The sequence below is a fragment of the Amblyomma mixtum genome, chromosome 3 (genome assembly GCF_055824585.1).
Source record: "Amblyomma mixtum isolate Tamu chromosome 3, ASM5582458v1, whole genome shotgun sequence".
In the NCBI taxonomy this organism is placed as follows: domain Eukaryota; kingdom Metazoa; phylum Arthropoda; class Arachnida; order Ixodida; family Ixodidae; genus Amblyomma; species Amblyomma mixtum.
In genome coordinates this window covers 241241755-241466147 of record NC_143014.1, presented here as the reverse complement: position 1 = coordinate 241466147, position 224393 = coordinate 241241755, and the positions used below count along the sequence as shown (strand labels likewise).

The following is a 224393-nucleotide window of genomic DNA, read 5'->3' as shown; positions in this document are numbered from 1 at the left end:
ATTAATGAGTGGTAGACACCTTTGACCATGCCCCGAAATCTCAACTTTATAATCCAGAGGTATGGACACGTTGTTCAAAAAGTGTTTCAAATTGTGCTTCTAGGTATTGCATATTTCGAGAAAAATTTTTACCAGTTTTGGCATTGGCAGAGCAGCAAGGCGGGTATTAAATTTGAACCAAAATAGTTATTTTACCACACATACTAAAATTGTCTGCAATTCTTGTTAAAATTTGGGAGTGATATTAGGATGGCAAGATGTTTTTAACATTTCAAATGCCTTTTTGATGCCAAATTTGTCACGACAATATTGATATTTCTTTTGCTTTGCTATAAATTTTTCTTTCTTTTTACCATTCAGTTTCAACAGTACAGACAGTCTTGTTTTCTGTTTTACAACTGCTATTTCTTTCCTCTGGTGCACTGATGTTCAGCTTTTCATGAGCACTACAATGAGCCCTATATTTCATCACGTAATGACCACATGTTTAAAGCCTGTGTTCTTGCATGTCATATATTCATTTTTTCCACACACCAGTAACGACAGGAACCACTTTTTTGCCTTTGTCACTGCGATCGCCAATAACATCGCCTTCAAGAAAGCTGCAACTGATTTGTTCTGTTAATAATTTGTTCTGTTCACCCATTTCTCTAAATAATGCCCTTGAGCCTTGAGAGTGAATAAGTAAGGTGATGAAACAAAATATTTTAATGCATAATTTCTTCAAATTCAAATTGAATTTTCTTTTCATGCAAAGAGGGAGCCGCCACAAAAAGCTACTGCTGTCAGTGGCTTGAAAAGATGACCCAACAGGTGAAGACAAATGCAGTGTATATACCGAAACACTGAATGAAAAGCATGGGCAAGCCGCCATGGTGGCATAGTAGTTGTGGTGCCCAGCTGCTGACCTGAAAGATGCGGGCCTGATCCCGGTCTTGTTGGCCTCATTTCAATGAAGCCGTAATTCTAGAGGCCTTTTGTACTGTGTGATGTCGGTGCACGTTAAAGAACCCCAAGTGGTCGAAATTATCCACAGCCCGCCACTACGGCATCGCTCATAGCCTGAGTCACTTTGGGACGTACGATAAACTGCATAAAACCAAACCATAGACAAGCATGGGCTCGTTCTACTTGGTCATACTTGGAGGTCCCGCCCGCAGTCTTGTACCATGGGACCTCTCGCTGCATACGTTTGAAACTTTGTTTGCATTCCTTAATAAACTTTCAACTTCAACTTCAAAAACTGCTCACACATACTAATTACAGCATACTGAACAGCAGAACAAAAGCAAGTAGTCAACTGTCCTATATACGATACAAAAAAGGAGAAGGCAAATGAGCAGCATTATTTAAAGACGTGGGGTGAAGCAACGAATCGTCTATTTAATTTATACAAAGGGAAGAAAGTTGATATATGGCACCCATCAAGCTAAAGAATAGACAGGCACTCCAACATAATCACCAGTAAACAAAATATATTAAGAGGAAAACGAGGTTTCAGGCAAGTTTGTTTGACACTTCAGATGTAACTGCAGCACAAACACCCCCATTCAAAATAAGGAACACATGCATGCATGGATGCTGTAGCAGCCGCATGTTATGATGCAACATTAAGTGCCGTGGATATCTTGTGCCAGGGTCACCAAAGCCATCTTGTTCATATCAGCTGGTCCGATGCTATGGGTAATGCTGTAATTGAAAGGCAATGGGGTTCAGCTCAAGTTAAGGACAGCGCAGCGAGCTATGGAAAGAAAAATGATAGGCGTAACGTCAGGTGATTGGAAGAGGGCGGAGTGGGTGAGGGAACAAACGTGGGTTAATGACATCCTAGTTGAAATCAAGAGGAAGAAATGGGCTTGGGCAGGGCATGTAATATGAAGGCAAGATAACCGCTGCTCTTTAAGGGTAACGGAGTGCATTCCAAGAGAAGGCAAACGTAGCAGGGGGCTGCGGAAAGTTAGGTTGGCGGATGAGATTAAGAAGTTTGTGGGGATACGGTAGCCACAATTGGCAATGGACAGGGTTAATTGGAGAGACATGGGAGAGGCCTGTGTCCTGCAGTGGGTGTAGTCAGGCCGATGATGATGATGATGTTGCAGGAATAGAGGGAACGTTCCAGATTAGCATAGGGATCATAGCAAATGGGGCATGCAGGGGAAGCTCTGAGACGGAAGACAAAATAAATGGCCAGGGGTGAGGGGTGTATCTTAAGAGGATGCACTGAAGAAAACAAAGTTGGGGAGTGGTGAGAGGTTTGTCAGGAACAGGAAGGCTGCAAAAGAGATCCCCTCATGTTGTCACAAGAAGATTATTTTGTGCCTTCATGCGAATGTGAGTGTTGTGCTGCAGTTGCATCTGAAGTATTTTAGAAGCATTTCTTAGACATAGAGTTGTTTTAATGCATACAAAGCATTACCATCATTGTTACTGTTATTATTAATTAAACAAAAAACCCTGCAAACCTTCTAATGGAAGAGATAAGGTCTCTCAATGCACTGATGGTTTGCTGAATAATCCATCATAAAAAGCTGATAATTTCAATCAATATTTCAGGCTTGCAACAAGAATGGCAGTAACACAACACAACACCACTTGCGCACTAAAAAAAAACTTTCACCTGCTTTAACATACATTCTGAGGCTCTCAAAGGGGGATCTGGCCAGGTTAGTGCACTTTTAGGCGAAATATGCCCACTTCATTGCTACCATGGTATCATCATGTTCTTGCAAACATTCCATTCTTTTTGACTGAACGGTTTCAGGAAAATTCTGTCATATGATTTGATAAGCTTTGATATAGGCCACTATTGAAGGGAAGGCAAAAAATGCATTGTGAACTACTGACCAATTTACCTGTTATTGACTCCATCCCAAATACTAGAAAAATTCCTATTTGAATGCATGACAAGATTTTTTAACATTATTTTTTTTTAATCATCAGGAAGGCGATATTACAAGAAGGGGCATTGCATTAATTCTTGACAAATTTGCAGCTGAGCTGTATTCGTCATTTGACAAATTGTTTAACTGCGCTTTTTTTCTCAGTGTTCAGAAAATCTTTGATGTGACGAAACATAGGATTTCACCAAGCAAACTGTACCTGCTTGGCTTTTGAGCTCCCTTTTTCGCTATCCTTGAGAATTTTTTGTATAGTCGTTCATTATTAAATTAAATAACCAAACTGAACCTGGTGGTAAACTGCCAATATGTAAACTGCTGGGTACTATATTATCTTCCATACTCTTTAAAAAAATTTAATCACTAATGGCTTCAGCTCGATAACTTCAGGTGCTTGGTCTTCCAGTGCATGGACAGCACAGTTTTGCTCACAGATCAAGTACACTTTGAGACAGCAATGCATTAGTTGCAGGAAAACATAAATTATATGCTTAAATCATTTTCTGACAATGGAATTTCAGTTAACGCACAAAAAAAATGATCTCTTTCAGGAATATTTCAAAGGCTAACAGATAGAGTGGTATTTTACTTAACCGTGGTTCTCTCTCCTGCAGCTGTAATTCAATAGAATATGTGAACTGAATCAAATATCCTAGCATATTCTCTTATACTATAGTGGTAGCTTATTATGGTATGTTTGTGTCACATTACGGAAGATTCTGTGGTTGCTCTTTAATGTGAAATTCTTGGCTCTAGTAACCATGATAAAAAAAAACAATATTAGAACTCAGATATGATACATGCTTTCCATGTGGGCAATATAGCTTGAAGAATGTTTCAAATGTGTTTTGAATAGCTGTCTTATGTCACCAAGTGTTCGCATTTTCCTGTTTCTAGGTCTTTCCATAGCCTTTTTTACAAACAGACATTACTCATCATTTAGATATGAAACTTTTCAACAAAATCCACTTCCCATCGGAACCACAAAATTTTTGCTAGGTATAGGAAGGCAGCACACTGGCATATATGCACCTGACAACTTTGGTGGATTACACAAAGAGCTCTTTACTGTACCATCTGTGCACAGCCTAAAGGGCCAGCTGAAGCTGCTGTATTATTCTTCAGTGTTTTGCTGCATTACCATGCATAGTCTTTTGGCAGTGAAAAAGATGTGTGTGTGTGTGCGTGCAAGTTAAATGAAAGTGCCTTTCCAAGATGGCATCTTGGGAAAGAACATAAATAAGGTGAGGCTGAAAATGTTTAATCACGGCACAATAGAATCTATGTCATGAAAAGGAATTCTACTTGATAGCACACTTCTTGCAAAATCACATTCTCATTATTGATACACTAGGATCAGTATGACTGTAACATATCAAAAAGGAAAAAAAATTAATCTGTATTTGTTGTGCCTGTAATAATTGTTTCTTGTAGCTTTTGCTTGTTTTGATTCTCCGGTAGGAGTAATTGCACAGTTTGCCCTTATGTATCTACAATTGTCCGGCTGTTTGTAATCTTTAATTTAATATTGTGTGAATGGAAGAAAAACAGCAAAGAGGTCTGTTACACTGTCAGGCATTCATTTATGCCTTTTCAAAAATGTGTGGGCAGAATGAGTGCAGTACATTTTATTTCTTTGCTCAGTAAATGACCTGATTTGAAACTTTGCAAGCATTGTTCTGAACATACTGATTTATGATTGATTTAAACTGCAATCTGGGCCTTTAAATTCTTTTACAGGGGCTGTTGGCTCTTATTGGCTCTTACTGTCTGCATCATTTCTTCAGTGAGCACAGGCTCATCTGATGATATTTTCTTCCATGCTTCACCTTTAATGGGTGCTTTACACAATTTTCTTGCCTCAGCAGCTTTGATAACAACTAAAGTCAAGAGCTTTCAACCTGACATCTTAACAATAAGCAAATTATTTCTACTTCTATTTAATAAGAAAAGTTGAGCTTTGTGATGACCAAGTAACCATATGACCCATGTCCCACATTGCAGTTCTAATCCCTACTGTATCTCTGTGCTTGATGAAAATGCCGTCATACCTTTCAATGAAATTTAAGTGGGTCTTGTACAAATATTGCACTTACTTGAAGGAGCTTTAAGCCTTTTTTTCTACAGTCATGAAGGCAGTAGCTGATAAGCTATAGTTCAGGTGAAATATAATTTGCTTTCACTGGGCAATTGTCATCTGGATTTACATACGTGCAAGGGAAACATCCTAAACTGAGAATTTGACACAGCTGCAGCTGATATGGACTAATATTACTCAGTCTCAACCAGAAATCTGTTGGCCACAGTTTCAAATTAAGAATCATAGCTGTTTGCTAATATATGATGCCACACCTTCTCTTGCAAAGCAGCTTCACTGTTCGAGCTGGAACCAAGTGAAACTGTGTAATCAAAACTGAAGTGTGCCTGAAATATCATTGCAAATTGTTCTAGTTAATGACATAATAAAAGCCAAATGTTTGTCCTAGTCAATAGCAGGTCAACTTCACAAGAATGGCAGATTTCGAGTGGTCACCAGCTATGGAAACCACAGGGTTGTGTGTGATCTCAGCAGGGGTCAGTTGGGATTTGCCAGACTAAACTGTCTACATTTTCAGTTGATACCAGTCAAAAACCTGCAGGTATTGCAGCTGTGTTAAGGCTTCTGCTGTAATCTTTCTGTGCACGGTGTGTCCCAGCTGGGATTAGTTCTTTTATAAGGAATTAACAGCTCTTAAAGGGATCTGCTTTTACACTGGCTGAGCTTGAAAAACAGTAGTAGGGAATGAAGTGTGTATATACTTTAGTGACCGCAGTGGGAACTGCTCGAGGAAAGAGCTGGGTATGCACTCGTAGGCGTGGCTGCGAGCGCTCCTGGCCCGTGCAGTTTCGCCCATTTGGGCACCCCAAACTCAGTGCACTGCAGCCGAGAGAATCACAATTTGAGGAATCTAAAAACTGATGCGGATATTATGGTCAGCTATAATAAGAGGCATTACTGTAACTGGTAAAAAGTTAAATATTATATATTAATTTACAAGCCTGCGGGTTAAATAAATATCGTAGCTGTATTTAATCTATTTAAAAAATTGCCACATACAGTGAAACACTCTGTAGGCCATCACTTTTGGACTAATTATAGCTTGTAGAGTACTTTCTGGAAGATAAATTAGGACTGGCATATATACTTTGCAACTGAAATCTCTCACATTCACCAGCTGAATTAATTTTTTTATTTTTTTTGTTTCTGCAATACACACTTTACTTATTTTCTTCTTCAGTGACTACTAAAAATTTCACATTTCAGTAAAAACCAGTTCAGCTGCAAATGTCGGTGCACATACTACGACGCATTTCGCTAGTGATTACTTCTCTGTTGCAAGCGATCAACCTGTGCCAGCTCGCCCCGCTACCCATGCTTCTGGCCGAAAACCTCAACTGCAGCCATGGAATCAGCATTCTTGAATATGCATGACATCTGTGGTCATGTTGTCCAGGTGGTGATGTACGTGATTTGTGTGCATCTGGGAGAGACAATATGAAGTTAAATTTTTTTGGGCTACACACATGTGTGTACGACCTAAAGTGAGAGTTGAGAGTGCACTCAAGTGTCCACATATAGTTGTTAAATGCACCAGAGCATCAAATGCAAATCATCAAATGCAGAGTTTTTCATAGGACCGCAAAAAAAAAAGTAACAGCCAGGAAACGTAGCAGATGAATGTTTTGAGTGAAAAAAAATTGTGCACTGTTGCCTGCAGTTTTTTTTATTATTATGAATTGTGCGCCATATCCTTTTCTGGAATTAGCAAGGCTGTGTGGTTCTCAGGATCGTTCTGCATGAGCAAAGAAGTCCAAACAACACAAGTGATGAGTGTGCCATTTTTTCCATGATGCTATGCCAACTATATATATAGCTCAAATTTCGATTCCGCTTCTGAGCAGCTGTCTGTGGAAGGGTTTTAGCAGCTAAGAGGGAGCATGCCTGGAGCGTGCGAAGGTGCGGTACGCGCGCTCCTCTTCGCTGTTATCGCGGTGGCCACATTAATCCCATAGGATCATCGCCTATTGAAATCTCGAAATTGTGTATCTTAAGGTGCAGGTGACAAGAATAAAGCGGATGGTAGAAACAAAACCGTCGGAGCCAACGCGCGCAACTGCATCTCGTGTGCCGTCTGCCGCGGCATAGTTTCGTTTTCGCGCGTTAGGGTCGTTCGCGCTGGCATCACAGCGGCGATGTAACTGTGCCAGCAGCCGCACCAAAAATCACCTATTCAGTAAGCGCGCTCACTTTGTCGTGGGGGCTTCCCGCCAGAAGTCGCCTAACACAGCGGCGGACAAGCGCCGATAGAGTGTATAGTTTCGCTTTTTCTACCCGGCACTGACATTGCACACGCATTGAACAAATGCCGGAACGGTGTAAACTATCACCGCGAGGCGACTTCCGCGGCATGCGATGCGGAAATGATGCAACAATTGCATTATGTAACGGATACAGGCGATCGAGTTTCAATTACGTATACATGGGTTTCGATCTATGGCAGCTGGACTGGCTCATGAAAACGTAGCACTGCTAAAATTCAGCAACCGCGAACGTAACAGCGGGGTTCTACTCGAGGTTTGTTTTGCAGAAAAAAAAAATCAATCCTTCCACTTTTCATTGTGAGGACTATATATGAGCGCCAGCTGCGGAACAACATATCACGCGTACTTCCATCTCGTATCGATATCACCGTTTCGCTGTACCGCACGCAAGCACCACGATCAGTGCTTTTAGTGGCAAAACCTATTGTGCTCGACCTTTCCTCAAACACACGCACACGGTGAACTCTCGTTGTTTCGTGCTCGCTTTCTTAGCTCAAACTTTTGGTCAAATTCTATTCGAACTGAGGGTGCCAGGAGTGGACACGTGTGTGCGGCACGGTGGTTTTGTAGCTGCGTGCTGCTCTCTTTGAGCAGTCTTATATTTATGTTTGTTGCGAGTAAACTTTTGAGATTTGCGCCAAGACTTTTGAAGATGAAGGAAAGGACCATCACGTTTAGAGCCAAATTGTGTGCGCGCCATGAAAATGATATATATCGTTGCAGCGCCAAGCGCCAACGGTCGGGCATAAACTGTTAAGGGTCTGAAAATTTGTTCAAATCATGCCGATTTGAAATTAAGGGTAAGGGGACCGAAAATAGTTCTCCACACAGAGTTCGGAATAAAGAAAGCCCGACCAGAGAGTTTAATTCATTCACCGGTCTTGTCATTCTTACGCGACCGCTCATCAGCACTGGCAGCATTAGCGTCGCCTCATAGATGCCACTCGATCGGCCTCGCACGTTCTAAAATAAACTGGTCCCACGTCGTGACAGGAGCGCAGGGAAAAAAAAAAAAAGAACTGCAGTGAAGCAGCCGCAAAGACCACAACCCACACCAAGCAACGCGCGCATAGTGCATGTAATGGCCTTTCATAGACTATCGGTCCGGGGGCTGTCGAAAACACGATGGCCGCGTGCAGCACGCTGCACTGCCATGCTTCATCATCGGCCAGGACAGGTAAACTGGACGGCCGTTGAATAAGCGTGTACTGCCGGCAGTTTCGTCGCACTGAAATACGAGATTTTGACGGGACCGAAGTACCTTTTCGTAAATACCGCAGATTTTTGAAAGAAGCGATTTCCGTGTGTGTACAGTACACACCCTACATACCTCTCGGGCAATAATGGCCCTTAGCAGCTAAGAAGGGTTAGAGCAAGAAAAAAATTAAATCTGACATTAACAAGTGATGCGAATTCAATCAGCCACTGTTCTGTTTGAGGAAAGATAGGTCAGAAACGGTAAGAGAAGACTGTAAATCGAATTTACCAAATATCATTTTAAACTTTTAGGGCCCTTTGTTAACAGGTAAAGACCAACATTACCCAGTTTGTGCACCCAAAGCATCACCATGAAAACTGGGTGAAACCCAATTCCTGCTCAAAAATTGCCTTCAAGAGAAATGTAGTTTGCAACAGACTGAAGCTACCGTATAGAAATTGGCAGATGTCTTGAACCTGAAAACAATGGATGAACTAGCCACGTGATGTTTTCCATGTCATGTTGCATGGCATGAATTACCATGGAAGAGTGTTCTTTATGCTCTTTCAGAGTGCAGTTTAGGGAGATACCAATTTCACTAACTGCCAGCGAGAGCCAAGCGCTACAGAATCTGCCTAGTTTGCAGTGGGTTGGAACCCCGGTAATGCTAGGATGGTTGCCTAGCCTTTTTGAAATACCTACAAAGACCATTCAGTTAAAAGCACCCAGATTACAATATTCAGCAAGAGCTTTCCTAGCACAGTCAGTGCTGAATGAGGTGGTGGTATAGGCAGAAGCATCTCACATCAAGGAATGGCGCAATCAGAAAAGATGCTACCTACCTGTAAAAGAAAGTTGAAACTGGCCCCTCCTATGCATCGAAAGTACACGTGCAGCACCCACAAACATTCATTACCTGACCTACATTTTCACGGGGCTTCAGTACCCTTCTAGCAGTAGTCTCAGAGCAGCTTGTCAGTGAGATTTATTTTCCTCATTAACTTTGTGCAATTTTCTGCTGCAGGGGCATAAACAGAAAGGCAATATGCGGCTCTGCAGAGGAAACAATGTGGAGGCTGGGTACGGTCTCAACCGACTGTTTTGTAACATGATTTTTCTATAGGGCCAACCAAGTTGTTAGTAATCTATTCATATGCTTAATTAATCACCGACAAGGCACGTTGGTAGGAATACTTTATTTGGCACAGCAGTTCTGGCAGCAATGGGTATATTGTCATTCTGCTTGTAGGCCAAGGTGCAGACTTGTGAGCATGTTCTTGAGCCAGTAGCCTGGAACGATGAATAGGTGCCTTGGACCAGAGAATGCTGCGTCATGCAAGGTCGGTTGCTGCAGTCCCTCCCCTAGTGTCAGCCATATGCAGGGTTGGATGCCATGAAAAGAGAAAACAAAAGTGGGCAAGCTCAGAAAAGTAAAATGCAACTAATAAACCACCAGGAGAAACCCACAAACAAATGCACACACAAAAAAAATGGAATGCATGCAAGAGAGAAAAAGATAAGAACATCTCCCAATTGTGTTCAGGAAAGTAAAAACAGTGCTAAATTCTACACAAACCACACAGAGAGACGGACAAGACGGGCGCTGCAGTCTGTGTGGTTTGTGTAGAATTTAGCGCTGTTTTTACTTTCGTGAACACAATGTCACACCAACTAGCCCAGGAAAAGGTACTGTTAAACATCGCCCAACAGACTATCGCAGCAGCCTACGCACTCCTGTAGTGGCCTTGTGCATGGACATTTGAAAGACCTTAAAAAAAAAAAAAAAGGATAAAAGAAACATAGTTGAAGATGTGCTGGAAGAACCACACACAAAAAGAAGTGTGCACAGAGCTCAAGAGAGAATGAAAATAGTCAAGACAAACAACGGAAGGTTTTCACTGGGTCAGACCAGTACTAATTAAGAGAATGAAATTATCAGGTTTCAAGTCTTGGCAGTTAAGCTTGGCCAACCCACAACACGCCGCATTTCCTTTTGCAGCTTCCGACGCTGGCACACAGGAGGTCAAAAGCTCCATATACTAAACCCAAAATCTTAAAATGGGGGACAACAAATTTTTGGTTGGCGTCTTTGTTTTTTGGTTGACCCCAGGGCACATATACATGACACATGCTGCACGATTCATATATGCACTATAAATAATTTATTACCGTGCTACTTATACTGAGCGGTTTCGCTTTCTGAGTGCCGGGGTGTATTATGACATCACTCCCAAGAGCATCAACCCTGGTCACGCGGGCTCCAAAAGTAGAAAAGGGACTGCTGCGTCGTCTGCTCTCGTACACATGCTGTGCATAGCAGGGCTTTTCGAATTGCCGGCCGGTCCTATGACATGCTTAGCAAAGCCAAGCGGGTGAGGGGCAATGTCGAGTTCTGAAACCAAGCAGCTCACTTGGGACGATCTCAGTCCGAATACGTGATTTCAGCATTGTATTATTTAGCTTTGGAACACTCTGGTTTGGTTTGGTTTATGCGGTTTAACGTCCCAAAGCGACTAAGGCTATGAGAGACGCCGTAGTGGAGGGCTCCGGAAATTTCGACCACCTGGGGTTCTTTAACGCGCACTGACATCGCACATTACACGGGCCTCGAATTTCTCCTCCAAAGAAATTCAGCCGCCGCGGCCGGGATCGAACCCGCGTCTTTTGGGTCAGCAGCCGAGCACCATAGCCACTGAGCCACCGCGGCGGCCGCTTTGGAACACTCTGCCCATTCCAAAAGGATAAAAGGGTGCAACAATTTCTGGGAGTCTTTTTGGTGATCTTGCGAGTATATTGCGCATTCACAAGCAGATAAAATTTGTTTTGTACAATGCACTTTTAAAATAAATATTTGCTTTCCTTGCGCTTTGCTGTGTATAAAATTACAGCTAGTTCTCAGCAATGCTCCTGTTCCCGTTGCAGCTTGGATAAGCCCTTGTGATCTAGATGCCCACTGAAAGCAGCATCTGCTTGCATTGGATGAAATGCACCCAGTGCAGTGCATTGCTGCTATCCACATTGCACATAAAATAAGAATCTAATCCCACTCAAACAAATATCTTTCCGCATGGTTTACATAGTCGAGTTTCCTTGCGGTGTGCACAGAATAACAAAAATCTGCGGACAAAAAGACTAAAATGTAGCCGTTAAATGCATTCCTGAGTTAAATATGCTATCTAGGCGAGCTGAAGCATTCAACAAAGAAAATTAAAACTGGGTGTCCAGCAAGCTACTCATTTTGAATTCCCGACGGCCGAAGCGAGAAACATAGTGGCGATAATAATGGACAGTATACATGATCAATTCACAGAAAAAAATTAATGAAGCTTGTGGGGATACACATGAATCCCCTGCCCCATTGTAACGGCCGCGCGTAATTATCACGCGATGCTATGCGCGCGCCGTTCGGGAGGTTTTGCGAGGGAGGGCACTCTCGCCACCCCCGCTTCCTTTCGCTCCCCGCCGCGGAGACTTTCCCTCTTTCCCCTCTTACAACGGAGAGACCTCCTCTCCACAGCCCGGGAGGAGACGCGTTTCTTCCGAGGCTGGCTTGTCTTCTGGCGGGAGCCGTGCACACGCACGGATCGGAGATCTGCCACGGAGACCGCTGCCCTTATCGCCCGGCCACCGTGTGTGACTTGACCGCCGCGGGCCGTGAGCGAGGAACCACGCGAGGTGAGCGGAACCTACTTCCCCCACATTTTTGCGTGCGTTCTGCCCTTTGTGTTTTCCACCCCCGTACGCGAGCGGAACATCCTCGCTCGTTACGGCGGTTGTATTGTTGCTGCTGCACTGTATTGCTCGGGAGCAATAAACGCTTCTCCGAGTAGCATACTCGTGTTTGTCCCCTCTGGCCCGAACCCGCCGTGGTTGCGACCTACCGCACCGCGGGTTGGGGGTCACAGCTCTGACTGCTAGGGCTGGCACGCTGGTGCTAGAGAGCGACAACTGCTTCTAGCCCTTTGAGCGTTACTACAAGAAGAGACCCCCATAAGCTGCAAAAGCTGCATTGAAAAGAGATTTGCTTCCCCTGTTTGAGAAAGCTCCTTTTACGAAGTCCATCTCTTTATTATAGGTGGCTACCCTTTTCTTCATTCTTCCCAGCATTTGATGTTCTCTACCAAGTGCGTGGCAACATCAATTTTTTTCATTTTGAAGCAGATAACAGCAATAAAATTCACAGCAAATGCAACTGAATATTCTAGAGTAGTTCAGATATCAATACAGATAGTTACAATTACAATAAAAACATGTTTCCTCAAAATGCAGCAATGAAACGGAATATTCTACACCAATATTTTACCTCTCATAATTTATCACATCCTAATGCTTACTAAGCATCTCAGTGAATGAGAGGAAATCATGTAGAAGGGTAAAATTTGCCCAAAGCATAACTGTGTGCAGGGAAAAACCTGACAGCTTGAATTTGTAAGGTGGCAAGTGGAGATGCTCTTGTCACAGTTCACACTGAAAAGGCGCATGACGTGATGTGGCACACTGCTGAGAAACAAAAGATTCCACGAAAAATCAATGAACAGCAGCTTAAGCTACAACGCGAGTGAGAGCTTTAACACGACTGCGTCTTCCACGCTGCCTCGTGACACCTAGAGACAGGTCCAACCGTGAAATGCTGTCCCAGATGCATCATTCTTGACGGGACATGGCCCGCTGAACTCTTGCGTATGGGTTTAACCACACTGGAATCCCTAGCCATAACGGGCCCACAGATGCTGGCACATTTCAATTCGGAATCTCTGCAGCAATTTCGGCAACTGTTTTCCTTCTCACCAGACGAAAAATGCCTCAGTGATCTGGGCTCTTAGATTTGGAAGTTGCTTAAAATTATGCTCACAAGTTCCTGCTCTCTTTTAATGGTTCATAAGAGTGGTGGCCATATGTGCTTTTACAGAAGAAACAAAGAGCACCACTTTGAGAAAATGCTGGAAAATTATCTAAACGAAACACTCCGCATGCTTTCAGGGGATTCATAAACTTCTCATTGTACTGCCAGAGATTATTTCAGGCTTTCAAAGGTTGGTTTTTAAATCAGTGAAAAGTACTGCCGTTTCCTGCCTTTCCAATGAAGGCACCCTGTGCTCACACTGGCATCCCTTTCGACAGCAGCAATGCCATGGGACAAGCACCAAGAGATTTCCATAAAAAATATCAGCTTCCTATGACCTTATCACAGCTCGAACTGCAGAGAAACTAGCCTCTATTTGCTTGTTTCTGCAATGGCCCACAAGATTGATGAGGCCTGAGAGCAAGATTTTCAGATTGATTTTGATGCCACGCTAGGGTGGCGTGGCTCCTTGCATGAGTACACTGAAAGTGCATGAACTCTGCACATTGCTACGACTACGGCTTATTCCACAGAAAATACTTTTGAATGCAGCTATGTCTATCCATATGCACCAGCCCAAATTAACTGTCGAGTCCGGGAACCTGTACAGAATGAACCAGTATATACAATGCTCACATCATGGACGACAAGAAAAAGGCACCCAAAACAGACAGGCTGCCATGCCTCATAAATGTTAGAAGCAAAAATATGCCACGCCAATGTGAACAGACCGTGTGCTGGGCACTCACAGTACCGTTGAAACTTGCGGCAGACCACTGCGTTAATTTCAGTCAGTCCTTTTTTCCAACTTGGCCACTTTCTTGATCGTATTCCTCCCAATTCACTCATTTTTACAGGTAAAGAAAATTCCCCTGATGGTTCAAGGTTGCTACACACCATGTAAAGCCATCACAGCCCTTCAGAGAAATATAGTAGAACCTTGCTATTCTGTTCTTGGTTCGTGTAATCTGCCGTATAACAAACCCAAAAATTATGCAAGTTACACTATATTTCTTCACAATATAAATCCTGGATAACTTTCTGAAACGATTCCCCGGTGTACATGTCCATAATTTCGTCGAATTCTGACGGCATGGTGCATTCATTGACTAAGAGGAAATGCCAGCCAAGCTAGTCATCATTTTTCGATACTTTGCCCAAATGCACCTGAGCACTGCGGAGAAGGCTATGAAAAAAAGCAAGGAGACAAAGCATCCTAAGAGCAGCGGCGGCTCCTCCACACTACACAAATGCAATGGGACAAAGTATCTGAAAATGCAAAGGAATAGTTGATGGACTGGATGTGCCATGAAGCTCCAGCCCCATGAAAAACGAAAATATAGAAAGAACTTGTAAGCGCTAGAAAAAGAGCTTTCCAAAATTTGTGCCAGCACACACACACACACAACTTTTAATGAAGTGAAAGTGCCAATAAATGCCAGGGATTAGGAAATGGCGCAAAACCTGGACATGGAGACAATCACGTGCAGACAAGCAATCAAATTTTTCGAAGCTCCTAATTCAAGCTTCTTGCATAAAACAGCACTTGCAACATCCAAGAAAAAAATAATAAAAGGAGACAAAAAAAAGGGGGGGGGGGGGGAGGGGGGGAAGGTGGCAAAAAAATTTGCTGACACCATCACGTCAGGATTTAGCATTAATTGAAAAGCAGAGTGCAATCACCTTGAAATCAGTGGGTGGCCAAGCGGCTGCCTAGGGAATTTCTCAGTGCCCTTAAGTCCTTACGCAAACGATACACACCACCCAGCTTGCCATATGTGACAATGCCCATGGGAAAAATGAATATTACACACCACACAGCATGTGCAGAGGAGGGAATGGCCACGAGCATTTTGGAGCAGTCTTTGTCGCAAGCCAAAATTCCATAGGAGCAGTTTTCCAGTTTTGTAGCCAGTGACCAATACTGAGAGAAGGTAAAGATACGTATATGCCAAAGTTTAAAAAACTACTGGCTGCACAGTTTTTTTAAAATGCATATTATTTAAAAGGAAAGTTCATGAGTGCTTTAATGCATACGCCACACTGACATAATAAGACATGTTGCTGACATGCCTAGCCTACTTGCAGCTGCTTGACGCATCTGGAAAGAGACAACTCTTCCCTCCCGTTGTAAGGAAAGGGGGGTGCCAGCCTGTCCCCACCACACCCGAGGCTCGTCACTAACCTGTTCGCAGGTGCTGGTGTACGAGCAGCCACGACCCTAGCCATGCAGATGTGCCACTGCTATAGCTACTGCTTATCGCTGTCACATGACTTGGCCTTTCTGCAGCAGATTTCAGTTTTCCTCCATGCGCCGCACCTATCATTGCTGCGTTGCCGGCTGATCTGCGCCACTGTGCAGCTGTGGTCCAGCCCCTTCTCATTGCGTTCTCATATTACCAACGCTGTCATGGATAGCGTGCTTCCCAAATTAAATAAGCTGCAGTGTGTCACATCAGGGCGAAGCTCTCAGTATTGACAGCCACGCTGCCTGTGAAGGGCTCTTTGCAGATGTTCTGCAGCAGGATGGCAGTGTCATCATCATCATCAGCCTGACTACGCCCACTGCAGGGCAAAGGCCTCTCCCATGTCTCTCCAATTAACCCTGTCCTTTGCCAGCTGTGGCCGTATCCCGGCAAACTGCTTAATCTTATCCGCCCATGTACCTTTCTGCCGCCCCCTGCTATGCTTGCCTTCTTTAAGGACCCTTAAGGACCAGCGGTTATTTTGCCTTAGGATTACATACCCTGCTCAAGCCACATTCGAGGCTGAACGGTAGCTATGCAGTTAAAAGGTTTCGTGTGCACATTTTAAAAAATTGATCAGGAATCATTTTTTATCAGGTAAGTGGATATATTCAGGCCGCTTTCAGTTTGGGCATATTGCCGCTTTGCACATAGTTTTTCTGCAGTGCTACGAGGTACACCTTAATGAGGTTTCACTGTACTTATGACTAGTAAGGTTGCTGAATTTGATGCGTTTCAATGTGAAATCTGAACTGACTGATACACCTCCTGCAGTGAGGCCCATGACCCAAGTGTAAAAGTGAAGTTCTGATCTACTGCTATGCGATGCATTCAGAACAGGTGCTGCCCTCGATGGCCTCACAGATAACTTTGACAACAATGTCAACACAGAGATCAAAGTTTGCTCTCCACCATTGGTGCCATGTTTGCTGCTGGTCTAATGTCATTTTCCACAGTGGCCCACTCACAACTCACCTCAATCCTGACCGCGGTGCCAAACCAGCAAACAACCTATAAGTGGTACTGTGCGGATGGATCTTATGGCCATGCCACTGCTCTAATTACATCACACCAATTTCTCTCACTCCCATGGCGACATTCCGAGCAAAGGTGGGGGAAGGAGGAAGTTGGAGCACCACAAAAGCCAAATGTACAACAGGGACACAATGCAGTGGCCTCGCTCAAAGCTCTTGCCCAGAGCTCAAACAGCACAGGCATGTCTGGCTGAGCTTACAACTTTTGTCACACCCAAGTTGACAGCTCACCAGCCACATATACCGCAACAATCACACACGCCAACAGTGCAAGATCTGGCGATATGATGTTAAGCCATCTGTGCTTTAACCAACCCGAAATTCTTACCACTCAGTCCAGTAGATGACTTCGGTTCTCTCCGGCGATACACCCAGCCATTACTGTTTACAGCTATGGTAAATTATCATTTCAACCTCTCAGATTCCCTCATCAAGAGGCATGAGGGCAATTGATTACTGTTTGGTTCTTCGGACCAAGAGGCATTAAGGAATAACTACAATTTCTGGGTAAACACTCCCTGAAGGGGCCACAGAAAATCCTCCACCAAAGCTGCAAATTATACTGTCTGAACAGAAACTACTTTTTGTTGTTTATTTATCAGTTTATCTGTACCTCAACGGCCCAAAGGCAGCATTACATAAGGGGTGGGCTGACATGTAACCTCCTGCCACAGAATTTTTCACAAAAAGCAAACTGAAGAGCTAAACTGCCCATCCACATCTTTGAGGCTTTTTTTCCTCTCATAATTCCTGCTGCACTGGAAGCCCTATGTTGGTGATTGAACCTGAACGCCACACACCCATAGGTGTGCAGCATAGCACCACGTAAGATCATGACAATGCCGCATTTGAGGTCAAGAGGTGCAAGTACACAAAACAGTAGGAACGAAACGAAAACACTAATGCTGTGTGAGTCATCCCTGTGCTCTATCTTTTGGCTGCCTCAAAAAGTGAAACTACAACAAATATCGACTTTTAACTTGTGGGGGGAAAAAAAGAGACAAACAACGCCTCGTCCTTGTCTTTCCATGTGTTCTTCAAATATGGGAACTACTCCCTCGTTCAGCTACCAGTCCTACCTACATTCGCCTATGGCTTCTCGCCTCTGCTTGTCTCTAGGGGCACAAACGTTCCCGGTTTCACAGCAGGAGGCCCACTTTCAAAATTATAATTTGCTAGATCCGTAACAGCAGAGTTTCTTTGTTCACTATACGGGCAGGCTTTGTTCACCTGGTGTCTGCAGGTGAAAGCCACATTAAGAGTTAATGTTCCCACATTTTCTTTTAGTTTTTTCTTTCTACTTGACAGCCAGGGCGAAAAACTGCCACTCACCCGTGCAAAGCAAATGGCCACATAATCATCATTACCACAATGACCTGTCACACACTGCAACAGTGCCTTGTGAGCTTTATGCAACTCACAAGCTTCCAAAATATCAAAGGACATCAAGCACTTTGTCCACAATGTTCCCCTTCTTAAGGACTCTTTGCAGTATCACCTGTAATAAGCTCTTAATAAAAGAAAGCTTGCTTTTCCAGTAGCCTCATGCGCTCCATGCTAGTTAGCTACGTGGGTCCAATCACCTTCCCCGTGTAATACTGAAGCTCAGTGCAGGTGGCACAGCACTAGTTTTAAAATTCACAGGAGGTGGAGAGCTCACCTGGTGGCGCCTTAAAGCCTTTGCTGCTTCCGCATTCTATCGTCCCATTTTGTTCAGCCTCTGCGCCAGCAAGAGAACGCCAGACTCGATGCAGGAATCGGGAAGGTCCGTGCATACAAGTAAACTGCATTTCGGTTTTTCAAGTGCCGTTTTCTGAAATGGAAATAAATTTAAAAGAACATGTTTACGCGCTGCAGACACCAAAGCGTAATCGCTTATCTCGCCGCAATTAGTGCCCCTGTTTCGGAAAGCGGCTCGTATGGATAAACAGCAACACAACTGTAAAATGAACCATTAAATCAGTAATCTATACACTTTCCTATTAGCGGGGGCACAAAAAATCGGACCGCGCACAAAACTCACCGCATAAACGGTTAGTTCAACTGGACTGTTGTCAAAAGTTTCCCGCCTTTTTTTCGGGCGCAGGCTAACCATAACTGTTTTACATGACCAAAGGTTACGTTTGGCCGGGCTGACAAAAGGTACAACATACTCAGCGCATATTCTCTTCTGTCGAACTGCACTGAGCTTTTGAGCAGAACTCAGGATAAAACAGACGAGTCTCACCTTTAGGGCCTTTGTGTCCACTGCCGGGCAAGCGGGCTCAGTGCTAGTCCTGGGTGATCTGCAAACACAAAATATTCGGGCGCAAGGAAGTTCAAAATGAAATGCCGAATGCCATATAACGGGTAATCACTCAATACATACAGTACATACATACCAAAAGACAGGAAGAACAGAAATTGCTCACGGGCAACACGAGCGCGCGTAGCTCCCACCGTCCGTCCATTCTCCTACTGCAAGCAATGGCATGCTCGGCTCGGCTGTAGCTCGGCTCAAACCATAGAGTTCTATGGCTCAAACATGACAAAAACAACAAAAAAACGGCCGGACGTGGCGTCATTTTTCAAACCGGATGCGACGTCACGGGTGAAAATAACGCTTGCGTTATTGCGACCGGGTCGCAGGAGACACTTCCGGTTTTTTGTATTGCACTTTGTGTGGCCTTTTCGTGCTGTGGTTCTTCAAATGTGCTACAGAATTTGTGTGCACCGGACTTCGTATTGCGCCTTGCACCGCGCCCTGTCAAAGCTGGCACCAACATAGTAGGAAGAATGTGAGTAGAGTCCTTGAAATTATCTTTCAGAGCGTTGTGGTGGGGTGCGTGAAGTGCTGTAAATGCTGCTGAGTGTTGTTTGACAGCTTCTTCGGAGTGTAGTAGAAGTTAGAGTTCGGCGCAACGGCTTCCGCAAGTGCGCTGTTTTCACGTGACCGCTAGTCTTTCATTCAACCACGGAAACCATCGCTTCGCGCCCATGACTTCCTCTCTGCAGTGAAGAAGTTCTGATATAGAGTTGCATGTCTTTAATCTCGTGATATCGTTGTGCTCATTATTGCGACGAATTGGACCAACGCGCGGAAAGAACTGTGCATTGGAACGACGTATTCTTCTCAGTGGCAGTGGTTCCCAGCATTTAGTTTTTCGGGCTTGTGTGTGTGTGTGTGTGCGTGTGCGTGTGCGCGCGCGCGCGCGCGCGCAGGGTATAATTCCAAGCTCAACAAAACATGGTCTGCCGATTCCACGTTACAAATGCGCAGAGTACTCATAGCCGTTCAGTGCCTGGAAGTGGATTGACGATGTAGCTACAGCTCTTCGAGTTGCCTGGTTCGCTCATAGAGAGTATTAAGCATTTTGTGGGCACTGGCTTTGGTTCTGTGTTTTCTTTTTTGACATTTCAAGCATACTTCGAACTGGTGCAGTAATGAACCTCTACAAAGAAAAAAAAAAATAGTAACGCACTTTAATACCCCTGTTACACGGGCGTTTTCAACGGCAGTTCAGTTGACCGTCAGTTGAACTGAACGGCAGTTAGCAGTGTTACACGGCAGCGCTAACTGCCGTTCAAATCTCAACGGCAGTTGAGTTCGACTGAGATCGGGGGTCCCAGTTGAACGGCCAACTGACAAGATGGCGTCCAACGGATAAAAAAGTTTCCCGTAGTGGATTGTCTTGGCTCAGTGTATTGCGGCAAACTAAGAAAACACTCCAAATAAAACTGGAGACGCAATAAACACCGGTAGACATAGCGCGTGCGTCGAGCAGTCGAAGTGAGAAAACAAAAAAAAACGACGACGACCAGCGAACCGACCCACATCGGATAGTCTTGGCTACGAACCGACATCGTCACGCAAATTTTTGCCCAAAAGCAAAAAAAAAGGCACAAAATTTGTCGCTATAGGAAAAAATATGTACAAGACGATCATTTACTACACACAAAAAAATGTATACGCTGTTTTTCTTTACTTTCATTTCGCTCTAGAGGCGACGTCACGTGGTTACTGTGCTAACTGAACTGAACACGAAGTGCTCGTGTAACAGCAAGCGAATCCAGTTGAAATCAACGACAGTTGAAATACTCAACTGAGGGTTAACTGAACTGCCGTTGAAACCGCCCGTGTCGTGTCGCCCGTGAGCATGTCGGTGCACTGCTCTGGGAATGCTTTCATTTTTGTAATTGCGCACTTTGGGCTGTACCATCGCAAACTGTGCGTAACATTTTCAACTCTGCTTTTAAATATTTTTATTTTGAAAGACTTTATGCGTGCAATGGTGACACATGCAGTTTCGCCAGAGTTGTTCAATGAGAGAACTACTGAGACTTGGATTTCGCAGAGATGTGTAGTTGGAGCTTCCACTTGAATTGTAGTGTCCTGCTGTAAAAAGCTTACTGTTTTACGTATTGTTTTGTTGTGTCTGTGGTTTTGGCACCGATTCATTTGCCTGGCTATAATCTCATTGCTTTTCTGCAGCAAACGGAACATAGCTTTATTGACCTCGCTACCAGAGTGCGAGAGATCGTGTGTTTTTAATGTGTCTGTAACTGAATGAAGTCATTTAAATGGATACAAAGGATTATACGGCCTGGCAGTTTGAAATAGTTGTGGCATTGCTAGTACACATGCTATCTTTCTACAACTGTTTCAGCAGTGTGAACCCAGCGTCAGTGGAGCAGGAAGGTGAAAAGTTTTCTAAATGCAGCGGGATCAGAATCGATGAAGCACTCTCCTGCTTAACAAAGGGGGGGTAGTCGGCATCACCATCTTGTCAGATGCTTAGTGAGTGCAATTACTGTGTTTGAAGCACCGGTCCGAGAAACCCAGATGTAGACGCTCTGTGCTGCCTGTCAGCTACTCAGGTTGAGTGACAGCTGTGCTCACAGTTTTCACTGCATTTAATTTTCTTGCTCTAATTAACCAGACACTTGTAAAACACAGAAAAATGTTGAATTTGGTTTGGTTTGTTTGGTTTATTGGGGTTTAACGTCCCAAAGCAACTGAGGCTATGAGAGATGCCGTAGTGAAGGGCTCCGGAAATTTCGACCACCTAGGTTTCTTTAATGTGCACTGACATCGCACAGCACACGGGCCTCTAGAATTTCGCCTTCAAGAAATTCAGCCGCCGCAGCCGGGATCGAACCCGCGTCTTTCGGGTCAGCAGCCGAGCGCCGTAACTGCTGAGCCACCGCGGCAGAATGTTAAATTTGTTCTTTAAAAGCTAGCGGTTGTGAATGTCACTGCATTATAGCGGCAGTAACTATTGTTATGCATTAGAATAATAGTGTCACAGGCAAATGTAATAGTTATTATTCATTGTCATAAAATATTCCAATATGGCAGGGGTAGCAGTCAGAGCTGGATGGTGTTTACAGTTCTTTTGTAAGGGTACATTGCATTTATTTTAAAATCATGTTTTCTGTGTTGTGTTCTTAGCAATCTTTCCAAAGCTAGATTACCAGAGTGCTGCTGCTTGTAGATACTGATCTGATTGCTGCTTCTGTTTGCATTATTGTGAAAGCAGTTCTGTGCTAGGTCTCACTGACCTTTCTTTTTCTTTGGCCTTTATGCAGCCATCTGGGTACTTCAGACTGGCAAGCCTGGGTGGTGCCTAGCTGATACCTCCTCATCTCTGCACAGACAGGAATGATGCACCTAATAATCTACCGGCCAGGTCACATCATTGGCTTACTGCCAGTCATTAGCCCAATTTATGAAAGAAATTACTGAGTTTTATGCAATTGAGTTATTGTACTGCTGGATATGTGCAATGAAGATCACAACCAATGAATAGCTCGAAGTGTAGGTATGAACTAACAACTGCCTCCTTTTGATCAATATTTGTTTTCTGAATTATGCGCTATATTAAAGGATATGAATTACGAACTAAGTATGCCCACATCAGCATGGTTAGAAAGGCAGAACTCGTATTAAGCATATGCGTATTTTAAATGTGTGCTTTGAGATGGTTTTTAATATCGCAGCACATTTATTGCCCTTATTTACTACAAAGTAATGAAACGCACTTGAAACAGACTGGCTTTCGAAATATTTGTTTTGTTTCTCCTCTAAACTGGATATTGCTTTTCTTCTAATTTTTCTGTTTGTTCACTTGATTACCATAGCATATCATACCTTCCTTGAGCAGTGAATTTGGCAGCCGGCGTATGATGATCTCTTAGGTTGTTGGAAGCAAGCTGTCCATTGTCAATGGAGGCAATACAGCTCGGGAAAGCATGTGGATAGGTATAATATTAGTTGCCTGTCGACAGCAGCAGTTGAGTGAAGAAAGGGGGCTCTAAGAGATGATATAAACAGCTTATGTCGTCACCTAACAAGGACTCTCGAACAGCCGAATGTAAAGCGTCCTCTTCTGGCCGCCCTCTGTTCCCTATGGTTAGACGAAGTTATACATGTAAAGCAATGCAGGAAGAGACAAGTGATGGGTATGTAAGAAAAGAAACCAGCCCTTTTGTTGGCCACAGTCAGGGATTTGATGTACAGCTTTTTTGTGGTTAATGGTGGGTAGTGCAATCCAGGCTGAATTCAAATGCGAACCAAGGCACTCCCTTTTCGTATTCAGTAATATGCATGATGGTTAACTGGCTCATTATTGCTCAGTATCAGACATTAAGTACTCCTTGAAATTTGCATTGTCATGAAGTGATTTTTAGACATGTAAAGTAGAAATGATTATTGTACATTTTCTTTCGCTCATTCTAGTACTTTATGTCTTGCTTGAATTACCAATTTATTCCTGCTTAAAGGAGTAAACACAACTAACTTTTGAGTACCTGTTCCCTGCTTTGTGATGATGCGTAAGACATTATTATACATGGACAATCATGTGGTATGATCACTAAAGAATTTACAGTCGAATTTCCTTCTCGCCCTGTTTCCGTTTCAACAGCCGAGCGATGACTGTGACATCAATGTGTGCTTATAGGTCACGTGAGACATGAAGAAGCTGTGATATAATCGCTGCTTTGTCATTTTAATTCGCTACAATGCTGAAGCCAGCCAGCTTGTACAGCCTGTATGGCAACAAGTGTAGAAGCAGCGACTTGCTCTTTTTTCACGTGACCTATAAGCACTCTTTAATGTTATATCCATTGTTCGGCTGTTGAAACCAAAACAGCATGAGAGAAAAGTTCAACTATAAATTATTTATCTGGCATTGGTGAATACCACCCAGCGATTCATACATAGTAGTGTCTTCCACATCGCTGTAGAGAAGAAAACATGCCTCCAAAATTAAGCGTCTGTACTGTTTGAATAAGCAGCATTTTAATACTAAGCCTCCACGGTGCCTCAGTGGTTATGGTGCTCGGCTGCTGACTCTGAAGACGCAGGTTCGATCCCGGCCGCGGCGGTCGAATTTCTATGGAGGCAAAATTCTAGAGGCCCGTGTACTGTGCGATGTCAGTGCACGTTAAAGAACCCCAGGTGGTCGAAATTTCCGGAGCCCTCCACTACGGCGTCTCTCATAGCCTTAGTAGCTTTGGGACGTTAAACCCCATAAACCAAACCAAACCATTTTAATACTGAACAGCAGAGCTAGCATATGCTCTTCAAAACAGTTTTAATTCTTCATCATGTTCACTTCTTTATTCTCACAATCCTTGAACAGCTATAAATGATATCCTTTCAGAATGCTTCATAAGGGTACAGAGTGCTTTCTTACTTTGAATTCTCACAAAATAAACATGGAGCTAGCCTTTTGCCGTGGTTCCGATTAGCACTTTGTACCTTATGTAGGTCATCAATGAGTAAAAATTAAGGCAGGCTCATACTAATAGGTATTCAAGGTGGAAGCCCAGGCAGTATTTGTTTTGAGTCGGTACTCTGCTGTTTTTTCATAAAAACATGCTCTCTTTCAGATGTGATCTTTGTTGCACATGTGGCACGGAAAATAATTTTGATCTAAAATTACTTGATTGTCTCAAAATAAAATGTGCTGGTACTGCTCATGTGCCATGCCTCCTCTCAATTTTCATCATAATTTCTGCAAATTACTTAGGCTCGCCAAGCCGCGGTGGCTCAGTGGTTACGGCGTTTGGCTGCTGACCCGAAAGACGCGGGTTCGATCCCGGCTGCGGCGGCCGAATTTCGATGAAGGCGAAACTCTAGAGGCCCGTGTGCTGTGTGATGTCAGTGCACATTAAAGAACCACAGGTGGTCGAAATTTCCGGAGCCCTTCACTACGGTGTCCCTCATAGCCTGAGTTGCTTCAGGACGTTAAACGCCAATAAACCGACTTAGGCTCGCCAAGAGCTGCACACATTCAATTCCATATGCTGCTGTAAAAGTGTAGTGACCAAATGCTTTACAGAATTCTTTAAAAAAAAAGCTTTAAAAGTTGCTGATGGAAATAAAGTTAGATGATTGCATGTGGTGTGCTATTGCTCTGTACGGTTTCTTGCATGCTTACAGGAATAGCAGTAGTTACATCGTGCACGTACGGGCTCTTTTCCTTCCCACCAGGAAATAGAGATCAATGTGTAATACCATTCCAGAGCAATGCAGTGAGCAAATGCCTTACGCAATTCTTTGCAGATTCAAAAGAAACACCCTGCAACAAAATGAGTGAAAAAGGATTCCTAAATAATTCCCGAAAAACTTTCTAGAGTCATTACAGTGTGTCTCTTGATAGCCACTCGCTGAGCTTCTATAGGCATGCGGTGGCCACTTAGTTATTTGAACTCTACTGAAATAATTACAGGTTTAAAAGCGTCACATTCAATGAAATGAATGCATTCAAATGGATTCCTCTAAAAATCCTTTAACTAGTTTCAAGAGAGTTGTTACGGTGTTTCTTTCAAAGAACGTTAGCCAAGTGGAAAATTAATTCTTAAAACTCTGGACAAAATTCTGTACAGATCTAAAACACAATACATTCTAATGAGTAAGTTTGACATATATTCTAAAAAATCGCAAAAGCACTTTTTGTAAGGGGGGACTCCGGGCGTTGTGCTTTTTATGTTCCGCGTTTGCTGCCGCTAACTTCTTGGTGGCAATTAGGAATGAACACGTCGAGGCAATGGCATGTTGTGTTCTCTGTTGAGACTATGCTGCTTTCTGTGGTGAGAAGGGGCAGCAGAGTAGCTTGGGATGTGAATGTGTGCAACACGTTCCCACAACGGTATATACACTTTCGGTGTGATTCGGCCTTGTGCTGGGATAGAGCGTTCAGAGTAAACGTGGTTTAATGGCATCCTAGTCGAAATCAAGAAGAAATGGGCTTGTGCAGGCAAGTAAAGCAGCCGGCGGGAGAAAGGTAGGCAGATGAGATTAAGAAGTTTCCAGGGATACGGTGGTCGCAGCTAGCAAAGGACAAGGTTAATTGGAGAGACATGGGAGAGGCCTTTGCCCTGCAGTGGGCGTAGTCAGGCTGATGATGACCTGCTGATGAGGTTGACAAAATTTTTGCGTGATCCTGTTGGTTGCCTGTCTTAATACTTTGAGTTTGTCTGTGCTAATGCTGAAGCCAAAATGGCAACCCTTCAGAGAAAGTTGACAAAGCGGAGGTGATGGAGGTGAATCAGTCTAGATCGTGCACGTGGGCATGTACTGTGACAACGCGAATGTAATAGTGGATACTCGCGAAAAGGCCGTGTGCTGCGTAGCCTTTTTTTGTTGTTTATGTATCCATCACAGCTATCAGACACCATAAACTCGTTCCCATTCCAGGGCCACAGAAGCGCTCACTTACGCAGGCATTCTGCTAAGAAGCCAGCTAGTAAATGTGTTCACGTGCAACTCAAACGACATACATCGAAGCATGCTGACAGAAGCTTAGAGAAGCAGAAGTCAATTGTCTTTATTGTGGGCCTGCGAAGGCATACTCTGTCATTTTACTTTTCTGATACTCTGTCATTTTACTTTTATGAAACTTCACATTTTTGGTGATGGAATTAAAGTCATTCTTTATTCAGAGATACCCCACTTTTCCCAAGGGTCTCTAAGCAGGGGGAGGGGGGGTGCAACTTGGAAAAAAGATCTTGATTATTACAGCACATTTGGTTACAAGACAGTCCGGTGCACTCCGTTAGGGTTTGTGCAAAAATGAATTAATGTAAATGTTCATTCACCGAACCGAATTTTTTTCACCGATTTCACATAGAAACCCCTTCATGGAACTGCTGGACGTGTAAAGCATTTTTCATTTTTATTGGCCATGAAAGCAGACAGGTTATATACACCTTGACTTTTTGCCAAGGCTTTCTTCACCCATAAGTTTATTTTTATTCTATTTCTGCAAACCGTAGTGCTCCTTCATTTGCAGCTAACAATTTTCAATGTTCTGATCGTGATTTTTTTTAAGCGCACAGGGTAAGCCTTATACTTCCCATGCATTTTAGGCCATGTTGAGGTCTTTTTCAAAGGTAACCAGGCTGCATGGTTTGCTTCTAGCTTGTACAGTGGAGCCCTTACAGCTTTCCTGAAGTTGGAATGGCCGTTAAAGGTAAGGCCTGGGGGTCTTCTTACCTTCTAATAACTTTTGATCTTTAGGAAAGGCACAAGGGCTGCACTGTGCAAGCTTGAAGCAAACCATGCAGCCTGGTTACTTTTGACAAAGACGGTACATGTTTCTCACGAACTAATAGGAGTACCCTAGTAATATATATATTATTTTGTTCCAAATTTCATGCACTGTTTACTGAACTATATAGAATAATTGAAATGTGTTCAAAATTTGATTTTTAATGAAATTTCTACCTGTAGTACATAAATTTTGGCTTTCTTTGCTCAGTTGAAAAATCAAAACGGAAAAATTGCTGAGTGAAATTGCTTAATTTTAGTTCAGTAGTTTCGAACACTTATGTAGATGGTTGCAAAAGAAAATCTGCTGTCAATCTTGGAAGACATTGGAAATAACGGTACCTTTGTAAGAAATAATATTTTGAGATAATTGAGCCTAAAGTGAAAAAAGATGTGAAAAAGAAATTTTTACTCACACAAACACATTCATAGTCATTGATTTAATAGCCCCCTGCTTTGTAGTCCCTGTCGCAGTCATTTTTTCGCTTTTGGGCTTGTCGTTTTGCTTGCTGGGCCTCTTTTGTGAGCTGTCTTGTTGCTCGGTCTGCTAAGTACATACGCTTGTGGTCAGCTTTCCTCAGCCACTTGATGGTGTTGCGCCCTGGGTTCAATGCACACGCCTTCAAAACGTTGGCCCGTGTGATGCTACCATCATTAAATGGAAGACCAACGTCCAGTGCTGCCATCCTTAGGGTCTGAAGCCTAACAAACACACGCGCTTTGTCACAATTTTGATGAACTCAACACTGCCACCGCACTGTCTGCACACAAAACTCTGTGTAATTGCGGCACAAATGCCATCCATGTCCATTAAGGGATATTAACTGCCGCTCTGTAGCACATCCTCTTCCTGGAAGCACACAGAAATTCTTGGAAGCTTCAATGCCGAGGAGCTGGTGCGTTCAGCGTCTCATTAGGTCGCAGACTTCCTTTTGCTTTTTCACGATGAGTGTTACGGTTGCCGAGAAATTCACGCCTGACGATGGCCTTCTCTGCCCTGGGCATCTCAACTTATCAACAACCAACACCGGCACAAAGTACAATACTCATCGGAAGGGAAAGCACTCGGACACAGCTGCATGAAGGTCGCAGAAACATGGAAAAAATGTGCGCAGCGTCTCAAGATTGTCTTGTCTAAAGGATGGATGGATGGATGATAATGGCTTTACCCTGCGTATCGGGCGGTAGCTTGTGCCACCTAGCCTGTATTTCCCCCATTGTTAATGGATTTTTCTTTTCCCTTTCTTTCAATTTCGCTCTTACAATGTTTAGTTTGGTTATCTTTTTCCCCTCCAAATTCACCCCTCCCTTGATTTCCTCCACCAATCTTCCAAACTCCCCTTCATCAGTGTCACGCCTTTCCCATCCACTCGCCCCTCCTCCCCAGCAAATCCCAGCGCTATCTCTAGGTCTGTTGTCGTCTCCTCTGGGACGGCTGGGCGGAGTTCTGCACACTTCAAAACCAATTGCTCTATGGTCTCCGTTTCCGGTTTACAAGCAGAGCACAAAATATCCACTTCAAATTTGAACCTATAAGTTTTTGTTCTCAGAGTCTCTGTCCTAGCCGCAAAAAGCAGTGAACTGCCCCGCGAATTATCAAATACCTGTTCTCTTTTGATGTCCTGTTTTCGTGTCCTATATATATCTAGCGCCAACCTTTACTGCATTCCTTCTTTCCCCATCTTTCTTTCTGTCTCCTTTCCCTCCATTTTCATGTTAGTGTTTTGTTGCGTCCCATCCCTTACCTGCAAATACTTCGTTCTTAGCTTTCGGGTTCTATTTGTCCATTTTGTGTTAATACTTTTCATGTACAGATACTTGTACACCTTTCTTGCCCACCTTGTTTCCTCCATTTGGGTTAGTCTCTGATGGTATTTCAGTTTGCTGATTGCTTCCCAAACCTCGAACGACGCCCAACCCATATCTCCCTGGACTCCCTCATTCGGAGTGTTCCCATGGGCTCCCAAGGCTAGCCTTCCTACACTTCTTTGTCTGACCTCTAGACTTGACTATTTCTGATTTCATCACAGGACTGCATTTCCAAATGTGAGGCCCGGTACCATGATTCCCTTCCATACCCCTCTAACCACCTCATACCTGTTATAGTTCCATAGTACTCTATGTTTCATAATGTCTGAATTCCTTTACCTTCATCCTTCAGAAGCCTCTCATGCTTTTCCAGATATTTCTTTCCTTCACTTAGCTATACACCTAGATACTTATAAGTTCTCATATGGTCTATCATAGTGTCCTGTATTTCTAGTGGGTCTTCTCTCTCATCATTATATACCATTATCCCTGACTTCTCTCTACTGAACTGGAGTCCTAGCTTGTTGCCCTCCTCACCACAGATCTTAACTAGCTCCTGCGGCCTATCTCGCTTGTCTGCTAGTAGTACAATGCCATCTGCATACAATAGTCCAGCCAGCACTTGGTTTACCTTCTGACCTTCCTGCATATAACTCACGCCAACTCCTACCCTACTCTCTTCCAACTTCTTTTCCATTTGACTCACGTATACCATGAAAAGTAGGGGTGATAGTGGGCAGCCTTGTCTTAGCCCTCTTTTAATTTTAGCTGGTTTTGTAGTTTCTCCCTCCCAGGTTACTACCACCTCATTGTCTGAATATACACGTTGTAGATAGTCAACCAGATTTCTATTGGCACCATATCTCTTCAATTGGTCCCAAAGTTTTTCCTGATTCACATTATCATATGCCCCTTAATGTCTAAAAATGCCATCCATAGAGGCCTCCGACTTGCCTCAGCTATCTCTATACACTGCGTTATGACAAATAGATTGTCCTCCAACCGTCTGTCCTTTCAGAAACCATTCTGCAGCTCTCCCAAGATCTCCTCACGCTCTGCCCATTCTTCCGTTCTCATTTTCACCGTCTTCATTGCTAGCCTGTATACAACTGATGTGACTGTAATTGGTCGGTAGGATTTGATGTTGTCCCTGTTTCCCTTGCCTTTGTATATTAGTCTCATCCTGCTCACTTTCCAGTCTTTTGGAACGTCTCCTCCCCCTACTACTTTTTCAATGATCTGTCGTAATTTCAATTTGCTTTTTTCGCCTAGTATGGTAATTAATCTCATAGGTATGCCATCTGGTCCTGTCGCTGTTCCAATGGGAGCCTTGCCTTCTATTCTGTCCCAGTCCCCTGCTATCCTCTCCCTAAGCTCTTCCTCGCCTGTCCCATTGCTATCCCTGCTCTCCTCTAGTCCGTCCACCACAGGCTCTGCAAATGCTGCTTCGATTGTTTGTCTGATAAATTCTCTTGCTTCCTCTCCCTCTATCCTTTTTCCATACTGTGTGGTCAGTGTGTGTTGGATGCTCTCTGTCCTCTTCCCTTGTAGCCTTATGTGCTCCCAAAACCTCTTTGCAGCATTCCTATCTTTCTTATTTACTTTCATCATCCACTGGACTCCTGCCTTCACTATTTTGACTTGGACTAATGCCACTGCCTCCCTTTTGCTCTCAAGGTATTCATTCCATTTTGCATCCACTTTGCCTGGTGGGGCCTCCTTTTCTTTGCAAATCTGTGTTCCCTAGATGCCTCTTGTTTTCACGCTATGGCTGCCTTCACTTCCCTGTCCCACTGGCTTTTTGGTGTGTCTTCCCTTTTTTCTTCCCTTTTTGCTTTGGGCCTTCTCTAACTCCCTTTGAAAAACCCCCACTAGGGCATCATATGTCCAGTCCCTATCCGACTGCTTGGATACTGTCTTCAATGTGTCCCGACACTTCCTGCAGTTGTGTATCAGTGAGGTTATGTTTGCTTTCCCTCCCTTGAGTTCCTACTGCTGGTATTGCCCTACCAAATGTAATTTTGATTCTTCTGTGGTCACTTCCCAGGCTTTTCATACCTTCTTCGTCAATTTTCATGTCCCTTAACCTGTTGTACAGTTTGTGTGACATTAGGAAATAGTCAATAGGTGAGTGCGAGTTATTTCTTACCCATGTTACTTTCCCTTCGCATTTTATTTCTGTATTAACTATTACTAGATTATGGACCTTGCAGAATTTTCCTAGCATCTTCCCCATTGCATCTGTAGCTCCGTCAAAGTATTCCAAGTGAGCATTCATATCTCCCAAAATGATTATTTCCCGATGCGAGCCTAAGTGCCTGATATCTTTAGACATACACTGGAAATGCCCTTTATTCTCCTCACTCAACTCACTCCCTGTTTTCAGGTATATAAACCCTATTATTGTTCTTAGACTCCCCACTATGCACTGGAGCCATAGATGCTCTCTGCAGGTCTCTCTTACCCTTTCCCAATCTTGCCCCTTTACTAATGCGCCCAGGCCTCTACCTTCACGGTCTTTCTCTTTTCTGTTACACCCTATCTAAGTGTAACCTGCAATGTGTGGCGGTTTTTCCATGTCTCTGGTGAGTTTCCGCAACCCCATATACCCCAATGTTTTCAGATTTTAGTTTTTCTTCGATTTCATCCAATTTAATTCGACTTCTTCCCCCCTTGTACGTTAATGAACCCAACACTGAGATGTTGCTTCCTTTTCGTTCGCTGTGCCCTTGTCCTGCCCCTCCTCCTTTCACCTTTGCTGTCTACTCCTTGGCCTGCAGGAGTATCCTGTGTGCCTGTAAAAAATCCAGTGCCCTATGGCCCATCCTCTTCCCAACCTGCCATCCCGCTGGCTCTTTGTAATGGATGCCATCTGGGCAGAATGGGGGAGAGTTCCTGTCTCCGTAAATCACCCTCTTGACATTTATCACATCGCACCTGAGGGACTTTCCCATCTCTCTGATTACTGAGTTGGCCCTCATGACCTGGTCCTCAATGTATGGGCCCTGTCCCCTGATCTCCGGGACTGTGCACAGAACATTGTGCACTGCCTCGGAGGTTGCCCTGAGTTTTCCACTCCTGTCTGTATTTGTTTTAAGAAGGTTTCAAATTGGGCTACTTGGTAGTTAACATGGTCACACATATTTGCGCTTTTGAAAAGACGGGACAAAACAGGGACGACACACGAGAGTTTGTGTTGCGCACGAGTGTTTGTGTCCCGTCTTTTCATTGCGCCCGAGGGTTTGTGTCGTCCCTGTTTTGTCCCGTCTTTTCAAAAGTGCAATTATGTTTGACCATGTATTTGTTTTTCCCAGGTGCTTCCCTCTATCCTGCAATACATCACTGAGCCCTGCGTGGAGTACCACGAGGTTGTCACCTTCCATGTTTTCCCAAAGCTTAGCCTTGGCCCGTACTGCCATCTCTCTTAAAACACCCACTCGAAATGTTCTCGGCCTGCACTTGCTCATTGTACTTTACCGTTTTTAGCAGTGCTCGTTTCACTGTGTGTATATTTGAGCTTCTTACTACCCAAACCTTCCTACTACTGCCTGGCTTTGCTTGGTCTACACCCTGCTCCTGTTGCATATCTGGTCATGACCCCTGGGTTTGAGTTTAAGTTGAGTTTATTGACGTTTTTAGTTCTGAGTACAGAAAATTAAGGGCCGGGAACAAAAGGTATAAACCGGTACCTGGCTGGGTCCCCTGACCCCATAACAAAGTTCATAGTGATGCACTCCGAATAACCAAACCATAAACTAAGGAAGAAACACATACAAAGCACTTAGAATGAAAACAATTCAACATGATGTTTGAACTTGTGCACAACACTCGTGCGAATATTTAAACACAATAAAATCTGTTTCAGCAAAACCCTGTGCAAAATCCATCAGGAGAGACACTTATAATCAATAGTGCACAACAAATAAGTATGACGAACATATATCAAATATAGTCCATTCCACTCAAAAACAATCATTACAGAAAAGTCACTCCCCCTCTATTACCACGGTACTTCTGTTCTTCTCTGCCTTTTCCGGCTGCTCGCCTCTCTTCGGCGCGCTCCACACTGTTGCGTCTGCCCCCCAGTCTGTTATGCCGGCTGGCCGTCCTGCCTTCCCCTGCTCTGCCTCCAATCTTTCTGCCTGTCGTTCTCAGCTCCTCAATCTACCTTTCCAATTGGGCTCTTTCCTCGCTCAATCCTCGCTTGAGGGACTCTACCCTGCTGCTCTACTCCCTCTCGATTCTAGTCTCGGATTCTGCACACCTCTCCTTTTCCTCCCTCAATTCCAAACTTATCCTCTCCATTTCACTCGCCAGTTGTTTTTGCAACTTCGCGACTGTTTCACACAAGTTGCACACAAAGCTTGTCCCCTCCGCCTCCATCACACTTTCGAACCCCGTCTCGTCCATGAAGCACCATCTTTTGCATGACTTGCATTGGACGAGGTCTTCTCCTTCCTCCTTGGCTTTTTTTGCCGGACGCCCGATGTTTCTCCTGAGTGAAGGGCCCTGCTCCGCCAATATATGCTGTCTACATGCCCGAGATGAAAAACACCCACAAAAGAGAAGACACACCCGTCAGAACAGTATCCTGCACGTCCAAGACCAAATTACACAAAAAAGGGAAGGAGAGAGAAAAAAAAAAAAGGAAAAACTTCTTAAATAAAGGCCTAGCACAAGGTTCACGGCTAACCCTTCATGGGTCCAGTGCTAACCTACTTCCCCTTCGCTAACTTCAACTCACTGAAACCTACTTCCTAATCTACTTTCCTAGTCCTACCACCTGTTTAAATGTGCCGCCGCTTCCTAGTCCATAATCAACCCCCCAAAAAAACAAAAACAAAACATAGATGGTACTTAGCTACGAATGGATCGATGCTGCGACGGCTCCCCGGTTTTTTTATATGTAGCTTATTTCAGAAAAGCTTTGAAATCAGGTGGTGGACTTTTTGGTAGCAAAAATTGACGATAAACGTGGAGGGTATCCGGAAAAGGGGCATGGGCGCTCACTACATGGTTTCGGGAAAAGCATTTTGCAGCCTAAAATATGGCTTTCTGCGGAAAGTGCGATCGTGTAATATGTGTAGAAAGAATTGAACTTCTTAAAGTGCAAAAGAAAAAAAAACGTTTTTGGATGACAGGCCTTTTCAGCTGCACTGTTAAGGGCACAGGCTAAGGTAAAGTTAGAAAAAAAAAAAGTTTTTTTTTCTAATTTTACCTTACCCTGTGCCCTTAACAGTACAGCTGAAAAGGCCTGTCATCCATGCCCGACTCCTTTGTTGGAAGAAGCTAAAGAGCATATGCAGAAGACTGCAAGACATCCTGAGGCATGTGTATGAAATATATAGCACGCAGAAAGTGGCACGAGACAAATTGAACATGTGACACGCAACGTTCTCTAGAGTTCACTAAGCACTTTCATCTGGGCGAGTTTGTTCATAACAGCAACTAAAGGAATAAACCTGCGCAAAGGGATTGAAGAAGAAAATGAAAGAGACCTGAGGACAGGACAAACTGCTCTGTCCTGTCCTCACGTCTCTTTCGTTTTCTTCTTCACTCCCTTTGCGCAGGTTTATTCCTTTAGTTGCTATTCCCTGGAGTGGCTCAGCTACTAAAAGGGCTCCTTCACTGCATGTGCTGCTTATTCATGTGTAGTCTGTGCATATGTTCTTCATGTGAAATTCACATCAAACATCTATTCCTTATTCAAATCCAAAGAAATGAACGTATCTGCACCCTAGCTGTGGCTGCTTGAACCACGAAACATAACACTGTATCTGTTTCCTGCAAAAATGGCAAAGAATGGAGCTGAGGACTAGTGACGTGCAAGACAGGTATCACTTCAGTTTTCTTTCATGTGGTGATCTCCTGATGGTGTCGGCCATTTCTCATCGAAGTGCTGTGGGGTCGAGAGATAGTTTACAGAGCATGTGTTCAATGAAGCCGCAAAATTTCTTTAAAAGTTCTAAGTACTACTTGAACAGCACCATATAATGGAGGCCACTCACCTTTTGCAGTTAATATTTTTGCTGTATTAGTGTGCATTTTGAGGCCACTGCTTTTCAGGCATTGAAAAACTTGATTGACGAAATGTACACGGTACAAGTCGTGTCACACTTCCTTCACAAAGTAAGGTGTTTGGCATTCCTAATTGCCACTGGCTTTCACACAGGTACTTCATAAATTGATAATTTGGTAGTCACCATCCTGCAGCATAGTATAGTTTGCATCTACATTGGTAAATAATACATAAATTAAACCTGTACAGCATAAATTAAACCTGTACAGAGTTAAACCTGTACAGCATGCAGTGAAATACCACCAGGATGAATGCCAATTTATCAGTTAAACATTTTCTGGAACCTCATGTCCACACGTTATATCTGGTAGGCTGTAGTTTGTCTTCATAACTTCAGAATGACTTATGCTGTCAAGAAGACTTCATGCGGCTGTATGAAAGCTGATATCACTTTAAAGCCCCTTAAATTTCTTATTTCATTTAGATAGTTAGCTTATTGCTTTCAGTCTGGTTGCTGTTTGTATTCTGTAGCTCTCCAAGGATTCACATCAGCAATATTTTTGTATTGGTGCTCTGTAATTCGTTCAACTGAGGTTTCACTGTGCTCCGATGTTCACCAGTATTTTGTAGATACTGCCGGTGGAGATTGGTATGGATTTTCTACACTGGGCTCAAAGAAATGTGATAATGTGATAATTGCTGTGAAGTAGTGGTTGGAATGATTGAGATAGGCAAGTGCCATAAGACAGTGTAATTTTTTCAACAATAAATACCACATTGCGCTTAGCATAAAACTAGTCTCATTTATTTATTTATCTACTCTGCTGTTTGATGCAAATGATATCGCTGACACTTAGCTGTGCTGTTCCCTCCCTGCTGAAAGTAGGGGAGGACGTTGATGTCTTTGGCACAGCCGTGTGAAGTGAAAACTGGTGTGTCATTCTGTGGTTTATAATAAAAATGGTCCATGCATGGTGTCTCTGTGAATATGCTTAGCAATGAAAGAAACAAAATTCCTTCACAGTGCAAGCTCATTATAATCATACTGTGGTCGAGGCAGCAGAACACTGCTGTAAAATTGAAAATTCAAAAATATAATCTCGTGTATGTCAAATCAAAGTGAATGCATAAGGCAAGAAGTGCAGCTCCAGTGGCAGATCAGGCTATGTAGGTATATAGCAGCCAATAGCTCTGTTAATAACCTTGTCGGTGTGTGCGGTTAAGTTTTGCATTTGATGCAAGCTACTGTAGAGCAAGCCATAACACATGCTTGTGAGTAACACCACATGGCTCTTATGTCTTGTTTTTCCTTGATGGTACCATTTTATTAGTCTGCATTACACGAACATTGCCACACTTGCTGCTGGTGCCTGGTAATCCTTAGGGAAAAGTAAACTAAATAAGTGAGACTAGCGTAAGAAACAGTATGAAGTATGTCGGATGTAGATGCATCAGCATGTACAGTAGGTCCCTATAGCCTGTTTCACATGCCAGCGAAAATGCTAGCGAATCCTGTCGCCGCGGCGGAAAAACCTGTTTTGAGTCGTCGCTGCGATGAGCGGCGAGGTTTCAACAAGTTGGAAATTTTCGCTGCGACACGCCGCTCAATCGCTCAGTCGCCTGCATGTGAACCGGCCTTATCATGGGGACACAAACACCAGTGCCTTGTTACGTCAGTGTGCAAATCTACTGAAAGGAACTCCCGACAGCCTTCTCGGCTAACTCGCTGCTGAGCCTGTGCGGCTTATTATTCAGTGCTTGGTAGGTACAGCAAGTTTGGCTTGGTATGGATGTCAAAACTACTCTGCGTGTAGACGCACATCAAATCTGGAAGGAGCTCCTCCGTGCCAGCGTGACACCTTTTTGCGAGCGAGTAACGCATACCTTGGAGCGCGCATCTCTGCTTACCCGCTGCTGTGTGCGTGGACGTGGCTTCTACGCGTGCCGTGTCGGCCAGTCGTCGCTTTACTGATGTCCACACAAAACAAATACGAGGTTCATGCTTCAAGTGCAAAAATTTATAGTCCTGCGAGCGGCGCCGAACATGCGAACGGTCGCACAAGTGACGCTTGTCGCAGTAACGCGCGCGGTCCAATATTGAGCCTGGTGCCACTCGCCCGTTAAGAAGAGATGCGGCGAAATAAGCGGACAGTCATAGATTGCTCTCCTGCACGCATTTGGCGATAGCTGTAACTTATTTGCACGAGATCGAAGGGCGTGCTGATCCCAGCTGTTGCAGTTGTTTATGCGTGCCCACGTTGCGATAGCGAAGGCAAGTACCAGCATAACAGCTGCATAAGAGTTTCGCACGTTAGAAACCTTACGGAGGTGATATTAGATAATAGGAATGATGGAATCGTACCACCAGAAGTGGCGAAATAGTGCTCTCGGTGTGACTTTTTCAATATCCGCGAAAAATCGCAATACGTCCAATCGTCCTGCGCCAATCGTTACAGCTCGAAGGACATTTATGAGACAATGTGTCACTCCGTCGACATGAATTGGTGGAGATTTGTTTTCCTGTTCACATTTTCCGTATTTTTTTTTTTGCGGCTCTATGAGCGTTATACAAACGTGATTCCGAGGGGCGTCTGCTACTGCACCTCCACTCTTCGTTTCTTGTCTGCGCCGCCAGGTGCCGCATGCATTTGTTAATTCGCGAATACGACACTAATGGTGTATTCGGCTGACGGCACTCGTGGAGTTTTCTACGCACTCGTGCGGTGCCCCACGTTCGGCTGGATGCCACTTGTGCAGTGCCGTACATTCGGGTGGGACGGGCACGACACGCGCCACCGTGGAGACCGACGGTGGAGCGCGGTGCAATCGCGTCGTGCAGCGCGCGCTAGCAGACGACGCTGTTCACGCTCGTTGGTTGACGCAGCATCGACGAAGAGAAAAACGGACGAAGCATTACAAGTGGGCACATTTTAAAGAAATGTTGAATATTATAGCAGCTGCAATGCATTTATTCGCGCTGCAATCACGCAGCTACCGGCCGGCGAGCCATGTGCCTTCCGTTATGAGGAAATAAAAGGTCTGTCAATATTTTTAATCTTGTAAGTTCTGCCGTAGTTCTTGTAGAGTGGCTGAAGTTCTTGCAGCGAACGGCATGTGCTGTTCATCCGGCATGCCTGCACTTTATAACGTCGTAATTTTTGCCAACGTATGCACAGGTTATTGAAGAATTATTAAAGGTCTATAAAGGATATCATTAAAGCGACAATGTTGGGCGCTTAGGGGATTGAGAATCACCTGCTGATATTTTCGGAAGTCACTCTAGTTGAAGCTCTAAAGGCGTATGCATCGAAACCGGCAAGCATAACGCCTTAGTGTGGTGTCTTACAAACCTGCGCCCCCATAATTAACCACAGTATCTCACGAGCAGGCTCGTGGGTCCCGCGTTTCATTCTATCAACGCCTGCGGTACTGCAGTGTTCTGAAGAGGCTGTTGCTAATTGTACAAATGGTTGACTGTGCTCGTTGGCGTCGGCCGCTCGTAGGAATAGCCTCTGAGATTATCGAGGGTCTCGGAGGCCTCGGTGAACAGACAGCAGAAAGAGCAACGGCACTCTGCGAGTGTTTCGCACGTTCGGCTGATGTGCAGGGAGACGTGCCACTCGTGTAGTATTTGACGTCACTTCCTGCGCACCGGCACGGAGGCAGTGCGTGTCAGCCGAAGACACCATAACATTCTGGAATCCTTGCTACATTCAAAAGAAATGAAAAGAAGCAGTGAATGAAAATAAAACTATTATACATGCAGAGTGATGATTAAAAGACTGTAATATGTGCTCATCTTGCAAGTGTAACAAATAAAAATTAGAAGCAGAGTAGCGCGTGGCCACTCGCCGCGAGCATCTCTTGCGCCACAGCGTGTCGCCGTTGCTTTGACTTGACCGCTGCGGCCGTCATTCTGCAACGGCCAGTGAATGCAGCAAGACTCTCCGTACGTGGGTAGTCATTTATTGTCCCTGCACTGACTGCCGCTGCGCAGCCGTACTAGGTGAGCACCGTTTCTCAATTCTGCGCTTTCCTAGATGTTCGTGGTGATTTAGCAGCATTCCCTTAGGCAAACTTTCGAGGAGTCTCGCTTCTCGAACCGCGAGTTCGAACGCCACCCTCACAATCCCATTGTGATGCAGGACCACGTTTCACAACGTATGACAATAGGCTTGAGCCTTTAGCGCTGAGCGCATTGCGCCTCTGTTGTCAGAACCTGAATGTTTTTCATATTAGGCGAGGAAAAGAACTGCGAGCGCTTTAAAAAGGGACCTCGCGTTCGGGTGGTAGATACCGGGCGCTTTTTTTACATTCAGCTGCTTCCCAGTGTCGCGCTCCAGCATGCAGGGGGGCACAATTAAAGAATTTGTCTTTTTTCGTCGTCGAGAATAGATCTAAGCACTAAATGCACAGCAGGAAAAGCGTATATTGTAGAGCTGCAATGTAGTCTCGAAGAGCCTCCGTGGTTATACCGCTTTTGCTTTGGTAAATTTTCCTTTTGCGAGCGAAAGCGTGGACGGCGGCATCTTCCCCGGCTTTCTTTGTGCGTCAACGCGCGTGGCAAGCTGTCGCCACGTGCCGAAGTAGAAGGGGTGGCGCCAGCACGTGCTGCACAGAACGCTGGGACGTTCGCCTAGGCCGGACGCCGCCGCCGCTGCGTCGACCAGCCCGTCTATGCAGCTTTAGGTCGTGGTTGTGTGGTAGAACACGAAGTGATCCAAATTAATCATGAATCATGCTAACACTGGGCCGCGGTCCGCGGCGTCCTGTATTACTCCGCTGGCCAATCGCAGCTCTAAACGGAATCAGATTTTTAATGTTTGACTATATCAAACAATCCACGTATCAAAATAATAGAGCTCATAATTCTTTTTCTTGGGATAAGCTTCTTGTTTAGGTAATTAGAAACGTTCAAGCAGCGGACTACTTTTTTGTCGTGGAGCAATTCTGTGCGCAGAGGCTGAATGTGGGCGGAGCTTCACTGCAGACTTAAGTTGTATCCGACTATAATGTGGGATGAGGCGAAAGCAACTTCCGCCTGTGTTGCTGCCCCGATTACTGTGGTTTTCATGTCATAGGTGACGTCACGGGCATGCTCCTGCAGCTTCCAGGGTGGAGTTGGAGAGGCGGTCGGCGTTAGTAGGTGACGTCGCGCGTATGCCCAGTACATTTCCGGTTACAACGATTTCAGATGATGTATTTAGTGTTTATTTTGAAGCGAAAAGCTTCACTACCTGCACCACAGTCGCGCTTCACGTGAGCCGTTGGAGCCAAGATTAGCCACAGCTGCGCATGCGCAAAACCGAGTGACGTCACACGTGACACAAAAAATAAGACAAACAGTGCGCCAGGAAACTCTCATATCTCGGTGGGCACTCGAACCGCGCCGTAAGGGAAGGAAAATGAGAAGAAAATTGGTTTTAAGGAAAGGACGCCTGTCCCTCATATCTCGGTGCATACCCGAACCGCGCCGTAAGGGCCTTAAGGAAAATGAAAGGAAAATTGGTTTTAAGGAAAGGAAATGCCTGTCTCTCATATCTTGGTGTACACCCGAAAGGAATGGACGCCACAGTACATGTCTCTAAAGCAACCTTCTAAGACAGCACTGTATTCACTACACGGGCGTCTCCTCCTCCGTATAGGCAGTGTGTGGACGGCCGAACGCCTGCACCGTTATCGTGGGGCTCCCAGTGCATTGTACGCCAACTGCGACAGCCATGACGTCAAACCAAGCACAACTGCAGCTTTTCGCTTGTATATCCAGGCTTAACCAGAGCTAAACCACTGCCTAATTTTTTTCATTTTTATTTTATGAGTGTTTATGTGTTTTTTATTATATATTTATTACTTGGGAAATTTTTATATTTATGTTATTATTATTTTTGGTATTTTTATTTTACAGTGGTTTCAATGATTTTCGGTTATGTCATTAATGACTAAGATATCAGTATTCAGGCTAGGACATACTACACCACCGAGAATTTTGGCCAGTAGTATGAGCATTAACGGCTTTTGCCTTTTTTGCCTTAAAATTTACTGCGCAGAACGAACGGATCAAATATTACACTTTTAGTTGGGCGTACACTCGCCCTGTCCGCCCATTTCGGAATAAATACGTCGCCGCTGGATTCTTTGGCGCGATAGCTTGCTGAAATGGCAGCAGTTCGATTTTCTTTCGCACTCTCTCGTCCACACGTACAGGTATAAGTGTACCTTAGCCCTATTTTTCCGATAATTTGGCGATTTTCATGTTCTTAGGCCTAACTAAATGCAGTGTTTTCGTGTAGCAAGCACACGTGGCGCAGCAGTTCTCATTCATAATATATTCAGTTGTTGCATTTTCTTTTATTTCTATAGTTTTTCTTGCTTGTAATGCACTCACCCTCATTATTAGTACTTACGGATGAAAATGAAACTCAGCGTTGGTCCGCCGCGGTGGCTCAGTGGTTATGGCGCTCGGCTGCTGACCCGAAAGACGAGGGTTCGATCCCGGCCGCGGCAACCGAATTTCGATGGAGGCGAAATTCTAAAGGCTCGTGTACTGTGCAATTTCAGGGAACGTTAAAGAACCCCAGGTGGTTGAAAATTCTAGAGCCCTTCACTACGGCGTCTCTCCTGAGTTGCTTTGGGACGTTAAACCCCAGTAAACCAGTAAACCGAATCAACTCAGCGTTGATGTGGTTTTATGCGTTGTTACTAGATGGCGCTACCGTTTACACATGCCCCTGTGCAGCGTGCCCCTGTGGGACGCTGCGGCAGGGAGTGGAGATATTTAGTATAGGGTCACCATATTGCTTTGGGTCACAGGGGAATAGCGGTACGCTACTGCGGATGCGCAGAACGCTAACGGATCTTGGGTATTTGGGTGAGCGGGCGACGCTAACGCTAAATCGGCGAAATAGCGTGCGCCCCAAAGCCTGCTTTGCGTTGGGTCAACATGGCGGCGCCCATCGAAGCGGGCTGTCTCTCTTCATCACCGATTTGTCGTTGCCGCTACTCTGTGGCTCACGCTCACAGCAAACTAAAGGCGCACTAGGCTTTTGCTTTGGCTGAAGTTGCCTGAACCACAAAATTTTAACGATGAAACACGCCAAATTTTCAGATTGCTTCCGTGTTTACAGAGCTGCTAGGCTTAGCGAGTACACGTCGAATGACTTCAGAAAGCGCAGGAGGTTCAAACTACTGATCTCCACAAACAGGTTTGCAATTTTGGGCCCAAAAAAAAGGAGTCACAAAAACTTTGCATTCCAGTAACACACTTTTCTTATTTAGGCGGTATATTTTATCCGCACGGACATAAACAAAACTGAAAATAATTACATTTGCGAGAGTTCCCATTGCGGGTTCTGCCCGAGATGGCGCTGCACGTGGCAAAAAATTAAAAAATGTGAAAAGCATTTCTTGTAGAGCTAGCGCCAAAGCGAGCGCAGAACTTATGCCTAAAAATAAAGCAAGGCACGCACATGGAGGGGCAATCTGCTGTTAGTGGCGGCGGCGGCAACTTCCTGTGTGGATAGTCTTGGCTCGATTCAACATGTCCGCAGTATAAAAAAAATCTTTGCATCATTTTTCGCACTTCCTAAGTAGAAATTGGTAACTGCAACAGTTCGCGTGTCGTTTTATTTACACAATGAAAAATATGGCATGTATATTAACTGATTTGTTCTGAAAGCTTCTCTTTCCTGCCGTCATGGCGCAGCCTTCAAGCAACGTAAAGCCACCATCCACGACCCTATTCTATAGACAGAAAACATGAACACGTTCCCCTAACACTAAGCGCATGTGGATAGGGTCACCCTATTCGCCCCGACCCTAGGTTTAGAATAGGGGGCCTCAGGAAGATTGGCAAGGGCCGCCTTGCGTGTTGGGTAAACGTTTGGTCTCCTCGATTTGGCTGCACTTCCTGCACCACTTCAGGCGGCGCTGCACTCACGCCTTCGATTTCCATGTGCAACTAGTGCCAGCTGCGCTTCGGCACCCGATTTGACGTAGTGCTGCTCGAGCTCTCCTGCACTAGCCTCCCGGCGAGTTCTTTTCCCGTGCAAGTAGTGCAGGGTGGTCTACTGTCTCTTTTGTGTGCAAATATTATTACTCGTAGCGCGACGGAGCATTTGCATAAAAGGCAGATGGTGAGATTTAGGAGAAAGATTACTGACGTCAACCTAGTTAATTTTGAAAAAAAAAAAAAACACGTCGTTTCGGGACCGGCTCGGTCCCTTCTTCATGGTCGAGGCGCAGTCTGGCTTTCCAAAATGAACTTGGTTGGCATCAGTAATATTTCTCCTAAAATTAATTTCCCAGCCTGATAAACTTCTGTCAAATGTTTTTTTTTTGAGATGGTAAGATGTTTTTCAATACGTGAGTGATCGCAATGTTTGTGATAACTCTGATAGTCACCCCGCTGTCACCGTCCACCGACAGTGGATGCGTGTTGTGTTCAAATATAGTTTTAGTGATCAGGCAACTCTTTCCTTCTGTAATTGCGGCAGTCACTTTTTGATAGAACGGCAACAGCTTGAATTCCGTGTATGAACTGTCAAACGTCGTCTCGAACGAAAGTCTGAGTAACCTCTCGAATTCAAAGTTTGTTGCCTCTTCAAGGTACCCGTTGAATCGGTGACGGTCGACCGGCCTGCGCCACTCTGCACAACGCAACGGAAAGGACGGTGTCAAATTCTTCAACTTTTGGAATTAAGAAATTTCATAGCCGCTCCACGAGATACACTTTGAACAAATGCGCAGCGTTCGGTACACCTAGCACAATCCCGCGCATATGTCAAACCACGCAACAAACTCCAACAGACGGCCGCAGCAGAAGAAAGTTTGTGCACTTTTGCACCAGATTTGACCGCTGCATCGAGAGCACTAGTGTATTCCAGATATGGCTTTCTTCTGATCTTCTATATTTTGGCAGCAGCTGTGTATTTATGCAGAATTTTATTGATCTAAAATTTCGTGCCCTTCACCTCACTGGGGAAGTTTTCCTGCTACGGAAGGTACTGGGACATTCTAGAAGGGGATGACTCATGCATATCAATGAAGGGCAGTTCCAACCGGGGGGGGGGGGGGGGGGGGACGATGCATTGACGTTTTCTGCGCTCATGGAAGGTGATGGTGCTGGGTAAAATTGTTTTCTTGAGAGCTGCCCCACGCAACAGAATCAGGCTTGTGGATCGCGCTCCGCTAAAACTATGTGCTAAGACACCTGTCCTGTCTGCGTGGCGCTGGGGTTGTTCCAATGCACAACGAAACCGAAAACTTGCCAAAACCATTTTTGACGCGACACCAGGCGTCTTCTCTAGGCAGCCCCGTTGTGAACCCTCGTGTTCAGGTCGGATCGATGGCGCCACAGTGTTAGTGGCTTTAAAGTGAAAATAAATACATGTCCTTCCCGCAATGAACCACATGCCTCTAAGCTGTTAAGCCGTACATAGCTTCAGCGAGGCTATTGGGGCTATGTATACTCTCGGTCAAAACTTGTCCGGCCGCATGACTGGCTTTTAAGAGCCTTATAGTGGAGAATTCACGGTACCCTTAATTAAGGACTAAAGCGGCTCGAAAGGCTAGACTAAACGCTCCTCTTGCCTTAAAGAATTTTACAGCCTGAAGGGAGCCTAAAATGCTCTACTAAATGGATGCAAAGCAAACCCTTTGGCCGGTAGACTTTGCAATGTGTGCTGCAGTTTTGACGGTGAGGTGGAGACGTTTTTCTCTGCTTCTTCATCCTTGCGTTCTTTTTTGTTCGTGCAGACCGTTGGGGGCACTAAGCGATCTACTCGACCTCACACCCTTCGGTCTGCCGCACCTGCGGTGTGCTTTGATCCGCCCATCTCAGTTTTTGGCGCCATTCACCCCTTACAGTCTGTATACATACTGATTGCATAGCATTCCATGCATGCTTTCGAACGCACCAAACTATGCCCTTAATTCTTTGTTTTTGTGCCAGCAGATGAGCTCAGTTGTTACAATGCGCTTATGTGGGTCTGATCAAATTTCCAGGCAATTTTTATTCGTATGCTCAAGGCATCATCAGCATGAGCTGCCACCACCACCGATGGGACAGGCCCGGTGCAGAAGCGACACGCGGAACGCGGAGGAGTCAGCTGGCTCTGCCTCTTTGCTCCCAAGCACCAGCCACGGAGCCCGCGGCGAAGGCCAGCAGACCAGGCAGGAAGCTGATCTCGGAATACCTTCAGAGGCAAGAATCTCGCTGTATTCTTGGGATGCTTAAAGGGGTACTGACGCAAAATTTAGAACGCACACAAACGATATTTGTTTCATGGGCGATGCCTTCTAGAAAGCTTCGGTAGAAAGCACTAGAGTCGAACATAATTTAATATGATATTGAATTCTGTCCGAGGAGCCGCTCAGCACTTCAGTCTGAATGGAGGGACGTGAAGGTCCTCTTGCCTCAATTATTGTGACGTCACCGAACCCAGTGGTTGTTCGCATGCAGGAACAAGCAGTGCTCTCCCGCGGTGCCGACTTGCTCAGAAATGTGGGAGCCCAGCAGCGCTGCCAACCTCCAGAGCCACTTGTCCCCCAATTTGCAACCAAAAATTCCCTAGATTTCCCTAAATATGAAAAATATTTTTTTGTTGTATATTGTAAAATTGTATATTTATGCGTAATTCAGTAGCAAATTTTATCTTGCAGCTACTCTATTACCAGATCTTGTTGAGTAAATTAGCTGTGTATTTGAAATGAAGGATGTAAAATGAACTTCTAAATGAAGCTACAAGGTAAACGTAGCACTCTTTGAAAATTACAAATTAAAGGCTCTATGTCGTATGTCTTTTTTTTTTCACTGTACGCAAGATATTAGTAAACATGCATCGGCATGCGGAATTAATTGAATTTTTTTCCCTCATGTTGTGTCGGTTTAGACAACAGCCGAATGATATCACGTACAAAATGCCTGTGCCTGGAGGTCGCTTGAGGAGTGTACGGGAACATATAAAAGCTGCTTGTTCATTTGCTGCGATTGCTGTAGAGGGTGGCTGACGTAACAGTTTTAATCAATTAAAGCAATGAAGCAGTGATTTTCTTTTGAATGCCTCTTGTGACCTTAACTCACTTTGTTCGTCGTGATGGAACTGGAAATTATGGTTTATGATTTTGAAGGGTCTAATGTCCCAAAGCGACCCAGGCTATCAGGGATGAAATAGTGAAGGGCTCCGGAAATTTCGCCCTCCTTGGGTTCTTTAACGTGCACTCACATTGCACAGTACACGGGCCTCCAGAATTTCGCCTCCATCGAAATTCGACCGCCGAGGCCGAGATCGAAGCCTCGTCTTTCGGGTCAGCAGCCTAGCGCCATGACCACTGAGCCACCACGGCGGGTGGACTGGGAATTGTTCCCTTAGTTAGACCAGTTCAGATTTCCAACACGGCGCTTCTTTATAAAAAAAATGGCGCCCTTGTTCTTTCCTAGTTATCAAAACGAACATGCAGATATGCTTACTGAATAGGAATTTCACGTCGTGCGGCGAGCTCCAAATACAGTGTGAGGAAGGGGCGCGCGTGTTGAGAGAAGACGGTGGCGCGCGAGATCACATCAGTGGGTGCCACTGGCCACGTCAGGGACCATACACGTCCTACGTCCGTGTAAAGGCTGGTTCGCATGCATGCAAGCGACTGAAAATTGAGAAGCACAGCGCTGCAAAAATTTGTAACTCGTTTTAACATAGCTGCTCTGACTGCTGCAGAGCCCCCGTGATGGCTCTAAACAGCTTTTGCGCTGCAGCAACAAAGAGTTTTCACCTCCATGTGAAACAGGCTTTACTCGAGCGCGCGGGGGTGTTGTGCGGGCCTCCGTCAGTTGTAGAGGAAAAAGAACGAAAAGCTTGTACTGTCTTCACAATTTGAGGGAGAAAAAATTAATTCTCTGAGCAAATGAAATTTCTCTAGATTATACAAAAGATCCCCTTTCCCCTAAACGACGTCCAAATGCCCTAGATCTAGGGAAAAATCCCTAGGGTTGGCAGCACTGGAGCCCAGGTTGGCGGGTCGACCGCGACGTCAGTGTGCACTTGAGCGCTGGCGCCGACGAAAATCGAAACTGCCACTACAAAATCGTTTGTAATTAGCACTGCGCATTGACGTTTTGAGCTAATTTTAGTGATCATTAGGCCCGAAGGCCTTTTTGCAGGGCGAAAATAGGGACACTTCAAAATCATGTACCCTTTTCTGTGCCCGTTTAAGCTCGTTGTGCCGGGAGGCTCTCACCGGCGAGCTCTTTTGATAACCTAAGCACAGCGCTGCTTCTTGTGTATGAGACACGTCGGTACGTCGCGGCCCGAGCGCACCGCATAGGAAGAATATCTTACTGGAGCCCACGCCTCGTCTCTATTTCTTCCAGTAGCCAGCACAAGCGACGGCAACCAGTAGTCAGCTATTCTCACGTGGTCATGAGCATTCCGTACTATATCCGAGGTCTGTTAGAAAAGTATCCGACCTTTGGCCGAACAAAAAAAACTGGCATAACTGGAGCGTTGGAAACCTAATAACCTTCAAAGTAGTCTCCTTGGGGCTCCATATACATCTCCCATCGGTGCTGCCATTGTTGGAAATATTCCGAAAAGGCCCTTTTCGGAATGGAATTTAGCTCTGCCGTCGTTGCAGCCACAATGTCCTTTCTTTTCTGAAATGGCGCTCCTTTCAATGGCCTCTTCATTTTAGGAAACAGCCAGAAGTCGTAGGGGGACATATCAGGAGAGTAAGGAGCCTGTTGAACTACAGGAGTCTGGTTTTTCGTCAGAAAAGTCTGAATCAAATGCGAGGAATGTGCAGGAGCAATGCCGCGAGGGATGCGCCAATTTCTTGTTGACCTCAATTCCGGTCTCTTGCGCCGCACAGCACCACGTAGGCGATGGAGGACATCGACTGTAGTACTATTTAGTCATTCTTTGACCCTGTGGGGTGCGTACTCGTGGTGTGCCACACAGAGGGAGTCAAAAAAGCAGTCAGCATCACTCTGACATTGCTGCGCACTTGGCGGGCCTTCTTTGGTCTTGGTGACGTGGAATGCGTCCTCTGTGACGACTGGGATTTGTGTTCCGGGTCGTACCCGTACACCCAAGACTCATCACTAGTGATTACGGCATAGGTGAAGTCAGGGTAACTGTTTGTGGAATCCAGCATCTCCTGTGAGACTTCAACACGAAGCTGCTTTTTCTCCACCGTCAGCAGCTTTGGCACGAATTTCGCCGCATCTCTCTCCATGGCCAAATCTTCGGTGATAATGGAATGTGCATAAAAATTGCTGATGTACACCTCTCCCGCAATTTCTCGGATAGTCACACAACAGTCCCGCATCACCACAGCGTTCACTTCGGCAATGACCTGGTCATTTCGGCAAGTTGACGGCCGACCGGAGCGTGGCTCTCTCTCCACGGATGTGCGGCTGTCTTTAAACCAGTTGCACCACTGCTTAATCTATGTGCTGCTCATAGCATCATTACCGAAAGCCGTCTGAATATTTCGAATGGTTTCCACTTGGCTATCGCCAAGTTTCTGGCAAAATTTGAGGTAGTAGCGCTGCTCCTCTCGCTCCGCCATTTTCCTTGCAACAAAAAACCGACGAGAGCACTGCGCACTGCCTCACTCAAACGCTGCTTCCCAGTGACTGACGCTATCGGCAGGCGGGAAAAAATTCGTGCATGCGCACGAGGGTTCAAGGTCGGCTGCTGTAAGTGCGCTTGTTTCACATCCATCAGGTGTTCGCAAAAAAAAAAATAATGTCGGATACTTTTCTAACAGACCTCGTATAGTCTAGAAATGCATACTCGCCTCCAGCACATAGATTCTGCCCTCTTCTAAGTAGGTGCAGGTCACACTGGCTGGGGGAGGTCAGCGTGCACTGCATTTCTTAGCCACATGCGACGAAATTCAGACACGAAAACGGGGACGTACCAGCTATGGCCTATTGATCTCCTAACTGTAGGCAGCAGCTAAGGGCCTTGAAATTCGCGACCAGAGCGTGCCGTGGAACTCGACTTCCGCATTTTGTCACGTCTCGTAAATAATGCAATACAGCCAGCCATGCATGACTCTGTCCGTCGCCAACTGAAGGAACAGCTCTTTGAGAATTTGGTGCTTTGTGATGGCGTGGTGTTAAGCATTTCGCTTAGTGCTGGTTTCACTTGCAAGGTGCGCCACTGCGAGTTGCGCCATTGCGACGGTCGTGCAAAGCATCCACTGGGTGGTGGATGTACCGAATGTTGCGCGTCCTTTTTACTTCGTTTCGTTCTATGAACATTGTACATGAATTGATCATGCTAGAACTCCATTTCAACTGGTTAGGTAGATTCCGTTCAACGGGGCAATTAAGTGTCTTGCAGTTCGTCAATAATCGGTTCATTCTTACCCCTAATGTATGTTTAAATTTTCCAGAAAAAGAAATGCTCTGTCTTTGCAAAAGCACTAGTTATGCAACATACCTGCTGATCACTGCCAGACTAAATAGTAAGATTGGATTCTCATCTATCGAATCGAGTAATAACATAACCAATTATGCTAAAAGTTAGCAGGGGCAATGAAGTATGTAAGGGAAAATGAAAAGGTGTCGTGAACCTGTTCAAACTGTCCATATCCCTAAACACATATACTAACTGCACAAAAACGAATAGCTACTGTTCAGTCTGTAGGTCTGCTCTAGAGAGCTGCTAACACGCTTCTTAAGTTATCTGATGAACTAAATGCTGTTTGCCCTTAGGTCGGCCCTTCTCCCCCCTCCCGCTTTTTTCTGCATTTTCTTCTCGCCTGGTTTCACTTCGTTCAAGTATCGTGAGGATCGCAGTGAAAATAGTGTACAGTGATACTTGAACAACCACATTTAGCGGTGGCTTAGTGATCTGAGCATCCGCCTAGCATGCGGAAGGTGCGGGGTTCGATCACCAGTGCCGCCGGGTACCCACCAGTGATACAATGGGCACAAACTTTCCCTTGGTCTGGTGCTCGGCTTGCTTAGGGTGGAATGCTTGGGAAATGGGTCTTTGACCCCACCTTGAGTAGGAGAACACCTTGCCATGTCGCTCTTTGGCTACAGATGCCCTTGCACCATAAAAATCCATCATCATCATCAATCAGCTCATTTAACAACCATTCTTGGTTGTGCATTCTTTGTTGTGCCCCTAACTGCATCTCATTTGAGAACGTACAGTGCACTTCCCGTGTGGTTCGGGGAATCGGATGAGCCCCAACATATTGCAGCTGCTCATAGGTTCTAAACTCAAAGCTTACAGGCATTTTTTTGAAGCAGATATGGACAAGCAACAAACCGTTGTCCGTTTCGAAAGCAGAACGCTTTCTTGCACTCTATTTCACAGACGGGGAAAGAGGACTATAGCTTCTGCCCTGCCGACTGCTTGCTGCTGGGACACCCTTTCGGCAAAGAAGTGGAGCCATGGATTCCAGTCCCTAGCGAGGCGCATCGCACCCGGCTCTGCGGCAGTGGCTCCAACTTGTGCCACTGACGGATGTGATGTGGCGTCACCTGGCTTCAATTGGGCCTCTTCTGGGGCACCTGCCTTCCGTAGACGCTCTCCCTCTCCCGTTCCCAGTGAGTGAACGTTCACGAAATGGGTTACACACCTGAAACTGCTTTCTTCCAAACGGTTCATATAATCGCAGGTTACTTACCGTAACTTTTATGTCTGGTTCGTAGCACAAGGAAATGCGTTACACGTGGGCTTGAAAATGAAATGGGTTGGTTTTTTATATTTCTTTTGACAACACTTCGTCTTGATTTTTATTCTGCATTGTTAGGCTTTTGGATGTCCACTTGGAATCTGAACCCAATGGAACTCAGAATGCTTGATGTAGTCTTTAAGGAAGACCGAAAATTTGCCATCAGATGGTAACAATGTTGATCAGTCGGCTGGTCTGCAATGTTATTATTGATCGAAGTTATTTCACGGATCTGCTTTCCCTCTTGCATTGTAGATTATCGCCGACTGTTTCATTGGCAAAGGGAAACATCTTCGCGCATGTGCGTGAGTGTGCATCAGTGAGTGTGTGTAGACACCTACAACCTCTGTTGATTGGTGCACATGCTAGGCTTAGATGTGTGTAGAGAGCAAAATTTTGTTGGCATGTTTTCTTGTGTTAAATGATGGTTTAGACATTATACCTGAATCACCCTGTAGTATTCGCCTATGATGGCTAAATAAATTATATTTGAATTTCTTCTCGATGCTGTTTCGGTTTCAGCTTGATCCAATTGAACAATGGCTTTGAGGTCAGTGGTGATTTTACGTCATGTGATGCACAAAAAAACTGCAGTATTATCGCTGATATGTGGTTTAAAGTCACTACAACGCTTAAGCCAGGCTGCTTCAAGAGCCGGAAAGGCATTGAACGACGTATCAGCGGTGGTATTTCAGGTTTTTTTGTGCTTGACGTGCCTTGAAGCCACCTGTCCCGCCGCATTCATTCGGTTGATGGAATGGAAACCTAAATATAGTGGTCGCAGGCAAATAGCATGCGATGATCCAGGTGTCCTAAGGTTTAATGCATCATAGTACAGAGAAGAAAACATGCAACTAAAAATAAGTGCATGTACAGAGGGCAAAACACATGCCTAGAACGACTGAAATATCTCTTACATAACTCCCAAAGCAGTTATGACCAGGAAGGCAAAAATTGACGATGAAATCCTATGAGCTTAACTGCAAATGCTGACGTCCAGACCATACTGAACCAAATGTTATCACTAGATATCGCGTGCTTATCCCAAAACACGTCCAGAACGTGTTGTAGAGAAGCGCTTTGACCTCTTTACTTGAAGAACTTCAGGTGGTCAAAATTTCCGTAGCCCTTCACTACGGCGACCCTCATACCTCATAGCCCGAGTCTCTTTGGGACGTTAAGCCCCATATCTCCAAAGCACCAACCTTTTAACCATTTTCGAGTAATAAAAACCAAATCACTAACAACGCCAGCAGCTCCCGCTCTGGACACCGAACTTCTCGGATTCATTGGCAAAGATATGCAGACGAAGATTTATATAGTTACGAAACAACCTGGGTCTAGCCACTTGTGCGGTTGGGGTAAAATAGAAAACGTTGTTTATAGATTTTCAGGTCTGGTCGATGTTGATGGCGCTTCGCGCAGGCAGCTGGAGAGTGCTGTGAAGGGATGGATAAGCGCAAGACGCAAGGGGGCAGATAATAGAGTGGGAGGTCCCACCTACGGTCTTGTATGACGGGATTTCTTGCTATATATTCCTTGCGTAATTTGTTATTAATTGTCGCTAAACTTTCACCTTCAACCCTATTCTAGGGTGTCTCCTCCAAGCAAGCCAGCGTGGACCGGTTCTTCATGCTCCAGGCTGCGCTTCGGCAGCAGAGAGGTACAGCGCGGGCCGTACGACTCGGGTTCCTGGTACGCATGGCTCGTGGTACCTCGCAGGGGCGCCATAACGGGACTGGGAACAATTCCTTCGATCGATCCGTGAGTAGCACCCAACTTCCTGCGCCGGCCACCGATCAGGACTTTTTGAGTGCTCTGGACATTCCTTTTGATTTTCTTCCTCTGTATTAGTTGTGACAGCAGACGAGAGCAGGCAAGAGCTGCTACGGGGCATCTCGCCGGTGTCTTGCTCGAAGTTTGATGTCTAGCTAGCGAAAAAAACAATCACAAAAAATTTGCGAATAATCAGACAAAACGTCAGAGGCTAGAAATAACGGCATCGTAGGCACGAAAAATAGCCACCTAAAACTTATTTCTAACCTGAAATTTATACAAAAACTGGGAGTATACTTTTTCTCACAAGCAATATCAGCACCTAGAAAACTGACGATGCACTTCGTGAAATGAGGCAGGATCTAATATGGTGTCCACCTCCTTCTGCTAAACACTAAATAATACAAGGGAAAGAAAGAAAAAAATTAAGTCCACTTTCTTCCCCACTCATTTAGCTAGCTCAAGATTAGCTGCACACACAAGCCTCCACACGGTGTCAGCGTGCACGTTTTGGATCCCCTTTTTGTGTTGCACTTTTGCAAAGCCATCGTCCATCGAGTGAGCTTAGCGCTGTGCGGACTGCTCAGGGTGAAGGAGCGGATAGGACAATGATCAGTGATGATCACTCGCATATTAGTGCCGAACAACCACGCCTCCAGGGCGTTACGGCGCTCGGCTGCTGACCCTAAACAGGTGGGTTCGATGGAGGTGAAATTTTAGAGGCCCGTGTACCGTGCAATGTCAGTGCGCATCAAAGATCCTCAGGTGGTCGAAATTTCCGGAGCCGTTCAGTGAGGCGTCCCTCATAGCTTAGTCGCTTTGGAGCGTTAAACTCCCTTAAAACTTTTCCGACTCCCGAATAATTGTGTAAGGCTCCCTTTCACTGGTGGTCCAACGGGCCTGGGCCGGCCTCAGTTTCCTGCTCAAGAGAGCCACGGGGCACTCGTTACCCTCCTCGTCGAGTTGCGCTAGACACGCGCCGACGGCGAAGTCGGACGCGTCGGTGGCAAGAACATATTATTGCATGGGGTCCGGTGGGCGTAGCGTCGTCGCAGAACTCAGCCTAACCTTGACTTCGTCGAATGCCTTCTGGGCCTCGTTTCCAGGGGAGCTGCCGCGGCGTCCGCCTCATAGTGAGGTTGTTCAAGGGAACCCCATCCTGCACGTAACTCGGTACATACTGACGATAATAGTTGGCTAGCCTTAGAAGCTCGTCAGCTTTCGGTTCGTTTGGGGTGCGGCAATTTCTTGGATCGTTTGACCAGTTTGAACAACTCCTCTATGTGCTTGAGATGATCCTCCCATGTCCCAGAAAATATTGCAACGCCATCAATGTACGCAAAAGCATAAGCGCGGTGGGGAGCCAGCGTGTCCGAGGCAGATGGCATAACCCGCCACAACTACTGACCGTGGGGCTTTACGAATGCGGTGAGATCTTGTGTCGCCTCCTCTAGCCGCATCTGCCAACACGCCTTTAGCATGTATATCAGGGTGATTACTCCGTCTTTGCGACGCGCAGCAGGAACTCTTCGGATACGCTCATTGGGTATGCATCCAGTTCGGTGATACTGTTTTGTCTGAGGCAGTTGACACATAGTCTCACTCCTCCATCCCACTTCGCCACTCAGACCACCGGATGAGCATACGTGCTCTCCACCGGATACACGAGACCCCACTTTCTGAGCTCTGTTCTACTCCTTTTCTGAAAGCCGTCGGTGCCTTGTACGGATAGACTTGCTGCGCCTACCTAGAGCTAGATGCTGTCCAAGCCTATGTTTCATTGGCCTGGCCTGTCTCCGAAGATGCGTGTGTTTCTGGCCAGCTAGCGCTTCAATCTCCGAACGTTGAGGCACACTGAGATGATTCAGTGCGCCAGGCGGCAAGTCGCTGCTTGGGTTCTCATGAGAAGGCAAGGTTAACATGTGACCTAATTCCTCATCACCTTCAAATCATTAAGCCAACAGCACTCACCTGCGTGTGGTAAGGTCGCAGCTTATTGGCGTGTTCCGAATGGCACAACCGCTCTTCTAACCTGTCGGCGTAGGTATCTGGGTGCAACTGCTTAATGACCCTGACAGGCCCTGTCCACCTGCTCTAGCCACAATGCATGTTCGTCCTCAGCGAAACTCATGGCTGTTGCTCTGAGACTGTAGGGTCGGTATATGCACGCTGAGCCATTTCTGCACTTTAGTCAGCCGCTGCACTGGCCTCAGCCATCCTTTTGCGTAACTTCTGCATGTGCTGAGCCGCGGGGACTCCTAATGAGTCCAGGACTGCCCATTCTCCTGTCCAAAATTTCTGCGGGATGGTGAGCGGCTCGATCTGCAACCTTCCGTACATCAGCTCGAATGGCGATCTACCCGTAGTAGCCTTTACTTACTTGTGTTCTTCGCGCTGCCACGTCATCGATCCACCGACCTCATATGGCGCGGCTACACGAGCAATGACCTACCTGTCCTCGCTGCGACTGCTTTTCGCCGCCTGCCTAGCCGGTGCTACACCCTACATGCATCCCTTTGCAATGTGCCCGTACACATGGCACTTAAAGCATTGTTTTCTGCACCGCGATTCGGGGATAGCGTTTTCTGAAGTGCGCGCTGTCGGTCTCCCTTCAGCTGTTGGTCTCCCTTAATAAGCTGTCAGCATTGTACTCACACCTGCCATCCTTCCCACTGCTACTCTGCACCTGACACTCTCTTCGTATGCCTGTGCTATTGCAGGTACATAGTTGGACTTACGAAGCCCTCGCTTTTTACTTTGATTAGCCACAATATGTGCTCTCGCGTCTGGACTGAGGCATCCCTTCAGAAGGTTTGAGACGACCAGCCGTATGAACTTTTCCACGTGTTAACTTCAGTGCTTTCTACTTAGTACTCTAAATAATTTTCTAATCTGACCGCGAATTGCTCCCACGTCTCTTCCGGCCTGTTGTTGGAAGATTGGAATAGACGTTTGTATTCCGCAACTGACAGCCTGAGGCCTGCCCAAATTTAGCTTTTTAGGATGGCGTTAATGTATATTGTTGCCCTACCCCTATCCTTTCTTCTGTCGCTCCCCCCTCTCTTTCCTTCTCCCTCACCTCTCCCTGTGCTTCTATTCCGGCTGGCCGCAGCTCCTCACGTGCTTCAGGTTTCGGTAGCAGATGCCGTGGCTGGCAACATCTGTTCTTTCAATTTTTATTTTTTATGACCAATAAATAACCACTAATAATAATAACAGGATGGCGTATTCTCGCCTTCCTTCCGAAGACAAATGGGTAAGGAGGCCCCGTGCCCTCTCACTGAGTCGTGGGAACACAAGTCCGGCCCACCCTTCAGTTGGTACCTCATATGATTCCAAAGTTGCCTCAACATGTTCGAACGAACCCGGCACTAGCGCTTGCCGAGTTGGCATTACTGCGAGTTGCCCTTCAAAAGACTGGTGAATTTTGGGGGTTCGGTCCTCCTCCGACGGCGTATCCGACCCTGAGCAGCTGCTGCTGCTGCGAGGTGTTGTAGCCTCTTACATTTTTTGCTTGTTAACGACAGCACCTCTTCCCCGTCCCGTCTGCACCCTTGTTCTCCATCCCGGTGCACTTCTCATATCACTTGTCAAAACCTAAGGCTTTCGCATTGCACTCAAACGCCAGAAATTAAACGGGCACTCGCCTTGCTACCAAAGCGTCAATGTCGGTGCCCCAGCTGTGTCAGGGGAGCCTAGAAGTCTGCTGGGTTCTCCTCGTAAGGCCAGTTGCTCCCTCCATCACTCTCATCGTCGTTGCCGCTTGTCCCTGGTGAACGGTTTCCGCTCAGCCTAAAAAGTTCTGCCCGACTGCGCCAGTTGTACTTCTCCATAGGTTCTTTCTATCGGTCAGCACATGGAAGAAGCTTCCCAGACAAGCATCGGGTTACAGGTTGAAACATATTTGTTCAGGTCAGCATCCCAATTAAGTCAGATCAAAACACGATTAAATACCGCTACCAAAAAGAACAGCAATCGGGTCCGAGGTTCAGCCCACGGGCGGCATCGCCCGCCCCCCTGGCAACGTTCCATCTTTCCTTCGTAGATGGCCGCAAATCACTATCGCACGCACACTCTCGCCGCTCTGGTGGCACCATCGCACAGCTGGGCCCCATCTGCGCGTTCTCCAATTCTTGGCAGAACTTCCCTTTTCGTCACAGCTCTCATCAGCGCTGCAGGCCCCGTTGCCGTCTCCACAAATGTTCGGTGCGAACCTCTGTGTATCTCACCGGCCCAAGGACATCAGTGCTGTTGACTTCGGTGAACTCGCTGCACGGCGCCACCCGGGGGTAGCACAATCACCAAGCCCGCAGCCTTCACGCATGCAGCTCCTGTCCGTGCCCCCTTCCGGCACACGTGGGGGGTAGACGTGTTACTGAACTGTGCGACACCAGCGCTAATCCCTTCCGGCGATGACCCACAACTGTGCATTTGCCGCCACCGTGTGCAGATGGCTTGTGACTACCTCTGAACGCTGCTGCTGCGTCACTCGGACCAGCGCGTCCTGCCGCCTTGTCTTCAGCTACCGGCCGTACCCGAGGGGGAACATTCTTCCATTGTACCAAGGCTGGCTCCAGGAAACCGCTCATTTCCGGTCCTGCAGTAGGCGTCGAGCACAATGGGTGCATTAAATTGAATTGAATATTTATATCAGATTGTCAAAAATCGTGGAGCCCGGAGCTAAAGGCAAATAAATTCTGCCTGACGGGGCCCCGGGCCCCAAGAAAAAAAACCTAAGTACAGATATACGTTTACAGCAGCAACACTGTGGGGCAATGTTTAATGAAAAACACAAAATAGGTAATGAATGCATCAGACACGCATTGCATGAAACACTACACTGCGGACAAGACCTTAAACATAATGTATTGAGCAAATAGGGAATAAGAAAACTGCGTTAAATGCAAACAGTTGAAAGAAGGTAAAGTTTAACACTTTTAAATGAACGAGCAGTTTTGAAATCCTGAGACAAGATGTAAATGGACGGGAGTTCATTAAGACCGAAACGGCATATGAGGTCATCTGCATACCGCAATTAGTTCTAATGAGAGGAGTGACGTGTCTTGTATGTCTGAGAGAGTGTGGGTCATGTTTAATGAATGTTGTTCAGTAAGAATTCAGATTCAGTTTTATTTCTTTCTAAAGTTGTATTTCTTTGTTACTCCGCCGCTGTGGCACAGTGGTTACGGTGTTCGGCTGCTGATCTGAAAGGCGCGGGCTCAATCCTGGCCGGGGCGCTCGAATTTCGGTGGAGGCGAAATTCTGGTGGCCCTTGTGCTGTGCGATGTCAGTGCACGCTAAGGAACCCCAGGCAGTCACAATTTCCGGAGCCCTTCACTGCGGCGTCCTTCATAGCCTGAGTTGCTTCGTGACGTTAAACCCCCATAAACCAAACCAAACCATTTCTTTGTATTTCTTTGTATGAGCACTTCTCAGCCGAACCATTTTCAAATTTTAATGCTCCAGAAATAAAAAATAAGGAATAAATCGCACTATAGGCTGTCCGGCTGGTCCAGTTTATTCAGATGCATAAATGATGAAATGCACATACTATATACGATGGACAGGCTGGCCATGAAAGAGTGCTGAATATCAACTGGCTTTATAGTGGGAAGGCTGTACATATACCTTAACATCAGAAACAAATGTCAAGGAAAGGTAACCGTGGAGGGAAACAATAAAACCAATATCAGTGGCCTACCACAGCACCATGAGAGGTGGCTCAAATACTCACACTCACGGCTGCTTGCACTCCCATCCACTCACTCACTCACGTCCACTCACAACCACTCACTCACATTCGTACTCATGACCATGTGCACTCACAACCTCTCACTCATACTTGCACTCATGACCACTCATGCTCACAACTACTTCCACTCGCACTCATGACCACTCGTGCTCACAACCACTTCCACTCGCACTCATGTCTAGAGCTACGGCAGCTTCCTCCCCCTCCGTTACCGTACAGTTTCTTAATGTCGCGCTGCTAACTGGTTCCCCCATGTGGTCTACCACTGCTGCCGCGACTCGGAACTTTCAGGTCCTGTGGTCCCGTTTAGAGATGCTCCGTTTAGAGATGCCTTAGGCTACTCTGCCATCTCCGAGGCTTCTTTTTATCGTTGTTGCATAAAGTACTAGGAACTTCTGTGACCCTCCTCGTGCCTTGCTTTATCTCGTCGAGTTCAAAGATCTCAGCATAAGTCCTTACGCCACCGTGGCTCCCTTACTCCGCCTGCACATCAAAATTTTGGAATGAGTCAGAAGATTGAAATTGAACATGTCCTGCAGCGGTAAAGAGCACTGTTCTCTCAACAGCGACCTCGATGAACGCGGCGGTTCTGCGTGTTGATCCATCATGCGCGTGTTCCACACGCTAAGCTGTCCTACGAACACCAAAAGCTCGCACGGAATTCCGGAGTCTTTCGTCGCACAAAGAAATAGTCCTCCAGCGGCAAAGAGCACTGTTCTCTGAACAGCGACCTCGCTGAACGCGGCGGTTCTGCGTGTTGATCCATCATGCGGGTGTTCCACACGCTAAGCTGTCCTACGAACACCAAAAGTTCGCACGGAATTCCGGAGTCTTTCGTCGCACACAGAAATCTTGTAGTGAAGTACATCATCTCAATCTCTATTTTAAGACAATGCTGAAGTATGCCCCAAAAACGCAGCGTCACGACAAAAAGAAACAATTATTTTGTTGCTCAGTGATTTCTCGTTGCTCTCACAGGTAGCAATTCACTGACCACGGCACAAACGCCTCCTTAGGGCAAAGGTACGTCCTAACGTGTAAGGTCCATGTTTGAAGCGTGAACAAGGTTTTTGCGGCCGATTAAAACTACAGTCGAGCCCATTTATAACGAACCTGACGGTCACGCGGATTCCGTTCATTATATCTGATGTTCGTAGTAGGTGGACTCTTCGTATAATAGCCAAGAATACTAAGGTCACTAAAAGTGGCATTTATTTCTTATAAAACTACTTTATGCACTCCTACTTGTGCAAAGCAGATCCTCCAGCGACTCTTTCCAGGCTATCTTGGGTGGTCAGTCAATCCTGGTGGAGACCCTTGCTGCTAACCATCAAATTTAGCGACGGGGAATAACTAATCGTGGTTGAAGTGTCCACGGCAGCTGGTGGCAGGTCAGCCACATAAACAAAATTACTGAGAGTACGGGAGTGCTTGTGCTTGGTGTTCGTCTTCGTCACAGCCCGCACATCTGAAATTTTGTGGTCCGCAGGAGCGTAGTTGTCTGAGGAAACATCTGGCCAGCCATGGATCAACGAAGCTTTGTCACACATCTACATTCGTCCGGTCACGTGTGTTTTCGAGCTGCTTCTATAGTTCGTGTACTCATGAAGCGACAAAAGTAGCGCAGCGCTCGCGGCACTGAGTGCATCAGTTGCACTGTCCGCTGTGTGAAGCTGCCTGCACGTGGTAGCAGCGCAAAAGATGGAGCCGACTGGGCAGGCTATGCATGCCACGTGACCAGCCCGTGGCTAGCACGCATGGTTAGCAAGGCTTTAAAAATTATCAAATCGCTGCTGTTACTTGATTCACGACCATGGTCAGTAGCTTTGCTTTCGACGATGCCCTTTTCTCACACGCACCGCGCTTCCACTTCAGAGGCTTTGCCCAGCCGGCGAACACGCAGGCAATGATTGCCCTCGTAGGCCATCGACGCGGGCTTGGCCTGTGGTTACTTACTGTTTGAATAGGGAGTTATAGCATATCGTTACCGTGTTTACGTTACCGTTAGCAGTGTTCCCAGACGCTGGATTTTCCGGTTAGCGCTGCGCACTGCAGTGCCGTCTGTTATCGCATTTTTCGGTCGACATGTTCTTTCCGAAGCGGTGTCGTGAAGGTTGAGAGACGTTCTTTCACTGCGCGCTTACTGGAAGCACGACCTCTTAAAATTGGGGGGGTAGTTTACGGCGCCTGCTCGTTCGCTATAACTGAGTGGTGCGGCCAAAGTTTTTCGTTGTATCTGCAACGAATTGCCGTTTCCCTTATGCATATTTTCACTGTAACACCGCACCTGTTCGTAATAAGTGAGCGTTCGTTATATCTTCAGCCGTTAGGCTGGACTACATCCGCTGAATTCGTATCAAGAAAGGCTAGGTAAGGCTGCAGATATATGGGTAGAGGAAGTAATGACCGATCACAACCTTCATCGTCTGCCTTATGGAGAGGTCGTACAGGTATCCCAAGGAAAAGCGAAGAGGGAGGAAACCAAATGTATCAGCATAAAGTTCTCTGACGACCATGTCCAGAAAAGAAAGACGAGCACTTAGCCGCCTATTAAGCACAGGTCCCAGAAAGTGGTTGTTTGTAGTTTTGAAAATAAATGCCCTGAAACAAGTTGGTGGACAAATGGTGCACGGCAGGTTCACCACACTCCACCAAGGGTGCAAAGGATTCTGTAGACGCACAGGCTCCCTTTGATAGCCCCCAGGAAAAGTTACAAAAATTCTACGTAGTGCAAGTACACCTTTTTCCTAGCAGAATGCTGCACTTGCAAGAATGTTGCAACGCAACATCCCAACGATTATCTTACCAATTTGTGTCTGTGCAGAAACGAAGTGCCTCAACCTAACCTATCCAAGTGTGTTTCTTTTATCATATTCTTTTTATCAGAATAAAACAGATCGACGTCATCATAATAAGTCAGCCGTAATTTCTCACTGTACTAGCGAGAATCTACGACTAGCTGTCGTTTTGAATATACTGAGAAACAGGGGCTCGAGATATATAAAGCAAGTGACAAAGGCTATATCGAAGAGGAGATTTCAATAAAATATGTTTTGGTATGCTCAGGGTGTTAGGGAGAGCTAGTGCTCCCACGAGGCTCTCGTTCAGTGGGGGATGTGTGGTGGAGGGGTTCTCGCATATTCTCGTAACATGTAGGAAAGGGAAGGGGGGGGGGGGGGCTGACAAGTCGATTTTGGGACGACGAAAAGGTGTCTGTCTGTATATAGGTGTCGATACATGGCAGCTTCGCTTCTCAATAGTGCGCTGGAACGTAGAGGCCTGGTGCGGCGGTCATGTCGGCGCCCGCGTAAGTGTACTGCGTACGAAAAATTCCGGACTGACTCGAGCTTCAAGGAGACCAATTTTTCGTGCGACGGGGTCTCCGAAATTCCTCAAGCTGGAGAGTTGTGTAGATGCAAAATCCACCGGATTTTCGCAATATACATCATCAGAAGGATTATAGCATACACATAGCCGTACATTATATTTCGAGTTTATTTCATTGTTCGGCTGTTGCCGTAAATTCGTCTTTTGGCCGCAGACAATACATAAAGTGGGTAAAGTGATACATCTCGCATTAAACAAATTTTTGCATTTTTATGTTATATATCGATGCCACAGAAAAAGTAAACACCATAACAAGGTTGATTAAACTCATCTACGTTCTAAATTTTTTTTTCCCTAAACCCGTTTTAATCCGTTTGAACCGGTTCAGTACGTTCCGAACCGGTTAACCAGAACGGAATGTCACTCTGGAGCCGAACCCGAACCTGAACCGAACCCGAAAAAATTCCGGTTCGACACCCTGGTATCTACACTTGATTCGTCAGCCATTAGGGCAGACGTCGGAACTGGCTGCTCCAGTGCATCCCATGGTAACGACGACGGGTCATCAGCGACGACGCCTGGCCTTGGAGACGACCGTGCACTATGCACGTGTAAAGACGACGGGCCATCAGCAACGACACCTGGCCTTGGAGACGACCGTGCACTATGCACGTGTAAAGACGATGGGTCATCAGCGACGACGCCTGGCCTTGGAGACGACTGTGCACTATGCACGTGTAAAGACGACGGGCCATCAGCGAAGACGCCTGGCCTTGGAGACGACCGTGCACTATGCACGTGTAAAGACGACGGGGCATCAGTGACGACGCCTGGCCTTGGAGACGACCGTGCACTATGCACGTGTAAAGACGACGGGTCATCAGCGAAGACGCCTGGCCTTGGAGACGACCGTGCACTATGCACGTGTAAAGACGACGGGCCATCAGCGACGACACCTGGCCTTGGAGACGACTGCGCACTATGCACTCGTTCCCCGTCTTTTCCACATGCATTCCAGCAGGGTAGGTCAGCACCTTCACGTAAATCAACAACTTCGTCGGATACCGGGATTGCCTGGCACGGAAAGAAGAATGGCCATAATGATAGGTCGCCAGATACGACGGCTGGTCTTGGAGGCGTCTCTGCAGTGCGATCTTGTTTATCGTCTATGACAGGTACATTCCAGCCGGCCACGTCAGAACCCGCACTTGAATTCTCAACCACTGGGACGGACATTGGGCTGCGCCGCTCGTCTACGGTGCATGGCAATGATGACTGGCTTCCAGCCATGAAAGCTGGCCTTGGAGACAAGTCTGCGCTGTGCTGTCTTTTCTCGGTTACGTCAACAGTTTCACTTGGATCGTCGATGTCTCGGACGTGCACTGAACTTGGGTGCTCGAGTGCAGAGCACGGCAGTGATGTCGGGTCGCCAGCCACAACAGGTGCGTTTGGGGACGACCCTGCATTCGCCGGCGGACTAATGAAACTGTCTTCTTGGCTTGAGAGGCATTTCTGTTGATTTCCCAAAACAGGTTGGCGCTCTGCTGAGGCGATGGACATTCCAATTGGCTTCTCAAGCTCCGCCTCTGCCTTTGCGGAAACCAGAGACTCGTTTTGCGTGTCTTTGCTTGGCAAACCAGCAGTGCTTCCTTGATCCATCTCATGTCCCTGCTCTTTTATCACGCAAGGCTCACGATCATCCAGTAGTGACTCGACTGACAATGCAGAAGCCAGCAACTCATCACGGCACTCCAGTTCCACTTGCTCCACTTTTTTGAACAGGCTTGAATGTGGCATGGCCTCCGGAACTTCCGTCTTTTGTTTTGAGACAACCTTACTATCTTCCTCACATGCTGCCTGTACACATCCTGAATTATTGCCTTCCAAGTACACTGAAGTGGTTTGATGCTCTTTCGTAGTAGTGCACGGCTGCTCTCCAGGACTGTCACATGCCTGACAATCGGCGGTTGTGGAACCATGGATGCAAAGCTGCTGCTGCTGCTGTTCAATAGGTTCTTTATTTCCCGCAGAACGCTGCTTTTCGGCAGGCTTTTCTTGTTCGGCGGTGAAAGTCGTTTCACGTCGTTGGTCAACTTGTTTTGAATATGAGCAGTCCTTGTGCGGAGCGCGATTATCCCAGTAAGGCAGGAAATTCCCACCAGCTCCACGTCGTCTCCTGTCATAGCCATGAGCTCGATTCAACCGTGGTCTGAAACTGCCGCGACCATGACGTGGTCTCCAGCCCATGGGCCGGTTGTAACGTAGTCGCATAGGACCGTAACCTTCGCTCAGCTCTTGGCTCCATTCCACGGTCCCGTTTTCCCCGGCACGAAAGGAAGTGCGACCTCGACGATGCCACTTGTTGTAGGGAGTGGTCGGATTATACCATGAAGGAGAACAGCCGAAACCTTGACAGGGCTCCTCACTATATTCATTCCACCACGGCGGGGGACAGGCATGATCGAAACCTTCACAGGGCTCCTCGCTGTTTCCCCCATTCCTCCATTGCGGGTAACCTACATGATTTAAACCTTCACAGGGTTCCTCACTGTTTTCCTCATTCCACCGTGGTGAGGAATTGACATGATCTTGACCCTGGTTTTCGGCGTCTTCATTGTACCATGGTTGAAAACTGCAATAGTTTTGTTCCAGCCCCTCAGTGTCGTTAGCACCTTCATTACAGTGAAGCTGCCAACTGCGACTCTGGCCTGGTATCAAACCGCGGTGAAACTGGAAGCTGCTGGCTGACGATGGAGGCGTGGGCAGCAGTGGGGGGCGGCTTGAGTCTTTGGTGGCTGACGGTGGAGGAGTGGGAAGCAGTGCGGGGTCGGCGTGATTCTCCTGAATGGCTGGCATCGCAGCTCTGCGACCAGGGCGTTTGTTCTGACGAGCCTGTTTCCTCGGTGCGCATGGCGAACCGATCCCTGCAGTAAAGGAGCACTGATTTTAATGCAAAATCCGAACCTCAGCGTCTTTTTCAAGCGTGACTGGCTGGTGTATAGCTGCAGTGGTAAGCACAAAAAGTAGAACTTCAAAATCAACTTTGTAATCGACCTGACAGAGCACAAGAGAAAGCAATATAAGGTTGCAAGCATAAAAAGGTCAGATTATAATACTTTGTATAACTCAGAACTGTTTTCTGTAGATGCTCGCCTGGAGTTTTCTCGAAACAACACAGCATATAGAAACAGAACTTAACAGACACAGTGAATAAATAACAGAACGTTTTATGAATCATGTAACCGCACGCTGCAGTTATTACCGCTCCTGCAGGGCACTATAGCTGCTCGCGCTTACCTTGCTTATGCACAATGCATGGATAAGGGTTCTTTCTTTTTCTTTTTGCTATATTATCCGGAGCTCACCCTCGGCCTTCAGGTATGCAGAATTTGGCAGATGCGCGGAGGGTGCTGCCCACTCAACGGCTGTCACTCTCCAGCAACTCAGAAGCGCTACCACCCATACATCCGCAACCACCAGCTTGCCCGAAGTGGTGCCACATTATCCCTCTCTGAGAGAGAGAGCACGCACGCGCACACACACGTGCACACGCACGCACGCGCACACGCGCACGAACCAATGCGGTTATTTTTGGGAAGGGATGCTATACTGCTAACGGACAACTAAACGAGTATGCATACTCCGAGTTGGATTCGTACCAGCGGAGGCGCAACAGAAAAGCTCCGTTTAGAGATGCCTTAGGCTACTCTGCCATCTCCGAGGCTTCTTTTTATCGTTGTTGCATAAAATACTAGGAACCTCTGTGACCCTCCTCGTGCCTTGCTTTATCTTGTCGAATTCAAAGATCTCAGCATAAGTCCTTACGCCACCGTGGCTCCCTTACTCCGCCCGCACATCAAAATTTCGGAATGAGTCAGAAGATTGAAATTGAACAACATAGTCCTCCAGCGGTAAAGAGCACTGTTCTCTCAACAGCGACCTCGCTGAACGCGGCGGTTCTGCGTGTTGATCCATCATGCGGGTGTTCCACACGCTAAGCTGTCCTACGAACACCAAAAGCTCGCACGGAATTCCGGAGTCTTTCGTCGCACACAGAAATCTTGTAGTGAAGTACATGATCTCAATCTCTATTTTAAGACAATGCTGAAGTATGCCCCAAAAACGCAGCATCACGACAAAAAGAAACAATTATTTTGTTGCTCAGTGATTTCTCGTTGCTCTCACAGGTAGCAATTCACTGACCACGGCACAAACGCCTCCTTAGGGCAAAGGTACGTCCTAACGTGTAAGGTCCATGTTTGAAGCGTGGACAAGGTTTTTGCGGCCGATTAAAACTACAGTCAAGCCCATTTATAGCGAACCTGACGGTCACGCGGATTCCGTTCATTATATCTGATGTTCGTAGTAAGTGGACTCTTCGTATGATAGCCAAGAATACTAAGGTCACTAAAAGTGGCATTTATTTCTTATAAAACTACTTTATGCGCTCCTACTTGTGCAAAGCAGATCCTCCAGCGACTCTTTCCAGGCTATCTAGGGTGGTCAGTCAATCCTGGTGGAGACCCTTGCTGCTAACTATCAAATTTAGCGACGGGGAATAACTAATCGTGGTTGAAGTGTCCACGGCAGCTGGTGGCAGGTCAGCCACATAAACAAAATTACTTAGAGTACGGGAGTGCTTGTGCTTGGTGTTCGTCTTCGTCACAGCCCGTGCTTCTGAAATTTTGTGGTCCGCAGGAGCGTAGTTGTCTGAGGAAACATCTGGCCAGCCATGGATCAACGAAGCTTTGTCACACATCTACATGCGTCCGGTCACGTGTGTTTTCGAGCAGCTTCTATAGTTCGTGTACTCATGAAGCGACAAAAGTAGCGCAGCGCTCGCGGCACTGAGTGCATCAGTTGCACTGTCCGCTGTGTGAAGCTGCCTGCACGTGGTAGCAGCGCAAAAGATGGAGCCGACTGGGCAGGCTACGCATGCCACGTGACCAGCCCGTGGCTAGCACGCATGGTTAGCAAGGCTTTAAAAATTATCAAATCGCTGCTGTTACTTGATTCACGACCATGGTCAGTAGCTTCGCTTTCGACGATGCCCCTTTCTCACACGCACCGCGCTTCCACTTCAGAGGCTTTGCCCAGCCGGCGAACACGCAGGCAATGATTGCCCTCGTAGGCCATCGACGCGGGCTTGGCCTGCGGTTACTTACTGTTTGAATAGGGAGTTATAGCTTATCGTTACCGTGTTTACGTTACCAATTGCAGTGTTCCCAGACGCTGGATTTTCCGGTTAGCGCTGCGCACTGCAGTGCCGTCTTTTATCGCATTTTTCGGTCGACATGTTCTTTCCGAAGCGGTGTCGTGAAGGTTGACAGACGTTCTTTCACTGAGCGCTTACTGGAAGCACGACCTCTTAAAATTCGGGGGTAGTTTACGGCGCCTCCTCGTTCGCTATAACCGAGTGGTGCGGCCAAAGTTTTTCGTTGTATCTGCGACGAATTGCCGTGTCCCTTATGCATATTTTCATGGTAACACCGCACCTGTTCGTAATAAGTGAGTGTTCGTTATATCTTCAGCCGTTAGGCTGGACTACATCCGCTGAATTCGTATCAAGAAAGGCTAGGTAAGGCTGCAGATATATGGGTAGAGGAAGTAATGACCGATCACAACCTTCATCGTCTGCCTTGTGGAGAGGTCGTACAGGTATCCCAAGGAAAAGCGAAGAGGGAGGAAACCAAATGTATCAGCATAAAGTTCTCTGACGACCATGTCCAGAAAAGACAGACGAGCACTTAGCCGCCTATTAAGCACAGGTCCCAGAAAGTGGTTGTTTGTAGTTTTGAAAATAAATGCCCTGAAACAAGTTGGTGGACAAATGGTGCACGGCAGGTTCACCACACTCCACCAAGGGCGCAAAGGATTGTGTAGATGCACAGGCTCCCTTTGATAGCCCCCAGGAAAAGTTACAAAAATTCTACGTAGTGCAAGTACACCTTTTTCCTAGCAGAATGCTGCACTTGCAAGAATGTTGCAACGCAACATCCCAACGATTATCTTACCAATTTGTGTCTGTGCAGAAACGAAGCGCCTCAACCTAACCTATCCAAGTGTGTTTCTTTTATCATATTCTTTTTATCAGAATAAAACAGATCGACGTCATCATAATAAGTCAGCCGTAATTTCTCACTGTACTAGCGAGAATCCACGACTAGCTGTCTTTTTGAAGATACTGAGAAACAGGGGCTCGAGATATATAAAGCAAGTGACAAAGGCTATGTCGAAGAGGAGATTTCAATAAAATATGTTTTGGTATGCTCAGGGTGTTAGGGAGAGCTAGTGCTCCCACGAGGCTCTCGTTCGGTGGGGGATGTGTGGTGGAGGGGTTCCCGCATATTCTCGTAACATGTAGGAAAGGGAAGGGGGGGGGGGGCTGACAAGTCGATTTTGGGATGACGAAAAGGTGTCTGTCTGTATATAGGTGTCGATACATGGCAGCTTTGTTTCTCAATAGTGCGCGGGAACGTAGAGGCCTGGTGCGGCGGTCATGTCGGCGCCCGCGTAAGTGTACTGCGTACGAAAAATTCCGGACTGACTCGAGCTTCAAGGAGACCAATTTTTCGCGCGACGGGGTCTCCGAAATTCCTCAAGCTGGAGAGTTGTGTAGATGCAAAATCCACCGGCTTTTCGAAATATACATCATCAGAAGGATTATAGCATACACATAGCCGTACATTATATTTCGAGTTTATTTCATTGTTCGGCTGTTGCCGTGAATTCGTCTTTTGGCCGCAGGCAATACATAAAGTGGGTAAAGTGATACATCTCGCATTAAACAAATTTTTGCATTTTTATGTTATATATCGATGCCACAGAAAAAGTAAACACCATAACAAGGTTGATTAAACCCATCTACGTTCTAAATTTTTTTTGCCCTAAACCCGTTTTAATCCCTTTGAACCGGTTCAGTATGTTCCGAACCGGTTAACCGGAACGGAATGTCACTCTGGAGCCGAACCCGAACCTGAACCGAACCCGAAAAAATTCCTGTTCGACACCCTGGTATCTACACTTGATTCGTCAGCCATTAGGGCAGACGTCGGAACTGGCTGCTCCAGTGCATCCCATGGTAACGACGACGGGTCATCAGCGACGACGCCTGGCCTTGGAGACGACCGTGCACTATGCACGTGTAAAGACGACGGGCCATCAGCAACGACACCTGGCCTTGGAGACGACCATGCACTATGCACGTGTAAAGACGACGGGTCATCAGCGACGACGCCTGGCCTTGGAGACGACCGTGCACTATGCACGTGTAAAGACGACGGGCCATCAGCGACGACACCTGGCCTTGGAGACGACCGTGCACTATGCACGTGTAAAGACGACGGGTCATCAGTGACGACGCCTGGCCTTGGAGACGACCGAGCACTATGCACGTGTAAAGACGACGGGCCATCAGCGACGACACCTGGCCTTGGAGACGACCGCGCACTATGCACGTGTAACGACGACGGGTCACCAGCGACGACGCCTGGCCTTGGAGACGACCGTGCACTATACACGTGTAAAGACGACGGGTCATCAGCGACGACACCTGGCCTTGGAGACGACCGTGCACTATGCACGTGTAAAGACGACGGGTCATCAGCGACGACGCCTGGCCTTGGAGACGACCGTGCACTATGCACGTGTAAAGACGACGGGCCATCAGCGACGACTCCTGGCCTTGGAGACGACCGCGCACTATGCACTCGTTCCCCGTCTTTTCCACATGCATTCCAGCAGGGTAGGTCAGCACCTTCACGTAAATCAACAACTTCGTCGGAAAGAAGAATGGCCATAATGATAGGTCGCCAGATACGACGGCTGGTCTTGGAGGCGACTCTGCAGTGCGATCTTGTTTCTCGTCTATGACAGGTACATTCCAGCCGGCCACGTCAGAACCCGCACTTGAATTCTCAACCACTGGGACGGACATTGGGCTGCGCCGCTCGTCTACGGTGCATGGCAATGATGACTGGCTTCCAGCCATGAAAGCTGGCCTTGGAGACAAGTCTGCGCTGTGCTGTCTTTTCTCGGTTACGTCAACAGTTTCACTTGGATCGTCGATGTCTCGGATGGACACTGAACTTGGGTGCTCGAGTGCAGAGCACGGCAGTGATGTCGGGTCGCCAGCCACAACAGGTGCGTTTGGGGACGACCCTGCATTCGCCGGCGGACTAATGAAACTGTCTTCTTGGCTTGAGAGGCATTTCTGTTGATTTCCCAAAACAGGTTGGCGCTCTGCTGAGGCGATGGACATTCCAATTGGCTTCTCAAGCTCCGCCTCTGCCTTTGCGGAAACCAGAGACTCGTTTTGCGTGTCTTTGCTTGGCAAACCAGCAATGCTTCCTTGATCCATCTCATGTCCCTGCTCTTTTATCACGCAAGGCTCACGATCATCCAGTAGTGACTCGACTGACAATGCAGAAGCCAGCAACTCATCACGGCACTCCAGTTCCACTTGCTCCACTTTTTTGAACAGGCGTGAATGTGGCATGGCCTCCGGAACTTCCGTCTTTTGTTTTGAGACAACCTTACTATCTTCCTCACATGCTGCCTGTACGCATCCTGAATTATTGCCTTCCAAGTACACTGAAGTGGTTTGATGCTCTTTCGTAGTAGCGCACGGCTGCTCTCCAGGACTGTCACATGCCTGACAATCGGCGGTTGTGGAACCATGGATGCAAAGCTGCTGCTGCTGCTGTTCAATAGGTTCTTTATTTCCCGCAGAACGCTGCTTTTCGGCAGGCTTTTCTTGTTCGGCGGTGAAAGTCGTTTCACGTCGTTGGTCAACTTGTTTTGAATATGAGCAGTCCTTGTGCGGAGAGCGATTATCCCAGTAAGGCAGGAAATTCCCACCAGCTCCACGTCGTCTCCTGTCATAGCCATGAGCTCGATTCAACCGTGGTCTGAAACTGCCGCGACCATGACGTGGTCTCCAGCCCATGGGCCGGTTGTAACGTAGTCGCATAGGACCGTAACCTTCGCTCAGCTCTTGGCTCCATTCCACGGTCCCGTTTTCCCCGGCACGGAAGGAAGTGCGACCTCGACGATGCCACTTGTTGTAGGGAGTGGTCGGATTATACCATGAAGGAGAACAGCCGAAACCTTGACAGGGCTCCTCACTATATTCATTCCACCACGGCGGGGGACAGGCATGATCGAAACCTTCACAGGGCTCCTCGCTGTTTCCCCCATTCCACCATTGCGGGTAACCTACATGATTTAAACCTTCACAGGGCTCCTCACTGTTTTCCTCATTCCACCGTGGCGAGGAATTGACATGATCTTGACCCTGGTTTTCGGCGTCTTCATTGTACCATGGTTGAAAACTGCAATAGTTTTGTTCCAGCCCCTCAGTGTCGTTAGCACCTTCATTACAGTGAAGCTGCCAACTGCGGCTCTGGCCTGGTATCAAACCGCGGCGAAACTGGAAGCTGCTGGCTGACGATGGAGGCGTGAGCAGCAGTGGGGGGCGGCTTGAGTCTCTGGTGGCTGACGGTGGATGATTGGGAAGCAGTGGGGGGTCGGCGTGATTCTCCGGAATGGCTGGCATCGCAGCTCTGCGACCAGGGCGTTTGTTCTGACGAGCCTGTTTCCGCGGTGCGCATTGCGAACCGATCCCTGCAGAAAAGAAGCACTGATTTTAATGCAAAATCCGAACCTCAGCGTCTTTTTGAAGCGTGACTGACTGGTGTATAGCTGCAGTGGTAAGCACAAAAAGTAGAAGAACTTCAAAATCAACTTTGTAATCGACCTGACAGAGCACAAGAGAAAGCAATATAAGGTTGCAAGCATAAAAACGTCAGATTATAATACTTTGTATAACTCAAAACTGTTTTCTGTAGATGCTCGCCTGGAGTTTTCTCGAAACAACACAGCATATAGAAACAGAACTTAAATTGACACAGTGAATAAATGATAGAACGTTTTATGAATCATGTAACCGCACGCTGCAGTTATTACCGCTCCGGCAGGGCACTATAGCTGCTCGCGCTTACCTTGCTTATGCACAATGCATGGATAAGGGTTCTTTCTTTTTCTTTTTGCTATATTATCCGGAGCTCACCCTCGGCCTTCAGGTATGCAGAATTTGGCAGATGCGCGGAGGGTGCTGCCCACTCAACCGCTGTCACTCTCCAGCAACTCAGAAGCGCTACCACCCATACATCCGCAACCACCACCAGGTTGCCCGAAGTGGTGCCACATTAACCCTCTCTGAGAGAGAGAGAGAGCGCACACACACACGCGCACACACAGACGCACGCACGCACGCGCACACACGCGCGCGCGCTCACGCACACAGAGTCGATTATAAGTCACCTTGTTTCAGAGGGACGCTCAGAGGCTTCACGAAAAATTTTTTTTGGAACAACAGCAGTCCACGAACAGCTCGCCGACCATCGATTAACTCGTTCGTGCATTTTATCCGAGTGTGGAATTTCCATCAAGTAAAAAGACAGCCGACAAACAGTCTGCCGCTTCTAGGTCTTCTGGCTTGCAGATACGATATTTCTAACGAAACCGCTCCGTTGTGAGTATAAATTTCTGCGAGTGGGGCATCTTTTACTTTTCCGAAGTGAACGGACTGTGACGCTGCCATTCTACACATGCTGATGCCTCGCATACCAAGCAAATTAAACTCGCTATCGCGTTCGTATACGCCATTTTTACAACGATCTCGTTTCGAAGAGGTCCAGGTAGCCCCGCAGATCATATCATTTTATTTCATTTAGCCTTCCGGCACCCATGACTGGGCTTTAGAATCCCGTATAAAAAGTACATAGTGCACCAATACGCATTCTAGAGGGTACCAAAGAGGTAGCGTATTAGGGTGTTCGATGTGCTGGTAGCATCAGGCAACGGCAGCCACAGCCGCTCTCTTTCCTTCGGCGACAAAATGTTCACCGTGAGCTAGCTGATCACACAATCTTCTATAAGCGGTGCGGTGAACAATTTCTAGGACGACGAAACGCGTGCAGAAAGAAAGGGAGGACACAACACAGCGCTACGGCCTAATGCGAAAGAAATAAGAGTTTAGCACAGCATAACGCGCTGAACTCGGACGAAGCTGTCGCTTTGCCTCGGGCGTACAGTTATGTCTGTGACATAAACTTTGTGGCAACCTGTGCTGCCGCAACGGGCGAGCGGTCACGTGGCTGGCGCTGGTCACGTGATGACACGTGACCAGGAACCCGTGACTGTCACGTGACCGGGTGTTGGCGGTATACATCATGGCATTCGCCAATGGAATTGTCCGTATAAACACCTTCGGTGCAAAAGCGGTTGCCAAACGCTTGTGTGGTAAAGGTAAGCAGAACAGCTTAAGAAGAGAAGAAAAGAAGACAAGCGAACGAAGGCTCGGAACACCTATGACGATATGCTGCGGCAGAGCAAACTTCGAGAACACGTATACGACGCTGGAAAAATCACGCTGAAGACAAAGAGGAACAATGAAAGCCTTTTTCACGAATTCAAGAACACAAGGCGAGCTCCGCATCGGTGACAATATCACGATCTGGAAAGCGTTTCGAAGGCCGAATGCATTCTTAGCGATTCCAAATCTGCAATCAGAAATTTCGCTGAAAGAAGAATTCGCACACTAGCTCTGTCCATTTTAGCCAAAGCTAAGCCACTAAAGCAGTCAATACACATCATGTGGGTCCCCGGCCACGTCTCTCATTCGGGAAACACGCAGCCCACAACCATGCCCGAGGATTCGTTGACCCGCGCCTGCGACGGCGAGGGAGGGCACGGTCACACATCATGAGATCACTCTCTATTATCGGAATCCGCATAAGTCCCTAACCATATCTGAGCAAGTTTTCCGGAGACAACTGCAAACCTCAGTTGGCTGGAACATGAACACATTCGTATTTTCGGATTTCACCTGGTCTCCAGCTGTAGAAGTTGCAGAACCCGTGGTGGGTGTGTGCTTTCTTTTGAAGTCTTCGTTCCGATACGTTGTTCACGATGACATTTCTCTCAATAATGAGGACATAGTATCTCTTTTCATCACACTTCCCCGCCGCGGTGGCTCAGTGCTTACGGCGCTCGGCTGCTGACCCGAAAGACGTGGCTTCGATTCCGGCCGCGGCGGCCGAATTTCGATGAAGGCGAAATTCTAGAGGCCCGTGTGCTGTGCGATGTCAGTGCACGTTAAAGAACCCCAGGTGGTCGAAATTCCCGGAGCCCTTCACTGCGGCGTCCCTCATAGCCGGAGTTGCTTCCGGACGTTAAACCCCAATAAACCAAACCAATCTTTTCATCACATTGCTCCCCGGTATAACGGCTTATGTTGTGTACAGCCCCCCTATTCCCCCCCCCACCCTGACTCAAATGTAGACAAATTTTTAGACGAAATGAAAAACGTTCTTGCTACTCTGAACAAAAAACACAGACGGCCTGTAACAACTACAGATGATATTGATACTACAGGAGATGGAAACATTGATTATATGGTGCTGTTGATTCGTGTAATTTCGGAAACTTAATTACAGAACCCACTAGGAAGGCACCAACATCCGTCACCATCATAGACCGCATCCTATGTGACCAAAACATCAAAACTGGCGTATATGACGTCATTACATAACGGACCACTTCCCCATTTTTGCTTTCTTTAGAGCAAAATACCTACCGGTAGACATTAAGTCGGGTTACAGAAAGCGAAAATCGAATGTACGGGGTGGGTCAAAACTTCCAAGGCAACAGGGTCTACTTTCGAGCAGCATAGTCAGGCAGTTACGACACCTGCGAGGCTCCAAATATTTGTATAGGGTAATAAAAGCAATGTTCTAAGCTCTGACACTCTTGATAGCTGATATAAGCTTGATATACAGAAATAAAGCAGACGCTGTGGCCTGGGAACTTTTGACCACCCTGTACGAAAATCGACCAGGAACTGCGTGATTTTTATTTTCACAAAAATAGAGAGAAAAAAGCAATATTGGTGAGTATTGTCCCTCAGTCGCCGGAGAAAATCAAACAATATTTCAGAGCGAAAGCGCAAGGTACAACTCAGAGATTCGCCTGGCTTTGCGCGTTTGACCTTAAAGCCTGACAAAGGTCAAACCAAGCGCATACCCTCAAGACTAACAATGTATGATTATGTGTCTTGCTGCGCGTAGCCATGGTATGTTTATATGGTATGGTCATAGCTAATGACCAGCAACCACGCAACCGAAGACCAGTGGTCACCTGACCTATCACCTTAAAGCCTTTAGAGCTGGGATTCGCATCGCCTGATGTGACGTCATGCGATGACGCAGAAATGACGTCACACCATTCTTCGCTATAAATACCGCCAGCTTTTCTTTCGCACGTCTACTAGATTCAGCCGGGTTGAACCTCAGACCTTTTGTGGAATACCCACGAAGGCGCGCGCGCGCCAGTGAGTGCGTCCCATCGCACGGCCTTGGCCCTGTGGTGAAGTGAAAGCCTTTGGCGCAAGTATTTTGGCCCCGAGCCGTGATCACAGCGAAGCGGAAGCTGAAGAAAGAGCATTATCCCTACCAAGCCACGACAGCCAGCGCAACTATTACTGCTTCGGTATCTGAGTAGTAGGGGCCTATCGTCAGTCTTTCAAGAAGCGAAGTAGACAACCGCGGCTTATGGGAAATTGTGAGTTCTGCTGTGGTAGCTGGCTGTGAATGTTTTGCAGCTTTTGTATGAATATGTTTCCCTATCGTTGTAGAAGTTTTATAACGCCCAGTTCCTCTGCATTTCCGTGTATCGTCCGTCCATCGTCTAGATGTCTGCGTCACTTCCCGCACCAAATAACGTGTGCCTCGAAGGAGCGAGGTGACTTTGCTATCCACCGCGGTGGCTCAATGGTTAAAGGGACACGGAGGAAAAATGGAATTCGGCGTGTATTCATACAGCACCACGTTCTGATAACAAAGAGACCATTCACATCGAAAGCGGGGCTTTCATAAGCTATAGACCACCACCGTGTTTACAAACAGAGTGGAAGGCGGACTCGCCTGGGGGTGAAAAGTAGGCTTAACGCCCATAGGAAGTGCATGGAAGCAAAAGTTTTAATTTGGTTTTTAAGGAAAGGAAATGGTGCAGTATCTGTCTCACAAATCTTGGCGGATCCCTGAACCGCGCCGTAAGGGAAGGGAGGAAGGCGGGAGTGAAAGACGAAAGAGGTGCCGTAGTCAAATCAAATCTTTATTTACATCATCCAGATGTTAGGGGCGCAGACGAAAAGCTCTCACTGGAGCTTGATTGCGCGCCTGCGCCCCCGTACAAGGTTTCAAGGTTTGTTTGATTGCATATATTGGCAGCAACTAACAAAACAAAGGTGTCCGGAATAATTTCGACCACCTGGGGATTTTTAACGTGCACTTACATAGCACAGCGCACGAGCGCTTCTTGCGTTTCACCTCCATCGAAACGCGGGCGCCGCGGTCGGGTTCGAACTCTGGTACTCCGGCTCGGTAGACGAGCGCCTTACCACTGAGCCACTGCGGCGGGTTTTTTCAAACTTGCTTCATGACTTCACAGTGCATCGATGATGTCACTCTGTGAAGAACAACCAAGCGGGTGCTTCCCCAAATCGCGCAACCTTCTGGTGTAGTCCGACATTTTGCCCCGCACGCAGCATATCCTCGCAAATAGTCCTGCCGTTCAATCGGTGGCAAGGTTTACGTTCAAAGTAGTCCACAAACAGCGCGAACCGCGCACTGTAGCAGACGACTAAAGGTACTGACACACTAGTGGGAAAAGTCGCGGCACGCTTCTGGCGGCACAACCCCCGCTTTACCCCCGCCGCGAAAGGTACGGCCATACCGACGGCGAGGAGTACCGAGTACGCGGAAAAGCGCCGCCGCGCAAAGCTATCTCCATGCCAAACCGGTCGAGGTCCGTGATTCTCAAGTGCGCGGCAGATCAACCGGCATGTTTCGCGGCAAGCGCCTTGCACGGACCTCAACCGGTTTGGCATGAAGAGAGCTTTGCCGGCGGCGCTTTTCCGCGTACTCCTCGCCGCCGGTATGGCCGTCCCTTTCGCGGCGGGGATTGTGCCGCCAGAAGCGTGCTGCGAGTTTTCCCGCTAGTGTGTTCGTACCCCAACTTGACAGGAAATAGCCAACGAGTGAACTGTTCCTGAGAACACTAATCGATGCAGTTGCCCTGAGTGTTGCCGAAATAACCAACCTCCACAGAGAGACGAGGCGCCTGTTCCTGCCAACCCACCCCGACTTAAATCGAGCGCAAGCCACCATGCTCCGCAGGTTGCAGACGCACTCGATCCTTAGCCATTATATACTATCACTCATCACAGAGGGAGAATACGACTCCGTGTGCCAAAATTGTAACCACGGAGAAATCGCCTGCCAGGCGTACATCCCCTGGAGTTGCGCAGGAAACCGCCCCCACGAACCTTACTGCCAGCTCCCTCCGAGGAGGGATGGAACCAACTCCTCAGAAGGCCAGACAAGACCATCCAACTGGCACTCGTTTCGTGGGCTCATGAAGTCGACCCCATGTGCCTGAACTACATGCGGCTCTCCGGTTTCACGGAAGCGCTGCTGTCATTGGCTGCTATCTGAGCTTCTATCACAGAATCGAGGGGAACTAAACATGCGACCAACTTTCGTCGCTGCGCCTGTTTTCTCGGCCGGCTCGAGCAGTGCTAACAAGCACAGCTTCCCAATCAAACTGGTATTCGTTTACGACGTAGTTTCGTGCGGCTGTAGAGCTCGGTGACTTACCGGCCGAATTTCTGATGCACGCTGGTTTCAAACGGCAGTGTGAATGCGACACGCGAAGAAAATGTGCTTGCGGAGCAGGAGTTCGTCTGCTACGTGCACCTCAACCATGGCGGCCGGCGGCGGTGCACCGCAGCGCCGCGGCGCGGCTGTGTGCCAGTGCACACCACCTATATTATTGATCTTTCGATATTTTCTGCGATATGGCAAGATCATCTCGAGCATTTAGAGAATGTGTTGGCTGCGATATCGGAGCAGCGGGGTTCACCTTGAATGCGAGTAAGTGGCACTTCGAAAAGAGGGAGGTACGGTTTTTGGGGCACTTTGTGGGATCGGGTAAACACCGCGTTGATCCAGACAAGGCCAAACGATCGAAGCAATTGCCGCACCCCAAACGAAGAGAGAGTTGATGAGCTTCTTAGGGCTAGCCAACTACTACCGTCAGTATGCACCGGGTTACGCGCAGGTGGTGGTTCCCTTGACAAACCCCACTACGAGGCGGACGCCGCAGCAGCTCCCCTGGAAACGAGGCCCAGAAGGCATTCGACGAAGTCAAGGCTAGGCTGAGTCCTGCGGCGACGCTACGCACACCAGTCTCCACGCGATATGTTTTTGCCATCGACGCGTCCGGCTTCGCCGTCGGCGCGTGTCTGGCGCAACTCGACGAGGAGGGTAACGAGTGCCCCGTGGCTTTCTTGAGCAGGAAACTGAGGCCGGCCCAGGACCGTTGGACTGCCATTGAAAGGGAGGCTTACGCAATTATTCGGACGTTGGAAAAGGTTTAAGGGAGTTTAACGTCCCAAAGCGACTCAAGCTATGAAGGACGCCGTATTGAAGGGCGCCGGAAATTCGACCATCTGGGGTTCCTTAATGTGCACTGACATCGCACAGTACACAGGCTTCTAGAATTTCGCCTTCATCGAAATTCGACCACCGCGGCCGGGATCGAACCGACTTCTTTGGGGTCAGCAGCCGAGCGCCATAACCACATGAGCCACCGCATATTGTTGGAAAAGCCCGAGGCGTTGTTGTTCGGAACTAAGGTGTGAGCGACCATCACCAATCATAATCTTCTCCGCTACCTCATCGTACCAAGTCCGCATACGGTATGCTCACTCGATGGCCGCTGGCCCTGCAAAAGTGCGACACCAAGAGGGGGTCCAAAACGGAACGCCGACGCCATGTCGAGGCTTGTGTGTTCCAGCCAATCTTGAGCAAGCTGACTGTGTGGGGAGGAGGGTGCGCATTGTATTCCTTTCTTTCTTTTCATTGTGTTATTTAGTGTTGATCGGGAGGAGGAGGACACAATATTAGATCCCGCCTCGTTTCACGAAGTCCATCGCCGGTTTTCTGGCCGCTGATATAGCTTCTGGCAAAACGTCAAGTGGTAATTTTTGTATAAATTTCTGGTTATAAAAAAGTTTTACGCGACTGTTTTTCGTGCCTAGGACGCCATTATTTTTGGTCTCCGTCGTTTTGTCTGATTATTCGGTAATTTTTTGTGTGACTTTTTTTCGCTAGCCAGACATCAAACTTTGAGCAAGACACCGGCGAGATGCCCCGTAGCAGCTCCTGACAGTTCTCGTTGGCTGTCGCAATTAATACAGGGGAAGAAAATCACAAGGAATGGCCAGAGCACTCACGAAGTCCCAATCGGTGGCCGGCGCATGGAGTCGGATGGCACGCACGGCACGCACGGATGGCAGGGATTGTTCCCGCTCCCGTTACGGCGCTAGTGCGAGGTCGGGAGTCGGGCTGCGTGCCAGCAGCACAAGTTATCCGGCCCGAGCTGTAGCCCTGTGCTGCTGAAGTACAGCTCGGAGTAGCACCGACCGGTCCACGTCGGCTTGCTCCAAGCAAACGCCCTAGATTAGGGTTGAAAGTGAAAGTGTAGCGAAAATTAAGAACAAATTACACAAGGAATAGAAAGCAAGAGATCCCATGGCATCCCGTTCTATTTTCTGCCCCTTGCGTCTCGCGCTGATTCATCCTTCCACAGAATATCCAGCTGCCGGCGCGAAGCGCCATTAACGACGACCAGACATGAAAATCTGAAAACGACGTTTTCTATTTTAGCCCAGCAGCAGGAGCGGCTAGACCCGAGTTGATTTGCAACTACATCAATCCTCGTCTGCATATCTTTGCCAATGACTCCGAGAAGTTTGGTGTGCAGAGCGGGAGCTACTGATGTTAGTGCTTTGATTTTTATTACTCAAAAATTGTTAAAAGACTGGGATTATGGGGTTTAACGTCTCGAAGCGACTCAGGCAAATAGGGACGCCGTATGTGAAGGGCTGCGGAAATTTTGGCCACTTGTGGTTCTTTAATTATAGACACCTAGTTTCGGTTGCATGTTTTCTTGTCTGTAATGACGCATTAAGCGCTAGTATACCTGGATCGTCATGTGGTATTAGCCTGCGACAATTAAATTTAGGTTTCGATTTCATCAACCGAAATAAATGTGGCGGGAAAAGTGGCTTTAGGTAACGTGAAGCACAAAAAAACGAGAAATCTCATCGATGATGCGTCGTTCGTTGTCTTTCCTCTTGAAGCAGGCTGGCTAAACTGCTGTAGTGAATTTAAATCACATATGAGCGATAATACTAGCGATAATACATATGAGCGATGAAACTGAAAACGAAATAGCATCAAGAAATACAAATATAATTAATTTAGCCATCGTACGAGAGTACCACAGGGTGATCCAAGTATCAAGAAATACAAATATAGTTAATTTAGCCATCGTACGGGAGTACCACAGGGTGATCCAAGTATACTAGTGTCTAAACTGTCATTTCACACATGAAGACACACCAGCAAAATTTTGCTTTCTATACACCTCTAAACCTAGCATATTCACCAATCACAAGTGGTTGTAGCTGCCTACCAACACTCAATGATGCGCGCCCACAAAGACGTTTCCCTGATCGAATGAAACAGTCGGTGATGATCTAGAATGCAATAGAGAAAGCAAATCCACGAAATAACTTCGATAAATAACAACATTGCAGTCCAGCCAGCTGATCAACGTTGTTACCATCTGATGGAGAATTTTCAGACTTCATTAACACTATATCCTAAAATGTGAGTTCCATTGGGTTCAGATTGCAAATGGACATCCAAAAGTCTAACAATGCAGAATAAAAAACTTGCTGGGGTTTAGCTTTGGTTAAACTTGGTAGGTTGTGTAAGCATCCATAGCGTTCGATTCGGGATCATCACCGGTTGTAGACTATTCGTTTTCGATAGAGGCACGGTGCGCCCGTTTAGCAGCATCTTGAGCGCGCCGCTTAGCAAAGCGCTGTTCGCGTTCTTCGTCTGTCTCCGAAGCCCGTTGTCGTTTCCTGGCTTCGTCAAGCCGACGTAGCCTCCCTTTCTGTTTATCAGGCGGCATGACGACGGAGGCGGTTGGTTGGTTGGTTGCGACTGAAAGAAGAATGAAAAGGAAAAGTGCACGGGCCTGCCAACTGGCTCAAGCCGAGACACGACCGCTGCCGCGTGCAGATAGAAGAGAGTTGAAAGATATAAGAGGACAGAGTAAAAGAGAGAGTAAAGACGCGCGTCGCAACAACCGCGTCCGCCAGAACGGACGCCGGCTGAAAAAACAGATACACGGCCGCAGCCCGAAGGCTGCAAACCGAATCGCCTCACCTCCTCCTAGCGACCGAACGCATTTTATACCCCCCCCCCCCCCCTCGTTCTCCAGCCTCCTCTCCACACTCCGCAGCTGGCGAGAGCGCGGCGAGGGCAGCGCCTCCACTCGGCAGCGGCGCGGCTACAGCTGTAGTGCGCCGCCCTTCAAGGTCAAACGTGCCTCGCGGCCGCCCCGACGCGAAGGGCTGAAACCTGTCGTAATATGCTTACGCAATAAAATCAAGAAGAAAAAACAGCCCATTCAGCCTAATTAATCCGGCGTATAACTCGTTTGCATATGCTACAAATCAGCCATAAGAGTTACGGTAATTAAACTGTGTTCATATGAACCGTTTAGTGTCCTGTAAGAAAGCAGTCTAAGATGTGCAACCCATTTCTTGAACGTTCACTTACTTTGGGGCAGGAGAGGGAAAGCGTCTACGGAAGGCAGGGGCCCCAGACGGGGCCCAATAGAAGCCAGATGACGCCACATCACATACGTCCGTGGAACCCGTTGGAGCCACAGCCGCAGAGCCGTGTGTCTTGCGCCCCGCTAGGGACTGCAATCCACGGTTCCGCTTCCGTGTCGAACGGGTGTACCAGCAGAGAGTGGTGGACATGGCAGAAGCTGCCGCAGTTCTTTTCCGCCGCCTGTAGGGCAGAGTGCCAGAAAGCGTACGGCGTTCGAAACGGAAGACGCTTTGTTGCTTGTATATGTTTGGCTCAAAAAACTGCCTGTAAGGTTCGAGTTTAGAACCTTTGAGCAGCTGCAATATGTTTGGGCTCTTCTGATTCCCCGAACCACACGGGAAGTGTACTGTACATTCTCAAATGAGATAGATTTAGGTACACAACATTCAGTGCACACCCAAAAATAGTTGTTAAAGGAGCACCCTAAAATATTCTGACTACGATCCTAAGAATGCTTGAACGAAGTGAAGCAAGGAGAAAAGAAAAAGATGAAAAAAAGGGGGGGGGCCCACCGAAGGCCCCTATTAGAGACCTCCTCGACAGTGCATTAGCAGCTCTCGAGGGCACAAGTACAGACTGAACAAGAGCTATTATGTTGCTGTGGCGTTATATGTGTTTAGAGTAATGGACACCTTTTTGATTTTCCATTCCATCATTCCATACTTCATTGCTTCTGCTAACTTCTTTCCACATTTGGTTATTTTATTACTGGATTCGATAACCGAGAATCCACTCTTACTATTTAATCTGGCAGTGATCAGCAGGTACGTCGCATAACAAGTGTTTTCGCATAGATACAATTTTCTGGAAAATTTAGAAAAAAATACATCACAGGTCAGATGCAAGCGATTACCCACGAACTGCAAGCCACTTAATTGCCTCGGTGAACGGAATCTAGCTAACCAAATCGAGTTCTAACGTGATCAATTCATGTACAGTGTTCATAGAAAGAAACGAAATAAAAGAGACGCGCGACAATCGGTATATCCACCACCCCATGGATGCTTTGTACCACAATCGCAATGGCGCAACTCGCAGTGGCGAACCTTGCAAGTAAAACCAGCGCTAAGCGAAATGTTTAACGTCACGCCTTCACAAAGCATCAAAGCGATCTGTCCTGGAACGCCCATGTTAGTTGCCTTAAGTCCGATTTATCACGGGTCATTGGTTGTCTTTACAGAATCCAGCACTTGATTCCATCTGGGATGAAGCAGACACTATATTATTCTCTGTTCTATTCTAGAATAAGTTATGGTATTTTAGTCTGGGGTACAACAACTGATTCTAATTACAAAAAATTAATTACTTTACAGAAGAAAGTGTTACGCATATGCGAAAATTATCATGGCGAGAAAAGGGAACTAAGAACGCATCCACTTTTTTTAAAGTACAATATGCTGAGGGCAGATAAGGTATACTACTTTAAGTTGCTACAATGTATACATAAAAATCGTTTGTACGTCACATCCACCGACAGAGTAAACTTGTACGCTATCAAAGACCCGAAAATAGAGATGCCGAGGATAAGGACAAATTATGGTCGTCAAGCACTGTCTTTTCAAGTTATCAGAATTCTCAATAGAAGAGATATAAATATTAATTACAGTAAACCCTTCTCCACTTTCAAAAATGAATGTAAAGGAGCTCTTCTCTGTAGCGATGTCACCTATAGCAATCGCTAAAATTTCTCATTCAAGCATGTTGTAGTCCATATTTTTTTTCTTTACAGTTACTGATTCTGTGTTCGCATCTCTGTACTCTTGTTTGGGCTTATATGTCCATAATGCCTTGTTTTTCAGTAGGCTAGAATAAGCCTTAAGTAGAACTTTGTTATTTGATGTAGTGTTTCATGTATGTCTTGGTCTTTGTTTATTATTTATATACGCATCGTGCATTTATGGTGCAAATTTTTGTCAAGCGCTTTTGTCTTTTTTTGCTGAGTGTGTATGTATTTTACTGTGTATGTATTTTTTTCCGTATGTATTTTGCTCTGTATAACGCTTACTTTTGTGCCTACTTTTCTTTGATTTTTTTTTCTTCTTCCTTATCAACAATACTATTTTGTACCTGCCCGCCGGACTTTTGTAATTTGTATCTTTTTTTTGTCACGTAGTAGGGGGCTGAGGCCCTGTCAGGCAACATTGTGCCTTTAGCCTCAGCCCCTTCTTAGGCAAATGTCTAAGCAACAAATAAAAAGAAAGAAAGAAAGAAATTCTCAAATAGCCGTTCTCTCTTAGAACACCGTTACTTCAGTTGGCGACAGCACGGAACCATGGCTGGCTGTGTTCAGTTATTTACGAGATGCGACAAAATGCGGAAGTCGGGTTCCAGAGCGCGCTCTGGTCGAGAATTTCAAGGCCCTTAGCTGCCGCCTACAGTTAGGAGATAGGCCATAGCTGGTAAGTCCCCGTTTTCGTGTCTGAATTTCATAGCATGTGGCTAAGAACTCCAGTGCACGCTGACCTCCCCGAGCCAGTGTCGCCTCCACCCACTTACGAAGGGCAAAATCTATGCGCTGGAGGCGAATATGGATTTCCAGACTATGTGAAGTGTGGAATGCTCATGACCACGTGAGAATAGCTGGCTATTGTTTGCAGTCGTGTACGCTGCCTATACTGGAAGAAATAAAGAGACGAGGCGCAGCCTCCAGCAAGCTATTCTTCCTGTGCAGTGTGCTTGTGTCGCCGACGTGTATCAAACACAAGAAGCAGCGTTGTTCTAACGCTCTCAAAAGAGCTCGCCGGTGAGAGCCTGCAGGCACAACGAGCTTAAAGGTGCTGTAAAGAGGAATCTGAAATCGTCTTTTTGCCGCGGGAACTCAATCTATACGTTCCGAGCATTCTTAGAAACTTTGAATTATTGTCCTGTGTGGCCGATTTCCCTAATTAAGTCGGATTAACGGCCTGGTCCTGCCTTTTTCTTTTTGAATTCTCCCCGTACGGTGGGCGGAGTCGACCAACGCGTGGAGTGCCTTTCAGCCAGCTCCGTGGAGGCTTGCCGCTCTGCCATCGGCGGAGTAATGCGTAGTAGTCCGTAGTAGCAAATAGTCGGCGCGTATTTTTATTTCTGCAGGCTTATTTTGCGGCTATATTATCTGCGAATGAAACTAATTATTCACGGAAACCTAAAAAACAAAATAAAGCGAAAGCAAAGCCTCGAGAGAGCTGGCTGAAAGGCACTCCACGCGTTTGTCCACTCCGCCCACCATACGGGGAGAATTAAAAAAAAGGCGGGAACCGGACGTTAATCCAACTTAATTAGAGAAATCAGCCATACAGGGCAATAAGTCGAAGTTTCTAAGAATGCTCGGAACGTGTAGATCAAGCTCCCGCGGCAAAAAGACGAGTTCACATTCTTCTCCACTGCACCTGTAAAGGTGCACTGAAGAGGAATTGAACTCGTCTTTTTGCAGCGGGAACTCTTAAAGGTGCACTGAAGAGGAATCTGAACTAGTCTTTTTGAACTAGATCTGCACGTTCCAAGCATTCTTAGAAATTTCGAATTGTTGCCCTGTGCCGTAGATTTCCGTAATTTAAATCGGATTAACGACTGGCTCCCGCCATTTTTTTTAATACCCCGCAGAAGGTGGGAGGAGTCAACCAGCGCATGGAGTGCGTTTCAGGCAGTCGCGTGGTGGCTTTGCTTTCGCTTTTATTGTGTTTTTTAGGTTTCCGTGAATAAATAGATCTAGTCAGAGACTACATAGCTGCAAATTAGGCCCACGAAAATAAAATACCCGTGGACTCTGTTTTCGCTGATCACTACGTATCATTCCGCCGATGGCAGAGCGGCAAGCCGCCACGGGACTGGTTAAAAGGTTGGTTGACTCCTCCCACCGTCTGCGGAATTAAAAAAGGCGGGAGCCGGGACCTTTAATCGGATTTAAATTAGGGAAATCGGCCGCACAGGGCAATACTTCGGAGTTTCCAAAAACGCTCGGAACGTGTAGATCGAGTTCCAGCAATAAAAAAAAAGTGTTCAGATTCCTCTTCAGTACACCTTTAAACGAGCACAGAAAAGGGTACATGATTTTGGGGCGTCCGTATATTCGCCTTGTAAAAAGGCCTTTCGGGCTTGTAACAATGAAAATTGGCTTAAAATGTCAGGGCGCAGATTTAATAATTACAAACAATTTTTTACTGCCCGTTTCGGTCGTGGTCGGCGCTAGCGCTCAAGTGCACGTTGACATCACGGTCGACCGGCCAACGTGGGCTCCCACATTTCGAAGGAAGCCGGCATCGCGGGCAACCACTGCTTGCTCCTTCGAACAACCACTGGCTTCGGTGACGTCAGCAGAATTGGAGCAGGTGGACCTTGACGTCCCTCCATTCAGATTAAAAACCTTAGCGGGTCCTCGGACAACATTCAATATCATATTAAATTATGTTCGACTCTAATGCTTTCGACCGAAGCTTTCTAGAAGGCATCGCCCATGAAACAAATGTCGCTTGTGTGCGTTCGAAGTTTTGCGTCTGTAACCCTTTAAGCATCCCACGAATACAGCGAGATTCTTGCCTCTGAAGGAACTCCGGGATCAGCTTCCTGCCTGGTCGGCTGGCCCTCGCCACGGGCTCCGTGGCTGGCGCTTGGGAGCCAAGAGGCGGCGCCAGCCGACTCCTCCGCGTCTTGCTGGAGATGAGATGATGACTTGTCATGGAGCGGACGGTCCCCTGTGTGGATTCTTCACTGGGCCTGTCCCGTCGGTGGTGATGGGGGCTCATGCCGACGACGGCTTGCAAAGGGAAAAAAAGCACCTGAAAATTTGAACAGACTCACATGAGCGCAGTGTAACAATTGGGCTCATCTGCTGGCAGAACCAATTATCTTTCTTTAATTTAAAGCACCGTTATAGGCAAACACAAGTTCAAGCTAGTCTGGAAGGACAGCGTTCCGAAATGACGAGGCTTTCGTAAGCTAGGAATGACGTCGAAGTCGAGAAGCAACAGTGACAAACATGTTTATGTTGCACACGTTTGTGTGAGCGGTGCGCCAAGTACAAAAACGAAGAATAAAGGGTACAGTTTGATGCGTTTGAAAGCACGCATAGAATGTTATGCGATCAGTATGCATACAGAATGTAAAGGGTGAATGGCGCCAAAAACGGAGACGGGGGGATCCAAGCACACGGCCTGTCCGGCAGACCGAAGAGTGCGAGGTCGAGCGCATCACTTAGTGCTCCAGCGGTCTGCACGAGCAGAAGAACGCCAGGATGAAGAAGCAGAGAAAAAAGTCTCCGCCTCACCGCCAGAACTGCAGTGCACGTTGCCCAATGGGAAATTTACAGTGTACGACAGGCCGTGCGGTCAGAGCAGCGACAGGTAGGCAGAGCGAATCTAAACGCACGTGTGGCAAACGCAAATGGCGCAAGGACTGCATGCAACAGCGAGGAGGCGACATGTACAGGCGCGACCATAAGTAAACGGAGCACGTTATTGCGTTCGAAGTGCAATCACGCTTTCTCCACTGGTAATGAAGAAGGGTTGTTTCTCTACAAGAAAGCCCACTAATCTCCGCTACCAGCATGCGCGTACCACTGCTGGAAATTTCAGTTAGGTGACGCGTGAAAAATATTCGAAGACAGTTACGTGCTCCGTTTACTTTTGTCCACACCTGTACAATACCCGGCAAAAGTCTACCGCCCGCAGGGTTTGCTTTGCGTCTATTTGTACGTAGGAGATTTTAGGCACCCTTCCAGCTGTAAAATTATATAAGGCAAGAGGAGCGTTTAGTCTAGCCGTTGCCAGCAGCATGCCGTGAATCCTCAGTTATAATGCTCATAAGAGCCGACCATGCGGCTGGACTAGTTTTGACCGAGCGTATACATAGCCCCAATAGTCTCGCTGAAGCTGTATACGGCTAGGGAGCTTACACGTGGGTGGTCCATTGCGGAAAGGGGATGTATTTATTTCCATTGTAAAAGCCACTATCACCGTGGCGCCACCGGTCGAACCTGAACACGAGGCACGAGAGTTCACGACGGGGTCGCCTCTAGATACGACGCGTGGTGTCGCTTCAGAAATGGTTGCAGCGATAGTTATCGGTTTCCTCAGAGCCGTATATTTTCTTCGGGAAGGGAATATACGGCTCTGGGTTTCCTTGTGCCTTGGAACAACCGCAGCTCCGCGCAGGCAGGACAGGTGTCTTAGCAGGAAGTTTTAGCGGAGCGCGATCGACAAGTTTGATCCAGTTGGGCGAGGAAACCATAGAGAAAACCAGCGCTCATTATAATTTTACCAATTGCCATTGCCTTCAATGAGCGCAGGAAATGTCAGTGCATTGTCTGTCGGATTGCCTTCATGTTTTTGCACACCAACGGACGACAGAGGCCGTACGTGCAATATGCCCGCCTGTGGTGTTCTCGGGACCCGGCAAGTAAGAAGCGATAAGAACACTGCGTAGTGCTTTATTGGGCAACAGCTGAGATGCTTTCTCCCGGCGGCGCTCATGCAGGTGCTCGCTTTTGTAGAGCCACGCCTGACGTCACTTGGCGCGTCATCACGCGTCTCACTCGGTCCACACGAAACCCCGGCACGCGTCTCACGCGGCTCGCACAGCACGCCCGCCCGTGTCTCGCCTCGCACAGAACGCCGGCACGCATCTCTCGGCTCCCACAGAACTCCGGAACGCGCGTCACTTCCTCCACCGCAATTTGGAGAGTCACGATGGCTGCTATCGGTCAGGCGGCTTCCTGACTCGCTGAGGGTACCGCCTCGTAGGGCTGTTTCCGCTGGCCACGGGTGCAGGGCTAGTTGCGGAGACAGCGGTTGATGAGGGTGGCGGACAATCTGAAAGTTCTGGATGACAGATGTCGGTCTCCTCCCCCACCGCAAATGGTGACGGCGTGTTCGTAGCTGAGGCTCGTAGCAAATGGTCCTTGTGTCGCCTCCACATGCAGGATCCGTGGGGTGTCTGCACCTTGACCTCGTACGACACTGGCCCGGTGCGCTGCCCGATAGTTGCTTTGAGCCATCTTGGTCCGCTCCTGAAATTGCGCACCAAAACCTGTTCAGCTTGTGCAAACGGCAGATTTCGTCCCAGTCCAAGCGCAAAGTTTCGAGCCACTCGCGTCCTAGAAGAGCTGGTCCGCCGTAGTCTACGATGTACAACGGAAGGTCACAGACTTGATCCTTGTACCTTACGGCTGCTTTGAAGACGCCGCACGGCTCGACAACTTCTGTGTATGTTTTCAGTCGCAGTTCCGTCGGTTCGAGTCTCAAAGTCGGTCTAAGTCTCTCGAACTGCTGTCTTGATATTTTGAAGGCCTTAGGTTTTCATATTTGGCGTTGCCTTGTGATAAGTCCATCGATGGTCACGTGGTGTTGAAGACGTCACGACCCTTTGAAACGCATTCTTAGATCGCGGTGATTCTGCGTAGCACTACTGGTGCAGTGGTTCGACGGTTAAGCGAAGCCCCACTGCTCCGGCAGGTGGTTGTTCAAAAAAAAAACCCAGGTTGCTCTTACCAAGCTCCGGTAAGGCTCATGCGCAGCGCCTCGGTGGGCAGGCGGCAAATGCATTGAATTTGGCAAAGGTGGGCAGTTTGCTCACAACCCGGTGAGCAGGTTGCCACCTGCCACGGTGGGCGGGTTGATGATGATTGCCGCAAGGTCGGTCACGTGACTGAATCAGGGAATTTCGTTGCGAAGACACCGGAAGCTGCGCCCACTATTAACACGAATACGCTTATATGGGCGTAAAAAGAGAGTAAGCTCTCCTCTTGGGTGCAGCCTTTTAAACGAGGGTGTGCGCTGGCGAAGAGCTTACTCCCTTTTTCTCCTTTCCGTTTAGTGTGACGACGACCTAAATGCTGCCGTATCAAAAGCGACGACGAAATTGAATATCAAGGACGTAGTCGGAAAGCCAGCTATTCTCCAGAAGCACCTCTCGCCAGCCACCAGCAAATCACACGGGCATCTATAAGACATTCATTGTAGACATGGCAAGGACCTGCGCTGCAGTCATTCCACTGTTTCCCTCAAATGTGTCATCCAGAGCAGCTTTTCGGGAAACCAACACTATACAGCATTTTACACGTTACGACAGCGAGCACGCCACGTAAGGTTGGGCCAGGGCACGTATGCCGGAGCCTCGAGCTATGCGACTGTAAGTGGCGTCGAGAAACTGCTGCATGTCCGCCTCAACGCTGTTACCTCGGCTCGCTAGGAAAAGCGTTAGGTGCTCTCGCCAATCCATCTACATCCCAGGGAACGGGCAATTGCACAAGCTCAAGAACCTAAATCATGGCTAACACGAACCACAGCAAACAAGACATCTTAGACATATGGCAATGGAACTGCAGAGGCTATCGCAAGAAACAAGGCCTCATCAAACAATTCATTCAGACGCAGCTAACACCACCTGACGTTATCGCACTTCAAGAAACGGGCGCGACACCCACTCTCACGGGATACACATGCTACGACAGCCACATGACGGGAAAGACAGCCATCTTAGTGAGCAAGGCAGTCATAGCCATCAATCACGACAGCATACCCGACACTGACATTGAGCATGTGATTGTAGAGATCGTACCGAAAAAGAAAAGGAAAGGGGGAAGTGTATTCATCGTCAATGTGTACAGCCCCCCGAAGCAAAGAAAAGCAAAATTTTTTGAACTTCTTCACGGTGTCCACAGACTAGCGAAAAACAACACGCTAATCATCTTGGGGGATTTCAACGCCATGGACAAGAGCTGGGGGTACCAAAAGGCCACCATTAAAGGCAAAACGCTAGCCGAGGTTGCAGATAACTTCAACTGCAACCTACTCACGGACCCAGCAACCCCTACCAGAATTGGAAATAGCGTCTGCATCGACACCTGCTCCGACCTCACATTCGTAAGAGGACTCGGACAAACACAATGGGAGAACCTATTGGAAAATTTAGGCAGCGACCACTACATACTCAAGACACAAGTAACCTCAGACAGGCTGAGACGCTAGTTGGGCGCGGCAAAAATAACGGACTGGAATGCGTTCCGCGAAGCATGCGATAGCAACCTTACCGAGAATGGCATACAGTCGTTAGAGGAATGGGGAAGCATGCTAAGGGATACGCAAGACAAGTACACCAAAACCATAAACCGAACAGCGGAAACACCCGAGGTGGACGGTCGGCTGCTCAAGCTTTGGGATGCTAGGCGCAGCCTCACCAGGAGATGGAAAAAACAAAAACATAACAGGAAACTCAAGCTTAAAATCGCCGAAATTACAGCGAAAGCAGAGGAATACGCCACACAGCTGGCAAAACAAAATTGGCAACAATTCAGCGATTCTCTTAGTGGGACGCTAAGCACGACACGGACTTGGCGTATCCTTAGAGCGCTCCTCGATCTGACTAAGACAAAAGCTGAAAACAAGAAATCCATATACCGGTTCATTCACCAGTTCGAGGGCACTGACTCGGAACTCCTCGACAGATTGCGCGCCAAATGCTTTGGCAGCACGAACCCGCCGACCTATACAGGGGAGTACCGGGGAGACGATAACGCTAATCTGGACAGACCCATCACACGAGAAGAGGTCTATGCGGCCATGCGAAACACCACCAGAAATACGGCCGCGGGAGCGGATAAAATAAACAACGCACTCATCCGCAACCTCAGCGATGCGCTGGTCGCTGAACTGACAGACTTCCTCAACAAACATTGGGAAGCTGAAACTGTCCCCGAGGAGTGGAAACATGCTGAAGTGGTGATGATACCCAAGCCAGGCAAGAAACTGCAGATAGAAAACCTCAGGCCGATCTCGCTTACGTCATGCCTGGGAAAACTATACGAGCGAGTGGTAACGCAGAGACTTCAAAACTACATGGAAGACAACGAACTGATCCCTCACAGCATGTTCGGCTTTAGAGCAAAATTATCAGCTCAAGACGTACTCCTCCAATTATATGAAGGTGTACTTCGGAACGTTCCTCGGGACAGAGAAAACGTGATAATGGCCCTAGACATCAAAGGGGCTTTTGACAATGTGAGCCACGAAGCAGTCCTTACGGGCCTGGACAACCTGAACTGCGGGCGCAGGATTCACAGCTTCGTCAAAGCATTTCTATCCAACAGAACTGCAACCATCGGTATAGGAGAACTTTGGTCCGAGAAGTTTCGAACGCCTAACAAGGGAACACCTCAAGGGTCGGTCATTTCACCCACGCTATTCAACGTGGCCATGATCGGACTGGCGAAGCAACTAAAAGAAATTGACGACATCCACCATGCCATTTATGCCGACGACATCACAATATGGGCTAACACTGGCTCACTCGGCGAGAAAGAGGATAGGCTACAAGAAGCGGCCACCTGCGTTGAAAACTATGTCAAAGCAAGAGGGCTAGCATGCTCGACCGAAAAATCTGAGCTCTTACGGGTTTGGAGAGGAAAACGGAACCGAACAGTCCCTACCAGTAAAGAACTTCGACTACAAGTTTACCTCGAAGGAGAACCAATACCAGAGAAGACACTCATACGGGTACTAGGGATGTGGATACAGTCAAATCAACGCTGTACTCACACCCTTGCGCTATTAAAGGCATCTACACTCCAAGTGGCCCGCATGATTACGCGCATCTCACACAGACGTCATGGCATGCGAGAAGAAGACACACTCAAGCTGGTCAGGAGCCTAGTGGTCAGCCGGGCGACATACAGTCTCCCGTACTACAATCATATCAAAAATGAAATACAACAGGCGGACGCAATTTTACGCAAAGCGTATAAAACCGCGCTTCGACTACCCCATAACACCTCAACTGAAAAGCTCTTAGCCTTGGGACTGCACAACACGTTCGAGGAATTACGGGAAGCGCAGCATGTTGCCCAAATGCGCAGACTACAGCAGACCCCCACAGGCAGAGTTCTTTTAAAGAAACTGGGCTACACCGAACAAATTCGACAAATATTGAGAACTAAAACGATCCCCGATGAGTACCGCAGCACGCTCAGGGTGGCACCAATACCAAGAAACATGGACCCGAACCTCCACAAAGACCGAAGAGAGGCAAGGGCCGACCGCTTACAGAAAACACACGCATCCCAGGATACAACAGTGTATGTCGACGCTGCCACATATGCCATGACTAGGGGACAAGGCACCAACAACGCAGTGGCAACTGTAGTCAACTCGGAATTACACGAGATTACCAGCGCCTCCCTGCAAGACTGCACGATAGCTGAGGCTGAAGAAGCGGCCGTCGCTCTAGCGGCAGCGGAGGGCTATCGGACTGGGCGGTCACTGACAATTCTTACTGATTCACAAGCAGCCTGCCGCAACTATCTTTGCGGCAGAGTCGGTCACAGAGCGCTCCGCATACTCCGCTCTGTAGACTGCAAGACGCAACAAACACATGCAAAACCACACAAGCCGATCAAACATAAGATCATCTGGGTACCGGGGCACACGGGGGTGGCAGGAAACCAAGAGGCAGACAGGATAGCTCGAGGATAGACTAACTACCGAGCATCCAACGTCAATGACCTTGAGGAATCCCTGCCAGTACCTCAGCAATACTCGGCCATACTCAACAACTACAAAGGCAGCAGGATGCGGTACCCACCACCGCACAAATCTTTAAACAAAGAAGAGGCTGTCACATGGAGACAACTTCAAACGGGGTCATATCCAAATCTAAACACACTAAGTAAAATTCACCCCACACTTTACGCACACAATTGTCCGTGGTGCCATGAAAAACCTACACTGTATCACATCACATAGGCATGTCAAAAAGTCGACATCGTCCCAGTTATACAAAACCCAAGTGTGGAGCAATGGGAGGGTCTGCTCTCCAGCGACTGCCGCGATGACCAGATCGGTTTGATACGGCGAGCTCAGCTCACGGCAGCATCCAGCGGAGCCCTGGAATAGGGGCAACCGACCGTTGCGGATGGACTCATCTGACCACATAAAAAAAAAAAACACTTGTGCTAGAGCCAAATAAAGTTATCCTATCCTATCCTATCTACGAGAAATTTTAGTCATGCGTTATACACCGCAAATGCATTCAACAGGCTGAACACTGAAAAACCGAAGTTCTAATGATTGATATTAGACGGTTCGTTGGATTTCAAACCAAGCGAAGGAGCTATCCTACACTCCAGTGCGAGGGACGCTTGGTTTGTGGCCATTCTTTATCACGGTAGGCCCGGAAATATATCCGTACGAGACACTCGGCTGCTTCCAGTTATTGCTCTGGGCAGCGTTGCCTAGGCATCGTCCCCTCTCTCTCTTATTCGAACCAAACAGTCCGCTCTTCGTCATAATCAAGTAGCATTCGACGAAGGCACTTATCGCAAATGCGGCAAGCGCGGGAAGGAAATTTCACTTATTGCGGTAGCCCACCATGGTGCGCAATGTCTTCAGCCATTTTTGCCTGCTTCGTTTAGCGACGGTGGAGGTATGCTTCCCTGGGGTCCTTGCAGGCCGCAATTGAAGAAATATGCTGCTATACTTACGTCAGGTTCATCGTAGTCTCGTGTTAATCGCAGGGCTAGCAGGTTCATTTCACCAAATGAGGTGAAGGGCACAAAATTATCGCTCAGTGAAATTGTGCATAAATACACAGCTGCTGCCAAAATATAGAAGATGGGAAGAAACAAAATTTAGCGTACACTTTGAAGAGAAAGCTTGTTTGTGTTTTTTTTCATATAAAAAACTGTTACAGATGGTGCCACTCATATCGAACTTGCTACTCTGTGCTGTGTATGATATTTCATTCCTTTTCTTTACATACTGTGCGTCTTAAATCATGCCGTGTATTTTATGATGCTTCCGAACCAACTATTAATGCAGTGAAAAGTACTTCTTTTAAGCTTAAGCTTCCTGAAAAGCTGTCCTGGAAGCTTTCCATGTCCAGCTTCGAAGCAAGGAGGCTTCGTATTTGTGAGCATAATGATATTTGTGAGGAGAGCTGTTAAATGTGCCCGTGAGGTTGTAAAAAAAAATTGATTTGCGAGAATGAATTTAGAACTTCATGCATGAGATTATTGAGCAAGGTTTTTGATCTCGGGTTGTTTGCCTGCTATGCACGCCTAAATGTGGCCCACATACTGGCCACACTTTAATCACGCTCTCTGGTGGATAGCATAACCATCTGTTTTGTGCTGTGTGCATGGGCCTGCTTTCGGCAAGGTCATCAACAATGCTGCCATGCCTGGTCACACCACAGCTTAGAAAAATCAGCCTGCCTTATAATGCTGCGCTTGATGTTGAATATTGCATCCTGCCTCCATTGGGTATGTTTGGGCAGCTTGCTGTGCCAAGAGTGCCTTCTGCTGTAGCAGTCAGGACAAGAAAAACCTGCAGTATATTGTTATTGGTCTTGAGTACTGTATTTATCTTCAGAGCATGTTTTTGTGTGGCTCGCCATGACAGGAATGCTTTCTCATATAGCAGAGAGGATGGGCAAATATACTAAAAAGTTTGGGTTCTCATCCCTGAATGCAAAATTTCGTATCATAATGGGTTGATAATGCTGGCAGTGCCAACAATTACAACTCCAAGAGGCACTCATAGAGGTGACAAAAACGGCGAGGGCGACAGTGCATATAGTAACACGGCAGAGGAGGATTTATGGGGGTGGTGTTACCCTCCTCCGAAAGCCTGGAATTTTTTAACCAGCCTCCCCTTTAAGGATGACTCATAAATCCACCCTGCAGCACTGCAACATAGCGTGTTTCACACTGGCACAAATAGTTTGCTGAATAATATATATGACCGCAGCTTTTCAGACTGCTTCTAGAAGTTTAGGGGTACCAAGTGGCTGTAGTAAAATTTCACGGCGTTGTGCAGTATTTTAGTGCAGTGGTTCATGTTTAAAGTGCAGAGCTGTAGCTGTACACACCGATTTAATTTACTTGCTGAAATACTAGCTGGTAATGTCACTGCACAGTAGCTGCTTGTGATCAACAATATGAAATGGCTTCAACATAACCACAGGAACCATGGAAATTTAATGCACATGTGCACTCCCGTTTCAGGTATTTTTTTACAGTACATAACACTATCACAGGACATGGGCGCAATAAACACTTGTGAGAAAAGGCCTCTATTACACTTTTAAAGCTGAGAGCAACCCAGAAACTATTTACAGCTGAAGCATTTTCGCTGTCATAAAGTGCGAAAATGCTCCGCCTTTTTCGCACTTCTTGATCATGACCTCAGCCAGAAAAGCAATTGCAAAACCTTCGACAAGGAACGGATCTAAAAACCGCGCGCGACCAAAAATACAGACTTGACCTCGATATGAACGAATACACTTGAGCCCGGCACGTCCCAGAGGCAAATAGCTCGCTAGACGCTTCAAACGTTACCCGCTTCAAAAACGGGCATAGAACAACGTTTCTGTATGCTAATTACAAAGCGAGCGCAGCTGCTTCCTTTACAATTTCACTCTCTGTCCATGTCAACACCCTCGCCGCTCAAGCAAGCGCAATCGCCGAAGAGCAAAAAATGGCAGTTCTATTATAGTCAACAGCAGTCACAATCGCCGGAGCGTTGCAAAACACTCAGAAGTAGCAACGAGGTTTCATTGGCGACGGATACGAGAGCGCGAATGGCACAAACACACTGCACACAGGCACGAAACGTCCGCACAATACACCGACAACTGCTGCGTAGCGCACGCCGTATTAAAACAGTGGTGAACGAGCAGCGTGAATGCCCTTCAATGAACACTGGCGGTCTCGCGACGAACGAAATGCCCGTGCTATCGTTGCCGCCGAGCGGGTTCGAATTGCGCATAATCTCCGCCGCCGGTTTCACGTGCATTCGAATGAACCCTGAAGTGACAGGCGAGCAATGAGGGACGCGTGGGCAAGGGAGTGACTCTCATAGAGCCAATGGGGACGTTTTTTTTCGAAGGCGATGGTGGCGGCACCTGGGAGAGGCGGTAAACGCATCAAAAATCCAATATGGCGGCGCGCGTTTAGGCGGCTGGTTGTGGCCGGTTGCTCGCGCTACAGTGCACTGTACTCGTGCGTTCCTGGTGCTGGCGGCCGCTAGCTCGATCCAAGCTTTGTAAATAGTGGTGATTAACTGATCCCGCGCTGCATTCACGCTTGATTTCCTAAGTACTTACGGAATCTGCTCACTCGCTTTTGTATTTCGATGTGTCTGTTGATGTAGCATGGTGTATGGTGGCGAGCGGCGCGACTGCTTAGCAGCTGCGCTCGATCGAGAACGAAAAGCGTACATGGTTTTGTACAAAGAACAATTTATTAAAAGAACATCAGCAGTGACAATCGATGTCCAAAAAGGATTTTAAGTATGAGTGACATTGCAGTATCAGTAACAGGCATCCTAAAAATCAAAATAAAAAAACGCCATTATGTAAACCTAGAAGACATGAGCGCACAGAGAATATATAGGGGATAAAAAAGGTATCAAGGTACAGTATACATAATAAAATGCTACATGACTGAATATACGTTTGTACGCGACTTTGTAAGAGATTTAGGTAAATAGCAGGGAAGTAAAACATCTGACCTGTATTGAAACGCATCAGTTTGTGGCTATGAATAAACACACGCAGAGAAAGGCAGCGAAAAATTTAAACCTTTGACTCGTGTAGAAGAAATCACAGTGCGTTGGGCTAGGGACAACATAATATGCTGCAGTGCTAGTTCTTAGTATAAAGACTCCAAGAAAAGCTCACTGTGTGACTCGACATGACGCCAATGACGCTGCTGCAGTGCGAATGTCGCCGACGTCGCCGTTTTCGCTTGCGCGGCTGACCGTGCGTCGTCTGCTTGTCGTCTGCTGCCGCGTTACCCGCGTCGTCATCTTCGCAACTAATTTCTTTGATGTCTTATTTTTAATACCTATGGCTGGCTATAATTTAGTTCATAAGCATGTTTTTATTAGTGATAGTGGTCGAAAAATTTCACTTTTATTAGGCTTAACTGCAGCCCCGTTTACCGCCGATACCAGGATCGCTGCAATCGTTTCGACCGGGGCGCCACCCTCGGCGCGGACGCGCAACTTGCAACATGCCCCAGCCCTGGCGTGGGCTCGGGGTTAATTCAGACCACCTGAGGTTCATTAACATGCGCTGACATCGCGCAGCAGACGGGCGTACGCTGTAAATAGCGTTAGCACGAAACTTTTACTTGGCCGTGGGTGACGTCCCGCAGGGGCATGGGCATAGAGTTTCTTACTATTACCTAGAGGGAAAGCTGGCGGCGCTGCACTTCAGCCACCATGGACGCTCAAAGCATCATGGGGCGGTGAGCTACTTGTTGCGGGACAGTCGTATTTTTTCGGGAACACAGAGTGGCACTAATAAACTGTGTCATTCCGAAAACGCTGTTCGTGTGTGCACAGACGTCTATGGCGCAGACCATGGGTGCGTTCCAATTCTCTAAACGTTCGACAAGACGTCTAGTGTGACGTCTAGGAAGCCGTCTACATGTCTAGATATTGGAACGTGTCTACTTCACGCGCCACCTTGCGGCATATAAACTGAACTAACATTTGGGAATAGCTGCACTCCTATGTTCTTAAAAATTCTTAATAAAACAAGTTAAAAACGCGCTGTTAGTAGTTTGCTAGTTCTTATTTTATTTTTTTTTTTTCTGCAATAATGGTGCGTTCATCGCTACTGCTTCAGCAGACGATCTCACCTGCATAGCAGACGATCTCACCCGCACGATTTCCTCTCGCTCGATTCACAAATATAATCGTAGGTCCACAAAGACGGCTTTATTTGCCACCAGTTCCTATAAAAATCAACTTAACGGAATGACTGACACTTGAAAGATGGTGCGTCTCCGGGCTCCAGTGCCCGCCAAGAGCACGGCTCACTCAGCTCTGACTGCACCAACTGCTCCGCCATCTTTAGACAGGAAGTTAGCCTGCATCGATGTGGACTTCGGCCATGGAGGAAGGAAAACTAAGGAGAGGCCCTTCGTATTCCCAATGCATTGGCGAAAATGTGGCGGAAGTGACGTCAAAATTTAGGCTTAAAAAGTCGGGCCACTAGCAACGGCGTACGGCGTCGTTAGCGTCGTTGTTGCTAGGGGCCCGAGTGTTTCTCGGTGGCGGTGGACGGGCTTTCGGCACGGTGTGTTCGGCCTTGCGTATTAAAGTCTACATGCCTGGCGTCGTGACGTTACGCACGCATCTAGGATTGCTTTTAAATGCAGCAAATAACCGCTCATTTGATATTTTGTTGGTCAAACTTGGTGTCGTTACGCGGAGCGATCGATGCATTGAAATGAATCTCGCAAAAAGGTGGCACTCCGGAACCGCGCTTCGACACGCGAAGAAGCGTTGATTGTTTTGATCAGCGAACTTGCGCACCTCACCAAACAGCACAGAAACATGAAGCCGCTCTCGGCGATGCTGAGCTGCGTTTCGAAGGCCACACGGCGGGTGTACGGTAGCCCGAGGTCGTCTTTCTTCGCCTGGCGTCGGAAAAGGTTCACCGCACCTGTGCGCCGGTCTGTGTCTAGGTGCGTGTTTGTGGGGAGGAAGGTGTAGGAGTGTAGCGGCAAGCGGCGCGGTTTTTTGATACCTTTCTTTTACGAAGCGCTTGCGAGCCGCGCGCGATCCCCGCCCCGTAGCTCGGTGGAGAAAGAAGATAGTGAGGAGAGCCAAGCCAACTTCCGGTTGCGGAGCGGCTTCACAAAAAGTGACGTTAGGGCCTCTCCTTATTTCTTTCCTTCCTCCATGACTTCGGCGAAGCAGTCTTCTTGGACGGCTTCGTGAAAATTGGAACGAGTCTCAAAATGGCCGCTGTCCGGCAAGACGTCTAAGTAGACGTCTACTTGGGAGTATTGGAACGCACCCCATGGCGCAGATGACTTTCCCGCGAACGCAGTGTGCAAAAGCCATAGTAGTGAAACCGCAATAGCACACGACGCCTATGAAAGGTTTCACTTTTCCGAAGTACCATTAAAAAACCTCTTAAAGTGTCTAAGCAACAACTTTTTTTTTTTGAAAACATATTCACTTTTAAAAGCGCGCCTGTTAATTACGAAATATTAGTTTTTGTGGTGTTCCTTACTTCAACGTTTCTAGATAAAGACAGTTGGGAAACTTGCTCCGGGTATGTGGCCCCTTTCTGTCGCCGATTTCATCTCAAAGAGATGCCAGTGCCATCTCGCGGGTGGTGGGAGTACCGCGTTTGTTTTCCCATGGCCTCCGTGACCAGCACAGGCATCGGTACTTTAACATGGCGCTTGATCTCAGAGGCCACGATTTCTGCGCGAATGATTAACGTTAGCTCGTGCCTCGCATCGCCTGCGCCGGGGGCGGCTGCTTCTAGCCGCGCTCATCCACGAATTGCGAAGTCCGCGTGCGCTCTACGTCTGGGGTACGTGAGTGCAGGATGCTCGAGGTTGAGCTTTTGGCTGTAAATATCGGAAAAAAACTGGAAGCCCTTCTTTCCGCGGTTTAGAGAAACATGACGTAGCGCTTCCCTCCTCGTAGTTTATGTTGATAATATTATCTAAAAACGTTGAGCTGGGAGTAGCAGACGACGCGCTCATCCTAAAGCGACCGCAGCGCCACCGCCTAGACGGCGATCGCGTGGGGCCTCTCTGCTCCCTGGCTCGCCGGCGAAGTTTCCCAACTGTCTTTATCTAGAAACGTTGCCTTACTTGGCCCAAAGGAAAGCTAGCCATCTCTAACTTTGGGCAAACTTTGCATTTACACGCTTTTCTGCTCGTTTGTTGCAATTTACAGACAGGATATTGAAGTTAGGACATTCGTAGTTATTGACCAGCTTTATTTTTCTATTATTTTTTGGCCAAAAGTTGTAGTTCTGCAGTCGGTAGCTCACCGCCCCATGATGCTTTGAGCGCCCATGGTGGCTGAAGTGGTATCGAGGCCTCCATGCAAACTACCATAGACGGGTTGTCAGCTTTCCCTCTTGGTAATCGTAAGAAACTATAGGCATGGGCTTCCTCCAGGGGCATGGGTAAAGCCCCTGGGTAAATGGTAGCCCTATCTAGTGATAACACGTCAAAGCGCATCAATGCTGTGTTGAAGAAATTGTCGTACTTAAAGGGTCAGTCTACTGAATTTTATCGACCATATTTTCTTTGCGGCAACCGATAGCTCTTTACTCAAATTACCGTTTAGACAGCTGTAGTGCCAAGGAGTGCGGTAGAACATTTTAAAATAGAATTTATTAATGTGGGAACACATATGTATGAGATGGTAGTCTCATCTGGCAACCATCTGGATTTCCGCCGCGCGGCGACAAACATGGCGGCGCCCGTCGAAGCCGGACCTCTCGCTTCGGACTGAATTCTCGTTATTGCTGCCTGTTTCAGTGAGTTCACTGGCCATAAATGGGGCGCCGGTCTTTCGCTTCGTCTCATCTCGCCTATATGAAAACATATAAGAGATAAATTTGCTTTATTTTAATAATTAGAGTGACGATTCTGCCGCTCCTAGGCTTAAGTGGAGAGTCGGTTTGTTTACAGCAATGGTTCCCGTCCTGACGACCAGATGGCGCCACTATAGGCTGAGTTTATTTTTGCGTCTCTGCTAGCATACACTGAACGAAAAGTGGGAATGTGCCTGCGTTTTGCGTACGTGTAACTATAAATATTCATGTGATTTACAGAAAAAGCGAGCGGTACTCCTTCTACAGTTTACTAGAACAAAACGTGCGTTTCTCTGACATTGGGGCATACAAATGGTACATAGTATATTCACTTATGCTTCTACGAAAAAAGACTACCACTTTCTTGAACAAAATGAACGTTTGGGGTCGCCACCGTGCTTTTTTACGCGACTTTTAACGCCGAAATAAAATATAAATTCCTGCCTAAACCGGTCGCAGACCCCTCGTTATTGATGTTATAGGGTGCCAACTACCAGAATATGCCATTATTTATACACTCATCTCGGTGAGTAGACTGACCCTTTAAATTACTGATAACGAGAGTGGGTGCATTGCGAGCCTTTTTTTTTTGTTCCAAGAAGAATATTTACACGATTACAAGAAAATGTAAAAAACTAAAAGAACCTGAATCAGAACTGCTTCGCCAGGTGTCGTTGCTACAAGGAAAACGCTGCATTTAATTACGCGTAAGTGCTTGAAATTTGCCAAATTATCTGCAAAACAGGGCTAACTTATCGCTTATACCTCTATGAGCAGGCGAGCGTGTGCGTAATATAACCGAACCGCTACCATTTGAGCGAGCTATGGCGTCAAGGAATCCAGCGGCGTCATGTATTCGTTCCGAAGCGGGCGAGCAAGCGAGCCCTGCCGCGGTGGCTCAGTGGGTAAGGCGCTCGGCTACAGATCCAGAGTACTAGGTTCGAACCCTACCGCGGTGTCAGCATTTCGATGGAGGAGAAACGCAAAATGGCGCCCGTAATCTCTGTGATGTCAGTCCACGTTAGAGATCCCCAGGTGGTCGAAATTATTCCGGAGCCCTACACTACGGTTACGGCACCTCTTCCTGCCTTTCTCTCCGTGCCTTCTTTATCCCTTCCCTTACGGCGCGGTTCAGGTGTCCACAGAGATAAGTCTGACAGATACTGCGCCATTTCCTTTCCCCAAAAAAACATTTGAATTATTTAATTATTAAGCAGGGGAGCTTTCGCCCATCTAAAAGTTTGTGTTTCATCCGTTCATTCGGTGCAGTAATTTTTCGCGAAGACCGCGACGAAAAAATTTGGTTTTTAAAGGAATGGGCACATATGGCAGCTGTCTCTTTTCTGTGTATGCCTTGAACACGCCGTGGGGAATGCTATCAGGAAAGGAGGGGAAGAAGAGAAAGGATGAATTAAGTGCCGTAGTGCATGATTCATGATTAATTTGGATCACTTCGTGTTCTACCACACTACCGCGACCTATAGCCCGTCGACGCAGCCCCGGCGGCACCCGCCCTAGGCGAACGTCCCAGCGTTCTGTGCAGCACATGCTGGCGCCAACCCCCTTCTTCGGCACGTGGCAACAGCTTGCCATGCGCGTCGCCACACAAAGAAAGCGGCGAAGGATGCCACCGTTCGCGCTCTGGCTCGCAAGAGAAAATGTGCGAAAGAAAAAGTGGGTAATCGCGGAGGCTCTTCAAGACTCCATTGCAGCTACCAGTGTCTGTAAGCAGTTCTGTAATACGATACGCTTTTCCTGCAGTGCATTCTGTGCGTCTGTTCTCAACGAAGAGATAAGCCTGAATGTTCAAAATGGCTAATATCTGCTGCTATTCAAGACTCCATTGTGGGTACCAACTTATATGAGCAGTTCTATAATACGTCACGCTTTTCCTGCGCTGCATTTCAAGGTTAGATCTGCTATAGACGACGAGATAGCCTATGAAATTATCCAGTCTGCCTCGCTGCATGCTGGAGGGCGATGCTGCGAGGCAGCCGAATGTAAAAAGAGCGCCCGGTATCGACCACCGGAACGCGAAGTCCCTTTTCAAAGTGCTCTGCAGAACTAACAGTTCTTTTCGCTGCCTCATCTGAAAAACATTCAGCTTCTGAGAACAGAGGCCAATGCGCTCAGCGCTAAAGGCTCAAGTCGATTGTCATGCGTTGTGAAACGTGGCACTGCATCACAATAGGATGGTGAGGGTGGCGTTCGAACTCGCGGTACGAGAAAGCAAGACTCCTCGAAAGTTTGCCTTGGGGAATGCTGCTAAATCAGCACGAATAATTAGGACAGCGCAGAATTGAGAAACGGTGCTAACGGTTCCGCCGTGGCAGTCAGTTGAGGACCAGCAAGAAGAGAAATGCCACTCACCCACAACGAGTCCTGCTGCAGTCACTGGCCGTTGGAGAGTGACGACGGCCGCAGCACTCGAGTCGAAGGAACGATGACACATTGTCGCGCGAGTGATGATGATGATGATGAAGCGAGTGATGCATGCGTTGCGTGGCCACGCGCTACTTTGCTGCTGCTTCTTATTCGTTACACTTGGAAGATGACCACACAAGTACTTTTTTTGCCATCATTCTGCATGCCTAATATTTTCATTTTTATTCGATTCTTCTATTAATTTCTTTTCAGTGTACCATTGATTCCAGAATGTTAGAGTGGTATTCGCGAATGAACTTGTCCATGCAGCACCTGGCGGCGCAGGCAAAAGAAACGAAGAGTGGAGGTCCAGTAGCAGACGACCATCGGGAGCCTATTGGATTCACGTTAGAATAACGCTCATAGAGCTAAAAAAACAATACGAAAAAATTGAAGGGAAACACAAATCTGCACCCTTCCGCAGTCCGTGTCGACGCAGTGGCACATCGTCTAATAAATTTTCTTCGTGCTAACGATCGGCCCCGGAGGATTGGACGTACTGCAATTTTCCACAGATTTGGTAAAAGTCACACCAACCGTACTATTTTCGTCACTTCTGGGGGTACGATTTCACCTTTCCTAGTATCTAATATCCCCTCCCTAAGGTTACTAAGGTCCGAAGCTCTTGCAAGCTGTTGTGCTCATACTCACCTTTGCGATCGCAACGTCGGTGCACATAAAGAACTGGAACTACACGGATCATGCCCCACTTCAAGCTCGTCCTGTTAAGTTAAAGCGATCGCTAAATGCGTGCAGGGGAGCAATCTATGATTGTCTGCTTATTTCACCGAATATATTCTCAACGAGCCAGTGGCACAGGGCTCAATACTGGACTGCACGAGTAACTGTGACGAGCGTCACTTGCGCGATCGTTCGCATGTTCGGCGCCGCTCGACGGACTGTGTTTGCCCTTGAGACATGAGCCGCGTATTTATTTTGCGTGGAGTCCGCCAAAGCTACGACTAGCCGACACGGCACGCCTAGAAGCCAAGTCCACGCACACGGCAGTGGGTAAGCAGAGACGCGCGCTGGAAGGCATGCGTTACTCGCTGAGAAGGAGGTGTCACGGTGGCATGGAGGAGCTCCTTCAAGATTTGATGTGCGCCCACAAGCAGAACAGTTCTAACTTCATACCAAGCCACACTTGATGTTAAAAACCTGCTAAGCACTGAATAATAAGGCACACTGTCTCAGCAGCAAGTTAACCAAGGAGGCTGTCAGGAATTCCTGTCAGTAGATTTGCACACTGTCGTAACAAGGCACTGGTGTTTCTGTGTCCCCATGGTAGGGACCTGCTGTACATAATAATGCATCTGCATCCAACGTACTTCTCTTGATATCATTTCCTAGGCTAGTCTCACTTTCGTAGTTTGCTTCTCCCTAAGGTTTAGTGGGCAACTGCAGCAAGTGTGGCAATGTTTGAGTTGTGCCTGAGAATAAAATGGTAAATTTGGGGAAAATAAGATACAGAAGCCATGTGGCATTACTCACAAGCATGTGTTATGGCTTGCTCTACAGTAGCTTACATCAAATGAAAAACTTAACCACACATAGACAAGGTTATTAACATTGCTAATGGCTGCTACTTACCCACATAGTCTGCACCACCACTGAAGCTGCGCTTACCTTAAGCCTGCACTTCGAGTTGACGTACACAGGATTATTTTCTTGAATTTTCAGTTTTTATATTAGTGTTCTGCTGCCTCGACCAAAGTACCATTATAATGAGCTTGTACTGAGAAGGAATTATGTTGTATTTTCATGAGTAAGCATATTCACACAGACGCTATGCATGGAATATTTTTAATATAAACCACAGAAGAATTACACACCAGTTTTCACTTATATGGCTGTGCCAAACACATCAAAGCCCTCTCCTAGTTTTAAGCAGGGAGGGAACAGTACAGTTAAGTGTCAGTGATATCATTTGCATCAAACAGCAGAGTTTTATAAATAAATAAATGACACTAGTGTTCACACTAAGTGCAAAGTGATATTTATTATTGAAAAAATTACACTGCCGTCTTATGGCATTCTCATCTCAACCATTCCAACCACTACTTCACAGCAATCACACACATTCACTTGCAAAACTTTAACACACTTATTTGAGCCCAGTGCAGAGAATGCATACCAATCATCGCCAACAGTATCCACACAACACTGATGAACATCCAAGCACAGTGAAACCTCAGTTGAACGAATTACAGAGCACCAATACAAAAACATTGTTGATGTGAATCCTTGCAGAGCTACAGAATACAAACAGCGACCAGATTGAAAGCAAATATCTAAAATATCTAAATGAGATAAGAAATTTGAGGGGCATTAAAGTGACATCAGGTTTCATACAGCCACATGAAGTCTTCTTGACAGCATAAGTCATTCTGAAGTTATGAAGCCAAACTACAGCCTACCAGATATAACGTGTGATGGACATGAGGTTCCAGAAAATGTTTAACTGATAAATTGGCATTCATTCTGGTGGTATTTCAGTGTATGCTGTACAGGTTTAACTCATACGCGGAGCGTGGCCCTAGTTTACAATTTGCATATATTCGGGTAAATTTATGCAGTATTTACCAATGTGGATGCACGCTGTGTTAAGGTGCAGGATGGCGACTGAAAAATTAATAGTTTATGAACTACCTGTGTGAAAGCCAGCATCAATTAGGGATGCCAAATACCTTACTTCCTTAAGGAACCGTGACATGACTTGTACCATGTACGTTTCGTCAATCAAGGTTTTCAATGCCTGGAATGGAGTGGCCTCAAAATGTACACCACTATAGCAAAGGTATTGACTGCAGAAGATGAGGGCCCTCTTCCATATGGTGCCATTCAAGGTAACTATTATAGAAATTTTGCAGCTTCAGTGGGCATATGGTCTTCAAACCATCTCTTGCCCCCCACACCACCTCCATGAGAAATGGCCGACGCCATCAGGAGAGCACCCCCAAGAGAACTGAAGTGATACCTATCTTGCACATCTCAAGACCTTGGCTCTATTTCTTGCCATTTTTCTATGAAACAGATACACTGTTATCTTTCGTGGTTCAAGAAGCCACAGCTAGGGTGCAGATAGGTTCACTTCTTTTGATCTCAGTAAGGAATAGATAGATGCGTGATGTGAATTTTGCAGGAAGAATATTTGCACAAACAAAAAATCTATAAGCAGTACTTGCAGTGAAGAGGCTCTTTAGGTATCTGAGCCACTTTACAGAATGTTACATGTCACAAATTCGATTTGCCTCTGGCCACTTTGTGTGCTATATATTTCATACACATGCCTCAGGATATCTTCCAGCCTTCTGTATATGCTATTTAGCTTCCTCTAGCAAAGTAGTCGGGCATGAATGACAGGCATTTTCAGCTGCACTGTCAAAAAAAAGTCACAATCAGAACATTGAAAATTGTTACCTGCAAAGGAAAGAGCACTACGGTTTGCAAAAATTGCATAAAAAAACTTGTGGCTGAAGAAAACCTCGGCAAAGAATCAAGGCGTATAACCTGTCTGCTTTCATGGCTAATAAAAATTAAAAATGCATTACACACCCAAAAACTCCATGAAGAGGTAGGCAAGTGGATTCGGTGAAAAAATTTGGTTTGGTGAACAAACGCTTACGTAAATTCATTACTGCAAGAACCATAACAGTGTGGAACCAACTGTTTTGTAACCAAATGCGTTGTACTAATGATCTTTTTTCCACGTTGCAACCCGTCCCTGCTTACACACAATTAGGAAAAGAGGGGTATCTATGAATAATGACTTTTTGTAATTTCATCACCAAAATTATGTGAAGTTTCAGAAAAGAAAAACAACAGACTATGCCCCCATATGTCCACCCACAATACTGACAATAGACTTATGCTTCTCTAAGCTTCTGTCAACATACAGGGTCTGTTCTGAAAGTAGTAGGACTGTTTTTTTCCTGGGCAAACGGGCGGACAAGAGGCGGTTTGCGTGTGCAGGATCATTGAAGGGGCATATTGGGAATGATGGGGAAAATCGGCAGTCGGCTCTTGGCCGTTGAAGAGAGCAGGTCGCTTGTACTGTGAACCCCTGTCGAAACGTCTTGTCACGCAGAATCACAGAGCGTTTACTGGATCAGCAATACGCAATCAAATTTTCTGTAAATCTTGGTAAAACGGGCAAAGAGACTCACGACATGATTAAGGAGGCTAACAGTGATGCTGCCATGGGTAGATCAGGTGTTTTTTGAGTGGAACAAGCGGTTCCGAGAAGGTCAGGAAAGAGTGGAAGATGTCGACCGCTCCGGACGCCCTTCGACCAGCAAGACCAAAGAAAATGTGTAGCGAGTGAAACATTTACTGAACAGTGATCGTAGGATGAGTTTCAGAATGATTGCTGATGACATGAGCATTCCTCAAACCCAAGTTTTTTAGATTGTGACAGAAAACTTAGCCATGCAGAAAGTGTTCCCGAAGTTGGTGCCGGGAGTGTTGTCAGAGGAGCAAAAGGCAACCGGAAAGCGATCTGCCAGGATCTTCTTCATCATGTGAATGAGGACCCCGATTTTTTGCCCAGCACAAGGCGGCAACGCTGCCTGAGGCCGCCTACAGCCCCGATTTGGCCCCGCCAGACTTTTTTCTATTCCGGAGAATAAAATCGACGCTCAAGGGGAAACATCACGGATCGGTAGAGGCGGTTCAACAGGCCGTGACGAAGGAGCTAAACAGCGTTCCGGTTCAGGCATTCCTGGGGGCGCACGAAAACTCCAAAACTCATTGGCAGCAGCGTGTAAGTGTGGAATGGTGCTACTTTGAAAAATTCTAATCGTTTGTACTATTCTCTCGAAGAAATTTTGTAAAAAAAAAATTAGTCGTACTACTTTCAGAACAAACCCTGTATGTTTCGATGTATGTCGTTCGAGTCACATGTGAACATCCGTTTACTGGTGGGCTGCTTAGCAGAATGCATGCGGGAGAGCTTCTGAGACCCTCGATTGGGAACATGTATATGTTGTCCGATAGCTATGATGGATATATAAAGAAAAAAAGGCTACATAGAACATGGACTTTTGGCGAGTGTCCCCTATTACATTCGCGTTGTCACGGCATATGCCCACATCCACAATGTATACTGATTGACCTCTGTCACCTCCACATTGTCAACTTTCTCTGAAGGGTTGCGATTTCGGCTTTAGCATTAATACAGGCAAACTCACAATATCGAGAGAGGAAACTGACACAACTGATCACACAAAAATTTTGTCACACTCATCATCATCAGCCTGACTACGACCACTGCAGGGCAAAGGCCTCTCCCATGTCACTCCAATTAACCTGGTCCTCTGCCAGCTGTGGCCACCATATCCCTGCAAACTTCTTAATCTCAACTGGCTACCTAACTTGGTGCTGCTACCTGCTATGGTTGCCTGCAGAAGCCTATTTCTTCCTCTTGATTTAGACTAGGATGTTCATGATGAAAATTTGTGGGCACGAACAAACAAAAGAAAAAGAGGAAACCACAGGACAAGCGCCTTTCTTCTGGTTTATTCTCTGTCTTGTTTGCTCGCGCCCACAAATTTTCATCGTGAACAACCTACAACTAGCCCAGCTTTCCATTCTGTTAGACTAGGATGTCTTAAACCACGTTTACGGTGAACGCTCTAAACAAGCACAAGGCCTAACCACTTTGAAAGCATGTATATCATTGTGGGAACATGTTGCACACATTCATATCCTGATTTATTCCGCTGGCCCTTCCCTCCACATAGCCGCAGTCTCACTGAAAACACAACAGGCCGTCGCCTCGACGTGTCCATTGCTAATTGCCACCAAAAAGTTAGCAACAACAAACGCGGCACATCAAAACACAACTGGAGTCACCCCTTACAAAAATTGCTTTAGCAATTGCTTAGAACAATCTTTCAAATTTAAAAATTAGAATTTAAATGTGTATCTTTTAGCAGAATTTTATCCAGAGTTTCAATACCTAATTGGTCATCGTGGTGTTATAGGAACACGGCTAACGTCCTTTAAAAGAAACACTGCAATGACTTGCTTTAGAGCCTCCTTGATGTGTGTGTAGAAACCTTTTTCAGTGTACTCGTCTCATTCTAATGTTCTGCTTATGAATCTATGTAGAATTTCGGCAAAGTGTTTCAATAACTAACAGGTCACCATATTGTTATACAAGCATGGCTGATGCCCTTTAAAAGAAACACTAACAACTCACTTTTGAAACTAGTAAAAGTATTTCATAGGAATCCATTTAAAAGCATTCATTTCACTGAACATGACACTTTTGACCGAATATTATTTGAGTAATGAGTTCCAGTAACTAATTGGCCACCACATTCCTGTAGAAGCTTAGCTAATGGCTTTGAAGAGACGCACTGTAAGACTCTAGAACGTTCCTGGGGAGTTATTTATGAATCCTTTTTCACACTTTTTTTTTGCTGCAGACTGCTTCTTTTGAATCTGCAAGGAATTCTGCAAGGCATTTGGTTACTGCGTTGCTCTGGAATGGGATTACACATTGATCTCTGTTTCCTGGTGGGAAGGAAAAGAGCCTGTACATACACGACGTAACCACTGTTATTGCTGAAAGCATGCAAGAAATTATACGGAGCTACAGCACTCCACATGATGTGAACTATATTTCACTTAGCAACTTATATAGAAGCTTATGGAAATGAATGTTTACAGCTCCTGGTGAGCCTTAGTAATTTGCAGCAATTATGATGAAATAACTGAGAGGAGGCATGGCATATAAGCAGTACCAGCACATTTTATTTTGAGACAACCAAGTAACTTCGATTACAATTATTTTCTGCACCACTGTGCTACAAAGAGCAGATTTTAAAGGGAGCATGTTTTGGTGAAAAAGCAGCGGAGTACCAACTGAAAACAAATACTGCTTAGCCTTTCGGCTTGGATACCACTTAGAATGAGCCTACCTTAATTTTTATTCATTTATGCCCTACATAACGTGCAAAATCCTAGTCAGAGCCACAGCGAAAGGTTTATGAGGATTAAAAGTCCCAAAGCGACTGAGGCTATGAGGGACGCCGTAGTGAAGGGCTTCGGAAATTGACCCCCTGTGCTTATTTAATCTGCACGACCTCGCACAGCACATGGGCCTCTAGAATTTCACCTCCATCGAAATTCGACTACCGCGGCCGGGGTCCAATGTCTTTCGGGTCAGCAGCCGAGCGCCGTAACCACTGAGCCACCGCGGTGGCGCACCACAGCAAAAGGCTAGCTGCAAGTTCATTCTGTGAGAATTATAGTTAGAAAGCACTGTGTACCCTTGTACCCTTACGTAGCATTCTGAAAGGATAAAATTTACAGCTATTCAAGCATTGTGAGCACAATAAAGAACTGAACATGATGAAGGGGTCAAAATTGTTTTAACGAGCACATGCAAGCTCTGCTGTTCAGTATTAAACTGCCTCTTATTAAAAGAGTAAAGACACCTTAATTTGGTGGAATGTTTTGTTCTCTACAATGATGCGGAAGCCACTACTAGGCATGGATCACCGGTTGGTATTCAGCTAAGCCCAATAAATAATTTATAATTGAATTTTTCTGTCATGCTGCTTCGTTTGAACAGCCAAACAACGAATGTAACGTTAAAGTGTGCGCAGAGGTCAAATGAAAAAAAACAGCAAATCACTGCTTCTCCATTTCTTGTCATTCCGGCTGTTGAGACCGGCTGGCTAAGGCATTGCAGTGATTATACCGCAGTTTGTCTCATGTGACCTATAAGCACACATTGATGTCACAGGCATCGTTCAGAAGTTGAAACAGAAACAGCAAGAGAAATAAATTCGATAAAATGATTCAGTGGTCGTACCAGAATACCATATGATAGTACATGTATAATAATGCCTTATTCATAATTACAAAGCAGAAAATGCTCACCCAAAATTAAGGCATCTATAGTTCTTTAAGCAGGAATAAATTATTAATTAGAGCAAAAGAAAAAGTGCAATAATCATTTCTACTCTACATGACTAAAAATCATCTCAGGAGAATTCAAATTTCAAGGAGTACTTAATGTCTGATACTGAGCAGTAATAAGCCAGATAACCATCATGCATATTACTCAATAGTAAAAGGGTGTGCCTTGTTTGGCATTTCAATTATGCCTTGTTTCACTACCCGCTATTAACCACAAAAAGCTGTACACAAAATCCCTGACTGTGCACAACAAAATTTCTGGTTTCTTTTCTTACGTACCCATCACTTGACTTTTCCTGCATGGCTTTACATGTACAACTTTGTATAACCATAGGGAATAGAGGGCAGCCAGAATAGGACGCTTTACAGTGAGCAGTTCGATAGTCCTTGTTAGGTGACAACAGAAGCTGTTTATGCATCTTCTACAGCCCCCTTTTTTCAGTGAGCTCCTGCTGTCACCAAGCAACTAATATTATACCTATGCACATGCTTTCCTAAGCTACGTTTAAGTGCTGCCTGGATTGAAAATGGGTAGCTTGCTTGCACCAATCTGAGGTCATCAGAAGCAGGTTGCCAAATTTATTGCTCAAGAAAGGCATGACATGTTGTAGTCATCAAGTGAAATAAAAGAAAAATGTGAACAAAAGGAATACACGGTCTAGAGGAGAAAAAAAGGAAATATTTCATAAAAAATTTCAAAAACCAATCTCTTTGATGTGCGTTTCATTCCTTTGTAGTAAATAGTAAGGATGATAAGTGTGCAGGGATATTAAAAAAGAACTCAAAGCACACATTTTAAACATGCATATGCCCAATATGTGGCCTTCCTTTCTAACCATGGTACAGCAGACATATTTAGCTTGTATTTGATATCTTTTAAATGAGTGCATTATTTTTAAAATAAATATTGGTCATAAGGAGGCAGTTATTAATTCATATCGGCCCTTCCAGCCAAGCTTTGGATGTGATCTTCATTGTGTGTAAACCACAGTACAATCATTCAATTGCATAGATCTCAGTATTTTCTTTCATAAAATGCTCTGATGACTTGCAGTAAGCCAATGATGTGACCTGGCTGGTAGAATATTAGGTGCATCATTGTTGTCTGTGCAGAGACGAGGAGGTATCAGGTAGGCACCACACAGGCTTGCCAGTCTAAAGTACCCAGACGTCTGCATATAGGCCAAAGAAAAAACGGTCAGTGAGACCTAGTACACAACTGCTTTCACACTAATGCAAACAGAAGCAGCAATCAGATTAGTATCTCCAAGCAGTAGCACTCTGGTCATCTAGGTTTGCAAAGAGTGCAAACAGCACAACACAGAAAATATTATTTCAAAGTAAATGAAATGTTCCTTTGCAAAAGAACTGTAAACACCATCCAGCTCTGACTACTACCCCTGCCATATTGGAATATTTCATTACAAAAAATAATAACTATTACATTTGCCTATAACACTATTCTTCTAATGCATAACAATATTTATTGCCACTATAATGCAGCGACATTCACAACCGCTTGTTTTTAGAAAACTAATTCACCTTCTGTTTTAGAAATCTAATTCACCTTCTGCGTCTTGCAAGTGACTGGTTAATTGCAGTAAGAAAATTAGGAACAGTGAGAACAGCTGTGACCCAACCTGAAAAGCTCACAGGCAGCACAAAGCGTCTACATCTGGGTTTCTCCTCAAACACAGTAACTGCACTCACTAAGCATCTGACAAGATGGTGACACCGAACGACCCCCTTTGGAGAGAACTTCATGGATTCTGATCCTGCTACAGTTAGAAAACTTTTATTTTTCCTTCTCCACAGATGCTGGGTTGACACTGCTGACACAGTTGTAGAAAGACAGAATGTGTATTAACAATGTCACATAACTATTTTAAACTGCTAGCCAATATAATCCTTTGCATCCATTTAAATGACTTCATTCTGTTATAGACACATTAAAACCCCACAATCTCAAGCTCTGGTAGGGAGATCAATAAAACTATGTTCCATTTGCTGCAGAAAAGCAATGATAATATAGCCAGGCAAATGAATCAGTGCCAAAACCACAGACACTTCAAAACACAATGTAAAATAGTAATCTTTGTACAGTACGACACTATAGCGAGTGGAAGCTCCAACTACACATCTCTGCGAAATCCAAGTCTCAGTACTTCTCTCATTGAAGAACTCTGGCAAAACTGCATTTGTCAGCATTGCATGCATAGAGTATTAGAAATAAAAATATTTAAAAGCACAGTCAAAAACATTACATGCAGTTTGCGATGGTGCAGCCCAAAGTTCGCAATTACAAAAATGAAAGCATTCGCAGCGCAGTGCAGCGACATGCTGGAAGGTGTAAAAGTGTGTTACCATTTTTTTTCTTAGTAAAGGTTCATACTGCACCAGTTCAAAGTATGCTTGAAATGCCACAAAAAACAATTAATCAAAGCCAGTGCATACAAAATGCTTAAAACTCTCTATGAGCGAACAACGGCGGAGACTGATCAGCAAGTTATTTTTGAAGCGAAACTCATCGGCAACATTTCTTGGGAAGTGTCTCCTGCGACCCGGTCGAAATAACGCAAGCGTTATTTCCATCCGTGACGTCGCATCCGGTTTAAAAAAACGTCACGTCCGGCCATTTTTTTGTTGTTTGATTCATGTTTGAGCCAAGCCGAGCATTGCTTGCAGTAGCTGTATGGCCGGTCGGTGTGCGTCGGTGGGAGCCGCGCGCGCTTGCCCGTGAGCAATTTCTGTTATTTCTTTCTTTTGGTATGTACAGGGGTAGTCAAAAAATCCCAGGCCGCTCCGAACAGCCGCGGAGCGGCTGCTCTCCGCTATCGGGGCGCTGTTATCACACTCGTGTCTCGCCGCGCTCGGGTTGCGAGGGTATCCGCTGAGAGGAGGTGACGCTCCCTCTCTCTCTTGCTCCATGATAACAAAGCAGTGAAAAAGACAGTGAGGCGCGCGCCTTCACGCCTGCGCTGTTCGAGATTTCCGCACTCGGCTGCGGTGCAGCGCGTCGCGGAGCAGACGACCATTTGCGCAAAGTGACGCGCGCTGGCGGCCGTATTTAAATGGATTTCGCCTGCTTCTCCCAACTTCTCGGCTTCCTGGCATACGATATAATGCATTTACCTTCACCTAAGCTCTGTTGCGGCTCTCTGAGCACTCACTTTGAGTTGTGACGTGCTATATTTATAGCAGTCTTGTTAAACTTTCTGGAAATTTAGTACACTCGAATACGATTTCAGGACGCATTCTCTGCCTGAAATTCTCAAGGGTTTTTATTGCTCCGTTATTGCCATGTCGCCATGTCGAGTCTTGTATTAATGAGTAGGTTTAATGCTTTAGCGCAGGTAAAGCAGGCAGAGTCGGTCGTGTGTTGGGGAGTTAGCGCGTGTTGCTGAAGCTTTGGCGAGTATTTCATGCAATGCTATGCAGTATGCTCCAGCTAAGAGGTTTACGTTTCCGGCACTTGCACTCCTTCCTCGGCGCTCGCGAATTCGTAGCGAGAATGAGTATTTTGTCACAATGTCAGAATATAAGCGCCCAACGCGTGGGTTTCACGACATGCCGTCATATATGGGCAATCAAAATTGTAGAGATTCAGCCAGATATTCTTACACCATTCCTTCGATTTCAGGCAACGCGCTGCTCTTAGACGCGCCAATATACTCGTCAACTCTGGATAGGCGTAAAGTCGGCATCTGTGATTATCTGCCTGTACTCGGATGTGTTTGTGGTTGGCTTGCCGGACTGCTATCCACTTTGCGTTCAAAGATGTTGCGTTCGGCTTCGGAAAAAGAGCGCATCATTTCGCGTCTGGGCACTTGTACGCATCTCTATTATATGCGCGCGGTGTCCCTGTCAGGGAACTTTTTTTACTTCTGCGTCCTCACTGTTTCATTCAGGAGTGCAGAAATGGTAGGAATTTAATATGTTTAGCCGAATATCATATACGAAAACAAGCTGTTTCTTTGACAAACTTCCAGTTTTTTATTCTTCAACGGCGGACTCCCGCTGTATCTGTCGTGGAGCTCTTACTATAAGCCGACTGTCTCCGCCGTTGACGTCAGTATCTGGCCTTGCGTGCTCAGCTGTAGTGGAACTAAATTGCTCATGAAATCTGTGTAGCTATACTCCATCCGCAGCCATCGTCCGGCGAGCTGTTCATAGCGTAAATTCATTTCAGAGGTAAAAAAAAGTTGTTGAACAGTAATTATACGTATAACGTTTCTGTAGACTGTGTTTCTGTAGACTGGAACGACCTCTCCAATGACATCGCTACCATCTCATGCCCATCCACATTCGCCGAAGCTGTTACCAACCATTTTTCAACATAACACTTGTTCATTTGACTGTTTGTACCCACCCCTTATGTAATACCCCCAGTGGGTCTTTAAGGTATTAAAATGAAATGAAATGAAATAACGTCCGCGACCACTTATAATTATAGAATAGAACCAAGATGGGAATGAAATATGATGAACCAGGATGTGCTACCCGCGTGCTGATGGAATTGTCTTGGGATGGAAATGGCAGTTGGCGCTGAAAATTCAATTATGTTAGCTTATTATTTTTACCTCTGAAATGAATTGACGCTATGAACAGCTCGCCGGACGATGGCTGCGGATGGAGTATAGCTACACAGATTTCATGACCAATTTAGTTCCACTACAGCTGAGCACGCAAGGCCAGATACTGACGTCAACGGCGGAGACAGTCGGCTTATAGTAAGAGCTCCACGACAGATACAGCGGGAGTCCGCCGTTGAAGAATAAAAAACTGGAAGTTTGTCAACGAAACAGCTTGTTTTCGTATATGATATTCGGCTAAACATATTAAATTCCTACCATTTCTGCGCTCCTGAATGAAACAGTGAGGACGCAGAAGCAAAAAAAGTTCCCTGACAGGGACACCGCGCGTAAATAGTAGAGATGCGTACAAGTGCCCAGACGCGAAATGATTCGCTCTTTTTCCGAAGCCGAACGCAATATCTTTGAATGCAAAGTGGATAGCAGTCCGGCAAGCCAACCACAAACACATCCGAGTACAGGCAGATAATCACAGATGCCGACTTTACGCCTATCCAGAGTTGACGAGTATATTGGCGCGTCTAAGAGCAGCGCGGTGCCTGAAATCGAAGGAACGGTGCAAGAATATCTGGCTGAATCTCTATAATTTTGATTGCCCATATATGACGGCATGTCGTGAAACCCACGCTTGGGCGCTTATATTCTGACATTGTGACAAAATACTCATTCTCGCTACGAATTCGCGAGCGCCGAGGGAGGAGTGCAAGTGCCGGAAACGTAAACCTCTTAGCTGGAGCATACTGCATAGCATTGCATGAAATACTCGCCAAAGCTTCAGCAACACGTGCTAACTCCCCAACACACGACCGACTCTGCCTGCTTTACCTGCGCTAAAGCATTAAACCTACTCATTAAAACAAGACTCGACATGGCGACATGGCAATAACGGAGCAATAAAAACCCTTGAGAATTTCAGGCAGAGAATGCGTCCTGAAATCGTATTCGAGTGTACTAAATTTCCAGAAAGTTTAACAAGACTGCTATAAATATAGCACGTCACAACTCAAAGTGAGTGCTCAGAGAGCCGCAACAGAGCTTAGGTGAAGGTAAATGCATTATATCGTATGCCAGGAAGCCGAGAAGTTGGGAGAAGCAGGCGAAATCCATTTAAATACGGCCGCCAGCGCGCGTCACTTTGCGCAAATGGTCGTCTGCTCCGCGACGCGCTGCACCGCAGCCGAGTGCGGAAATCTCGAACAGCACAGGCGTGAAGGCGCGCGCCTCACTGTCTTTTTCACTGCTTTGTTATCATGGAGAGCGAGAGAGAGAGGGAGCGTCACCTCCTTTCAGCGGATACCCTCGCAACCCGAGCGCGGAGAGCAGCCGCTCCGCGGCTGTTCGGAGCGGCCTGGGATTTTTTGACTACCCCTGTACTTACTGTATGCATTGAGTGACTGCCTGTTATCTGACATTCGGCATTTCGTTGTCAACTTCCTTGCGCCCAAATATTTTGTGTTTGCAGATAACCTAGGACTAGCACTGAGCCCGCTTGCCCGGCAGTGGGCACAAAGGCCCTAAAGGTGAGACTCGTCTCTTTTATCCTGAGTTCTGCTCAAAAGCTCAGTGCAGTTCGACAGAAAAGAATATGCGCCGAGTATGTTTTTGTACCTTTTGTCAGCACGACCCAACGTAACTCTTGTTCATGTAAAACACGCATGATTACCAGCTTCAGCGCGCGCCCGAATAAAAGGCGGGAAACTTTTAACAGCCCAGTTGAGCTAACCGTTTATGCGATGAGTTTTGTACGGGGTCCTACTTTTTGTGGCCCCGCTGCTAGGAAAGTGTGTCGAATACTGACTTAATGGTTCATTTTACAGTTGTGTTGCTGTGAATCCATACGAGCCGCTTTCCGAAACAGGTACACTAATTGCGGCGAGATAAGCGATTACGCTGCGGTGTCTGGAGCGCGTAAACTAGTTCTTTTTTTAAATTTATTTTCATTTCAGGTAGCAGCACTTGAAAAACCGAAATGCAGTTTACTCGCATGCACGGACCTTCCCGATTCCTGCTTCGAGTCCGGCGTTCGCTTGCTGGTGCAGAGGCTGAACAAATGAGGCGATAAAATGTGGAAGCAGCAAAGGCGCCACAGGGTGAGTTCTCCACCTTCTGTGAATTTTAAAACGAGTGCTGTGCCACCTGCACTGAGCATCGGCTTTACATGGGGAAGGTGCTTGTACCCAGGTAGCTAACTAGCATGGAGCGCATGAGGCAACTGGAAAAGCAAGCTTCCTTTTGAGGCGTCTAAGCTTAAAGCCTTTTTACAGGTGATGCTGCAGAGACGCCTGAAGGAGGTGGGTCGTTGAGGTACAGATAAACTGATAAACAACAAAAACTAGTTCCTGTTCAAACAGTATAATTTGCAGCTTTGGTGGAGGATTTTCTGTGGCCCTTCAGGGAGTGTTTACCCAGAAATTGTAGTTATTGCTTAATGCCTCTTGGTCCCAAGAACCAAACAGTTAATCAATTGCCCTCATGCCTCTTGATGAGGAAATCTGAGACGTCAAAATGATAATTTACCATAGCTGTGAACAGTAATGGCTGGGTGTATCGCCGGAGAGAACAGAGTTCATCTACTGGACTGAGTGGTAAGAATTTCAGGTTGGTTAAAACACAGATGGCTTAACATCATATCACCAGATCTTGCATTGTTGGCGTGTGTGATTGTTGCGGTGTGTGTGTGGCTGGTGAGCTGTCAACTTGGGTGTGACAAAAGTTGTAAGCTCAGCCAGAAATGCCTGTGCTGTTTGAGTTCTGGGCAAGAGCTTTGAGCGAGGTCATTGTACATTTGGCTTTTGTAGTGCTCCAACTTCCTCATTCCCCCACCATTGCTAGGAATGTCTCCATGGGACTGAGAGAAAGTGGTGTGATGTTATTAGAGCAGTGGCATGGCCATAAGATCCATCCGCACAGTACCACTTATAGGTTGTTTGCTGGTTTGGCTCCGCGGTCAGAATTGAGGTGAGTTGTGAGTGGGCCACTGTGGAAAATGACATTAGAGCAGCAGCAAACATGGCACCAATGGTGGAGAGCAAACTTTGATGTCTGTGTTGCCATTGTTGTCAAAGTTATCTGTGAGGCCATCAAGGGCAGCACCTGTTCTGAATGCATCGTATAGCAGTAGATCAGAACTTCACTTTTATAGTTGGGTCATGGGCCTCACTGCTGGAGCTGTATCAGTCAGTTCAGATTTCACATTGAGACGCATCAAATTCAGCAACCTTACTACTGATAAGTACAGTGAAACCTCGTTAAGGCGCACCTCGCAGCACTGCAGAAAAACTATGTGCAAAGCGGCAGTATGCCGAAACTGAAAGCGGCCTGAATACATCCACTTACCTGGTAAAAAATGATTCCTGATCAATTTTTTAAAAAAAATTACCGACGATTACGTTACTTCCTAATGCGAAATTTGAGCGCAGCAAATAAGCTGTTTCACCTTTTCGATAGATTGAGGCAAAGAAATCGAGCAACACATGTATGCGCTATCACAGAATTTTTTTTTTAGCAGACGGAGGACTTCCATCGGTCGTCTCGCTCATGGCTCAGAAAGAACTGGCAGATAATTTCGCAGTGGCGAACGGCAGCGGCAATTTTGGCTCGGGCGGTGCACATATACAGATCCGCCGCCACCGATCTGGCTCTCTGATTGCCACCGCACAGGGCGAACGGCAGCGGCAATTTCGGCTCGGGCGGTGCACATATACAGATCCGCCGCCACCGATCTGGCTCTCTGATTGCCACCGCACAGGGGTTGCATTGGAGGAGGAGAGAAGAAAGGAATTAAGTTCGAGCCGGCGCTTTGACAACCGGAGACTCGCAGGAAGAGGGGGGAGGGGGGCGGCGTGTACACCCAGCGGCAAACGATGGGGGCAGAAGCGCGCGCAGCAAGCGGACAACACGATAAAGGGAGGAGGGAAGAGATAGCAGCGACTGACTGATGCCGCTGACGCCGATAGTGAGTCAACCCCAGCTGCGGATGAAAGGGGGGCGGAGCTGGTTACGAGGCCGACGCCGACGACAACGCCGACGACGACGCGAAACCCAGGAACGGACGCCAAAGAGCTGCGCTCTAAAATGTGCACATGAAACCTTTTAACTGCATAGCTACCGTTCAGCCTCGAACGCGGCTTGGACAGGGTATGTAATCCGAAGGCAAAATAACCGCTGGTACTTAAGGGTCCTTAAGGAAGGCAAGCATAGCAGGAGGCGGCAGAAAGGTACGTGGGCGGATAAGATTAAGCAGTTTGCCGGGATATGGCGGCCACAGCTGGCAAAGGACAGGGTTAATTGGAGAGGCCTTTGCCCTGCAGTGGTTGTAGTCAAGCTGATGATAATGATGACACCGCCATCCTGCTGCAGAACATCTGCAAAGAGCCCTTCACAGGCAGCGTGGCTGTCAATACTGAGAGCTTCGTCCTGATGTGAGACACACTGCAGCTTATTTCATTTGGGAAGCACGCTATCCATGAAAATGTTGGTAATATGAGAACGCAATGAGATGGGGCCGGACCACAGCTGCACAGTGGCGCAGATCAGCCAGCAGCACAGCAATGGTAGGTGCGGCGCATGGAGGAAAACTGAAATCTGCTGCAGAAAGGCCAAGTCATGTGACAGCGATAAGCAGTAGCTATAGCAGTGGGCACATCTGCATGGCTAGGGTCATGGCTGCTCGTACACCAGCACCTGCAAACAGGTTAGTGACGGGCCTCGGGTGTGGGGAGGACAGGCAGGCACCCCCCTTTCCTTAAAATGGGAGGGAAGAGTGCTCTCTTTCCAGACAGTCAAGCAGCTGCAAGTAGGCTAGGCATGTCACCAACATGTCTTATTATGTCATTGTGGTGTATGCATTAAGAGCACTTGTGAACTTTCCTTTTAAATAATATGCATTTAAAAAAAAACGGTGTACTGTTCGTCTTCAGTGCAGCCAGTAGTTTTTTAAACCTTGGCACATCCGTATCTTTACCTTCTCTCAGTATTGGTCACCTGCTATAAAACTGGAAAACTGCTCCTAATGGAATTTTGGCTTGCGACAAAGACTGCTCCAAAATGCTCGTGGCCATTCCCTCCTCTGCACATGTTGTGTGGTGTGTAATATTCCTTTTTTCCATGGGCATTGTCACATATGGCAAGCTGGGTGGTGTATCATCGTTTGCGTAAGAACTTAAGGGCACTGAGAAATTTCCTAGGCAGCTGCTTGGCCACCCACTGATTTCAAGGTGATTGCACTCTGCTTTTCAATGAATGCAAAATCCTGACGCAATGGTGTCTGCAAATTTTTTTGCCACCTTCCCCCCCTCCCCCTTTTTTTTGTCTCCTTCTTTTATTATTTTTTCTTGGATGTTGCAAGTGCTGTTTTATGCAAGAAGCTTAAATTAGGAGCTTCGCAAAATTTGATTGCTGGTCTGCACACGATTGTCTCCATGTCCAGGTTTTGCGCCATTTCCTAACCCTGGCATTTATTGGCACTTTCACTTCATTAAAACTTTTGTGTGTGTGTGGTGGCACAAATTTTGGAAAGCTCCTTTTCTAGCGCTTGCAAGTTTTTTCCATATATTCGTTTTTCATGGGGCTGGAGCTTCATGGCACATCCAGTCCATCAACTATTCCTTGGCATTTTCAGATACTTTGTCCCATTACACTTGTGTAGTGTGGAGAAGCCGCTGCTGCTTGTAAGATGCTTTGTCTCCTTGATTTTTTTCATAGCCTTCTCCGCAGTGCTCAAGTGCATTTGGGCAAAGTATCGAAAAATGATGACTAGCTTGGCTGGCATGTCCTCTTGGTCTCTGAATGCACCATGCCATCAGAATTTGATGAAATTATGGACATGTACACCAGGGAATCGTTTCAGAAAGTTATCCAGGATTTATATTGTGAAAAAAAATAGCGTTACACGCATAAGTTTTGGGTTTGTTATACGGCAGATTAGACCAACCACGAACAGAATAGCAAGGTTCTGCTATATTTCTCTGAAGGGCTGTGATGGCTTTACAGGGTGTGTAGCAGCCTTGAATCATCAGGGGAATGTTCTTTACCTGTAAAAATGAGTGAATTGAGGGATACGATCAAGAAAGTGGCCAGGTTGGAAAAAAGGACTGACTGAAATTAACGCAGTGGTCTGCCGCAAGTTTCTTTGGTACTGTGAGTGCCCAGCACACGGTCTGTTCACATTGGCGTGGCATATTTTTTCTTCTAACATGTATAAGGCATGGCAGCCTGTCTGTTTTGGGTGTCTTTTCCTTGTCGTCCATGATGTGAGCATTGTATATACTGGTTCGTTCTGTACTGGTTCCCGGACTCGACAGTAAATTTGGGCTGGTGCATATGGATAGACATAGCTGCATTCAAAAGTATTTTCTGTGGAATATGCCGTAGTCATAGCAATGTGCAGAATTCATGCACTTTCAATGTACTCATGCGAGGAGCCACGCCACCCTAGCGTGGCATCAAAATCAATCTGGAAATCTTGCTCTCAGGCCTCGTCAATCTTGTAGGCCATTGCAGAAACAAACAAATAGAGGCTAGTTTCTTTGCGGTTCGAGCTGTGATAAGGTCATAGAAAGCTGATATTTTTTATGGAAATCTCTTGGTGCTTGTCCCATGGCACTGCTGCTGTCTAAAGGGATGCCAGAGTGAGCACAGGATGCCTTCATGGGAAAGAAAGGCAGGAAACGACAGTACTTTTCACTGATGGAAAAATCAACCTTTGAAAGCCAGAAATAATCTCTGGCAGTATAATGAGCAGTTTATGAATCCCATGAAAGCATGCGGAGTGTTTCGTTTAGATAATTTTCCAGCATTTTCTCAAAGTGGTGCTCTTTGTTTCTTCTGTAAAAGCACATATGGCCACCACTCTTATGAACCATTAAAAGAGAGCAGGAACTTGTGAGTATAATTTTAAGCAACTTCCAAATCTAAGAGCCCAGATCACTGAGGCACTTTTCGTCTGGTGAGAAGGAAAACAGCTGCCAAAATTGCTGCAGAGATTCCGAATTGAAATGTGCCAGCATCTGTGGGCCCGTTATGGCTAGGGATTCCAGTGTGGTTAAACCCATACACAAGAGTTCAGCGGGCCATGTCCCGTCAAGAATGATGCATCTGGGACAGCATTTCACGGTTGGACCTGTCTCTAGGTGTCACGAGGCAGCGTGGAAGACGCAGTCGTGTTAAAGCTCTCACTCGCGTTGTAGCTTAAGCTGCTGTTCATTGATTTTTTGTATAATCTTTTGTTTCTCAGCAGTGTGCCACATCACGTCCTACTCCTTTTCAGTGCGAACTGTGGCAAGAGCATCTCCACTTGCCAGCTTGCAAATTCAAGCTGTCAGGTTTTTCCCTGCACACAGTTATGCTTTAGGCAAATTTTACCATTCTACATGATTTCCCCTCATTCATTGAGATAGTCAGTAAGCATTAGGATGTGATAAATTATGAGGAGTAAAATATTGGTGTGGAATATTCTGTTTCATTGCTGCATTTTGAGGAAGCATGTTTGTATTGTAATTTTAACTACCTGTATTGATATCTGAACTACTCTAGATTATTCAGTTGTATTTGCTCTGAATTTTATTACTATTATCTGCTTCAAAATGAAAAATTTGATGTTGACACGCACTTGGCAGAGAACATCAAATGCTGGGACGAAAGAAGAAAAGGGTAGCCACCTGTTATAAAAAGATTGACTTCATAAAAGGAGCTTTCTCAAGCACGGGAAGCAAATCTCTTTTCAATGCAGCTTTTGCGGCTTCATTCATTTTTTTCTGTGAATTGATCATGTATACTGTCCATTATTATCGCCACTATGTTTCTCGCTTCGGCCGTTGGGAATTCAAAATGAGTAGCTTGCTGGACGTCCAGTTTTAATTTTTGTTGAATGCTTCAGCTTGCCTAGATAGCATATATAATTCAGGAATGCATTTAACGGCTACATTTTAGTCTTTTTGTCCGCAGATTTTTGTTATTCCGTCCACACCACAAGAAAACTCTACTATGTAAACCACGCGGAAAGATATTTGTTTGAGTGGGATTAGATTCTTCTTTTATGTGCAATGTGGATAGCAGCAATGCACTGCACTGGGAGCATTTCATCCAATGCAAGCAGATGCTGCTTTCAGTTGGCATCTAGATCACAAGAGCTTATTCAAGCTGCAACAGGAACAGCAGCATTGCTGAGAACTAGCTCTAATTTCATACGCAGCAAAGCACAAGGAAAGCAAATATTTATTTTAAAAATGCATTGTACAAAACAAATTTTATCTGCTTATGAATACACAATATACTCGCGAGATCACCAAAGACTCCCAGAAATTGTTGCACCCTTTTATCCTTTTGGAATGGGCGGAGTGTTCCAAAGCTAAATACAACGCTGAAATCGCGTATTCCGACTGAGATCGTCCCAAGTGAGCTGCTTGGTTTCAGAACTCGACGTTGCCCCTCACCCGCTTGGCTTTGCTAAGCATGTCATAGTACCGGCCGGCAATTCGAAAAGCCCTGCTATGTACAGCATGTGTACGAGAGCAGACGACGCAGCAGTCCCTTTGTCTACTTTTGGAGCCCGCGTGACCAGGGTTGCTGCTTTTGAGAGTGACGTCATAACGCACCCCAGCGCTCGGAAAGCGAAACCGCTCAGTATAAGTAATGCGGTAATAAATTTATAGTGCATATATGAATCGTGCAGCATGTGTCATGTGTATGTGCCCTGGGGCAATGCAATATTTGAAACAAAGACGCCAACCAAAAATTTGGTGTCCCCCCTATTTTAAAGGGATACTGAACCAAACTTTTGGAGCTGCTCTTTTGGATGTAAACAAGAGCTTGTCTGCTAAAATTGATAAATATGACAAGCATTTTAGCGAAAAAGGTGGATGACATACTGTTTTTCACTATTTATTGCCGTATTGTTGCACCTGGCGGCCGCCTGTGGAAGCTGCGACTAGACGTCATTACACCCGCGTGCCCACCGTTCCCGCAGAAGCACGATTGCCATCGCTACTCACGGCGTACACAGATATGTCAAAATGTTAATTGATGCTGTTTACATACCATAACCGTATGCACGCTTACGTCCGCTAAATGCAGCAACTTTTTCCGGACCTTACGCCATTTCTAACATTCTCACTTTTAAAACCGAAGCGCAACGATGTTCAGACTAGTGGCGCCATCTGGCGGTTAGGAGGAGAAGCATTGTTGTCAACAAACCGACACCCCGCTTAGCCTAAAGGAGGCAGAATCGTCACTCTAAATAAAAAATAAAGCAAATTTATTACTCGTAAGTTTTCTTATGGGCGACAGGAGACGAAGCGAAAGACCGGTGGCCCATTTATGGCCAGTGACCGCGCTGAAGAAGCCAGTAACAACGACGCAACCAGTCCGAAGCGAGGTTTCATTAGTTTCATGCATCGAAGGGCGCCGCCATACTTGTCGCCGCGGGAGGGTGCCATGACGTCACGCTCTTCACCTCGCGCTGACCGGGAGGGCTTGGCGCGCGCTCATGAAACATCGAAAATAAAACCATCCGCTGAAAAATATGCGCAGTGACGACTAGATTTCGGTGTAATCACATTCCGAGAATCTATTTGCAGCGTTTTTGTTCAATTTTCAGATTTTGCTTCAGTATCCCTTTAAAGGGACACTGAGGAGAAATTGAAGTTGGCTTGTATCGACAGAATACCAGCTCCTGATTACAAAAACGCCACTCATACTGACAACAAAGCTCTTGTAACGTAGAAAAGAGCAAGAACCAAAATACAGGTATCGCCGCCACAGGCCAAACTCGCAAGTACAAGCGTGATGAGATCATAGAACAAAACAGTGTTGCTAGAACGAATGGTTCTAGCAACACCAGGAACCGAGAAACCATGCATCACTGAGGCGCAGCCAATGCATGCGCAAATCTCCTTGACGTCGCCAGATGGCGCCACGTGCCCGGCTGCTACGCGCGCTCCTGAAGCATCGGGACAAATAAGCGCCTGTTTTCCGGCGGTAGGCGGGCTCCCGGTATTCCGCTAGCGGTAACAAGGTACACGGTATACTAAAGGTGTCTATTTGCGAGAACTTCGTTGACGACTTCGAGAACGAGATCCATCGTAACGCTGGCAAAACGCCAGTGCAAACGTAATCGAAGCGACTGTAGCGACGGCCGCAATAGCCGATAGATGCCTTCAACGTGCGGCCGGCGGTAGCTTTCTTTTCGGCTGCTGCTAGGCCGCACTGCTGGCAACCAGAAATCACGGAGTCTGCGTTACGTCATGTGTACGTCATGTTTCACGTCTCTTAGTCCTCTGTCGTCATAGACGAATCCCAAGTTTGAATCAGAGCGGCGGGAAAAACTTTTTCAACTTCGAATCCAAATTTCTTAGAAATAAATGCATCTTTCGCTGCCGGCCAAGTGGCAACAAAGCCATGACATGCCGAACTATCTGATTTTACTATAAAAAAAATATTAATAGTGCTCTCCTCAGTGTCCCTTTAAGGTTTTGGGTTTAGCATATGGAGCTTTTGACCTCCTGTGTGCCAGCCACGGTGGAAGAATATACTAGGTGTCTGAACGACAGTGCATTTCCAGCAGGTGATGTTGACGACCGTCCGCTCGTGTTTTCTGGGAGCGTCGTGAGATGGCGCTAGCAGATTAGGGGGTCAGCGGGCGTGTGGGCGGCGTGTGTGCCGGCAACTGCATTTGGAGTGATCGCTGCGCTTGTTTTTGTGCCACGTGTCTTTCTTTGCCCATTATATTTTCCGTCATACACTCCTGTGTATTGTGTGATGGGTAAAAGCTGTTTCGTCCCTCCCTGTTGATGACAAGCGTAGCATATTTGTCTTTTCGGATGCTCCGCATCTTATGAAATGTTTGCGCAACCGTCTGCATTCCCAAAAGGTTCTAAACTTTCCTGGTGGCCGTGTCCAATGGACACACTATGATAAGCTTTTTGTTCAAGACCAAAAGCAGCCTGGACACTTGCGTGTTTGCCACAAGCTCACATATGCATACCCATATTAATCTGAGATGCGCGTAAAACTCGCTCCCAACTGTTCAGTTGAAGTGTGACCAGCGGGCTGGAGTTTTACTAGCAAAGAAAAAAAAAGTGGGACTGGAGAATGTTAAGGGCACAGTAGAATTCACCTTGTAATTTAACGATCTGTTTGACGCACTCAATCGCAATCATTCCAAAGAAGGCATCAGTGCAGGCAGCAAAGATCTCAGTTCTCGCCTCCTTCTTGTACTGGTTCAACAAGCGGGAGGGGGAAGTGGTGGTTGGAAGGATATCTCGCGATCATTTTCTGACAGAGCAGACTGTAGCAGGCTTGCGTGTCACAGTTTTGTCAGCTTTAGAACTGACAAGATATTTGCTCAAACAGTGTGGCTTCAAGTACGTACTGTCTGGAAAATTTAACCAGGATGTATTAGAGTGTTTTTTTTTTGACAATCCGCCAAGAAGGCGGTCAGAATGACCATCCCTTATTACCCACATTTCTTCAGCTATATAACATGCTTTCAGTGTATAGCCTGATCAAACCACCCAAGCTTGGGAACTGCGAGGTAGAGCAGCAAGCTCGGGAAACACATGTGCTTACGTTGGCTGATCTAAAGCTTGCGTTCCAAATGGACAGAAAACAAGAGACTCGTCTTCAGCAGCTAAAATGCAAACTGGATGGATTGGTTGCCGCGGAGGTTGAGTGCGATGAAGCGTTTGGTGAGGTATGCGCAGAGCCAGAGGCTGCTGACTGCATTGTGTATTACCTGGCTGGGTTTATGTGCAGAAAAATGTTGAAGGGCTGTTGAAGAAACTGAGGTCCATGCTCAGCCTGAAAGCATACTTGTGCAATGTAAGACAAGAGGTGGGCTCCTGCACCCAAATCTCAGGATTTTTTCTTTGCTGCAGATCGCTGAAAAAGAATTTCAGCAAAATGCCACACATATGAATGCGTATGAGGTAATAATTGAAGCAATGCTAGCAAAGCATACATTCTCGTTCCCATGTGTGGAGCATAAAGAAGATATGATGGCAAATTTGTTTCACTATTACATTGCTATGCGAATGACGCAGGTCTGCAAACAGACAAAAATTGACTAGAAAGTGAAAATGCAACATCTTAGGAATGCAAGAGCGGGGGCTAGTTGGTGCTTCATACTGATCAATTCGCGCTACAAGGGACATACACACGGAAACACAAACGGACGAAGCGCATGCGCTTCGTCCGTTTGTGTTTCCGTGTGTATGTCCCTTGTAGCGCAAATTGATCAGTACATCTTAGGAAGCCTTCAAGGCTTTTCTAGAATGCCAAACACCTTGAAAAGCACAGCAGTCCTGAATTTAGGTTTGGTTTGGTTTATGGGAGTTTAACGTCCCAAAGTGACTCAGGCTATGAGGGACGCCGCAGTGAAGGGCTCCGGAAATTTCGACCACCTGTGGTTCTTTAACGTGCACTGGCATCGCACAGTGCACGGGCCTCTAGAATTTCGCCTTCATCGAAATTCGGCCGCCGATGTGATATTGTGCTGGCGACGTCTGCATGAATCTGAAAAATAAAATCCGTCTTAGCCGGTTGTTTTATGAGACATTTCGAGAGCACGGCCTTCAAACTTTACTTCGCATGCCTGTACGCTTGTGGCGGCAAAGCAGAGGTGGAGACAGTGCATTTCAGGAACACGCGGCAGCCCGCAGTTTGCGTTGGGCCACTATTTTCGCGCAGATATGGAATTGGAAAGCCAGCATCTACGTGAGCAATAATGCCCGACACAAAACCAAGCGGGAACCAACGATCACCTTCCGTTATCGGAAGCTAGCATATTTGACATGCGTGACTAGGATTTATTGACATCTTAATAGCGCGTATTTGAAAATTTCTTTTTAAGAATTCTGCATTCCGCACAAGCCAGATTGTTTTGCGTTTGTACAAGCTGAGCTCTAGTAAACACGCGGGCGATTCCACTGTGGTCGATATATTGGACGTTTACGAGTATCAAAGCACGCTTAGGTATGAATAGCAGTTCTAAGCTGAAATAATCATGAGCATATACCTAAGCTTGCTTCTAAAGGCTTGCCGGACGTTTAATATAGTATACAGACATATATCGGGCAATTTACTTGTCATTCTTACATGCGTGTGAATGTTTGTGGAGGTCCGCGCGCCGCATCGGGTGCTACAGTTCACCCCCCAACGATTCACGCCATCTGCCGAGAGAGGCGTAAACTACGAGCAAAAAAGTCGCCGGCGCGGCAGCCGTGTTCAGACACCTAGTCTCTTTCTTCCACCGTGGTGCCAGCGTCGGAAGCCGCAAAAGGAAATGCGGCAGTGTTGTGGGCTGGCCAAGCTTAACTGCCAAGGCTTGGAACCTGATAATTTCATTCTCTTAATGAGTACTGGTCTGACCCAGTGAAACCCTTTCGTTGTTTGTCTTGACTATTTTCATTCTCTCTTGAGCTCTGTGCACACTTCTTTTTGAGTGTGGTTCTTCCAGCACATCTTCAACAATGTTGCTTTTATCCTTTTTTTAGGATCTTTCAAATGTCCATGCACAAGGCCACTACAGGAGTGCGTAGGCTGCTGCGATAGTCGGTTGGGAGATGTTTAACAGTACCTTTTGCTGGGCTAGTTGGTGTGACATTGTGTTCAGGAAAGTAAAAACAGTGCTAAATTCTACACAAACCACACAGAAAGACAGACAGGACGGCACACAGAAAGACGGCAGCGTCCGTCCTGTCCGTCTTTCTGTGTGGTTTGTGTAGAATTTAGCGCTGTTTTTACTTTCCTGAACACAGTTGGGAGATGCCCTTATCTTTTTTCTCTCTTGCATGCATTCCTTTTTTTTGTGTGTGTGGTTTCTCTTAGTGGTTTATTAGTTGCATTTTACTTTTCTGAGCTTGCCCACTTTTGTTTTCTCTTTTCATGGCATCCAACCCTGCAGATGGCTGACACTAGGGGAAGGACTGCAGCAACCGACCTTGCATGACGCAGCATTCTCTGGTCCAAGGCACCTATCCATCGTTCCAGGCTACTGGCTCAACAACGTGCTCACAAGTCTGCACCTTGGCCTACAAGCAGAATGACAATATACCCATTGCTGCCAGAACTGCTGTGCCAAATAAAGTATTCCTACCAACGTGCCTTGTCGGTGATTAATGAAGCATATGAATAGGTTACTAACAACTTGGTTGGCCCTATAGAAAAATCATGTTACAAAACAGTCGGTTGAGACCATACCCAGCCTCCACATTGTTTCCTCTGCAGAGCCGCATATTGCCTTTCTGTTTATGCCCCTGCAGCAGAAAATGCTGCACAAAGTTAATGAGGAAAAGAAATTTCACTGGCAAGCTGCTCTGAGACTACTGCTAAATGGGTACTGAAGCCCAGTGAAAATGTAGATCAGGTAATGAATGTTTGTGGGTGCTGCACGTGTACTTTCAATGCATAGGAGGGACGAATTTCAACTTTTTTTACAGGTAGGTACACCTTTTCTGATAGCACCATCCCTTGATGTCGGATGCTTCTGCCTATACCTCCACCTCATTCAGCACTGACAGTGCTAGGAAAGCTCTTGCTGAATATTGTAATCTGGGTGCTTTTAACTGGATGGTCTTTGTAGGTATTTCAATAAGGCTAGGCAACCGTCCTAGCACTACTGGGGTTCCAACCCACTAGGTCTCTTCGATTTGGCTTGCACTGGCTGTACTAGTTCTGCAGCGGCACCAAGCAGTCACGTGAGCGTGCAGCGCCAGTTCAACAAGTGCAGATACAGCCCGTACACTAGCGCGCACCAGCCACTGGCAAAACGAAGGCGCAAGTGCAGGCGCGCCATGCTGCACTACCTTCTGACCGAGTGCAAGGTGGCGAAGAACTCGTGCAGAACTAGGCCTGCACCTTGGCAAAACGAGGAGGAAAGTGCAGGGGGCGCGCGCGGCACCGGAAAAACGAGGACAACGGTGCTGCACCCCTTGAACTGGTGCAGCTGGTGCTGCCAAATCGAAGAGACCTACTGCAAATGAGGCAGATTCTGTAGCGCTTGGCTCTCGCTGGTAGTTAGTGAAATTGGTATCTCCCTAAACTGCACTCTGACAGAGCATAAAGAAAACTCTTCCATGTTAATTCATGCCATGCAACATGACATGGAAAACATCACGTGGCTAGTTCATCCATTGTTTTCAGGTTCAAGACATCTGCCAATTTCTATACGGTAGCTTCAGTCTCTTGCAAACTATATTTCTTTTGAAGGCACTTTTTGAGCAGGAATTGTTTTCATGCAGATGCTTTGGGTGCACAAACTGGGTAATGTTGGTCGTCACATGTTAATAAAAGGCCCTAAATGATTAGAATGATATTTGGTAAATTCGATTTACAGTCTTCTATTACCGTTTTTGACCTATCTTTCCTCAAACAGAACAGTGGCTGATTGAATTCGCATCACTTGTTAATGTCAGATTTAATTTTTTTTTTTTGCTCTAGCCTTTCTCAGCTACTAAGGGCCATTATTGCCCGAGAGGTATGTACGGTGTGTACTGTACACACACGGAAATCGCTTCATTCAAATCTGCGGTATTTACGAAAAGGTACTTCGGTCCCGTCAAAATCTCGTGTTTCATTGCGACAAAACTGCCGGTAGTACACGCTTATTCAACGGCCGTACAGTTTACCTGTCCTGACCGATGATGAAGCATGGCAATGCAGCGTGCTGCACGCGGCCATCGTGCTTTCGACAGCCCCCGGACCGATAGCCTATGAAAGGCCATTACATGCACTATGCGCGCGTTGCTTGGTGTGGGTTGTGGTCTTTGCGGCTGCTTCACTGCAGTTCTTTTTTTTCCCCCTGAGCTCCTGTCACGACGTGGGGCCAGTTTATTTTAGAACATGCGAGGCCGATCGAGTGGCATCGCATGAGGCGCCGCTAATGCTGCCAGTGCTGATGAGCGGTCGCATAATGTGAATGAATTAAACCCTTTGGTCGGGCTCTCTTTATTTCGAACTCTGTGTCAAGAACTATTTTCGGTCCCCTTACCCTTAATTTCAAATCGGCATGATTTGAACAAATTTTCAGACCCTTAACAGTTTGAAGTATTAGACGTCGAGGTATGCCCGACCATTGGTGCTTGGCGTTGCAACGATATATATCCTTTTCGTGGCGCGCGCACAATGTGGCTCTAAACGTGATGGTCCTTGTCTTCATCTTCAAAAGTCTTGGCGCAAATCTCAAAAGTTTACTCGCAACAAACATAAATATAAGACTGCTCAAAGAGAGCACGCGGCTACAAAACCACTGTGCCGCACACACGTGTCCACTCTTGGCACCCTCAGTTCGAATAGAATTTGACCAAAAGTTTGAGCTAAGAAAGCGAGCACGAAACAACGAGAGTTCACCGTGAGTACGTGTGTTTGAGGAAGGGTCGTGCACAATAGGTTTTGCCACTAAAAGCACTGATCGTGGTGCCTGCATGCGGTACAGCTAAACGGTGATATCGATACGAGATGGAAGCACGCGTTATATGTTGTTCCGCAGCTGGCGCTTCTATCATCACAATCAAAAGTGGAAGGATTGATTTTTTTTTCTGCAAAACAAACCTCGAGTAGAACCCCACTGTTACGTTCGCGGTTGCTGCGTTTTACCTCGTTTTTATGAGCCAGTCCAGCTGCCATAGATCGAAGCCCATGTATACGTAATTGAAACTCGATCGCCTGTATCTGTTACATAATGCAATTGTTGCATCATTTCCGCATCGCATGCCGCGGAAGTCGCCTCGCGGTGATAGTTTACACCGTTCCGGCATTTGTTCAATGCGTGTGCAATGTCAGTGCCGGCCGGGTAGAAAAAGCGAAACTATACACTCTATCGGTGCTTGTCCGCCGCTGTGTTAGGCAACTTCTGGCGGGAAGCCCCCACGCCAAAGCGAGCACGCTTACAGAATAGGTGATTTTTGGTGCGGCTGTTGGCACAGTTACATCGCCGCTGTGATGCCAGCGCGAACGACCCTAACGCGCGAAAACGAAACTATGCCGCGGCAGACGGCACAAGCAGCACTCTACGAGATGCGGTTGCACGCGTTGGCTCCGACGGTTTTGTTTTTGCCATCCGCTTTATTCTTGTCACCTGCACTTTAAGATACACAATTTCGAGATTCCAATAGGCGATGATCCTATGGGATTAATGTGGCCACCGCTATAACAGCGAAGAGGAGCACGCGTACCACAGCTTCGCACGCTCTAGGCTGCTCCTTCTTACCTGCTAAAACCCTTCCACAGACAGCTGCTCAGAAACGGAATCGACATTTGAGCTGTATATATAGTTGGCATAGCATCATGGAAAAAATAGCACACTCATCACTTGTGTTGTTTGGTTTTCTTTGCTCATGCAGAACGATCGTGAGAACCCACAGCCTTGCTAATTCCAGAGAAGAATATGGCGCACACGTCATAATAATAAAAAAAACTGCAGGCAACGGTGTACAATTTTTTTTCACGCTAAACATTCATCTGCTACGTTTCCTGGCTGTTACTTTTTTTTTTTATGGCCCTATGAAAAACTCTGCAGCAATGTGTTTTGTTGCATTCGATGCTCTGGTGCATTTAACAACTATATGTGGACACTTGAGTGCACTCTCAACTCTCACTTTAGGTCGTACAGGCATATATGTAGCCCAAAAATTTAACTTCATATTGTCTCTCCCAGATGCACACAAATCACGTACATCACCACCTGGACAACATGACCATAAATGTCATGCATATTCAAGAATTCAAGAATGCTGATTTCATTGCTGCAGTTGAGGTTTTCGGCCAGAAGCAGGGGTAACGGGGCGAGCTGGCACAGGTTGATCACTGGCGAAATGTGTCGTAGTATGTGCACCGACATTTGCAGCTGAACTGGTTTTTACTGCAATGTGAAATTTGTAGTAGTCACTGAAGAAGAAAATAAGAAAAGCGTGTATAGCAGAAACAAAAAAAATAAAATAAAATTAATTCAGCTGGTGAATGTGAGAGTTTTCAATTGCAAAGTATATATGCCAATCCTAATTTATCTTCGAGAAAGTACTCTACAAGCTATAATTAGTCCAAAAGTGATGGCCTACAGAGTGTTTCACTGAAGATGTGGCAATTTTTTAAATAGATTAAATACAGCTAAGATATTTATTTAACCCGCAGGCTTGTAAATTAATATATAATATTTAACTTTTTACCAGTTACAGTAATGCACCTCATTTATTGAGAGGTTGATTATAGCTGACCGTAATATCCGCATCACTTTTGAGATTTCTCAAATTGTGATTCTCATCGCGGCTGCAGTGCACCGAGTTTGGGGTGCCCAAATGGGCGAAACTGCATAGGCCAGGAGCACTCGCAGCCACGCCTACGAATGCATACCCAGCTCTTTCCTCGAGCAGTTCCCACTGCGGTCACTAAAGTGTATACACACTTTATTCCCTACTACTGTTTTTCAAGCTTAGCCAGTGTAAAAGCAGATCCCTTTAAGAGCTGTTAATTCCTTATAAAAGAACTAATCCCAGCTGGGACATACCATGCACAGAAAGATTACAGCAGAAGCCTTAAAATACCTGCAGGCTTTTGACTGGTATCAACTGAAAATGTAGACAGTTTAGTCTCACAAATCCCAACTGACCCCTGCTGAGATCACACACAACCCTGTGGTTTTCATAGCTGGTGACCACTCGAAATCTGCCATGCTTGTGAAGTTGACCTGCTATTGGTCCAGGACAAACATTTGGCTTTTATTATGTCATTAACTAGAACTATTTGCAATGATATTTCAGGCACACCTCAGTTTTGATTACACAGTTTCACTTGGTTCCAGCTTGAACAGTGAAGCTGCTTTGCTAGAGAAGGTGTGGCATCATATATTAGCAAACAGCTATGATTCTTAATTTGAAACTGTGGCCAACAGATTTCTGGTTGAGACTGGGTGATATTAGTTCATATCAGCTGCAACTATGTCGAATTCTAAGTTTAGGATGTTTCCCTTGCACATATGTAAATCCAGATGGCAATTGCCCAGTGAAAGCAAATTATATTTCACCTGAACTATAGCTTATCAGCTACTGCCTTCATGACTGTAGAAAAAAAGGTTTAAAGCTCCTTCAAGTAAGTGCAATGTTAGTACAAGACAGACTTAATTTTCATTGAAAGGTATGATGGCATTTTCACCAAGCAGAGAGATACAGTAGGGATTAGAACTGCAATGTGGGATATGGGTCGTATGGTTACTTGGTCATCAGAAAGCTGAACTTTTCTTATTAAATAGAAGTAGAAATAATTTGCTTATTGTTAAGATGTCAGGTTGAAAGCTCTTGACTTTAGTTGGTATCAAAGCTGCTGAGGCAAGAAAATTGTGTAAAGCACACATTTTAACCCATTGAAGGCGAAGCATGAAAGAGCATACCATCAGATGAACCTGTGCTCAATGAAAAAATGATGCAGACAGTACAATAAGTGCCAACAGCCCCTCTAGAAGAATTTAAATGCCCAGACTGCAGTAGAAATCAATCATAATTCAATATGTTCAGAACAATGCTTGCAAAGTTTCAAATCAGGTTATTTACTGAGCAGAACAAATAAAATGCACTGCACTCGTTCTGTCCACACATTTTTGAAAAGGCATGAATACCTGACACTGTAACAGACCTCTTTGCTATTTTTCTTCTATTCACACAATATTAAATTAAAGATTAAAACAGCCTGAGAATTGGGGCAAACTGTGCAATTACTCCTACCGGAAGCAAAAGAATCAAAACAAGCAAAAGCTACAAGAAACAATTATTACAGGCACAACAAATACAGATTAATTTTTTTCTTTTTGAAATGTTACAGTGATCATATAGTGTGTCAATAATGAGAATGATATTTTGCAAGAAGTGTGCTATCAAGTAGAATTGCTATTCATGACATAGATTCTATTGTGCTGTGATAAAACATTTTCAGCCTCACCTTATTTATGTTCTTGCCCAAGATGCCATCTCGAAAAGGCACTTTCATTTAACTTGCACACACACACGCACATCTTTTTCACTGCCAGAAGACTGCACGTGGTAATGCAGCAAAACACTGAAGAATAATACAGCAGCTTCAGCTGGCCCTTTAGGCTGTGCACAGATGGTACAGTAAAGAGCTGTTTGTGTGATCCACCAAAGTTGTCAGGCACATATATGCCAGTGTGCTGCCTTCCTGTACCTAGCTAAATTTTGTGGTTCCGCAACTTTCGAAGGGAAGTGGATTTTATTGAAAAGTTTCATATCTAAAGATGGTGATGAGTAATGCCTGTTTGTAAAAAATGGTGATGTCTGTTTGTAAAAAAAAGACTATGGAAAGACCTAGAAACAGGAAAATGCAAACACTTGGTGACATAAGACAGCTATTCAAAACACATTTCAAACATTCTTCGAGCTATATTGCCCACATGGCAAACATCAAGGAGTTGAAACAAATATTGTAATACCTCATATCTGATTTCTAATATTGTTGTTTTTTTCATGGATACTAGAGCCAAGGATTTCACATTAAAGAGCAACCACAGAATCTTCCGTAATGTGACACAAACATACCATAATAAGCTACCACTATAGTATAAGAGAATATGCTAGGATATTTGATTCAGTTCACATATTCTATTGAACTACAGCTGCAGGAGAGAGAACCACGATTAAGTAACATACCACTCTATTTGTTAGCCTTTGAAATATTCCTGAAAAAGATCATTTTTTTTGCGTTAACTGAAATTCCATTGTCAGAAAACAATTTAAGCATATGATTTATGTTTTCCTGTAATAATGCATTGCTGTCTCAAAGTGTACTTGATCTGTGGGCAAAACTGTGCTGTCCATGCACTGGAAGACCAAGCACCTGAAGTCATCGAGCTGAAACCATTAGTGATCAAATTTTTTTAAAGAGTATGGAAGATGAAATAGAATACAGCGGTTTACCAGCCTCTATATATTGGCAGTTCACCACCAGGCTCAGTTTGGTTATTTAATTTAATAATGAACGACTATACAAAAAATTCTCAAGGATAGCGAAAAAGGGAGCTCAAAAGCCAAGCAGGTACAGTTTGCTTGGTAAAATCCTGTTTCATCAAATCAAAGATTTTCTGAACACTGAGAAAAAAAGCACAGTTAAACAATTTGTCAAATGATGAATACAGCTCAGCTGCAAATTTGTCAAGAATTAATGCAATGCCCCTTCTTGTAATATCACCTTCCTGATGATTAAAAAAAAAACAGAGAATGTTAAAAAATTTTGTCATGCATTGAAATAGGAATTTTTCTAGTATTTGATATGGAGTCAATAACTGGTAAATTGATCAGTAGTTCTCAATGCATTTTGTGCCTTCCCTTTAATAGTGGCCTTAAAGCTTATCAAATCATATGGCAGAATTTTCCTGAAACCGTTCAGTCAAAAAGAACAGAATGTTTGCAAGAGCATGGTAGCAATGAAGTGGGCTTATTTCACCTAAAAGTGCACTAACCTGGCCAGATCGCCCTTCGAGAGCCTCAGAATGTATGTTAAAGCAGGTGAAAGTTTCTGCTAGTGCGCAAGTGGTGTCATGTTGAGTTATTGCCATTCTTGTTGCAAGCCTAAGATATTGATTGAAATTATCAGCTTTTTATGATGGATTATTCAGCAAACCATCAGTGCATTGAGAGACCTTATCTCTTTTGTGAAGAGGGTTAATCTGCGACTCCTTTGTAGAGTTTTTTGTTTAATTAATAATAACAGTAACAATGATGATAATGCTTTGTATGCATTAAAACAATTCTATGTCTAAGAAATGCTTCTAAAATACTTCAGATGCAACTGCAGCACAAGCACTCACATTCGCATGAAGGCACAAAATAACAACATGAGAGGATCTCCTTTGCAGCCTTCCTGTTCCTGACAAACCTCTCACCACCCCCCAACTTCATTTTCTTCAGTGAATCCTACCGTCTCAGTGCCGCCGCGGTGGCTCAGTGGCTATGGTACTCGGCTGCTGACCCAAAAGACGCGGGTTCGATCCCGGCCGCGGCGTCTAGAATTTCTTTGGAGGAGAAATTCTAGAGGCCCGTGTACTGTGCGATGTCAGTGCACGTTAAAGAACCCCAGGTGGTCGAAATTTCCGGAGCCCTCCACTACGGCGTCTCTCATAGCCTTAGTCGCTTTGGGACGTTAAACCCCATAAACCAAACCAAACCAAACCGTCTCAGAGCTTCCCCTGCATGCCCCATTTGCTATGATCCCTATGCTAATCTGGAACGTTCCCTCTTTTCCTGCCCCATCATCATCATCATCAGCCTGACTACACCCAGTGCAGGGCAGAGGCCTCTCCCATGTCTCTCCAATTGACCCTGTCCTTTGCCAATTGCGGCTACCGTATCCCCACAAACTTCTTTATCTCATCCGCCCACCTAACTTTCTGCCGCCCCCTGCTATCTATTTGCCTTCTCTTGGAATCCACTCCGTTACCCTCAAGGACCAGTGCTTATCTTGCCTTCGCATTACATGTCCTGCCCAAGCCCACTTCTTCCTCTTGGTTGCGACCAGGATGTCATTAACCCACGTTTGTTCCCTCACCCACTCCGCCCGCTTCAGATCTCTTAACGTCACACCTACCATTTTTCTTTCCATAGCTCGCTGCGCTGTCCTTAACTTAAGCTGAACCCCATTGTCTTTCAATTACAGCATTACCCATAGCATCAGACAAGCTGATATGGACCAGATGGCTTTGGTGACCCTGGCACAAGATATCCACAGCGCTTCATGTTGCATCATAATAAATCTGTTTCTCTCTCTCTCTCAGACACACATGCGGCTGCTGCAGCATCCATGCATGCGTGTGTTCCTTAATTTGAGTGTGGGTGTTTGCACTGCAGTTACATCTGAAGTGTCAAACAAACTTGCCTGAAAGCTCGTTTTCCTCTTAATATATTTTGTTTACTGGTGATTATGTTGGAGTACCTGTCTATTCTTTAGCTTGGTGGGTGCCATTATCAACTTTCTTCTGTTTGAGTAAATTAAATGGATGATTTGTTGCTTCACCCCACGTCTTTAAATAATGCTGCTCATTCACCTACTTCTTTTTTGTATCGTATATAGGACAGCTGACCACTTGCTTTTGTTCTGCTGTTCAATATGTTGTAATGAGTATGTGTGTGCAGTTAGTCATATTGATTTTATTGGCGCAAAAGCAACTGAGGCTATGATGCGCCAAACACAAGGTTAGAGTTTTTGTTAAAGGTGAAGCTTTTTATACTCAGAGTTTGTTTAAAATGCTGGCTTCCTTGAGAAACCTAAAAATACATGAGAAGTCAAGCAGTGCTCGATCACCTAAAAGTAACATGGGGTGTAATGGGATGCTTTCCCTGTAAAATGTTGTGAAATATTTCTTTCTTAGTTCTTCTAGTTTTATACATGAAATTAAAATGTGGTTCACTGTGAGTTCAGCACCACACATTTCACAGAGAGGTTTGTCTTGCTTGGCTAGCAGAAAGTTGTGCGTGAGGTGGGTGTGTCCAATGCGGAGCCAACATAAAATAACTTCGGTAAAACGTTCTTGATGCCTACATGATTGCCATTCTCCTAAAATGGGCTTCACAGAATGTAATTTGTTGTTTACGTGCTCTTCCCATGCAGCCTGCCACTGATTTCCGAGTTTACTGTAGATAAAATTCAATCAATCCCTGTGCGCTCGCTATGTTCACTTGTTTTATTTGGCCATTCCGGGCTTGTGCAGTGCATACATCTGCTTTTTCATTACCCACAATTCCAACATGGCTAGGAACCCAGCAGAATTTAATGTTATGTTTTTGTTTGGTGATTTTAACTATGTTATGTATGATGTTTCCTATTATGGGTTCAGCAGCATTTCTGGAGTGCAGTGCTTTGAGCATAATCGGGGAATTGGTGTAAACGATGCTTTTTTGATGTTCTCTCTTACTATTTTCTCTACAGCTACGAAGATGGCACAACACTCAGCAGTAAAAACCGATGCACATTCTGGTAGTTGCATTATCTGTTTATTTTTTTCTTGGATTACTGCACTTCCAACATGACTTGCTGTTTTTGAGCCATCGGTATAAAATTCAATGTAGGTGTCATACTTTTACTTAAGAAAAACCAGCCAAAAAGACGGGGACAAAGGAAAGACAAGGCACACACAACGATTGGATTCCTGTAATATTCCTGTGATAAGTACTCATTTGGCATTTGCTTTTCTTGCAGTGTAAACAATTCCTGTAATATGTACTCATTTGGCATTTGCTTTTTGTCTAAATGTGTCATTGTGAAGTCACATAGTGAAGGCAGGCTGTACCATGGTGGCAAATATTCATTCCTTTGTGCAATATTCGGTAGGGCATCTTCTAGTACTGCTAACTCTTTGCATTTATCTTCAAAGTGCAGTAGTAGTGGCCTGATAGAATGTGGTTTGTTGATAAATAACCTTTTAGATGGGTACTTAGTGACAATTGGATGGCAGAGATGTTTCGGAAGAGAACAAATTTTTAAGACGTATGTGCATGTAAGTGCGATTCTTCGGTCCTTAAGAGCAGGCTCATTAGATTCAACGTATAGGCTGGCTACTGGTGATATTCTGTATGCTCCAGATGATAGGCACAGACCAAGATTATGAATGGGGTCTAATCTTTTTAAGTAGGATGCTCTTGCCGAACCATATACTATGCACCCGTAGTCCAGCTTGGAGCGCACCAGAGAGCGATATATTTGTAAAAGGCTTGCTCTATCGGACCCCCACCGTTTCCGTGAGAGCACTTTTAAGATATTGAGGGCTTGAGAAGCTTTCTTTTTAAGGTTGTTAATGTGTGATAGAAATGTGAATTTCTTGTCAAAGTTTCAGCTAAAAATTTGTGTTCTGGTTTAATTAGTAGCGCAGTGTGATTCAGGTATAGTATGTGTGTGCAGTTTATGACCAAGTAGAATGAGCCCATGCTTGTCTATGGTTTGGTTTTATGCGGTTTATCGTACGTCACAAAGTGACTCAGGCTATGAGGGACGCCGTAGTGGCGGGCTGTGGATAATTTCGACCACCCGATGTTCTTTAACGTGCACCGACATCGCACAGTACAAAAGGCCTCTAGCATTACGCCTTCATTGAAATGAGGCAAACAAGACTGGGATCAGGCCCGCATCTTTCAGGTCAGCAGCTGAGCACCACAACTACTAAGCCACCATGGCGGCTTGCCCATGCTTTTCATTCAGTGTTTCAGTATATACACTGCATTCATCACCTTTTGGGTCACCTTGTCAAGCCACTGACAGCAGTAGCTTTTTGTGGCTGCTCCCTCTTTGCACGAAAAGAAAATTCAATTAGAATTTGAAGAAATTATGCATTAAAATATTTTGTTCCATCACCTTACTTATTCACTCTCAAGGCTCAAGGGCATTATTTAGAAAAATGGGTGAACAGAACAAATTATTAACAGAACAAATCAGCTGCAGCTTTCTTTAAAGGGTCAGTCTACTCACCGAGATGAGTGTATAAATAATGGCATATTCTGGTAGTTGGCACCCTATAACATCAATAACGAGGGGTCTGCACCCGGTTTAGGCAGGAATTTATATTTTATTTCGGCGTTAAAAGTCGCGTAAAAAAGCATGGTGGCGACCCCAAACGTTCATTTTGTTCAAGAAAGTGGTAGTCTTTTTTTGTAGAAGCATAAGTGAATATACTATGTACCATTTGTATGCCCCAATGTCAGAGAAACGCACGTTTTGTTCTAGTAAACTGTAGAAGGCATACTGCTCACTTTTTCTGTAAATCACATGAACATTTATAGTTACACGTACGCAAAACGCAGGCACATTCCCACTTTTAGTTCAGCGTATGCTAGCAGAGACGAAAAAATAAACTCAGCCTATAGTGGCGCCATCTGGTCGTCAGGACGGGAACCATTGCAGTAAACAAACCGACTCTCCACTTAAGCCTAGGAGCGGCAGAATCGTCACTCTAATTATTAAAATAAAGCAAATTTATCTTTCATATGTTTTATTATAGGCGAGATGAGACGAAGCGAAAGACAGGCGCCCCATTTATGGCCAGTGAACGCACTGAAAAAGGCAGCAACAACGAGAATTCAGTCCGAAGCTAGAGGTCCGGCTTCGACGGGCGCCACCATGTTTGTCGCCGCGCGGCGGAAATCCACATGGTTGCCAGATGAGACTACCATCTCATACAGATGTGTTCCCACATTAAAAAATTCTATTTTAAAATGTTCTACCGCACTCCTTGGCACCACAGCTGGCTAAACGGTAATTTGAGTAAAGAGCTATCGGTTCCCGCAAAGAAAATATGGTCGATAAAATTCAGTAGACTGACCCTTTAAGGCGATGTTATTGGCGATCGCAGTGACAAAGGCAAAAGAGTGGTTCCAGTCGCTACTGGTGTGTGGAAAAAATGAACATATGACATGCGAGAACACAGACTTTAAACATGTGGTCATTAATTACGTGATGAAATATAGGGCTCATTGTAGTGCTCGTGAAAAGCTGAACATCAGTGCACCGGAGTAAAGAAATAGAAGTTGTAAAACAGAAAACAAGACTGTCTGTAGTGTTGAAACTGAATGGTAAAAAGAAAGAAAAATTTATAGTAAAGCAAAATAAATATCAACATTGTCGTGACAAATTTGGCGTCAAAAAAAGGGCATTTGAAATGTTAAAAACATCTTGCCATCCTAATATCACTCCCAAATTTTAACAAGAGTTGCAGACAGTTTTAGAATGAGTGGTAAAATAACTATTTTGATTCAAATTTAATACCCGCCTTTGCTGCTCTGCCAATGCCAAAATTGTTAAAAATTTTTCTCGAAACATGTAATACTTAGAAGCACAATTTGAAACACTTTTTGTATAACGTGTCCATACCTCTGGATTGTAAAGTTGAGATTTCGGGGCATGGTCAAAGGTGTTTACCACTCATATTAGTAAGACAGCAAGAGCTGAATTACAGCTGTCCAACATTAAAATGATCATTAAACTGCAAGATCAAATAGCCCCAGTTGAAGGACTCATTGTGCTTCTGCAAGTTCCAGTGGTTCTTGCTAAGCTGGTCCCAACAATACATGACCCCAGCTCTTTGAACAGCACTTCAACAAACCTTGTTAGCAGAAGCACGAAGTTGGCAGTGCACAAAGTGCCATGAAATTGCGGCCGACCATGCTCACGTCGAGGACCTCATTTCAACAGCAACTAACATACACAAATATCTACACAGTAGCAAGATTTATTACAACGAAAAAAAGGTTTTCCTTGCTGCTAACCAATACGAAGTCACCGATATTGACTCTCTTTGTGACACTTACGGCCAAGTGAAATGTGCCTTGTGAATTACTTCTGCTTATATGCATTGCTTACAAGGTGAGTTATGATTGAGAAAGTTGGCTTAGAATTGAGGAAAGCATATCAGTTTGAGTAGTTTAAGAACACAAACAAGGAATGAAAACATGGGAAATGAGTTGCAACCAATCAATTTATTTCATGGCTGAAGCTCTGTACACAGGAAGAAATGAATCATTATTAGTATGGCTTCAATGCAAAGCAATACTGCAATTAAATAAGAAATTCAAGACAAGCCAGTTATGAAAGTTGTTCATGTGCCATCATGTCTATGCTATTATAACCGGTACCTTAATCTCTTAAAAGACGTTCATTCTCATAGGTAAATGAATGTGCCTTAAAAGGGGGGTATACTCCATTGCCATGCCATCTAGCATGACCTACTGACAGATTTCCCACAGAACACCACTGCAGTACACCAATTGTCTGGAATGTCTTTTCTGCCACCCATGCTTTCTAACACAAAATGTGTGTGGATTCAGGCAAGACAGCTTGAGAGAAGTGGTACAAAACAATTAAGGATTCCGAACCAGCTGGCCACCTTTTTGACGTTAATTGTGGAATATATTGTGGGCTTAGGGCACAACTGCTGTTAGCTTCAGTGCATAGGGCACACTTTGTCGTGAAGTTTCCATTTTGCCTTAATAGTAGAATGAAACTTTGGTCACTGACCATGTCGAACACGTTGATTGACATTTCAGAACCCTAACAGGTTGCTCATTCAAAATGAAGGACCAGTCATGAAAAAGCAGCATGGTGAAGGTTTCCCTTTGTTCTGATGACTGTCTTCAGCATCATCTATATTATAGAGGATTCCAGGTGCAGCCACACTTACAAATTTATTTCAATGGCAAGGATTTCAACATTCTCCCAAGCAATTTCACGCCCTGATTGTGCATGTTCTGCCACAGCAGCTGTTCGATTCCAGCCGACATCACTGCGATGCTCTTTCAGCCGCCTGGGTATGTTTCTAGCTGTCTCCCCCGATGTAGACCGAATTAAACGTCGCAAGGTAAACAATTCCAGGGAACTTCGAGCGAGGCAGAGCATCTTCAACATTTGCAAAATTCCCGCGCAATTCACTAGTTAGCACGTGGGCAATATTCACCTGGTGCGTTTTGAAAACTCCAGCCCTTCGTCTAGAATGTACACGGTCGTCCACTCTTAGTACGAACACGCTAGTGCATGGCCTCACTCTGGAGAGCCACTGCGCAGGACACGGCCGCGCATCGAAGCGAAGTGGTAGATGACGTGAAGCACCACGTCCAGGTCCAACTTCTCCTGCGCCACTTGGCTGCGATGAGCGGCCGTGCCGGACGCAGTGGCCCTCCAGAGTGGGGCCACGCACTCGCGTGTTAAGGGTGGACGACCTTGTACATACAGAACCACTGCTCGCTTCAAATGACGAATGCCTCGGGGACTGCAAAACCACCGTGCCTGGATCGTATTTATGACCCTGGCCCCACGTTGCAATGAATTCACATTATAAACTTGCATATCCTCTGCACAAATCAGGTTGAATGCTCGAAACGAATGGGCGCACATATTCATGTCGATTAATTATAACAAGATTTTCCGGAGAAAGCTGGAGCGTCTTCGAAGGCACTGCACAAGCGTGAGCACCCACACAACGCAAGCACACAAGAGTCCTTTCACAACGAATGAAGCGATCAAAACGCGTCACGCAAAAGCCAAGGTCACATATACACGGTGAGAATGATGCAGAATGCCTGCATGACCACTGGAAACTTTACCACACCGCCTAAAATCGAAGCGCGACACCGAAATCACACGCCCAGGCGTTGACAGAGGCCCATCAAACAAGCCAACGATGCAAAAACGGTGGCCCAAATGCGTCCGACAACAATAAATGAAGCCAAGGCAATCCATGGGTGAAAATAACGCTTTGGTAGGGTGGCTAGACTGGGAAGGTGTGAAAACCGGCCGGAGAAGCTTGGCCCCGCCGCGCACCGATGCCGTGTGGCGGCGCTGACGGCAGAGGCGCGGTAAGGTGAGCAGCCGAAATGTGCGCATCGCGTAGGTAGCCACCCTAGCGTAGGCTAAATTTCTAGCACCGAGGCGAAAATGGGCTTGTTTCGCTTACCGCGCGTTTTTTGTGAGTGTCAAAGAATGAATCTTTACCATAAAATAATGTTTCGTCAACTCGCATCATTATTCCCGTGGAATATGCTGCTTCACAAGCCCAGTCTGCATTGCATAGCTGTACTGAAGCGCGTTTTGTGCATGCACATTTCGAGACGCTGCCCAGGATGCGAGGGACGCCGTAGTGGAAGGTTTCAGAATAACTTCAACCACTTGGGTTTCTTTAGCGTGCACTGACTCTGCGTTGCGCTGCCATCGAAACGCAGCCACTACGGCGAGAAGAGCAGGTTGTAATGCGTGCCGTAGGACCTCGAAACTGCAGTCGCGTTGGCTGAAGGCGCCCCAACGCGCAAACCAGTTGTCCCCGATTGTGAACCTGTAGCATGTATGCCAGCTTGACGCTCACGTAAGCAATCTCCGACGATTGTAGACAATGAAGCAACACATATCTGGTCATGAAAACATTTATTTACAAATGAGGGGGGAAACTGTATGTATTTCGGCAGGGTAGGAAATACAGTAGGTACTGCGTCTTCTGAGAGGGCAGGAATGGAGCGCGGTATCAAGACCTCAGCTCCATTAATAATGTGCTTGAAGTCACGAACGATAAACCTAGAGGCAACAGAAAGAACAGACCATGGTGATCAGTTTGAGCTAGCGTGAAAGAGCAGGATGGGCATGCTGCGAGAATGTCGTGCAATGTGTTATGTACCGTCACACAGCACGCCGATAACACGTGTCACACTTCTGTTTATTCTAGACGCTTTCTACATTCCAATAAGTCTCACCCACAAGCCCAGCTAAAAATGTTGGCTACGTACCGTGAGTCGAAGTGTCTTTCGCAAACTGCAGAATTCTCCTCCAACGCCTTGTCGGCCCGTGGGATCGCTCGAGACCACTTGGCCAACATTTCTTGGCAGGCAGGGGCACGGAACAAAGAGACTTTCTCTGACGTTTTCCTGTATCCCGTGTCACACCCAGGCACAAAGCACCAACGCTCGGTCTTTCTTGCTGGTGGAGGCATCTCGCATGAGAAAACGCTGCACTGACAACTGCTACGATGTGCGCAACACCGACGCAGCTGAGAGGTTGAGCCAGGCCGACCAGGCGAAGCTTACCGCGCCTAGTCTAGCCACCCTACCGCGCCGCTAGTAGCAGCGCCACATTTCCCCTGGCGACATCGGTGCGCAGAGGGGTCACGCGCGCCCGAGGAAAAGCGCCGCGGTCTTCACACCTCCCCAGTCTAGCCACCCTAGCTTTGGGCTGGCTTTTCGTTATTTCCACCGGGTCGCAATAACTCTTTGGCTTGGATTTGCGTTATTCTCACCCGGTCGCAATAACGCCCGCCCATAACTATCGAAATACTGGCCAATCCACATCCAAAGTCTATAATCCAATCCAGAAAAATCCACAATCCAATCCATAATACAACAGAATCCGGAACAAGCCACTGATGATTCTAGTTCACTGTACCGAAACTGACTGCCGACTTTCGGTAGGAGTGGTGACGTCACACCCGCCCGCCATGACTGCATGAATGTTTTTGCATTGATGCACGTACGGTGTCGTGAGTGCATCGTTAAAGTTTTATTATATACGTACAATTCACAGGCGAATAGCGCATTTCTCTTGCGCATCATTACAAAGAGGAAAAACAGGCAACACTAGATACTCCTTTAGGAAACCCTTCGTACTACAAAACACTGAGAGAAAATAGCACAGAGGCTACGCGCTGGCAGAAGATCTTGTCTTGTACCGCGCAGTGAATGCACGCACACCACGACAGAGAGACACGGTCGCGCGGAACGCTGTAGTTCTCGAAGAAGAGCCTCACATTGTAGCTGTCCGTCACCAGGCGGCGCAGCGCGGGCAAGGCCCTCATCACGTAGTGCAAGTCTTCAGGCTCCATTCCCAACTTGCGCACCGTCAGATCCGTGCTCAGAGTCAGTTCTTGGAGACGCGGAAACGAGATGCGGCCACCGTGAAGCTTGCAGAAATTCAGGAAATATGAGGCACACCCTTCACTGAGCAGGTGCAACTGGCGCAGCCTACCGCTGGTGGCCACCAACAGTGACTGGGAACACGCCACTGACAGTCGCGTGCTAAACTTGACGGCTTCGAGGCGGGGGAAAGCATCGAGTCCCAACGCGACTTCGTCCATGGGTCCTTCGCAATCCACTAAGCTTAGGCTCTTGAGCTGTGGACAAAGCCTTGCTATGGCAGGGAGCCGCAGGCCAGCGAAGAACTTCAAGGATAGTTTCTCCAGCAGAGGCCATGTCTCCAAGACCTGCTGAAGGGTCGAACTGACATCAGTGAGGAAGAGTGGAGGTCCCAGCTTCAGCGACAGACTGCGAAGGTTTCGGAAAGATGAGACGGCAACCAGTGCTTCCTGGGATGTGATGACCACCTGCAAAGAGGGGGTGCACCATTAAAACCGGGGCTAAAGGCTGTACACCACCATGCGTGAAGATCGGATGCACGTACCACCAAGTGTTCCACGTGCCTGTAGGTCCTTGCTGCATGACGGACGTCTTCCACGGTCGCCATGACTGCATGCCCACAGCGGTAAGAGACCGCCGAAGTGTACAGAGGGAGATGGGTGAAACCTCTCATTCCCTGATTCACGGAAGCCTCCAGGATGTGGATGGAGTCAATGCGGCACAACTGGGCAGATGTAGGTTAGGGATCAGGAGTGGGGATTGTTATGCAAATCAGAAAACAAGACAATTCTGAGGGCACCTAAGTCTGCTTCCGTGGAGGAATGCCAAAGCATGTCTTTTCAGGAAGGGAAAGGGCGCAGAAGCGCTCAAATCTCGACATCTCCATCTCGGTGGACACCTCAAATGAACCTTAAAGCATGCAACTGAATGTGCAGATGTCGTCAGTCTAAACACCTGTCACAAGTTAGAAATTGAAAAGAAATTGAACCACCCAGCCACCACGGTGGCTCAGTGAGTGGTTATCATGCTCGGCTGCTGACCCGAAAGACACAGGTTGGATCCTGGCCGTGGCGGACGAATTTCGATGGAGTCGAAATTCTAGAGGCCCGTGCACTGTGCAATGTCAGTGCACATAAAAGAACCCCACATGGTCGAAATTTCCAGAGCCTTTCACTATGGCATCTCTCACAGCCTGAGTCGCTTTGGGACGTTAAACTCCATAACCCCCACCAAATCGAACATTGGATTTTGAGAAAGGAAAATGCGCAGTGTTTGTCTCACATCTCGGTGGACACCTGAACCGCTCCGTAAGTGAAGCGACAAAGGAGGGACTGAGAGAAGAAGGGAAGAAAGGGGTGCCGTAGTGGAGAGCTCTGGAATACCTTCGACCACCTGGGGTTCTTTAACGTGCGCTGACATCATACAGCACACGGGCGCCTTTCGCATTTCGCCTCCATCGAAACGCTGCCGCCGCGGTCGGGTAAGAACCCTGGTGCTCCAGATCAGGAGTCGAGCGCGCTAGCCACTGAGCCACCGTGGCTGGTGCAAGTTAGCCCCCAACTACACATCTCAACATCTCGGTGGACACCTCAACCACACCATAATAGAAAATGTAGTCTCAGAAAGCATGCAACTGAAGTCACTGGACCGAACCCCAGTCGCAAGCTAGCCTCCAATTTGACTAAAACATGTAAGCTATATGCAAATAGATATGCTGTGACACCACGCAGAATGCTGTAAGACAAACGGTTGCTCAAAATTTTGGTGAACACATTGAGGAAACTGCCACCACACTAGGGACAGCTAGTGATAACATTGCTGGGATTTTATCTGCTCCTGCGATGCTTTTTTTTTCTAACCAGCGTCGTCGCAAAGGCGGACGCGGGTTTTGCGGCGCGCGATTAGGAAGGCGATGGAGGCGAAAACTGTCCGGCATCGGTGTCTGTGTGGAGCCCTCACCTGTCAACCATGGCAAGAAGCAGGTGGTGCTTAGCAAGATTTCTCTCTCTCTCTTCTTGTCACGGTTGGCAGGTGACAAAACAAAATGAACAAAAGAAGCGATTACATTATATCTGGAAGAAACGAATAAAAATTGGAATAGAGCAAAATTAGAATAGATTAGTGAGCGAAAAACAAAGGAATCAGACTTGAACTAGAATGAGAATTAGAACAGATTGGCGAGTGAAAGAAAAACTCATCGCAATTGTTCCTCATCATCCCGACTGATCGCCGCTAAATTGTTTTACATTCACATAACCGTTTCTTTTTTATGCCCGTAAGATAATAACGGACAGACCGCTAGAAGGTGCCCGCTATTAAGAAAACCATCACAGAGGCGTTGTACATAGTATTACGAACTGCAACCTGTACATTACCCTATACATTAACCAGAATGACACAATCGCAGAAATTCAGGCAACTCGGATTTGCTGCAGTGAAAATTTCACAGAGATAATCTAGAGTGGCAAGGGTAGTCTTGAAGTTGCTTTAGTGGAAAGTTCGCAGAGACAAGTGCAAATTGCGAGGCGGAGGAAAGTCCCGTACTGTTAGCTTTTTCCGGGCAACCATCTTCTGTCCAGCATCTGTGGACGTGAGTGCAGAGGTACATATCTAAAGGCGAGCTAGTTCGACTTAAGAATTAAAGCTCCACAGAAAAAGGATAGTTTCCGTAGACCATACGCTGACAAACAAACAAAGATCTGCCCGCTTTATCGCCATTTTATTAATGTGAGCGCATTACATGGCTGTCACGTCATCAAAACATGTCCGCAATTTTGTCCTCACGATTGCGTCGTTCTCTGAAGATAAATGTGTAATTGTGACATATAGTGTGTGATAAAATGTTGCTGTGGGAAAAAATTGGTTGATGAGATGTATTTAGTTAATTAATTAAATGTAAAAAATACACTTATACGTCAAAATAGTCACGGACCCCGATATAGTACACGGACGTCAGAACAGCCACGGACGTCGATATGGTATGTCGACGTTTTGCTTTTGTATTGCTCCAATGCGGGTCGCCGCAGTGATCTCAAAGTTTTTGCGGATGGCATATCTGTCTACGCCAGTCGCTGCGTGCGTCTCATGTACCCGACACAAATACCGTCCTCCGTAGATACAGTGGATTACATGTTCTTTGCTCGAGGTCTGGCTCGATACATGGGAGGACCAAGTGCATTTCAATAGAGGCTGCATAAGGAGACACTACTTAAGGTTGGGTCTGTTGAATGTTTCACAATCTCACTGCGGCGGATTTGTTGGCAGAGGCCCCCCCCATCCAAATCCACGCGAAGCTGCTACTCAAGACGTGAAAACACAGCAATTTTTCACATACCGTTGTGAAGTGCGAGTCGTAGAGACACTGCAGTGTTTTCAGAACATTTTCCCACTATCGGCAGCACTTGTTTGTCTGTTTTATTGGGGGTTTAAAGTCTCAAAGCAACTCACGCTATGAGGGACGCCATAGTGAAGGGCACTGGAAATATAGACCACCTGGGGTTCTTTAACGTGTACTGACATCGCACAGTACACGGGCCTCTGAGCGACGAAATTGTGCAGAAACTTGAGATTTTACAACGCAAGTCATGCCATAATGAATATCCACATGTTTTACCCATTTGTTCTAGATGCAGCAAGACATGCTATGCCTAATATCCACATTTCAAGCCATGTGTTTTAATTGCAACTAGACTCGGCATGCTCCTCCGCCCTTTAGCTATCCATTATCAATGTTACTTTGCCGAGTACCACCACAGTTAACGAATTTCGACCGGAGTCAAGATCATGCACACAGCAGCGACAATGGGACATACCAGGGGACAAGTCAGCAGGATTGCTCGAACTGTTTCCAGAGAGAGAATAAGACACTCGTCGTCCGCACCCTCGATGCCTCCCACCAGTTGTCTCAACTGCGAGGACTCGACCAGCGGTGCCCGATGGTCCCTGCAAGGCTCGTCAAACTCCACGGCGTGCATGACAAAGTCGTGAGGTAGGGCGAGAACCTTGGCGTTCGGGAACATTCTAACTAGCTTCCAGACCTTGTCCCTGTTATGGACAATGCACACCTCCTCAGCATCTCTGAGGATGTCTCTCGCGACGGTCTCGAAAAAGTCCGAGCTATTGAAGGCGATGCATCCGGCGAAGAGAGCCCCCGAGATCCTCGTGCCGCGCAGAATTCTCCTTGCAGCAACCAGGGACTGACGGTCGGTCACCAGCAGGGAGCCGCTGTCGTCCCCCAAGGAACATCCTCGAGGAAGCGGAGCGTCCCGTGACCACGGCGTCTCCAGCTTCAGGACGACGTGGTCCTCCACGTCCAGGAGGGCGTGTGGGTCTCCGAAACGTTCAATTCGTTCCATGGCTGCGAAGACGCAGAAATCTGGTGTCAAGATGTATATACATACGTAAGCAGACAGCTTGATAGACATGCATAGAGGAGAACATGTAAAAGTGTGAATATGAACCCTTCACGGCGTGAGCGGCTATACGGAGCCCACCCTGGGCAGTCACGTGGATGAAGCCCGTCCGAGGTCACTGATCCAAGCGGCCAGGAGATAAATATGAGATAACGAACGGAGGGGAGCGGATGATGAGAGAAAGAAGGGAAGAAGTAGGCAGAGAAAATAGATAGAAGCTGCTTGGAGCAGATGATTGAAAGAGGTAAAAAAAAAAACGCTGGTGAGAAGAGAAAGGAAAAACGAGAAAAGAAGGCCGGTCAGGGGACACAAAAACAAGGGGAAAAAAATTAACGCAAGCTATTGTAATTTTTTTTCGGTTCTGTTCTTATTTCCTAATTTTAGAAGGTTTCGTGAGCACAGCTTAGAACAAATTGTCTTGACGTATAGGTACAGTAATGATTAATCGTCTCTTTTAGAGCATTACATCTCGCTCGTTCCTCAGTTTTGTGCCTGTCGGCCCAGTCCACAGTACATAGATTTTGAGGGCACCAAGATGCTACGGCGCGAGGCGCTTCGTGGCGTGTTTTACTTTTGACGGGATCGCTGGCAATGAGGCCCAACCCCCCACCCCCCTCCGGTGAACTTGGCAGCGGGTCAGGACACTGCCGGCTGCGCTAGTGTACAGTGCAGCATGATTTGAAGTTTGTCGGGTTCGTTTCGACCAAAATAAACGAATACATTTTTCTTGGCGAGACGGGCGCTTAATCTGCAATAAAAAGAGCAATACGCTGAGGCAGCTTATGGGTATCGGGCGTTAGCAATATCGAATGAATATTGAGTCATTAGCCATAATCGCTATATCCGGTACACAATTTTCGTTATGTCCGAATATGCATTTTTTTTTATGCCAACGTATACAGCGCAAGAAGGCAAATCGTTTGACAATGCTTCGGATGTCCTACGTCAATTATGGACATTTGAAGTTTCAAGAAGTCAAGGCTTAGAGAACCAAAAGTCGTCGGTGCGAATCCCTATGATACGCTTGGATTCGACTAGTAATCTTATGCTCCGTAACGCGCTGAATCGTTTGATAGCACTTCGGATGTCCTACGTCAATTATGGACATTTGAAGTTTCAAGAAGTCAAGGCTTAGAGAACCTAAGGTCGTCGGTGCGAATCCCTAAGATAGGCTACGCTTTGATTCGACTAGTAATCTTATGCTCCGTAACGCGCTGAATCGTTTGATAGCACTCCGGACATTCTACGCCAATTAGGCAGTCCAATCTAACGTAATCTAAAGTACGACAGCACAACCTCACATTTTCGTTATCGTCTAGTGCCTTAAATCAGAGTGAATGCGTTAGCATCAGACCACTACGATTCCGGGTACTCGACGATAAACGAACTGCGCGCTGCTGTCTCAATCAAAATCAGTTTCCAAAATTCACGCCGCAAGGCGGAAGCACAGCGCTTTCCCAGTGCACGGTAGCCAACCGGAACACCTTTGTGGTTAACATCCCTGCCTCCCTTCTTCTCCTTTATCTATCTCTCTCTAAATGTAGGCGGATGTCCGTGCCAGTTTCATTTCTCCGTTGCCAGACTCTGCTTTCATAATACAGAAAGAAAAACAATATTAAAACCAGCAAGCGAGGACTGCATAAGCATTATAGTCGGATACAATTCAAGTCCCAGGCAGTGAGGCTACAACCACATTCGAGACCACCGAGCAGAATTCCTCCAAAACAAAAATCAGAACACATCTTCTCCTTGCCTATAAACAAGAAGCTAATCATTAGAAGAAATAAAAAGCAGAATAATTTTGATACATCTGGCTTGTTTGATTCACTGTTACACACTACTGTTCTTTTTTTTTTTCAATGCTTGTATCCTATATAGTTACGCAATAAGCACTATACTACAACGCTGCGCCGCACAGCGCTACTGTTTTCCTGTGCTGTTTTGACGTATACTAATGAGAGAGCATTACTTGGCTCATTGTGCGAAAACCTGCCGTTATCAGAAACCGGTGGCAGGCAGGCGTTCCGGCAGAAAAGCGGCCACCGAGAAATGAAACAATTACTGCGCCATTTGATTTACTTAAATGCCACAAATTTAGGCAGCCGGCGTTCAATGGGTTCATTGGTCTTGGCATTGACAACGTTGTGGCAGAAACACGGAGTGCTCTCGCATGTACACATTGCTCAAAGCGCTTGCACTAGTATTCATGCACTACGCCTTTAGCAACACACTTCTAGTTCACTGTAGCTTCGACAACATCGACTAACACGAGTCCGCGATCAACATGAGTCCGCGACTAACACGAGTTCGCGAGGTGTAGCCGCGCAATCCATCCTCTGATTAACATGGCGGTTTAAAGAGGTCATACCATAAAACTCCTCTGCGGTGAATATAACCATTTGAGGAGCACAGCGCACGTGAGAAAAGACGTCAAACTGAATGAACAGCGCAGCTCGCTCTTCTCGGTTCTTTGTAGCATAGAGTTTCTTACTACTACCTAGAGGGAAAGCTGGCGGCGCTGCACTTCAGCCAACATGGACGCTCAAAGCATCATGGGGCGGTGAGCTACTTGTTGCGGCACAGTCGTAGTTTTTCGGGAACACAGAGTGGCAGTACTAAGGCGTTTCATTCCGAAAACGTAGTTCGTGTGTGCGCAGACGACTTTCGCGCGAACGCAGTGTGCAAAAGCCATAGTAGTGAAGACGCGATGACACACGACGCCAATAAAAGGTTTTACTCTTCCGAAATGCCATTAAAAAACCTCTTAAAGTATCTAAACAACAACATTTTTTTTGAAAACATATTTACTTTTAAAAGTGCGCCTGTTAATCACGAAATATTAGTTTTTTTAGTGTTCATCACTTGGCCGATAGGAAAGCTAGTCATGTCTTATTTTAGGCAAACTTTGCACTTAAATGCTTTTCTGCTCGTCTGTTGCAATCATTAGACAAGATATTGAATGTTAGGACGTTTGTAGCTATCAAACAGCTTTATTTTTTTATTAATTTTTGGCCAAAAGTTACAGTTCCGCAACAAGTAGCTCACCGCCCCATGATGCTTTGAGCGCCCATGGTGGCTGAGGTGGTCACGTGGGGTCTCCATGCAAACTCCCATAGACGGCTTGCCAGCTTTCCCTCTAGGTAATAGTAAGAAACTCTATGCTTTGTAGGGAGCGCCGTTATTCGCGCTTTACATGTCCCATGGTGTTACCAGCGCCTGCTGGTCGTAAAATGTGCGGTGACCACAGTACAACCGTGAAAGAAAGAATGGAAAACTCACCGCTTCCGCAGGGTACCCGCGCCGAAATCTCTCTGCGGAACAAATACGACCACGCTTGAAATGGCGGTTAGGAAAACGCAGCCGGTACAAGTTTCCGTGCTCTTTAGCACCGCCCGGGTATGTGGCGCCATCTGTCTAACGGCGTCGTAATCCCACTGCTCATGCCACACCTGACGTCTCCCGGCTCGGACGCGGAGCGGCGCGCGCCGGAGACCCCTTTCTCTTGTCCTACAGCTTGGCGCTAGGGTGTTTTCGTCTTGAAAGTTTCAAGGAGGAAAATGGAAAGTTTCGCCTGACTTATCACCGGAAAGTGGTGTCGAGCACCGCTTCATTTTCCCTTTTGATATTGTTAGCGAACATGAACTAGGCTATTGTCAGTCGCCTTGATCGATCACAACCGTTCCAACTGAACACCTTTATTCAAGGCATATCTCGGATACATGATCTCCATCACATGACGGTCGGAGTCGCTCTCCCTGCTCCTCTACTCTTTCTCTCTTCCGCCCTCTCTCCAGTCCCGTCTCCGTTTTCACGCGGCCGCTCGGGTCACTCAGGTCACGCGCGCGCGCCGATCTAGGTGGTCGTGGTTCTCACCTTCTAGCTCTCGTGATATCGCTTAGCTGGCGCTAGGCGTCCGGAGATAGGGGGAGACTCGAATGCTTACACGACCGGGCTCCCAAACATTGCGTCCTCGCAATGGCGCAGACCCTGTCGCTGCTGCGTATTATTCGGTAATATAATCTTCGAGCCACTTAGGCGGTTTCCTTAAGGCCGGTTCACATGCAAGCGACTGAGCGATTGAGCGGCGCGTCGCTGCGAAAATTTCCAACTTGTTGAAACCTAGCCGCTCGTCGCAGCGACGACTCAAAACAGGTTTTTCCGTCGCGGCGACAGATTTCGCTAGCATATTCGCTTCCATGTGAAACAGGCTTTAGGCGCGTTCGGCGATCCGAACAGTCTCCCGGTGCCTCTTCGAGTTCTCCTGAGCGCGATGATTCTTGCGTGAACGATTCTTGTGCTTCCGGTAGTTCAGGTGATGGTGTCACCGCGCTGTTGTCTTGCACATGGTAGTGCTTCAGTTGTCTAGCTGTGGCAAGTCGGGTATCTTCGTAGCCGTTTTCTTCCTTAGCGATGGTAAACGTGTCCTTGTTTACATGAAGAATTCTGTATGGCCCGTCGTAGAGAGGTCCCAGCTTGGCATCTCTTGCTCCTTTTTGGTACCATACTTCGTCACCTATTTCGAAATTCGATAGGCGGTGTTTAGCGTCGTGCGTCCGTTTCATTTTGCGTAGATAGGCCGTTAATGTGGCATTGGCTTGCGCACGTTTTGCTTCGATGTCGTCAGTTGGGTCCTGCGGGATGTTCATTTCGTTGTCCAGTTGTTTGCGTGGGACGTAGTTGAAAAGTAGTTCGAATGGAGAGAGTTTTATTCCAAAGTGAGGTTGGTTGTTCACTTGAAATGTTGTTTCTCTCATGTATTCGCTCCAGTGGTCGATGTCGCCGTTCACGTTTTTTCGCAGTGCGGACAAGATTTTGCCGTTTGCTCTTTCGACAAGACCGTTTGTTTCCGGAGCGTAAGGTACTGTCAGGCCGTGCGTGATGCTCTTCTCGGCAAAGTATCTCTTTGCTGCTCTCGACGTGAAAACTTTGTCGTTGTCCGTTATCACTGTCTTCGGTGTTCCAAGCGTGAGAACGATGTCTTCTTCGACAAAACGTAGTACATGTTCCGTTGATTTATCAGGTACGGCACGTGTTACAATGAATCGCGTTGTCACGTCAACAGCGGTTATAAAATATTTGTTGGAGTCCTGGGAATTGATGGGTCCAACGTGGTCCATTGCGATGGTTTCGAATGGGTTGGAAGATGGCATACGGGGGTTTAGTGAACCAGCTTGCACTCCCGTCAGCGAGTTGAATCTTTGACAGGTTTCGCATCCTCTCACGTAGTTTTCAACTTCGTTCTTCATGTTTTCCCAGAAGTAGCGTCGCTGTATTTTAGACAGTGTCCGAGTAACATCGCCATGACCATCGTTGTCGTGGTACGATTGGAGTACATCTTGTTTCAGCGATTCGGGTATTATAATGCGATGAATCTCCTTTTCTCCGTTATTCGTCACGTGTACGAGTCTATCGTTGACAAGCTTGTACTGCGACTTGCTTGCCTGCGGCTGCTGCGTTTGCTGAATGAGTGATGCAAGTTTCGGATCGGTTCGTTGCGCTTTGTTCAGTCGATCATCCTCGGCTATGAGAATGAAAACTCCGTGCGCGTCTTCAGGCGTTCTTGACAAGGCGTCGGCCACTACGTTTGTCTTTCCTGATGTATGGCGGATGCTGAAGTTGTAAGACATCAGGTCAAGCACAATGCGTGCAAAACGTCTGTTCGGATTTTTCTTTGACATAATGTGCGAGACAGCCCAGTTGTCAGTGTAGATGTCGAAGTGCTCGAGTCCTTGTAAGTAATGGTGAAACTTGTCGGTAACGGCCCAATGCACTGGAATTGCCTCAAGCTCTGTTGAGTGCTTGTGCTTATCCGATTCCGGCACTTTCTTGCTTGCATATTCGATTATGCGTGTTTCGTTTCCGTGTTTTTGGGACAAGACTGCACCAAATGCCGTGTATGAAGCGTCGACATGCACTTCGGTTGGAAGTGATGGGTCGAAGGTAGCTAGTATGGGTGCTTTGATCAAACATTCCTTAAGTTTGTCCATGGCTTCTTGACATTCAGTAGTCCACGTTATCAAGGAGTCCTTTTCGTTAGTTTTGTCAGGGGTTTGGCGATCTTCGCATAATCCTTTATATACTTTCGGTAATGCGATGTCAGCCCGAGGAAAGCTCGCACTTCGGTTTTTGTGTTCGGTTTGCCATATCTTGATATAGCTGCGGTTCTTCCCGGATCGATTGTTACTCCCTCGCGAGATATTATCGCACCAAGGAAAGGGATGGACTGCACTGCGAATAGGCATTTTTTGAAGTCTGCTCTGAGTCCTAAGTTCTGCAGAGTTTTCAGCACTTGACTCACCGTCTTGATGTGCTGTTCCGACGTGTCCGTAAATATACAGATGTCGTCCATGTAGACGATGACTTGGTTTTTGTCGATCAGCGGCTTTAGACCTTCGTTCATTACGCTCTGCATTGTTGAGGGTGCCGTGCATAGTCCAAAGAGCATACGAGTCGGTTCATAGTGACCATCTTCTGTCACAAATGCGGCTTTTTTTCGGTCTTCCTCACGAAGCGGAATGTTCAGAAAGGCCTTTTTCACGTCAATTTTTGTGAAGTACCGCGATCCAGAAATTTTGCGGACTGCTGCGTCCACTTTCGGGTATGCGTGTTTGACAGTTTTTGCATTCAGGAAGCGATAGTCTACACACAGTCGTTTAGGAGTTGATTCGTGATGAGGTTGCTCAACCACGATGACTGGTGATGCATAAGGCGATTTCGATGGACGTATGATCCCTTTATCCAGCCATTCTTGCGTTTGTTGCCGTATGAACTTTTTGTTGATTTCACTGGCGGTGTACGGCTGCATGCGAATGGGTTTGTCGTCGGAGAGCTCGATTGTGTGTTCCACGTGAGTGCACAGTCCGAGGTCATTCTCAGGGTTTGTGAACACTTCAATGCTGTCAAGTAGAATGGCTTGAAACCTGCCTGTTTCATCTGTGGTGAAGTCTTCAGGTTTCACTTGCGTGATGAGCTTAACGATTTCTTCACGGGATGGAAGTTCTTTGCTGCCGCTTACAGTTGTGACGTCCGTGACTGCTCCGCATGTCGTTGATGTCGGGCGTTTGCAGGTGTCATTAGTCGCTTCGGAGTTTTCGGCAGTTTTCTCTTCGGTAGGTGTCGTATTTGTCCCTTTCGTCCGATAGGGCGGTAGCTTTTGCGGAACGACGTTTTCTTCTGCTCCCATCACTATCGTCTTTGGAATCCATTCCAAGCTGTGAATGCCGTTTGCGCATCGTTCAATGTAGTCATATGGTACGCACTCGCGCCAATCGGTTCCCACAATTGCGTCGTAGGGTAGATCCTTTACGACTTTGACCTCGATTGTTGCTGAGGTTTTCCCGATCGTGATGCGTGCTTGCGTGACGCCCACTGGTATGTCGGATGTTCCGAAAGGTCCTTTGAGCAGAATGTCTTTTTCTGGTGCCACTTCGAGGTTGTGCTGTGTGGCGAATGCGTGAGACACTAAGGAGACTGTTGAACCAGTGTCCCAGAGCGCTGACGTTTCGATCTCGTTGATTTTTGCCGGTAGGAGAATTAGTTTTCCTGGTGATTCTCCTTTGACAATGCAGTTGGTGTGCTCTTCGCTTGCTCTTGCCTCTCTGCGGCGCGCTGCAGACTTCTTTTGCTCTTCGGTCCTCGTGTCTGGTTGGGGGCAATCTTTGGCTCGATGTCCCTTCGTTCTGCATCTTGCGCAAGTGTCTGGCGGTAGACGTTGGGTCTTCGGGTACGTTGCGCTTGGGGCTTCCACCGAATTTTTTTCAGGGAATTTTGAAGTCTTGGGGGAGGTTTGGTGTCTGGTGTTATCCTGCGATAGTCCAGCATCTCGTCGATCAAGTTGTTGAACGTAGTGCAAGAACTCACTTATCGTTCCGCGGCGGAGATCGTGGAAGGCAGCGAGCATGGGCTTCGCACTGTCTTGTCGCACTCCCTGAATGAGCCAGTCAACCACATCGTCGTCGGAAAGACCATATGTGCCACGTTTGATGCGTTGGAGCCGGGCGTACATGTAGTCGGTCATGCTTTCGTTTTCTCGTTGCGCTCTTGCGTCAACTGAGGCAACCCACTGGCAGAAGAGTAGTGGTTTGTCAAACTCATCTTTTAGCGCTGATACCCAGGTTGTCCAGTCGTTGTACTGGTTGCCTGTGGTTTGATGCCATGATGATGCGCGCCCTCGGAGTCGTGATATTCCTGCATTCAAGGTTGCTGCATCGGTCCACGAGCAACGATCTCGCATCGACTCCACTGATGTCTTCCAATCTTGAAAGTTTTCTCTTTCAGTTCCGGAGTAAGTCGGTAGCGTTCCTGTCAAATCAGGCGTTGTTGTTATTTGCAGCGCCGTGCTGTCGTTCAGCAGGTTAGATGATGTCATTTGCCGTTCCAGGAGTCGAGCCATCATCTGTAACGTAGTGTTGAGCACAGCGAGCTCCGTCGTTGCGCTTATAGTTCCGGATTGCATTGTTGTTTCTGTACGAGGTGCGTCTGGCGTTGTCGACAATCCGATTTCGGATGGATTTCTAAGCGGCGTTTGCATTCCGAAAATACCCGGGGTCCGAGGTTGTGTTGTCTGCAACTCCCGTGTGCCGTTTCCAGCTTCGTTCGGTATCGGCGTAGAGATTCTGGGGTTCGAAGCGTTCTCCCCGCCGGTCGCCATTGCTGGTACACTTGCAGCTTCTCATTCACTTGCTCGGAGTTCAGTATAACGTTTTCGGCTGCCGTTGGTCCGCTTGAAGGTCCGCTTGAAGGTTCGCTTGAAGGTTCGCTAAATAATCCTCGTCGCCATGTCAGTCGCTGGTCGCCTTGATCGATCACAACCGTTCCAACTGAACACCTTTATTCAAGGCATATCTCGGATACATGATCTCCATCACATGACGGTCGGAGTCGCTCTCCCTGCTCCTCCACTCTTTCTCTCTTCCGCCCTCTCTCCAGTCCCGTCTCCGTTTTCACGCGGCCGCTCGGGTCACTCAGGTCACGCGCGCGCGCCGATCCAGGTGGCCGTGGTTCTCACCTTCTAGCTCTCGTGATATCGCTTAGCTGGCGCTAGGCGTCCGGAGATAGGGGGAGACTCGAATGCTTACACTATACAAACTCGGGGTTGGAGCATAGCTGACCCATCCTGTCTGCAGGTTAGAGAGCACGTCTGGTGTCATTGACATGCTGAATCGTGAAAAAGTAAACATCGCTGTTGACGTTGGTCTGTTGTCCAAGGAGACTGGGACACTTCGAATAGCAGTCCGCTTCAAGCGTTGCAGCTCCGTTGATTTAGAAAAATAATCGGAGCCCAAGGGCTGCAAATGATATGCGAAGCTGGCGAATTTATTTTTTAGGAAATATTTTCTTGATCTGGCTTTTTTCCAGACCTACCATGGAGCCCCAAGTGCGAGATATTCAGGGATATTCACGTGGTATTTTTTAAACACCGTGGGCTTTCGTTTTTCCCGAATAAAAACGGCAACGCTAAGTCGATCTGGTTGGAAGCGCCTAAGTTGGACAATATTTGTGGAGCTCCACAACTTTCCTGTTGACGCCTGAATGTTTCAAGCTATATTTAAAAAGATAATTTATATATCTCGACTAATTAATCAAATAGGAGGAGCGAAAAAAATGGTACTGTAACTTTAGATATACCCTAACAACATCCACGCGATTTCATTCTGAAGAACGCTTAGTTCTTTTATAAATCTTGGTACAAGTTAGCTGGGACGCCCTGTGTAACCGAGAGCTTCGCACCACAGCTTTCGGTACGGTTAACTCGGTTTGGCCAAGTCGAATCACCGCCTAATTTTTTTTTCTGATATGCAGGACATGCGAGTTAACGACAAGCCCAGTGAGGAAGAAACACAGCCAACCAGCTCATTCACAAGCGGCTGCTTACGCGTGCAGATGTGCCGTGCGACACGCAGGGATACGTACAGGTATACCCTCGCTACATCTGTATCGTATACTGCGCTGCAAACACCATAATGCACTGAGCAAGGCCGACTGGTGTTTATTTTGGGAAGTATGCCGTGACTTCAGCGTCTCAAAGCTGAGCGTGTTTCTGCCCATGTGGAATCCAACACGAGCGAGAAATCGAATACGCACCTCCTCAAGTGGCGACAGCCCATAGGCTGTGGGAACACTGCTGCAATACACGAGCGCTTTTCTAATTCTAAACACATGACTGAGCACTTTTCGAAATTTATTACCGCCCAATTAACAGATTTATTTATTTATTCAGCACACCAATGGCCATCCTTGGAGGGTACAAAAGGGGCGGGGGGGGGGGGACTGTGAAAGAACATCTGTTTGGAACATCATTAACAAGCAAATGAACAATAAACAGGCAAGGTAAAAGACTAATGTGACTAAAAAACCAGGAGACTAAAAGACATAAGACAGTCGAAACTCCTTCCCAAGCACCAAATCCAGCTTTGTGCGTTTGGTCATGGCGTGTTTTGCGTCAGCGTTACGTATGCATGCTCCTTACACTCTGCCTTAAATTTTAGCCGCCCATTTTTGCTAACGTCGCCATTAGAGACGTTTAGCATAACGCGTATCGCGCACCGAAAGTGCGCAAGCATCAAGCATGCACACTGATAGAGAGATAAGGCAGCTGGGTCATATTTTATTGCAACAACTCTGTAGAGGTGAGGGGGTGAAGAAACTTTATTTCCGCCAGAAGAAGACCCGTGCCCCTCCGGGTCCGCACGCAGGCGTCCGGGGAGGGGCAGCGTCGCAGCTGGAAGACTAGCAACGATATAGTCGCGCAGCTTCTGCTGCCAGCCAGGCGGGTAGCGTATCGTTGTATGCTAAGGTCGGCACTTCTGAGTATGGTCTCCCATTCCTCTGCATTATTGATTCTGCCATATCCTGGGGCACTGGGGCATCTCCATAGTATGTGTTCGAGTGTAGCGGTATGCCCGCAGAACTCGCACACCTCCGCATCCTCCCTCGTGTCACCTCCTGTCCAGCTCCTCCAGAGCGGGGATGCGGTTTCTAGCTTGGAGTCTTCTCCAGTCATAGGCCTCAGCCGAGCTAAGCGATCTATCCGGAGGAGGATAGATCCTTTTGTTCTTTTTCTGAATGTCTGTGATGCTATTAAAGGTATTGGTTTCCTCTTTAGTGCTGAATTCGTATGAGGTGTCCACGGCTCCCCGGGGTAAAGAGGAGCGGGCGAGCCTGTGGGCGGCCTCGTTTCCAACCAGACCCGAGTGGGCTGGGGTCCAGATAATTAGAATATTGTGGGCTGGGATAAAGTCTTTTAGATATTTAGCCGCCATTTCGTGGATGCGTCCCTTGCTGTAATTTCTAATTGCGGCTTTGCAGTCGCTTACTACGTATTTGGTACCTGGCTGAGTTAGAGCGATCGCTATTGCAACCTCCTCCGCCACAAGGGGTTTTAAGTCAAGGTGTCTTACAACGCGTAACGTTCTGCCTGAGTCCCCGACGGCTACGGAGACGGTGTCTCCTAGCGTGCCTACCGCGGCATCAGTGTAGGCCACGGTTCCCTGTGGCATCTTGCCTAGCTTAGCAGCCAGCTGTGCGACCCTGCTTTTCCTTCTGCCTTTGTCGTGGATGGGATGCATGTTTCTAGGTATGGGAGCGATAATAAGATGCTCTCTTATTTCTCTTCCCAGATCTGTTCTGGTGTTCACTGTGCTATCTACGGTTGCCCATTTCGCTAGCTCTAGGTATTTCCTTCCTGCGGGTGTGGATGTTAGCCTTTCGATTTGCGATGTTCTAACCGCTTCAGTCAGTTCTCTCCAATTGTTATGCAGGCCCATTTTCTCCAGTATATCATTGGACGTGGAAATGGGCAGCCCTAGCGCTCGTTTGACACATTTTCTGATGATTGTGTCTAATGCCTTTTCTTCGGTTTTGTTTATTTTCAGGAATGGGGTTGCGTAGCATATCCTGCTAACGATGAAGGCCTGCGTGAGTCTTAGTTTGCTGGACTCTGAGAGTCCTTCCCCCCTTCTAGATACCTTTCTGAAGGTTCTGACGACAAGTTCAGCTTGCGCTTTGAGCTTGTCTAGCGTACTTTTGTTTTTCCCTTTTCTGTTAATATACATGCCTAGTATTCTTATTTCCTCGACAATTGGTATCGTTCTATTTTCAAGTGTAACCTCGATTGCCGGTATCCTTTGACTGCGCTTGCTCATTGCTACAAATAGCTCCGACTTTTGCGGAGAGCAGCTGAGACCCACGCATTTCGCATGCTCGTTAATGATATCCGCTGCCTTCTGTAGCTTTTCTTTCATTTCTGATTCGCCTCCTTTGTTTAGCCAGACATTTACATCATCTGCGTAGAGGCTGATGTTTAAGCCTTCTGTCTCTCTAAGCTTGCGGGTAAGGTCCCTCATTACCAGATTAAAGAGAAATGGGGAGAGTACAGCCCCTTGTGGGGTTCCTCTGCATCCCATGGGGAACTCATCGGATGTGATGCCCTGAAAGGTAATGATAGCTGTCCTGTCCCTTAGGAACGATCGGATGTAGTTATAGGTGTTTTTTCCTACAGCTATCTCATTTAGCCCATCAAGGATGGCGTCATGGCTGACATTGTCAAAGGCTTTCTTAAGATCTATACCTAAGATCGCCTTCAGGTTGCCGAGGTCCAGCTGATCTACTATATCTCCATAGAGTCTTAGTATTGTATCTTGGGTGGTGAGCCCAGGCCTAAATCCGACCATTTCAGCTGGCCAGAGGCCGTTATCCTCCATGTATTTGGTCAGTCTGGTCAGGATGACCTTCTCAAGCAGTTTCCCTACACATGATGTTAGTGAGATCGGCCTGAGGTTCTCCAAGCTCGGAGGTTTGCCCTGCTTGTGTATAAGCGTAATCTTGGCCTTCTTCCACTCCTCGGGGACAGCGCCTGCTTTCCACACTTGGTTGAGATACCTAGTGAGGCTGTTTATTGATTCTTCATCCAGATTTCTCAACATTCTGTTTTCTACTCTGTCGAGCCCCGGGGCTGACCTTCGTTTTAGCTTCAGCAGTTCCATCCTGACCTCGGCTCTTAATATGGGGGCATCCAACTCCTCATTTGGTTGTCCCTTATAGTCGTCATATTTAGCGGCCCCAGGGGGAGCAATATACAGTGACTTGAGCGTGTCAATAAGTTGCTCATCTGTGCCATTAAACTTATACCTAGCTTTTATTTGCTCAGTTCTCATAGCCGTCTTATATTTATTTGGGTCTATAAGAAATTTGAGCAACTGCCATGTACTAGATTTTCCCATGCTTTTCTCCATTTCCTCGCATCTATTATCCCATCTCTGAGATTCCAACTGTCGAGCATACCTTTCTAATTCTACATTGTGTCTAGCTATTTCCCTCCTTAGGTTTCTGTTCCTCCTTTGGCATTTCAGCTGGTTATTTAGCTGTTCCTTCTTTTTGTACATGCTGAAGAGCCTGCTGTCCATTCTATCTTGGGAGTCATCTACCTGAACCTCCTCAGTTGCTCTTTCTACATGCTCAAGTCTCTGCGAGTATTCTAGTCTGATTCAGAAAGCTGCGCGTAGAACCATTAATTTGCAAACAATTTTTCAAACTTGCCGCTCACAGCCGATTAGGGCGACACCTCACCGCGCGTTTTTAGCCGCCCCTACCACATGACGTAAACTGGGCAGTCTTGGCCATGGACTGGGCGGCCCTTATCATTGGCTCTGCCCAATGACGTCACGCGCAATTTTTGCAATAATTCATTTGAAACTGAGCACTGATGCTCCTTGAAATACTATTTTATTGAATGCTTATTACTTTTTAAAACACACGTATACAGAGGTGAGAATCCAGCGCATTTCTTGAAATTAATGTAGTACTTCCGGTGGAGAAGGAAATCCGTCTGCTCACAAAAGCACGTGTTCTCGTCAAATCTTTGCGCCCGCCTTTGCGAGTTTACTAGCTGCGTCGACGAGTCGCCGCTGTCGTCGCCCTGTGGGTCTCGATATGGCGTGTACTGAAAGGCTCGAAGCCCATCTCAGCGGTGGCTGCACGCAGCCGCGCTTCGAGCTCCGGATCCAAGCCGTTCGAGCAGCAAGCGGGAGACATATGTGCGAAAACGTGGCCGGCGCGCCGCACCGATCTTCATCAGAAAGACTGCCAGCTATACTCGATCAGCGACAAAGCATGCCTGCTTATGTTGGGAGCTTTCGGCAACGGCACCGTTCGCGCGCTCTCCGAGCTCTGCTGCTGCCTTGCTGCCGTGGTCGTCGCTAGGGCTATAGCTCGTATCGCGTCGAAGCCGCAGCGGCCGGCGCTTCGGAAGTCGCCTGCGATCCCAAGAAACCACCGATATCCTTCGGACGGCCGACAGAGGTCTATTTCGGATGTTCTGTACGTCCGCTGAACATCCGCAAATAGCCGGTAGACGTCCGTCGGCCGTCCGAAAGGTGGCCAAAGGTATACGGTTCGCCCGCAGACGGACGTCCATTTGAGTACGTCCATTGGCGGATCTTCCTCGAATATTCGCATATATGGTGCATGAGTGCTTTTTTCACTCCGCGCAATGCAATAAAACCAAAAACAATTTGATGCATAGCACGCATATTTTATTCTGGTTGGTGATACACCAGCAGAGCAATGGGTTACATTCGGAAATTTTCTTAAATGTGACTCTTCAAATGTGGCAAGCTTGGGACACACATCCGTAATCTTCCCACCCACAGGATTTCTGAAATAAAAAGAGCGCGGCAAACATCAGTCATGTGAAATAAATGGCACAATGCAGCAGCCCAAGTAAAAACATATTGGAACCAATTAATAGAAGTGTTTAATGCTGCAAGTATAAAAGACAATGCACTTTAACAAACACCTCAATAAGTATAAGGCAATAACAGCTCTCACTTTTCCACACCATATTTGACAATGTATCTGTTCTTTATTTATTCTCATGGGCCTTAGGGCACTAACCAGCGCAGCACTGTACGCGACTGTGCACAGAAAGCCGCAAAGCTTCCGTTGCGAACCACTGCGAACTACACGTGCTTCCTATATGGTCTGCCTTTCGCGCGTTGTCACTCTTTATATAGGCACAGTGAACCTAGCGACGCCCTAAAAATTAACAAGATGCTAAAATACTCCGTCCCGCAACTTTGAAGAGGAGTGGGAATTAGCCGCGCGAGCTGAGGGCTCCCGCAGCTGTGTGATGTAGGCTCCCAAAAGTGAGAACAGCACACACTTGTGGAAGCTTACTGCTCCCACTGTCCTGTGAACGAATGTTATATGAGCATGCATTGCCCTAGAAGCAAGTTCCAAGAAGTGTACTGGATACATACCTTCGTAGGCAATCCCATGTGCACTAAGCCTTCTTCAAACCAAGGTCGACGCAGTACGGGATTCCGGTGTTCCACAAGAACTTCAGGCGCTTCCCGTATCTTTCGAATTGCTTAAGTTACATGCTACTTTCGTCCACAGACCGAACAAAGCCACACATTATAATAACAGAGCTATAAAGCTCTGCGCGACAGCACTACGCAGCAAATCAACAACAGCGCAGCGCTACGGAGCCGTACTGATGGATTGGATTGGACTGACCGCGAACTGACATCTATGATGATGGTGATAGCAGAATGCACGGGAGTTTTGATACTTACGAATGATTTCAATGGCAAGTTTAGCTAGCAAAACGGTGGACATGTCGCACAACTCCACTAATTTGGAGAAGTTTTATAAATACAAAACTAGTCATTAGTTCTTGCAAAATTCTGCAGCACCTGCTTCTCCTCTTAGATAAATTTAGCTCGTTGGCGGCTCTTGCACTGCAGGTAGGAGTGGAATCGCACCAATTTACAAACATCTTCGGGTCAAACCCTCCAACTGATGTAAATAAAACAGTATACATACACGAAAGACGCGAATTTTCTGTGAAATAAAAAACGTCCATATATACTCATGGCCTGGGAAAATACTCAGCCTTACATCCTTCGGACGTACACCTCGTCTCTCATGCGGATATACAAAAGTGGACACTGTCCGTACGTCCGGCTGATGTACGAATACGGATATCCGAAATCGGATTGCGTTCGTACGTCCGATGGACGTCCGATCTCGGAAAAGGACGTTCGGATCTAGCTCGTACGTCCGACGGATATCCGTGGTTGCTTGGGATATAACAAAAGGCCTACTCTACACATCGCTTTACTGTCAGCAGCATCATTTCACAATAAAATAATAGTATGGTCAATTTCCGTGGCGTTTTCAGCGGCGGAGCTAACGGTTGCCAGGCGAGCCGGACCCCAACGTCTTGCCAGCGGCAGCTGCAAAGCGGTTCTGGCCAGAAATTTGCTCCTATCACAGTTGTTACCTTTACCAGCAGCCTCTATCTCCGTGCCAGCAGCTCAGTATTGGTCAGCGATCCTCAAATATGCCACATTTTTCACATTTCTTGTCCCAGGATTTATTATCTACGTCAAGAACTATCTTTAGCTCATTTTTTTATGACGCCGGCAGACGGGATCCAGGCTGGTCGGCCGGCCGGCCGGCATGCGGTGTACTTGACGTTCGCACAAGGAAATAAAAAACAGCCATTCTACCAGAGATGATGCTACCTAGATTCGAGCAACGACAACGTGTCTGTTCAGAAGTGGATCTTTCGGCAACGACACCGACTGCGGCAACGCCGGGCGACGAACTGCGCGCTGATCCCAGGCTGCCCTAGTCGTCGCTAGGCCTAACTGGTTTCGCATCGCAGCCGCTGCTGACGGCGCTTCGGAAGTCGCCTGTGCTATAGCAAAAGGCCTACTCTTCGCATCGCTTTACTGCGAACTCATCGCATAATAGAAGATATGTTCGATTTCCACACCTTCAGCAACGGCGCTAGCAGGCGGCAGGCGAAGCGCCGCAGCAGCACCAAAGCGGCTATGGGATGAAATTTGCTAGTATCGCATTCATCACCTTTACGATCAGCTCGGTAATGGCCAACGATCGTCAGAAATGATGAATTTTTATCTATCCCAGGGCTTGCTATGAACGTGAACAAACAATACTAGCGCGTTTTTCAGTCGCCGGCGGCCGTCATCAAGGCTGGCAGGCCGGCCCGGCGTGGCTCGGCGTCGAGCGCCCTGAGGGGCGCGCTGTAGTACGTCATCCCTACGCTGCCGCTCTCCGCGCTCGCTTTGGCTCCCGCTTCCCGTCGTTGTGTCTGCCGGGCGCGGCTCGTCGTTGACATCTAGCAAGTTGCACGCAGGCGACGAGCTGTGATCGGACGTTGCGACGCCGTTCGCAACAGCGCACCGCACTCACTTTGCGCACAGACACATAGGTAGGTAACAGGACGAAGCGCCACTTCGTCCTGTTACCTACCTATGTGTCTGTCTGTTTTTTGCGCCTAAAACCTAGCTATTCAAATATGAACCAAAACCAACTAGCCCAGCAGCAAGTGCTCTTAGATATTATTATTATTATTATTATATCAAAATATGGTTTTATACTGGTTCTTAGTAGTACCGGCCTTTGCCAATACATTTCCAATATTGAATCGATTATCTGCGCTGCTGGGGAAATACTCCAGCCTTCTCTTGCTCGTCTCTATAGCAGGTGTGTCAGCTTTGCTTCCACTATCCCTAAAACCCAGATCTAGTGGAAGGCTCAATATGCCCCTTCCATCTTACGTGTAACCTGCATTATTGAAGCCACATAAGGTCCAGTAGTACCTGCGACTAAACGAGCCCTGAAAGGCAGCGCGAATAGAAGTTATTTAAGGAACAAGGATGAGATTCACTGGAACGCTCTGACGCTGGACGTCCTAAGCCAGCGGAAGTTCACAAGGCAGAATTCGACGACAGCACATGAACACTGCAAAAGCGGGAAAATTAATTTGACATATTTGAAGCCTCATAAGAAAGGAGGTCACTAAAGCTGAATCGTGAGAACAGCTGTATTGAAAAAAAATGACAAATCTTAACTCAAGTGAAGAGTTATTTTCACACTCCTAATTTCCGGAAACTGCATGCTGCAATATTCCGTCGTGCGGTTGACCACGTAAGCAGATACGTTTTTCTAGCAACCTCAAGGGGTGGAATAGCCCGTGACGAGAAATGGACAATTGTCTGAATAAACTTTCGTGGATATAACAAATGAGAGATGCCTCGTAAATGTAAAAAAATACAGCTGAATAATGGTAAGCAGCATACATGAACTGGAAACAGCAATGAGATAATAATGCTATTCTAGATATCTACTAGAGTCTTGTGTTCACACATTTGCAAAGTAACCCAGATCGTATCCAATGAAGACAAAAATAAACGATGCGCAAGGCGGGCACTGAAAAAGATCCAGTAACATAACAAGGCGCTTAGGTTCTTCACAACCTCACGCTCACATCAATCGGTGTCAACGGTTCTGCACAGTAATGTTCACGCAGTCACCTTAATTGTTCAACCACATACTTGTTGCGCGGGCACTGAAACGCTGTGGCAAAGTCGATGTTGCCCCTTACAAGTTCGTTCACTAAGGCTCTAGCCTGCGATGAGGTGCTGCAACGGTAGTAGGCGAAGTGGGCGTAGAAGAACTGGGCTTCCGACATCCGTTAGAGGCTCCAGGCGTCCTGCATCGTGTACCAGCTAGCTCTGGCGGCCGCTGGTGTGGCGGCCTCGTCATGGCCACTACCTGTAGCCCCGACAATGGCGGCGACTTGTAGCCCCATCTTGAGCTCCACCACGGGGTGCACGGACACGAGGTACTTTGCGCGTGAGGCGCTCAGCACGCATTCCCTGCATGAAAAGCATTGATAGAGATAACCTTAACAGAGTTTGAAACATGCGCATACTTCACTCAATTTTCCACACTTTGCTGTCACTAGCACCTTCCAGTTACTGCCAATGAGAGACTGCCCACTGGACATTAAAACTCCCATGGATGTACAGCGGACGTTCAAGACGTCCGCAGGACATGCGAAAGAGTTCAATTGCCCATTTCGTATAGCCTACCACGCACTACACGATTCCTTGCCGAGTGAAAACATCAATAACCTTGTTTGTGTATATTTCGAATGCATTTCAGCATTCTTTTTTTGTTCCTGAATTTGGTTGTTTAGTAGCACTTAAAAGTCTTCTCTCACGTACTGCTTGCTCCTGTTTACTGACGAGCTGAAAGAAATCCTAACCACTCCGGCGGCAGCCTGCCGTCGTCTCGTACGCGATTCGAGCGGTTTGCCCGCATAGTTGAACAAAATGGGACATGGCTCACAAGAAATGGCTCCTGAACTCACTGTCCGGAACCGGAAATGGGATACACAAGTACTGAAAGAATGCGCGTCTTAAAGTCAGCGTACGGCCCAAAGAGTTCCTGTCCCATGATTCTGAGGTGAGGTCAAGGAAAGATGTTTCTGTAGAAAGCTCGTGCGCGCTAGAAAAAGCCGAGGGCTTGCGAGCCCTGCTGTAATGGCTCCACTACTTCAGAACGCAGTTCGAAAAACGCCAGGGAAAGATCAGGGTCTTCACGCGAGCATCGCCGCTCCTTATACCTAATTCGGGATCGATCGGCGTCTTGAAACCGCATAGGTGGCTTGTAGTGAAAGGAGATGCTCGGTAATGTACAAAAAGATCTGATATTTAAAATGTTTTCGTATAAATTGAAAATATCCCGGAAATAAAAGGCTTATTAGCTATTTCTGAATATATTATAGTGCAATAATGCCCTCTTCTTCCGTCAGAAGTTGTTGCGGGCGTAATTGTTTGCCATCTGTTCTTTTTTTGTCCTTTTATTCCCGCTAGCCACAGCTCAGGAGCTTCAGGTTTCGATGGCAGATGCCAAGGCTAACAAAATCTTTTCCTTCCATTTTATTTCATTAATAAATAGCCACTAACAACAAACAGCTTTCATGGGCGCTTCTCACTGTGTTCATTTTCCGTAGGTTCTAAATTAATAACTTTCGTGTTTAGGCGACATATTTTGCGGCTAGATGTATTACTGTATGCTTTTACAAGCAGTGGGTGGTGTGCGAGGTTAATATTGATACAGGTCAGAAGTGGACGAAGAAGAAGTGCTCCGCCATCTCGCTTGTGACGAGGAAAAAGTGCCTCGCCTTCTTGCTGGTGACCGCTCGGCAGACTGGAACAGTTCTTGTGTATCAAACGGTGTGCCGTGTAGTATTCGTGACAATATAACGTCATCAAGGCTGCTGAAATGGCAGTTATCCGCTTGTACAGTCACGGAATGAAACACCAACAGCTTTCAATGGATTTCAGAGTACCGCAGTGCCGCATGTGCATGCAGCGCTGTTAGCACACGGACGTTATATAGTAATAAGAGCGGGAGCGACGTGTTTTCTCTTTGCGTTTGGCAGAGGTTCTTTCACGCAACCAGATCAGCTTCGTCATTGCGCTACGTACGAGAGCCTTAATGAGCGAACTGTGAGCTCAATTAGATTCAATCACTGCGTGTCTGGTTGTAGTAACTCTCTTACACGGTCTCGTGAGTAGCTGAGTTCCACGCAATACACAGGGCAGTTTTCTGTTGCACGCAATGTCTAGTGTAAGCATTCGAGTCTCCCACTCTCCGGACGCCTAGCGCCAGCTAGGCGATATCACGAAAGCTAGAAGCGGAGAACCACGGCCACCTGGATCGGCGCGCGCGCGTGACCCGAGCGGCCGCGTGAAAACGGAGACGGGACTGAAGAGAGGGCGGCAGAGAGAAAGAGGGGAGCAGCAGGGAGAGCGACTCCGACCGTCATGTGATGGAGATCATGTATCCGAGAATTGCCTTGAATAAACGTGTTCAGTTGGAACGGGTGTGATCGATCAAGGCGACCAGCGACTGACATGGCGACGAGGATTATTTAGCGAACCTTCAAGCGAACCTTCTAGCGGACCTTCAAGCGGACCAACTGCAGCCGAAAACGTTATACTGAACTCCGAGCAAGTGAAAGAGAAGCTGCAAGTGCACCAGCAATGGCGACCGGCGGGGAGAACGCTTCGAACCCCAGAATCTCTACGCCGATACCGGACGAAGCTGGGAACGGCACACGCGAGTTGCAGACAACACAACCTCGGACCCCGGGTATTTTCGGAATGCAAACGCCGCTTACAAATCCATCCGAAATCGGACTGTCGACAACGCCAGACGCACCTCGTACAGAAACAACGATGCAATCCGGAACTATAAGTGCAACGACGGAGCTCGCTGTGCTCAACACTACGTTACAGATGATGGCTCGACTCCTGGAACGGCAAATGACATCATCCAACCTGCTGAACGACAGCACGGCGCTGCAAATAACAACAACGCCTGATCTGACAGGAACGCTACCGACTTACTCCGGAACTGAAAGAGAAAACTTTCAAGATTGGAAGACATCAGTGGAGTCGATGCGAGATCGTTGTTCGTGGACCGATGCAGCAACCTTGAATGCAGGAATATCACGACTCCGAGGGCGCGCATCATCATGGCATCAAACCACAGGCAACCAGTACAACGACTGGACAACCTGGGTATCAGCGCAAAAAAATGAGTTTGACAAACCACTACTCTTCTGCCAGTGGGTTGCCTCAGTTGACGCAAGAGCGCAACGAGAAAACGAAAGCATGACCGACTACATGTACGCCCGGCTCCAACGCATCAAACGTGGCACATATGGTCTTTCCGACGACGATGTGGTGACTGGCTCATTCAGGGAGTGCGACAAGACAGTGCGAAGCCCATGCTCGCTGCCTTCCACGATCTCCGCCGCGGAACCATAAGTGAGTTCTTGCACTACGTTCAACAACTTGATCGACGAGATGCTGGACTATCGCAGGATAACACCAGACACCAAACCTCCCCCAAGACTTCAAAATTCCCTGAAAAAAAATTCGGTGGAAGCCCCGAGCGCAACGTACCCGAAGACCCAACGTCTACCGCCAGACACCTGCGCAAGATGCAGAACGAAGGGACATCGAGCCAAAGATTGCCCCCAACCAGACACGAGGACCGAAGAGCAAAAAAAGTCTGCAGCGCGCCGCAGAGAGGCAAGAGCAAGCGAAGAGCACACCAACTGCATTGTCAAAGGAGAATCACCAGGAAAACTAATTCTCCTACCGGCAAAAATCAACGAGATCGAAACGTCAGCGCTCTGGGACACTGGTTCAACAGTCTCCTTAGTGTCTCATGCATTCGCCACACAGCACAACCTCGAAGTGGCACCAGAAAAAGACATTCTGCTCAAAGGACCTTTCGGAACATCCGACATACCAGTAGGCGTCACGCAAGCACGCATCACGATCGGGAAAACCTCAGCAACAATCGAGGTCAAAGTCGTAAAGGACCTACCCTACGACGCAATTGTGGGAACCGATTGGCGCGAGTGTGTACCATATGACTACATTGAACGATGCGCAAACGGCATTCACAGCTTGGAATGGATTCCAAAGACGATGGTGAAGGAAGCAGAAGAAAACGTCGTTCCGCAGAAGCTACCGCCCAATCGGACGAAAGGGACAAATACGACACCGACCGATAACAAAACTGTCGAGAACTCCGAAGCGACTAATGACACCTGCAAATGCCCGACATCAACGACATGCGGAGCAGTCACGGACGTCACAACTGTAAGCAGCAGCAAAGAACTTCCATCCCGTGAAGAAATCGTTCAGCTCATCACGCAAGTGAAACCTGAAGACTTCACCACAGATGAAACAGGCAGGTTTCAAGCCATTCTACTCGACAACATTGAAGTGTTCACAAACCCTGAGAAGGACCTCGGACTGTGCACTCACGTGGAACACACAATCGAGCTCTCCGACGACAAACCCATTCGCATGCAGCCGTACACCGCCAGTGAAATCAACAAAAAGTTCATACGGCAACAAACGCAAGAATGGCTTGACAAAGGGATCATACGTCCATCGAAATCGCCTTATGCATCACCCGTCATCGTGGTTGAGCAACCTCATCACGAATCAACTCCTAAACGACTGTGTGTAGACTATCGCTTCCTGAACGCAAAAACTGTCAAACACGCATACCCGATGCCGAAAGTGGACACAGCAGTCCGCAAAATTTCTGGATCGCGGTACTTCACAAAAATTGACGTGAAAAAGGCCTTTCTGAACATTCCGCTTCGTGAGGAAGACCGAAAAAAAGCCGCATTTGTGACAGAAGATGGTCACTATGAACCGACTCGTATGCTCTTTGGACTATGCACGGCACCCTCAACAATGCAGAGCGTAATGAACGAAGGTCTAAAGCCGCTGACAGACAAAAACCAAGTCATCGTCTACATGGACGACATCTGTATCTTTACGGACACGTCGGAACAGCACATCAAGACGGTGAGTCAAGTGCTGAAAACTCTACAGAACTTAGGACTCAGAGCAGACTTCAAAAAATGCCTATTCGCAGTGCAGTCCATCCCTTTCCTTGGTGCGATAATATCTCGCGAGGGAGTAACAATCGATCCGGGAAGAACCGCAGCTATATCAAGATATGGCAAACCGAACACAAAAACCGAAGTACGATCTTTCCTCGGGCTGACATCGCATTACCGAAAGTATATAAAGGACTATGCGAAGATTGCCAAACCCCTGACAGAACTAACGAAAAAGGACTCCTTGATAACGTGGACTACTGAATGTCAAGAAGCCATGGACAAACTTAAGGAATGCTTGATCAAAGCACCCATACTAGCTACCTTCGACCCATCGCTTCCAACCGAAGTGCATGTCGACGCTTCATACACGGCATTTGGTGCAGTCTTGTCCCAAAAACACGGAAACGAAACACGCATAATCGAATATGCAAGCAAGAAAGTGCCGGAATCGGATAAGCACAAGCACTCAACAGAGCTTGAGGCAATTGCAGTGCATTGGGCCGTTACCGACAAGTTTCACCATTACTTACAAGGACTCGAGCACTTCGACATCTACACTGACAACTGGGCTGTCTCGCACATTATGTCAAAGAAAAATCCGAACAGACGTTTTGCACGCATTGTGCTTGACCTGATGTCTTACAACTTCAGCATCCGCCATACATCAGGAAAGACAAACGTAGTGGCCGACGCCTTGTCAAGAACGCCTGAAGACGCGCACGGAGTTTTCATTCTCATAGCCGAGGATGATCGACTAAACAAAGTGCAACGAAACGATCCGAAACTTGCATCACTCATTCAGCAAACGCAGCAGCCGCAGGCAAACAAGTCACAGTACAAGCTTGTCGACGATAGACTCGTACACGTGACTAATAACGGAGAAAAGGAGATTCATCGCATTATAATACCCGAATCGCTAAAACAAGATGTACTTCAATCGTACCACGACAACGATGGTCATGGCGATGTTACTCGGACACTGTCTAAAATACAGCGACGCTACTTCTGGGAAAACATGAAGAACGAAGTTGAAAACTACGTGAGAGGATGCGAAACCTGCCAAAGATTCAACTCGCAGACGGGAGTGCAAGCTGGTTCACTAAACCCCCGTATGCCATCCTCCAACCCATTCGAAACCATCGCAATGGACCACGTTGGACCCATCAATTCCCAGGACTCCAACAAATATTTTATAACCGCTGTTGACGTGACAACGCGATTCATTGTAACACGTGCCGTACCCGATAAATCAACGGAACATGTACTACGTTTTGTCGAAGAAGACATCGTTCTCACGTTTGGAGCACCGAAGACCGTGATAACGGACAACGACAAAGTTTTCACGTCAAGAGCTGCAAAGAGATACTTCGCCGAGAAGAGCATCACGCACGGCCTCACAGTACCTTACGCTCCGGAAACAAACGGTCTTGTCGAAAGAGGAAACGGCAAAATCTTGTCCGCACTGCGAAAAAACGTGAACGGCGACATCGACCACTGGAGCGAATACATGAGAGAAACAACATTTCAAGTGAACAACCAACCTCACTTTGGAATAAAATTCACTCCATTCGAACTGCTTTTCAACTACGTCCCACGCAAGCAACTGGACAACGAAATGAACATCCCGCAGGACCCAACTGACGACATCGAAGCAAAACGTGCGCAGGCCAATGCCACATTAACGGCCTATTTACGCAAAATGAAAAGGACGCACGACGCTAAACACCGCCTATCCAATTTCGAAGTAGGTGACGAAGTATGGTACCAAAAAGGAGCAAGAGATGCCAAGCTGAGACCTCTCTACGACGGGCCATACAGAATTCTTCATGTAAACAAAGACACGTTTACCATCGCTAAGGAAGAAAACGGCTACGAAGATACCCGACTTGCCACAGCTAGACAACTGAAGCTCAACCATGTGCAAGAAAGCGCGGTGACACCATCGCCTGAACTACAGGAAGCACAAGAATCGTTCACGCAAGAATCATCGCGCTCAAGAGAACTCGAAGAGGCACCGGAAGACTGTTCAGATCGCCGAACGCGCCTAAGGAAACCGCCTAAGTGGCTCGAAGATTATATTACCGAATAATACGCAGCAACGACAGGGTCTACGCCATTGCGAGGACGCAATGTTTGGGAGCCCGGTCGTGTAAGCATTCGAGTCTCCCACTCACCGGACGCCTAGCGCCAGCTAGGCGATATCACGAAAGCTAGAAGCGGAGAACCACGGCCACCTGGATCGGCGCGCGCGCGTGACCCGAGCGGCCGCGTGAAAACGGAGACGGGACTGGAGAGAGGGCGGCAGAGAGAAAGAGGGGAGCAGCAGGGAGAGCGACTCCGACCGTCATGTGATGGAGATCATGTATCCGAGAATGGCCTTGAATAAACGTGTTCAGTTCGAACGGGTGTGATCGATCAAGGCGACCAGCGACTGACACTAGTCATTCGATCATTGTGCAAAAAGAATCTATACACTATGGTCTACACTGCCGAATTACAACCCAACAAACACAAAACCTCCTCAAAATCTCCCAAAAATAACCCATCCGGACATTTGGAATCTCCCCAGGAGGTGCTCATTTTTCCCGAACACATCCAAAAAACGTCCCCACAACTAGCGATGTCCAAAAAGTTGTGCGTCCCACGGAAAGCCCCAAAAGGTTAATGCTCGATTTCTCGGCTCTGGTTCAATAAAATTATTACTCCTTTTTCATGCAGCCTGCAGACATCCAAGTGCACATATTTGCCAAATTTCAGGCGCATACTTACTTTACAGGTGATGTAATTCACCTGTCCACTTGTGTGAATGCGTGCTGGCTCGGCCGTTGCGCACTGTGAAATGTCCTAGCATTTTACACACAGGAAATATGAATTCAAAAAGTCACGCCATCTTGCCTATACAAGAACAAATAGCAGCACCACACAGAAGTCATTTCCGTTTACTAGCCGTACTCTTAGCACGACTTGTCAAGGGCGTCCGCAGAACTTTTTCCAGGGGGGGGGGGGGGCACCTGAAGTCCGGGGATGGGGGCGGCGGTAGGTTAGCACCAAAAAGAAACTAGTGCATGAATAATATCCGTAATTCCAGGGGGGGGAGGCGACCGCCCCCCCTTGCCCCCCCTTCCGGACGCCCATGCGACTTGTAGCCTATTGTCCATGTATACCGGCGACAACAGCACTATACGTACACCACCACAATCAAAATGCAAGTCAAAGAAAAACAATACAGAAGAACTGAAAGTCCGTGCTGAACAAAACTTCCGGTCAAAAATGAATACAAACAGCAGAAGCAAACGTAGGCACCTTTTAATACACAATTTGTACATAGCACTATGGCGCCATGCATATAATGATGGCCACTTTTTTCTCTAGCTCTGAGAAATCTGCAAAATGAAGAAAGTACAACATAACATGGGCTGGAAGTTGATGCACCTTAAACAAGTATTCTAAGGACTACAAAAGCAGACATGCACACACAAAAGCAAACGTACGTAAATAGCAACTTGGATGACAAAACAAAAGGCGAGATGAGCGTACGCTGCAGACACGCAGTTTCAGTAGATTCAGGTCATGGATTTTCTTCAAGTTGAAACCCCCTCTCTCGGAACAAGCTTCAGCGACATGTTATCAAAACAGAAAAAAAATAGTTCTACCAGGCGAAAATAAAAAAAAAGTGCGAAAAGGCCCTGCAGTATGTTTAAATAAATAAATAAAATAAACCAACATACCTTGACAACTTTGCCTACGGAAACCCGGGGATGAAATAGGAGGCTGCAACAGCTGAAACCATGAATTAAACGCAGCCTTCTGTCCTGCGCCTTCTCACAGCACAGCGAACGCTCAAACCACGACCGGCTTTATTACTCGAAGTAATAAAGCCAGTCGTGGCTCAAACATACGCGTTACACCCTCGTAACGATTCTGGGAGTTTTATTTTCTTGTGACTAAGTGTGGGCGGGATAAGACTGCTTAAAGCTAGGCGGGAGGGGGGACGTCTTGAGGCAGGTGCGGTGGCGCGCTGCATCCATGGTGCGGCAGACCGCGCATGCGGCACAGTCCGGCGTGGGAGTCGAGATCAAGGCACGATTAATCCGGTGCGGGAGAGTCAATATAGCCACGCGAACACTGCACAAACTACACCGCTGCGACAGGATGGCTGGGCGGTGGCGAAGTAGGTAGAGCAGTCTAATCCATGGGCACTCGCAGAAAGAGAGTGGTGGGTCTCCGAGGGTCCTTCCCGCCTATGACCGTAGTAGAGGGCCACGTTTCCACCACCAACGCGCTGCAGTCGTCGGAGGCGCTGAGGAATCCAGGTGCGTATGAGGAGTCGCCTATTGCCACGAACTCCGCCGCCGCCAATGCCGCCTCGAACAGCGGCATCAGTAGGGCCGTGAAGCTGCGCAAAGGTCTTGCGATGCGCCGCCGCTGCATCAGTTCCAAAAGGAATGGTATGGGCACGCCGAGATGCGCGGGAAAACTGCCGTGAATCCGTAGCTACGAAGTCCACGACAGCCCAGTTGGTGTAGTGAGAAGAGCAAGAACTGCCGCGCGCTGGGGCTTGTGCTCGAACGGCTGAAGCAGCGCGAATAACAGCGCGCAAAATGGCTTCCGGGCGAGCGACGGGAGGCCATTACTGCACTTCTGCTAGACAGCTGCGCAGCTAGGAGCGCCGATAGCCGGAGATGCCTGGAGGGGCCACCACACAATGTTGCAGTTGGACGGCAGCAGGGGAAACGCTAGAAGACGGGAAAGTTGGTGACCGCCGCTTACGGCGGCGCGATGAAAATGGAGACCGCCGTCACCTGCCTGCAGCATGGAGCCGACGGCCCACGTGCAAGAAACGCATGCGCCGAGAGAGATGCGGGGCTGACCGCTTCCTTCGGCTGTTCGAATGAAACTGCCGTTTCATCTCTCAAAACGACGCGTGCAAGAGCAAAACCTCCTCTCGCCGCAGCTTGTGGCGCGAGGGAGAGAGAAAAGAACGCGAGCAGTCGATTTTTGTTTCTTGTTGAAAATCATTGGTCCCGAAAACGTTATGCCCTGTTACCTTTCTGGCACCAAAATCCATTAACTCGCTTTTGTTGCTGCTTAAAACTCCAGAAAAAAACGTTTCTAGACCTTTAGTGGGAGCACTGCCTTTTTGCTTGTGTTTCTGTCTTGCCTATATGGTCTGGAAACGTTTGAGAAACGTTGTACTGGGACTGGGACATTCCATCCTTTCTAGGAGCACATGGGGAGGTCTTGTGCTTGTTGGGAAAGGCGAGAAGACAAAACAGAGAAAGGAAGAGCTGATTGCTTTACAGCCACAATTTATAAGACGAAGTATGTTTTAGTTTCATGGCTCAAAAGCAAAGCATGCTATCTTAAGCGATTAAGGATTAGCTCTTATAGCAACGCAATGTGTATCGTGGATTTTATAATGTCAAGCTTCTTTAATCGGCCAGAAGCGATGCACGAGGGGCGTCGAATATACGTCGGAAGCGAAGGTGCTTATCTCCGACACCACCAACTCTAAACCATTTTCACGTAGCTAGCTGGTTTGGTTTATGGGTGCTTAAAACGTGCTCATGCTATCAGGGGCGCCGTAGTGAAGGGCTGCGGAAATTTCGACCACCTGGGCTTTAAGGTGCACTGACATCGCACAGTACGCGTGCCTGTAGAATTTCGCCTCCATCGAAATTTGACCGGCGCGGCCGGGATATAACCCGCGTCTTTCGGGTCAGGAGCCGAGCGCCATAACCACTGAGCCAGCGCGACGGCTTTCACGTTCTAGCATGCTAAAAATAGCCCAAATTTCATCTCGAATGTGATGGAAGCCGTAACAAAAACAGCCTGATCAGTACAAGAACCCTTTCTTTCAGCGTTCTTGCACGCAGCGATTGTTTTCTTTCGGAATTAACGTCCGAGTAATGTACATCACCTGTGCGATTGTAGGGCCGCCTTTGTCTCTCGTGACCAGCCCTTCCAGCCGACCAGTTTAATCCGCAGCATGGCGGCCATGCGTCTCGCAATCACGGCAGCGTCGGCGAGCAGCGGGTCGACGGTACCCGAACTCAGCCACCCGTAGCCCAGTGATGACACGTACAGAGTGGTCTCATCCGCAAAGAACATGCGGTCCGCAGCTTTGTTGTCGGGGTTGTCTCGAAACCAGGGCACACCTCGTCGCACCGTCTCCTTTTTAGCTTCGAACTCGAAGTTCAGAGCCAAGAACAAGTTCCGGGCGAAGCCCCGGGAGGTCATGTGCGGCCCGGCTGGTTCCCGGAAGACCAGGTCGCCAGGCAGCATGAGCGATATGTTACCGACTATTGACCGAAGTGCTCTGTCGTTTCCGGCCGCCACCAACCGCCGAAGTGGGCCATAGTCAATGAATCGTCGCCGCGTGGCCTCGAAGATGTTGTGCAGCTGGTTGTCTTTAGCAGGACTCGCTAGCGACGCCACGTACGTAATGCGCCATAGGTGGAAGTTGAAGTGCACGTGATTTTGGCAGACTTTCTCGCTACGCATATTAGGTGAACTTAGCGTGCTGCCCTGTTGAATGTAGTGCATGGCTTCCAGAGCGACAAGAAGCAACGAGTAGAACAACGGCAACGGCTGATGCTGCGCGTCTATCAGAAGCCAAATGTCCGCAAAGAGGCCATTTTTATCTATGACCAAGATTGTTTTCACACGGTCAACATCAATAAAGTACTCGAAGAGTATGGCTTTGAGTTGGGACGGTTCTAGATGGTCCAAAGCTTCGCTAATCTCTCTCAAAGACACGGATGTTCGTCTTCGGACACTAGGAGGCAATTGCTGTTCCCACTTCGAGATGTCCTCACTGGTGTAATTAGTGTCAAAGTGCGAATTAAGGGCGGAGAGCGTGACGCCGTAGCAGGAAGCATCGCATTTACGTTTGTGGTCGGCGACTCGAGGTGTCCCCCTAGCGAACGTGAGCCGGGTTGTTTGGCCGGGTAAGCTCCTTACTTCGAAGATGAACGGCAGGTGGTACCGCTTATCCACTGCAAGGGCCAAGCGAAGTAAGCTTTTGCCACTCGTTCGCGTGGTGCTGTTGGCGATTTCTAGCACGGTCGCCGCAACGTCCCTGGCTCGCAGGTCCTCCTGCCACATCTCTTTGACGCATGATGTGTAAAGGGTGTGGAGTGCGGCTGCAGCCTCACTCCCGTAGTCCTGGGTTCCCTTGATGATGTCAGAGGTGATGTCCCACTACAGAGAGAAAACAGTGGCCCAGAGCCAAGTGCCTCATTAAAGATCTGTTAAGAAACTTACACAGATGCGCTGCAGGAACCGACCTCTACCGAAACACGGCCCCTCAAGGACACTCGCTTTACATCATTGGGTCATTCACTGAGGTAAAGGTATTTAGTGGAGATCAAGAACATAGACGCCAAAAGCAATCTTTTGTGTGGTGTTTTGTAGGAAGCGCAGTACAAACAAAAGGACAAGGTTGAGAAATGCTAAACCGAAGATAGTGTTTTCGTTTGCCACGTGTCTCAACAACTGGACCTTTCATTCCGCAGCGCACAGACGTTCCTGTTTGTAGCAGCTTTTTAGTCTGTTGATGAGACGTCCATACATGTTATGGTTGACTGATATGAATCGGGAAGGGCACTGTCCAGTACTTCCGCGAAACTGCCCGGGGTAAAAAAGGGCCTTGCCAACCTTACTCCATGCCAAATGAGAAAACCCCCGCGTTCATTTTGGTAGGAAATTAAAACCTAACCTTTGTGGTTAAGGAAATTGGCGCTAGTTGCGATTGGTCAACTCAGGTCGTGTGACCGTAGTACGTTCGCGAACAACGGCTTCGAAATGGCGGCTTGGAGTGAAGTGCAGCGTAAGTTTTGAACTCGGGCGCTTAAACACTCCAGAACTGCGGCCGAACTTGCCAACTAGCACTAGCAGGGAACTCGCTTTCTCCATTTCATTTTGGCGAACTACCGAGTATGCCGCAGGCGGTACGCAGAAAAATTAAAATTCCTAAATCATAGTTACCAGCCTAATTAACTACACCCATTGCAGGATAAAGGGCTACCTCATAACTCTCCACCTACTCTTGTGCCATCCACCTTACCCCCACAAACTTCTTAGTCTCATCCGCTCACCTGGCTTTCTTCCTCTTTCCTCTATGTACGGGGACACACCCGAATCGTCTTTTCTTGGGTTAGTTGGTTTTTCATGATGTAGGTGTTAGCAGCGCACACCAAACAAGGACGGACAGAAAAAGGGACCCCCTCTGCATTGTCACGTTAGCAGGCTCATGATAATCGGCCAAAGCCACTGGCTGGAAGGGGGTACTTTGAGCGGGGAAACCCGCTGCGTTCTTGAGTTGTATCCGATTCTAGTTTTTGCTCTTTTTTGTTTGCTTGTGTACCCTCGTTGAATCTAGATGTGTAGTAAAAGCATTGAAGTTTGGGCCAGTTGGCATTGATCCATCTTGAAGAAACGTAGCAGCAAGAAAAAAACGTGGACGAAATGCACACATACGACAGGACGAATGCTGGACTTCCAACTAAAAATCAGTCGGAAGTGCAGCATTCGTCCTGTCGTATATGTGTCTATTTCGTCTCCGTTTTTTTTTTGCTGCTGCGTTTCTTCAAGAAGTGTAGTCTCCGTAATAAGGGAGTAATTACTCATTGACATCCACCCGAGCGCAGCCAAACGGCTACAAAGGAAAGCTCTACAGCTTTCTCAGGAACATCGTAGTTAATGAAAAATTCGTCCTGGTCTGGGGTTCGTACCCGGGACCACCGCTTCACCAGAGTAGTCGCCCTACCAACTGAGCTAACCGGGACGGCAAGCTTAAAGTAGGGCGAGAGCAAATTGATCAATAAGTCGAAGTGGGAAATGTGTTGGTCAGATGTATAGGGGAATCCCCCAAGGTAGAGTAGATTTGTAATAAGGGAGTAATTACTTACCGACATCCACCCGAGCGCAGCCAAACGGCTACATAGGAAAGCTATACGGCTTTCTCAGAAACTTCATAGTTAAAAAAAATTCGCCCTGGTCCTCGTCAATGAGTAATTACTCCCTTATTACTTACCTACTCTACCTTGGGGGATTCCCCTAAACATTTTAGCAAGTGTAGTCCCCGTGCGCAAATGGCTTACCAGCAAGATCGCGTGCCACGTCACGCTGTACGAGGCCGTCCTCGAGGGCGTTCTTGCAGATGTACGCGAAGAAATCTGTGCAGGGCTGCTGCTTGTTGTCGATGGCGGCGAACAGCGTGGCTGCCTCGCTGGAGCAGCAGAACGTCGACCCGGGGTCACTCGTGTTGATCCGCTGGGCGGACCAGTGGACAGCGAACCAGGACAGCGCGGCGATGGCTGTGGGCACAGCGACCCCGCATGCGCAGCCGAGGCGGGTGCCTGCCGATTGCAGGCGCTTACTTCGCAGGATGGGAGTCCGAGTCGCGGGGCGACCGCCGTCATCGGGGGAAAGTGGGTCTTCTCCCGGAGGCCTAGCTTGTTGTTGTTGTTGTTGTTGTCCTCTAGAAAATGGCGCATACCCACTGCGGGGGATTGGCCAAGACACAGGCGGCAACTGATAGGTGTACAAAATGTTAAACAAGAAAATAATTGTGGGGAAAAATAAAATAATCATGATAATAATAGCAATTAGGAAATAAATGAAAGGATCTCAAATGTGTAATTGAAATAGGTTAAACAAATGCTGTGAGATCGGTGACTGAAATAGAGAACGGGGCTAAATATTCCACGTTTCAGAAAGCTTTCATTCCAGAGAAATATTGGTCATGAGAAAGACCAGAGCTTAAGACGGCAGCCGTTTAGTGTCTGTAAGGAAGTTTTGCATGGCGGAGAGCACATTCCAGTTGCTGTGCCCAAGGGAGGAAGCCCCAAGAGACAGAGCAACCCCAGCTGACAGACTTAGACCAAGCTGTCGTAACGGAAGCTCCAGCAGGCGGCTCCGTAAAGAGGAGAAACGGCGGCAGGTCAACAAGAAATGATCTATCGTTTCGGGTTCTCCGCAGAACGGGCACAATGGGGAGACCGCCAGACCAGATCTATAAAGGTAGAAGTTTAAAAGAGGCACGCGACAACGTAGACGAGTGAAGGAAACCTCAAGCTTGCGTGATCGCCATCCTTTACTGCACCACGGGTAAAGGAGATGCCGGAATTCGGGAGAGGAGGTCAGAGCTGATGCTGCGAATTCTTTCAGGAGCAGATACCTGCGAAACCTGGCCGCGTAGCTTCCATCGTAGCTGTCTTCAGCTTCTTCTGGAGGCAGCCCTCGTGGAGCGCGTGTCGCTGTGGGGAAACAGCGCCCTCTGGAGCAAGAGTTGACCGCTATGCGGCTCGTGCAGCCGCCGGAGCTACTCTTCCATGATTTTCATTGTCGGCTGAAAAAAAAAAGAACAGCGTCTCTTACCTATCTCATTACTGTCACAAAAGACGCAATTAAGACAGAATAACCACAGTAATTCCCACTTTTCACGCCTGTTTTAGATAACTTCGATTAACCTTTGTTCTTTGATTGGAACTGTCGGTGTACACTTTAGTTTAATGTTTTGAAAGCCGGAATTCCCGGGTTCTCCTAATGTGCAATAAATCTTAATTAAACCAGATGTGCCTCTAAAAAATTTGATACCTGTGGTCCCGGCCTACGTCGATCGCGTTTACCCCGGAAGTTTCACGAGTGCATTTCATTGCAGACTGACTTTAGGCATATGAGTCATGTGATACCTCGGCTCATTTTCTGTTCGGAGTGGGGGCTTTCATACTGTGTGGCCACAATGCAGCTTCCAGTATCACTTGTTCGCCCACAGTGGACGAGGAGAAAGAAAACACTTCTTTTTACCTCTAGGCAGATGTCAGCTCTTTGATATACTATCAGTCGATCAGTCGCGATGCTTCCCATAGGAAGGAAGGAAGGAAGGAAGGAAGGAAGGAAGGAAGGAAGGAAGGAAGGAAGGAAGGAAGGAAGGAAGGAAGGAAGGAAGGAAGGAAGGAAGGAAGGAAGGAAGGAAGGAAGGAAGGAAGGAAGGAAGGTTGGTTGGCTTTTGGTTTTATGGTGTTTAACGTCCCAAAGCGACTAAGGCTATGAGAGACGCCGTAGTAGAGGGCTCCGGAAATTTCGCCAACCAAGTAATGTTCAGGGGATATCCATATAATATAATTTATAAAATATCAGATGTCCATATAATATTCTCACAAGTTGATATTATGTCCATAAAATATCCATATGAGCTTCATTTTGATAACAGTGGATGTTTATATAATGTCCATAGTTTGGCCACATATGGTCACTCTGAGATATTTAATGGATGCTGAATAGATATTCATCCAATATTTTTGTGGGTTGTGGAGGGAGGTGCCGGCTGTTCTGCGCTGAATGTAATGATGCTGTGTCAATATAACAAAGCACTGGGCAAGACCACCATTATTCTTATGTATCTTTATTACCCAGTCAGGTACCCCACCACTGTGACAAAGCCAAGGTGCAGGCACAATCCAAGCAAAATGAGGAATGGCGGACGCCTACTCTGGAGAGGTCCCCACTTGATTTCGAGTGGCCTGTGAATATAATAAAGCACAATACATAGTATTAAATAGTAGTCACAATTACACAATTAGGTGCACTGCAAATTCACAAAGCTTGGAGCATAGCCAGCGTAGCTTAGATTGTTTCATTTAAGGCTAATTAATTGAGCAGATAGAACGCTTTGTATACAACTGAAAGAGCAAATATATTTCATAAAATCGTAAGCTTGGCACTGTGACCTCCAATGTTTTGATGGTAGATTTTGGCCCTATAACTGATGTCATTTTTTTTTACGTCGACGTCTTGGTGTGACGTCATAAAATGTGATGTCATGCCTACGCATTTCTCCAATGCCAATGCCGCAGTGATCACTAATGTTTTTTGGCTCTAACTTAGTCGATGAGAAACCCATGATGGCCAGCCGCTCCGCGCGAGCTGTCTGCTGTTTTTTGCATGTGTGTGTGCTGCAATGTAGATGGAAGTATCTCTTAGCCCGTGAATTACGGCCGAAATGGAACTATGCGTTAATTCTGGGTGAGCTTGATTTTCTTGGCGACTCTGGAAATGCACACTCCCATTCTGAGGTGGATTAGGTTTATTTTTTTAATAATTGCGTTAACGCCTGTCCTGAGCATGAAGTGCTGTTCACCGAGAGGTGTGCATCGCTTGTTACGTGTAGACGCTCGCTCGCCATGGAAGCTCGCCCGTCATGGACAGCGACGTTTGACTAAAGATGTTTTGTAACGCTGTAGATTGGAGCACGGGACGTTTGTGGATGTTTCAGCTAAGCTGCGCTGGAGGACTGCTATTAGCGTCAAGGTTGAAAAAATTCTCTGCCAACACTGCCTCAGTGTTCGAATTGAGAGCGTTAGCTACGGGAGCTTCAAATGTTTACATCGATGTGCTCAGCAAACGTGAAGAAGGCCAAATCCAAACATCAGCGAATGTTTTTGGAAAACCACTTCTATGACCCAAGCAGCGTCATCTATCTCAGGGATTTTGCACTACTTTTGCTATTTACAGGCACCTTCGCTATATCCGGTATATTTCCTCGTTATATTAGTTAACGAATTTTATAAACGTGCGCATGACAACTAGAGATGTAAGATATCAGGAAACTTTGAATGGCTTGAAAAAAAAAGTTTATTTTCAGGGCTTTTTTTCCTTGAAAAATTGGAAATTTTGCAAAACATGACGAAAACGGAATAATAATGCTCCGAAGTTCAAGCAAGTACGCACATATAAATCTCATATTTGTGAAACTAACTTCTTGTTCTGTTGCGCCCAGCAACGGAACATGAAAACTGACCTTTAAGTTAGTCCATACTGGACTCGAAATCACTGTCGCTGGATGCGGCACTACGCGCAGCACCATGCACATGCACAAGTTTCACATGCACATGCGGCACATGCACAAGCTTCCGAACGCATTCTAATGAAAGCGTGTAGCGAAGCCTTGCATGCACGTTTCCGAAACGTGACCAGTTTCATTGGCACCTGGCGGGTTATTGTGGCATCTGCCGCAGTCGGCAAGCGAGAGTAGATAGCGGCTGGTTGGTGCAAAGTCCGTGCCACCCGGTAGATGGAGCCACATGCCACAGTTCATAAAATGGTAGTGCGAGTCCATCTCGCTTAGTGTTACTCTATAGCCTTCCTACCCAATCTCCTTCGCTAACAAGCTAGGCTGATATTTGGCTAAAGCAGCGTACGTGCGCAGCAGCCTACGTGTATTGTTTTGTAGCGTGGCACCCCTTGAGCCGGTGTCTCACGTGGTGGGGAGCAGCTGCGGCTGCCGGCGAAGCGGCACGCCGGCAAAACCGAACTGCAACAGCTGTGCGCATGCGCTGTGTTGAGTGGGAGAGAGGTGTCACAGCTGTGTAAGTACGCGGCTCGGCGGAAATCCCGCGTCACTCCAGGTTTAACCAGAGCTAAACCGCAGCCAATTTTTGTGCCGGGTGTGTCGCGCTGCAGAATTTTCAGCCATCTTGTGCTACTTCAGCCCTGAGTTCGCGTATTAAAGGAGTGTTGTTAGGTCCAGCCTGGAGCATCTATGTGACCTGGCCTTTAACCCGCGTACTCGCAGCATGAACGTTTGAAATGCACGACAGGCGGGAATGTAGTCCGACGTAACGCGCGCACGCACACGCTGCGTTACGTTGGCGAAAACAACACGCGCTGCAGCGCCGTTCGTAACCGGCCGCTGCCACCGCGCCCCAACGAACCCGGCGCATATATGGTGCTTTCATTGAGATAGCCTTTTCCAGATCAGACATTGGAGCCTTGTTGGCGCATTTAATGCAAGCGGCAATGCAGTCGCACTGACATGATTCGAGTCATCAACAGGACCGCGTCTGTAAGCTTGACGCTGGCTCACGATTACATTTGCCATCTATGGTGGTGCGACGTCGGGACTTTACTCCACCGGCTACGGCTTGGCGTTGCCTACACCAAACACTATCTTCACAAGATTGGCATCGAAAGTAACCCAAATTGCGCACAGTGCCACACTGCAGAGACTATTGGACACCTTCTTTGCGAGTGCCCGAACTATACTGCTGCAAGAACATTGGAGGCGACCGTGAAACAACTGGACTCTCGCCCTCTCTCTGAGGAAACTCTTCTGGGCGCCAGGACGAGACGTTCTGATTGGTGGCGTGTGATAAAGGCCCTCCTCAACTTTTTGTGTGAAACAGGCCTGGATACTCGTCTGTGACTGCCTGTGCACAACCTACATGGTTAATGACATGTGTCGGTGTTTGTGTTGCAGACACCAGTTTTACGAGCTTTATGTGCGTCTACTAACCGCGATGCGAGTGCCAGCCAGTGTGGCGTGTGTGTGTGTGTGTGTGTGTGCGTGCGTGCGTGCGTGCGTGCGTGCGTGTGTGTGTGTGTGTGTGTGTGTGTGTGTGTGTGTGTGTGTGTGTGTGTGTGTGTGTGTGTGTGTGTGTGTGTGTGTGTGTGTGTGTGTGTGTGTGTGTGTGTGTGTGTGTGTGTGTGTGTGTGTGTGTGTGTGTGTGTGTGTGTGTGTGTGTGGACATCACCCGTGAAACTCATTGTATTATGCCATCATCAGCCTTCATTCGCACTTTCCTTTTCCTCCTCTTCCCTTTCCCCTGTGTGGAGTAGCAGGCCAGGGCCATGTTACCACCGGCCGACCTCTCCACCTTTCCCTCATTAAAATTCCTTTCTCTCTCTCACAGTTTCGATGTCGCCGCCGTTCCGCGCAGAGAGAGTCGCCCTCTCCGGTGTGGCGTTGGCGGCGTCCCGCCGTCCACACGCATCCAATTCGAAGCCGCAGGAGGACGGAAAGGGCTGCGTTCCCGAACGCGTGGAGTGGGAGAGGACAAGGCATCCTTCGCGATGCGACGCGTGCGTCCGGGTGGGAGAGGCTTGCATTGTAGCGGATGATGTGGCGAGCCACATCGAAGGCCTAAATAGCGTCCGAATTTAGGGCAGAGGAGTTTGCCTCGGCCAGTCTGTCAGCAGACTCGTTCCCAGGCACTCCCACGTGTGACGGTATCCATTGAAGAATAGGATGACTGCCTCGGGCACAAGTAGCACACAGTTTGTGATGAAGCCATTGCACACAGGTTGCAGTTCCGGGTGTTGCAGTTGCATGAGAGCTACGCGTGAGTCGGTCAACATTGCCACCCGCGTCAGTTGAGGTTGCTCAGCAATGATGTCCGCGGCGAGGTGAAGGGGAGCGATTTCGGCTGTCGTTGAAGGGGCAAAGAAAGGTAGGCGACACTGCCTCTCAATGCCCAGTGTGGGGGCGACTCATGCAGCTGCAGCAGAATTGCCATCCTGAGTTACAGAGGAGTTGGTGTAGAGATGTGTTCTTTGATTAAAGTCAATCTCTATTCGATGCGCCGCTTGTTGTTCCAGTCCGCAGTGTGGTGTTTGCAGTTTCGAGCGGACGCCAGTTAGGTATAGGCAGATTTTCAATGAAGGCTTCATATGTGGTGGTAAGCCTTGCGGAGCTCGTGCATGATCTGCATGAATGACGATTTCGAAGTCACAAAGAGCTTGTCCCATGCGTGATCGCGACGAAGCGCGCAAATCAGCGAGAAGGTGAGGGGTTCCAGGGGCGCGGTGCAATCGTTCGATGTGATTCAGAGCGGTGCGTTCAGCGCGAAGTGAAATGGGCCCCACTCGGAGCTGTGTGTGTGTGTGTGTGCGTGAGGCCTATTTGCGAGGTGCTAGGGAGTCTCGCAAATCGCCGCATAGCGTTGCGCTGGTCAACTTCAAAGTGCTTCCACTGTGTTGAACGCAGGCGGAGGAGTGGGAGCGTATATAATATGCGAGCCGAGGCGATGCCTTCGTAGAGGCGGAGTGGTAGTAAGGGGGTGGTGCCGTTTCTCTTGGCTAGGATGTGTGCTGCTATTGCTGCAGTGCGCTTGTTGTCTGTCCGTAGACTGTCTATTGTCTATTTGCAGGCAAGCTTGACGTCGATAATTACGCCCAGGTATTTTCAACTGACTTTCCAAGGCAAGGGGTTGCCTTGGAGACGGAGAGGTGTTGTCGTTTTGCAAGTTGCCGCCCGAGGGTGGAGCATTATAGCGAGAGATTGTCTGGCGAGAGAGAGAAAGCCCACTTTTGCTCAGGTATTCCACTGTGGCATTTAGAGCTGCTTGTAGATCGCGCCGTATCTGTAGGCCATAAAGTGTTGGATTGTGCAAGCGGCAAGTTAAAAAGAAAGGGACTGAACACACTGCCTTGCGGTACCCCTGTTTTTACAGCGCGAGTAGAACTGTATGTGCTGCCAGTTCGGACTTGAAATATCCTGTCGCTGAGGAATGCCCTGACGTATTGCAGGAGCTTCCCTTTGATGCCCAACCAGTGTGAGGATGAGATGATAGCTTCATGAGGCTGGAGGTCAAAGGTACTTCGTATGTGAAACAACACGAGGTAGGCCCCCCGGCGGTTTGCTTTAGCCTCTTCGATAATGGATGAAACCTGTGTTATGCAGTTGGCGGTGCATCGTCTTGCTCGGAATCCGCTCTGCTCAGGGGCGAGGGCATCTCGGGCGTGAGCTATCCACTCCAAGCGGCGCAGTGCGACAGCCTCAAGCATCTTCTCCGCAACGGACGGTCAGGGATGCCAATGCTCGGGCGGGTTTCCCTCGTTTGAGAATGGGAACGACGAGTGCGTTTCGCCACTTCCCAAGAATGCTGCCAGTGTTCCAAACTTTGTTGTATGCTGCGAACAGGGTCGTTGCTGGTCGTTGCTGCTGTCAATGTTGAGAAGCATTTGATACGTGATCCCATCGGCGTCAGGGGCACTGCGGCTGCATCTTCGGCGGCGTTCGAGGACATTGTTGAGCTCGTGCGGCGCGGGGCAATTTCGACACTGCACAAATCATCAATGATGCGTGCAAGCTGGTCAGTGATAGCCGGGACAGGTGAGCTTTGTGGCGCAAGGCTGTACGACGCACCGTTCGGTGTTCAGAAGTGGTCTGCCATGACTTCGGCCAGGGCAGTCAACATAGCACGAAGAATTTTCCATACCCGTCCAGGTCTGCGGGTGTGGTTGAGAGTTGGACACAGGTGGGCCCAGTGGCAGGCGGCATCTAGCCTGCTGCATAAAGTCCAATGCTCTGGTTTTTGAGTGTGCAAAGCTCTACGCTGCGCTACTCTTCGTGCCGCTCGGTTGAGGAGCTTTATGTCTGGCGCCGGTGCGCCCGCTGGGACTGTGTAGCGCACGATTGCCGCACGCGCGCATGCAGCGATGTGGGTGAAAATGTCTGTCGTGATGAGTTGCGGAACACTGCACAAACCGCGAAACACATCTCACTTCACAACGTTATAGGTGCGAGTTGCTGCATGGGCGCTGTATGAAGGGACGAGAACTATGGGAAGGTGATCAGAGCCCTGAGTGTCCGGTTCTTTCGTACATCCACTGGTAGGAACACGTTCCGGAGACAAGAGTTAAGTCTGTGTTTGACCACTTTCTGCACGCGAGTGGGGCTTCCAGTGTTCATAATGTTTAGTTTTTACTGGTAAGCGGCTGCTAGGAGTTGGCGTCCTTGTCGGTCAGTGTTAGCACATCCCCAGGTGGCATTTTGTGCATTGAAGACCCAATATAAGATGGAATCGTTTCCGAGTCGATTTGTGAGCGCGGTGAGAAAACTTGCGTCCCTCTGTGTAGCGTATACACTTGAACGTATACACTTGACTCTGTGATGCCGGTGTTACGAATGCACACTATGACAGCACAGCACTCAAGTGCGTCGTTTACAATGTCTTCGACCCGGATGATAACGTGCGGGAGCGTGTTTTTCACATATAGGGCTGTGCGAGGTTTTCCGTCACGGTGAGTGAGGTCACGACACAGGACTGCTTGGCTTGCCGCCAGTGCACACCTCGTTGGGCCGCTCTAGCCAATGACTCCTAGCAGTTTCAGCTCCTCCGCGCGCGCTTAAGTGTCTTGCAATTCATGTATGTCATACTCGAAAAGCGGGAGGAGCTGCACCAGTTCAGTGTGATGGCGGCGCAGGGAACGGCAGTTCCACTGCCTGGCGAAGCGAAGTGGTCGGAGCGGCGGTGAGGCTAGTGGTGAGGCGCACGGCGGCTGCGCCCTGTGACGTCATTCGGCTCCTCGCGCATGCGCAGAACTGCACCTGTTGGAGGTACGCGAAACGGCGAAACTGTGCCCAATGTAGTTCTCGCTACAAATATTCGTTTACTTATGTTTGTATGCTTTGTTGATCCCGTTTCCAGAGACTTCACGCAATCGCAACGGCACTCAGGTGTTTTTTTACTCAAGAGAGGAAACGAATATACAGGGTGTCCCAGCTAACTTGGACCAAGATTTAAAAAAAAAACTAAGCGTTCTTCTGAACTGAAGTTGCGTGGATATTATTAGGGTTTATCTAAAGTTGCAGTACTATTTTTCGGTCCTCCTGTTTAAATAATTAGCCGAGATAAAAAAAAATAACTTTTTAAATATAGCTTGAAAAGTTCAGGCGTCAATAGGAAAGTTGTGGAGCTCCACAAATACTGTCCAACCCAGCCACTTCCAACGAGATAGACTTAGCGTGACCGTTTTTATTCGGGAAAAGCGAAAGCCCGCGGTCTTTAAAAAGTACCACGGGACAGCGCGCTCTGTGCGCCCGAATGCGCCGCGATTACAGCGCCCTCATCCGTGCTTCGTAACAACCATCACTCGCTTCGCGCCTTTCGTGCTGCCCAAGACAGGGCTTCGCGTTGCGCTTGGTTCGAAGATAAGCGTCAGTGGGTACGGGTGGCAGTCGAAAGAAAGCACGGCTCCCGTTTCTGCGGCGATAATTGCGCTGTCACTTTAGCAGAATGCATGAGGAGGAACGATGGCAATCTCATGAGTTGGAATTCGGGAGCAAGATCCCAACAAGCAAAGACGCATATAACAAGCCTGATAACGTCGTGTGAATTACGCTGAAGAATAGGAGCCGCACTTTCTTTCAATTGTCACCCGAGCCCACTGGCGCTTATCTAAGAACCAAGCAAAACGTGAAGCCCTGTCCTGGGCAGCACGAAAGGCGCGAAGCGAATTAAGTTCTTTACAAAGCACGGTTGAGAGCGCTGTAATCGCGGCGCATCCGGGCTCACGGAGCGCGCGGTCACGTATTTTTCAAACTCCGTGGGCTTCCGTTATTCCCGAATAAAAACGGCCACGCTAAGTCTATCTCGTTTGAAGTGCCTGGGTTGGACAATATTGTGGAGCTCCACAACTTTCCTGTTGACGCCTGAACGTTTCAAGCTATATTTAAAAAGTTATTTTTTATCTCGACTAATTATTAAAATAGGAGGACCGAAAAAATTGTACTGTAACTTTAGATAAACCTTAACAACATCCACCCGATTTGAGTTCTGAAGGACGCTTAGTTTTTTATAAATCTTGGCCCAAGTTAGCTGGGACACCCTGTATATGTGCTGCTGACTTCTGCCAAATTTCTTCTCTAGATCAGTCGTTGATTCAGCGGTGGCTTTAGAAAATGTAATGCTATATGCTTGCGTTGAATTATTTCTAGCTTGCTGATGTGCAGTTTGATTTAAAATTTTACCGCGTTTTTACCGCGAACAGAGCGAATTGACATAGTTTGGTTTGGTTTGGTTTATGGAGTTTAACGTCCCAAAGCGACTAAGGCTATGAGAGACGCCGTAGTGGAGGGCTCCGGAAATTTCGACCACCTGGGGTTCTTTAACGTGCACTGACATCGCACAGTACACGGGCCTCGAATTTCTCCAAAGAAATTCAGCCGCCGCGGCCGGAATCGAACCCGCGTCTTTCGGGCCAGCAGCCGAGCACCATAGCCACTGAGCCACCGCGGCGGCGAATTGACATAGTGATGACAGTTAACAGGCTCTATAAAATTTGGCTTATTAAAAAGTCTTACCAAGGGAATTCAATAGATTCTGTTTTGACTGCGAACGGAGCGAATTCATTTAGCGAAGGCACAGAACAAGCTCCATAAAAGTCTACTCATTTTGAGGTCTTTGGAGGAGATTCTCCACCTTGGGGGATTCCCCTAAACATTTGACCAACACTGTTCCCACTTCGAGTTATTGATCAATTCGCTCTCGCCCTACCATAAGCTTGCCGTCCCGGTTAGCTCAATTGGTAGAGCGACTGCTCCGGTGTAGCGGTGGTCCCGGGTTCGAACCCCGGACTAGGACGAATTTTTCTTTAACTACGAAGTTTCTGAGAAAGCTGTATAGCTTTCCTTTGTAGCCGTATGGCTGCGCTTGGGTGGATGCCAATGAGTAATTACTCCCTTAGTAGGATATAACTTACAAAAACAGCAGCTGGCAACACCAGGCCGCGGTGCGCGCCGCCCTGTATTACTCCGCAGGCCAATCGCAACATTAAACGAAATCAGCTTTTTAATGTTTGACTATACCAATGAATCCACGCGTCAAAATTCTAGAGTTCATAATTTTTTTCTTGTGATAAGCTTCTTGTTTAGAAAGCAAAAAACGTTTAAACAGCGCTCTACTCTTTTCTCGTGGATGAATTCTGTGCACGGAGGCTGAATTTGGGCGGAGCTTCACTGCAGACTTAGGTTGCTTCCGACTATACCAATAAATGGTTCCTATAGACTCCTGATTCTTCACCAGCATCTCGTGGGAAGTTATAATGAAGAGTTTTGAATTTTTGCGTCTTGAATGAATGCCATTCACAAGGAAAAACTTTACGATTGCGTCTTAATCATTAAAATCACGTATGACGTTTAAGCTCTCGTTACTAAGTCAAAACAGGTTTCATAAACTGTATATCCTTGAGTGTAATTTTTTTCTTCGACCTTCTTTATGCTTGTACAGATCAAAACACTCATACCACATGCACAGCATTTTTCTACAGAAGTCGGCTATGTTGATTAAAAACCGTGCAGAGTTGAAAATCTTGTCAACTTATAAAGAAGGCCACTTCTACAATAGGAGAGTTTTAAAACAACTGTCGTGTCAAACAACGTCTGCCCATCACTTCAGACGGTAAGTTACGGCTGTCCTGTTGCCTCCGATTTCAGGTGAAAGTAGAGAGAAAATAATGATGCTGGGTCGATCTCCATACTGGGTATGGCAGATAATCCGAGACATCGTGGCCGAGGAGCGCACGCAACCGCGCCCCCAAAGACACGCCACTCGGCAATGTGTATACCGTGTATACATGCCCTTCATGCGCCGTTCCCGGTGACACATGGCTGGCACGGCGAGCCGTTTGTCATATTGTTGGCTGCGTGGCACCGTGGAAATAGACACAGGTCTGCGGCTCTCCCTTTCTGCTCAGGTGCCGCGAGAAACGGCGAGTAACAAGTACGCCGGCCAGAGACGTGTGCTCTTCGATGTGGCAGGACGCGCTTTTTGGCAGTGTGGTTTTTATACAACGCACTCGGAAAGCCACGATACTTAGCATGTCCGCGATGATGAGAATTAAAGTGCGCATAATTCCAAAAACTAACCGGGCTATCACTGCTGTCCAGTTCCAAATCTCTGATTACAATGAGGTGCCCAAGAGTGACCGTTGATGAGTTTGAATTTAACGACGCAGCTTACTAACTACTGGTCACCTACCGCCGAATGTAATCGCGTTTTCGGAATTTGCAGATAATAGCAATGTTGCAATGCCTTGCAATGAGACTGAGTGACGTGTAGAATTAGGCGACTTTTTTTTCTCCATCGCTTAGAGGCAAGCAGCGGACACAAGCACCGGCAGGCACTGGACACAGCTCCCAGTGCCCTTTCGAGATGCATTTGCTTGCGGATGGGACATAGAGGAACATCAAAAAGGAAAGTCCCTCTGGAAACGCCTATTAAACGCACGACCGCTGAAGGGTACCATCTAGAGTTATCCCAAGAAGCAGGGGAATGGTACTCCGAACGTTCCGCCCTCCATTCGCGCATTCTGAATCATGGCTCAGATTTATCCACCCAACCCTGAGCGCAATTTTTTGCAAAGGCTATCTCCGTGGGGTCAGGCACGCATGCGCACCTTGGCGCTTAGTCCTCCTCGGGGGAGCATCGAGCAGAAACGAGAAAAGGGCAACGTTTTCGAGTTCTGTTGCCGTCCGTGCCCGGAGTTTTGCACATGTGTACCTTCCGGGGGAAAAGTATCGTGGACGATCAAATAAAAACCTGGGCATACTGCATCGATGTGTGCGAAAGATCGCCTGGTTTTACTGTACCACACATTAAAGAAGCCAACTCCAACTTTCGCCTCCAGAAGTGGAATTTCGAAACACACCGGCCAATAACAAAGCTTATACTTTATGGTTGGCTGCAAGGCGAATTCGAGACTTTTGTCTCCGATAGTACGTGCACATCTAGGAACGCTAGGAACGCTATGCTAAAACATCCTGATAACGCAACAGTATCCGTGGGGGGAAGTTGTCAAGCCGGATATGAGTAGAGGATAGAAGAGTAGATTCTTGCGGACGTCTTCGATCATTGGCACTGAGAACGGATACTCGAAGAAGAGAGACAGCATGGTGCTGGTCTGACAGAGGAATTCCGACCAGGCAGCCGGTCCATATGAGCACCCGCAGGCAAATGGGCGCCGACATCGCCGCTACTAAAGCTCAGAAGGTCGCATTGGCGACCGATCTGCGGCGATTTCCAGGAGACGAAAGCGGCCATTGAACGGTCCCCCCGAAATTGTCATGGGGGTGTGTGCTGTCCAAGGAGGAGATTTCGTTAGCATAGCCCTCCAGCCATATGGAGACCGGCAACTCTAGAATCCAGGTACTGTGTTGATCGATAGTGGCTTTCGAGAAACACTTGGCCACGCTACGGGAGCAATGTTCGACAGAAGCAGAGATCTATCAATCACCGCGTACGTGAAATTTTGTCGGGCCTAGGCCGACATGCTGATTTTAAATTAGATGCAAAGGAGAAAAATACGATGCCTTCATGACCTGCGCTGTGCGTATAACCACGCATGCATGCGTACACACAAACGCTCCTCACACCTCCGCACTGTTTCTGAAAATGCGAGCGCAGCGTATGCCCACCAGTACACGCGCTTGTGATCTGTGCTGAAATAACGAACCGCGAAGTTATCTTGGAGACATGCTGTTGCAATAGGCCGAACATAAACAGGCACGCCTCACCAGGCACGCCTCAATTTCTTCGGGCTTGTCACACTAACTCCCTTGAAAACTCGCTCGCTATTTTCTAGTATCTGAGGAAGCAGCTCGCAAAGAAACAGCCCGCGCCCAAATAACACCGAGCCCAGAGCCGAACTGCGCAGCGGCGTAAAAACAAGAGGGGGAAAGCTGCACGGTGAATAAACAGGGCATGAAAAGCCAGCGCGCGTCATAACACTACGTAGAAAAAAGCAGAGCAGCGCGGCAACAAAATAACACGGCGAAAGAAAAAGGAACAGTAAAGACCTTTAGTAATGTGTAAAGATAGTTTTGGAGGTAAAAGGACGGTTCCTACATTTGAAGACGGAGGGGCCCTGAAGATGACTGACTCGTTCAGCCCCGCAGGTCCCGGCTCCGAAGGACGGAGTCGAACTGCGTTATCGAGGAAACTGTACAGAAGGTTTATTTTACGTATTTGCAGTCGAGATGGGAATGCTTCGGTCACCAAACAACATCGCATTAAATACCCTTCGTATTCCCCAGATCCCTGACTGGGGAATAAAGTTCGGAGATCGATGTCCGATCAGGTGGTCAGTTGTGGGCACTGGCGATACCACCCACGTCAGGGGGCGGTGCTGAACCCTGTCGCTCTCTTGCAGATCGGTCGGTGGGAAGAGGTAAAGCGAGCAGTCCCCGAACACTGTCGTGTCGAATTGGCCGGTCCAGCGCCTTCGTGGGAAAGGAATGCCACGCCGTTTCCCAACCGGTAGATAGGGGGAAAGACACGTCATCGAAGGCTCTCGTGTCGACTTCAGCACTCGGCGTCGACTTCGGCGGACGCCGCGTCAGCGTTGCTCACCGGGCTCCCGGAGTCAGTGGTGTTGAGGCCGTCCTCATCCATCTCCTGGGCGTGAGGGAGACCGTACGAGGGAGAATTAAAAAAAAAAGGCGGGAGCCGGACGTTAATTCGATTTCATTAGGAAAATCAGCCACACAGGGCAATAAATCGAGGTTTCTAAGAATGCTCAGAACGTGTAGATCGACTTCCCGCGGCAAAAAGACGAGTTCAGATTCCTCTTCAGTGCACCTTTAAGTCTTCGCCCGCTGAGCTCCCAGTGCCCTTTCGCGATGCACTTGCTTGCGGATGTGGCGTCACAGGAAAAACAAAAACGGAAGTCCTTCTGGAAAGGCCTATTAAACGCCCGACCGCTCAAGGGTACCTTCCAGAGAGATCCCAAGTATCACCGGAATGATGCTCCGAACGTTACGCCCCAGGGCCTTTCGCTACTGCCCAGTCTAAATCACGGCTCAGGTTTATCTATTCAACCCTGAGCGCACCTCTTCGCAAAGGACAGCTCCGTGGAGTCAGGCACGAATGCGCACTTAGGTGCTTGAAGTCCCCCTTGGGAGCCTCGAGAAGAAAAGAGAACAGCATAACGTTTTAGTGTTCTGTTACCATCCGTGCCTGCAGCTTTGCACCTATCTGGGAGAAAAGCATCCTGAACGCTCAAATAGCGATCTGGGGATACTGCAGCGATAGGTTCGAAATAGGGCCTGGTTTTACTATACAGCACATTAAGGAAGCAAAGTCCAACTTTCGCCTCTACAAGTGGAATTTCTAAACACACCAGGCAAACAATTACGAGGAACTTTAGCGACTAAAGTGGTGAAAGGCGAAAGCCTGAGTGCTGCATTCTGCTACGCGATTGTTGCGCATGTAGCGATGAATGCTGCCACGAGTAAAGTGAGCGACTACACATTCTGTTGGTACATTTATTAACTGCCAAATAATGACGCTTAATCTTCGCCTTTAGGAGTGGAACGCGAGAGCGTGTTGTAGCGCTGCCAGGGAGTCCACGGTACGCCACCACCCGTTCGGCGCGATGCCTGGCCCTTCGAACGCAACGCTTTTTGAGGAAAGGAAATGGCATTGTAATCCTCTGTCATCGTGGTGGACACCTGAACCGCACCGTACAGGAAGGGAGGAAGTGGGAGCGAAAAAAAGAAAGAGAAAAAAGGGGCCGTAATGAAGAAAATGAAAATTGTATTTGAGGAAAGGAAATTACGCAGTAACTGTCTCACATATCTCGGTGGACACCCGTCAAAAGCAGGACACATTTTGCTCACGACAACGATGCGGCATTAAAGGCTTTCGCCTTAATAACAAAGCTTATGCTCTATGGTTGCCTCTGTAGGGTGAATTCGAGACTTTTGTCTCCGATAGTACGTGCACATCTCTGACCGGTAGGAACGCTGTGCTAAAACATCCTGATAACGTTACAGTAGTATCCCGGCGGTGAATTTTTCAAGCCGGATACAACAGTAGAGGATAGAAGAGTAGATTCTCAGTGGCACTGAGAACGGTTACTCGAAGAAGAGAGACAGCATGGAGCTGGTCTGACAGAGGAAGCCGACCAGGCAGCCGGTCCATGTCAGCACCCGCAGTCAGATGGACACCGACATCGCCGAAACCAAAGCTCAGAGGGGCGCATCCTGTGGCGCTTATATGCATGCTCGGGTGGCATTGACTGGCGACGCATCTGCGGCAGCTCCAGTAGTCGAAAACGGCCGTTGAATGGTCACCTCAAAATTGTCTTGGGCGTGTGTGCTGTCCAGGACGAGATCGCGTCAGCATATAGCCCTTCAGCCATATGGAGAGCGTGTATAGTCCAACTCTATACTTCGTTTCATGCATCAGGTGTAACGCTGTGAAAGGTACGGAAGGAGTCCGCGCAGAAAAATAAAGGGAGGCGTGTTACTCCGCGCTTGTTTTGTATCGCAGCGGTCTATAACACGAGAAAGCGGCAGCGTGTCGTCAGCAATAAGAGTGGGTTTATATCAAGCTCATGACAAAAGTACCATGTAGTAAGCCTGCAGGCAAAGCATTTACTATGTTTCGCTCACCATAAGGAGCGCATTACTCTGGTCGCGGATGCAGACAGCGCAAACAAGAGCGCTAGCTTTGACAGCGCTGCACCTGATGTCTGAAGCGGAGTTTAGAATCGAGGTACTGTGTTGACCGACAGTGGCTTTCGAGAAACGCTTGGCCACGTTACGGGAGCAATGTTCGACAGAAGCAGAGATATATCAATCACCACTTACGTGAAATTTTGGTTGGTTGGTTTATGGGGTTTAACGTCCCAAAGCGACTCAGGCTTGGCGGGCCTCTGCCGACATGCTGATTTGAAATTAGATGAAAAAGAGAAAATACGATAGCTTCAAGATCTGCGCTTTGCGTATAACCCCGCATGCATGCGTACACACAAGCGCTCCTCATATCTCCGCAATGTTTCTAAAACTGCAAGCGCAGCGTATGCCCACCAGTACAAGCGCTTGCACTGGGCGATTCATGCTGGATGACGAACCGCGAAGTTACCTTACAGACTCGCTGTTGCAATAGGCCGAACATAAGCGTCTGCCGAACGGTCACTGAAAGCGCACGCTCGGCTCGATACCCCCGCAGAGTCTATGCGTGGACGCGAGCTAAGGTGCCCGGTATTTCACGCAAATGGCGGCGCTCTGATCCGGACGATTCGGGGCGGTGTGGACCGCCTGGCGTTGGAGCCCAGCGGCCCAGAGGCAGGCGCTGTCCCGGTGAGGCGAATGGCGGAGGTCAGCAACTCGATGTATTTACATAGCTCATGAAACGCTGGCGAATAGAACTGGCCTACCACGCCCGCCTCAATTTCTTCGGCTTGTCACACCAACTCCCTCGACAGCTAGCTCGCCATTTTGGAGTGTGTAAGGAATCAGCATGGAAAGAAACAACACGCGTCGAAATAGCACAGAACCAAACTGAGCAGCGGCGTTGGCGGCGTATAAAGCACGAGGCGGAAAACTGCACGGTGAATAAACAGGGCATGAAAAAATAGCACGCGTCATAACAGTACGATGAAAAAAGCAGCGCGTTGACAAAACAGCACGGCAACAAAATAACACGGTGAAAAAAAAATTAGTCAAGAGCAATCCGTAACAACAGTTTGGGGGGTAAAAAGACGGTCACTTCGTTATTAGCCTGTCAGCAGTAGGGGATGTAGTCAGGCTTTATCGGCATGGCACGACGTTCTAATCATAAACGGACCACTCTCATCTAAAAATGTTTTTTTATTTTTTTTTCAAGCTAGAAAAGACCAAAGAATGAAATACAGGTGTCGCCACCACGCCACGATTGCGCAATGCAACGCGGGTGTCGGGCCTTTTTGTGCGGATCTCGGAGGCTACACTCCACCGTCATTCACTTCATTACGGTGACATCACGGTGCCTTTTCGGTGACGCCACGAGTTTAAATTGACTTACGCGAGTATCTTTAAATGCAATTTCCATGCTTTACGCACGTATTTTGTAGCTGGACGAGCGTCACAATAGCCACAAGGAGCCAGAGACTTAATATGCAATGAAAACCATAACTGCATTGAGCTGTCGTGTCCTTTTAAGCTGGTTAACTAAATTACAAAAGTTAATTCTTAACTATAAGCAGAATTGGGCACCTCGTTGCACTCAATGATTTAAATCTGGAGGTGCAATAAATTTTCACTAACGCAATTCTCATTGGGGCTGCATTGCCCGTAATTCTGGCTCCCCGGCCGGGACAGACCGAAACAGCAACGAGCGATGAGCGCACGCAGCAGCACTACCGAAGATCCACCGTTCCGGCAAACGCCTTACTGCGGCCGCCGCTTTCCCGTAGCCGAGGTGTCATGAAGCGTCGAGGGCATGATGTCATTTCGTGTAGACAGTAGAGATATCAGACACCAAAAAAAAAGGCTTAAAACCAGGGATGATCGTTCGTTAAAGTAAATTCCTCTTCCTTTTCCTCTCCAGGTTTCCTCTCCGTCTTCTCTTCAAACCCTTCTGCCCATTGTCAGACGCACTGTGGAAATAGCTGGGATGGATCCTAAAGGTTCTGTTTAATTAAAGTGGATTTCGACGGAAGACGATCCCCATTTCATAATTACTTCGCTCTGTCGCTCTGCCTTCTACTTTTAGTGGTGCTTTAAACGAGCTGGGTACAGCACCAATTAGCACATTCTGATATCACTACGGTCTGATAACACTACCTTTACGTTATCGCGCCATAAAAGGTTGTAAGTGCCGGCTTACAGTCGTCTTCGGACTTTAGTCTTCAGACATCAGCAAGGGTTGCCTTTTTCAATCATCCGTCTAAAACGAGAGCGCTGAAGGAGCTACCGACTGTTCCTTAGCTGCAGCCCCGCGGCACTCTAAACATCCATGAACGACGCTGTGTTCGAGAGCATGCTGGTTTAGGCTTTTTATGGTGTTTAACGTTCCAAAGCGACTGAGCGTATGAGAGACGCCGTAATTGAAGGGTTTTCGGAAATTTCGACCACCTGGGGTTCTTTTACGTACACTGACATCGCACAGTACACGGGCCTCTAGAATTTCGCCTCCATCAAAATTCGACCGCCGCGTCCGGGATCGAACCCGCGTCTTACCGATCAGCAGCCGAGCGGCATAACCACTGAGCCACCGCGGCTTTTTTTTTCTTTATTACACTGAGCCACCGCGGCGGATCCAGAGCATGCCTATCGTCACAATCAACATGTACCGCCGCCTAAATTTTTCCTGTTGCTTATTTTGTATCAAACCAACAAAAATCCGGGTTATTCGCGAGCAAACTGAACTTCAGGGGTGTTGTGAAGCCTGGCAACATGGCCCTAGCGGAGGTCCGCGCATAGCTCGTCGCTTATGAATTTGTGGGCGTTCCTTGCTTGACTCAAAATTTGCGCTATTTTGTGGGGGCTAACCGCGTGTTTCACGCTCAGCACTTAATTTTTACATTCTCTAAGGGCACCACAGACTCTCAGGCCGAATTTGTGGCGACGGCGTGGTTGTCGATCCTCGCAAAATCGCGCTTACAGACGAACGTCTTTACGGAATCCACCGTGGACAACGCGAAGTGTACCTGTGATGCAACTGTCTGTGACAGACGGAAACGTGTTGGCACCATGCTTATCCATTACTGCAGGTAAGAACCCTGGCGACTTTGCCATTATTTAGCGGGAAAATGAACATAAGGTTGTTTTTGGACATGTTTGGACATGTATAAGAGCCTAATTATTCTAAAGGGTCTTTATATGAACTCGCTGGCTATCGAGCCAGCCCATTATAAGTAGTCCATTTACTCTTTAACGAGTCCTAACTATAAAAATTTGCTCTGGACGCGGTCAACAGGGATTCTTTAGGATTGGTTCAGTAAGACTTCATAATGAGCCAAATTTTATGTAACTTGTTCCGTGCCTTCAATATAAGAACTCGCTCTGTTCGCAGGTAAAACCAATTCAAAACAATTGCCTCCGTTAGACTTCGTAATGTGACTGATTTTACAGAGCTTGCTTTGTGCCTTCGCTATATTAACTTGTTCCGTTCGCATTCAAAACGAATTCAATAGAATTGCCTCGGCAAGACTTTATAATGAGTCGAATTTTATAGAGCTTGTTTTGTGCTTTCGCTATATGAACTCGCTCCGTTCGCAGTCAAAACAAATTCAATCTCCGTAAGATTTTATAATGAGTCGAATTTTATAGATCTTGTTTTGTTCCTTCGCTAATGAACTCGCTCCGTTCGAATTTAAAGCAAATTGTATAGAATCGCCTCCGCAAGACTTCGCAATGAGTCGAATTTTATAGAGCTTGCTTTGTGCCTCCGCTATGTGAACCGGCTCCGTTGGCCGTCAAAACAAATTATATAGAATTGATTCGGTAAAAATTCATAATGAACCGAGTTTTACAGAGCTTATTTTGTGCCTTCGCTATGCGAACCCGCTCCGTTCGCAGTGAAAAAAAATTCCACAGAATCTCCTGCGTAAGGCCTCAAAATGCGTCGAATTTTATAAAGCTTGTTTTGTGCCTTCGCTATAGACCTCCTCCATGTTTACAAACAAGCGAGGAGGCGCTGCAGTCGCTAGCAGGCTCGCAATAGGCAAGAAGCCAGGGAGTGGAGTCGAGTTGGGGTATTGCAGCGCCGGTTTTCAAGGCTTGTAGGCGCGTTTTGAGTTTCTGGGAATCATAGCAATGGGTGATGCTTTCAACTTAGCATACCTCGAAGTACACGTGCTCGCGTTGGCCATGTACGGTGTATTTCGCCACAGTGTATTGTATTATAGCTAGAAAGCGTTTCTGCAGTTGGTTTCTACCCTAGGCATGGAATAAAATATGTTTTTGACACTCTGCACTAGCCAGAATGATTTTACCTCGGGACTGTAGTGAGGTAGCACTGGCGTTTTTTCGGCAGAGCCTACGTGTGCTCACCGTCTGTTGGCACGTGTCACGCAGTGCGAAAAGCGGGGACAGCGTCTGCCGTGTCCCGATCTCATCTGTCTCGCGTAACCGCTGGTTTTAGCCGTCAGATCAGGCACCAGCCAGACCGACTTCTCCCCTTTTTTAACTAGCCGATTTGGTGAAATGTATGGATTCCTGAAATTATATTCTTTCCTAGCCCTGTATCTTCTGTTTGGTGACGAAAAATTACAGCAAAATATTCAGTAGAAATTCATAAAATTACGGTTTTTAGATCTGTACTCGTCAAAAACTGTGAGGTAATGGGGTTTTTGATCGTCCTGGCACGTCGCGAACGCTGCGGGTTTCCGACGACGGATCACCACAATATGGTCGCATCACTTCGATGAAGAGCGATCAGCGGTTTCGTTGATTTCAGTGCAGCACTTCTTTAACCAAAGCGAAAGCGAAAAAGCCGTAAACGAGGGAATAAACATAAAGGTTTGTTTTGTGATCTAGCATATTTTCTGCGATTGGCATTACCCGCCCCTTCGTAAATTTGTAACGAATGGAAACAGAATGATTCTATTTGACACGAACGATTCCAGAGACGTTGAGGAGTGCAACAAATCTCTAGACTTTTTCCTACAGGAGCAGTAGTATGTTAGTTATTTTTATAAAAAAAGTTTTCATGTGACTATGCGTGCATAAGTACTGAGAACCTAAAAAAAAGTAATAACGCCATAATAGAGAACAGTGCTTTGGGAACATGCTGGCATAAACAATTTCCGCACTTTCCACTTAATTATTCAAGACCCGGGGTGATTTGACGACGGTGTTAATTATAATTACCCAATAACTGTACCAGGTATAGCTGAAAATAAAACGCATTACTGAAGCTAGCAGAGGAATTTCATATTTGCACCAAATTTGGTTACATATCTCATGCAATAAAGAAAACACTTCTATTGCCCCATCCCCTGTCAATCTCGCTACGTGCCTCTGTTGGCAGCCCGCCTGCGGTTGCTTCTTTCCAAGCAGGCTTCGTGATCTTGCAGCTTATGACACATGGATGATGCAATGAAAAGCATGTGGCTTTTCGCTGTTCGAAGCATGCCAACGTGACCGCGCAAGATTGTCACAACTTACCAGATTTCTTTCTACTAGAATCAAATAATTATATCAGGCTTGTTAAGAAATAGTTTCAAGTATATATTAAATGCCCTAAACCCCCCATTACACGTTTGTATAAGTTCTACACACGTTAAAACATTATCTGCTGTCAACAAAATAACGCGATGCTTGGCGGTGAGTGACCCTGCCGGCGCCGCGTGCACACCAGCTCACGGTGATAAATGCGTGCGCAGCTACATACATGCTTTTTTTTTTCCTTGCGCAATTTTAAGCGTACCATGCTGTTGTTCACATGGATGAGCGCGGCAATTTCCCTGCTATGAAGTACGTTGACTGGCAGCGCCGGTCGACACACAGGCTTCGCGCTTTTACTACTGCGGCCGAGATTTCCTAATGCGGTATTTATTTGCGAGAAACCTATTAAGGCTAATCTAATTTTCCGTTTTATGATACTACGCGGATCCAGCAGTGACGCAGCTGGTCACTACATGCTGCTTCTGCAGTGCGCAGACATGATGCAGCTATGCAGCCGCCGTTAGCTGCGGCAGCAGCGGTACAGGCCGTTGTACGATCGCTTTTGAGCGGATCCGCCAGGCGGGCGGACTGGCGGACCGAACGACCAGACAATAGGCATTCGCCCCGTTCGGCAGGCGAAAGGAAAGTTGGTGAACTTCAGGCCGTTGTACGATCGTTTTTGGGCGGATCCGCCAGCGAGCGAACCGCTCGCTTTCGGCCTTCGCTCGGGCGTGGGGCGGAATGGGTGTTGTACGATCATTTTGGAGCTGGCGGACGAGGCGGATGGTTTAAAGCGTTCCGATTGGCGCGCCCGGGATTGCCGTCTGTCCAATAGCATGCTCCTGTTGGCAACCTAGACGGCGCGAAAACGTGGTCTTTTTTTGCTCCTCGGCGACCGGCACCTAGGCTGAACTTCGGCATAGCCATGGCGTGCCGAAGTTCAGCCGGCAACAGGACGAAGAACTTTGCACACGCAAAGGTGACGCCACGCGGCGAACCACGGAGATGCGAACCGGTTTCAAAGTGAATCGTCTCGTGGGTTGATGCCTTGATTCCCCGCTGTGCCCGCGCATTGAGCCGCTGCGAAAGAGCTTCCGTACTACTGGGGCACGTGATGGAGGGCGAAGAAACGGGCGCATGTACAGTATGGTAGCACTCGAAATTAAGGCAGGCTGTGACCTGTACATATCCGCGTGAGCGAATTCGGAAGCACATATTTGCGGTGTGAGGACTACCATATTATAACTTCTCCGACGCCCCTTCGAGTGCACGTGTGCGCGCCAGCCCCGCGCGCACCTTGGACTTGCTCTCTCTCGCTACGCGTCGACGGCATGCCGCGCCCCGCGCGCACCTTGGACTTGCTCTCTCTCTCTACGCGTCGACGGCATGCCGCGCGCCAGCGCCTCACATTTCGTTCTGTCGAGAGTAGTACGCGCATATCGCGCATATCCCGAGGGAGGCCGCTGGCTTGCGAGCGCAGTTAGGCAGTCGGTTGAGTGCCACCGGGCTCGCCGGACGCCTATGGCCGTTCTCAAATAAACAGTTATACTTTTGCACCTGTGTCTTAGTCTGCCCGGACACCCCGCCGCCTCACATTTGGCGCAGTCGATCTTGGACCATGCTGGGAACGTCGACAGCTGCCCGCCTGGTGAAGTAATCCGCCGAACTGTTTGCCCAGCTCGCTTCTCCGATGGTGCTGTACTTGTTCCCGCCATTTTGTCACTCTCCCGCCAAATGAAGCCATTCGCCCGCTTCACCCGAATCAGCTCGCCTCTTCGCCTGTTTGCCTTGCTACGCCGACCTGTGTGATGCCTGCCTGCTTGATGAAGCACCTCGCCCGCCCTGCCTGAACTTTTTGTCCTGCTCGCCTTGCGTTTCTACGCCTGCCTGTGTGTTCGTGTTTCTTTACGTGCGCTGCCCCGTCGACCGCCATGCCCCTCGTAAACTGGAGCGAAGCTACTCCGGAGGACCTCGCCGGCTTTACAGCGGATTATCTCCGCGAAGAGCTCACTCGCCGAAACCTTGATGCTACCGGGTCGAAGGAAGAAATAATAAATCGCCTGCTCGCCGATATTGCCAAAAACCGCCCAACGACGCCACCTGGCCATTCCCCAGACTCCGTAGCATCCACCCAGCGCCCTGACCATGCACTGCCCTCGCCGAGTCTCGATACCACAGAGCTTCTTGCGGGCTTAGTGCAACAGCTCCTCCACGTGTCTCAACGCCCCGTAGCCCCAGTCCAGGTTACAACTCTGCCAGACCTATCCGGATCGCTTCCGACATTCAGCGCTGACGGCAGCATCTCAGCGGCCCACTGGATCGAAGAGCTCGAGCGAACTCGAGACCTGGCTTCGTGGGAGCCTTCGACTCTTCTCGCCGTCGCCCTTGGGAAACTGCGCGGAGCCGCGGCTGACTGGAAAGCCGTCATCGGCCGTCAGTGCCCAACATGGATAAGCTTCAGGCAAGCCTTTCTCGATCAGTTCAGCGACAAGCTCACCTTGTTGCAGTGGCAACAGTCAGTTACCTGTCGCGTTCAAGCCCACGGAGAGAGTCTCCTAAACTACTCGCTGGCTAAATTTAAGCTCATTTCTGGGTGCCCAGTCGACCTCAGCGACCCTCAGCGCATAGAGTACGCCCTTCAGGGAATTGCCGATGCGAATCTGGCCACCACCATTGCAGCCCAACGCCCAACAACAGTCGCCGCGTACATGGATATTGTCACGCAACTGGACCAAACAGTAAGTCATTCATCAATTCGACTCATGCGACCAGAGAGTTCGAGTGCCAAGTTCTCAGTGACCAGAGTGCAAGCCCCACTACGGAACCCAGATCGTACAAATCCCCACATAGCTGCAACCAGAACAGATCGACCACAACGCATTTCAGCTCTTCCGCCAGACCAGCGAGATGCTTGGTACAATACAATCTCCTCTAAGCACGGCGCCCCTGCCTACCGTCCTGGAGACGACCTTAGTAAGGCTATCTGTTTCAACTGTCGCCAACCAGGACACCTGTCTGCCAAGTGCACTGCGCCCAGAGCTCCACGCCAACAACCTCCGGGCAACGCCAAACCCCATACTACTGCCATGTCTTGCCTCGAGGGATCACTGGTTCAGTGTGCTGTGATAGAAGCTCATGTCGCAGGTGTCGGAAAAGTTGATGCGTTCCCCGACAGCGGCTCCAAGCTCACAATACTGTCCCAGGACCTTGTCACATCGTCTGCATTGTTGCCTTGGACGAAGCCACCCATCTCTGTCGTCGGTGGTGGTACTGTGACACCAGCAGGGATAATATCGACATGCATCTCCATTGGACCTATCTCCGCGGTGATAGATGTGACGGTACTGCCACGTAACCCGCTACCTCTGATCCTCGGTGAGGACTGGTTTGAAGCTGCCCATGCCGAACTCGTCGTGAAGCCACCCAAGCCAACAGAAGTCCACCAGCCGAGCACAAACACCATCCTGCTCTGTAATGAAAAAGTGTTCCCGAGAATGTCGAACGCTGTATTGCCACGCACAATGACCCAGTCCCCGTTTGCTCCAACTCACTTCGCCATTGGAGGCTTACAGCTCGAGCCCCTTCCAGATGTGAACCAGCCACCGTGGCTTTCACTGGCATGCCACGAAATAGCGCCTCAGGATAACGGTGTCGATGAAAAGACAGCCGAGCCACCCAACTGTACAGGCAGCTCATCATTGGAAGAAACGAGTCTCATCCTGCGTGAAGCACAGATAGGCAAACAGCTAGACAAAGAACAATCAGCTGTTGTCCGAGATGTTCTGCAGCAACATATAAAGCTTTTTGCCTCTGATGACAATGATTTGGGCCTCTATGAGGGGGCTGAACACTCCATCGATCTTGCCCCTGGAGCCGTGCCATATAGCCGACAACCGTACCGTTATGCTGCTGATGATAGAGCATTCATTGAGAAGCAAACTGACGAGCTCTTGAAAAGAGGCATTATTGTGCCATCCACAAGCCCATGGGCCTTTCCGGCAGTTGTTGTTTCAAGAGGTACCAAAAAGCGGCTCTGTGTAAACTACATCCCTCTCAATAAGCAGACTGTCAGCATTGCCCAGCCCCTGCCCCGTTCCGAAGACATTATGGACGATATCGCTGGCTGCTCCCTCTTCGGAAGTGTAGACCTGAAATTCGCGTACTGGCAAATTCGAGTACGAGAGGAAGATCAGCCTAAGACGTCATTCATAACTCATCATGGCACCTTTCAGTGGACTAGGATGCCATTTGGTCTTAAGAACGCCCCTGCAACTTTTCAGAAAGCCATGCAAAACATCTTTCGACAGCTGAGGCCGCGACATCCAAAGTGTGGTGTTCGAGTATATCTCGATGATGTCCTTCTCTTTGGCACCAACTTCGCCGAGTTCGTGGACCTGCTACAGGAGGTCCTTACGCTACTGCTGAGAAGTGGCTTCAAAGTGACACTTGCCAAATGCCAGTTTGCAGTACCGTCGTTGACATTCTTGGGTTACGTTCTCTCCCAAGACGGCAAACAGCCAAACCCTGCGAAAGTGGAAGCGATTCTGAACATGCCCAGGCCAACAAATGCGAAGTCTGTCCTATCCTGGCTACAGACAGCAAATTTTTACAGACGGTTCATACCTAACTTTGCCAAAATTTCAGCACCCCTGCAGGCAATCGTCAGAACAGGAGTTTTCACTTGGACTGCAGCTTGCGATTCTGCATTCCAATCGCTTCGCCAAGCACTAACAACAGCCCCCATACTTGCTCACTTTGACCCCGCCGCGCCAACTACCGTGACAACGGATGCCTCCGCTTTGGCACTCGGAGCTGTGCTGTCTCAACGCCAAGGTGCTAACGAAGTTGTCATCGAATATGCCAGCAGAGCTTTGTCAGCGCCAGAAAAGAACTTACACAGCAATGTTTGGGAGTGTCTGGCTGTTCACTGGGCGATTTGTTTGAAGTTTCGCCCCTACCTTCTCAACAGGAAGTTTTGCCTTCTGACGGATAACTGGACCGTGGCCTGCCTTACTAACAACATTAAGCCGTCACGTCGATTTACTAATATGCTCATGGACCTTGTCGAGTTTGACTTCACTGTTCAACACAAGCCGGGAAAACAGAATGTGGTTGCGGACATGCTTTCACGCCTTGCCTGTGCCACCATTGAGCCCATGACAACATTGCGTCAACTCCAGCGGGAAGATCAAGAATGCTCATCCATACGCCACAAGCTGGTGAATGATGGCGACGGGAGCGCAGACTTCCTCATCGTGGACGATATTCTGTATCGCAACACACATTCGGACTTGAACACAATTGTTGTGCCCGCCAAGCTGCGCCAATCTGTTCTTGAACTGACTCATGATAATGGCGGCCACATGGATGCAAAGCGTACACTTAGGAAAGTGCAAGACCGCTATTGGTGGCCACGAATGACCAGCACTGTGACTGAGTACGTTCAAGGCTGTCAGATTTGCCAGTCTCACAATCGTCCTGTCTCAAGAAATGTAGGAAAAATGTGTTTTATGCCCACAGCGGAAGTGCCATTTGCTGCTATTGCATTGGACCACATCACCATGCCTCCTAATGACAGCAACCATAAGTACATCCTCAACGTAATAGACTTTGCCACTCACTTCATTGTACCCGCTGCAGTGGTCACAACAAGCACCAAAGAAGTAATCCACCATCTGTACTCGGTGTTCTACCGTTATGGTGTCCCCAATGACTGTTTGTCAGATCACGGCCGCGCTTTCGACTCCCATGAGTTTAAACGTTTTCTGAGACTACATGGCATTGAACAACACTTTTCTGTCCCGTACCGTGCGTCCAGCAACGGTCTCGTAGAGCGCAGTAACGCAACTCTCGTCTCCGTGCTCAAGAAGACATGCAGCGCTGAACCATTCAGTTGGGAAAGAAAGCTTAATGCGGCAGCCTTTGCCGTCAACACTGCCATAAACGCGAGCTTGGGATTTTCGCCCTTTGAACTTCTACACGGGTATGTTCCCAAACTGCCAACAGAGAAATTCCGCCGCGAAGCGACAACCAACTTTGAGACAAGGCTGCTAGACCTCATCGAACATCGCTCAGAGGCACATGCAAATTCAATTCAAGCTCAACAAGAACGAAAAAAGCGCTACGACCAAACACATCGCGATGCCAACTTTCAAGTCGGTCAGTACGTGTGGCTTCAGCGCCAAGAGCCCATTACAGATGGCACATCCAAGCTTGCCGCCAAGTTCAAGGGTCTTTACAGAATAGTCGACCAAAAGACGCCTGTCACCTTCGTAGTTCGTCGCGCCACTGCCCATCCTGCCAGTACTTCATCAAGGGACGAAAGAACTGTTCATTTGAGCCAGATCAAACGATTCCGGCCACCGTATATCGATCAAGTCTTGCTAGACCCACATCCAACGCCACTTCCATCATCAACCGAAAGTGCTGTGCACAGTGAAAATGGTGACATACCTGAACTCCCTCCCGAAACATCTGACTGTGTTTCTCAGAACACTGAGAACATTGCTCAGGCAGAGCAGCTCGCCCCTGTTTCCAGTCGCCCCCGGCGTCATATTCGTCCGCCGAGGTGGCTGGAAGACTATGAGAAGTAAAGTAAGAAGATGGGAAATTTTTTAAAGAGGGGTGGGATGTGAGGACTACCATATTATAACTTCTCCGACGCCCCTTCGAGTGCACGTGTGCGCGCCAGCCCCGCGCGCACCTTGGACTTGCTCTCTCTCGCTACGCGTCGACGGCATGCCGCGCCCCGCGCGCACCTTGGACTTGCTCTCTCTCTCTACGCGTCGACGGCATGCCGCGCGCCAGCGCCTCACATTTCGTTCTGTCGAGAGTAGTACGCGCATATCGCGCATATCCCGAGGGAGGCCGCTGGCTTGCGAGCGCAGTTAGGCAGTCGGTTGAGTGCCACCGGGCTCGCCGGACGCCTATGGCCGTTCTCAAATAAACAGTTATACTTTTGCACCTGTGTCTTAGTCTGCCCGGACACCCCGCCGCCTCACAGCGGAATCTGTAACGCGTACCAATCCCACGGATGCCGGGATGGATGCGCGCAATGTCAAGACCGCATACTAGGGGTATTTAAAATGAAGGATGTCAAATTTTCAGAAAGGAATGCTGCGACGGTCATACAATAACAAAGGATAACAATTTAACTGACAAAAGAGATTATGAAGTCTGCATTTATTGGGAGAAGCCCAAAAAACAACTAAGACAGGTGGAAAATGACATTATGGAGGAACATGTAACAGTGAACAGCCTCAAGAGGGAACAGTTATTGATGGATGAACTGAGGGGGCTAATTAGAAGCACTGTCCCCATAATGGGACAGAGGTGTGAAAAGGCCCAGGGAAAGTACCTGAAGGCATTCCTGAGGTTATAATTGAAAAGCAGGATTAATGATAGCCATCATGGGTGAACTGCTGACACTTACTGGGAATTCTTGTATGCAGTGCTGTACAGTTGGATACTAATTACCGCACATGCATTTGAGCATTGATCTTGCATAGTGATGGAAATGGGGCAATAGCTGCTGGGTGGTAACTGGCAAAGGCCAGCATTCTGAAGTAAGAAACAGTACGTGCAGCATGCACTCCATACATGCGTATACACAGTGGTTCCTGCACTCTGTCGTTTGTTGCCACAAAATTGTTGCATAGGGTTCTCTGTGCTGCTGAATGATAGCAGTGATGTCGGGTGAATATGACTGTTATTATTTTCAACTGGTAACCGTCTGTGAAATCAAACACATGCTTTTAGTGAGTTTCCATTGTTTGCAGAAGCAAACCGAAATCCTGAGTGGAGTACCTTAACACAGACGTTGGCTACCTACCTACAACATAACTGCAAGTAAAAAAATAATGGTGCATTTCATGACAATGGTTTGCTGGATTTGAGGATGGTGACCTTGTGGAACACACATCAAACATCTGAGCAAGATGAAATTGCTGTGACTGAAATTTTATGATTCTGGTTCACATACCGCGTACCTCATGTATAGTAGGATAAAACTTAAAAGAAACAGCAGTTGTTAGCACTCGGTCATGGCCCGAGGCATCCTGTATTACTCCACTAACCAATAACAGTAAACAAAATTAGTTGTTCGATGCTTGACTTTATTAATCTATCCAGGTATCAGAATTCTAGAAGTTATCATTTTTTCTTGTAATAAGCTTCTTATGGTAGTATACAATAAAAGTTTTGACAGCGGACTACTTTTTTTGGCGCAGAAGAATTCTGTGCGGCGGTCCAGATGGCAGAGCTTCACTGCAGACTTAAATTGAATCTGACTATTGTGTTCGGTGATAACATGTTCTGACAGCCAAAAACCAAAACTGAACATTGGTTGTTGACTGAGCTTAGATGCCAATTCAATGCAAACAAAAATATTTGTTGTAGGAATAGATACGCATAGTTAACATGAAACAAAAAGAGACAACCCGCAACAAACACCTCACTGATACTGCCAACTGTCCAAAGCGATATCACGAACAGTGTATGCTGGACTGTCCTACACAAGTGGTGACGTAGAGCAGATGCCTCTGTGTGCTCTTAGATAAAAGGGAATAGTACCGAGGCTTAGTCCATGCTACTGCTTCTGACGTCAAGGTGACCTTGACAAGATTGGTTGTTGCATCTGTAGAGAGGGCATCTGCTGCTGCTGATGTGGACTGCTTGTTCACAGCCCTTAACAATGCTCTGTCATAGCACGTTAAAGAACCCCAGGTGGTCGAAATTTCCGGAGCCCTCCACTACGGCGTCTCTCATAGCCTTAGTCGCTTTGGGACGTTAAACCCCATAAACCAAACCAAACCAGATCATTTTTGCCCAGCTTGGTTCTTCAGCTGTGGGAAATCCAGCATCACCTGTATATCATTCTTCTTGTGTCCCTGTTCACTCCCGCCGCATTTCAACTCTATCCACATCATAGTATGTGTGATCAAATGACATCAAACACGCCACTGTCTCTCATTAAAGAAAAGGTGTATGTGTATGTGTGTATTATGCATGCATGAAAAAATCAGCATATTTTAGCATGTTACCATCAGATATGAATGCATCTATACATGAGGAAATTACAATGTTCCCAACCTTTACTAATATGGAAGATCAGTGTTAACTGCAGGTGTTTACAATATCACAGAAAAATGACGACGCAATAATACTGATTTCTTTTCTGATTTTTTGTTGTCATGTTTTTCACACCATTACGAAAATCGAAATAGAAATACCGCTCAGTGGCTTCAAAGCGGATATGGTGCGCATCACTGTACTAAAGTGCACGCTTTTGTTCTGCAGTGACAGTGGGCAGGCCGCTTCCTTTTACCAGTGCTTCCTGAGGTGACATTGCAGTGAACATTGTGCAAACCAGTATGCAGCATAGTAAACAAGTGTGGAAAGTTCTGTTGAGAGCCAATCAATGTTGACATGCACACAAACAAGGTGGCGTATTGTGCGTACGACCACAAAGCATTCATAACTGTCCCATGAATTTAAAACAAAGTGGTTGCTTCGTATTTCAGAAAAGTATACATGTGCCATCCTCATTAATCCATACATAATTAGATAAGGGAGTAAGTACACTGGCCTAGAGGTTAAGGAAATGCAAGAACCGATTTGGAAAGTTTACATAGCAAATATTGGCGGAGACTAGGATAGAATGCGTTGTATAGTCAAGTGAACGGGAACTGCTTCATATTTTGCAGTTACCTCAAACAAACACAATCATATCAAGCAGAATGCGAAAAAGTTAATTTTCAGAAATAAGAGCTATGATGTCTCAGGACAGAATGAATTGAAAAATAAGCCATTGAAGTATGCGTGGGCCATAGATGCTTAAGTTCTCCAGTAAAGCTCTACAGCAATCTTGAAGGTACGTCCTTTCTGATCAGTAAAAAATAATGAGAAATTTTAAGGGCAACTACGATTCCCAAAGCAGCAAGCAAAAGAGAGAATCTGTATTTGTTAATCGATATCCGCACCACTTGTTATATATAGAATGATGTCGTACTAGTTACTAATTACCAATTTCTTAGCAAAATATCCTTATTCCACTGCCAGTCTGGGTTGCAAGGAAACGAATTAACTGAGCCATCAGTAGTCATAAGGAAGTTGGAAAAAAACCAAGTTGAAGTCAGGCCGAAGGATGACGAAGAAAAACAGAAAGGCAGTGATGACTTTTGTCTTTTATTGCTATCTCTTTGCTGCAATCTGATGATGAGAGCTTTTAAGCTGAACCAATTGCCCAGTTAATACTATCCTTAGTACATGTGACTATATACAAGTTACATGTAGAATTACATGTAGAATTACATGTAGAATTACATGTAGAATTCTCACTGAGCCACATCATGAAGTCAGTGTGTTGTTCAACTGAGCAGAACAGACAAGCACAAAGAGAAGCCTGGTCAACAACACGTGGGTGCACTAATGCATGTTTAGCTTTGCAGTGAGCGAATGTAGGTAGCTAGAGCTAGCTTGCGCAAAGTTAGCCCAAATGCTACTATTGTGTAAATCTGCCCCGATAGTTCTCAATGAACACGTTATGCATAAGAGAGCATTGTACTGGTTTGCCGAGGTGACCGAGTGACTGAGCACTATATCAGATCTATTTGTTTTCATATTTATCACACCTCAATGGTCCTAAATGACGTTACTTTAGTAGCGAGCTTTAAAATGGTGTGCCAGGTAGGAGCTCAGTGAGTTCGTAATTTATAGCATGATTTCTGTAGTAACCACTTCGCAGGACAGTAAGATACACAGCCTTGTGGGATGCAAGACCGTTACAGCCTTCTGTGGCACGAACAAAAACGAATCTTGAAATTCAGTGGCATATGAGCTAAACGAGGCACAAGAGTGTTAGTGCACCTAGTGCATGAGAGACTACAAGTTGGGACTGATTAGTTGGGGACGTGTTGGTAAGGAGCAAAAAAAACCTGCATAAGATGAAGACATTCAAATATGCACTTTTGGTGCTGTCACACTGGACCTTCAAAAATGGCCTGAGAAAATAAAACAAGCGGCTCAGGACTGAACTAATTCAAGGATTCTAGTTAAGTTAGATTTGTGCCATGTGCCATTAGAATACCCAAGTTGATGACACACAGGGGAATTGAATGCAAGTAACTTGGAAGACGGTGATACTAACAACACGTCATGGTGTAAATATCCTAGGTTGTGGGTGGGTGTATGAGGATTATTAGGTATTTGAACCAGTATACAGTGAATATACCTTTATCGGAAGGCCTTATAAGTTGGCAAAATGTAATGCTGACAATAAAAAACAATATTACTGCATTCTTAGTAACATCAGCAAACAGGACAATCCAGGGCATGCCAGTTGTTGTTTTGAACAACTGAAATGCTGGTATTGATTGCAATATGGCACACACCATATGGCTGTCAGTGAAGGCATATGAAAAAACACTGAAGGGACGGTAATAATGCAAGTAATGAAAAGCTGAGGCCCAAAGGAGTGCCTTGGCGGACGTCCGAGATTGCAGGAAAAGGCAAGATACATAAGAATTGGCAAGGGAAATTTGCCGAAGGCTGGCTGTTTAAGCTTGGATCCAGTTTAGAGCTATTGGATGCAAGTTAAAGCACGAGAAAACCAGCCTCACATAAATAGGGGAAATGCATAGAATAGGGGAAACGCAAAGAACAAAAGCATCATAGGGGGATGTTGCAGTCACGGTGCATGTCGTGAAGAACAAGAAAAAGTTGGCTATTGCAGAAATGTCTTCTAAAAGCTTGCCGATTTGAATCAAACAACTTAATGGGCCAAAACAATCTAGCAGGGTCAAGAGTATGAAATGTGTTTGGTGATTTGCAGCACATGCCAATAACACAAATAGGGCCATAGGTGCTGGGTGATGAAGGATTATAAACAGAGCGGCCAGGCTATAATAAGGCAGGAAGCTATCTGTACAGCATGCACTAGATATGCCTATACAACCTACTTCCTCTCCCGCTGTTGCTTTCTGTAAATTTCACAGAACTTGATCATAGCGTACTGTGGGGTGCACCGGTGGCAAGTTGGCATGTCGAAACTGTGCTAAGGGACGACGACAGAGCAAGAATTGCTACCCTGTGCAGTGATGTTGTTACCATCGTCTTTGTTCCTAGCGTAGCTTTACCAGCTCCACAGGGCTTATTTTGCAGTCTGCAAGTAGTCATGTCTGTAGCAAGCAGTCACAGGCAAATGAAGGTGGTAGCAGACAGACATATGCAAGTGCATCGACGAGATCTTCTCAAAGCTTTGAGAATGGCTTGTTAAACAAAGTGCTGCGGCTGACCCAGGAAGCACCGCTGAACAACCACTTAACACCAATAAGGCCGATTTCGCAAGCAGCTCTGCAACAATAGCATTGCGAACACATCCAGTTTCGTACCACTGATCCCCGGATCGAAAAGGACCATGAGCAAAATCAACAACAGACACTGTCATTGCCTATGAGGTGCTTCAAGACCACTGTATTTTTCTGATTGCAGTGGAAACCAACATCCCACTTGAACTGAATACTGCCAAGCATTTGTCAATATTGACTTAACACTGCTATGCAAAAAGAGAAAAAAAGCAATGGCAAAGGTTTTCTCAATATTTTTTCTTTTTCATCAAGACTCGTTATGCATCAACTTGCTCTGTGGTCAGTTTTGATTGCATAAGCTGCTGCCACACTTTTTTTTTTCTGCGCTACATCAATTGAAATGCTCATGAAAAACACTTATGAGTTGGCACATATTAGAGATTTGTACACTGTCAATCAGTCGTGATTCAAAAGCGGCAATGATTCTTGTTTCCATGTTGTTACAACTTGAACCGAAATGGCTAGCGGAAGTGTTCAGTCACCCATTCATCACGCCGATATGTTTATTGCAGGCAAATGTGCGCACAGCCGGCAGGAAATAAAAAGAAATGACGCTCCCGAAGATACATTTGCACTGCACCGATGTTTTAACACAGGTTACACAGTTTCTCCGGCGAGTCGTAACCCGAGCACCCATCATCACAAAACGTACTGAATGGAGCACCAAAGCGCAGAGGATGGCGACATCGCTGTTGTCGCCGCAAAACAGTCCTACGGCCGTGCAACCAAGCTCGCGTCGCGTCACGTCGCACACACGGCAATTCTCAAGCACAGTGCCAACACGAATCGCGAACAAAATGGTAACGAATGCGTAGCCAGCAACAACGTCGTGTGCACGCTTCGGTCGCGATCACTGCAACCATCGCAACGAATGCGACTAGCTGCACAACGCCACGTTCATTTCAGCATTCGGAAAGCACGGCGTGCGTAGTGAGCTCTCGAAGGTGCACATTTCACTGCCTTGACGTAAAAGCACTCGCTTCGATCGCAATCACTTTCACTACGCGGACACTAGTCACTGTGCTAGGCAGCTCATGCACGCACAGAAGTTCACCGTGAGCAGCTTTTGCTCGCCGCTGTGCGTGATGATCCTCGCAGGAATTAGGAACGCTTGCAGCAACCACAAACAGCTCCATATAAACACTTCGTGACACCGCCAACGCGTAGGTCTTGCGTCTGTTTGAAGAGGCGCTCTGTCAACTACATGAGCGTCGATTTCAACTCGGGAAACTGTCGCTGCTCGCCGCTGCTGCACGCGGAGAAGTTCGCAGTCGCTCTGAACACTCGTAATATCAACATGTGGTCAATATAGTATGCCTCGCGGCATAGGTGCCATCTCTACAGCCACGACCTATGCCTCGCTCCCCAGTTCAGTCGACGGACGGCCATCTTGCCCCGGCAGGAGCGGATGCCTACGTCACGTAAAAAGCAGCCTATCGCTGCAATTCGGTCGCCGGGCGGTTCGCTCGTCCGCCCCAAAGTTGAAATTCACCAACTTTCCTTCCGCCTGCCGAACGGGGCGAATGCCTATTGTCTGGTCGTTCGGTCCGCCAGTCCGCCTGCCTGGCGGATCCGCTTAAAAGCGATCGTACAACGGCCTTTCAACTTTGGGGCGGACGAGCGAACCGCCCGGCGACCGAATTGCAGCGATTGGCTGCTTTTTACGTGACGTAGGCATCCGCTCCTGCCGGGCAAGATGGCCGTCCGTCGACTGAACTGGGGAGCGAGGCATAGGTCGCGGCTGTAGTGGTGGCACCTATGCCGCGAGGCATACTATATTGGCCACATGTTGATATTACGAGTGTTCAGAGCGACTGCGAACTTCTCCGCGTGCAGCAGCGGCGAGCAGCGACAGTTTCCCGAGTTGAAATCGCGCTGATGTAGTTGACAGAGCGCCTCTTCAAACCGACGCAAGACCTACGCTTTGGCGGTGTCACGAAGTGTTTATATGGAGCTGTTTGTGGTTGCTGCAAGCGTTCCTAATTCCTGCGAGGATCATCACGCACAGCGGCGAACAACAGCTGCTCACGGTGAACTTTTGTGCGTGCATGAGCTGCGTAGCACAGTGACTAGTGTCCGCGTAGTGAAAGTGATTGCGATCGAAGCGAGTGCTTTTACGTCAAGGCAGTGAAATGTGCGCCTTCGAGAGCTCACTACGCACGCCGGGCTTTCCGAATGCTGAAATGAACGTGGCGTTGTGCAGCGAGTCGCATTCGTTTCGATGGTTGCAGTGATCGCGACCGAAGCGTGCACATGACGTTGTTGCTGTCTACGCATTCGTTACCATTTTGTTCGCGATTCGTGTTGGCACTGTGCTTGAGAATTGCCGTGTGTGCGACGTGACGCGACGCGAGCTTGGCTGCACGGCCGTAGGACTGTTTTGCGGCGACAACAGCGATGTGGCCATCCTTCTGCGCTTTGGTGCTCCATTCAGTACGTTTTGTGATGATGGGTGCTCGGTTTACGACTCGCCGGAGAAACTGTGTAACCTGTGTGAAAACATCGGTGCAGTGCAAATGTATCTTCGGGAGCGTCATTTATTTTTATTTCCTGCCGGATGTGCGCACATTTGCCTGCAATAAACATATCGGCGTGATGAATGGGTGACTGAACACTTCCGCTAGCCATTTCGGTTTAGGTTGTAACAACATGGTATTCCGCGATTACAAACAAGAAATTGCCGCTTTTGAATCACGACTGATTGACAGTGTACAAATCTCTAATATGTGCCAACTCATAAGTCTGTTTTTCATGAGCATTTCAATTGATGTAGTGCAGAAAAAAAAATAAAAAGTGTGGCAGCAGCTTATGCAATCAAAACTGACCACAGAGCAGGTTGAGCATAACGAGTCCTGATGAAAAAGAAGAAAAAAATATTGAGAAAACCTTTGCCATTGCTTTTTTTCTCTTTTTGCTTAGCAGTGTTAAGTCAATATTGACAAATGCTTGGCAGTATTCAGTTTAAGTGGGATGTTGGTTTCCACTGCAATCAGAAAAATACAGTGGTCTTGAAGCACCTCATAGGCAATGACAGTGTCTGTTGTTGATTTTGCTTATGGTCCTTTTCGATCCGGGGATCAGTGGTACGAAACTGGATGTGTTCGCAATGCTATTGTTGCAGAGCTGCTAGCGAAATCGGCCTTATTGGTGTTAAGCGGTTGTTCAGCGGCGCTTCCTGGGTCAGCCGCAGCACTTTGTTTAAAAAGCCATTCTCGAAGCTTTGAGAAGATCTCGTCGATGCACTTGCATATGTCTGTCTGCTACCACCTTCATTTGCCTGTGACTGCTTGCTACAGACATGACTACTTGCAGACTGCAAAATAAGCCCTGTGGAGCTGGTAAAGCTACGCTAGGAACAAAGACGATGGTAACAATATCACTGCACGGAGTAGCAATTCTTGCTCTGTTGTCGTCCCTTAGCACAGTTTCGACATGCCAACTTGCCACCGGTGCACCCCACAGTGCGCTATGATCAAGTTCTGTGAAATTTACAGAAAGCAACAATGGGAGAGGAAGTAGGTTGTATAGGCATATTTAGTGCATGCTGTACAGATAGCTTCCTGCCTTATTATAGCCTGGCCCCTCTGTTTTTAATCCTTCATCACCCAGCACCTATGGCCCTATTTGTGTTATTGGCATGTGCTGCAAATCACCAAACACATTTCATACTCTTGACCCTGCTAGATTGTTTTGGCCCATTAAGTTGTTTGATTCAAATCGGCAAGCTTTTAGAAGACATTTCTGCAATAGCGAACTTTTTCTTGTTCTTCACGACATGCACCTTGACTGCAACATCCCCCTATGATGCTTTTGTTCTTTGCTTTGAAAGAGCATGCGATTCCCCTATTTATGTGAGGCTGGTTTTCTTGTGCTTTAACTTGCATCCAATAGCTCTAAACTGGATCCAAGCTTAAACAGCCAGCCTTCGGCAGATTTCCCTTGCCAATTCTTATGTATCTTGCCTTTTCCTGCAATCTCGGACGTCCACCAAGGCACTCCTTTGGGCCTCAGCTTTTCATTACTTGCATTATTACCGTCCCTTCAGTGTTTTGTCATATGCCTTCACTGACAGCCATATGGGGTGTGCCATATTGCAATCAATACCAGCATTTCAGTTGTTCAAAACAACAATTAGCATGCCCTAGATTGTCCTGTTTGCTAATGTTACTAAGAATGCAGTAATATTGTTTTTTATTGTCAGCATTACATTTTGCCAACTTATAAGGACTTCCGATAAAGGTATATTCACTGTATACTGGTTCAAATACCTAATAATCCTCATACACCCACCCACAACCTAGGATATTTACACCATGACGTGTTGTTAGTATCACCGTCTTCCAAGTTACTTGCATTCAATTCCCGTGTGTGTCATGAACTTGGGTATTCTAATGGCACATGGCACAAATCTAATTTAACTAGAATCCTTGAATTAGTTCAGTTCTGAGCCGCTTGTTTTATTTTCTCAGGCCATTTTTGAAGGTCCAGTGTGACAGCACTAAAAGTGCATATTTGAATGTCTTCATCTTATGCAGGTTTTTTTTTTGCTCCTTACCAACACGTCCCCAACTAATCAGTCCCAACTTGTAGTCTCTCGTGCACTAGGTGCACTAACACTCTTGTGCCTCATTTAGCTCATATACCACTGAATTTCAAGATTCGTTTTTGTTCGTGCCACAGAAGGCTGTAACGGTCTTGCATCCCACAAGGCTGTGTATCTTACTGTCCTTCGAAGTGGTTACTACAGAAATCATGCTATAAATTACGAACTCACTGAGCTCCTACCTGGCACACCATGTTAAAGCTCGCTACTAAACTAACGTCATTTAGGACCACTGAGGTGTGATAAATATGAAAACAAATAGATCTGATATAGTGCTCAGTCACTCGGTCACCTCGGCAAACCAGTACAATGCTCTCTTATGCATAACGTGTTCATTGAGAACTTTGTTCATAATTTATTTCAAACTATATCGGGGCAGATTTACACAATAGTAGCATTTGGGCTAACTTTGCACAAACTAGCTCTAGCTACCTACATTCGCTCACTGCAAAGCTAAACATGCATTAGTGCACCCACCTGTTGTTGACCAGGCTTCTCTTTGTGCTTGTCTGTTCTGCTCAGCTGAGCAACACACTGACTTCATGATGCGGCTCAGTGAGAATTCTACATGTGTATGCTTATGCATGTAACTTGTATATAGTCACATGTACTGAGGATAGTATTAACTGGGCAATTGGTTGAGCTTAAAAGCTCTCATCATCAGATTGCAGCAAAGAGATAGCAATAAAAGACAAAAGTCATCACTGCCTTTCTGTTTTTCTTCGTCATCCTTCGGCCTGACTTCAACTTTCTTCCAACTTCCTTATGACTACTGATGGCTCAGTTAATTCGTTTCCTTGCAACCCAGACTGGCAGTGGAATAAAGATATTTTGCTAAGAAATTGGTAATTAGTAACTAGTACGACATTATTCTATATATAACAAGTGGTGCGGATATCGATTAACAAATACAGATTCTCTCTTTTGCTTGCTGCTTTGGGAATCAGAGTTGCCCTTAAAATTTCTCATATTATTTTTTACTGATCAGAAAGGACGTACCTTCAAGATTGCTGTAGAGCTTTACTGGAGAACTTAAGCATCTACGGCCCACACATACTTCAATGGCTTATTTTTCAGTTCATTCTGTCCTGAGACATCATAGCTCTTATTTCTGAAAATTAACTTTTTCGCATTCTGCTTCATATGATTGTGTTTGTTTGAGGTAACTGCGAAATATGAAGCAGTTCCCGTTCCCTTGACTATACAAAGCATTCTATCCTAGTCTCCGCCAATATTTGCTATGTAAACTTTCCAAATCGGTTCTTGCATTTCCTTAACCTCTAGGCCAGTGTACTTACTCCCTTATCTAATTATGTATGGATTAATGAGGATGGCACATGTATACTTTTCTGAAA

At 47.1% G+C, this 224393-nt stretch overlaps 2 protein-coding genes, 2 long non-coding RNA genes and 1 pseudogene across 15 annotated transcripts; 1 reads left to right on the top strand and 4 right to left on the bottom strand.

Moving 5' to 3' along the window:
* Positions 1–9638: 9638 nt before the first annotated feature.
* On the bottom strand, positions 9639–19082 carry LOC149354175 (uncharacterized). 2 transcript variants are annotated; one of them, XR_016291208.1, is made up of 4 exons: positions 18992–19082; positions 18808–18865; positions 18241–18393; positions 9639–9819 (listed from the first exon to the last, which is right to left on the bottom strand). It is a non-coding gene; the product is annotated as an uncharacterized LOC149354175 (long non-coding RNA). The 2 variants fall into 2 exon arrangements; XR_016291209.1 differs by having other exon boundaries at positions 18962–19071.
* Positions 19083–19214: 132 nt separating this feature from the next.
* Positions 19215–129685, top strand: LOC149354174 (uncharacterized). Of its 11 annotated transcripts, none has more exons than XR_016291202.1 (10): positions 19215–19357; positions 22149–22249; positions 44948–45146; positions 50278–50510; positions 52232–52333; positions 103337–112195; positions 117053–117110; positions 117408–117448; positions 117537–117680; positions 129505–129685. XR_016291202.1 is itself a non-coding variant. In XM_089583106.1 (6 exons), the coding sequence occupies exons 2-5, from the start codon at positions 22222–22224 to the stop codon at positions 52369–52371; spliced, it is 600 nt and encodes a 199-aa protein (XP_089439232.1). In that variant the 5' UTR covers positions 19215–19357; positions 22149–22221; the 3' UTR covers positions 52372–52402; positions 103337–103460. The 11 variants fall into 11 exon arrangements, 3 of the variants coding, with proteins under 3 accessions (XP_089439232.1, XP_089439233.1, XP_089439231.1); XR_016291200.1 differs by having other exon boundaries at positions 129491–129685; XR_016291203.1 differs by having other exon boundaries at positions 22149–22377; positions 129491–129685.
* Positions 129686–143027: 13342 nt separating this feature from the next.
* LOC149354173 (uncharacterized) lies at positions 143028–146249 on the bottom strand. Its single transcript, XR_016291199.1, has 2 exons — positions 145833–146249; positions 143028–145623 (listed from the first exon to the last, which is right to left on the bottom strand). It is a non-coding gene; the product is annotated as an uncharacterized LOC149354173 (long non-coding RNA).
* Positions 146250–146383: 134 nt separating this feature from the next.
* On the bottom strand, positions 146384–154789 carry LOC149354172 (uncharacterized). Its single transcript, XM_089583112.1, has 4 exons — positions 154643–154789; positions 150764–151308; positions 147496–147675; positions 146384–147418 (listed from the first exon to the last, which is right to left on the bottom strand). The coding sequence occupies exons 2-4, from the start codon at positions 151304–151306 to the stop codon at positions 146705–146707; spliced, it is 1437 nt and encodes a 478-aa protein (XP_089439238.1). The 5' UTR covers positions 151307–151308; positions 154643–154789; the 3' UTR covers positions 146384–146704.
* A 14886-nt stretch (positions 154790–169675) lies between these two features.
* LOC149354171 (uncharacterized) lies at positions 169676–191694 on the bottom strand (annotated as a pseudogene).
* Between the last annotated feature and the right edge of the window lie 32699 nt (positions 191695–224393).

What these genes read in the sequence shown, in the direction of transcription:
- LOC149354174 (XM_089583106.1), top strand. Translation starts at nt 22,222, where the DNA reads ATGATGCACCTAATAATCTACCGGCCAG. An exon ending in CCTAATAATCTACCGGCCAG is followed by an intron (nt 22,250 to 44,947) that starts GTCACATCATTG and finishes TCAAATTTCCAG; the next exon opens with GCAATTTTTATTCGTATGCT. An exon ending in CTCTCCCTCTCCCGTTCCCA is followed by an intron (nt 50,511 to 52,231) that starts GTGAGTGAACGT and finishes ACCCTATTCTAG; the next exon opens with GGTGTCTCCTCCAAGCAAGC.
- LOC149354172 (XM_089583112.1), bottom strand. Translation starts at nt 151,306, where the DNA reads ATGGAACGAATTGAACGTTTCGGAGACCCACACGCCCTCCTGGACGTG. An exon ending in TCCTGCTGACTTGTCCCCTG is followed by an intron (nt 147,676 to 150,763) that starts GTATGTCCCATT and finishes ACATCTGCCCAG; the next exon opens with TTGTGCCGCATTGACTCCAT. An exon ending in GGCACGTGGAACACTTGGTG is followed by an intron (nt 147,419 to 147,495) that starts GTACGTGCATCC and finishes CCCTCTTTGCAG; the next exon opens with GTGGTCATCACATCCCAGGA.